The sequence below is a fragment of the Sarcophilus harrisii genome, chromosome 1 (assembly GCF_902635505.1).
Source record: "Sarcophilus harrisii chromosome 1, mSarHar1.11, whole genome shotgun sequence".
Taxonomy (NCBI): domain Eukaryota; kingdom Metazoa; phylum Chordata; class Mammalia; order Dasyuromorphia; family Dasyuridae; genus Sarcophilus; species Sarcophilus harrisii.
In genome coordinates, this window is record NC_045426.1 from 598,440,990 (window position 1) to 598,729,347 (window position 288,358).

Below are 288,358 nucleotides of genomic sequence, written 5' to 3' on the forward strand. Positions count from 1 at the left end.
AGTTTTTTGATAGTTTTTTTCCTTTTATATTTAATCAGCATAAAAATAGCTGTTTCTCTTGGCATTTCCTAAAGCTTACAGTGGACAAAATAATGATACTAGAGAATCAAAAATGTTTTTTAAAACATTTCTGCTTTTATTAAAGACTGACCTCCAGAGGATATTTGGATAGTTCAGATCTTCACCATTAGTATACAATTTCTGAACCAGATTTATGATTACTGCTGTTTTTGCTATTTTTCTTTCTTTTGGGACTATTTATTATGATTTTTATATCACGTAGATTTCCCCATCCATCTTCAAAATATACTTTTAATTGAATTAGATTTACCAGTATGTATGTGTATTTATAGTAGAACTCTTTGGCCTTTGGGTGAAATTTAAGAATAATTTCTTATAAAGTGTCTAGAACTTTATATAGGAGAATATATTATTGACACAGAAGGTTTTCTCATCACCTATTTTATATTTAACCATTTTTCTTTTGAATAAATCTATAATTCCATTGCTATATCCTAATCAGCAGTCATAGCCAACTAATTTTTATTGATAACAATGAGATTATATTTTCCTCTGTGATAGGCTCTGGCCAGGTATTGCTGCTTGAAATACATACTGCTATTGTACTATAAAGTCTGAGGGCAGTAGAGTAACAATTTAACTAAGTGGGATCAGGTAAATACAATTATAAATATATATACTTCGATTCATGTGTACTCAGTCTTGTCTTTTGTGCAAACAAATCATGGATTGACAGATTGTCCAGCAACTGGGAATAAAAGCAAACCTAAAAAAGGGGTCATGGCTCCTCAGACCCTTTGCTTTATTTGTTGTGAGACTGGGAGAGGGGATGAGCCTTTCTGTAGGAAAAGTGCTGAGACAGGTGGAATGTATTTGTTGTTATTATGTCTGATCTTGTGACTTGTATTCTTGTTCCAAGTTTAACAATTATATTCTTATTAGCTAAGTGGAAATGTGTAAGTATGTGTGTGTGTGTCTGTGTGTGTGGAGGGTATCTGGGTGAGCATGTGCTTATACATGTATATATTATATATACCTAAATCTACCTAAAACTTGTATTGAGTCAATTGTTTTCATAATTCTAATTCTTCATTTTGATTCCAAAATAACCTCCATTAACTTTCTTCCTCTTGACCCCAGAATACATTTTTTTTTTCTTTTTGCATTAGGACCTCTGATTTCCTTTGCTCAGAAAATGGAAATCTTTCTCTATTTCTCACTGTCTTTCATCCTACATATTCAATCTGTTGCCTGTCAGTTTCTCTATGCAGCATCTTTCAAATATACTCCCTTCTCACCTCTGACACCGATAACATTCCCCTGAAGGCTTTTGTGATATTCTTGGACTATTGCAATAGCTTGTTGGGTCATCTGCCTCCCATAACCACTGTCTCTCCTCACTTCAATCCATCTTCCATTCAGCCCCTAGAGATTTTCCTAAAGCACTAATCTGCTGATTTCACCACCTTCTTTCATTTTCAATAAACTATAATGAACTCAAGGAACAAATATAAAATCCTCTCTTTGACATTGAAAGATCTTCATAAGTTATTTCTTCTTACATTTCCTAATCATATCTTACTCCCTGACATGAACTCTTTGATCAAATGACATTGGACTCCTGTTTCTTCCACCACAAGATATTCCATTTCTTGACTTCAGCCATTTTCTCTGGATATTCCCTATGACAGGAATGTTTCACCTCTTCAATTGACTTCTCTGGCTTTCTTTTAGTCCTGACTAAATTTCATCTTTTACAATGAACGTTTCTCAAATTCTCCTAGTTTTAGCATCTTCCCTCTATTAATTATTTCCTATTTGTTTTGTGAGGATATATGGGTATTTAAGAAGGATTAGCATCTTTGTTCTGAGAGTTTTCCAAGGCCTTTTCAGGACTGCTATATCTACCTTTGATGTATACTTGACACTCATTTCTCACCTATGGCTTCAAGAAGTTGTAACATAAATAGAGGTCTCTCCAGTAAAACATCTCAGTAGACAGTGTAAACCAGAATATCACTTCTGTGATGTCATTGGTTCTCTTTATTACTTTGAGATACTTGAGATCATGAGAATTAATGATCTATCTCTTCATGGATGTGTTTTATTATGAATTACTGAGTACTTCTACCAATTGTCCTCCCTATCTCATAGTTTCTATTCTGAGTCATCTCTAGTGATACATAAGTAATCTCTATTTAGTTTCCATTTTAGTTTTAAAACTTTGATCAGATTTCCAAGGTTTGATGCAAATAATTGTTTTCATCTTGGCCAGGAAATCATCAATCTTTTATCTTCAGTATTTGTTTAGAAAACCAAACCCTACTTTCTGATCCTATCTTTGTGACTGATTGCTCAGCTCTCATACTCTTCTTTTTCTTTTAAATTTCTTCTTTTCTTGACAGCATAGATGAAAACACCACATGTGCCTGTTACTTGTTAAATTTTCTTTTTAAGATTTTAAAACATCTAAAAATGTTTTCTATCTCATTTTTATCAGTATCTTTTATTCCCATATGAATCACTAGAGGAAAAAAAAAGATCATCATATATGACAAGTTTAGGGATACTATTGGTTGTAGTCCATACAATTGTTGTATGATTATAGCATCATTCTAAGTTTTTCATTTTAGATCAACATTTGCTGTAGAGGGCTGAAACTATTGGGTTGATGCACTGAGGTTGGGACTGCAGGGCACTTGAGGCTAACTCCTGATTGGACAATACTCTACGGGCATATGCTTGGAAAATGGTCCTTCCCACTATCCATGCTGGCTCAATGATTGGTGTATAGAAGATTGTAGGGGACTAGGGGGGTGGAGTAAAACTAGCCAGGGTTACACACTGGGTGGTAGACAAGGGAGAAGATGGTCGCTGAGATTCTGCTTCCATCCTGTTCAATCCTGAGACTGGGGACCAAGAATAAAGATTAAGGATTTTTTGCTTATCCTGACTCCAGCTGATTCTGGGGTGTCCTGGGTGCCAGCGTGGTCATTACAATTTGCTGTGTTGTTGATAATCCTCTTGTCTTTATTCTTTAAAAAATAAGCTTCTTTAATACAGAAATTAACTTACTTCTTAAGTATTTATTTTCAGCGCTGAACATGATACCTAGAATATTATAAATACTTAATAATAATAATAAAGTTTTATTATTCATTTATTCATTCATCTCAAAGGATTCAGTTTTTCCTTCTACAGGAATAATATGGAACCTGTTAAAAACTCTAATGATTAAGAGATTCATTTTTTTTTCTGCAGTTACTTTTTTATTACATTTTTTCAATGTCAATCCTCTTGATGTGGTTTCAAGGATTCACTTCTGTTTCCTGCGACACTTTTGTTAGTTTTTGTTTTGCTATTGAAGCACTTTGAACTTTTTCCTATTCTGTCAGAGTTGTCAGAATCTAAGTGAATGAATGGAGGAATGAACTGAGATTCTTTCCACATGCTATTTCTCCCAAAAGTAGAAATAGGAACAGACTTTTAAAAAATACCATCAGCTGTTGGGTAATCTCCTAATAGGAGATTTAATTGGGAGAGAAATGCATTATTATACCATTATAGAAATAACAGTATTATAATAATTATAATTATTATTATAGTAAGTAAAGTAAAAGTAAGGAATGAAAAAAAAAAAAAAAAAAAAAAAAAACATGGTTTTGCCCCTTTGGTACTATTAGTAAGATAGGAGTCTGATGACCTGTACTTATTTTCTAGCTTTGTAACTAATGAATGTTCATTGACTTACTGATGCACTATCTAGGCAAATTATTTAACAACTAATGTGGCTTGTGGCTCCATATTAAGTAGTTATCAACACCCAGCTTAAGAATTTTCTCTACTACTAGATTTCACAAAAGTCTATGAACTTTACATTATTTTCTAAGATTAAGAGAGTTTAGGCAAATTACCTATTGATGACACAATTAATTATATTTTAGAAGTAGGGTATGAATTGATATTTTCATGACAACATGACTAGCACTCCCTCCATTATATCTCACTGCTTTTCTGTGTTACTGGGTCAGTTTAGTCAATAATATTGCAACACCATGTATGTATAGTGGTCACATGAATCATAAAAGATTTGAGATAATTATCAGCTCAGTTTTACAGTTAACAAAAGAAGGTTACATATCTTATCTTTAGTAACAAGAAACCTTTTTTTCTAGTGGAAAAGAGCCCAATGTGTTATGTCAAAAAGTTGAAATATACCCAGAGATTGAACTAGATCATAGATGTTTTCTTTAGTGGAAGTGAAACAAGAAAGTATCTATAGAGGTCTGTGAAAATATGTACAACTGGATCAATGAGCAGGAATTTGTATGCTACTGGGCAAGAGTCATTTTATTCTAAAATGTGAGGTCATGTAATAGAAAGACTGGGTACCACTTTTTTTCCTCTTAAATACCTAATAGAATATGTTGTACACATTATGGCTTTACCACAGATGATAAAAGAAAGACAAGAAGGAAGGGAGGAAAGAAGGAAGGGAGGAAAGAAGGAAGGAAGGAAAGAAGAAAGGAAGGAAAGAAGGAAGGAAGGAAGGAAGGAAGGAAGGAAGGAAGGAAGGAAGGAAGGAAGGAGGGGAGGAAGGAAGGGAGGGAGGGAGATAGAGAGGGAGGAAGGACAGTAGGGAGAAAGGAAAGGAGTAAAGAAGGTAGAAAATTAATGGATTGGAGTGAAGGGAGAAGTGAGAAAAAAAAGAGATGACAGCAGTAGAGACAAGATACTCAGAGAACAAATTAGCATTCAGTAATCTGTTGCTTAATTTAGATAAAGTCAGGATGAGACATCAAAAATTTAGATGGTAACGAAGAATATATTTCAGTAAGGACAGTACAAAGAATATATTGAGAATCATAGATTTGTCTTATAATAGGCAAATAGGCAAGATAGTTAAAAAAAAAAAAATGAAGTTTTTCCAGGGGGATCAAGTGGATAATCTATGCAATTTGTACACATTATAGGATTACATGAATACATGATTCCATTAGGGAGCTGAATATTTGCCATATATACCAGGCAAATATATGTGCATGCATTGTGTATATATAAATAAATGCATTGTGAATAAAATATACATGTATGCATGAGAGACAATATGGTTTAATAAAGAGATATTCTTAGACTCAGACCTAGATTTAAGTAACAACTCTGATACATATTAGCATCATGACACAAACAGTTGACAAGTCATTTAACTCATTAGAGTAACACACAACTCTCTAAGAACTGAGGTTGCTTAAAACTTGTTGATAAAGATTGTAGAGGGAACTTCCATGACAGAAATTTCTCACATTTTTAGATTTCAAACCCAGAAATTCATTGCACTGATAAAATCAAGGTTTTAGACCTATATATGTACAGCCATATGTATGTGTGCAAGTATATGTTTTATTTGCTTGGTAGGCAAGACTGGAGTATGACTTATGTATGGTGACAACTGGTGGATGTTTTTAATACAGTAATCACAGTGATTACAGTAATCACAGTGATTTTAATCAATAGAAATTTGCCTTCTCCCTCTCGTCAGCATTCCATACCCAGCAGATCTAAAAAAAAAAAAAAAATCAGTTACAAGCAAATATAGTCATTCAAAACAAAATTCTACATTGACCATGTTTCCCTCTCCCACAAATACAGTTATACATATAAGCACATATTAAGACATAATAAGAGAATACATAATAAGAGAAATAGAGACAAAAAGAGAGAGGAAGACAGAGAGAATGAGGAACACAGAGAGAAACAGAGAGAGACAGAGAGACATAGGGACAGAGACAAAGAGGGAGGGAGAGAGAGAGAGAGAGAGAGAGAGAGAGAGAGAGAGAACACACAAAAAAAGAATTCCAAATTAAATTATGAAAATCTATTATTGTGGAAGGGATGCTTATGACAAACACACACACACACACACACACTCACACACACAATAGAATGACTTTAAAATATCTACAAGTAGGGTCCCAAAGAAAAGACACTATGGAAAAGATCTTTGCTACCCCAAACTAGATTCTAAACTGTTAATATAAGAAATGTGACTCTTGTCTTTTACATTTTGTGCACTGTAGTAAATGTTACCAGTAAAGCATTGTTAAAACTCAAAAGAAGTAACTGATTAACTAATCAAATAAATGATACTAGTGCTTTTGTAAATATATGTCCATTACTTAATACATTAACTCATCATTTCCTTGATACTCCAGAGGAATCTGGTTGCTTCTTATCAAAATATCTTATCTTTGTCTTTTAGAATGCAAACTCCTTGAGGGCAGTTATTGTGGGGTATGTTTGTGTGTATGTGTGTGTGTGTGTGTGCACCCTAAATACTTAGTATAATTGCTGGAACATACTAAGTTTTTTTTTTGTTATAACTTTTTATTTACAAGTTATATGCATGGGTAATTTTATAACATTGACAATTGCCAAACCTTTTGTTCCAATTTTTTCCCTCCTTCCCCCCTTCCCCTCCCCCAGATGGCAGGTTAACCAATACATGTTAAATATGTTAAAGTATAAATTAAATACAATATAAGTATACATGTCCTAACAGTTATTTTGCTGTACATAAAGAATCAGACTAGTGTATATTAGCCTGTGAAGGAAATCAAAAATGCAGGAGGAAAAAAAAATAGAGGGATTAGGAATTGTATATAATGGTTCATAGTCATGTCCCAGAGTTCTTTTCCACCAACAATTTATCAGTGTCCCTGTTTTCCCACATCCCCCTCAACATTCTACATTATCTTTCCCTGTCATTCTAGCCAATCTGGCAGGTGTCATACTAAGTCTTAATTGATTGACTTAAAGAGTGTCATTCCTCATATATATGTATATATATATATATATATATATATATATATATATGTATGTGATAAACTAAGATAAGATAATGATTTTTGCAAAAAATATTTTCATATTGAAAAAATGTTCCAAGTAATTATTAATCAGAGAAATGTAAGTTAAGACAACTCTGAGATACCACTACACACCTGTTAGATTGGTGGAATTATGAATACATCCAGCCATTCTGGAGAGCACTTAGAAACTATGCTCAAAAAGTTATCAAACTTTGCATACTCTTTGATCTAGCAGTGTTACCACTGGGCTTATATCCCAAAGAGATTTTAAAGAAGGGTAAGGGACCTGTATGTGCATATAAATAATATCAAACAAGCTCATAGGGCTCCAGTTTCCCTATTTGTTAAAATAAGTGTGTGTGTATGTGTGTGTGTATGTGTGTGTGTGTGTGTGTGTGTGTGTGTGTGTAAAATAAATTAGCTTTAAAATCCTGTTTAGCTTTAAAACCTATGGTTTTAGGCCTTAGCCCCTGAGTGCAGTTTAACAGTGAACCCAAATACACATCTCCTTGAATAGCTTTACTCAGCAGAATGAGGCAAGAAGCTTATATGCAATAGCTGCACATAGCCATTGCTTAGAAATCCCTGGAAACATTTCTGTGAGTTCTAATGAGGCTAAGAAGACAACAAAATTTAATTGAATCAACTGGTAGAAATTGTCTTGAGTTATACCAAAACATAAGTTTCCTGGTTCTATTTTTTAAAAATCTTTTTTAAAATGACTTTTTTATATGCCAAAATAAAATTGGTGAATAATTCAACATTGATAAGGTAAATTTAATTTAATTTTTTTCTTCAATCTATTACCTAAAACATTGGTAGAGTACCAAGGTAAGTATTCCCTGGTGTGAAAAAGAAAAAAAGAAAAACAAACAGTATCTGCTTTCAAAGGAGCTTAAAATCTACTGAAGAAATTAAGATTTTTAGACAAATCAGTGAACTACAAATTAGAACATGGCAAGTACATGGAAGATGGCTAAAATGACATAAGCGCTCAGAGAAGGGTAAGGACACTTTCTGTTGGACAAGTCAGATAAAACTTCCTAGAGAATATGTAAACCAATTTGGCCTTAAAGGATATTGTTCAAATGTTTTAGTCAAAAGTTTTAGCTATGTCTGATTCTTTCTGATCCTATATCGGATTTTCAGGGCAAAAATACAAAAATACTGAAATGAAGGCTTTCATTTCCTTCTCCACTGCATTCTATAGAAGCAGAACTAAGGCACACTGGGTTAAATGACTTCCTAGGGTCATACATCTATTAAGTGTCAGAGGCTAAATCTGAACTCAGAAAATTGAGACTTTCTGACTCCAGGCCCTATTTTCTAAAGCTAAAGAATGATAAATATTTATATTTGTATATAACAGCACATTCTAGGAATCAGCATCATTTAAAAAAGGCATTAAGGAAGAAAAGGCCAGTTATAGCAAATTATAACAGCAGCAGTGACATCAATATGGATGATAATGATTATAATATATGTATGCTTCTTGTGTAGTATATTTATATTCACTAAAATCATTTTATGTTAGTAGAGAAACAGGAATCAATGTCTCTGAATTTACTCCTACTCACCCCTCTTCAAGGAAAACATTTATACCTGACAGAAATGGAGCAAAAGTTTGGGTCAAACAACTGGCTTCTTTGTCCTACTCAATAGTTATTAGTCTAGCTAATACAATTTTAAACTTCAAACTGTGCTCTTGACCATGACATCTTAATGGAAAAGAAGGTTCCAAAATTTCAATGGAAAATTTGACTCCCTTTGTACCAAATACTAGCTACACAAAGGCCACAAATAATTAGCAGCGAATAAACTCATTTTCCACCTGATTCTAAATAGAAATCATAGAAGTAACACTGATGATAATATACCATATCACACACAAATTATACAAGTTCTCTCACTGGGAGCAAGATATCTTAGCTTAACCAAGAGATAAAAACCCAGATCTCACACAAGGGAAATTTTCCTGAAGTCTTTGGTATAATAAATTAATGATAGGAATATGATCAAGTGTTAGCTTCTTCCTGTAATCTTTCACACTCTTCAGGGATTTTTTCCTCATGAGAATCCAACCTTCATATTTTATCTCACAAAACTTTAAAACTCAAAATAAACATTTCTTCTCTCTCAAGTTTTCATCAACTCTGCCTCTCACATAGTATAATGTAATCAGTTTCTACAAAAGAGGGGAATCTTACACAAATTAACTAGAGCCCCTTTTCACATTATTATACCAAGAATTTGTACAGTGCTTTAAGGTTTGAAAGGCAATTTAAATATGTTGATTCCTTGATCCTCACCACCCTATGAAATACATGCTCTTATTGTATATTAGCCTGCTTTTTTGGAAGGAGAACAATAAAATATCTAAAAGATAAATTGGAGCTAGACCGAATAAGGTGTTCAGTGTTTAACTAAAAACTGTGGACTGCATTATATAGATTATAGGGTGCCTTCCAAATTATTTTATCATGTGACCTAGACCATTGACAAGCTGTGTATCTTACAGAAACTTATAGGGTAGAAATATATCACTTGTGTTAAAGGAACCAAAAGACAAAGAAACAATTAAAAAGGCTACTGAAAAGGTCCAGATCAGAGTTGATATAGGTTATTGGAAAACAATATACAATGCATAGGTTTTTATAAAACAGATATGTAGAACTAATAGAACTCATAAACTAATTTGAGTGAGCAAATTTGAACATTTTGAGTTTGAAATGCTGGAGGGAGATCTTATTGAATATTTAGTTATATTTATCCATGGTCAAAAATCATCTTGAATTTAAGTTCTTGGTAGCACACTTTAGGAATATTGATAAATTGGAATGATTTCAGAGGAGATGTCTCTTTGAAAATTGTGCTGAATTAGAGAAATACCACAGAATTAGAAGTAAGCAAATTTTCTAATTTTCAGGAGAGGAAAGAAGAGGGAACCTTCCAAGCACAAATCATTCTCCTTGGCTTCAATTCCTGGCAAAATTCTAGACTGTATTGCCAAAGTTATAGTTGTAATGATTATTTCTAAAAGAAAGTAATAATTGTTAACAGTCAGCTTGTCTAGAAGCTGGAACATTTAATGGCTGAATTATCTTTTGCAATGTTTCTACTATGGAAAGAAATAGTATAGATATATTGAAGCTTAGAAGGACAGCATTTTGGAACTTGAAAGAAAATGCCAAAGTCAACTAGTCTACTCATTTACATCAAGATAATCTTATCTACTTCATAGTATGCTGCATTTTTTTTAAACTGTGAGAGCTCTATCCGCTTTTGGTTCACATTGTCAGGAAAATTTTTTCTTAACATCAGGTTTAAATTTGCCTCTTCAACTTCTATCCATCATTTCTACTTCAGTCTTCAACAGTAAGAAATCCCTTCTGAGATAACTCTTTCATACCGTTCTTTATATCATACCTTCCACATATCTTTTATTCTCCAAACTTAATTTTCATTCTTTGAATGGACTGCCATAGAATATGAAATCCAAGGTTTTTTTGTTTGTTTGTTTGTTTGTTTGTTTTGCTTTTGTCTGTTTTTGTTATTTGTTTGTTTTTATTTTTCATTCTGGTATCCTCATTTGAATTATCTCCAGTTAAGCAATGTCCCTCTAAAATGTAATAACCAGTACACAATACTCCTAATGGGGTCTTATTAAGGGACAATGTAATGTGACTATCACATCTCTAACTTTGGAAACCTTAACTTTTTCAATACAATGCAAAATGTGTGAAATTAAAAAAAAAAAACTGAATATTTAGATAAAAGTACAATGAGAAACCTCATTCATTCTCCAATGGAGAAGAAATATCTAAGCTAAGGACTACTGTCCAAACTAGAAGCTAGAAGAAAAAGGCAACTTCCTTAAGTTGTGTTCTATGGGCACAGCAGCTGTGAGTGGCTGATAGTGACCATGGAAACAAAAAAGCAAGAAGAAGTAGCAGAGATACAAGAACAGCCAAGAGAAATGCCCAAAAGGGAATACACTTCTGGTAGAGCCAATTAATCATACAATTAGTATTAATTGCCTGCTATATTTCATTTGCTAAGTACACAATGAAAGGTAAAAGTTCCTTCTCTCAAGGGGTTGAAACTATCTAATGGGGGAAGGAAGACAACATAAAACATATATAAGTATGCTACATGTGGGATAAATTGAGACAATCAATACAGGGAAAGAATTAGAAATAAGGGTGATGAGGAACAGTTTCTCAAAAAATGTTGTATTTTATCTGGGACTTGATGCATGTAAAAAAACTCAAGAGACAGACAGAAAAGATTATCTTCCAGGTCTGGAGAACTGCCAGTAAAACTGAATAAAGTCTGCCTTGTCTGAAGAATAGCAAGGAATAGCTAGTGCCACTGGACTTCAAAGTACATAGGAAAAAGTAAAGTATAAGAAGTCCAAAATGGTAGAAGGTGACCAAGTGGAAAAGAGTTTTGAATGAGTGACAAAGAATTTGATGGAGGTGATAGAAGAGTTATTAGAATTTATTGGTTGGGGGGCGGAGCCAAGATGGCGGAGAAGACACACGCGACTTTCTAAGCTCTTCTCTTACCCTCTTTATCAATATTATATCGAGCCTCAAAAATAGTCTTGACTGCTACAATTCATAAAGATAAGAAGTAGAACAACTCACCGGCCGAAGAAAATCTGCAGTCTCGGCAAAAAAGGTTGGTGCCGGGGCCAGGGGGGAGATCGGCGCAGACTGGGAGAGAAATTAGGTTCCGAGGAGAGTCTCAAACCGAGGGTGAAGGCACAGATCTCAGCACAAGCCCTCAACCCCAACCCGCAGTACCGGGCTTTTCCTTGGGGCAGTTGTGATCCTGCACAGCAGGAGGACCCAGCCCGGGTTAGCCTCCAATCTGCACAGTGAGGAGCTCGGCTTGGGGCCATAGAGCTTTTCCAGGGCCGATTTGCATCAGGCAGAGACACTGGGCAGAGTTTGTGGCGGTCTGCAGTCTGCGGTCTGCGGTCTGTGGTCAGCTGCTAATACTCACAGTCCCACAAGAGGCTCTGGCCTGGGGCAGTGACACTTTCACCCCTTTGTCTCTAGCCTAGGGCAATCGATAATCCACTCAGCCCTACTAAGCAGTTTGATAGCTGGACCAGTGCTGAATACACTTCCTGTTGGGGGAAGGGAAAACTCTCACTCAGAGCACTCCCATACCTCGGAGCCGGAAATCGGTTTACATCTTTCCCTGCTCTGCAGAGGAAGCTGGTAACCCCCTAGCCTAGGAGACCTACCCTAAAGGCTTTAAAACATGAATAAAAAGATGAAAAGAACCATCGACAGCTTCTATGCAGAAAAAGAGCAGGTCAGCAAACCTGAAGAGACCTCAAACAGCAAAAATGCATCAGACTGTCCAACTTTACATAATGCTCTCATAGAAGAGACCATTAAAAGTCTCAAAAGAGAGTTAGAGGATAAATGGGGAAAGGAAAGAGAAGCCTTACAAGAGAGCAACAACTTCCTGAAATACGAATTGGAAAAAATAAAGAATTCACTAGAAAGTAGGATTTGTGAATGGGAAAAGACAAAGAACTCACAAGAAAGTAGGATCCGTGAATTGGAAAAGACAAAGAACACGCAAGAAAGTAGGATCCGTGGATTAGAAAAGAAAAAGAACACGCAAGAAAGTAGGATCTGTGAATTGGAAAAAGAAAATAATTCACTAAAAAAAAAAAATTAGTGAAATGGAAAAAAATTCTACAGACCAAAACAATACATTCAAAAACTCAATTGGACATATACAGAAAGAAGTAAAAAAAGCTAATGAAGAAAATAATTCTTTAAAAATTAGAACTGAACAAATTGAAACTAATGATTCATTGAGACAGCAAGAATCAGTCAAGCAAAAACAAAAAAATGACAAACTGGAAAAAACCATGAATTATCTACTTGCAAAAATGAGAGACTTGGAAAATAGATCTAGGAGAGATAATCTGAGGATTATTGGACTTTCCGAAAACTATGATGAAAAAAAGATCCTAGATACTATTTTACAAGAAATCATCTAAGAGAACTGCCCAGATATAATAGAATCAGAAGGTAAAATAGGCATTGAAAGAATTCATCGAACACCTTCTGAAAGAAACCCTAAAATAAAAACCCCAAGGAATATTGTGGCAAAATTTCAGAACTATCAGATTAAGGAAAAAATTTTACAAGCAGCCAAAAAAAAACCATTTAAATACCGAGGTGCCACAATAAGGATCACCCAAGATCTGGCTGCCTCTACATTAAAGGAAAGAAGGGCCTGGAATATGATATTCCGAAAGGCACAAGAACTTGGGATGCAGCCAAGAATAAACTACCCAGCTAAGCTGAGCATTTTCTTCCAGGGAAGAAGATGGACATTTAATGAAACAAATGAATTCCATTTGTTTCTGAAGAAAAAACCAGAACTAAACAAAAAATTTGATCTCCAAGAATAGAACTCAAGAGATGCAGAAAAGGTAAAAATAACTCTTGAGAATTGTATTTCTGTTGTGGATATACAAAAAGAATACATGTATAATTTGATTGTACTGATATAACATAAAAAAGGGAAGTAGATATGGAAAAGGGATGATGGCAGAATAAGGTGGGAAGGAGGGATAAAAAGAGGGAAACCACATCCCACAAAGAGGCTAAGGAAACTTATCATATCTGAGGGAATTTAGAGAGGGGGAGGAACATTGTGTGAATCTTACTCTCATCAGAGTTGGCTCAAAGAAAAAATAATTGACATTTGTTTTAGAGAAAATTCTCTCTCGCCTCATTAAAAACGGGGGAGAGGAAAAGGGAAAAGAAAAAGAGTAATAAGGGAAGGAAGGGGGAAAGACTCAAAGGGGGGGAGGGAGGGATTATAAAGAGGATAAGTATCGTGATACAAGAGGGGTACATAAGTTTAAAAGGGGGAAAGAGGGTTGGGGGAGGCAAGAATAAGTAAAGCACAATCTGGGGTTATTAGGATGGCAGGAAATACAGATTTAGTAATTCTAACCGTAAATGTGAATGGGATGAACTCCCCCATAAAGAGGAGGCAGATAGCAGACTGGATCAAAAGTCAGAACCCTACAATATGTTGTTTACAAGAAACACATTTAAAGCAGGGGGATACATATAGAGTAAAGGTAAAAGGCTGGAGCAAAATCTATTATGCTTCAGGTGAAGTCAAAAAAGCAGGGGTAGCCATCCTTATCTCAGATCAAGCAAAAGTAAAAATTGATCTAATTAAAAGAGATAAGGAAGGAAACTACATCCTGCTAAAGGGTAGCATAAACAACGAAGCAATATCAATATTAAACATATATGCACCAAGTGGTATGGCACTCAACTTCCTAAAGGAGAAGTTAAGAGAGTTGCAAGAAGAAATAGACAACAAAACTGTAATAGTAGGAGATCTCAACCTTGCACTCTCAGAATTAGACAAATCAAACCACAAAACAAATAAGAAAGAAATTAAAGAAGTAAATAGAATATTAGAAAAATTAGGTATGTTGGATCTTTGGAGAAAATTGAATGGAGATAGAAGGGAATATACTTTCTTCTCAGCAGTTCATGGAACCTATTCAAAAATTGACCATATATTAGGACATAAAGACCTCAAAATTAAATGCAAGAAAGCAGAAATAGTAAATGCTTTCTTTTCAGATCATGATGCAATAAAAACTACATTCAACAAAAAGTTAGGGGGAAATAGACCAAAAAGTAATTGGAAACTAAACAATCTCATCTTAAAGAATGATTGGGTGAAGCAGCAAATTATAGATACAATTAATAATTTCACTCAAGATAATGACAATGATGAGACATCATACCAAAATTTGTGGGATGCAGCCAAAGCGGTAATAAGAGGGAATTTTATATCCTTAGAGGCTTACTTGAATAAAACAGAGAAAGAAAAGATTAATGAATTGGGCTTGCAACTAAAAAAACTAAAAAAAGACCAAATTAAAAACCCCCAATCAAATACTAAATTGGAAATTCTAAAATTAAAAGGAGAAATTAAAAATATTGAAAGTAAAAAAACTATTGAACTAATTAATAAAACTAAGAGTTGGTTCTATGAAAAAGCCAATAAAATAGATAAGCCTTTGGTAAATCTGATTAGAAAAAGGAGGGAGGAAAATGAAATTAGTAGTCTTAAAAATGAAAAGGGAGAACTTTCCACCAATGAAGAGGAAATTAGAGAAATAATAAGGAGTTATTTTGCTCAACTTTATGCCAATAAATTTGATAACCTAAGTGAAATGGATGACTACCTCCAAAAATATAGACTTCCCAGACTAACAGAGGAGGAAGTAAATTGCTTGAATAGTCCCATTTCAGAAAAAGAAATAGAACAGGCAATTAAACAACTCCCTAAGAAAAAATCCCCAGGACCAGATGGATTTACATGTGAATTTTACCAAACATTTAAAGAACAATTGGCCCCAATGCTATATAAATTATTTGATAAAATAGGGAATGAAGGAGTCCTACCAAATTCCTTCTATGACACAGACATGGTACTGATACCTAAACCAGGTAGGCTGAAAACAGAGAAAGAAAATTATAGACCAATCTCCCTAATGAATATTGATGCTAAAATCTTAAATAAGATATTAGCAAAAAGACTACAGAAAATCATCTCCAAGATAATACACTATGATCAAGTAGGATTTATACCAGGAATGCAGGGCTGGTTCAATATTAGGAAAACTATCAATATAATTGGCCATGTTAATAACCAAATTAACAAAAACCATATGATCATCTCAATAGATGCAGAAAAAGCATTTGATAAAATCCAACATCCATTCCTATTAAAAACACTTGAGAGTATAGGAATAAATGGACTTTTCCTTAAAATAATCAGCAGCATCTATTTAAAACCATCAGTAAGCATCATATGTAATGGAGACAAACTGCAACCATTCCCAATAAGATCTGGAGTGAAACAAGGTTGCCCACTATCACCGTTACTATTTAATATTGTATTAGAAACGCTAGCTATAGCAATAAGAGCTGAGAAAGAGATTAAAGGAATAAGAATAGGCAATGAGGAAGCCAAATTATCACTCTTTGCCGATGACATGATGGTATACTTAGAGAACCCCAGAGATTCTGCTAAAAAGTTATTAGAAATAATCCACAACTTTAGCAAAGTTGCTGGTTATAAAATAAACCCACATAAGTCATCAGCATTCTTATATATCACTAACAAAATCCAACAGTCAGAGTTACAAAGAGAAATTCCATTTAAAGTAACTACTGATAATATAAAATATTTAGGAATCTATCTGCCAAGGGAAAATCAGAAACTTTATGAGCAAAATTACAGACCACTTTTCACACAAATTAAGTCTGATCTAACCAATTGGAAAAATATTAAATGCTCTTGGATAGGGCGAGCAAATATAATAAAGATGACAATATTACCTAAACTAATCTATTTATTTAGCGCTATACCAATCAGACTCCCAAAAAACTATTTTAATGACCTAGAAAAAATAACAACAAAGTTCATATGGAAAAACAAAAGGTCAAGAATTTCAAGGGAATTAATGAAAAAAAAATCAAATGAAGGTGGCTTAGCTGTACCAGATCTAAAATTATAGAGCAGCAGTTACCAAAACTATTTGGTATTGGCTAAGGAATAGATTAGTTGATCAGTGGAATAGATTAGGTTCAAGGGATAAAACAGTCAACAAATATAGCAACCTAGTCTTTGACAAACCCAAAGATCCCAGCTTTTGGGATAAGAACTTACTGTTTGATAAAAATTGCTGGGAAAATTGGAAACTAATATGGCAGAAACTAGGCATTGATCCATACTTAACGCCGTACACCAAGATAAGGTCAAAATGGGTTCATGACCTAGGCATAAAGAATGAAATTATTAATAAATTAGAGGAACATAGGATAGTTTACCTCTCAGACCTGTGGAAGGGGAAGGTCTTTATGACCAAAGCAGAGCTAGAGATCATTACTGATCACAAAATAGAAAATTTCGATTATACCAAACTGAAAAGTTTTTGTACAAACAAAACTAATGCAGACAAGATTAGAAGGGAAGCAATAAACTGGGAAAATATTTTTACAGTCAAAGGTTCTGATAAAGGCCTCATTTCCAAAATATATAGAGAATTAACTCTAATTTATAAAAAATCAAGCCATTCTCCAATTGAAAAATGGTCAAAGGATATGAACAGACAATTCTCAGATGAAGAAATTGAAACTATTTCTAGTCATATGAAAAGATGCTCCAAGTCATTATTAATCAGAGAAATGCAAATTAAGACAACTCTAAGATACCACTACACACCTGTCAGATTGGCTAAGATGACAGGAAAAAATAATGATGATTGTTGGAGGGGATGCGGGAAAACTGGGACATTGATGCATTGTTGGTGGAGTTGTGAACGAATCCAACCATTTTGGAGAGTAGTTTGGAACTATGCTCAAAAAGTTATCAAACTGTGCATACCCTTTGATCCAGCAGTGTTACTACTGGGATTATATCCCAAAGAGATTATAAAGAAGGGAAAGGGACCTGTATGTGCACGAATGTTTGTGGCAGCCCTTTTTGTAGTGGCTAGAAACTGGAAACTGAATGGATGTCCATCAGTTGGAGAATGGCTGAATAAATTGTGGTATATGAAAATTATGGAATATTACTGTTCTGTAAGAAATGACCAACAGGATGATTTCAGAAAGGCCTGGAGAGACTTACACGAACTGATGCTGAGTGAAATGAGCAGGACCAGGAGATCATTATATACTTCAACAACAATACTAGATGATGACCAGTTCTGATGGATCAGGCCATCCTCAGCAACGAGATCAACCAAATCATTTCTAATGGAGCAGTAATGAACTGAACTAGCTATGCCCAGAAAAAGAACTCTGGGAGATGACTAAAAACCATTACATTGAATTCCCAATCCCTATATTTATGCACACCTGCATTTTTGATTTCCTTCACAAGCTAATTGTACAATATTTCAGAGTCTGATTCTTTTTGTACAGCAAAATAACGTTTTGGTCATGTATACTTATTGTGTATCTAATTTATATTTTAATATATTTAACATCTACTGGTCATCCTGCCATCTAGGGGAGGGGGTGGGGGGGGGGTAAGAGGTGAAAAATTGGAACAAGAGGTTTGGCAATTGTTAATCCTGTAAAGTTACCCATGTATATATCCTGTAAATAAAAGGCTATTAAATTAAAAAAAAAAAAAAAAAAAAGAATTTATTGGTTGGAGATGGGAGGGTGACACTGTAATATCTGCACTTTTGGAAGATTAATTTGGCAACTGACTAATGAACAGAGTGGAGTGGAGAGTTTGATGACAGTAAACTACTGGAATAGTCCATGAGTGAAACAATGAGGATCTGTATCATAGCAGTACCATTTTCAGCAGTACCATAACAATGTGTCAGCTAGGTAAAGCAGTAGAGTGCTGGGTTTAGAATCAAGAAAACCCAAATTCAAGTTTAACCTCAGATATTTACTTGCTTGTGACTCTAAATTCTTAAATTCTCCTTGCCTCAGTTTCCTGAACTGTAATACTTAGATTATAAACTATCTTCATCCAGAGAAAGAACTGATAAATGGATGTAGATAATAATTGTATATAATACATAATTCATATATTAATAATATATTTATATTATATTCATTATATTGTTTACTTACATATTAACATATAATTATATTATTATGTTATTATATATATTGGGTTGTATTGACTAGATTAATTTCTCAAGAACCATATCTTAAATCAAAATCACTCTGACACATCACAGTAATGAATTGAACCTATAGTTGTGTGTCCTAGTCATCTATGGTCTCTGCATACATGTTTCCTTTGTATATCCATTTTCAGTACTTATGTAATGAAGAAGTCCTCCCTAAGTTTCTGTGAGAATATATATTGTTTCATTTCTTTTTCCCACCAGTATTTTATGTTTGCGCTAACTTAATTTTTCAATGACTCACAAAATTAGACATATGAGTCAAATCTTATTTTTAATAATGGATCAGATTGTGTTTTCAACCTTCTTTAGATTTATAAAGGAGATCATTTTCAATATGGGGTGCTACATTTAGTAGCCATATTCTAATTTCTTTTTTTTTTTATTAAAAATTTTTATTCATGGTATACTTACAGAACCCCAGAGATTCTACTAAAAAGTTATTAGAAATAATCCATATCTTTAGAAAAGTTTCAGGATAAAAAATAAACACACATAAGTCATCAGCATTCTTATATATCACTAACAAAATCCAACAGTTTCAGTTATAAAGAGAAATTCCATTTAAAGTACCTACTGATAGTATAAAATATTTGGAATCTATCTGCCAAGGGAAAATCAGAAACTTTATCAGCAAAACTACAAAACACTTTCCACATAAATTAAGTCTGATTTAACCAATTGGAAAAATATTAAATGATCTTGGATAAGGGGAGCAAATATAATAAAGATGACAATACTACCTAAACTAATCTATTTGTTTAGCACTATACCAATCAGATTCCCAAAAACCTATTTTAATGACCTAGAAAAAATAACAACAAAGTTCATATGGAAAAACAAAAGGTCAAGAATTTCAAGGGAATTAATAAAAAAAAAATCACATGAAGGTGGCTTAGCTGTACCAGATCTAAAATTATATTATAGAGCAGCAGTTACCAAAACCATTTGGTATTGGCTAAGGAATGAATTAGTTGATCAGTGGAATAGGTTAGGTTCAAAGGACAAAACAGTCAATAACTATAGCAACCTAGTATTTGACAAACCCAAAGACCCCAGCTTTTGGGATAAGAATTTACTGTTTGACAAAAATTGCTGGGAAAATTGGAAACTAGTATGGCAGAAACTAGGCATCAACCCACACTTAGCACCATACACCAAGATAAGGTCAAAATGAGTTCATGACCTAGGCATAAAGAATGAGATTATAAATAAATTGGAAGAGCATAGCATAATTTGCCTCTCAGACTTGTGGAAGAGGAAGGAATTTATGACCAAAGAAGAACTAGAGATCATTATGATCACAAAATAGAAAATTTTGAATATATCAGATTGAAAAGTTTTGTACAAACAAAACTAATGCAGGCAAGATTAGAAGGGAAGCAGTAAAGTGGAAAGACATTTTTACAGTCAAAGGTTCTGATAAAGGCCTCTTTTCCAAATTTTGACTCCAGAATTGACTCTATAAGAAATCAAGCCATTCTCCAATTGATATATGGTCAAAGAATATGGACAGACAATTCTTGGACGAAGAAAGTGAAACTATTTCTAGCCACATGAAAAGATGCTGCAAGTCATTATTAATCAGAGAAATGCAAATTAAGACAACTCTGAGATACAACTACACACCTGTCAGTTGGCTAGAATGAAGGAAAAGATAATGTGGAATGTTAGAGGGAATGTGGGAAAACAGACACTAATAGATTGTTGGTAGAATTGAGCAATTTGGAACTATGCTCAAAACGTTATCAAAGTGCATACCCTTTGATCCAGCAGGGTTACTACTGGGCTTATATCCCAAAGAGCTTTTAAAGGGAAAGGGACCTGTATATTCATGAATGTTTGTGGCAGGTCTCTTTGTAGTGGCAAGAAATTGGAAACTGAGTGGATGTCCATCAATTGGAGAATGGCTGAATAAATTGTGGTTTATGAATATTATGAAATATTATTGTTCAGTAAGAAATGACTAGCAGGATGATTTCAGAAAGGCCTGGAGAGACTTACATGAACTGAGGCTGAGTGAAATGAGGAGGACCAGGAGATCATTATATACTTCAACAACAATAATATATGATGATCAATTCTTATGGACGTGGCCATCTCCAGCAATGAGATGAACTAAATCAGTTCCAATAGAGCAGTAATGAATTGAACCAGCTATACCCAGCAAAAGAACTCTGGGAGAAGGCTATGAACCATTACATAGAATTCCCAATCTCTATATTTTTGTCCGCCTCTATTTTTTATTTCCTTCACAGGCTAATTGTATACTATTTCAAAATCTGATTCTTTTTGTACAGCAAAATAACTATTTGGACAGGTATACTTATATTGTATTTAATTTATACTTTAACATATTTAACATGTATTGGTCAACCTGCCATCTTGGGGAGGGTATGGGGGGAAGGAGGGGAAAAATTGGAACAAAAAGTTTGGCAGTTGTCAATGTTATAAAATTACCCATGCATATAACTTGTAAATAAAAAGCTATAATTAAAAAAAAACAAAAACAAAAAAATTTTATTTACAAAGCATATACATGGGTAATTTTTCCAACATTGATACCTGCATAACCCCCTGCTGCAAATTTCCCCCTGCTTCCTCCTCATCCTCTCCCCTACTAGGCAGGCAATAAATGCCAAATATGCAGAAATACAGCCAGATACAATATGCTTATACATATTCACACAGCCTTCCGGTTGTGCAAGAAAAATTGAATCAAGAAGAAAGAAAAAGAAAAAACAGAAAAAAGAAAAAAAAATGTAAACCAATAATAACAGAGAGACTGAGAATAATATGCTCTGTTCCATCCTCTGTTCTCATGGTTCTAACTCTGGGTATAGATGATTCTCTTTGTCACTGCACAAATGGAACTGGTCTGAATCATCTCAATGTTGAAGAGAGCCACATGTGTTGGAATTGATCATTATTTAGTCTTGTTTTTGCTGTATATAATGATCTCCTGGTTCTGCTTATTTCACTTTGCATCAGTTCATGTAGGTTTCTCCAAGCATCTGAAATTATCCTGCTGGTCATTTCTTACAGAACAATAGTATTCCATAGCATTCATATTGCATAATTTATTCAGCCATCCTTCAATCATGACATCCACTCAGTGTCCAGTTTTTTGCCACTACAAAAAGGGCTCCAAAAATATTTTTGCATATATGGGTCCCTTTGCTTCTTTTAAGATCTCTTTGGGATATAATCCCAATAGAAACATTGGTGGATCAAAGGGTATGCATAGTTTGGTAACTTTTTGAGCATAATTCCAAACTGCTCTCCAGAATGGTTGGATCTATTCACAGTTCCACCAACAATGTATCAATGTCCCAGTTTTCCAACGCTCCAACATTTATCTTTGTCTTTTCCTGTCATCTTAGCCAATCTGACAAATATGTAGAGATATCTCAGAGTTGTCTTGACTTGCATTTCTCTGATCAATAGTAATTTGAAGCACATTTTCATGTGGCTACTAATTGCTTCAATTTCTTCACCTGAAAATTGTTCATATCCTTTGACCATTGATCAATTGGAGAGTGTCTTGAACTTTTATAGATTTAAATCAATTTTCTATATGTTTTAGAAATAAGGCTTTTATCAGATCCTTTGGATGTAAAAATGTTTTTCCAGTTTATTGCTTGCCTTCTAATCTTGTCTGCATTAGTTTTGTTTGTACAAAACTTTTTAAAACTTAATATAAAAATTATCTATTTTATGATAAATAATTATATCTAATTCTTTTTTGGTCAAAAATTCCTTCCTCCTCAACAAATCTGAGAAGTATACTATCCCATGTTCTTCTAATTTGTTTATCTTATCATTCTTTATGTCTAGATCATGAATCCATTTCAACTTTATCTTGGTATACAGTGTTAGGTGTGGGTCTATGTCTACTTGCTGCCATACTAGTTTCCAATTCTCCCAGCAGTTTTTATCAAATAGTGAATTTTTATCCCAAAAGGTAGGGCTTTTTGGTTTATTAAACAGATTATTATAGAGATTGACTATTTTGTTCTGTGAGCCTAATATATCCCTCGTTTATTTCTTAGTAAGTACCAAATGGTTTGACCACCACTGCTTTATAATATAATTTTAGATCTAGTATAGCTAGACTACCTTTCAATCTTTGGAATTCCTTTGAAATTCATGACCATTTGTTCTTCCAGGTGAATTTTGTTGTTATTTTTTCTAGTTCAGTATAATAGTTTCTTGGGTGTTTGTTTGGTATAGCATTAAATAGATTAGTCTAGGGAATGTTGTCATCTTTATTATATTTGCTTGACCTATCAAAGAGTACTTGATATTTTTCCAATTGCTTATATCTCACTTTGTGTGCAAAGTGTTTTGTAGTTTTGCTTATATAGTTCCTGACTTTCCCTTGGCAGATAAATTCCCAAATATTTTATGTTATCAACAGTTATCTTAAATGAAATTTCTCTTTGTATCTCTTTCTGTTGGATTTTGTTAGTGATGTATAAGAATGCTGATGATTTATGTGGATTTATTTTGTGTCTTGCAACTTTGCTGAAGTTGTAGATTATTTCTAATAGCTTTTTAGGTGATTCTCTGAGCTTCTCTAAGTATACCATCATATCATCTGCAAAGGTGATAATTCGGTTTCCTCATTACCTATTTGGATTCCTTTAATCTCTTTTTCTTCTCTTATTGCCAAGGCTAGCATTTCTAATAAAATATTGAATAGCAATGGTGATAGTGGGCAACCTTGTTTCACGCCTGATCTTATTGGGATGATGTTTTAAATTAGATGCTACTGACTATTTTAAGGAAAAGTCCATTTATTCCTATATTCTCTAGTGTTTTTAATAGGAATGGATGTTGGATTTTATCAATACTTTTTCTGCATCTATTGAGACAATCACATGTTTTTTTGTTAATTTGGTTATTGATATAGTCAATTATGTTAATAGTTTTCCCCTTCCCCAGTTAATAGAACTTCCCCAGGGAGTTCAGGGAGTCCAATAATTCTTAGTCTCTCCTAGATCTATTTTCCAGTTTGGTTGTTTTCCCCATTAGTATTTTACTTTTTTTTTCTATTTTTTTTTTCATTTTTTTGGTTTTGCTTGAGCCCTTGATAGTGGGATTTTCATTTTTATATTATTAGCTCAGATCCAGGAATCCAAATTCCATTCTCAAATATCTTTCACTTATGAAACTTAAATCTTCTTTGTGTTCTTTTTATTTATTCAGGGAAAATGAAGAATATTATACTTTCTTATAATTAGTCTTTGAACCAAGACTTGTAACTCTTTAGTAATATGTAGTTTTCTTTTCTAACTATATCACATGTTAATTCAATTACCAGTAAGAAGTAGTTGTTATTAATGTTAACAAACTTTGGAAATGTTTCTAACATCTTAAGTACCTACCTCTGGAGAACAACATATTTCTCTATTCTGTGATAAATTTCTCAATATTTACACAACATAGAATTACCAATCATCAGTACTTTTATTCAAAGAAATTTTACTGAATTGTGTAGCATTTGATAGCAAATATAAAGCTATTTGCTCATTTATCCTTTGTATTAGAGAGATCTGTCATCTTAAAGTGGAATTTATTTTTTTATCTTTGCTAAGTATTCAGTTATCTTTCTTCTTGCAAGTAAAAAAAAAAAACTTCAAACATATAAGCATTTATTAAGTTTTGTAGTATGTGCTAAGCACTATGCTTCACCCTTTCTAAATCATTCTTAAATCTCTCCAAACTTCTGATGAAAGTAAATTTTACTATTAGCTTAGAGATTCTTTTATTTCATATTGGAAAACTATATTTTGATCAAAGATACCATAGACAATTAAGTAAAACCCATGATGAAAATATATGTCCCAAATGCCTTAAGATATAAATTCTTAAAGGGAACATGAGTTACAGGAGAAAATAATAATAAAACTATACTAGTGGGAGACCTCAATCTATTTTTCTCAGAACTAAATAGATCTGGCCATAAAACAAACAAACAAAAATTTAAAGAGATTGATAGAATTTGGAAAATTATCTATGATAGACATCTGGAAAATAATGAACAGGAATAGAAAGGAATAAACTTCTCTGTTATTCATGGTGCTCTCAAAAAATTTGCTTGTTTATTATGGCATAAAAATAACTACATGTAGGAAAGCAGAATTATTAAGTGTGCTTCTTTTGAACCATAATACAATAAAAAATTATATTCAATAAATTATCTTTGAAACATAAATTAAAATTAATTGTAAGTTAAATAATCTAAACATAAAGCATGAATGAATCAAAGAAGAATAAAAAATCAACAATAATAATAATAATAATTAACAACACACTGAAAGGTGTTAGTGAAAGAAGCAGAAGGAAGGTGGGAAAAGTGCCACTTTCAGGTGTAAAAAGCTGCTAAGGAACAAATTTGATCCTTGCAAACATTTCTGTTCCAACATTTACCCTCCTTCCCTGCACCTCTTCTCCTAGATAGCAGGCAGTCCCATACATGTTAAACATATTAAAGTATATGTTAAATACAATACAATAAATACAATACATATTTATACAGTTATTTTGATGCACAAGAAAAATCAGATTTAGAAAGAAGATAAAAATAACCTGAGAAGAAAAACAAAAATGCAAGCAAACAATAACAGAAAGAGTACAAAAGCTATGTTGTGGTCCACACTCATTTTCCAATGTTCTTATGCTGGGTATAGCTGGTTCTGTTCATCAGTGATCAGTTGGAACTGATTTGGATCCTCTCATTGTTGAAGATAAACACTTCCATCAGAATTGATCCTCATAGAGTATTGTTGAAACGTATAATCACTTCCTGGTTCTGCTCATTTCACTCAGCAACAGTTCATGTAAGTCTCTCCAGCCTCTCTGTATTCACCCTGCTGATCATTTGCTACAGAACAGTAATATTCCATAACATTCATACCATAATTTACTCAGCCATTCTCCAATTGATGGGCATCCATTCGATCCCCAGTTTCTAGCCACTAAAAAAGAGCTGTCACAAACATTTTTGCACATATGGGTCCCTTTCCCTTCTTTAATATCTCTTTAGGATATAAGTCCAGTAGTAACACTTCTACATCAAAGAGTATACACAGTTCGATAACTTTTTAAGTAAAGTTCTAAATTGCTCTCCAGAATGGTTGTATCCATTCACAACTCCACCAACAATGCATCGGTTGTCCCAGTTTTCCCACATCCCCTCCAACATTCTTATTATCTTTTCCTGTCATCTTAGTCAATCTGACAGGTGTGTAGTGGTATCTCAGAGTTGTCTTAATTTGCATTTCTCTGATCAACAATGATTTGGAACACCTTTTCATATGAGTAAAAATAGTTTCAATTCCATCATCAGAAAATTGTCTGTTTATATCCTTTGACCATTTATCAACTGGAGAATGGCTTGATTGCTTATAAATTAGAGTCAATTCTCTATATATTTTGGAAATGAGGCCTTTCTCAGAACCTTTAACTGTAAAAATGTTTTCCCAGTTTATTGTTTCCCTTCTAATCTTGTCAGCATTAGTTTTGTTTGGACAAAAGCTTTTTAACTTTATATAATCAAAATTTTCTATTTTTTGAACAATAATGATCTTTAGTTCTTCTTTGATCACAAATTCCTTCCTCCTCCACAAGTCTGAGAGGTAAACTATCCTATGTTCTTCTAATTTATTTATAATCTCATTTTTATGACTAAATCATAAATCCATTTTGATCTTATTTTGGGGTGGGTCAATTCCTAGTTTCTGACATACTAATTTCCAATGTTCTCAGCATGTTGTTAATCTTCCCCCTCATTTATACTTATTTATCTTTACTTGCAGAATAACATTTATTACTCCTTAAGGCCTCTTCTTCAGTTCTTCTATTTTATGTTGAATTATCCTTTATATTGAGTTCTTTTTCTTTTTAAGAGACAAAAATAATATCTGGCTTAGTGGATAACACTTTCTCAGACTACTCTCAAGAACTCAAACATGAAAGTTTGTTCCCCAGCATTGTGAGGTAGAATACAATATTACTCACACGTGAAGGGACTCCATGATTTCACACTTCTAAAACTTCATCTTATGTGATAAACACTGCAGTTATTGTGGTGTACTTAACACTAATAATCAGTTTATAGTCACAATTAACTTGAAGAAAAGAAATATATTGTTATTGCATTATATGAACAAATGTTAGAAAATACAAAATGAGGAAGAAAAGGGAGTGAAGGAAAATAACGAAATCTATCATCATGAAGACTAGTAAGTTCTTTCCCAATAAATATGATAAATGTTCTTTATTAAATACATGGGGAAGAATGGGTAAATACTTTGAGTAAACTTATACAGAAAGACAAATACACATAAGGAATGCAAGTTCTCTAGCTCTGTAGAAAGATGTTGTTCTTTCCTTTTTCATTGTGCTCTCAAACTCTTCACCTTTGGAAACAAAAATTTGACTAGGTAAATCATTTAGCTGGATTTCAGGGTCTGATTTTTTTTGTACTGGTCAATTCCAGATTGTCAAAGCTAATTCTCTTTTGAATCCAAACATAGTTGTCTTTCTTCTTACTTGCAGGGCTTATGCCTTAAGTCTGCATCTTGCCTTGATTTTCTTTTTTCATATTCCCGCCTGGGTAATTTTTTTTTTTTTTTTTGCCATACATCCTTTCCCATGATGAATAAACAGTTTAAATCTTAATTTCTAGTTTAACAAATTGCTATCATGTTTTCTCTTCATTGTAAGTCCTTCCAAATTAATAGGAAACCAGCAAATGGCCAAGAGGCATGGATCTGAAGGTTACCATCTTGGGTCCAAAAGTTACTGATATTATATAAATGAATAGTTAGGAGTTTCTAATCTAAACCATGTTATTGTGGAAGAACCTCTTTGTAATCTAGAAACTTCAGTCAGAGTAAATCTCTTGCTTATAATGAATCATTGAAATTAAATTATTAAAGAATGACTTGCTTTTTAAAAAGCCCATGAATGTTTCCATGTCTTTAGCTCTTTTACATGTTTGAAGTTTCCATAGAAATTATATTTATGAAAACCTGGGAGATAGGCCAATGATCTTAATCCTTATAAGAGTGTCAAATGTATTTTACCAGTGTAGTATTCAAGTGAACTTCACAGCTTTGGCAGGCATTATTTATTTTCTACTTACCAAATTATTTAGGAAAATTTTTGTTGATACTGAGTCAGAACTGAGATTACAAGCAAGCAGGTCTCACAGGCTACAAAGGAGGCCAGATGTGTTTTAAGCCCTGGGTGGGGTTATTAAGTGAATGGGAAAAGTAGCTTAACCTTTTCATCCAATTTTACAAAATGCTGGGAACATGGGCATCTATTCCTTGCCTCTACATTTGCTCTTTCCTGAATTCACTTGCCCTAGTAATTAACAGAGTGTGGAGGAGAATTTGCCCTGAGATTTCATGGGAAAAATTTGTATTTGGCAGAGTAGGTCAGAAAACTTTTGGCTCTCCAAATTTCTTCCACAGAAAGACAGAACATTGCCTCAGAGAAAATATAGAATAGTGGAAATAAATATAAATCAAGGTAAAACAGTTGTTCTCCTGAATCAGTCTATGATGACCTCAGGAAAGAACTGACTCCCTAGGACAGCAGTTCAGCCAGAGTACAATACAAACAAATTCAGGCCATATCTACAGAATCAACAAACAAGACGACCTCGGTGCAATTGGGGTTGGTAGGCAGACTCAGCATTAGAAGTTTCATCTCACAGACAGTTTGAGAGTGTGAAGAAGATTAAAGGGTCTTCCATTGTCAAGGGATACCAAACACAGTTTAGGAGACACATCCTTGACTGAATTGCCACTGTTGGGGAGAAGGAATTAGCATATAATTGATGAGTGCAGTAACAAAGCACTAAGGATCCTGGCTATGGGTAATAAGGTCCTCAGTAATTGGGTGCAATTTGTTTCCTAGGGCAGTCAGGGAAAGGACTCTGATAGAGATCACTTTAGCCTCTTGATCCCACCCTCTATATAGGTCATCTAGTCAGAAATCCAAGTTATATAAAACCCTTAAAGCCCTTTCTCTGTTGAAATCCTGGTTAGCCTTACCTTGTTCTATCCTGTCAAAAGTTTGAGTCATGTCATTGAAATTAAATTTCCCGTACAACTCTGTCTATGGCCAACACCATTGTGGCTAACTGCTTGAGATCAGTTTGCAATGACACCTGTCCCCCATGCCATGTAATATCTCTCCTCTCTGCCCTATGGTATCTTTCTTCTTATATTTAAATAACTTTTAGGGTGCTTCCTCACAGGATGTTTTTTTTTTCTCCTGATTAATTGTGAGTTCTACTAGTTGTCAATTCCATAATTAATCATTAAAATCCCTTTCCTTGCTATATGTTTTCCCAACTCTAGTTCATATTTAACATTCCTGGTATCTATTGTATCTCTTCATTTTCATTTTGTCTATAATCCTTTGCTTAAAAATACCTCATTTTTTTTGCTCTTTTTTTTAAAGGTTTAGGTCTTAGGGAAAAGGGTAGATTGTCCCAAGTTTCCTATACAGATAACAGCAACTTTATGCTGCTCTGGGTTGGTGCTGATTGACTTCTTTCTGATGCTGGTTGGGCATGGCCAGGTCCCATATTATTCTGGAGTTCAAAGGCTCACTATTTGCCTTTTGTCTTTACACTGGATATCTCACAGCTAATCTGCTGATCCACTGCCTTGTAACCAGAACAGAGTAGCCAATGCTGCTGTATTTTGACTGAATCTCCCTAAAGATTCCTCAGCCTGGATCCCTGTGCTGTACCTGCTCTTGCCCCCACCCCATGCCCTCTACCCCTCCACTACTCCCCTTGCCCAATTGAAATGGACTTTTTATGAAATTCTTTTAAAATATCTTCTGCTGGAAATTTGTTATACTTCAAATATGTGTGGGTTCTGTCACTCCAAAACCAATTCAGATTGATCTGCTCTTGATCTGAGGGACTCCAGGAAAAGCTGAGGTAAAGACCTGTCTACTCTCTACCATCTTGACTCCGCAGCCCAACCTCCTTTTCTGTAAAAAAAGAAAGATTATTGTGAATTCTTCACATATCTGAATCCCAATATTTGTTCCTTTCTTAAATCACAGCTGGTGCCTCCAAACCATATCATTTTCTATCTCAGTGATATCAAAGAGCACATGCAGGTGAGCAGAGCCTCTAGTTTCAGTTGTAGGGTAGAGAGCATAATTGTAGTTTGGAGTCATCATAGGGATTATAGGCCTTAAGATCATTTGAGTATAACTGAGTCTGGACGGGGTAGAGTGGGACAGAGGATGGGAGTTGGAGTTGTGTTGTATCCATGGGTAAGAGTGAAGTGAAGATATTAAGGTTGAACCTTGAGACAGACTATAAAAATAACAGTAAGAAGGACTTGAAGCTTGGGGAATAATTCCCTATCACTTGGAACTAAAACTTGATCACATCAATAGCCATGAAAAATAAAATAAAGAAATAATGAATGAATAAGCAAAGGAGAAAACCTACTGGTAGATACTCATTATGAAGATAAAGAATATCACTATTCATATTCAAATGAAGATAAAGGAGCTTTTAAAAAAAACACTTATTTTTCAATGATAAATGTCTAATTATTCCAAGCCCAAAAATTTTTTTAGAAAAACTTGAAAGGATTTTAAAAATCAAATAAATGAGTTGGAAGAAAAATTTGAAGGACCAAAAAACTAAGAGCTATCAAGAAAATAATGAACAGAATATCCACTAATTTGAAATAGAGAACCAGGAACTTAAGGAAGGAAGGAAATATTGCACCAGTAAAATGAGTTGAATCAAGAGAAAAATTATATATAGTAATGGCAATATTAATTTGAGAACAACTTTAAGCAACCGAATTATCTTGAGCATTATAACCACTCAAATCAACTATTAAGGATTTCAGAAGGGAGACACTATTTGCATCCAGAGAAAGACCTGTTGAATAGATTTATAGTATGGTTTAATAAGTGTATACTATGCATGTATATAATAGTATACATGTGTATACTATTTGTAAATATACATATATGTATGTTTATAGATACACATATGTATGTGTATATCTATGTAAATATTGGTATACACTTACACCAGAAGGTGGTAGGAGTCAACCATTTGCTTAACTTTATGAGATTTTCATTCATTCTGAAAGCAAATCTCTAGAAGACAAGATATCTCCATTGTTTATCTCCTTCCCCATTGTCTTACTTTAATAGCCTCTCAGGAGGTACTAATAACTACTAATCTCTTCTTCTACTTCTAATCCTTACTTTATGATCTCCCATTTAACAATTGTGGATATAGTTGCTCATTTTTTGGGAAGAGATGAGCAGTTGTCTCTTCTTTGGATTATCTAACTCCATCTTCTTCATGAAATGTCATTTAAAAGATAACCTAAATTATTCACCACTCCTTTGTCTTCCTTATATTCTCTATGCAAAGAATTTCAACTTTTCATCCTTCAGACACATATGTAAGATTCTATTTTGTGCTTACTTTTTCTCTATCCTTTCCCTCAGATTAAAGATTCACTTTATGTTTTATAGTGGCCTTTTTGACCCTGAAAACCAGACGTGCAAACATATATTCCTTGAGTCCTTTCCTTAAGAACATAGCTAGCAGTCCTTTGGTATTATGAGAAATGAAATATTGTATTTTTGACAGGTTACTCAAATTTTATTACCTTTCTCTTCTGATATTGATTCTCAATTCTTTCCTTTCAAAGGATACTGCATGTTAAAAGATGAGACTGTTAGTATTTCATCATCGCTTGTTAACATATCTACATCTTTTATCTTCTCTTTTTGAAGGCTCAGATAGGAAAGATAACAATGGTAAAGGGAAAAAAATCTCTTTTGTTATTAATTTTCCCCTTATTAAAAAAAAAAAAAGATGACCAACTGATAACTGCTTTTATAGGCCTAAATTTTCACCTATGCAAAGTATTTACAAAAGGCATATGGATTTATTCAGTTATGCTCTAATGAAGGACATTGTCTACAGGGTTATTCATAGTTAACAGGCTGGTTTTTGAACAAACAAGATTTTACAAAAATCATTCAATTATGGATCACATCTATACTACTTAGCAATTCACAGAAAGATTTAAACTTTATTTATTTATTTTTTTTACTGCAATCTTATTTATTTATTTTATTATTATAGTAACTTTTTATTGACAGAATCCATGCTAAGGTAATTTTTTTTTACAACATTATCCCTTGCACTCACTTCTGTTCCGATTTTTCCCTCCCACCCTCCACCCCTCCCCTAGATGGCAAGCAGTCCTATACATGTTAAATAAATTACAGTATATCCTAGATACAATGTATGTGTGCAGATCCAAACAGTTTTCTTGTTGCACAGGGAGAATTGGATTCAGAAGGTAAAAATAACCCGGGAAGAAAAACAAAAATGCAAACAATTTACATTCATTTCCCAGTGTTTTTTCTTTGGGTGTAGCTGCTTCTGTCCATCATTGATCAATTGAAACTGAATTAGGTCTCTTTGTCAAAGAAATCCACTTCCATCAGATTACATCTTCATACAGTTTCGTTGTTGACATATATAATGATCTCTTGGTTCTGCTCATTTCACTTAGCATCAGTTCATGTAATTCTCTCCAAGCCTGTCTGTATTCATCCTGCTTGTCATTTCTTACAGAACAAGTTATATTGTTACGGAACATGTTATATTCCATAACATTCAAATACCACAATTTACCCAACCATTCTCCAATTGATGGGCATCCACTCAGTTTCCAGCTTCTAACCACTACAAACAGGGCTGCCACAAACATTTTGGCATATACTGGTCCCTTTCCCTTCTTTAGTATCTCCTTGGGGTATAAGCCCAGTAGAAACACTGCTGGATCAAAGGGTATGCACAATTTGATAACTTTCTGGGCATAATTCCAGATTTCTCTCCAGAATGGTTGGACTCATTCACAGCTCCACCAACAATATATCAGTGTCCCAGTTTTCCCGCATCCCCTCCAACAATCATTATTTTTTCCTATTATCTTAGACAATCTGACAGGTGTGTAGTGGTATCTCAGAGTTTTCTTAATTTGCATTTCTCTGATTAATAATGATTTGGAACACTTTCATATGAGTGGTAATAATTTCAATTTCATCATCTGAAAATTGTCTGTTCATATCCTTTGACCATTTATCAATTGGAGAATGGCTTGGTTTCTTATAAATTAGAGTCAGTTCTCTATATATTTTGGAAATGAGGCCTTTATCAGAACCTTTAACTGTGAAGATGTTTTCCCAGTTTGTTGCTTCCCTTCTAATCTTGTTTACATTAGTTTTGTTTGTACAGAAGGTTTTTAATTTGATGTAATCAAAATTTTCTATTTTGTGATCAATAATGGTCTCTAGTTCGTCTTTAGTCACAAATTTCTTCCTCCTCCACAAGTCTGAGAGATAAACGATCCTATGTTCCTCCAATTTGTTTATAATCTTGTTCTTTATGTCTAAATCATGGACCCATTTTGATCTTATCTTGGTATACGGTGTTAAGTGTGGGTCCATGCCTAATTTCTGCCATACTAATTTCCAAAGATTTAAACTTTAGAAGATCCCAGTTTGCTTCTTTGAACATACATTTAATTTCCTGTTATTTATTTTATTTTTAATTTATATTACACAATATCATAAAAATTGCACATAAAACTCCAACCCTATCATGTAAAATTTATTTTTCTTTTAAATATACAACAATGTTATCTATGATGTGCATTTCTTTCTTTTTTTTCCTTTACACTCCACCTTCACTATAAATTGCCTCCACTGAAAACAAATACTTATATATATTCTGATTGAAAATAGTGTTTTTTTCAGATGTTCTTTATGATCAATTTCAGTATTTATAATAATCAAAATGACTTATTTGCTCAGTCATTTGAAAAACAATATTGCTATTATAATATACAGTATTCTCTCGGTTCTACTAATTTCACTTTTTATTGTTTAATTCTAGTCTTTCTATGTTTTTCTAAGATCCCTGAGCTCATTATTTCTTATAGGTGATTGAGGCTCAAGTTGATAAGTGAATTGATTAACATCACAGAGGTATCTGAGGCAAGAAATGAAAGATCTTTAGATTCTGGTTTCAATGTTCATTCCACTATACCCCATATGGTTGAATTGATTGGAATTATACATTTTTTTACTTATTTTTTTAGAGACAAAAACATCTATTTTGTTCACATAGTCTTCAGAACTCAAAACCCTTGCCTGAATTAAGTGTTTTCTTCCTTCTTCCTTTGCCCATTGTACACCAGTAGCCAAAACCTTTGTAATGCTTGAGAATAGTGAGAAAAGGTTATCCTACCAGTGAAAGATCTGTCAAAAAAAAAAAAAAAAAAGCAATCTTTAGACATTTCAACAAATATATGGAATACAGCAGCAGCTATCTTCCCATACTTCTAAAAATGCTTCCTTTTAGAATCAAGTCTAAAATGAAAAAAAAAAAAAAATCCTTGAAACTATATTGTTCACATGACTTGTCTTTATGCTCTGTGCCTCCCCCATACCCAAAGGCCTCAATTACCTCTCTCCATGATAAAAGACTCTTTATTAATGACTTAATTGTAAGTAAGGGAGTCCTTAATAGATTAGAATAAAATAAATTGGTGTCCCAAAACATATCCCTAGAAGCAGGAGGAGAAAAGGAATTGAAATATATATATATATATTAGACCTTAAGTAAGAGATCAACAGTAATATAATAGAATTGCTTATTATCTTTTCTCTCTGCAGTGAAGCTTTAAAACATTTCTCAAAACTTATTACTAATATGTAATGCAAAATGTACAGCACATTATGGAAATGTCACAGTCTCCCTTATAATCGGAAAAGGAGCTGACAGTAAGCTTATTTTAATCTATATTAAATAAAATTTTCAGGTATATGGGATTAACAAAATTTGATCTGAATGAGATATATCAGAGAATCAGTGTCAAAAGAGGAATCAAAGACAGCTGATTCAAAGAAAAAAATATACTCTGCATACCTTATATTAATGTGCTCTGGCATACCCCTTACTGACAAACACATGCTTCAAAAAGAAAATACACATCAGAGACTTGATGGAGTAGATAGATAGATTAAGCTAGAAGGAAAGGAAGAGTATTTATTGAAGCCATACAGCAGATGTCAGCTGTCATTGTATTACTTCTAAAATAATTTATGAGGCAGAACAATTAATTTTTTGTCATTCACTTATTTTTTTTTTAATTTAATAGCCTTTTATTTACAGGTTATATGTAAAGTTATAGGTAACTTTACAGCATTGACAATTGCCAAACCTCTTGTTCCAATTTTCCCCCTCTTTCCCCCGCCCCCTCCCCCAGATGGCAGGATGACCAGTAGATGTTAAATATATTAAAATATAAATTAGATACACAATAAGTATACACTGTCATTCATTTATGAAAATGAATCATCTTGCGGTTTAGAAAAACAGAAGGAATGTTATGTCTTGAAGGACTTAAGAATGCTATCAGTGATAAGTTGGGAAGTATGTAATAATACCTCAATAATCAGAAAATTATTTTTGTATATGAGTAACTTAATGTTCAACTAAATCTTGAATTTCTTCGGGTTAAGAATTGTGTATGTGTGTGTGCGCATACTAATGTATGCATCTCCCAGGGATAATGGAGACACTCTTAAGAAATATTACATTGGCACAATTTCTTGTTTCTCTGTCAAATTTCCTATACTTTTTGGATTGCACATATAGAGAAGACAGGAATGAATGATTCAGTTAAGTATAAGAGTGCTTAAAGTGTACCAGGAATTATTGTAGCTAGTGGTAACAAATGTGAAAAATGAAATAGACTTTGCCCTCAAGTAACTTACATTCTACTAGATAATAAATATGGTGAAAGACAGGGAAATATGAAATTATATATATATGTATAAATAAAATAAACAATAATTTAGCATAGATGTAGTAATATTAGATAAAGTGAAAATCAAAAAGGAATTTCTTAAGGAAAGTAATAAGTTCTAAAATATGGATCATAGAAGGAATGCATTCTGTATGTGGGCAAAAGTCAGGGCAAAGGAATGGATATGAAATGTTAAATGTGAAGAATAGCCATTAGGTATTTTTGACTGGATTATAGAATAAAAGAGAGCAATATGAGATTTGGAAAATTAGGTTGAAGGCACATTATTAAAAAGTTTAAATGTCCAATAGACGGTTTTGTTTTTTATCATAAATATAGTGAGAAGCTACTGAACTTTCTTCTAGATCAAAGGGGTTACTCAGAAGTCTTCTGAGCTAGTGAGGTGTTACAATAGATGGAGTGCTGGGCCTGAAGTCAGGAAGACATCTTGAGTTCAATTCTGGTGTCAGACATTTATTACTTATGTGACTTTGGAAAAGCCCTTCACCATGTTTGCCTCAGTTTCTTCATCTTTAAAATGATCTGGATAAGGAAATGGCACACCACTTCAGAATCTTTGCCAAGAAAACTCCATCTCTCCTTTCATACATTTCCAAGAAAACTACAAATGGAACCAGGAAATCAGATAAAACTGAACAATGATTCAAGAGGTCTTCTATTCTCCCTGGTTGCAATCTCATTTCAATTCAATTAAAAAAAAAATCCCAATTTGAATTCTTTATTAACAAAAAATAACTCAAACCTCCTCTTTGTAAATTTCTATTATATGTAAAGCATCATTTGAGATTGTGGAATGCAAAAGTAAGAATAAACTGAAATGAAATAAAAACTATCTCTGTCCTTAACAAGTTTCCTTACTATTAGAAAGAGAGTGAAGTTGCAAAAATATATACAGAAAAATAAATACACTTAGCTTTGCTATAATTTGACATGAAAGTTTCTTAAACTTCCTGCCCTCATAATGACAAAGTGATCAGAAGTTAGATGAAAATCCACTGAAGAAGTATACAGAAGAGGGTCCAGGACATGATGATATGGGATACCTATGGTTAAAGTGCATGATTTAGATGAAGATCCATCAAAGGATACTGAGAAGGAATGGCCAGATAAATAGCAGGAGTGCTAGGAGAGAGTGGTATGCTGAACATATATGGGGAAAAAATGATATTAAGGAGGAAAAGCTAATTTAAGAGAGAATCCAGAGGTCAAAGGATTAGAAGTCATAATGTTAACAAAGTATATGGTAAGGGAGGGGAAAGGTGGAAAGCCAGTAGAAAGTGGTTAAAAGAAGGGTTTTAGAATTCTTGAATATTAAATATATTTGTGTGTGGTGTTTAGTTTAAGGGATATGACGATCCTTTAGTGCAGCTTAGATGAAATAGAGGAATAGATGATGGGAAGTAGATAGGTTGAGGAACTGAGTAATTATGGTATTTGAGAGAAAGTTGACATGTATGTTGAAATTCCTTATTATGGTGGCAGGATTTGGGGAGGAAAGAAAAAAGTGTAAGACGTAACAAATTTATCAAGGAAAAAAGTGAGCACCCTAGAGTACTATAGACAAAAATTGCTAAAATAATTTGATTTTTACCAAAATTTTTCTCTAATATATCAATCTGATTGGAACAACTTTCTGTAAACTACTGTTAGTGATCCCATCTGTTTCTTTTAAGTGGACACTGCCCTTAAGGATTGGCTGAAAGAAATCACTATATGCATGGTTCCATAGTTGAGAGAGTCTCCTTGGAGAAATAAAAGAATGACTAGTTCCATGTGTTATGAGCCAGAACTTAAAACAAGGTGATAACTCAAGGGAGATGTTAGAATCCTAGTGTTAACTCAATGGAATTGATACAATGCTTATTGGTTCACACATTTGAGCAAATCCTTACAAGGTGTTGTCACTAATATTGATAGAAACAATGCTTACGTTTGTACCTTTAAGAATTCACATATTAGCTCACATATTGGAGTTCACAAGTATGGGAGATTCACAAAGTAACTTTGTGAATTCACACCTCCCATAATCCCACTCTTAGAGGAGGAGTCAACCTTTGAGAGAGCATAAAAACAGCTGAGCTCAGTCAGCAGAGTTCAGTTGAAAAGATTGAGAGGGGAATGTCAGTTGGAGATTGAAAAGCCACGAGTTGGAGTTGAGAGGGAGAGAGGCCTCTAAGAAAGCTAACCAGGCCCAAGGAAAGCGATAAGACTTGGAAGGAGAAAATAAACATTTAGATTTTATCAGCTGGCTGCATTTGAGGTGATTATTATATGGAACTGAAACTAAGGGTGCCTCCAGAAAACCTCCCCAAGAAACCTGCTCCCAGAGAGAACCATCATATATTTTAGAGAAAAGAAGAACACCACACCATGTAATAAGTTAGTATTTTTGTTTATTGAATATTTATTATTCTGGATTATTATTATCATGTGCAATGCTCATGTTCCTCAAGGGTATGAACCATAATTTATCTGTTTGTCATCTCAGTGACTAGAACTATGTTCTTTAGAGAGTAAATAAATTCATTATTCTATTGTTGAATAAGCCTCTAGGCCTGTGAACACATGATAATTATCTTGGATATTTAAGTCTATTAGGGATTAATTATTGCTCCAAATTAATCACATGCTTCTGAAGTATTAATTAGGCCAAAATTGCTGTTTGATATCCAGACTGTCATTAGATTCATTCAAGTTTTCCTACCTGAAGGACATAAAAATCTGCCAAAATGTTCAGTTCTAAAACTTTAATAACAAGAAAAGAAGGAAAGAATAAGAAGGGGAAAAAAGTCTTTGGGATTTCAGGGCCAAAGTTATCTTCTTTTTATGTCTCAAAATTAGGGAATGATAAATCATGAAGGGATCTCCAGAGATTATCTGATATGGTCCAAGCCTATGCCTTTAAATAGGCAACTGATTAAACTACCCAAGACGAATAGTTGTTTAGCATGTTCTTGAAAATCTTTCCTTAGTATCACATTTCTAATAGTCAAAAAATGCCTTAGTTATGTTCAGATAAAATCTCTTGCTTAAAATAATTTCCGTTTCCTCATCTTAAGGCTTTGACAAAACCATTCACCATTCTAGTCACCTAAAAAAAATTCCATTGAATCCGAATGAATTTTAGAATCAATCCAGTGGTTTTCACTTAGAACTAAACAACATTATTCCTTTAAACTTTTTTTCATCCTGACTACACTTTTCTATAAGCCTTAAAACTGGATTTAAAATATACCTATGAAAACTTTGGCTGTGAAGATAATACTCAAAAAAAAAATAGAGAGATGAAATTAGAATGACAGATCAAGGATGACTTTATCAATGAAATATCTTATATGTTTTTGACTCCATAAGGTTTACAAAGCATTTCACTCATAACTACTCATTGAGATGAAGCATAAAAGTGCTACTACCCTCATTTTGCACATGGGGAAAGTGAAGCCTAGAAAGGAAAAGTAACTTGGCTATAGTCAGTAAAGTAATAAGGTAAGATTGAAATCAAGTCTCTCATTTGAATATTATGCAATTTCTATTACATTACACTGCTTGGTAGGACAGGTAGATTATACAATGAATTAAAGCACTTGGCCAGGAGTTAGAATAGAGTTTGAATCCATACTTAGATATTTATTTGCTGTGGCATCATAGGCAAGTCACTTAAGCTCTGTCAGTTTCAATTTCCTTATCTCTAAAATGAGGATAATAAGAGAACCTAATTCTCAAGGTTATTATGAAAATACAAAGATAATAATTATAAAGAGCTTTGCAAAACTTAAAGCACTATGAAAAATATAAGCTATTTTATTGTTATTATTATGGTTATTTTCAATAGTAGTGTCTACCTATAAGTATATATAGTATCTACCTATAATCATGATCTCGTTGTATCTTTATAAATAGATATAGTATAGTAAACTTAGGTCCAGGTTAGTACAAATAACAATTCTCAGTGGTCAAAAGTACTCCACTTTATGCTTTTTATATTTTAATTTTGTAAAGTTAATCACTTGGTTCCAGCCTAATGCAAATATAGAGTGTGAATTCACATTATGCAAACAATTTATAGGATCCTTTATTGGCAAGCATAACCTAGTTGTATAGTGGAAAGACTATTGCATCTGGAATGAAGAGCTACGTTTGTGCCCTAAATGACAGTTTTCTCATTCACAAAATGGAGCTACTAATATCTGAAATATTTGTCTCATATGTTTCTGAGGATCAAATAAGTGCTTGACAAAACTTAAAATGATACATAAATATTATATATGAAATCTTCAGTCGCTTCTGTTACAATCAAATTCTGTATCTGACATTGTATAATCTGGATCTAATATGATATTCCAGGTATATTTCATATTAAACCACATCATTTATTCAAGAGTTTAATAAATAGACTCAACAAATATGCTTAATTTATGGCTTTCTATTCTCTTTTTCTCTTTCATGCAAGCTATGTACTAATCCTGAAATATACTTTATCTTTACCTCTTAGAATTCCTAGCTTCCCTCAAAGTTTAGCCCAAGAGGCTTCTCCTACCTGATATCTTTCTGCATTTCTTCAACTGCTTAATTCTACCATATTTAAATTCCTTGTAATTACTTTCTATATACTTTGTCTTTCCATATACATAAGTGCACAGGTTTGTTTGTATAAATGTGTGTGTCTCTGTGTAAAATCACTGGATCTAATATGCCTAGGGACATACCTAATAAATAGTAGGAATTTAACATAAATATTAATTGATTGATTGACTGATTGATTATAGTAGAGACCAGCTCACTGGGAGGATAAGGTATAAAGAAGTGTATGATAAGTTATAAAGAAATCCTATAATGCATGGAATGATTAAAGAGAAGATAGATATTTCTAGTTCAATAACTGCATATTTTATTTTAATTAAAAACTGTAATTCATGTTCTCAGCCAGATGTCTATCATAGTAATTTTCTAAAACAAAATTCAGTTGTTGCATTGTAAATATTCTTGAACTTTAAATTTGATTAGATTTAGGTCTGCCTGGAAAACAATGCATTCAAAATTGTTATTTATGTCTTCTTAGAAAGAGTTCTTTACATCTCACAAAAAAAGGAAAAAAGGATTTTCTTTTAAAGGAAAAAAAATCCACATGTATGTATCAGCCTTTTGACATTTTCTCATTTGGCTTTTCTTTCCTCCACATATTAAAAAAAAATGGAAATAAAAATTTAAAATAACACTAAGAATTTTATTTCAATTCTGATGGCTATTTTCTATAAAAACATTTTTCAACTCACATCTCTCTAGAACATATTTAAAATTGAACGTTAATTTATACATTCAATTACATAGTGGGTCTAACCAAAATAACTTTGAATATCTTTCTCCAGGAAAACTTCTTGGGAAGTCCATCCACTGCATGATAATTGAGACAAATATCTCAGCCTGAAATGAATTTTGTTGAGTCCTTTGAAAGGATGAATAATTATGATAGCCCAATAACCTTCAACCAAATTGAGGAAAGAGTACAGTAACTTAAAATTTAATTGCTTTAGTTGTTTGCTTGTAGATTTCAGCAAAACATTTTTTTGATAAATGCTACATTTTTTTCATTTTACTTTATCCATTATTTGTAGAATAAAACAAACTGTTTAAAGCATAGAGAGCTACATTTCAAAATAGAAAGCCTAGTGAATGTAGAAAAACAAGATTAATTCTTTCATTTAGATTATGGTCCATACCTGTGTACTAAAATCCAAAACAAAACGAACAACAAAAACAAAAACAAACAAGCAAACAACAAAACAAGCAAAAAACAAAACAACAACAAGAAAAACCCTTTACCACTCTAGTTCCTCCTTTTGAGTCTCTAGTCTTCTGAATATCACTACATTCTTTTGATTAATTATTCAGGCTTGAAATCTAAGCAACTGGGAGATATTATTTTTTATTCTACTTTGTTCCAGAACACTTTTCAATGCCTTCTTTATCTTGTAATTTTCTTTTAAAGTTTGTGAATTGGAAAAGATAATTGAAATAAATAATTCTTGAATTGAACAGCTCTGTGTTGTATGGAATAATTGTTTATGTATTCTGGCAATTGGTAGCCACTTAATGAGTGCTTGCTGAGTGATCATTTAATAAGCTATGTGGCTAGATAGATATAAATTCATTTCAATTCAAAAATATTTTAAAAATCTGTTGCTATGTTCCAGTTTCTACATGAGGTTCTAGTGATACACAGACAAAAATAAATGAAAGCTTTGCCTAAAGAAGTTTGTATTCGCTCCAAGTCAATCCCAATTAATTTTGTATAAAAAATGCCCTCTATATTCAGAGAAAGATCTATGAAGATAGGATGTAAATCAACACATGCTATGTTCACTTCTTTTTTCTGTTAATTTTTTTCTCTCCCATGATTTTTCTCTTTTATCATGATTTTTCTCTCCCAACATGTTTCATAAAGAAATGTATATTTTAAAAGTTAATGTACATGTATAATCAACTAAAAATAAAAAAATTAAAAATAATAAAAAAGAAGCTTGTATTCTATTGGGTGGGAGTGAGAGAGGGTATAGAAGTAATAGACATATAGTGAATATAAGTATAAAGGCATAAATGTAAATGTATAAAGGCATAAACTAATAAATATAAAAAATGATATCTTCAAAATGATACACTATATATATGCATTAAAATACAATATATATAATGTGTATATAAAAATACATATTAGGTGAGTGTGTCTGAAGAGACTTAAAAGGTCATTTAAAACTTTAAAATTAAGTTTTATTTTATTGTTTTGTTGATGATTGACATGAAAATAATGAGGAAAATGATAGCACGATTAAAACTAAAATGTGTGCTATAAATTATTTTTTAAAAAACTCATTGTTAAACATTTAACAGCAAACATCTAAACCAACCAAATCAACAAAAACAAATAGCAACAATAACAGCAAACCAAAATCAGGGATGTGCTGCAGTCAAAACAAAGGTTATTTAATTAAGATTTTATATATGAGGTAGCACTTGAGCTCAAAATGATGATGACGATGATGATAATGTTGATGATGATGATGATGATGATAGTGATAATTCTTTCAAATGAATATGGTAGGGCACAGAGGAAGGTCATGACCTGAATAAGGCAAAGTTAGACTAACTAGAGCTGGAAGATGCTTTCAGACATATTTACAGTTTAGAGGAACATAGGATAATGTGATTTATGATTGGAATATAACTTAAAAATCAGATGTGAGTGACCAGTGACCAGATACTATAGAGAAATAGCAGTAGAAAAAAAGCTTGAAAAACAGGAGAATGTCTATCCCCATAATTCTTTTATAATTCTTTTGATTAGTTTAACTGAAATTTATTTTACTTAACCTTTTTCTAGGCTTTCTACTTTTGAGAGATTTTCAGTCATTTCAAGAAAATTGAACTTCTTATAGGAATCTTGAATATATCTTCTCTTTTTTTTCTCTCTGTTCTTTATTTATATCTTTACACTCAGTGCAAATATTTCCATCTCATCTGATTTAGGCACAATTGTATGGATGGTTAAACTAAAGACTCTTGACCAAAAGCTATCCAACATAGACAACCTAAATGGGTAACACTGTTGCTTGGTACATCTACTCAGAAGGAAAGTGATTCTACTTATTAAGTCTTTTAATTCCTTTCCCGTTACCCCCCAGCTTGTAGAAGAAAATGGAGCAAGTATATTTTAATTGAGTGTGACAATAGCATGGAATTCGTTAGACTTCTGCTGAAATCACAGCATTTTATGCTTTACAAGACAAGACTATGCATGAATACATCAAAGTTAACTTTGTTTTATGGAAAATTTAAAAAATTCCTGTTATTTCTGAAAATTGAATGATTAGGTATCATGGTACTTATGACGGCACTTTTTGCCATTCTCAGGAAAATAATCTTTAACAAGAACTTATGTTTAATTTTTTTTTTCCTATTAAAGGATGATAACCTGGATGAAGTATCAAGATCAAAGTGAAAAAAAATACAAGAATATACTGAGCAGTTGAGCAAAGGGGTAGACTTCTTAAAGCTTATTTGGAAAGTTCTCAAAAGTGTAAAGCCTATGGAGAGTCTAATTCAAATAAATATATGTATATTCACTTAATTATATTCACTTTCTTTTTGATAATAATTAAAAATAAATGTTCTCTGTGTAATACAATTTAACAGGAAAAAAATCTCACAAATATTTTCCTAAAACTTACACATATACAACATATAAAGGGATGAAAAAGTTTAACAGAATGACATGAATATGTTTTGAAATAGAGTGGATACCTTTAGTGTTGAATTCTAAACCTAAGGAATAAGTTGGATATTGACATAATTCATCTTTTTTTGTTGAGAGGAAGAGTTGGTGTTTTTCTGCATTGTTTCCTAGGATACCAAGCAATTGCTACTTTTAGCCACCAGTCTAATTGCTCTGTGTACATTATCAGAACACCTGTAAGATAATTGGGTGGGAAATCTGATAGCTGTTTAAAGTGTAAGATGTTTAAAGTGTAAACCTCATAATTATAAGGTGAAAGGACAATTAAAATAATATTTAGATGTTTCAAGTTTTCTTTAAAAGTCTGTAATACTATGTATTCTTAAGCTGGAAAGTTCACTTTCCATATATGATGTCTGAAATCATTATATCTTTTAATTTGTTCTGTGTTGACTAGTTTCTGTCTTAATCTTGTCATGAAAGGGATAGTCAGAATTTAGAAGATAGCTAAGTTGTTGATAGTTATGATGATATCCTCTACCAAAAAAAATCTCTCCTACTTCTCTTCAACACTCTTCTCCTAGCAGTAGATATCTTTCTAATGGCCCTTTCATGTTTCATTTAGATATTTGTCCATATATTCTCTTCCCTATTAGATTTTAAAATCTGTCCTTTGTACTCTAACTTCCTAACTGGTCACCATTTCAGTTGATCCCCATTCCATCTATCACTGGTACAATAACTCTAGTCTTTATGTTAATCTTCCTAATATACACATCACTCCCCTTGCTCAAAAAAGTTTCCTTGGCTTCCTAATCTTTTGAAGATAAAATAGAAGTTCTTAACTTGGCTTTACCGGCATTGGAGGGCCACTATGAATCTTTTCAGTCTCATTCCATATGCACTATATTAACTAGTTTAAGAGTTAGAGAAGGGGGTGGAATTCAATCTCTATACACTTGGCTTTTATTAAGTCTTTCCAAACTCCTTGATGAAATGAAATGCATTTCAGAACTTACCCTGTTTATCACAATGAAAAATAATTACATTAACATATTTGTATATGACAATTTTTTTTTTATATTATAAACTTGTTAAATGTTTACCAGAACACAAGCCAGGTAGGGAGACCACAATTGCTATTTCTTATTGGTCAAAAGATTTATTCTCAAAATACTCTTTATATAATCTTTAATCTTTAAATATAATCTTTAATATAATATAACCTAAAAAGTATATCAATCATATCATATTATATCTTATGCTTTTTCCTTGCTTTAGATTTAATTGAAATAAGACTTATTAGTTATCTTAACATAAATACCCACCCTCCTTTCAGTGTTCTACAAATAGACATTAGAGTTTTTGCTAATCTTAATTCAAAAATCTTCCCAAAAGATGATTTTGATTAGCATGTAAAACAGTGATGGTTATTTCAGCTCAAGATAGCAAATATAAATGAAATTATCTTTATTTAGCAATCTTAATGATATTATTTAAAATGCCCCTACACTTTCCAATTTCAATATTGTTTCTTCATGATTGTATTCAATCATGAAGATAGTAAAATTTAAAAATTAACTTTGAGATTATTTTCATTATGCTGAAATAACAGTCATATTCCTAAGTATGTCCTATAGGACAGTGGTAAGATTCATATTCCCCAGGTTGGGGACCTCCGAATTAGGCATACCTGGAAAGATATCCTGTGGAAATTAATACACAAACTGAGATTCAACTAAAGTTATGAATTCCATGAGGTAGAGGTGAAGATAAGGTGAATGGAACAATGTATCCATAGAAAGGGAAGTAGGTTATTTTGGATACAAGTTATGGTCTCCAATCTGCTGCAAGTGAAACTTCATTTGAAGAAGTGATATGCCATTTATCAATTTGTCTATGTGTTAAATAGTGGAAAAGTCCTATATCAGGATTCCTGCTCTAACTGCAACACACCATTTTTACAGAAAACTTTCAGAAGAGTTAGATTACAAAATCCCACAAGTCTAAAAATAAACATTTAAGGAATTACCTAGGGATTTCTATATTTTTCATTTTTATTTAATTCATTTTAAGAATAAAAAGTTTAAAATAGTTTGCCTGAAATAGATACATGGTTTTTTTTCAGTTAAACATCAATAATCCTTTCTAATGTTTCATATCTTATATGGGTGAAGGAAAAGATTCATTATCTAGGGTAAGGGAGCATGTTTCTATTTCTAAAAATATCTATCTGTTCTTTAGTACAAGTCTAAGTTTCTAACTCTCTGCAGAGTTACTTCTGTCATATCTGATATCTGGCCAAATAATGACACATTCGGTTTATCAGAGATTTTGTGAAACAGTCAATAGCTGAGAAAATAAACATTTACATGGAATAGACCAATTGTCCTTTGTACTTATGCCTGAGGATATTGAAAGATCATTTTTTTTATCCTCTCTATCAAGATGACAGGCAAATAATGATGTCAAGTTGCTAGATTGAGGAGAATGAGGAGAGAGACACACCAATTAAAAAGACTGTTACTGTTCCTGTATTCTTTCTTCTATTCTTTTGCTGTGGGTGGCCCATAAACACAAGGACTGTTTTTGACATTTGTTGCCAGACAGCAGCAAGATTTTTAAGCATAATTCCATTGCCACTGAAGCATGCTTGTAGCAGTGTACACTGTTTTGACACTAGACAATATTATTATTTAATTCCTTTCTCTTGCGTCATTTTTCTTATGTAAAGTATCAGTTATAGGACAGCAAGAAATTCCACAAGTATTCAAGATTTCCAGAATTTTTTTTTAATTAAAAAAACTTTATATTCAATCTCAATGAAATTTAGAGCTCTTAAGGGAAAAACTAATAGGATACCCAAATAGCAGTTGACCATCAGAGAGGGAAAAAAAGATTTGAATATTCAGCTTCATTATTATTTAACACTGAGCAACATCTTTAACAAAACATAAAGACTTAAAAAAAAAAAGACAAATAGATTTTAAAAAAGAATGATGCAAGAATTTATGATCTCATTATCTAAGGCCTACTTCCTATTATACCATGCTGTTATACCTGAAGCAAATTGCTGCCTCATGTTAAATCTTAGTTTAATGCAACCCTAGTCAATTGACCTCCATCTCCCTCAATTTCCTCATTTGTAAAGTGGAAAATGTAGCAATTATCTTGTAGAGTTGTTGTGAGCATAAAATGACATAATACAATTTCCAATACACATAATTTATAATGTACAAAAATACAAAAACAGTCTACAAATTTTAAAGTGATATATTAATTTTAAATTAGTAGCAGTAATACTAATATTAGCAGCAGCAGTAATAGCAGCAGCTACAAGTAAGATTAAGATAATACAAAAATCTCTGAATTGAAAAGGAGTTAGAAGCAATCTAGCTTAACTATATTTGCCAAAAAAAAAAAAAAAAAAAAGTCCTGTTGGAAACATCCTTAAGAAATTATCACTTGGTCTTTATCTGAATACTTCTAGAAAAAGGGTATAAACTACTTTCCAAATCATCTTAGATGTAGATTTCCTTGAATTTAACTTAAATCTGATAGTTAGGTGTTCTAATGAATGTATTTTTGGACTTGGAGTGGAGTGAGGAATGACTTCAAATTCAATCTTTCACATTTACTATTTGTGTTATCCAAGGCAAATTACTTAACATCTCATCTTCAGTTTGCTCATATCTAAAATGAATATAATAATAATAGCTATCTCATCAAGTTTTTGTGAAAATTAAATGAGATAATATAGGTAATTTTTGTCCCTCTTAAAGGGATATGCTATTATTACTCTTGTTACTTGTTTGTTATTCAATGTTGTGCTCTTAAATTTGTTTCTTTCTCTTTTTTTGGAAGGGGGAGAGGTAATGTCTGACAATTTTATTTTATTCTGAAATTAAGAAGTAAAACAAGCATTTCCATAAAATGGATTAGAAAAAATATACTTAACATGAAACTATAGATCTATTATGTCCAAATTGTGATTCCTATTAAATACATAATAATGCTATCATATTAATTTCTTTTTACATTTTTTGTCCTCTCCCCTGCATCCTCTTAGAGATAACTACCATTAAACACAAACATGTTTATGAAAATATAAATGTATATATAATTACATACATGTATTTATATATGTATGTGAGCATGTATATATATGTATATATAAAATATACTTATTCTATATAACAATTCTTTTAGTTATAAGTTCTTTTTCTGGATGCAGATAGAATCTTTTTTCATAGGTCTGTTTCCAATTTTCTGCTCTTCTGTTCTTGGCTACATTGAATCTATTTGTAGCAAAACTTTTTAATTGAATGTAACCAAAATTTTTCAATTTATAATTCACAATGCTATCTCGTTCATTCATAAATTATTCACCTATTCATGTATGATAGGTTATATGTTCCATGTTCTTCATATTTTTTATAATATCTCTCCTTATATCTTGTTCATGTATCCATTTTTACTTATCTTGATAAATGATACAAGATGCTAGTCTATTCTCAATTTCTGACAAATTGCATTTTAGCTTTCCCAACAATTTTTACCAAATATTTTCCTTCAAAAGTTGACTTTATACTTGTCAAACAACAATTTACTAGTCATTTGCTGTTGCAAATTGCATATCTGCAATTCCACTTCTATTCCACTGATTTAAATTCTAATTCTTTATCAACACTAGTTTTGATAATTACTGCTTTATAATTTAACATCAGATATTACTAAAATTCCTTTCTTTTTTATTAGTTCCTTTAACATTCTTGATTTTTATTCTTCCACATGATTTATTATCATTATTATTTTCTAACTCAGGAAGAACATTTTAAATAATTTAATTGGGATGGCATTGAATATAACATTTAGGGAAGGTAAATTTGTTATTTTTATTATATTGGTCCTGCCAACCCATGAAAAGGTAATATTTTGCAAATTATTTAAATCTTATTTTATTTGTATAAAAAGGTTTTTAAAAATAATTTCGTTCATTTTGTCTTTGTTTTGACAAGTCTACTGTCTAGAATTATTTTAATTAAATGTCTCGCACCACATTTTATTGGTGATAAAGAGAAATTCTGATGAATTACATGGATTTACTTTATAGCTTTCTATTTTGCTAAAATAATTAATTTTTTCAACTAACTTTATAGTTAGGTCTTTAGTATTTTCCATCATATAACATAATATTAATGGCAAAGTAATACTTTTATTATCTCATTTCCAATTATGATTATTAATTTTTTTCTTCTCGTTGCTATTGCTAAAATTTCCAATATATAACTGAACAATATTTGCAATAATAGTAATGCTTGTTTTTCTCCTGTTCTTACTGGGAAAGCTTCTAGCTTATTTCATTACAAATTATGTTTTCTGCTGGTTTTAGGTAAATGTCTTTTTTATCAATTTAAGGAAAAATTCCTTTCTACCTATAGTTTCAATTATTCCTAATAAGAATGAATTTTATACTTTATAAAAAACTTTTTTTGCACTTGTTAATAATAATCATGTGATTTTTCTTAATTTTCTTATTGATTTGATCAAGTCTGTCAATAGTTTTCATTATGTTAAATCAGAGGTCCTCAAACTTTTTAAATAGGGGGCCAGTTCACTGTCCCTCAGATTGTTGGAGGGCTGGACTCTAGTAAAAACAAAAACTATGAACAAATTCCTATGCACACTGCATATATTTTATTTTGAAGTGAAGAAACAAAAAGGGAACAAATACAATATTTAAAATGAAGTAAAGTTAAATCAACAAACTTACCAGTATTTCAATGGGAACTATGGGCCTGCTTTTGACTAATGAGATGATCAATGTCTGGTTCCATATTTGTCACTACTAGTTGTAACAAGTGATGCAAGTGTGCACCCGTTAGTCTTGATCTGGTTGGAGATGTCAAATGTTTCATTCTAGAAAAAGTCTGTTCACAGACATAAGTGCTGCCAAAGATGGTTGCCACTTTGAGTGCATGTTTCCTGAGATGAGGATATTTCTCAGAGGGGAGAGATGCATAGAAATTATGAAGGCTGCTTGACTTGAATGTGTCTTTCAGAGAGTCACAATTCTGCAGTTCAGCCAGTTCCATTTGGTAAATTGTATCCACATTTTCAATGTCAATAGAAAATGGGTTATGGAAAAGTTGTATGTCCTGTTCATGGAGATGAAACTCTTTAAATCTAAATTGGAACTCCTTTTGCAATTTTTCCAATGAATCCACACATTTGGGAATGTTTGGGAATGCAATCAGCAGTTTATGCTGTTAATACTTATTTCATATTCAGACCATCAGTTCCCCAGATCATTCTGAATTTTTAAAATTTTTATTTGGGTTGGTATTCTTTAAAAAAGAAAATAGTGTTATAAGTTTTCAGTCTTGAACTTGTAATTTTTTTTTACATCTAAGTGTATAATTTTTAGAAAACTTCAATTAAGATTAATTATATTTGCTATGGGACATCCTAACATCCTATCTTTAAAAGATCATTTTACATTTCTACTCAGTTATCTAGTATGTTGGCCACCTCTTCTAGCTTTGATATCTTTACAACTATGGAAATATGCAATCCATACCTTTATTGAAGTTACTGATAAAAATGTTAAAAAGTGTAAAGTCTATAGCTAATCCCTTAAGGGAATTTTCATAGAAACCACATTTCAACATATTATTATCTATTGGTTCTATTTATTTAAACAGTTTTTAAGTTCACCTAATTATATAACATTTTAGCCTATATCACTTTATGTAATGAAATAATCTGTTTAACATTCTAATGAAATCTAGATGATCTATGTCTAAATAATATCCCTGACCTAGGATTATGTCAGAAATTAAATAATTTTGGCATGACTTGATCTAATTAGAGCCATGCTTGATTCTGCAAATTAATAATTTATTCTAGACTTTTTGGAAAACTGTCTTGAGTTTTCTTATTTATAGTCTAAAGATGTAAATTCATTCTTCTTATTCTTCCTCCTTTTTTTTACCTTTCCCTCCTTCTTTCCTTCTTTACCTTTTTTTCTCCTCCCTCTGCTCCTCTCCCTTGCATCTAGGGTTGTTTTATCTGGGGAGAGGTGTGAGCATTGTTCCCTGGTAATTTGCTTTGATCTTTATCCAGGAAGGGCCCCTGATCACTTGCTGCCACAAACACAAGTACTTCTTTGCCCCTGGAACTATTACCACATCTTATACTGCTCTGTAGCCATAAGAACTTGTGCTTCTCTCTGTCTTGGAACTATAATTAAGGCCTCTGTTCCCTTGTGACCAATCACAAACACTTCTCTATGAAACTAAGATTCAGAACTGCTTACAGGCAATAGCATTGTGAAGTAGCTCCAGCTGCACTTCATGCCAGCAAAGGATTGCCTGTAAACTTTTTTTGATTACTTTTTTCAACTTTCTTTCCATCTCTAGGCTGACAGTCCTCGCAGCTATTACTATTTGTGCTGATGCCATCTCCAAAGCCTGCTAATGCTTCTGCCCCCACTGGTGGGATCTCTGATCAAGCCTCTACGTGTCACAGATCTCACATGCTGACTTCCTAAATTTTCCTAAGCCAGATTATTGTCACATGCTGACCTTTTTTTGACTTTGTCACTCCAAAATTTGATTTGAGGAGTTATTTTAAGATAGTTTGGAGGGGAATGTTGAGAAAGTTCACCAAGATTGTTTTTATTTGCCATCTTGGTTGCCTTCAGTCTATCTCATTTTAATTTGATTAATTTGTCTCTATTTCACTCTTAAGGTAACTGCCTTTCTTCCTCCTTACAAAAAAAAAAAAAAAAATCTCTTTCTGTCTTCAGAATCATATACGTAAGAATCATATACTTCTTGTATTAATTTATCTTGTAGAGTTTAACTCCATTGGGTTAATTAATCATTTAGTGTTTATTAGGCACTTATTACATCCCAAATTCTGAATTAGACCTCAAGGTTAAGTGCAAAATGGATTAATCTTTGCTTTTACAACTTCTTTGGACTGACAATATGTACATATAAAAACATTTACAAAACATATATGACAGATTGGGGAAAAGAAAGAAAAAGTACCAAGATTATTTAGAAAGTCTCATTTGAATTGAACTTTGAAGGAAAATACTAATTTTAACTATCAGTGATAAGGTTAAAAATTCCAGACATTGGAACAGACTGTAAAAGGCATGGAAATGGAGGTTAGAATATCATGAAAGAAAGCAAGAAGATTGATTTGTATGGATTGTAGAGTATGATACTAAGAGAGTTTAGCATTTTTTTCTGAATGCTTAAATATTCCCTCCCAAATTCTAATGAAGCATAAATTATAAGATGGGTTCATTATTTTCTCATTCCCCATCAATTCTCATTTAGTAAGTAGATCCTCCTTAATGGTGAAAATCAGATCCAAAAGAATAGTTTGCAGTTCCTTTCATTAGTTCTTCCACTTCTTGAAGAATTCATATTCAGTAAAATCATAGTTAGTAAATAATTTGTTTGAAAATGCAGAATCATGAGCCTAACTTCTGCCTGTAAATCTAATATTCTCTTTCCATCCAACCATGCTACCTTCTTTGATTGAGTGCTGAAAGTGACTGGAAAAAAGCATTTTAGACTATCATAAAGCAATGGGGGAAAATTTTTTCACTTGACCTGAATAATAAGCAATGCTTATGATAATGAAATATGGAGGGGAAAAAACTAATACTTACATAGAAACTTAGGGCAGATAGATGATTCAGTAGATGGAATGTTAGGCCTGGAATCAGGAAAACTCATCTTCCTGAGTTCAAATTTGGCCTCAGAAACTTATTGACAATGTAACCCTGGACTAATCACATAATCCTGTTTGACTCAGTTTCTTTACCTGTAAAATGTGCTGGAGAAGAAAATGTTAAATTATTTCAGTATCTTTACCAAGAAAACTTAAAATGAAGTCATGAAAAGTTATAAATGACCAAAATTTACTTGTTCTTACTTAAGTAAAGTTCTTACTTAAGAACAAGTAGAAATTAAGTTTTACCAATGGGGGAATCTACTTCTTCATTTATTATATTGCCAACTTCACCAATGATTGGTAAATTCCATGATTATATTATAAATATTCTGTGCAAAAAAAAACAATGTAGATGAAGTTATAGGATAAAAAGGAATTATCAACTAGTCAACCTGAAAACAGCAACCTGTCATACATAATTAAATAAAATAAAATAGTTGTAGACCTACAGACTTGTTTAATGATGTTTCCCAATTTTAATAGGACAGGGTAACTTATAGGTGCTATAAATTGTCCATATGGCATTTACTCTCATTGGTTCCCTCCCCCCAACAGATTTCAGATGTTTTTGGTTATTTTTTTAGAGATTTTACCAATTGGAATTCTATTTCCTTCATCCCTTGTAATATTCTCAACTTCTTACCTACTCAAATTCATCAACTCCAATGAACCTTTTCTGCCATTCCACTTCAGTTGCCTACAATCATAGCAACACTGGTTTAGGGCAGCACAAATAAGTATTTTAGTTTACTAAGATCCTTAGAGATACAAAATTCCCTCTTCACTAAAACCTTTTATTCTTCTGTATTTCTTAGGCCCCCATTTCTACTGACCTATCTCTTAGATGATTGTCAATCAAGTAATTCTAAATGCTCAATATCCCTTGTAGATAATTAATTCAGCATCCATATTTTGTAAATTGAAACAAGCAAACAAACAAAAACTAACCCTAAGGTCAGAAGTAGTTTTATGTTCCTTGTTTCTCAGAGCAAATTACTGGCTGACCTGAATCTAGAACCAAGATCTTTTTATACCCAGTTGCAATATGCATTTTCCCATACTTTGTTGCAGTTCCTTATTCTCTCCATTTCTAGCTTCCTGATGTATAAATTATATTTTACCACTTGGCTATTTCTTGTAACCATTGTTTTTTTCTGGCATCCTTTCATATCTTTGATATAACTTCTGTCTCAGAAGCTGCTCATTTTTCTTGATTTGAAGAGAGTGGAGAGTGAACAAAGGTACAGTCTCTCTTCATCTTCACCTTTATTCTACTCATTCTTAGAGGATACCTATCTATCTAACAGCATATATATCTATATATAAATATATAGAGAGATATACACACATGTACATACACACAGACATGTATATACATACATACACACACTCACAGACAGACAGACACGTGTGTGTGTGTATGTGTGTGTGAGTGTGTTTGGTTTTCCAATTCTTTCATCCCAGATTATGTCCTCAGCTATGCTGATTTTCTCTTCTGTCTTTATCTTCATCATTATCTATTTCACCATTTATTCTTCTCCCTGAAAACATGCTTGAGTCCTCCCTATCAAAAGAAAATATCATCTTTCTCATATCCCTATTGTACCTTCTATTCCATGAAATTTCTATTATTCCACTAGCAAATATCTTAAAAGACTACCTTAACTTGGTTTACTCTGTCTTCATTTGTTCACTCCTCCTTTTTCCCCACTCATGTTTGTCTTCTCTTGAAACTTCTTTGTTAATACATTGCCAAATTCTCCTCATTTCTTTTGTGATCTCTCCTTTTTTGAATCTTTTCCCCACTTCAATTCCCAAAATGCATTATAATAAAATTTTCTATCAGTGACATTTTCTTGGTCGATATTCTCAATTTAAAATGACTGGAATTTCAATTTTCTCCTTTTTATTTGTGTCTCATAAATTTATCTAGTTTAATAGTTTTACCTGAAAGATAAACCATTAGGATAATTTTTTTTTGTATCTGGGCATACTGATATATATATATATATATATATATATATATATATATATATATATATATAAATAATTTGCTGAAAAAAAAGAATTGTTAGCTTGGTCTTTTTTTATAGCTTTTTATTGACAGAACACATGCAGGGTAATTTTTCAACAGTTACTCAAGCAAAAACTTCTGTTCCAACTTTTCCCCTTTCCTCCACCCCCACCCCTAGATGGCAGGTAGTCCCATACATGATAAATATGTTAAAGTACATGTTAAATACAATATATGTATACATATTTATCAGTTATTATGCTGCACAAGAAAAATTGGATTTAGAAAGAAGGTAAAAATAACCTGAGAAGAAAAACAAAAGGGCAAGTCAACAATAACAGAAAGAATGAGAATGCTATGCTGTATTCTACATTCATTTCTTAGTGTTCTTTCTTTGGGTGTAGCTGGTTCTGTTCATTACTGATCAATTGAAACTTATTTGGATCCCCTCATTGATGAAGAGAGCCACGTCCATCAGAATTAATCCTCATATAGTATAGTGTATAAGGATCTGGTTTTAATTAGCATCAGTTCATGTAAATCTCTCCAGGCCTTTCTGAAATGATCCTGCTGGTCTTTTCTTACCAAAAAATAATATTCCATAATATTCATATACCACTATTTATTCAGCCATTCTCCAATTGATGGGCATCCACTTAGTTTCCAGTTTCTGGGTACTACAAAGAGGGCTGCCACAAACATTTTGGCATATACAGGTCCCTTTCTTCTATATGACCTCTTTGGGATATAAGCCCAGTAGTAACACTGCTGAATCAAAGAGTATGCACAGTTTGATAACTTTTTGAGCAGAGCTCCAAATTGTTCTCCAGAATGGTTGAATCTATTCATAACTCCAACAACAATGCATCAGTGTCCCAGTTTTCCCACATCCCCCACCCCCAACATTCGTCATTGTCTTTTCCTGTCATTTTAGCCAATCTAAGAGACATGTAGTGGTATCTCAGAGTTGTCTTAATTTGCATTTCTCTGATCAATCGTGATTTGGAGCACCTTTTCAGCTGGCAACAAATAGTTTCAATTTCTTCATTTGAAAATTGTCTGTTCATATCCTTTGACCATTTATCAAGTGGAGAATGGTTTAATTTCTTAAAAATTAGAGTCAGTTCTCTATATATTTTGGAAATGAGGCCTTTCTCAGACCTTTAACTGTAAAAATGTTTTCCCAGTTTATTGCTTCCCTTCTAATCTTGTCTGCATTAGTTTTATATGTACAAAGGCTTTTTTTTAATTTGATATAATCAAATTTTTCTATTTTGTGATGAATAGTGATCTCTAGGTCTTCTTTTGTCACAAATTCCTTCCTCCTCCTCAGGTCTGAGAGGTAAACTATCCTATGTTCTTCTAATCTATTTATAATTTCATTCTTTATGCCTAGATCTTGAACCCATACTAATTTCCAATTTTCCCAGCAATTTTGTCAAATAGTGATTTCTTATCCTGAAAGTTAGGGTCTTTGGATTAGGCAAACACTAGATTGCTATAGTTATTAACTATTTTGTCCTGTGAGCCTAATCTATTCCACTGATCAACTTGTATATTTCTTAGCCAATAATAAATGGTTTTAGTGACCGCTGCTTTATAATATAATTATAGATCTGGTACAACTAGGCCCCCTTATTTGATGTTTTTTTTTTTCATTAGTTCCCTTGAAATTCTTGACCTTTTGTTCTTCCAAATGAATTTTGTTGTTATTTTTTCTAGGTCATTAAAATAGTTTCTTGGGAGTCTGATTGGTATAGCACTAAATAAATATATTAGTTTAGGTAGTATTGTCATCTTTATTAGATTCACTCAACCTATGCAAGAGCACATTATACTTTTCCAATTGGTTAGATCTGACTTTATTTGTGTGGAAAGTGTTTTATAGTTTTTTTTTTATATAGTTCCTGAATTTCCCTTGGCAGATAGATTCTCAAATATTTTATATTATCAACAGTTATTTTAAATGGAATTTCTCTTTGAATCTCTTGTTGGATTTGGTTAGTGATGTATAGAAATGCTGATGATTCATGTGGAATTATTTTGTATCCTGTAACTTTTGACAGTCACACACTAATCAATAGCTTGTACAAAGAAAGAGAGCAAGTTTGCAACCCTGAGGAGACTAATAGTAGTCTCCAAACAATACCCCAAAGAGGAATGCTACCTGGCTCCCATCACATAACACTCTGCTAGAAGAGACCATTAAATGTCTTAAAAGAGAGTTAGAAGAAAAATGGGGAAAGGAAAGAGAAGCTATGCAAGAAAGTGAAAACTTTCTTAAATATGAATTGGAAAAGGTAAAGAATTCCCAGGAAGTATAGGAAAACAGAATTTGTGAACTGAAAAAGATAAAAAAAAATTCCCAGGAAAGTAGGATTTATGAATTATGTGAATTAGAAAAAGAAAATAACTCAGTAAAAAAAAAAAAAAATTAGTGAAATGGAAAAAAAAATTCCATAGAGCAAAACAAATTATTTAAAAACTCAATTGGAGATATACAAAAAGAAGTAAACAAAAGTTAATGAAGAAAATAATTCACTAAAATTCAGAACAGAACAAATAAAAAATGACTGATTCATTGAGACATTAAGAATCAGTCAAGCAAAAACAAAAAAATAAAAGATTAGAAAAACAATGTTAAATATTTACTTGGGAAAATGACAGACCTGGAAAATAGTTTTAGGAGAGATTATCTGAGAATTATTGGACTTCCTGAAAATTATGATGAAAAAAAACAGCCTAGATACTATTTAACATGAAATCATCAAAGAGAACTGTCCAGATATAAGAGAATCACAAAGTAAAATAGGCATTGAAAGAATTCATTGAACACCTTTTGAAAAAGACCCTAAAATAAAAACTCCAAGATTTATTGTGGCCAAATTTCAGAACTATCAGATTAAGGAAAAAAATTACAAGCAGCCAGAAAAAAAACACTTCAAATATCGAGGTGCCACAATAAGGATCACCCAAGATCTGGCTGCCTCTACATTAAAAGATCGAAGGGCCTGGAATCTGATATTTCAAAAGGCAATAGAACTAGGAATGCAGCCAAGAACAAACTACCCAGCCAAGCTGAGCATTTTCGTCCATGGAAGAAGATGGACATTTAATGAAACAAAGGAATTCCATTTATTTCTAAGGAAAAAACCAGAACTAAACAAAAAATTTGATCTCTTGGACTCAAGAGAAGCAGAAAAGGTAAAAGGAACTCTTGAGAACTATATTTCTGTTGTGGATATACATAAAAACTACCTGTATAATTTGATTTTACTGATATAACATAAAAAAGGGAATTAGAAATGGAAAGGGGATAGTGTCAGAAAAGGGGAAAGGGGGGATAAAAAGAAGGAACCTACATCCCACGAAGAGGCAAAGGAAACCTATCATATCTGAGCAAATTTCAAGAGGTGGAGGAATATTGCATGAATCTTACTCTCATCAGAGTTGGCTCACAGAGAAAATAATTGACATATTGGTTTTACAGAGAATCTTTTTTCACCTCATTAAAAAAGGGAGGGAGGAAAAAGGAAAAGGAAAAGAGTAATAAGGGAAGGGTACAAAAAAGGAGAAGAGATTCAAAGGGGGGAAGAAGGGATCCTAAAGAGGGTGAGTAGGGTGATACAAATGAGGCCAATAAGTTTAAAACTGGGAGAGTGTTAGGGGGGGCAAGAAAAAGAAAAGCATAATCCGGGGATAAGATGGCAGGACACACAGAATTAGTCATTTTAACTGTAAATGTGAATGGGTGAACACTCCCATTAAGCAGAGGCAGATAGCAGACTAGATTAAAAGTTAGAACCTTACAATATGTTGTTTACAGGAAAGAGAGTAAAGGTAAAAGGCTGGAGCAGAATCTATTATGCTTCAAGTGAAGTCAAAAAAGCAGGGGTAACCATCCTTATCTCAAATCAAACAAAAGCTAAAATTGATCTAATTAAAAGAGATAAGAAAAGAAACTATAGCTTGCTAAAGAGTAGCATAGACAATGAACCAATATCAATACTAAAAATATATGCACTAAGTAGTATAGCATCTAACTTCCTAAAGGAGAAGTTAAGAGAGTTGCAAGAAGAAATAGCAAAACTATAACAGTGGGAGATCTCAACCTTGCATTCTCAGAATTAGATAATTTAAACCACAAAACAAATAAGAAAGAAATTAAAGAGGTAAATAGAATATTAGAAAAATTAGGTATGATAGATCTTTGGAGAAAACTGAATGGAGACAGAAAGGAATATCCTTTCTTCTCAGCAGTTCTGGAACCTATACAAAAATTGACCATATATTAGGACATAAAGACCTCAAAATTAAATGCACGAAGGCAGAAAAAGTAAATGCTTTCTTTTCAGATCACGATGCAATAAAAACTACATTCAACAAAAAGTTAGGGGTAAATAGACCAAAAAGTAATTGGAAACTAAATAATCTCATCTTAAAGAATGATTGGGTGAAACAGCAAATTATAGGCACAATTAATAATTTCACTTAAGATAATGACAACGATGAGACATCATACCAAAATTTGTGGGATGTAGCCAAAGGGATAATAAGGGGAAATTGTATATCCTTAGAGGCTTACTTGAATAAAATAGAGAAAGAGAAGATTAATGAACTGGGCTTGCAACTTAAAAAGCTAGAAAAATACCAAATTAAAAACTCCCAAATACTAAACTTGAAATTCTAAAATTAAAAGGAGAAATTAATAATTTTGAAAGTAAAAAAAAAAAAAACTATTGAATTAATAAATAAAACTGAGTTGGTTTTATGAAAAAAAAACAATAAAATTGATAAACCTTTGTTAAATTTGATTAGAAATTTTATTTGGTGGGTGGGGGGAGGCTGCTGTGTGTATTAGCAGCTGACCAGTGAGTAGTCCCACAGACTGAAGTGTCCCTGCCTAGGGAAGCACAGTCATGCTGCGGAAGTTCTATTGCCCCAAGCCGAGCCCCTCACTGTGCAGATTAGAGGCTACTTGGGCTGTGCCCACCTGCAGTGTTGATTTGTAACTGTCCTGAGCAAGCCCTGTACTGTGGAATGTGGCTGCAGAGTAGTGTTAATGGTCTGTGCTGAGTCCCTCACTTCCAGTTTTGGGTGGGTATAGCCAGATCCTGTTAGGTTCTGGCTTTTTTTTAGGGTACTTTCTCCCTTTGGCTTTAATTTCTCTGCTGATCTGCTGTTTTGAAACCAAGGCAGAGCAATCAGCCTATGCCAGAGTTGCCTATGCAATTTTCTAACCACAGAGGCCACTCCCTTTCCTGTCAGCTTTGTTTGCTAGCCTCTCCTACTTCCCTGCCTGTGCTGGGCTGTTCCTGCCTCTCAGGACAATCCTTTCCTGGCAATTTTCCAGATTATTTTCTGCTGGTGAGTTGTACTTCTAATCCTAGTGGGTTTTACCAGTCAATGCTATTTTTGAGGCTGAATTTAATAATTGGTCGTGAGGTTATGAGAGCAACTTAGAAAGTCGCATGTGCCTTCTCTGCCATCTTGGATCCACCCTAATTATTTAATTTTAATGATTAACACTTACTATGCATCAGGCATAAAGTCTAGAGTATAAAATAGGAGAAGCTAAAAGTCAAAATTGTAACCATATAGTAGAGGACTTGGCATTGAAAGGTTGCCCTATTTCCTAATATCCTAATTTTTCCTACCATAATGCTTTTGCTTATGGGTTTCTTTTTTTTCCACAGATTTCTGCTTATTTTCCATATCTCATTTCCACCTACTGAAATCTTATCTATACTTCAAGGACTATTTTAGATGCTTCATATTCCATAAATTTTTTTTTCTGATTTCTTTTGCCCAGATGTCTCTTTGGGGAAAGTGGTACCTCTTCTCTAATACCCTATTACATAGTCAATAATCATTTCATGGAATTCATCTCTTTTGGCATGGTTGTAATCAAATATGTGTCATATCTTCCACTGTGCTGTAATTTCCTTAAGGTCTCAGATATGTCTAATTTATATATGTGCTTCCCCATGGTACTTAGAAAAAGGATGTCCATAAGATGTAGATTCAACAAACATTTTTAAAATTGAATTGGGACTTTGTTGAAGGGAAAGAAAATTTTAAGGTGAAGTTTAAGTCTAGCATGGTATTATTTTCTTCTTTCAATTTTGGACAGGGCAATTTTTCTAACAGAAATTTTTTTCTATGAGAATTCATTATTTTCATTAATTCTCCAATTTTAAAGAAAAATAATGCATTTTATTTTCTTATACTTTCTTTAGAAGTCTTTCTGATAAATCCAAACAAGCAATCATAGACCCATAAGCATCATGGCACAACAACTGGGGGAAAATCAACACAGTTTTCTTTTTTTTAAATATTTTTCTTCCTTTTAAGTCAATCAATTAAAAGATATTTATTAAATAACTACTAAGTATCTGGTATTAAGCTTGGGTCTACAGATATAAAAATAAAATTGAAGCATTATTCTAAGTCAAGGAGGCATCATAAATATTACTGATACTTTTCTATTGACAATAATGTTTTATTTCAAGTTGAAAGAATGTTTAATAATAATAAAGCACATTAATCCAATTATATTTGTATATTTGTTTGTATGTGTGCATAAACATACTAAAGCATAAATCAAATTCCTCAGTTCAGCCCAGCCTCATGGGACTACAGAGAATTTTTGCTTCTTGTTCAGTTGTGTCTGGCTCGTTGTGGCCTCGTTTGCTTTGTTGTGTGTTTTTTGGCAAAGATGCTAGAGTGATTTGCCATTTCCTTCTCCAACTTATTTTATAGATAAGGAAATTGATACAAACAAGGTTCAGCAACTTGCTCATGGTAAGCTGGTAAGCCAGCTAATAAGTATCTGAGGCCAGATTTGAATTCTCAAAAAGGAGTCTTCCTCACTCCAGGACCTACATGATACAGTCTGTCATCTATCTTTGCTTCTTACCTTGTTTAAAATGTATTTTGATGTAAACTTTGTCTTTATATGAATGATGATGATATATTACTCATGCTGCCTTTGGTATCTGCTATTTGCCCCAAGGCTTATCCTCTTCTCACTCCAAAAATCACATAGCTATATGTTTGAAAATAAGTATTGTTAAATTGCATTATATAGATCCTATATGTACAATGGGATGAAAAAAATGGGTTTCATGGACGAAAAAAAACATTAGTAAAAATATTCCATTAATATGCCTAAAATAAAACTATGCATTTTGGAAATGTGTAACATTTTGGAGTATGCTGAAAGTAATTTGGGATTATAAAAAATAGCTTTGATTTCTTATATTTTATTCTCAAATTTCTCCAAGGAATTTCATATCCCTAGAACTACTAGAGCAGGATTTAGGGATTATCTACGCAATAAATGTACTGTGACCAAATTAGTTTATTCTTAAATTATGATTGGTAAGATTTCCTCTTTTCCTTACAGCTTATATTTTTCTTTAGATTGCCATTTTTTCCTAATAATGGTTCTTTAAAAAGTTTAACTTTTTGGGAGGACTTTCCACCAGTGAAGAGGAAATTAGAGCAATATTAAAGAGTTACTTTGCCCAATTTCATGCTAATAAATTTGATAACCTAAGTGAAATGGATAACTACCTCCAAAAATATAGGCTTCCCAGATTAACAGAGGAGGAAGTAAATTGCTTAAATAGTCCCATTTCAGAAAAAGAAATAGAACAAGTTATTAATCAACTCCCCAAGAAAAAAATCCCCAGGACCAGATGGATTTACATATGAATTCTACCAAACATTTAAAGAACAATTAGCCCCAATGGTATATAAACTATTTGGAAAAAAAAGGGAATAAAGGAGTCCTACCAAATTCCTTTCATGACACAGATATGGTACTGATACCTAAACCAGGTAGGCTGAAAAAAGGAACTTCAGGATCTTTGAAATATTTTTTGTAACAAGTAATATTTCAAAGATCCTGAAGTTCTTTTTTTATTATGTAGTGTTTTTTGTTGTTGTTGTTGTTGTTTATTTTTTAATTAGCACACATCTATAATAACACCTTCTGAACAGCTTTAATATACCTTTAATACACCTTTAATACACGCTAAAGAGTTTTCTGTCTTGCTAGAAAGCCATAAATCATATAATCATGAATACATGGATATCCTAGTACATTTATGCTCTTTATTCACAGGTTTTTATGCACGGCTCATTATCTATCCTAAGAATAGTAGCTTTTCTAAAGACTTGAAATAAATACCACAGATTCACTGTGTGTACAGTAGTTTCTGGTTATTAAGTCAGAACCACTTGGGAACTATAATGATTTGGGCCATTACAAAACTACTGCCACAGAACGTTGAGTAAGGAAGCTGGCAGAACTTTCTGAAAAATAACTTCTAGGAAAAATATATGATTATTTTGGGGAGAAAGCACTGATTAATAAGGAAGTAAACCACCATATTCCCACCATGTCAATCGTATTTGGTCATTCTATTCTGACTTCTGGAATCACTATTCTTTATCAAATATTCTTTATCATCATCCTCCTGCCTAACAGTCACATAGTTTCACCTTTTGCTTTCTACCTCCTTCTTTGAGCACATTATCATTGAATTTGTAAAAAACATTGTTTGCCCTTTATATCAAGTGACCAAATATGCAATTCATTGGCCCCAAATCCTCTCCCTCCTCCCTACAGTGTATATATGTATGTATGTATTTATGTATCTATCCACATATATTTATTGTATATATATATATATATATATATATGTGTGTGTGTGTGTGTGTGTGTGTGTGTGTGTATAATATTCTCTAACAGAATACAAGTTTCTTGAATGCATGATCTATCTCTTTTTTATATTTATATGCTCAGTAATTCATGGAGTGCCTGAATTATGGTGATCCAATTTTTTTATTCTTTCATTTACTATTTTTAATGCATAAATATCTTCCCAAGATTATGGGCCAAGATGGTTTAGGAATATAGTAGCTGACAGTAGTTCCAGGAAATTTGACCAAAAAAGGACTTTTGCAATACAATTTGATAATTTCTTTCTTTACAGAGTTGAAGTTGGGTCTCTGATGCTAGAATAGTAATTTGTTCAGTTGGAGGAATATTGTTCCCCACATCCAATTATTGACAAGAGCATGTAGAAGAAAAAAAATCTTAAAAAGCAGACATAGGTAGAGCAGTGAGTAGAAGGGCAGCAGTTAGTGTCAAGAAGACTTGAATTCACATCCTACTTCAAACATTTTCTGACTACATGAAGTTGGCTAAGTCATTTAATTACTTTCAGCTTCAGAGTTCTTATTTGTAAAATGGATAATAATGTCACTTCACCATGTTATTGTAAGGATTAAATAAAGAAACTTGTCAATTATTATTTAGATTTTAGGTATTATTATTATTGTTATTACTATTGGAAGAATCAAAGAACTAAAAAGAGTCTTCTAATTAATGCCATAAATAAAATTATGAATGGACAATGAATAAGTAACATAATCTGAATAAATTAAATTTGGGAAGCTAGCAGTAGATAGACATGACTGGCCTGAAGTCAGAAAAACTCATCTTCTTGAGTTTAAGTAAGACTTTATCATTAGCTAGCTCTTTCACCATAAGCAAGTAACTTAATCCTATTTGCCTCAGTTTCTTCATGACTAAAGTGAAAAAGAAAAAATGGCACCCCCCTCTAGGAAGTTTGCCAAGAAAAAACAAATATCACCTAACCTGTAAATAAGTCCATTTTTATTTACAATTATAATTATCTTATTTTTACCTAGTTTATTGTTTCTGAATTTGCATTTTATTTTTCTTTTGTAAATACTTTTGTGATCTTACTGATGCAGATTCTTCTTCCAAAAAGCCAATGCTACCTGCCTATGTATTCTTTTCCTGGGTAATTTGTACCTGTCTAACCAAAATTTTCTACAGAAATCCACTCAATGTCATGGGGTTCTTATTTAATCTCTTGGTATTATACAACTACCAATATAGTATGGATTCTCTGGGAACTGGTAGAAGTTTTTTTTTTTTTTTTTTTTTCTCTTAAGGGGAAAAGGAGAATGTATAAAATGAAATAGAGGAAACAGATACTACTATCTGGTCAGTTTTGCTGGCAACATTGAAAAGAAGAGTTAGAACAAATAATTAGAGATTAAAATAGAATGAGGAAGGAAAAAGAGCTTAAAAACCCTATATTCATTGATCTAAAACTGGAAGACACCTAAGAAACCAAATTCTCTCTCCTTATTTTTTAGATAAAAAAATCAAGACCCAGGTGGTTAAATGACTTCCCCAGTGTCACAGAGATAATAAGCATCAGAAATAGGTTTTAAATTCATATCCTTTCATTTTTAGATCCAGTATTTAGATCTACTAAACTGCATTATCCCATTTCCATAAGTTTTTTAGTTTTCCTTCAAGAATGATCTGCTACTCTGGAAAGTTGATTTATCTAAAGCCAGGTTTATTGGGTTTTTTGTTTGTTTGTTGTTTTGGTTTTTGGTTTTGGTTTTTGGTAGTCTTGCCATTCTTCTTGCAAAATTTCACTCAGAAAGAAAATGAAGGGTTAGGATAATTTTCACTTCATAAAAAGTTATCACATAAGAAGCAGGTGTGAGGAAATAATAGACTTATAGAGAATTTGTGTGAGCCAGAGATAAGCCAGAGTTCCCAAGTACATTTTCAGATGATAACCAACATAGATTGGAACAGACATGCCAGCATTTGAAAAATGACTTGTTCTGAGCATTTGAGCTATAATAGATACTCAATAAATCCCAACTGTTAATTGACTGACTAATTAGTGTTAATAATGGAACCACTACTTTTGACTGCATTATGTCCTGTCAATTATATATACCTATTATGTATTACAAATATGAAGAAATGAAGTGTTTTTTAAGGAAATGAAATTAGGGAAATCAAGTGAGCTTAATATATAAAAAAGAAATATTTGATAAAATTAACATAATTTATAAGAGATTCAAGTATCTTTTTTCTTGATGTCAATCAATAAACTGTTACTATCAGTTTTTACTGACATGACAATAATAATGACAATAATTGCCAATATCCACATGGTGCTTTAATATTTGCCAAGTACACTATACATATTGTCTGATTTGATTGCTTATGATACTAGTAAACTTGATTTTATAGAAAAGGAAAAGATGTTTAGAAATATAAATGACTTGACTGTAGTTCTCTATCTCCTAAGTGCCTACATTAGTATTTATATCAAGTTCTTCCCAACTCCAAGTTTAACGAAAAATATAGAACATAGTCAAAAGGGGAGATTAAAATATAGAGAAAGTATTAAAGTGTAATTTTACATCTTTCCATGAAGAATGGAAGAAAGGAAAGAAGGAAAGAAGAAAGGAAGGAAGGGAGGAAGGGAGGAAGGAAGGAAGGAAGGGAGGAAGGAAAGAAGGAAGGAAGGAAGGAAGGAAGGAAGGAAGGAAGGAAGGAAGGAAGGAAGGAAAGAAGGAAGGAAAAAAGGAAGGGAGGAAGGAGAGAGAAGGAAGATAGGCGGGACCAAGGAAGGAAGGTGAAAGAAAGGAAGAAGATAGATTGCAAAGAAGGTATTTACAACTAATGACCTAACTGACTGACTCATTTCCCATCTTTCCATTATATACAAAATTTCATACTGGGAAACTCATGTTTAAAGTTTTTGCTCAACAAATACAAAAATGACAATAATTACAATATTCTGTCAAAAAGAAAAATTAAAACATCATTTTAATATGATAATCATTCTTTAGCAACACAATTTAAATTGTCATAATATTTAACATAAGCATAGTTGTTATTATGTTTATCTTCCAGTATCCATCATTGTTTGTATTGTTTTTTATAAAGACTTAAAAGATCATGTCAACACACCAATACATGCATGACTCTATAGAAAATTATATTTTAAACCTTTATGTCAAACTATACACACAAAATACATACATATATGTTCCCATGTTTTTATGTAGAAGTATATATTATACATATATTGATATGAATATCATATCATGATACATATCATGAAATTACACATTTCAATGGCATATTGTTAAGCTATTTGAAAGTGTAGAAGGTAAGTTGTAATTGAGAAGGCACATATTTTTGACAACTCATGATTGCCAATATTTTTCCTTCATTAACCACCTCTTATCTCACCAAGACCCACATTCAACTATAGAAGTAAAGGAATGTGATTCATATGAGGGTAGTTAAATTCCATGTGTTCTAATTGTTTATATCAAAGCTTTTTAAATATTAAAATAAATTTTTGAGTATAATTATTGCCATCAGAAATGAAAATCTCTACTTCAACTGACCACAAAGAAGAAATTAGACTTTTTTTTTTTATTCTAATATTCTTTTTTTCAATAATCATTCCACCAGATGCCTCTGAAGGGCATGACTATGTATAGGTATCTGTTTTTGAAGGATGTTATGTTTTTTCTTTTATTTTTAATTAAAAAAAATGAAAAACCTACATTCACCTAAAACTTATCCTATGAGTGGGGAAGCATTTTAAATTACCTTAAATTACTAATGTATATTTGAAACCTGACTTCTATAATGGATAGAGCACCAAGCTGTTACATTTTTTTTCTCTCTTCCTGAAGTAAAACAGGCAAAGTGAAAGCAAATATAATGTTATTCATTATACATATATTCAGTTTTTCATCCAAAGATTATAAGATGTTTGTGGTAGAGTATATATAGTTCATGTAAAACATTGCTGATGCATTCATTTCTAGACTAATAAAAAATGAAAGAAGTAGAACTTAGAAGGATTTTAATCATTTATTCATTTAGCAAATATTCATTGAGTTCCTACTGGGTACTTAAGATTGAGCTAAAAAATGTTCACTAATAGGTGCTTTTTACTGTTTGCAATATGATGTAATGTATTTCTCCCAGTGATTCTGAACAGCTTTATTAACGCTATTCTATATTTTATCTATTTGCTGATCAGTAAGATGTGCCTGTACTCATCTTAACCCTATAAGAAAATTGTTTTAAATTGCTTGCAAAATTCTCAATTAAACCTAATTTCTTATTTCCATTCAATCGTGATAATGATATGTGTGTGTGTGTGCACAAGTGCACGCGCATGTATATGTTTATGTGTGAGTTACTGAATAATGACTAATATTTCTCATCATGTTCCTTTGATATACTAAAAAAGGATATCTAATGATCATTTTGCAATGCTATTAAATAAATTTGTTTAATGGCATTAGAGTATAAAAATTAGTGTTTATAGTCAGAAAAAACAAAAACAAAAAACAATTCAATATTATACCTTAAACACAGTGTGTTTGTCACTGGAAGGTCATATTTAGATCAGCAAAACCATTTGATTCTCCTTTGCCAGAGAGATGATTTGTGCCTCCCTGCTTTAAGGCAGGATTACTTATCCATATTTTTTCCATATTATCCTTTTTTATCTGAGAAATTTTATGGTATATAAAATAACTATCCAAATTAAACATTTGATGATAATAAATCATAATTTTGGGATATACACATTCAGTTATGAAACACCATATGGGGACCAATTCATTTAGGGGAACTATAAGTCAATCTCAAATTATCTAATAGTAATTTATTTTTATTTTATTTTCATTTTTTGAACACAAGCACCATGGTCTTTTTATTTATTTTCTCCCTGTATCTTACAGGTTTATTTTGTTTGCTTGTTTATTCATTTGTTTTTACATGTAATAGATCTGTACATATTTTTAGTCATACAAATAAATCATTGAAGTAACAAGCTACAAGTATTTTTGCCCACCTATATTTGTCATCACCTCCCCATCCTTTTTTTTTTTTGTTAAGAAATATGCTCTGTGATAATATCTATGAGTCCAAAAGTAAAATGAAGATTTAGAATTTCCCCAACTATTATTTTAAAGTATTTATCATTGTGTGTTAAGCTTTAGCATTCTTTTTTTTTAATTTGAATCCCAAATTCTTTCCCTCTCTTCATCCTCTTCCCTACCCATTGAGAATGCAAGAAATATTGTGCCCATTATACATATGAAGCCATTTAAAAACATTTCTATATGAACTATTTTGCAAAAACAAAAGCAAGAAAAAGAAAGTACAAAGAAAAATATTTATTAATCTGCAATAAGGGTGCATTAGTTTGCTAAAAGTGGGTAGGATTTTTATGAGTCTTTTGGAATTGTTATAGATCATTTTATTGATTGGAATAACTGGCTTTCATAGTTCATTTCATTTTACATGAGTTCATGTGATTCTCCCTACTTGTTTTTTTCTCCCTGAAATGATCCCTTTCCTTATTGTTTCAGCACAATAGAATTATATCATAACCATATGCCAAATCTTGTTCAGCCATTCTTCAATTGATAGGCATCCCTCATTTTTTGATTCTTTGCCACCACAAAGAATTACAATAAACATTTTGTATATGTGAGTCCTTTTACTTTTTCTTTTATTTCTTTGGATTATAGACCTAGTGGTAGTATTGTTTGGTCAAAGGGCCAATTTTATAGACACATTTTATAGACCTTTGTTGCCCAGCTCTTTTAATGGCTATAAAGAAATGCCATTCCCTAATTGAAAATAATTTAAATTTGTTACAGAAAAAAATGTCCTTGGAGACCAGAAGTTATCCTTGCTATTCTATATTTTATTCATATGCTGGTCAGCAAGATGTGCCAGTACTCATCTTAACCCTATAAGGAAATTGTTTAAAATTGCTTGCAAAATTCTCAAGCAAGCCTAATTTCTTATTTTCATTCAATCATGATAATAATATCCTGGTTGATTCACTGGATAAATCTCTGGGTCTGCCTTGAATTAGGAAAACCTGAGTTCAAATAATAATATATTATGCCAGGCAGGTGATGTAATATTCTCTTGTTGGGGTTTTCTTGGGGTCTCTGGAGGCAGCCTTAATTTCAGTTCAGTAATTACCAAAGGAGTATCCAGGGGTTAAAGTCCAAATCCTTTATTGTCTCTTTCCAAGTCTTGTCTCCTTTCCTGTAGCCCAGTTAGCTTTCTTATAGTGGAGATCCTTTATTATCTCCTTCCTGGGCCTGGGCAGCTTTCTGGAGAGCCTTTCAGTCTGGCCTTGGTTCTGAGAGCTTGAGTTCCTACCTGCCTTCTCTGGCTTCTGAATCTCTCTGACTTCCAAGGGTTTGTGCTTCAGCCTCCAGCCACAATAAAAGTGAAGATAGAATGAATCTGTCACAGCCTCCTAGAGCTTCTAGTGCGCTTGTCTTTCTGGCCCTGAGAGCTTCTTGCTTCTATGCCCCACACTAAGTATACACCAATCATTATATCACTAGGAAACCATTATTTGTTGTAAGATTAAATCAATGTTAAACTAGATTTAACCATTGTCTCCTCAGTTCTACTTAGTACCTTGTTTCAAGTTCTGGCCCATAACATCTCCTTTTAGGATTAAATCAATCATATTGAACCATACTAAATTAGATAACTTATCTCTATCAATTCCACTGACTTAGTACCTTGTAAGATTCCTTTGTTCCAAGTTCAGAGTTGTGGGCCATAACAAGGTGGTGCAGTGAATAGAGCACAGGGCCTAGAGTCAGAAATACCTGAGTACAAATCTGTCTTCAGATATTAGCTGGATGACGCTCAAAAATTCACTTAACTCTATTTGTCTCGGTTTCATCCTCTTTAAAATGAATTGGAGAGGGGGGGGCAGAGCCAAGATGGCGGACAAGACACACGCGACTTTCTAAGCTCTTCTCTTACCCTCTTTATCAATATTATATCAAGCCTCTAAAATAGTCTTGACTGCTACAATTCGTAAAGATAAGAAGTAGAACAACTCACCAGCCAAAGAAAATCTGCAGTCTCGCCAAAAAGGTTGGTGCCGGGGCCAGGGGGGAGACAGCGCAGACTGGGAGAGAAATTAGGTTCCGAGGAGAGTCTCAAAACCGAGGGTGAAGGCACAGATCTCAGCACAAGCATGCAGCCCCAACCCGCAGTACGGGCTTTTCCTTTGGGAGTTGTGATCCTGCACGGCAGGAGGACGCAGCCCGGGTTAGCTTCCAATCTGCACAGTGGGGAGCTCGGTTGGGGCCATAGAGCTTTTCCAGGGCCGATTTGCATTGGGCGAGACACTGGGCAGAGTTCCAGGCTGTCTGCGGGTCTGCAGTCTGCGGTCTGGGTCAGCGTTAATATCACAGTCCCACAAGAGTCTCTGGCCTGGGGCAGTGACACTTCAACCCTTAGCTCTAGCCGAGGGCAATCCAACCCACTCAGCCCTACTAAGCAGTTTGATAGCTCGGCCAGTGCTGAATCCACTTCCTGTTGGGGAAGGGAAACTCACCAGAGCACTTCCATACCTCGGAGCCAGAAATCGGTTTACATCTCTCCCTACCTGCAGGAAGCTGGTAACCCTTGTTAGGAGACCCACCCTAAAGGCTTTAAAACATGAATAAAAAAGATGAAAAGAATCATCGACAGCTTCTATGCAGAAAAGAGCAGGTCAGCAAACCTTGAAGAGACCTCAAACAGCAAACATGCATCAGACTGTCCTCCCTTACATGATGTTCTCAGAAGAGACCATTAAAAGTCTCAAAAGAGAGTTAGAAGATAAATGGGGAAAGGAAAGAGAAGCCTTACAAGAGAGCAACAACTTCCCTGAAATACGAATTGGAAAAAGTAAAAATCTCAGGAAAGTAAGAATTGTGAATTGAAAAATAAAGAATTACTAGAAAGTAGGATTTGTGAATGGGAAAAGACAAAGAACTACAAGAAAGTAGGATCCGTGGAATTGAAAAAGACAAAGAACACACAAGAAAGTAGGATCTGTGAATTGAAAAAGAAAATAATTCACTAAAAAAAAATTAGTGAAATGGAAAAAATTCACAGACCAAAACAATACATTTAAAACTCAATTGATATATACAGAAAGAAGTAAAAAAGCTAATGAAGAAAAAATTTAAAAGTTAGAATGAACAAATAGAAACTAATCATTCATTGAGACAGCAAGAATCAGTCAACAAAAAGAAAAAATGACAAACGGAAAACCATGAATTATCTACTTGCAAAACGACAGACTTGAAAATAGATCTAGGAGAATAATCTGAGGATTATTGGACTTTCTGAAAACTAATGATGAAAAAAAAAGAGCCTAGATACTAGTTTACAAGAAATCATCAAAGAGAACTGCCGATGTAATAGAATCAGAAGGTAAAATAGGCATTGAAAGAATTCATCGAACACCTTCTGAAAGAAACCCCAAAATAAAAACCCCAAGGAATATTGTGGCAAAATTTCAGAACTATCAGATTAAGGAAAAAATTTTACAAGCAGCCAAAACCATTAAATACCGAGGTGCCACAATAAGGATCACCCAAGATCTGGCTGCCTTACATTAAAGGAAAGAAGGGCCTGAATATGATATTCCGAAAGGCACAAGAACTTGAGATGCAGCCAAGAATAAACTACCCAACTAAGCTGAGTATTTTCTTCCAGGGAAGAAGATGGACATTTAATGAAACAAATGAATTCCATTTGTTTTTGAAGAAAAAAACAGAACTAAACAAAAAATTTGATCTCCAAGCATAGAATTCAAGAGATGCAGAAAAGGTAAAAATAACTCTTGAGAATTGTATTTCTGTTGTGGATATACAAAAAAGAATACATGTATAATTTGATTGTACTGATATAACATAAAAAAGGGAAGAGATATGGAAAAGGGATGATGGCAGAATAAGGTGGGAAGGAGGGAAAAAGAGGGAAACCACATCCCACAAAGAGGCTAAGGAAACTTATCATATCTGAGGGAATTTAGAGAGGGGAGGAACATTGTGTGAATCTTACCTCATCAGAGTTGGCTCAAAGGAAAAATAATTGACATTTGTTTTAGAGAAAATTCTCTCGCCTCATTAAAACGGGGAGAGGAAAAGGAAAGAAAAAAGAGTAATAAGGGAAGGAAGGGGAAAGACCAAAGGAGGGGAGGGAGGATTATAAAGAGGATAAGATCATGATACAAGAGGGGTACATAAGTTTAAGGGGAAAGAGGGTTGGGGAGGCAAGAATAAGGTAAAGCACAATCTGGAGTTATTAGGATGGCAGGAAACAGAGTTAGTAATTCTAACCGTAAATGTGGAATGGGATGAACTCCCCATAAAGAGGAGGCAGATAGCAGACTGATCAAAAGTCAGAACCCTACAAATGTTGTTTACAAGAAACACATTTAAAGCAGGGAGATACATATAGAGTAAAGGTAAAAGGCTGGAGCAAAATCTATTATGCTTCAGGTGAAGTCAAAAAAGAGGGTAGCATCCTAACTCAGATCAAGCAAAGTAAAAATTGATCTAATTAAAAGAGATAGGAAGAAACTACATCCCTAAAGGGAGCATAAACAACGAAGCAATATCAATATTAAACATATATATACCAATGGTATGGCACTCAACTTCCTAAAGGAAGTTAAGAGAGTTGCAAGAAGAAATAGACAACAAAAACTGTAATAGTAGGAGATCTCAACCCTGCACTCCTCAGAATTAGACAAATCAAACCACAAAACAAATAAGAAAGAAATTAAAGAAGTAAATAGAATATTAGAAAATTAGGTATGTTGGATCTTGGAGAAAAGTGAATGGAGATAGAAGGGAATATACTTTCTTCTCAGCAGTTCATGGAACATATTCAAAATTGACCTTATATTAGGACATAAAGACCTAAATTAAATGCGAAAGCAGAAATAGTAAATGCTTTCTTTCAGATCATGATGCAATAAAACTACATTCAACAAAAGTTAGGGAAATAGACCAAAAAGTAATTGAAACTAAATAACTTCATCTTAAAGAATGATTGGTGAAGCAGCAAATTATAGATACAATTAATAATTTCACTAAGATAATGAGAATGATGAGACATCATACCAAATTTGTGGATGCAGCCAAAGCGGTAATAAGAGGGAATTTTATATCCTCAGAGGCTTACTTGAATAAACAGAGAAAGAAAAGATTAATGAATTGGGCTTGCAACTAAAAAAATTCAAAAAAGACCAAATTAAAAACCCCCTATCAAATACTAAATTTGAAATTCTAAAATTAAAAAGAAAAATTAAAAATATTGAAAGTAAAAAAACTATTGAACTAATTAATAAAACTAAGAGTTGGTTCTATGAAAAGCCAATAAAATAGATAGCCTTTGGTAAATCTGATTAGAAAAAGGAGGGAGGAAATGAAATTAGTAGTCTTAAAATGAAAAGGAAAACTTCCACCAATGAAGAGGAAATTAGAGAAATAATAAGAGTTATTTTGCTCAACTTTATGCCAATAAATTTGATAACCTAAGTGAAATGGATGACTTCCTCCAAAAATACAGACTTCCCAGACTAACAGAGTAGGAAGTAAATTGCTTGAATAGTCCCATTTCAGAAAAAGAAATAGAACAGGCAATTAAACAACTCCCTAGGAAAAAATGCCCAGGACCAGATGTATTTACATGTGAATTTTACTAAACATTTAAAGAACAATTGGCCCCAATGCTATATAAATTATTTGATAAATAGGGAATGAAGGAGTCCACCAAATTCTCTTCTATGACAAGAATTAATTGATACCCAACAGGTAGGCTGAAAACGGAGAAAGAAAATTATAGACCAATCTCCTCATATTGATGCTAAAATCTTAAATAAGATATAGCAAAAGACTAAGAAAATCATCTCCAAGATAATACACTATGATCAAGTAGGATTTATACCAGGAATGCAGGGCTGGTTCAATATTAGAAAACTATCAATATAATTGGCCATGTCAATAACCAAATTAATAAAAACCATATGATCATCTCAATAGATGCAGAAAAAGCATTTGATAAAATCCAACATCCATTCCTATTAAAAAAATTTGAGAGTATAGGAATAAATGGATTTTCCTAAAAATAATCAGCACTCTATTTAAAACCATCAGTAAGCATCATATGTAATGGAGACAAACTGCAACCATCCTAATAAGATCTGGAGGAAACAAGGTTGCCTTACTATCACCTTACTATTTAATATTGTATTAGAAAACGCTAGCTATAGAATAAGAGCTGAGAAAGAGATTAAAGGAATAAGAAAGGCAAATGAGGAAGCCAAATTTCCCTTTGCCGATGGCATGATGGTATAATGAAAACCCAGAGATTCTGCTAAAAAGTTATTAGAAATAATCCACAACTTTAGCAAAGTTGTTTTATAAAATAAACCCACATAAGCCATCAGCATTTTATATATCACTAACAAATCCAACAGTCAGAGTTACAAAAGAGAAATTCCATTTAAAGTAACTACTGATAATATAAAATATTTAGAATCTATCTCAAGGAAAATCAGAAACTTTATGGAGCAAAAATTACAGACCACTTTTCACACAAATTAATTTGATCAACCAATTGAAAAATATTAAATGTCTTGGATAAAGGAGCAAATATAATAAAGATGACAATATTACCTAAACTAATCTATTTATTTAGCGCTATACCAATCAGACTCCAAAACTATTTTAATGACCAGAAAAAATAACAAAGTTCATATGGAAAACAAAAGATGAAGAATTTCAAGGAATTAATGAAAAAAAATGAAATGATGGTGGCTTAGCTTACCAGATCTAAAATTATATTATAGAGCAGCAGTTACAAAACTATTTGGATTGGCTAGAATAGATTAGTTGATCGGGAATAGATTAGGTCTGGGATAAAACAGTCAACAAATATAAGCAACCTAGTCTTTTGACAACGCAAAGATCCCAGCTTTGGGATAAGAACTTACTTTGATAAAATCATGGAAAATTGGAAACTTAATATGGCAGAAACTATGCATTGATCCAACTTAACGCCTAACACCAAGATAAGGTCAAAATGGGTTCAAGGACCTAGGCATAAAGAATGAAATTATTAATAAATTAGAGGAACATAGGATAGTTTACCTCCGACCTGTGGAAGGGAAGGTCTTTATGACCAAAGAGAACTAAAGATCATTACTGATCACAAAATAGCAAATTTGATTATACAACTGAAAAGTTTTGTACAAACAAAACTAATGCAGACAAGATTAAGGGAAGCAATAAATTGGAAAATATTTTCCAGTCAGTGTTCTGATAAAGGCCTCATTTCAAAATATATAGAGAATTAACTCTAATTTATAAAAAATCTCCATTCTCCAATTGAAAAATGGTCCAAGGATATGAACAGACAATTCCTCAGATGAAGAAATTGAAACCATTTCTAGTCATATGAAAGATGCTCCAAGTCATTATTAATCAGAGAAATGCAAATAAGACAACTCTAAGATACACTACACACCTGTCAGATTGGCTAAGATGACAGGAAAAAATAATGATGATTGTTGGAGGGGATGGGAAAAACTGGGACATTGATATTGTTGGTGGAGTTGTGAACGAATCCAACCATTTTGAGAGTAGTTTGAACTATGCTCAAAAAGTCAAACTGTGCATACCCTTTGATTCAGAGTATTACTTACCGATTACATCCCAAAGAGATTATAAAGAAGGGAAAGGACCTGTATGTGCACAAAATGTTTGTGGCAGCCCTTTGTAGTGGTAAAAACTGGAAACTGGAATGGATGTCCATCAGTTGGAGAATGGTTGAATAAAAATGGCTATATGAAAATTATGGAATATTACTGTTCTGTAAGAAATGACCAACAGGATAATTTCAGAACGGCCTGAGAGATTTTACATGAACTGATGCTGAGGAAATGAGCAGGACCAGGAGATCATTATATACTTCAACAAAATACTATATGATGGAAGTTCTGATGGATCAGGCCATCCCTCAGCAACGAGATCAACCAAATCATTTCTAATGGAGCAGTAATGAACTGAACTAGCCATGCCCAGAAAAAGAACTCTGGGAGATGACTAAAAACCATTACATTTAATTCCCAATCCCTATATTTATGCCCACCTGCATTTTTGATTTCCTTCACAAGCTAATTGTACAATATTTCAGAGTCTGATTCTTTTTCTACAGCAAAATAACGTTTTGGTCATGTATACTTATTGTGTATCTAATTTATATTTTAATATATTTAACATCTACTGGTCATCCTGCCATCTGGGGGAGGGGGTGGGGGGTAAGAGGTGAAAAATTGGAACAAGAGGTTTGGCAATTGTTAATGCTGTAAAGTTACCCATGTATATATCCTGTAAATAAAAGGCTATTAAATTTAAAAAAAATAAAATAAAATAAAATAAAATGAATTGGAGAAGGAAATGATAAAGCACCTTAGTATCTTGGTCAAGAAATCCCCAAATGAGTCCCAAAGAGTCAGACATGATTCAAGCAAATGAGCAATGTATTTTCCAGGGTTGTTGTGAGATTAAAATGAGAAAATAATTTTAAAAGTCTTTATAAAATTTGAAGCACTATACAATTGTTTATACTAATGATAATAATGAACTTAACAAAGTAATAATTGTTGATGAATACAATAATTAATTTGAATGAAATTGAATCATATTTGCAGTATCACCTCCCTGTCTTTTTGCCAAGTCTGTAATTATGGAATGAGTTAACTTTGTCTTACTGGATACAGTGGGAATTTTGGTATTATTAATACCTGGGTTTAAATTCTACCTCTGAAATTTTCTAGATTTGTGATCATTGCTAAATCATTTCTTGTCTCTAACATTTAGTTTCCTTATCTACAAAATAAGCTAACGATAAATAACATAGGTTTGTTGTGATGCAAAGCCAAAATACTGTTTTTTTGTGTCCTTTCAGTTTTTAGTTTGTGGCCTTCATGTATATACCTAAGTTCCAAGATGTTCATTGAATCATATGATCACAGATCTAAATCTGAAAGGATGTTAACCCATCTAATCTAACTATATCATTTTACAGGGAAAGTGAGGCAAAGAAAGGTTATATGATTTTGCCAATATCATGCTGTATGCAAACATAAGAATTTACATCTAAGTCCCTTGTCTCCAAAACCGTTATATAAAACTGCCTACTTGCTGGCATAACACTTTACTGAAATTGTTTGGATCATACTTTCTATGTCAGAGAACCATTAAAATCAAAGCTACCTATTATCAGCTTCTAACCTCTCTAGAGTATTCCTGGGCTACTCACCACAGTTCAATCAGTCAAGATGCAGCAGAATCAGCAGTAAATAAAATGGGAACTCCAGGGAATGAGAGAGAAAAAGATAAAGAAAAAAAAAAGGCAGAAAAAGGCACAAAGACATACAAAGACAGAAAAACAAACAAACAAACAAACAAAAAACACAGAGACAAAGAGACTCATTATAATCCAATAATTATTTCTCTCACATCTCTCATTATTGGAAAATTTTTAAAATCCAATGAACTAAAATAAATTCTTTGTGAGTGATATACAAAATGTATGCTTCATTTTACATCTTGACTCCTTTTCTCCTGAGTCATTAGTTAAATTGATAGGATCATCACTAGCCAATCTAGATCTAAGAAAAAGGCATTAAATTGAGCAATTTAACAGAGTTGAAGAGTTTCAATACCTAAGGAATGTTGATTGAATTGAAATAACTTCATCCTCTTTAATTCATATAATATTGTTTTCAATTGTTGTGAAGAATATTTACATGTAATTCATAGTTGATAGGGAGCAAATCTGCAAGTTTGAATGAATGTATTTATCTGAAATAAAAAAAAAAACTTACAATAATAAATATGACATTGACCAGATATATAAATTTTCTCCTCCTAAGAAAGAAAAGCACAGAGATTAAAATACAAATATTTATTATTCAACACTTTTTTCTATTCTATGAAATATTGTTTCAAAGAGGAGTTACTGAAACTAAGAACAAAATTTTGCAGCTATATTGTTACACAAAGTTCCAAATACATATAAGTGAATTCATTAATGAAGATGTATTATTGTGTAAAGACATTATTCTCACTATAGCATTAGTTGATTGAAATTAGCATCATTAACACCTCTAATTATCAAGATTTGAATTCAGTTAACATACAGCCAAATTTAAGATTGTCAAATTCCTGAGTTTTTATGATGTTATTAATAAAAGAATTTATGCTCAACAAGAATGATTCCATATAATTTTAAAGAATTCTGGACATATCATTTAAATATTCTGACTTAGTAAAGACTATTTTTATAACTACAAGTATTAGTCAATAATTTTTTATGTAAAAAGAAAGGTAAAAGTGTTTGAAGATAAAGATTACTGAAGTATAATTTATCTGAAAATCTATCTTTTCAGTTATCATTTCCAGGATTGCTTTGAAATGCATGCGTGCACACACATTAATGATATACACACACACATGTTGGAATAGTTCTTTGTTTAAATGATCATTCTTTTCTTGGACCCACAGTATATGATACTTCTGTTTCTGAAAATAACATTAAGCTTAATTCTAAGTAGCAATCCCACCCACACTCCTAGCCAACATTAGCCATTCTCTTAGTACTGAAACACAATATTGAGCAATTAATGTCTTAGGAATGACATCTGGCAAATCCACAGAGACTCTCCAGAAATTCTAATCAGGGAACTGGCTCCTTCCTGACAATCAATCTATTTGAGGTATTAAATTGTTTCAGTCTTTTATAGCACCTTCTACTTTAAAAGTACTTTACAATTATATTTAATTAGTTATTCTTTAAAATATCACTGTTATGTAGATCAATGGCATTAACCCCATTTTCTTGATTGATAAACTAAGATAGAATGAAGATAGGTGATTTATTCAAGAGCATCCTTGAAGTCAGTCAAACTATGTCAATTTTTTTGCTCCCTATTTCAGTTTCTCTCACATATTTTGTTTTTATTAAATCAACATTGGAAGAGTTTGAAGGAGCTGAAAATTAACTAACCATATGTCTTTGTAATGTATGAGAACTTTTCCATTATATTAATATTACTATTAACAAGGACAGTTTGAATTTTCCTTATTAGCCAAGACATACATTTCCAAGGAATGGAGAAAAAAAAGATTGATCTTTTCTAAATATCTTTTCCAATTTAAGATATCAATACCATTTTACCTTTAAAAACATGAAACATCCAGTCTGCATTTTTTTTCTTCTTTTTTTCTGTTTGTATGTGGTCAAATCCTGCTCTTCCTTATTTAATTTTCTTAATTGTCATATTCTCATATAGTAGGTGCTGACATTTTAGAGTTCAAATGATTAGTCTCTAAATGACTGATATCAAGATTGGATTGCTAAAGAAGCACTGGAAGAGCAGTTTAATTGTACATTTTTTGGTGTTTATTCCAGTTTTTATATAAATGTAGTAGAAATGATTTTGCTTAATTAGGTTTCATTTCAATCTTATTTCAAATACATTGTCCCCTCTGCTTACTTTCCCAAATTTTTGATAAAAGGTATATAACATTTTTTTCTGTTGTCATGTATGGTGCTTTGCAAATGATCTTGTGATGTCTCTTGGCCTTGCCTGGGGTTTTCATGTATCTCTAATGCTAACTAACATAGGATTTAGTCTCTTTGTTTTTTAATGTTTAAACTTCTTAAGAAATTGCCATCTGAATCAAGATCTTTAATTTCATTCTTAATTTTTATACTTTCCAGTGTCTGAAGCATATTAGCAGAAGGTCAGATTGGATTTTTATTATTCCATCAAATAACCTATTTTAATGATTTTATTTAGCATAAGAATGCAATATAATTTAAAAAGCTATTACAAAAGAATAATGATTGTGGTAGTAAATAATATTTTCATGTTAAAATTCCAGCAACCTAATTATTGGATCAAGGAGCATAGTTATTTTTCTACCTTATATTATATATTGCCAAACAATTTTATAGTATGATAAAATAAAGATTAATAATCAATATGACTAATTAAATTTGTTTTGCAACTATGTGCAAATGCCCATTCATAAAATGACATTAATTTTTGACCATTTTCTCTAAGTCCTCATGAAAACTTTATCTTTTTCCATTCAATTCCAACTACTTTGTTTCATAAATTGTGATAAAATGGATTCTCTTCTTCTGGTAATGTTTATCATTTATTTTTTTTTTCTCCATAAAGTCGTTTCCTTATTTCTTTCAATTTGTTCATATGGAATTATTAAAATAAAAAATTTGTTGTATCACAATATTTTAACATTTTAATACTTTAAGCATTTTGCAACAACAACAACAACAAAAAAACTGGCTATGAAAACCTGTCAAATAGTTCTTTTTTTACGTTAATTTTATTATTTATTATTTATAAATTATAATTTATTATTAAAATTACTTTAATATTACTATTTTGGAGCCATCCCTCAACCCCCCAGAGTATATTACAAACAATGACATAATTTGGACAGGAACAACAACATGATTTGAAAAATAATAATAATTATTATTATTATAAATTAATATTTTTCTACACATTAACAGATTGCTCTTCAAATAATGTATACTATTTTAAATCCTTCACATATTTAATGTTTATTTTTAATAATAATTTTATTTTATTCATATTTTAAGTAAATAAGAATATATTTTATTTTTGCAGGTCATTACATTCCCCTTCAACTTGTCAAACTCATTTTTGAGACATTGTTTCTTGATCTATTAACATGCTATCTGCCAATAATATTTTGATTTTTTCATTTAAATTATAATGGTTTTAATATCTTTACCTATTCTTACTTTTTACAGTTGAAAATTCAGTAACATCCCAAATCAGAGAGAAATATGATTATTTTTTTTTTATTTTATGCCTGTTTTTATGAAGATAATTCTAGTATTTCCCCATTGCATGCTACTTTGGCTTTTTATTTTAAAATATGAAAGATCATGTTAAGGAAAATTCTTCTTAAACTTATTTTATGTTTTTGTTTAGAAATAAATATACCTTTTTATCTTTTCTTGGTTTATGTTGTGCTATTCTAATTATGTTTTCTGACATATAGCTAAACTTTAAAAATTGTATAAGCCTGGGTTGGTTATATGGAATTGTATACATACATTTCTATGTATGCACATGCACATATACATATATGTACATATGTATTCCTACATGTCTAACATTTTAAAATAATTTTGCTTTCATATAGATTAGAAAAATTTATGTTAAATTTTTAATGTCATTGTTACTTTTATTTTAAATTAAATTTATAGAGAGAATACAGAATAGATAGAAAAATAAATTCCACTTGGAGTGACAATAGAATGTATAAAATACCTACTTTGGTATGTATAAGTCTACCTACCACAACAAAACAAACCGAACACTGAAAAAAATCTACAAAATCTTATTTATGGAAATAAAGACACAAATAATTGGAGAAAAATTAATTGTTCATGTTTAGATGGAGCCATTATTTGAAAACAAGACAGTATTATATTTGAAAAATAATTTACTTATTCAATTCAATATACATCAAATATCCAGGGATTACTTTATAGATGTAGAATAATAATAACGAAATTCACATTTAAATTTAAAAAATAAAAAATCTTAATGGAAATTATGGGAGAAAAGTGGGAAGGAAGAGGTCTCACAGTTTAAGATCTCAAACTGTACATGAAAACAGTAATCATTACTATGATATTGTACTAATTAAAATTTTTATGTCAACAGATTAGATCTATAACATACAGAAGCAAATGAATCTACTATTTGTTATTTATGCTGGATACAAGGCATAAGGAAAACAGTCTGCCTTCAGGGAACTTATGTTTTATGTAGGCCAAATCTTATTTATTACTTTATCCTTTACAAAGAAGGAATATTATAAATGTTTGGTGTAATTGAATATGATGCCTTTTTTTTTAATTTAGCATTTTAGCATTCTTTAAAATGATACACTGTAAAGTATTTTCAAATCTTGAAGTGATATGTAAATAGCACTTATATATGAAGGACCACTTAATCAGGAATAATGTATAAGGAATTCTCTTGTAGGTAGAATTTCAATTCAATAAAATTCAGCAAACATCCATATTTAGTGATGCTTGACTCTGATGATAATAAAAGTAAATGTGTAATAGCCCCTACCATTAAAGATTCTATATTCTATTAGATATAAAATACATTTACACTGATAACTAAATGAAAAATATATACAAGATTATAAAAAAGATATTACTAGATAAAGAAAGTACAAACTTAGGGGAAGAGGATGAATCTGGAAACAGCTTTGTACAAGAAGTAAACCAGATGTGTATTAAGGGGGAAAAAATAAGTTTCAAGAAGTGGTAATGAAGAGATTGTGCAGTTTTAGAATTTGTCTAAATTTGATATGGAATGGATAACAACTCTTTATGTCAAAAACTGTGCCCTGAGAAACTGTTTTGCAACTATTTTTTTAAAGCTATGCTTTTGTTCACCTGAAATAGTAAAAGTAGTAGTAGTAGTACCTATCCTTTTATAATTCAGATTGGGATACGTTCACTAGACAAGAGGAATAGAAACAATTCACTAAAGGATATCCTAGGGCTTCTGGGGGTGGAGGGAAGATGGCAGATTAAATTTAGGAAACTGCCTGAGCTCTCTCAGTTTCCCTCAAAAAACACATGAGAAAAGACCTCTGAACATAGTGTAAAGGAGTGAAACCTCTCTCAGCTCAAGATAATTTGGAAAAACTTCAAGAAAAGTCAGTCTCACTGAGGTGAAAAGAATTTTCAGGCCATCTCAGATTCTGGGAAAGCCAGAGAGATGGTCTTAATCACAGCAAATCAGCAACCAAGAACTCAGTAGAGGAGAAGATCAGTGGGTCAGCTTTTAGTCCCAACTCAGAAGACAAACTCTGGGAAGCCAGGTTGTTTCCTGAAAAGAGGAGGCAAAACTACCCCTTGCAAACACAAGGGACTCCTGTGCTCAAACTCAAGGCTCAGAGCTACACAGGAAGCTTGGACCAGCACCCTCTTAACCTCAAGAGCAGATCGGGATCAGTCTGGAACCATGGCTAAAGAGCTATAAAACTGTGACTTTAACCTAGAATGCCATTAATGGGTCTGTATCCAAAGAAAATAATAAAGAATGGAAAAGGACACACATGTACAGAAATGTTTGTTGCAGCTCATTTTGTGGCAGCAAAGAATTGGAAAATAAGTAGGTGCTCATCAATTAGGGAATGGCTAAATATCTTGTGGTATATAATGAAAATGGAATATTGTTGTTTTATAAAAAATAATGAACAAATTAGTTTCAAAAATGCCTAGAAAGATTTATACAAACTTATGCTGAGGGAAACAAGCAGAATTAGAACTACATTGTATATAATAACAATAAGAACTTGCAATGATCAACTATGAAAAACTTGGTTCTTCTCAATAGTTTAATGATCCAAAGCAATCTCAATAGACTTTTGAAAGAAAATGTCTTCTGCATCCAAAAAAAAAAAAAAAAAAAAAAGAATTATGGAGAATGAATGTAAATCAACACATGCTATGTTCACTTCTTTTTTCCTTTTTTTTTTTCCTGCTATGTTTTTTCCCTTTTGCTGATTTCTCTCCCAACATGATTCATAGAGTGATGTGTATTAAAAATAAATAAATTATTAAAAGTGAATAAATTTTGTAAAAAAATAAACAATGTCCTAGAATGACATATGTCCCAGAAAGCATATTTCCTGATCAGAGAGGGAAAGAGACAAAAGGATAGATGTTGGAGAAACTGAAGCTCAGATTATGATATAAAAGGTTTTCCAAATAATCTTATGCAGATATATTGTATTCATGATAAGACATTTATGGACTCTGCTCTTTTCCATTTCATAAGAAAAAAATCTTGAATCACCTATTATACAAATCCACTAAAAAACCTAATTGATATTAAAACCAGATAATGCTTCAGATTTCAATAGACAATCTGTTGTATTCATATGTAGGCCAAAACATGAGGATCTTTTCGTGAATGATACAATAGAGTTTTAATTAAATTTTAGTACTCAACTTAAATGTCTTGCAATGGAAATTTTCTTACATTAAGATGGTCCCTGAACTTTCATTTCTAATATGCCATGTAGCAAAGTTGTTAGCATGTATTTATAGTAAATGCACAGTTTCTTCTAGCATTTTAATCTCTTAACTGGTCTTTCTTTTTATACAGCTGCTCACCAGATGAATATTAATAAATTTCTTGGTTATGCAGAAGAACATAGTGAATTTTCTTGACTGTTAATGTCTGTTTAACAGAAGCTTAATATTTGGGCATAGACTTCAGATTCTATTCCTACAATAACATTAAGACTTTGAATAACTAATTAGACAGAGCACAATGGTATTCAGTATCTTTATAAAATTCATTTGAGTAGAATGCTATAAATCTCTGTTATGAGATTTTAATATTATATTTAATTGGTTTTGTAACTAAAAACAGAAAAGGAGCTGGTAAACTAGATTTTTATATAATTCTACCCAGATCTAATTTCCAAGAAAAAAGTTTGAAATGGAAGGAAATATAGGCAATATTAGAAAATATAGACTGACAAGATTGATAAGAATTACTGATTCTAATATTATCAAATTCTAAAATAGTATGAAAAAGATGGTGATTACTAGGAATTTACATGGTTACATGAAAAATAAGTTTGCTCATATTAATATATTTTATTTTTCATTTTTATTTTTTTATTGTTTTTTTTTCATTTACCAGATATATGCATAGATAAATTTTCAGCATTGACAGTTGCAAATCCTTTTGTTACAACTTTTCCCTTCTTCCCCCCACCCCTTCCCCCAGACAGCAGGTTGACCAATACATGTTAAATATGTTAAAGTATAAGTTAAATACAATATATGCATACATGTCCAAACAATTAATTTGCTGTATAAAAAGAGTCAGACTTTGAAATAATGTACAATTAACCTGTGAAGGAAATCAAAAATGCAGGCAGACAAAAATAGAGGGATTGGGAATTCTATGTAATGTTTCACACTCATTTCCCAGAGTTCTTTACCTGGGTGTAGCTGGTTCACCTAATTACTGCTCTATTGGAACTGATTTGGTTCATCTTCATTGTTGAAGAGTGTTGCATCCATCAGAATTGATCATCATATAGTATTGTTGTTGAAGTATATAATGATCTTCTGGTCCTGCTCATTTCACTCAGCATCAGTTCATGTAAGTCTCTCCAGGCCTTTCTGAAATCATCCTGCTGGTCATTTCTTACCGAACAATATCAAATAATATTCATATAACACAATTTATTCAGCTATTCTTCAATTGATGGGCATCCACTCAGTTTCCAGTTTCTGACCACTACAAAGAGGGCTGCAACAAACATTCTTGCACATACAGGTCCCTTTCCCTTCTTTATGATCTCTTTGGGATATAAGCCCAGTAAGTAACACTGCTGGATCAAAGGTATACACAGTTTGATAACTTTTTGAGCATAGTTCCAAATTACTCTCCAGAATGGTTGGATCTATTCACAATTCCACCAACAATGTATCAGTGTCCCTGTTTTCCCACATCTCCTCCAGTATTCTGCATTATCTTTCCCTGTCATTCTAGTCAATCTGATAGATGTATAGTGGTATCTCAGAGTTGTCTTAATTTGCATTTCTCTGATTAATAATGACTTGGAGCATCTTTTCATATGGCTAGAAATAGTTTCAATTTCTTCGTCTGAGAATTGTCTGTTTATATCCTTTGACCATTTATCAATTGGACAATGGCTTGATTTCTTATAAATTAGAGTCAATTCTCTATATATTTTGGAGATGAGGCCTTTATCAAAATCTTTGTAAAAATATTTTCCTAGTTTATTGCTTCCCTTGTAATCCTGTCTACATTAGTTTTGTTTGTACAAAAACTTTTCAATTTGATATAATTAAAATTTGCTGTTTTGTTATCAATAATGATCTCTAGTTCTTCTTTGCTCATAAATTCCTTCCTCTTCCATAGTTCTGAGAGGTAAACTATCCTATGCTCTTCCAATATATTTATAATCTCATTTTTTAGGCCTAGGTCATGAACCCATTTTGACCTTATCTTGGTGTAGAGTGTTAAGGGTAGATTAATGCCTAGTTTCTGCCATACTAATTTACAATTTTCCCAGCAATTTTTGTCAAACAGTGAGTTCTTATCCCCAAAACTGGGGTCGTTGGGTTGGTCAAACACTAGATTATTAAAGTTATTGGCTGTTTTGTCCTTTGAACCTAACCTATTCCACTGTTCAACTAGTCTATTTCTTAGCCAAAACCAAATGGTTTTGGTAACCACTGCTTTATAATATAATTGTAAATCTGGTACAACTAGGTCACCTTCATTTGATTTTTTTTTTCATTAATTCCCTTGAAATTCTTGACCTTTTGTTTTTCTATATGAACTTTGTTGTTATTTTTTTCTAGGTCATTAAAATAGTTTTTTGGGAGTCTAATTGGTATAGCACTAAATAAATAGATTAGTTTAGGTGATATTGTCATGTTTATTATATTTGCTCCCTCAATCCAAGAGCATTTAATATTTTTCCAATTGGTTAGATCTGACTTTATTTGTGGGGAAAGAGTTTTGTAGTTTTGCTCATATACTTTCTGATTTTCCCTTGGCAAATAGATTCCTAAATATTTTTTACTGTCAGAAGTTACTGTAAATGGAATTTCTCTTTGTAACTTTAACTGTTGGATTTTATTAGTGATATATAAGAATGCTGATAACTTATGTGGGTTTATTTTGTACCCTGCAACTTTGCTAAATGTGTGGATTATTTCTAATAACTTTTTATTAGAATATCAGGAGTTCTCCAAGTATACCATCATATTATCAACAAAGAGTGATAATTTGGTTTTCTCATTACCTACTCCAATTCCTTTAATTTCTTTCTCAGCTCTTATTGCCAAAGCTAGCATTTCTAATAAATTATTGAATAGTAATGGTGATAGAGGGCAACCTTGCTTCAGTCCAGATCTTACTGAGAAAGATGCCAGTTTTTCCCCATTGCTTACTGATGGTTTTAAATATATGCTCCTGACTATTTTAAGAAAAAGCCCATTTATTCCTATACTCTCAAGTGTTTTTATTAGGAATGGATGTTGGATTTTATCAAATGCTTTTTCTGCATCTATTGAGATGATCATATGGTTTTTGTTAGTTTGCTTATTGATATAGTCAGTTATGCTAATAGTTTTCTTAATATTGAATCAGCCCTGCATTCCTGGTATAAATCCCACTTGGTCATAGTGTATTATCTTGGGAATGATTTTCTGTAATCTTTTTGCTTATATTTTATTTAAGATTTTAGCATCAATATTCATTAGGGAGATTGGTCTATAATTTTCTTTCTCTCTTTTCAACCTACCTGGTTTAGGTATCAGTACCATGTGTGTGTCATAAAAGGAATTGGGTAGGACTCCTTTATTCCCCATTTTTTTCAAATAGTTTATATGGCACTGGGGCTAATTGTTCTTTAAATGTTTGGTAGAATTCATATGCAAATCCATCTGGTCCTGGGGTTTTTTCTTATGGAGTTGATTAATAGCTTGTTCTATTAAGCAATTTACTTCCTTCTCTGTTAATCTGGGAAGCCTATACTTTTGGAGGTAGTCTTCCATTTTACTTAAGTCATCAAATTTATTGGGCAAAGTAACTCATTATTTCTCTAATTTCCTCTTCATTGGTGGAAAGTTCCCCCTTTTCATTTTTTGTAATGGGCTGAGGTTTGATTTGATGCACTGAGGTCCCAAGTAGTGAGGCTAAATAGTAATTGGGCTATACTCTATTAATATACATGATTGGATAAAAAATGGCTCCTGCCCATTCTCCGTGCAAGTCCTAATGTATTGTATAGGAAATGATGATTTGGTTGGGTGGAGGCAGGGAGAGACAGGAAGAGAAGCTGGGAAAGATTGAGCCTGGGTTCCATACTCCTAGCTGCTTGTCGTGTGGCTGCTGGTCTAGCTAGCTTCTTGACTCAGCTACACACATTGCTATTTCCCATTCTCTTCCACCTCCAATCCTTCTTCACTGAGAATAAAGACTGACAATTTTCCCCTAACCTGAATTCCTGACTAGGGCTGATTTTAAAATACGCGATCTTCACAATTTTTAAGACTAACAAGTTGATTTTCCTCTTTCCTTATTCTATTCAGATTTACCAAAGGTTTATCTATTTTATTAATTTTTTTTCATAAAACCAATACTTAGTTTTATTTATTTATTTATCTTATTCAATTGTTATTTATTTTTATTTATTTATTAATTCAAGATTTTTACTTTTGATATTATTTTCTCCTTTTAATTTTAGAATATCAATTTTAGTATTTGATTGGGGGTTTTTAATTTGGTCTTTTTCTAGCTTTTTTAGTTGCAAGCCCAATTCGTTGCTCTTCTCTTTCCCTATTTTATTCACGTGAGCCTCTAAAGATATAAAATTTCCCCTTATTATTGCATTGGCTGCATCCCACAAATTTTGGTATGATGTCTCAGTGTTGTCATTGTCTTGAGTAAAATTATTAATTGTGTCTATAATTTGCTGTTTCATCCCATCATTCTTAAAGGTGAGATTATTTAGTTTCCAATTACTTTTTGGTCTATTTACCCCTTATGTTTTGTTGAATGTAGTTTTTATTGCATCGTGATCTGAAAAGAAAGCATTTACTTTTTCTGCCTTCCTGCATTTAATTTTGAGGTCTTTATGTCCTAATATATGGTCAATTTTGCGTAGATTCCATGAACTGCTGAGAAGAAATTTTCTCCAAAGAGCTATCATATCTAATTTTTCTCATATTGTATTTATCTCTTTAATTTTTTTCTTATTTGTTTTGTGGTTTTATTTATCTAATTCTGAGTGTGCATGGTTGAGATCTCCTATTATTGTAATTTTGCTATCTATTTCTTCTTACAACTCTCTTAACTTTTCCTTTAGGAAGTTAGGAAGTTAGATGCTATACTACTAGCATATACTAGATGCATATATGTTTAATATTGCTATTGCTTCATTGTCTATAGTACCCTTTAGCAAGATATAGTCTCCTTCCTTATCTCTCTTAATTAGGTCAACTTTTGTTTTACTTAATCTGAGATAAGGATGGTTACCCCTGCTTTTTTGACTTCACCTGAAGCATAATAGATTCTGCTCCAGCCTTTTACCTTTACTCTGTATGTATCTCCTTGCTTTCAATGCCTTTACTGTAAACAACATATTGTAGGGTTCTGACTTTTGATCCAGTCTGCTTTCTACCTCTGCTTTATGGGAGAGTTCATTCCATTCCCATTTATGTATTTCCTGCCATCATAATAACCCCAGATTGTGCTTTTCTTTATCTTGCCCCCCTCTTACTCTGTTCCCTGGTATTAAACTTATGAGCCACACTTGTGCCACACAGCTTTCCTTCTTTAGGATCCCTCCCTCTCCCTTTGAATCCCTTCCCCTTTCCTGTACTGTTTCCTTATTACTCTTTTTTCCTTTTCCCTTTTCCACTTTTAATGAGGTGAGAGAAGATTCTCTGTAAAACAAATATATCAATTATTTTCTCTTTGAGCCAATTCTGATGACAGTAAGATTCACACAATATTCCTCCCCCTCTTTAAGTTCCTTCAGATATGATAGGTTTCTTTTGCCTCATCGTGGGATGTAGTTTCCCTCTTTTTATCTCCTCTCTTCCCTTTTTCTGACACTATCCCCTTTCCATTTCTACTTCCCTTTTATATGTTATATCAGTAAAATCCAATTATACATGTGGTTTTTATGTATATCCACAACAGAAATACAGTTCTCAAGAATTCCTTTTACCTTTTTCTGATTCTCTTGAGTCCTAGGGTTAGAGATCAAATTTTTTCTTTAGATCTGTTTTTTTCCTTAGAAACAAATGGAATTCCTCTGTTTGATTAAATATCCATCTTCTTAGTTGGGTAGTTTATTCTTGGTTGCTTTCCAAATTCTTTTGCTTTTCGGAATATCAGATTCCAGGCCCTTTGATCCTTTACTATTGAGGCAGCCACATCTTGAGTGATCCTCATTGTGTCACCTTAGTATTTGAATTGTTTTTTTCCTGGCTGCTTGTAATATTTTTTCTTTAGTCTGATAGTTCTGAAATTTGCCCACAATATTCCTTGAAGTTTTTACTTTAGGTTTTTTTCAGAAGGTGTTCGATGAATTCTTTCAAGGCCTATTTTACCTTCTGGTTCTGTTACTTCTGCTCAGTTCTTTTTGATGATTTCCTGTAAAATAGTATCTAGGCTCTTTTTTTCATCATACTTTTTGGGAAGTCCAATGATCCTCAGGTTATCTCTCCTAGATCTATTTTCTAGGTCTGTTGTTTTTTTCAAGTAAGTATTTGGTGTTTTTTTCTAATCTTTCATTTTTTTGGTTTTGCTGGACTGATTCTTGAAGTCTCAATGAATCAGTCATTTGAATTTGTTCTGTTCTGATTTTTAGTGAGTTATTTTCATTAGCTTTTTTTTTTCTTACTTTTTTTTGTATATGTCCAATTGATTTTTTAAATGAGTTGTTTTACTCTATGGAATTTTTTTCCATTTCACTATTTTTTTTTTTTTTAGTGAGTTATTTTCTTTTTCCAAATCACAAATTCTGTTTCCCTGCACTTCTTGGAAGTTTTTTACTTTTTCTAATTCACATTTCAGAAGTTGTTGCTCTCTTGCATAATTTCTCTTTTCTTTCCTCATTTTTCTTCTAGTTCTCTTTTAAGATTTTTAGTAGTCTTTTCTAGGGGAGTCTTTTGTGTTGGGCACTAACAATTGTCTGGAGACTGCTATTAGTCTCCCTGGGGTTGAAAACCTGCTCTCTTTCTGTATAGAAACTATCAATCATCCTTTTGATTTTTTTACTCATTTTTTTAAAGGCTGTAGGGTCTGCCTTCTGGGCCAGGAGGTTACCAGCTTCATGCAGAACAAGGATACATGTATGGACATGCAGCTGTTCTGCCAACCAGCTACAAAGAGCAGTGAGGTACAGGTATACTCTGGGAAAGAGTCTCCACTCCTCCCCCCCCCCCCCCCCCCCCCAGGAAGTAACTCAGGCCTGAGGATCTGATGAAGTGCCCTGGAAAGAATTGTGCTTGGGGAGTTAAAGACTGCCCTGGGGCTAGAAGCTGGGCAGTGAATGTGTCACTACCCCAGGCCAAAGCCTGCAGTGGGGCTGTAGGTATTGGGGGCTGACCAGTGAATAGCTCCACAGGGACCAGAAGTATCCTTGTCCAGGGAAGCATGGTCACGCTGCAAAAGTTCTATTGCCCAGGCTGAGCCCCCACTGTGCAGATTACAGGCAAATATAAAGAGAGTTACTATCAATTTGGAGGAAAATCTTTAATGTTATACTGTTGTCTTGGTTAGTCTTATTTATTATTTTATTTATTAACAATTAAATGAAAGTATAGAAAACATAGCTATTACTTTGGCAGGTTCCACAAAGCTGTGATAATAATAAATAAAATGGGACAGGATGAAAGTACAAGAAGTTCTGAATTATCAAGAATAATAGTTTAAAAATTAATGAAATAAAATTGGTTATTTGTGGGTATACATGTGTGAGTGGGTGCGAGCATGTGTGTGTGTGTGTATGTGTGGTGTATGTGTATGAGTACAGTGTAAGGAAAACTTGTCAGTAGCAATTCCTATAAAATTTTGGGATTTTCATTGAGGATATGTTAAACATAAGTTAAAAATGTAACAAAGCATTCAATTATTCAATTCAATTCAGTAAAAATGTATTAGTAGAGGAACAAACCTTTATTAATGTCTGTACTGTGTACAGCGTGTTGATCAAGAGATTATAAATATGAAACCTAAATAGACCCTAAAGTGTGCCATGTACCTAATTTAAAATATGCAGTCTTAGTATCAATATGCCATGTAAAATAAAAGATAAAATAATTCTTGTAATGTTCTCTTTTTTAAATTATAATGTTCTCTGCAAGCAGGTTTTTTGGGGAGATTCTCGGAGCAGCCTTAGTTTCAGTTCAGTGTAATAATCACCTCAAATGAAGCTAGTTTTTAAAGTTAAGATCCTTTATTGTCTCCTTCAAAATAGCCCTGTTAGCTTTCTTAGAGGACTATCTCTCTCCTTGGTTCCAAGAGCTCTTGCCACTAGTCTTTTGCCTCTGCCAACTTCAGTCTCTTGTCCCTCTGAACCCAAAGCTTCCAGCCAGCACAAAGGTGAAATATGGAATGAATTTTGACTCCTCCTCCAAGAGTAGGATTGTGGGCTTCTGACTTGTGAATCTCCTGATGGAAATCCTGACTTGTGAATCTCCCAGAGTGTCTAGTAGGCTTGTGGGAGCTCCTTATATATGCTTTCTAAAGGTATGAACTCTGTGTGAACTCTCTTAAGGTGTGAACTAAGTACATAAGCATTGTCTCAATTCCAGTAACTTACCACTTTGTTACAAGTTCTGGCCCATAACAAATTCTACCATTATATATAATAGTTTTGGGTGGGATGGCACAACCCTCACTCAGACTGACTACTCAGAAGCATTTATCTTTATCTTTATTTAGGCAATTCAATCCTGAGTCTAAAGGTGATGCGGGAAAGATTCAATCTTTGATTCCCAACCCCCCTAGCTAATGTAAATTACCCTTTGACACACAAAGGGTCCGTGAAGGGTCTTTGAATTCCAATAGAAGATCCAGACCTGTCCCAGCCCCACCCGGATCTGAGCCAACTTTGGGGCTACACCCCAAAGCCCCTCGAGCTAAGTCTCTGACTTAAAAGGACCACACTGGGAACCCCTCTTTGCAGAGATTTCAAACATGGCAGCCATGTGAGGACCCTCTGTCCAGTGCCCTCCTTATCTCTAACTTCACCTATCTCCTACTTCTAAACTCAGTAATAAACCTCTTTTATCAATCTAGCTCTCCAGGCCAATAAATGCTTTTATTGGGAATTCCACGCCGCTACTAGGCCTCGTATACCGCCGTATCCATGCGCCGAATCCAAGAGGGTTGCAGGGGAACTCTGTTTGACTCCCTATACCGCAAACCTGCCACTAGACCTTAACTAAACCCTAATTTCATTTAAGTACCCCAAATCTAGACCTCAACATATGGTCTACACCTCAACATTTGGTTCCTGACCTCAACAAAGGGACATCTCAGTGTTGAAAAGCCAAAAAACAGATACTAATAGCTTGCCTTTATAGACCAAAAACCCCACAAAAACCACAGTAGTTCCTTAATCCACTGTCCTTCCTTGTCTGTAAAGAATAAGGAAGTTCTGGCCTTTCTGCAACATACTTTACAAGAATAGGATTGTCAAAACAGCATTTTGCAAAATCTGACATAAATTGTGAAGAATTTAGTAATCTTTCTTCTGAGAAATAGATACTAAAGCTTTCAGACTTTAATTAATAAACTTTTTTTGGGAGACTCCAATATATTATTTCACACAGTGCAATTACAGCCAAAAGACTGAATACTTTTCTAAGTACTACATCTCTAAGACAAACACTAGGAGCTTTAAGTAGATCTAAAAGAGGATGACTGAAATCAATTTTTGGTACAGAAAGAAAATTTTTGAAGAAAAAAAGTTTGATGGGTTTTTGTGGACAATTATAAGACACCCATAGTAGCCCTTTCCTCACAAGGAAACAGGAAATGCAACTGTTATCCATACCTAAAACAAGGATAGTGAAGAACTGAGGGGGTAAGTAATTTGATATGAGGAAGATTTAGCATTCAACTCCAATTGTCTCATTCCAGTATATTATTTTCAATATATTAACATCTGAAGCAATAGAAGGGTTTGGCTGGGTGATATGATACAAAGCAAAGCAGAATACATTTGGAATTGGTTTAAGAAAGAATTTTGCAACAATTTAGAAATGTTTAAAAATAGGAAAAAAAAATCCCTTTTCAATAAGTGAATCAATTCCTACCACTTGAAGTATTCAAATAGAGTTTGGATCCCATTGGATCTTATGGACTATGAAAATATATTTTTAATTGGATTAGAATGTTGACTAGCAGATGTGTTATGTACCTTCAATACTTTGATTATGTTAATCTAAAAGAAATAAAACAATTTTGTTTATTGATTTATTCATTTTCATTTTTTCATTTAAACATTAAAAAAAAGGTGAATGCCAGATTAAGAAATGAATAAACAATACTATCACGAATTTTAATTTGAAAGCAACATAGAGGTCATCTAGTCAAACACCCTTATTTTATATATGAGGAAATTAATGTTTAGAAAATATTATTAATATTTAAATGCTCATTCAAGGTTATACAGAACTTAAGTGACAGAACCAGGAATGTCATCATCTTTTATGTCAAAACCCACAATTCTTTCCACATCGCTTAAATTGTTGAAACTTAATTCTGTCTTCTCAAAATCTGTGTAGAGTTTAGAAATTATGGCACTCTCCAAAGAATAACTCTGGGGATTTTACTAGTTTTGTAAATTTATAGGCCTGAATGGCCTAATAAATTCAAGAGGAAGAAAATTTAACTTCTTTCCCAACTCTTGATTTTATGTTTTGGTTGTCTCCTAATCTATAAGTATTTAAGGAATTAGCTATGTAAAGCCCAATAGTTATTGTAACTGTAACTGTAACTGTGCTGTAACTCTCTTTTGGCTAAATTGTAATGCTAATGTTTTCTAAAGGATTGAAAGAGGGTAAGATTTAGATAACACATTAACAACTTTTCATCTGTAGCCACTTTCTAGTACTTCCTCTATGAAACTAGTTAGAACAGTAAACACAATCATCTCCCAATCTCTTTAGTCAATGAGATACTTAATCATGATTATATATAACTATGTAAATCTTTAAATTAAAATTTAAAAAAAAAAAACACTATGCTAAATGCTGGGGATATAAAAAGAAACAAAAGACAATCACTATCCTTACAATCTTAAGAATGAGATAAATTGCAAACAAATATAAGCAAAGCAAACTATATATAGACTATATAGGAACTAACTAAGAGAAAGAAGGCACTAGAATTAAGAGGGAATGAAGAATAAGTTAAAGAAAGCATGAGAGATAGTAGGTGGAGTAGAGGAGGGAGACTGTTCTAATTACAGGTGACAGCCAGAGGAAAATACCCAGAGCTGAGAGGAGTTTCTCGCTTCTGAAATATCAAGAAACCAAGTTATCACTGAATTAAAGAATACATGGAAGGGAGTAAAGTATAAGAAAAGTGGAAAGTTAGGAGCAAGCTAGGCTAAGAAGGGCTTTTCATAGCAAACAGAGGATTGCCTGGAGGCAATAGTGTATCAGTAAAATTTATTGAGTAAAGGAGTAACAAGTAAGAATTGTGCTTTAGGAAAATCATTTTAGAATCTGAATGGAGGATGGATTAGAATGGATTAGATTTAAGAATGGCTGACCCAGTGGAAACTACTAAATCAAATGTGAGGTAATGAGGGCTTGTATGAGAGTGGTGTAAGTGTCAGAGTAATGAAGGGGGCATATAAGAGAAACTTTGAATAGATTAAATCAATAAACTTTGGTAAGAAATTGAATATGAGGAATAACAGATTGTGAAAAGTCCAGAATAATTACATAAAAAGCAGGAATTGTCATTGTCTTTTGTTGTAATAGGGATGGAAGGATCAACTGAAAGATTTTATTTTTCAAGTTTAAAGAGAAAGGGTCGTACTTGTAAGCAGAAGACAAGGTTTGGAGATGAGAGTCCTCTCATACAGGAGGCTATTTTGATTACCCTAATTTTATAATGTGTTGTCTCCTAATACAGCTTGTATTTATTTTGTATAGCTAGTTACAGGGGTTAAAACATTGGACTTGGAGTCCAGAATATCTGAATTTAACTCCTATCTTAAATACTTTTTACTGTATATCCCTGGGCAAGTCCCTCAATCTCAGTTTCTCATGTGAAAAATGAGAATAATAATGACATGTACTTCCCAGGTGTGGTGTGAGGAAAAAAATGAAAATGCTTTGCAAATCATATATATATAATCTTAGCAATTATTAGTTAATGTAATTTTTACCACTTCTAGTCTATATTTCTATTTAATCTACTTTTACTATCTTTCTGGTTTTAGTTTCAGATGCTACAGTAGATATATATATATTGATATGGACCCTTTATTGTCCATTACTCTCTAATCTCAAAAATTTCCTTGACAATCAACCCAATTTGCTAGTCAGATAAAAACTTCTGCCTTTTTTTGATTCATAACTTTAGCTCCAAGACTAATATTTAATTTAAACCCTATCTCTTCTTTATTTATACCCTACTCTCTGACCATCTTTTTTCAGCAATGTCTGTGTCCCCAGATTTATGCCTCCAGTCCCCTTTTTGCTTTCCCACAAATACCTGTTCTCAAACCAAGAACCATGATCAGATACAATCTTCTGTGATTAGTGTGTTAAGTTAGTGGCTAGTGGTTAGTATGTTAAGCTACTCTACTATGGCCCCTGTGCACCATCCAGAAATTTTCTAGTAACAAATGCTCCTTTTGGTCTTCTCTCCCCATTGTTTCATAAATTTAGGAAATGATCACCAATCAGAACTAAAATTTGTTAGTTCTTTTTTTTTTTTTTTTTTTTTTTTTTTTTTTTTACCAATATAAGAACCTATTGGCGCCTTCATTAGCCATCATTCTGCTCCCGAGTCCTGACTAGGACACACTCTTGAATTTCTTGCACTTGGCAATTTGAACATTCCATATCTGATAAAGGACAATGCCAATTGCCAGAGATTTGCCAGAATAGCACTTGTCAGCCATACAGTATTTGATTGGGCAGAGAAGAAATTTCTCTTTAGCACATTTGGCATGAAACACATTTGTTGGAATTTCTAGAAATTCCATTATTATTTATTACTAGTTTTGTTCCTAGATGGTTGATTTTTTTTTCAATTTGATTAATAAAGTATGCTTTTATTTCTTGAGAAGGATAAGTGTAATCCATGTAATAATTCACATATGTAACACAAAATAAGTTTTAAGTATATAACATGTTAGAGGATAATAACATATAGGCTTAGCTACCATGCAGTTATCTTGTCTGATGTTTAAAGTAGTTATTCCAATGATACAACTGCTAGTTTCTACAGCATGCCATTCTGCCCTTCGAATAACACTATCACATGGTTGGGGCCAAAGCATTCTTCACCATGAAGAGCTGTATGAATTATGTTGATAAATTTATGGAGGTGAGAATTAATAATGAAATTGAACACTCTTCTCACCTTCAAACATTTAGCACAATTTGTAATAAAGAATGGATAGTACTGGGCTTGATGTTGGTGTTCAAAACCCTTATAGATTGCTTTTTTATTCAGTCCTTCAGTTGTATCAGATTCTTAATGTAACCCAAGGGAAAAAATGGCCAAGGGATTTTCTTGGCAAAAGATACCAGAGTTTTTTGTCATTTCCTTCTCCAGCGAATCAGGGAAAACTGAAGTTAAATCACTTTCCTAGAGTCACAAAGCTACTATCAGAGGCTGAATTTGAAATTAGGTCTCCTTGACTTCAGACTCAGCTTTCTATTCACTAAATAACCTAGTTGCCTCTGATAGACTACTTTATCACTATCATTTTCCTATGAGTTTGGTGAGATGGGATTTTTTCTGCCTATGCAATTAAACTTTTTATACAAGAACACAACTGTTTGAGAGTCCTGGGATTATAATGAATTTATTGCTTTGTTTCAAAATTTTCATTTCAAATTTAGCAAGTCTACTAATAATTTGATATTCTCTCTCCATTGAAGGTGGGGATTACCATTAGGTATTTCAAAAGGAAGCTGACCCAAAGTTTGCTTACACTGACACTATTTTTGCTATGATATTTACAGCAAGGAAACTCTTGTCATCATTTTACCTTGTATGCTCTTAATGGCACAGTAGGAGACTTCTACCTAATTCAAATTACTCAGCACAGCATGAAGATAGCATAAATAATTCATTAAATAATTTCTAGGATGGTTTTGTTCATTATAATAACACATTCAATTTATTACATGGCACTTTCCATATGTGAACCTAAACCACTTTATGAAATTGCCCCATTAATCCATCTAATAAATTAATAATCACCTATAACATAGGTAAGAACAGAGAAATATTATTCCTATAATTATTTCATCTAAGAATAAAGAAAATTAACCCATTGCTATTGTTTTATTAAGAATTTATCAACTCATGAAGTTAGATTTTTTTTTAAGAAAGTGAAGCTATAAGGAAGAGACCACATTATGTATTTCACATTTAGATATTATTTTGGTGAAATAACAATAAGAGCATGGGATGACAGTTCTATTCATATTTTTGCAGTGTATTTAAGTACTGAAAAAACTTAAACTTTCATAACTGAATTCAGCTAGTCTGACAAAAGGATGTCAGTAGCCTTTTTTTTTTTGATGTACAAAAATAAATATCAAAATTAATAAAATTCAATTTAATTAATTTCAGTTCAACAACATCAACAAGTCATTTACTATGAAAAAAACAGCAGCAGCAGTATGCTGGGACTATGAAGATTTCACAATTAATAACAATATAGTTCTTACCTTCTAGAAACTTATATTATACTTGGGGGAAGGAGGCCTTACCTACAGCAAAGAATGGAGTTAAAAGTGAACTGCATAGGGAAAAGAGAAAGGAAAACCAACAAAAGAGTCATTTATTAGAAATACATAGCAGGTGGCTTGCTGAGCTCTCTATAGGTATATTATAAAAGGGATCAGAAAAAAATAGTCTCTGATAATCCCTTTCAACTATTAGAACCAGCTCTATAAATTAACAAATTAGAGAAATAGAATACTATTCAATTTCTATTGTCAAGTCCAAGCACATCTTCATTTTGACACAGAATGTTTTATCTTAATTTGATAATTAAATATTTTTGTGGAATTTGTTTATTTTTTTATATGATTCAACATACATTTAAGACTTTGTAGCTGAAAGACTTAAGAAATCAAAGGATTTTTATGTGTATTAGTCCTCATATGCACACAAATAAAAAGCAATGTACCTATATCCTTGAGAAACTTGTGATACAATAACATGGTTAAAACTTGTACCAATTTAAATCAATGTAATTAGATTAAAGAGCTATTCCTGAAAAACAACAATATTGTTACACAAAGATGGAAGTCACTGAATGAGAACAGAAGCAAGAAGGGAATAGCAAAAGTGGCACCTCCTCTAAATTGTTCCCTGTTTTTCTTCACATGTTAGTGGATCTGACATGCAAAAAGTTATACATGCTGATTCAAAGTTCCAGTCATTCAGGAATCAAACTTTTAATATAGAATTTTAGATATACTTCACTAATTGGAGACTGACTTGTAAACAGTGAGAGAGGGCAATGGACTACTGAAGTGAGGGCATTTTCTGAATTGCTAATTGTGTTCCAGCAAACATATGGCTAGTTGTAGTGGCTAGAGTACAAATGGGAATTGCTTAATGTCCAATTCAGTTAAGTCTTAGTATGTCAACATCCTGAGGGCTCTAGTCATACTAATCACTCTAATTTTTAATAGTTTGCAATAAAATGAAGGCAAAAAATGTTGTCTATGCTGAAGTCTACAAGGTATTTAAGGAGGGAGAAATGATAGTCATCTAGGGAATAAGTGATTCACAGCACCAAAAGTTTCAGAATTAGAATGCATTTAAGCATCCATAATCTAATATAATTTTTTTTCATCCCCATTCCAAAATGTACCCAATATTTGGTCATTTTCCTGAAGAATTCCAAAGAAAGGAAACTCACTATTTGTTTTTGTTGTTCTTCTTCTTCTATTTCTGCTTCTTCTTCTTCTTCCCTTTTTCCTCCTCCTCCTCCTCCTCCTCCTCATTCATCTTCTTCTTCCTCCTCATTCTTCTTCTTCTTCTTCCTCCTCCTCCCTCTTCTTCTTCTTCTTCTTTTCCTTCTTCTCTTCTTCTTCTTCTTTTTCTTCTTCTTCTTCTTCTTCTTCTTCTTCTTCTTCTTCTTCTTCTTCCCAGATCTGGGAATATTTATTTGACTTTCTTCTTTTTTTTATATAAAGCTTTTTATTTTCAAGACATATGCAGAGAAAGTTTTCAGCATTAACTCTTGAAAACCTTGTGTTTCAATTTTTTTCTCCATTCCTTCCTGCCACCCTCTTGTATAAAAGGCAAGTAATCCAATATATGTTAATCATGTGCAATTCTTCTATATACATCTCTACAATCATGCTACACAAGAAAAATCAAATCAAAAAGAAAAAAATGAGAAAGAAAACAAAATGCAAGTAAACAATAACAAGAAAAGTGAAAATATTATGATATAGCCCACACTCAATCCCCACAATTCTCTCTGTTGCAGATGACCCTCTCATTACACACCATTGGAATTGGCCTCCATCATTTTAGTGTTGAAAAAAAACATGTCCATAAGAATTGATAATCATATAATCTTGTTGCTGTGTACAATGTCTCTTTGTTTTACTCACTTCACTCTGCATTAGTTCGTGTAAGTCTCTCCAGGCCTTTCTGAAATCAACCTGTTGATCATTTCTTATAGAACAATAATATTCTTTAACATTTATATACAATCATGTATCCAGCCATTATCTAATTGATGAGCATCCACTCAATTTCTAATTCCTTACCATTATAATAAAGGACTATTACAAATATTTTTGCACATGTGGGGAAGATAGGGCAAGTGGAAATACTGCTGGATACAGTTTGATAAGCCTTTTGGCATAGTTTCAAATTGCCTTCCAGAATGATTGGATCAATTCTTAACTCCACCAACAATGTATTAGTGTCCACATTCCCTCCAACATGAGGTGTGTAGTGTTATCTCAGAGTTGTCTTAATTTGCATTTCTCTGATCAATAGTGATTTAGAACTTTTATTCATATGACTAGAAATGGTTTTAATTTCTCCATCTGGAAATTGTTCATATCTTTTGACCACTTATCAGTTGAAGAATGGCTTATATTCTTATAAATTTGAGTCAATTCTCTATATATTTAAGAAATAAGGTTTTTATCAGAACCTTTGTATTCCAGTTTACTTCTTCCCTTCTCATCTTGTCTGTATTGGTTTTGTTTGTACAAAGAAATATATATTTTTTATGTTGAATATTTGGATTAATATTGTTTAAATTATGCATTTTGCATTTCATAATGAATTCTTTTCCTTCTTTCTCCACAGATCTGAGAAGTAGCCTATCCTTTGTTCTTTTAATTTGCATATCGCATTATGTGTAAATAAAACTCATTTTGATCTTATCTTGATATGGGTTGTTAGGTGTGGGTCAATACTTAGTTTCTGCCATACTAATATCCAAGTTTCCCAGCAATTTTTGTTAAGTAGCAAGTTCTCATCCCAGAAGCTGGGGCCTTGTGTTTATCAAATGTTAGATTAATAGTAATTGACTAGTGTATCTTGTAAATCTGACATATTTCACTGATCAACTACTGTATTTCTTAGCTAGTACCAAATGTTTTGATGATTGCTGCTTTATAATAGTATTAGTTCTGGTACAACGAGGTCACTTTCATTTGTATTTTTTCATCAATTTCCTTGAAATTCTTGACCTTTTGTTCTTCCAGAAAAACTATTATTTTTTCCAGCTCTGAAAAGTAATTGTTTGGCAGTTTGATTGTTATGGCACTGAAATAAATAGATTAGTTTAGGTAGAAGTATCAATTTTATTATATTTGTTTGATCTACCCATAAGCACTTGATATGCTTCCAACAGATTAGATCTTACTTTATTTGTGTAGAAAGTGTTTTGTAATTGTTTTCATATAGTTCCTGACTTGTCTTGGCAGGTAGACTTCCAAATAGTTTACATTATTTACAGTTATTTCAAATGGAATTTTTTTTTTTTTTGTACCTGTTGATGCTGGACTTTGTTGGTAACATAAAGATACTGATGATTCATGTAGACTTATTTTTTTTATCCTGCCACTGTGCTAAAGTTCTGAATTGTTTCTTATAGTTTTTGGTTGATTCCCTAGGATTCTCTACATATACCCTCATATCATAAGCAAAGAGTGATAATTTGTTTTCTTTATTCCCTACTTATTCCCTTTAATTTCTTTTCCTTCTCTTATTGTTAAAACTAATATTTCTAATAAAAATATTGAATAGTCTCCTCGATATTTCAGTTGTTTCTTTCTGGCTGCTTGCAATATTTTATCCTTGATCTGATAATTCTAAAATATAAGTACAATATTCCTTAGAGTTTTCATTTTTTGAAAATGAAAAATTTCATTTTTTTTTTCTCTTTTAGGTGATCAGTGAATTCTTTTAGTGGATACATTACCTTCTGGTTCTAGAACATCAGGGGAATTTTCCTTGATGATTTCTTGAAAGATGTTCTGCAGCCTTCTTTTTCATTATGGTTTTCAAGTAGTTCAATAATTCTTATGTTGTCTCTCCTGGATCTATTTTCCAGGTCATTTGTTTTTCCAATGAGTTAATTTATATTTTCCTCTTCCTTTTTTTTTTTATTTTTATTTTGGTTTTGTTTGTTTCTTGATGTCTCATTGAGTTATTCACTTCCTCTTGTCCAATTCTAATTTGTAGTGTACTATTTTCTTCACTTAGCTTTTTATTTCTTTTTGCATTTGGCCAATTGAACTTTTAAATGAGTTCTTTTGTTCATTAGATTCTTTTTTCCTATTTCACAAATTCTGTTTTTCAAGAAATTGTTTTCTTGTTGCTGTGTACAATGTCTCTTTGTTTTACTCACTTCACTCTGCATTAGTTCGTGTAAGTCTAGAATTAAATCTGTTTTTTAAGGAGTTTTATATATATATATATATATATATATATATATATATATATATATATATAATTTTCCATTTTGTTAAATCTATTTTCTTATCCGAGGCAATCAAGATTAAGTGTCTTGCCCAGGGTCACACAGTTAGGAAATGTTAAGTGTCTGAGATCAGATTTGAACTCAAATTTTCCTGACTTCAGGGCTGGTGTTCTTTCCATTGTGCCACCTAGCTGTCCCTAGTTTGAATCTATTTTTAATGAGTTTTCTTCAGGCAATTTTTATGTTTCATATTCCAAATTCTCCTGCAAAGATCTAATTTCCTTTCCCCATTTTCCTTCTAACTCTCTTTTGAGATTCTTTTTGAATTCCTTTGAGAGACTTGTGAGATGAAGACCAACACATACCACCCTTTGTAGCTTTATCTGGATACATTTTGCCTTTACTGTCCCTAGGGTTTGAGCACTGTTCTTCCCTGTCTCTGTAAAATCTATTAGATTTTAGATTAGAGCTCTTTTTTCCCCCTGCTTTTTAAAAGATGAGATCTGTTCCTAGTGTAATGGGAATATTTTCCCAAGCTTCCTCTAAAGGACACAGTGGCTTCACATTGCCTAGAGACCAGTGCTGCCTACTTCCTTCCCTGGCTGGATTGAAGTGTGGTTTGACAATGTCTCATGACTGGTCTACTGATTAACTGGCTTCTAAACCAGGATAGAGTAGTCAGTGCCGCTGTATTTTGCCTAAGAACCTCCCAGTAGATGTCTTGCTGTATGGAGGTCTTTCTGTCCTGGATCCCTGCTCTGAGCCTATGGTCACTGCCTCCCTACTTCATTGAAACAGACCTTTTCTGAAGTTCTTCAAAAATATCTTCTGCTGGATATTTGTCAAGCTCCAAATACTTGTGGGTTCTGTCACTCCAAAAGAAGTTCAGAGGTTTGATTTGATGTTGGTCTGAGGGAAGCCAGAAAGAGCTCAGACAATCCCTCCATCAGCTATACTGTCTTATCAACAACTCAATTTCTCTTTAATAGGTCAAATAACCCTATTCAGTTTCTTTCAATCATTTCTCAGATGAAATGAATCAAAACCTTCATCAGAATCCCTTTCTTTTTCTATGTTTTCTAGTTTTTCCATGTCCCTTCTAAATTTTGGCACCCTGAAATGAGCAGAGTATTACAGATATAGAACAATTGTGGCAGAGTATAAAGAAATTATCAATAAATCATTTTTTTTCACTTTGGGTTGTGAATCTTTTTAATCCAGCAAAGATCACATTAAATTTGTTCATTATCATCTTCATCATCATCATCATCGTCGTCATCATCATCATTATCATCTCTTTTATATAGCCATTTTACATTGGCAAAACTCCTTTCCACAACATTGTAAAGTAGGTAATAATGCTTCCTTATTAGGGCCTTAAAGGAAATGAAAGTCTTCAATATCTGGTAAAGAATGAAGAATTTGTGAGTGGGATCTTGAACAAATGCACAGATATGCAATAATTCAGGATCAGATTAAAGAACAGGTAATTTTCCAATCCAGCTAGAATATGGAGTGTGTGAAAGGGAGCAAAGATAATTGAGTCTGCAAAAGAAAAGACTCTAAGTGCTGAGCTAAAAGAAATATTGTTTTTCCTCTATATAATATGTAGTTACTGAAAGCTTTGGAGCAAAGGAGCAATATATCTCAGAAACACCAAAATGGACATCTTTGAGGCTATCTAATTTATGACAAACAGAATGAAGTAACAACTCTGGGGCATTCACAATAACAGGTGATTCAGGTTTAGTTTTCTTTTCCTTAATCTAAGTATCCTACTATAAGACATCTTCTTCAAACCACTTTCCTACTAAATTCAGATTAGCATAAAACAAGCACCTATTTTCTGTACTGCATATTAAATTCCTTTTATAGAAGAATAACCATAAAACAAGACAGCATTAGTCTCAAGATAGAAAAAGAAAACTGATAACAAACAAAATAAAATTGTGCTAGGATGCATTTTTCTACATCTTTATACTTTAATGTCTAATTGAAGACCCATTTCTTCCATTAAGTGTTTCTGATAGTTTCAAGCAAGAACATTCTGAAATTCTGTCCCACTTACTATCAGCACCATTAATTTTGATACAATCTGATATTGTCTAGCATTATTATTTAATTACACAAATAATCAACAAACATTTTCCAGAAGATTACTGAGATCAGTGCATGAATGTGAACTGAAAGACAAAACAATGTTCTTATTTTCAAGGAATTTTATGAAATTACTTCACGTATGAAAGCTATGCTCTCCAAGAAAAAAGTATACTTATTTCCAATAGGGGCAATTTCTTATGATTCATTTCTGTCCAGGTGACACAATAGATAGAGTTCTGGGTCAGAGTTAAGAAAATTCATATTCTTGACTTCAAATCTGATCTCAGATATTTATTAGCTGTGTGATACTGGGCAAGTCATTTAATTTTGCTTGCCTCAGGTTTCTCATCTGTAAATGAGCTGGAAAAGGAAATGGCAAACTATTTTAATATCTTTGACAAGGAAATCCCAGAAAGAATCACATAGAAATGGACATGAATGAAAAATGACTCAATAACAATTAACAGTCAGTCAATAAACATTTATAGTGTTTCCTATGTACTAGTCACTTTACTCAGCATTTATGAAACAAGGAAACTAAAATAAATTTCATCCTTCATGAAGCTACAACTGAGGAAGTCAACGTGAGAATAACTAGTTAAATATATTTACCAAAATTGATAAAAGATAATATGGGGGGGGGGAGAATCAATAACTAAGAGGCCTAGGAAAGGGCTTATTCAATTTAATTGGATGGATAAAGTACTATTCATTTTTGCTAGTCAAAATTTTTAAATGTGAACGTTCCATTATTTAGAAAGTAGTAATAGTGATCCTTCCTTTTTCATAAAACGAAAGTATTTTTGATAAAAGACAATGGCTTTGATAAGAGGTTTGATTTAGTTATTGGAAGTGTTTTATATGTTAGATACAATAGGTCAGTTTTAAAGAAAGCTCCTTGGATAGAACCCTTTTCCTGATGGGTGAATTTCATATGAGCAATTCAGAGTCTAATGTGATTAACTATACCATTGGTCTACACTCTATATGGGAAATCCCATTGTGTTTATCCAGGTCATTAAATATAAACTTCATTTTAAAAATGAACAACTACAAGGAAATTAAACTCAGACAAGAATCCCAGAGGATCTTCAAATACAATCAGAATAAACTCTCAGCTCAAGGGAAATCAAAGGTATGGTGAGGTGGCCTATATATGAGAAGTATTCCCAATTTAATTTTATTCCAGGATTCCAAAATTCATAAAGAAATTGAAGGCCTACAACACTTTGCAAAAGAAAAAAAAATATCAAGAAGGCAGTAATATATCATTCCTTGGTTCTTGAACATCTTAAGATATTTAATGAATGATATTTTTTCATAAAATATGTTTGATGTGATATTGTAATTACAAAAAACATATACATATAAAAATATGCTATGAAATGGAAGTGTTTTATGCATTACTTTTGGAAACAAAGACTGAATCATTCATGTAAAATGGACACAGTTTAATTTTTTATATTTAAAAGTTGTTTCTTTTTTTATTTTCAAAACATATGCATAGATAGTTTTCGTCATTCACCCTTGCAAAACCTAATTTATTTTCTTGCTCTCTTCCCACTACCCCTATACCTAACTGGCAAGTAATCCAATATATGTTAAACATGTGTGATTCTTCTATACATATTATGGACATTGCTTATACTGATAGAATAGAAGTTTGCTAACTTATCCATGGTAATATTGAATTTGGGACTGTGGTCTAATTAGTCTTATGTTAGTCAGCCAACATAAAATTTAACAGCTTAATCCAAGTAACAACAACAATAATCATTTTTTCAGGGATTTCAGGTTTTATATGCATATGTACTACTCCAAAGAAGATAACTATTCTACAATTCATTAGAGAGTCCTTAAGAACTGCCTGAAATTGAGAGAGTTTAAAGGAACTGTTCACATTCATGCAGATGATAAGAGTCATAGGAAAATGTTGAATAAAGGTCTTCATAACTATAACTCAAGTACTCAATCTACTCTGTATACAGCTTAGCAAAAGCAGCAGAAGCAGTGGCAATGAGTAATCTGTCAGATTTATGACTTTAATAGCTTTTCTCTGTATCTAAATTATAATATTCCCAGGTTATAAATTAGGCACCTTTGCAATACACATTACTAACAAAAACAAAAATTTCAGTTAGTTATGTTTGCAGTGACTAAAGCTATGTTGAGAAGTTACACATTGGGGAATCCAATTACATGCTTGGAACTGACAACCCATACAGATGAGATCACATCATTCCTCTATTCAGAAATCTCTAGTGGTTCTCTCTTGCCTCTAGGACAAAATATAAAATCCTTAATAGTAATAATAGGAGTTGTAGCAGCAATAATACTGATATTCAAAGAAATTGTAGAAACTGTGCTACACAACATTACAGATAATTTTAAAAATCGCATCTAACAAATATCTATCAATATAATTCCTGGTGGCTAGAATTAAACATCAGAAAGTTGTTATCTTTTAAAAACTGATAGATGACAATTTCCCTCACTAAAAATACAATCTTTATAGTGTCTCTGATAATTCAGATAAATAAATAAGTAAATGAATAAATGATTGGATATTGGGGACCATTTTCAAGGACACCTATAGACTAAAGTTCCCTGGCTAATAGAGGAATAGTAAGATAGAAATCTATCCTAGTATTTTAAATTCAACACCATAAAAATTTACTTCCTGTAACAATATTAATAATGATAAGAATACAAATTAGATTAATAACAACAATATGAATAAGTTTCTAATAATTAAGCAAGGAAGAACTATCAAATTCAAATATTTACCCTAAAGAGTAGCAGAGCTGAAGGTTTCATTTTATCATGTCTTTATGATGTTTAATATTAATTTTCATTCATAAGCAAGAATTTATTTTATTAATTAAATTATTTGTTTTAATTTTAATCTCTGCCTTTATATTTTAAAAAAATTAAAAATGTTTCCTTTATAAATTGTTTTTTGATAAAGATCCATTTCTTTTGACTAGATTATATATTTTTTCTTAGTTATAGCTACTTATTAATGTAAAATATGTCTATAAGATTCAATGGATAGCAAATATAAGTAATTTGACTTAAATATAGGAGTTATATTTTTAAAGTTACAGAAAATTAAAATTATGGGTAACATTTTGTTAAATTAAATTCTTAGTATTAACACATAGATGTAGACATCTATTAATGTCTATAACAAAACACTAAGGATTTAGTTTAACAAAATATATTATTCCTAATTTTAAGATGCCATTATTAATGAAGGTGAAACAAAACTGATTTTCTGTATTATTTGATGACATCCTTACTAACTAATAAGAATGTGGTTAGGAAGAGATCTCTATTATGAGGCAGCTGGGTAGAGAACAAAGTGTTTACAAAAACTGCATTTTATCATTTTTGTTTTATGTCTATTTTATTTATGTTTTGTTCTGGTTCATGCTGAGATGTATGAAAAATGAGAGGGATCCCTCTTCAAAGACAAACTGACTATGGTGATAAAAAGCTGCTGGCCAGAAGTTACTCTTGAAGAGATAGGCAAGAAGGGAAAGTGGCTGCCTCCTCCCTGTTTTTGTATTTGTTTTTGTTTTTCTCTAAAGGGATTCCTAGTAGTGGTAGTCTAAAGAAAACAGGAAACCTAAGACAGAAACCAGAACAGGAGCTATAGCAGAGAAATATTTCCCAGGAAAGCAGGGGCATTAGAACACTTATCTAGTATAGAATGGAATTCACAGAGGTTAGGAAAGGATTTTTTTTTTTTTTTAAATTAATAGCTTTTTATTTACAAGTTATACGTATGGGTAATTTTACAGCATTGACAATTGCCAAACCTTTTGTTCCAATTTTTCTCCTACTTCCCCCCACCCTCAGAGAAGGATTTTCAAAAAAGTTGCACAATACAGGTGACCTTTGGATAATATACACTTTTCTGATTGGGTTTTCTGTGCTTTTCCACCAGCTGGCTCTCTTTAAGAAATCTGTGACTGTAAAACAGTTTGTATTGATATAAATGGTCCATATCTTCTTTCCAGTTCTACAGAATTGAGTTTCCAAATGTGGAAAATGTTAAGTTAGTATTTACAACAGCAAATAAATCCCTTATCTAGGAATAATCATTATGTAGGGGAAAAAATGATGGATCAAATCAATCTCCCTTTGGAAAACAAACAAACAAAGAAACAAAAACATCCAGGAGGTGGCCACTTTCTTTTTTGCCTATCTCTTCAATGTGTAATCAATTGTATTAAAAAAGGAAGGGCAAAAAGAGAGAAAAGAAGCTAAGGAGGGGAGAAAAAAAAAAAAAAAAAAAAAAAAAGAATGAAACAGAAATAGAGGAATGTTAGACTTGAAGTAAAAATTAAAGTATTCATTTTGCCTATTCTTTGTCATTTGATTTTACTTCCCAAATTCCAAGAGTTTCATGAAGATTTATACCTTGCCTGTTTCCTTCAATTATTTTATCATTAAAAGAAAGGGTATTTGAGGTATTAAAGGAGAGAAGCTGACAATTTCATGCAATGCTTAAATACATTCGTGAATGAGTCAAAATATCAGCCCCAATGTCACTGGTCAGTTTGAAAAAGAAGGATAAATTCTAATAACAATTTATAGATTCTATATTATATTAAAGGATTTAAATGTATAATATAACATATTAAATATATATCATATTAGAATAGAATATAATTATATTTATATAAAATTCATCTATATGTATATTAAAATGTTACATAATGAGGTATTCATATCTGTATACACTGCTGCAAATATTTTGGTGAAGATAAAGGCACACTCCCCAAGGCATAGCAACATTGCTTTGTAAATATCCATTCTTACTTCCCATTTAAAGGTTCATGTGTGTCTTTCCCCATGCCCTGCTTTCCTTAGATTACCATTTTGAGGAATCCCCTGTTATTGACATTTAGAATTCAAATCATTTAATAATAATAACCAAAAGACAAATGTGTACAAATATTCTCTAAAAAGGAACTGACTTCATTCAGGAATTCTAATTATATAGCTAACAACACATATATTGTGATACTTGCCTCTATTTTCTCAAACATTTGAATAAGGATTCTATTCAATTTGCTAGACACCTTCTTCAATCTCTCCTTATATCACAAACACTGTTAAAAGATTATAGTTATAGATCTCACATCTACCTACCTACCTACCTACCTACCTACTTATCTATGTATCTATCTATGCTGCAATTCCTTCTTCTTGCCAACAGCCCACTCACCCTTGTGATTTTTCCTTACCATTGCCTTTTCATTTTCACTTCTTTGGAGTTAGATTGTGGGGGTAGTCATGGGAAGCTAAACTTTAATGACAAGATTAAAAACAGTAAAATAGTTTCCTCCTTCTGCCTCCTACCCCCACCAACTAGGTGTTGTAATAGATAGTGTATTGGCCTGGGAGTCTGGAAGATCTGAGTTCAAATCTATTTACTAGTTGTATGATTCCAGACAACCTCACTCTGTTTCACTTTCTTCCAAAACTCCCTCCCTTTACAATTTTCCTATTATCATCAAAGGAAGCACTATCTTCCCATTCTCCCTGATAAGCAATCTAGGTGTTATAGACTTTTTCTCTGTCTCAACCCATCCTCATCTAACCTGTTGCCAAGGAATGTAAATTTTACTTTTGCAACAACTTTCATATATTCTCTCTTCTCTTCTTAAACACTTTCATCACCCTTTCAGAGTGCCAGGACTTTTGCAATGGCCTGCTGGTTAGTCTTCCTGCTACAAGCCTCTTCTCACCCCAGTAGGAAAATCAAAGTGATCTTCCTCAAGTTCAGATAATCCCTATTTAATAAACTCTAATACTTTCCAGTTAACTTCACGATGAAAGATTAAAATTTCCTCTTATTGATATTAATAGTCCTTCATAACCTAACCTCCCCCATCTTACCTTTCCAATCTTCTTTTCCTTTACATTCCTCCATTCCATGTACTTTTCTATCTGATGTCACTGTCCTTCTTACTATTCCTCAAATAGTACACTCCATCTTCTGATTCCAAGCACTTTAGTGTTTTTACCCTATTCCTGGAGTGCTCTTTCTCTTCATCTCCAATTTCCTAATTTCTCTGTTTTTTATTTTTTTCTCTACTAGAAAATACCTACTTTATGGAAACTTTCCCAATCCCTCATAATTGCAGTACATAGTGGTTTGTATGTTATCTCCCACCTTAGACTAAATCCTTAATAACATGGACTATCATTAATCTTTCTTTACATGTGCAGTGTTCTACATGCAAAGACATGCAGATGCACAGAAATGCCCACAGTGTTTGGCACATAGTAAACATTTAATAAATATGTATTGATTGACTCGGCATGATAATAATATCTACTTCCCAGGGTCATAGTGAAGATATCATGGAATAATACCTACAAACACTTTGCAAATCTTAAAGCAATGTATAATTATTAACTCTTTTTATTGCTCTTAATTTTCCCTTCCACTCATTTTTTTCTTGGCCTCTTCTCTTTTTGAATACTGGGTCCATTTCACTGTAAAAGTTTGTGGTCTGTCCCAGCTGTGCATATTATTGAACAAATTCTCTGTGATGTCTAATAAATTGTAAAGACAAGGAGAATGGAGAAGTAGTATCGCATTTGAGAAATTGAAGGTGAACATGACTGACTGCAAAATACATGTAAGGGAATGGGAATAAGAAGGTAATAAAGGTGGGAAAGCACTAGGTTGTAAAGAATTTTAGATTTTCTTCACTTTAGACTGCTAAGGAATGCTATATGCATGATTTACAGAGATTTGGGGAAAGCATTTGACAAAATTCTACTCTTATAAATAAGAATGATGTAGATTAGACAACAGAACAGTTTGATGAATTCAGGATCAATTGAGTTCAGAGCACCCAAGCATAATAATTTATAAGTCAATTTAAATGTGTAGTCTTAAACTTGTTTAGTTCATCATTTTAATAAAAAAAAAAAAAAGATTTAGATGAAACACCATGTTTGTCATAGTTATGGATGCCACTAACTTGAGAAGGACACCTCATGTGTTGGAAAAAGAGACAGGATCCAGAATGTCATTCACAGAATTTTTATCTTCTCTTAAGGCTCAAGCTTTGGCATCACAGGCTCTGTAAAGACTTTTTAGTACCTACTATTGAAAGTTTTCTATTCTTTAATTTTTTTTCTAACGCTATTTCTCTAGATCTTTCAATTTACTACTCTGTTTAAATGTCATATTCCTCTAGTAAAGAATATAAGGTATTTATGGTAAAGAATATATCATTTACAATAAAAAGAGAGAGAAGAAGAGGGGGAAGAAAAGAATTAATATTCATTTAGTGCTTATTTTAAAAGAGCTTAGCAAATTTGGGATTTATTTTCAAATTTCTTTACAAAATGGTTGGATCAACTCACTGTTCCACCAAGAGTGTATTATTTGTTTGCCTATTTTTCTATAGTTCTTCCAACATTTGAAATTTTTTGGCAAATTTACTCAGAATATAGGTATAAAGTACATCTTCAGCCTTGCTTTAATTTACTTCATCCTGATTATTCATGATTTATAGAACTTTTCATGTGATTATCAATAGACACAGATAATATGCTAATTGCTAGACAAAGATAAAAACATTTCCTGCTCTTGTGGATCTCATATTCAAATAGGGAAGACAACATCTAAATAGGTATATAAAGTAGATAGAAAGTAATCTCAGAAGAAAAGGTACTAATCAATAAGGTCTCAATTCAGACTTCACTAGATTCATGAACTTAAAGGAGAAAAACAATAAATCTTTATTATCACTAGCTTTTAACTTTATCTTCATCAATTATGAACACAGTCAATGTACATTATTTTAAGAAATGATCCATAAGATAATTTCTATGATGTAAAGAATATTGAGGATCCTTGAACTAGGAATCAAGGAATGAGAAGGCAGGACTGTTATTTTAGTATATGAACTAAGTTTTGAAAGAAATCATGCGAGCTCAAAGATAGAAGGGAATAGAGAAGAAGACCAAAGGGAGAATCAATACAAAGACATATAGATGAGAAATATTAGTGGAATGTAAGAAGAACATCAGTAAGGCTGTTTTACTATTGTTTTGCATAGTATATATAGCTTCAAGTCATATTCATGATATATACTAATTTTATGATTCTGGACATATCACTTAGTGATTCAATGCTCTAGATAACAATCTAATATTGGATACCTTAAAGGCAGCTAGATATTTCAATGAATAGAAAGTTGTAACTAGATTCAGAAGGACTTCTGGTTCTATGACCCTAAATAAGTCATTAAATACCTGTCTCAGTTTCCTCATCTGTAAAATGGAGATTATAATAGTACCTATCCCACAGAGTGGCTGTGAAGAACAGATAAAGCTAACATATACAGAGTACTTTTCAAGTCTTAAATGATGGCTGTTATTAGAGTATCATAGAAAGTGTTGACCTGCACAGGTAAAGCTCATTTCTTCATCTGGAACTTTTTTTTTTTTTAATATTAAATAACTTCTAATTCTAAGTATGATCTATATTTAATTCACTAACCATTTAGATTAAGCTTAGTGGGTATATTGTATATCATATTATGAATATATATACACAATGATATATATATAGTACATATATGTATGTATGTATATATATATATATATATATGTAGAGAGAGAGAGAGAGAATATATCATCAAATACATATGTGTATACATATAGATAGATATGTGTATATATATATATATTGTATAATAGTATGGTGTAGTGGCTGGATGGATAGCTAGTTTTGAAATTAGGTAAATTTTATCTCTTGAACATACTGTCTAAGTAACTATGGCCCAGGTATATGATCTTTCAGTGCACCCAGACTGACGCTATTATTTAGAAATGAATTGCTCATCTGTATCATTATTAAATAAAATCAAAGTTCTAGAAATTTGCTTCTCTAGTTCTTTTTCTCTATCTTTTCCCCCTTTTTATTTCTTTTTCTTTTTTTCTATTTTGTCAATTTCTATTTTATTTAGGCAAATAACACTATACATTTGTGTTTATATAGACAGCATGCATATTTGTACAGGAATACATTTAATGTAGTGACTATGTATATTTGTAATCATGACATTTTATTAATACTTCATATTTTAATTAATAACTTAGATTAAATTTTTCCCATATATCTTAATGGACATGTAAGTGGTACTCCTGGCTTTTTTCCACTAATCTCCCACAAAATTTATGTACAAAGTCTAATAAATTTTTATAATAATACTAACAAATATTTTTACTGATTCAGATCTTTAATATTTATAATGTTTTATAAAGAACTTCTCCTTACCATAATGCAGTTTTTACAAAAAAATAATTTGTGATTGGTGTAGAAAGAAGTGAATAAAGTGAGTTACAACATAACTTCTAGATGGAAGAAGTTATAAAGATAAGAAAACTTAATCTTCCATAATGTCCAATCTAGCAAAATGGTTTTAAGTAGAGTATATTTTAGGGCTTTGCATTAAACGTTATAGCAAATTGACAGACAGACTGATAGATAGATAGATATAGATATATAGATATAGACAGAGATAGGTTAATATATTGATGTATATATCTACATAGATATAGATGTACATAAATAGATGATGAATAAATATAATGAATGAATGAATACATGCATTCAGTAAAAAAACTGTTATTAATATAAGGAACTTAGTTATTACTCATGGAAAAGTTGAATATGATTCACGTCTTACAGAATTTTACTGTGGGAAAATAAAATGCCCTTTGTTATAAATGTTATAAGCAGCAGATTACATTAGGGTATTTAATGTATCACAGTTAATCATTGTTGCTAATGTTAATTAAATATACATTCTACTAATGTAGAATGTTTAGAAGTACAGTTAGTCTCAGACAAATCTATATAGCATAAAGCTCTTTGGAGATGGCTTTTCTTTAATACATTACATGCAGATTTCATCTGGCTGTTCTTAGAAATACAAAGTTTAAGGAACAGTTAAGAAAGATTTTAGATACCTTAAAGCCACAAACTCTCTTCAGAGTTCTTCTCTGTAATAATGAAAACATAAAAAAACATTTATCATGGGCAGAATCATTGGTCTTCTCTCGTTTAAAAATGTCAACATTTTCTAAAAATTCAAGAACCAAAGATGAAAACAGACTCTGGGGTATATACTTGACAGAAAAATATGAAAACCATGAGCCACTGGACAGGAACTAATCAAAAATAAATTTGAACATAATGACATTATTACTAAGAAGGCAGAATTTGCTCTATTTCAAAAGAAAAATAAACAGCACTTCACACTCTGTGACAGAAGGAAAACTGCAAAGTACTTTGTTTTCAGCTGGAGAGAAAATAAGACATCCCCCCCACCCCACATGATAAGGATTTGAAGTACACTATATCATTAGAATATTGTTGTATCATCCTTATCAGTGTTAGAAACACCAGCCTAAGGGAAACATAGTTTTGTGGTTCACTTGTCTACTTTCTCAACCCCCTCAAAGCCAGTTTATAGATCTACAGATTTAGAGCCAGAAGTGGTCATAGTCTAATTGTTTCATTTTAGTTGAGGAAACAGAAACCCAAAAAGTATCATGTTCCATTTAACATGTGGAGAAAAAAATCACATGTAGAATCAAACATGGGTTATTTATTTCATTCATGTGGATATACAATATTTTAGGGTATTTATTTATTTATTTATTTTACCAATATGGTTACTATTTAATGATATACTGTGAAGAATTTCACTTAAAGGTAGAAAATTTTACATGTTTCTTTGTGGAAGAAAATTGTTCCTCCCTAATTTTGGAAGATAATGGCTCCTAAAGTGATTTTGATATCAGTGATCTTCCCAAATTTCCTAGGAAAATGTTGTAAAAGTCTTGAATCATTATATTGCTGAGAAAAGCTAAGTCTATCATAGCTGATCATCACATAATCTTGCTGTTGCAGTGTACATTGTTTTCCCAGTTCTGCTCACTTTAATCAGCATTAGTTGATATGAATCTAGGTTTTTCTGAAATCAGTCAGCTCATCATTTCTTATAGAACAATAATATTCAATAGCATTCATATATCATAGTTCATTCAACCATTCCCCCACTAATGGGCAGCCACTCAGTTTCCAATTCCTTGCCACCACAAAATGGGCTGCTAAAAACATTTTTGCACTTGTGGGTCCTTTTCCCAATTTTATGATCTTTTTGAGATACAGACCCAGTAGTGACTCTGCTGAATCAAAGGGTATACACAAATTTCATAGCCTTTGGACATGGTTCCAAAGCACTCCTCAGTTCATAACTTTAGCAACAATTCATTGGTGTCCCCTTTTCCCCAACATTCCTTCCAACATATATGGTTAAAATAGGTAGATCTGAGCATAGAAATTGCAATAAAATAGTAAGTGAAAAGGGCTCAGGACTCTTCCATGAGGGACAACTGTATTTAGAGGGCATTATTGAAAAGAAGATTCAGTCAAGGAAATCATTGTTGTTGAGTCATTTCAGTCAGGTCTGACTCTTTATAAACCTATTTGGGATTTCCTTGGCAATAATACTGGAGTGGTTTGCCATTTCCTTCCCCAGCTCTTTTTAGAGATGAAGAAAATGAGGCAAAAAAGATTAAATGACTTTCCTTTTTGCCGTATTCCTTGTTGCCATTATGCCTTATTGTGTAAGTTTGCAATAGGCCCAGAGAAAATGGTGAAGGTGGCTAATAATGGGAGTGACTTAGTGACTCATCAATGTTCTAATGTGGCTAAGGATTCAAGAGAGGAGCAATATGTAAAGTTGAATTAATTCACTGAGGGATCAAACTGTGAAAAAGAAGAGTGAGGTGTTTGTGAAATGGAAATAGATTGAGTAGGAGAGAATTGAGGAAATAAGCTATTGGAAGTCATAATGAAGTTCCAGAGTAGGGTTTTGTAGAAGAAAGTAGAGGCTAAAAGCAAGAGTTTATGGATGGTTAAAGGGATTTGAAAATTCTTGAAAAGAGATGGTACATTTTCGATGATCACAAAATTAAATTATGGCCATATTCGTGCAGGGCTTAGTAAGGAATTAAAGAGAATCAACATGTATGCTAAATTACTATAGTTATGAGCACAGGAGTTGAGGAAGAGAAAAAAAAATGAACTAAGTATTGATATAATTGAGGAAGGAAAGGGGTTGACCTTGGGGTTTATGGACCATAGTTATCATGATTTTGATTGAGTGACAAATATGAGTAGCAGGAGCCTCAAAGGAAGAGAGTTTACTAAATGATGGATGGAGTTAGAGGGAAAATCTGGAAATATCAATGGGGAACAAGAAATAGTCCAACTTTTCTATCTTGAGTAGTGAATCTAGAAAAATAAATGAAGGTACATCTAGGACTGGAAAAGGGAGTTAAGGAGGCAATGTCATCTGGGGAAATCAGCTTTCAAAAATAGCTAATTAGGGCAGCTAGGTGGTGCAATGAATAGAGCACCAGCCCTGAAGTCAGGAGGACCTGAGTTCAAATTTGACCTCTGACACTTAACCTATCCTAGTTGTGTGACCTTGGGCAAGTCATTTAACCCCAATTGCCTCAGGGGGAAAGAAAAAGAAAAAAGTAGCTACTTAATAGAAAGAGAAGGTAAAGAAAAAAATTAAGACAAATAGAAGTTTCTTGCTTGTGGACAGGTATTGCAGAGGGCATAGTGGAAGGAGAGGGTGTTATCTAGTTGGAATTTTGAGATGCAAAGGTTGAGGGGGATGGAAATGTGACATTAGGTGAGGTAATATGGAATAGGTTTTGGATGATGATCTACAGGGTTTCAGAATCATTGGGATATAATAAGGTATGAGAATGTTCATCATTGAATAGAGGGTGCCACTCTTTTTTCCCAATAAAGATTGAAGATCTGAGTGGAGGGTAGTATAAAAGGAGAGGAAAGGCACATGGTCAAAAGGTCACAGAAAAGGCCTTCACTTCAAAACTCCTCTTTCTTCTTATAGTTGTGGATTAGGCAGGAGAATGGCATAGTTGAAGAGATTTTTATTTTTTCCCCTACACAAAAGAAAAAGAAATCCTATACCATATAAACTTTGCTCTTCTCCTTCTCTCAAAATATAGGTGTATAAGGATATGGAAGGCCTGATGCTCAATGGAAAGTCACTCCTCTTTAAATTAGAAATTCTTCACATCAGATTTAAGAGATTGGGCTGGCACAAGGAGTAGAAGTTGGCTTGTTTTGGCACATATGTAATGATTGCTTTGGGGTAGATGGACAATACCTGGCCGAGGCCCTTGCATCTTTCCTTCAGGAGAAATGCCGCAACAAAAGAAGATGAACGGTACAAAGTCTTGTTGACCTTAAAGAAATATATTAACAAAAATACAAACCAGGAACCCATTCTTTAACTTTTTCTGCATTTTTCTATTAATATTCTATCCAATTTCCATTTGCTATTTCAGCAATAATAGACTCGTGAATATAAAAAGAAAGACCATCAAAATATCTGTGATTACATGTCTCCATATCTGTCTGTGCATCTAAATAGTTATCTATAAAGATAAATAGCTAACTATAGAAAGATACACGTGTGTGCATATATATATATATATCAAAATGGAGTTGGAAAAACCAAGGTTCAATATTCTTTTTTAGAGTAGGTTAAAAATAAAAATTAAGCTTCTGTTATTTCTAGTCTCCTTTTCTGGAAGCTCTATCAAATTCATAAATAAGTTTATCTGCAAATACTTAATATTATATGTTGTAATGTCATTGACGTCATTAAGGCCAAGTCCAATCTCCTCCCTCTAAGCAGTCCATCTCCCTCTCATTCCTAATTCTGCTGCTTCTTTTGGTTTGAAAACTCCTCCCATTTAATCTTGGCTGTTTGGCAGTGTTTGCCTCTCTCTTTGTGTGGGCTGAATATTTATTTCAGTTCTGGAGACTGGAAACTTCCCAAGAAATAATATCTTTTCTTGCTTGAAGATTAGATTTGTTTCTTGTCCAGCATTGGCCAGTAAAACTATAGTACTCTGGAGAATTAAAAATGAAGTTTTTCAAAGTACAAATAGTTTATTTAGTTACCTACTAGGTTTAAGTTTACATATGGTATTAAAAAGATGAAGGGATAACAGAATAGTGAATGAGATAATTTCTAAATGAATGAAAACTGTTAGCATCATATTTTTAAAGCAGTTTTGAAATTGGCTAGAGAAAATATGTATTGTTCTGAAGAGTCATAAAGAAGTTCATGGTTCTTTCTTAGTAAGTTTTATTTCACACAGAAAGATGAAGGAAACAAAAACTTTTCAAGTGACATGAAAAACCTCAGCCCTTATGATTTTAATTTTTCCTTGTGTTGATAGACCCTACTGTTTCTTATAACCTTGTTTCTACATTGTGGAACTCATAGGAAGTACCAGGATATTCTGAGGGAAATGAAAACAAATTAGGGTTTCCAAACAACCCTGTTTTGGCTTTCAGAAAACTAAATAGACATTCTCACAAGTTTCCTCTTTTAGTTCCCCAGTCATTTCATTGAACATGAAATAATATTTCAATCAAAAGGAAGATAAGACACCTTGTTTGCTTGTTCCAGTCAATTATATTTTAGTCTTTGATTTCATTTCTCACAGAGTTCTTTTCATAGAAGTCTTTGTTCAAAGACTGTCTTCCATTTCAAAAAGTATTGCAAGGGCTATTTTCCAGACCTTCCAGAATGATTTTTGAGTCTATAACAGGTTATAATGTCAGACATTATTTTATAAAAATTCACTACTTCATTGATAGGTTAGAGAAAAAGATACCTTTATCTTTATGTTCTTCTCTTTGTAATTAGTAATTAAAAATAGATTTTAATTCTCCAAAATATTTATGGTCTCATTTATGTAGGATTTTCCTCCATTGATGTACATCTGAACCCAACTATTTTTTCCTAAAGGGAATGATGATAAGATCATAAATTGAACTGGAAGGTACTCTAATTCCTTCATTGTGTGAATGAGGAAGAGTGATTTGTTAAAGGTTTCATAATATTGTAAATAGGACCATCATTTCACTGCTCAAAGAAGAGTACTAAGATTTTTTTTCTCTAAGTTTTTTTTTAATAACTTAGTATTTTATCTATCTATCTATCTATCTATTTATTTGTTGCTGAAGCATTTGGGGTTAAGTAACTTGCCCAGGGTCACACAGCCAGGAAGTATTAAATGTCTGAGTACAGATTTGAACTCAGGTCTTCCTTTCTTCAGGACTGGTGCTCTATCTGCTATGTCACTTAGCTGTTCCTTACTATTTTTTTTTTAAATAAATAGAGATCCATAGGTAGGAAAAATTATAAAAAAGACAAACTACAATAATAGAGTCTGTCAAGATCTCAGCAATATTTATATAAACAAATACGTTGTACAGGATAAAAATTAAAATAATATTCTGTTTACTTTCAATACTTCAAAACAAAAGACACATCTGGAGGACAAAAATATATCTTAAGTTTGAGATGCTTATAGTCCACCACAATTACTCGTAACCTTTGAACTCGTAGTCATTAAATATTTTCTTTAAAATAAAAAGATTATACTAATTAAAAAAAAAAAAAAGACTATACTGACACTGATATAAATTGAAAAAAAAAAATTAACACAACTTAGTGACGCACCACCAAATGGACAATACTGAAGAAAAGTCTCAGTAAGCTTACTAGATAAGAAATGTTCTTAAAGAGAAAATACTTTATGAATCTTGAACCTTGATATTATATATATATTTTCCCCTGGTTTTAAAAGCTTTCCACTGCTATCTTTACTTTTCACTTACAATTTATCAATTCATTTGGTTAACCAGAAGAGGAAGAAAGATTTTATTTGGAGAATGTGCTTTTTCATATCTCAGAAATCAAACTAAATTAAGACAGGATGTGCAGACATTAAATACTTCCTGATATCACAGTACAGGAAGAACCTACTCTTAAAGATTTGTTTCTGATTCAAATATTATTCCAGCTCTACATCTAATGGTCCATGTATGATCCTCTTCAGCTCCCAAATTATTGTTGATGAGAGTTTCATTTTAAAGTGGAGAAACAGAAGCTAATCTTACTTAAATGACATATCTAAGGTTATGTAAGTAGTGTCCTAAGCGAAATTTGAAATATCTTACTATGGCTTCAGTTTAGCATTCTTTCCAACATTCTGATGTTCATACTGTGTGATATTACAAGGAGAAGCAAAGTATATAACTGGGTACTCATATTACACGGTGATATGGATTGAACATATAAATGGGAACATAGATGATGTGATTCAATTACTGCCAACAAATCAATCAAAAAGCATTTATTAAGCAGCTGCAATATGCCAAGTACTATGATAGACGCTTGAAATACAGGAGGGGAAAAAAGTGAAATTTCCAGAATATAAGGAGCTTGCATCCTATTAGTGAGTTAGTAAATTCAATCAAGTTATAGAATAAAAGTAAGATATTTTATAAATCTTAAAGAAGTATAAAATTGTCAATTATTGTAATGGGGTATGATCGTCATCATCATCATCACATCATCACAAAATGCAACATGTTCCAGGCAAATCAATCCAACACCACAACTTTAATGATACCCGATGGCCCCAAGAGCCCTGGAAAATCAAAATATCTATGCTGCTTCTAGTTCCAGTAATTATCATTAAGGAAAACAGTCCCTGATGGAGTTGTTACCTGGCTACTATATCTGCAGTTGCTGTAGGCTTCATTTCCTCAGCAACCAAAGCTACTGAAGACAAAGAAAAGAAAACTATTATCTTGGTGATAAATTGATTTTTTTAGTTTTCACAGTTATGAAAATTACACTGGAAAAATGAAAATTAAATTAGAAAATTGAAACCCGAAAGGACAACAAAGAATAATCAAGGGTGGAGGTAATCTTCCCCCAATAGTTTATGAGAATGCAAACTCCTTGGGGGCAGGGACTGACTTTTGGAATTAGGGGTGGTGGCCTGAGATTTGAAAAGTATCTTTTATTCTTTGCACTTAGCTTTCCACTGTTGGAACTGTTCCACTGAGGAAGCCTCCTCAGTATTTTTATACATTCTTGTACCACACCTCCCCTTGTGACTTAAGATAAGAGAAAGATAATGCATCACATTCTGTATTAACAGACCTTGCTCCCTCTCTGGGCCCTAACCTTCTTTGTGTGTGGGGGGGGGAGGGAGGGGGCTGAGCAAACATCTTTGTTTCATGTTCTTTTCTCTTGTTGCTCTCTTGTAAGCCCTGAAGCCCAACCAATGTGAGGGAAAGAGCCAGGGGATGAATGGGAACTCTGCTCTAGGGTCTATATAAAGTTACTAAGAACTGCTCACCTTTGCACTCCCTTGGGGACATTGTTTTATAGTCAACAGTGGGTTTGTCCTTTCTCATGAGAAAACAATAAATTTTTTTTTTCTCCTCTCCTAAGACAAGTCTCTGATTGATTAATTGAAAGGAAGAGCAGTGACCGTTATCACACAGCATGAAAGGCCTTATTGTTGTCCGGTTTTTCACCATTAGAAATGGGTATCATTTTATCGGTGAAAATAACTGATTTTTTATCTAGGGTGCTGCTGCACCCTAAAGGTTATTGCATACTTCATTTTTCTTGCAGCAGAAACCTCTATTGTTGTGCCCTCTATTAGATTGTGAGCTATTCAAAAAGAAGAATCATTTTGCTTTCTTTTATCTGTATACCTAGAGCACAATGCTCTAGACAATGCCGTCATTTAATAATTCATTGTTATATTATTATTATCATTATTATTTTAATTATTTTATCAATACTAGTAAAAATAAGGAAATATTGAAGTTTTTTGTTGGGGAGGGAAGTTGACATGATCAGACCTGCTTCTTTGGGAAATTTTTTTTTTCTTATCTGTTGAGTATAAATTGGAATGGATAGATGCTTGACCCAGAGGTATCAATTAAAAGACTATTATATTGTATAGGAGAGAAGTGATAAGAAACTGAACTAGAGTTATGTCTGTGTGAGCCTAATGAAAAGGGCTTACATGTAGAATATTGTGCTGAAAAGTAACAATTTGATAGTTGATTGAATATATGGAATAAATGAGAATGATGAGCTGATGATGTAACTGATATTGCCAACCTGAGACATTACACAAATTGTGGTACTATAAACTTAAAAAAAAAAAGTTTAGAAGAATGGGTTTAATGACAATAAGCTCTCCTTTGACTGTGTTAATTTTGAGATGTTGTTGCAGAAAAAGTGAATTTCTTTGGAATTTATAAAACTACAAAGTAAATGAAAGTTTTCTCTATTTAGTACATAAAGTGACCTTTATGATCATTTGTACTCTGTCATATAAATCTATTGTATGACATCTCTTAGTGTATGATCTATTTGCTGAGCTGGACTCCAGATAAAGAATTTAATTTCATATAAAACATATTACTCTGGGCTATCTCAGGGATACTTAAACTCAGATCAAATGCATCATGCTAGGAGCATCCCTATGGATGACTTGATCTTTTGGGATGACATTGGTGTATTTCTCTATGACTAAAAATAGAAGCTCATCTTCAATTACCTTTAAAAAAATAAACACAGATTATTTTTGTCATTTTGTTGTTGTTCTCAGTGCTATAATTTATTATTATCATTCAGTAGTTGTCATGAAATTCTATGTGACTCTATATTGGTTTTTTCTAGGCAAAGATAATGCAGTGATTTGGCATTTTTTTCCAGTTCATTTTACAGATGAGGAAACTGAATGAAGCAGTGATTTATAAACCATCCCAAATATCAAATGAATATAATTTTAAAAAATATTTATTAACCAAAATTCATATCCTGAAAATAAGTGTGGAATCAAAGAAAGACATCTAGATTCTTTTGCTAGGGCCTTTTTGTTCTATGATTTATAATTCACAGACAAGTTGTAGATATCCACAGTAGGACTAGCAGAGCACCAAACGCTATTGATAATTTTGATATGATGTAAACATGTTAACTTAAGAGTTTTATCAACATTTTGAAATGCTTTGTATATGTTAAATGAGCTGAATTCCTGGAGACAGAGACAAGATATTCTTTTCCCAAAAAAACCCTAATAAAATCAGATTTCAAAATCTTGTTCTCCATAACCCCAGTTTTCTTTCATCTCCCTAGAATCCATGTATCCTAGTGCTCCCAGCTTTTAATTCATTGTTATGTGAACACTATTTTCCACCTCTTCCCCTCCCAATTCTATTCCCTAACTTTCTTCACTATCCCTTGCCCTGTTCCCATTCATCTGCTTCAGTACTCCTTTTTGCAGCTTGTCCTTATACTTGCTGTGGTTTTTATTCTCTCCAGATTCTCTGTGTCTAATTGAAGTGTTTTTGCTACACCCTTTTCCATTATTAGATGTAATCTTTCCATGAAATTACACAAAGAAATAGGCATGCCCACTTCAATTTCATAATTTCATAAATTAATTATCAATTCAAAAGTATCACCCAAATTGAATGAGCTTAAAGTTAATAAGGATGAATGTAAAGTAATACCCTTGTTTTCAAATAAAATTCAGTTTGGATGCTGTCAGCACGTCATTGAGTATTTATTAAGCCCTTTGTAAGTGGCAGGCACTGCCTTAAGTGCTATGGATATAAAAATAGGCAAAACCACTGTCCCTGTACTTAAAGAACTCCTATTATAATGTGGAAGCCAGCAAATAAATAATTAGTTACGTACAAGACATATACAGACTAGATAGAAAGTAATCTTAGAGAAAAGACAAAACATTTGGGAATAGGAGACAGAAAAGATTTCTGAATAAGGTGGAATTTATGCTGAATTTTGAGAGACCTGGGAAGATGAAGGTAGGGAAGTATAATAGTGCATACCTTGAAAACATCTAATACTAATTCTTGGAGTCTTGAAGTGGAGAATCTTCTTCCAGAAATAGCAGATAGGTCAAGTTAGGTGCATTCTAGAGTGTATAGAGGAGAAAAAAGACAAAGAAAACACAAGAGGAAAAAAAGAGAGGAGGGACACATAAGCTTCATTTAAGTAAAACAAAAAAGAATATGAAAAACCAACAAAAAACACTATAATCCTATGGAAAAAATGCCAAATCTGGGTAAAACACATAAACATCAATAACAACAAAATAAAACATGATAATAACCTCAAGTACTCTTTCTAATAGATACAAAGAACCAACAATCACATACGAATAAGATCTCTACAAATGATGGTAATCAAGAAGGTTAAGATGCTCTAACATTAAGGGAGATAGGGAAAAAGCATTTTGTATTAGGTAGAATGTTAAATGGATATTGAAAAAAAAAAAGAAAGTCAAGAGAGAAACATTTCCTACTGTATCAAATATTGAATTGGCCTATTGAACCATCCCAAGGATTATGAATCCAAAGTGCCCCTGGAAATTTCCAGGGAATCAAGGCACATGTGTGATCCTGTATTTGATCACATCAATGATAACAAAATCTCTTTATGCTTCCAGCCATGCTAAGACAACATTTGTCGAAATCGCAATGGTGCCTTGGTACTCTCACCTTTTAACAATGTTGGAGAGGCAGAATACTGTGTCTTCTTCTCTTTTTTTATTCTTTCATAGCTTTTTATTTACAAGTTATATGTATGGATAATTTTACAACATTGACAATTGCACTGTGTCTTCTTAAAAGAACAACAGCATCACACTGGATTTTTCTCTCTTAAAAAAACAAAAACAACACAAAACAAAAACAAAAAAAAAAACACGACTTTACTACTTAACTTTATGTATCGGTGGCACTTTCAATGAAGAATGGATAAGGGCTAGCTTTCATTCAAAACAACATGGGAACATCTACAAAAAAATAGTAAATGCCAAATAAGCTTATACATGGGACCCTAGGTGTCTTTTTATATTTTATGACCCTATGAGAATGAAAATGTACATATCCAATTTTAGAAGATATGAATATGAGAAGTCTGGATATTTGGTGCTAAAGAGAAGAAAGTTTCTGGAAGTTGTACCTTTGACAAAAAGGCCCAAGTCTGGCCAATTTTAAATTAATATGTAACAAAATATTGAAAATTTAGTTTAAATGCCTAGTCAAAAGACACATGAATTGTTGTACCTTTTAATGAGCTTTAAGTATTAACCTCCCAAGATCATGGTAAATAAAATGATTAATTTGGATTTCATTAAATTCAAAATGTTTTGTACAAACAAAATCAATGTAGCCAAGATTAGAAGGAAAGTAGAAAATTGTAGAGCAAGAAAACAACTGTTTTTTTCTGATAAAGGCCTCATTTATCAAATATATAGAGAACTGAATCTAATTTATATTTTAAAAAAATTCATTCTCCAATTTTAAAAAATGGTCAAAGAATATAAGCAGGTAGTTTTTAGAAGAAGAAATCAAAACTATATATAAACATATGAAAAATGCTCTAAATCACTGTTAATTAAAGAAATGAAAATTAAAACAGCTGTCAAGTACTACTTTACACTTATTAGATTATTTCATATGACAGAAAAGGAAAGTGGCAAATATTAGAAATGATGTGGAAATATTGGCATATTAATACATTATGGATGGAGTTGTGAACTGAGGCAATCATTCTAAAAAAAAAATGATTATATGCTCAAAGGACTAGAAAACTATTCATAACCTTTGACTTAGAAATAGCCCTATTAGATTTAGATCCCCAAAAAACAAACAAAAGAACCTATCTACAAAAAAAAAAAAAAATTATACCAGCTCTTTTTGAGGTCGCAAAGAATTGCAAATTGAGGGAATATCAATAAACTTGGCAATGGTTTAACAAGTTGTAGAAAGTTTAAAGAATATAAAAGAAAAGCTCTTTGAAGATTTTTGGGAGAAAAGTTTTAATTCCCTTTTCTTTAGAGAAGGCCACTTCTCCTGAGAGTTAATCTTGCCTATACCAAGTGAATATATCCTGAATAAAAGGGCCTTTTACAGTGGAGAACAGGATAGGTAGAGTAGCTGTCAGACCAGGGAAATTTCCTCATAGTCACACTTGCATATTTCACCTGGTTAAGTCAGACAGTCTGTAAAACAGAAATAAGTCTGGAAATTCCAGATAACTTAAAAGAAAAATATCACGAAGCCTTATGGTACAGTGTGGCAAGGTAGAAAGAACTTGGCTCTACTATTATCTAGTTGGATGAAGTCAGAAAAATCACAATTTTTCTGGTACAATTCATTGTAATACCTTATCTCTAAAATAACTTTCTGGTCTAAAATTCAATGAGTAGTCACAATTTCAGAAGATTCAAATGTATATTGTAACATACGTTTGTAAATATAGAAATTTGTTTTCCTATACATATGTGTTAGATGGATTTCTTTTTATTTCTTCCTCCCCTCTTTTTTTTCCTCAATGGAGGGAGTGACGGGAGGAAGAGAAAATACATTTTTGTATAAATTTTCAAAAATAATTTTAAAAAATATATGAAAAGCAGCCAGATCCTTCTTTTCAAACTTTAGGTACAACTCAATAAATATTTGCATATTTCTATATGCAAGACATAATTTTAGATGCTTAAATTAGAAAGAGAAAGTAAACTATAGATATAGACTTCAAGAAACTTACAAACTTATATGGAAGTTGAAAGAAAAGTAGGATAAGACATTTTTGTAAACAAAAGAACTAAAACTATTTTAAATATTGAGGGAACAACCACTTTCAGGTGGTATTAAGTAAAGTTTCTTTTCTTTTCCTTTTTAACTTTATAAAAAGAAGTTTTATTGTTGCCTTTCATTTTTATATCAGCTATTTCCCCATTGAACCCTTTCTTGTAGCAAAACAAAACTTTTTTTTTTTTGCAAGTAACTGCCTAAAACAGTATAAATTCTTTCTACATCACTATAACCCAGCCCTCTACTAAACATAGAGAGGATTAGTGTTTTCTCTTTATCAGTTCCTCAGAACTGAAATTACTCAGAAAGAAATATTTCTCAGGTTTCTGAGTGCAATTTCATTGAAAAATTCAAGCCAGAGTTTTGCCATAAAGAAAAATATTGACTTTTATAGAGAAATATAGTTGAAGTCAATTGAAGGCATTTGGATAATGTTCAAAAATGAAGATGTAGCTGGGAGAGAGCAGAATAAGAGCTTACAAATCCCTTAAAAGAAAGGTTAAGCATTAGATTTCCTGAAGGTAAAGTTTATAAAGTCATGAAATAAGGCTGAAAGGTCAGTCAGAAGCAAATGTCAGGTGAAGTGTGGAAAAACAAATTTGGTATTTTATTTCATATATAATGAGGTGTTACTGAAGTTTTGTTTTTTTATTTTCAAAATAGAGGAATGACTTGACCAGGATTCTCAATTTGGAATATTCTTTGGTATGTAAAGTCCTTCATAATCTAGCTTCAACTGGCCTTCTTTAGAAAGTCCAGGCTAACTCTCTGAAGGGCCTTAGTCAGAGTCAGGATCAATTAAAGTCCTTGGTCTTTAGGGGGCGAAGTAAAGGAGGCAGACAAGCTGCCATGCGGCTTGCCAAAGATGTGTCCTGGATTCTGGAGTCCGGAGTCTCTAGCCTCTTTCTTCCTTGTCCTGCAGCCAAGTAACTCTGACCTCTCTGCCCCAGCCCTCCAATCCTTGCCTAAGATTACCTCACCATCACACATTCAGCAAGCACCAATCGTGAGGAGAGCTATCACATCACCATCTCATCTAAATATATGTATATAGAACCATTATCTCATATCAAATAGTTAATTAGCCTTAAATGTTCTGTTCTGTGATTCAAAAACACCTTTTCAGCGTTTCAGCCCTCTACAATTCTTGATTGATTTCACTTTACTCTCATTTATGGGCTACGCATTCCAACTAAACTTGCTTTCTAGTTAAATCTTGTACACAACATTACACCTCTTAATTCCAGACTTCTATTCAAGCTGGTTGCCAATGCCTGGAATGTTCTTTTTTTTTCCTTTTACAATACCAAGACTCTTTTAAGACTCAGCTCAAATTTGATCTTCTTAATAGACCTTTCTTGTTTTCTCTAGTTGTTTTGCTCTGACCAAATGTTTAAATTTAATTTGTATTTCCTTACTTTTTCCCTCTAGTAAAATATAAATTCCAGGAGGAAAACAAAAAAGTTTTTATTTTTATCATATTTTCCACAACCATTTATAGTGTTTAGAAAATGAAAGAGACTTAAAAAGCTCTTGTTGAATTGTGTGAAATAGATAGGATGGGAATAAAAAGGCAAATGTGAGGTTATTACATGAGAAGAGATTTCATCCTGAATTAGGGTGATGTCAGTGATATCAGAATAGAATGAATGCGAGAGATAATGTAAAGATTAAGTTGACAAGACTTGACAATTAAGTAGAAGTAAGGGGAAAAATGAGAAAGAAGGAAAAGTCAAATATTATTTTGAGTTTTTTATCCTAGATAATTAGGAAGATATAGGGCCTTAAATAGAAAGAAAGAAATTGGGGATGAGGTATATATTTTAGAGGGATATGATTGTAATGCCAGAGAAACTGAGCAAGACAGAGACCAATTTAATAGTTTATTAAATGGAGAGATATACTGGGACCAAATGGATCTTGGTCCCAGGGCTGGAGGAGAGTATCATCTCAAAGAGTCCAACCTTGAGCATTAGACAGCAAGACTCCTTTATGGGATAACAAGAACAATGACATAATGGGGGAGGTACCTGGGATGATACAATGGAGGGAGGTACTGGAGAGGCTACTGATATTCTAATGACATTTAAAATGGATAAAATTTTATCTTGTCAAACATTAAGAAGGAATGTCTATAACCTAAAGATATAAAATCTTTATCACATCAACCATTTAAGAGGGAATGATTATAGCCTGGGATTTGGGGACAGAGCAACTGAAGTAGACCTTTATCTCATCAAATATTAAGAGGGAAAGGTTATAACCTGAGGCAGAGTAACTAAATAGGACAATTAGGGAAACTAGGTGAGGACATCAAAAGGGAACTTTGGCACAACATGATGAATTTGGTGTGGTAGAGATTTGACAGATGTCTGATAATACTGGAGGAGTTCTCAAGATAAATCTATATCTATATATCTATCTACATCTCTTTATATCTATATATCTTCTGTTCTTGATCAGTTGTGTTTATGTATTTATGAATCTATGGACCTAGCATACCAATACAGAATGTGGGGCTTTCTTGCCAGATATATTGGGGTGGTTGGCCATTTTCTTCTCCAAGACTTAAGTCATTTGGATTTGTCCTAAGTGATTTGTCCTAAATCACATAGCTAGTAGGAATCTACTACTTGAACTTAGATCTCTCTGATCTTTCAGGCTGAACACTTTATCCACTGAGTCATCTAGTTATAGATGAATGAAGCTCTTGGAGGTCCTTTGTGACTTTCAGGAGTCTCAATAATCAGTACTATTTGAAAATTAGTTTTGTTGGAGTGTTTTTAATTTATTTTTAATTCTATTCTAGGTCACACTAATTTTATTTTTGTGTTCCCTTCTAATTAGGGAAAATTAGCAATTTAAAAGTTTGTTCTGTGAAACTGAATGAAATAAAATACAAGGGAAAGTAGAAAACAAAAGAAAAGCTTGGCAACCTAAACAAGTTCAGAGTTTGATTCATCATTTCACCATTCCCTCTCTTCAGATGTATAAATATATTAATCACTTGTTTCTTTTCTCCAAAATCCAAAGCACTTTCAGAAATCTGTAGACTCTAAAGTGTGACCTTTATTTGCTAAAAGCAGATGCTGAATATTCAATATAACACTTCCCCTTTGCCCTACATCCCATCCTCTCTCCTCATTAAGCATCTTTCACTTCATTAATCATTACTATTGTATGCTAAGTTCTCTAATATTTCATCATCCAATTGTTTATTTTCTTGCCATCCAAGGAAGATAACAGGAAACTCTTTGCTATTGTTTTTTTTTTCTGACTTAGATTACAAAATACTTTATATTTTGCTCCCAATATCCTTTACAATAGAGAAAAATGTAACCATTTTCTTCCTATTCAGACTATATATATATGAGGAAACTTTCTTTTGTTAATGCCTGTGTTATAGCACTCTTTCAAGACTCTGTGAATCAGAAGTTCTCTCTTTTTGGATGGGAAACATGGTGAAGAAAAAAGACCCAAAGAATCATGGACACTTTTGGAGGCGGGGTATAATATAACTTCTTTTTGGTTCTCATGCCACACACTCCATCTTCAAAATCTTTACTTTTGTATAAACATCCCTTATGTCTAGAATGCATTTTTGTACTGTCTCTGCCTTATAGAACTCCTAATTTCCTTCAAGGTTCAGCTTAGTTACCACTTTCTACATATAACCTTTCCTATTACCCCTCCCCCATTATTTCTTTCTGCTCAGAGATCACCTCATATTTATTCTGTATACAGGCATAACACAAATAAACACACATAGATATTACAAACACACACATATATGTTATCTCCCCAAATTAGATTTAAAATCCTTGAGAGAACATTCCTAGGGCCTTGTCTAGTGCCTGACACAATAGATTTTTAATAAATTCTGTTGAATAACTGATTGACTGAAGTATAGAAAAATTTAATGAGTTGTCAAGGTCACATTTAGGTAGGAAATGAGCAGAGACTTTTATCTAGCCCTTCTGACTCTAAAACAAAAGATCTTGGTAATTTTACTGGGACTACCATTTACTTGGCCCTATGTTCTTGGGGAAGTACTGACTCATCTGTAATATGAGAATAATAATCATTTTGAAAATTCTTAAAGTATATACAAACATCTTGTTTTGTCCATTTATAAATGCTCTGTCTTTGTTAACCTTTTTCTGCTCTGTGTTGAATTTCAGTGTTTTAGTCTCCCAAAGGAGCTGACTTATTGACTCATTTACTTCTTTCCAAAGGTCCCTCAACTTGTATTTCAACTGGACACTGAAACTAGCAGATATTGCCATAATATTCTTTACTTACTGCACACACACACACACACACACACACACCTTAGAAGTACAATATGTATTCAAAAATGTTCCCAGCTTTGGATCCCTTAGCAATTTTCAAATTCAACTCCTTTATTGAGCCAGATACATTTTTTTCCTTCTCTCCCCACTCTTTTCTTCCTCTGGGTAATCTATCTCCTCAAACCTGGGACAGATTCTATTGTTTGAAGAGCAGATTTTTAAGCTACTAATCCAAAACTTGCAGCTATTCAGAGAATTCCCATTTCAATCATCTTGATTAGTAACACAGGTATTTCATCTTCAATTGTTTCTTTATTTTCTTGCTCATTAATAAACCAGGGAAAAATTCAGAATGGGAGTACAGAGGAAATATATTGGGTAACTATTTTAGAATAAAGAGTTCCAGGCAATGGTACAATTGGAGCTGAAGAACACTATACACTTCTCTTGGGGAATTTTTGCTATTTGCGATATAATTACTTGGGTACAGTACCAAAGGCCCATTGGGCCTACTAACATTTTCTCAAAGTTAGATTTTACTTCAACAAATGCACTTCACCCAATCTCTGGAATATGAAATTAAGGCCAGATTGAAGAATTAAGTACCTTAAATTGGAAGAAAGAGAAAGGAATGAAGGAAGGAAAAAAGGAAGGAAGGTAAGGGAGGAAGGAAGGAAGGAAAATGAGGGAGGGAGGAAAAGAAAGGAGAAAAGGAGATAGAGAGGGAGGAAGGCAGGAGGAAAGGGAAGAAAAAAGAGTAAAGCTTACCATGAGATAGTGTGTTATTGTAGAATGAACACTAAACTGGAGTTCAAGAATTCTGAATTCTAATGTTGGCTTTAAAATTAAAATTAATGCTTTTAAGATACCAGGAAAGTCCCTTAACATTTCTAGTATAATCAGTTCTCACCTGTAAAATGAAGAGTTTATACTATTATAATTCTAAGTAAATTTTATCCTCTAAATTTCAGAGAATAGAATCCAGGAAACATGAATTGCTAAATGATTTATTAAATTGTTAATTGATTTATTGTGAACCAATAATGAAGAAGTCTCTCCCCACAAAAAAGTAAAATGAACTGAGACAAGGTTAATTGACTTACCTAGGATCACACAGCTCATAAGTCTGAGGCCAGATTTAAACTCAAGTTCTCCTGAATCCAAGCCCTCTATCTACTGTGTCACATAAGTGCCCATTCTTCAGATACTCAATGGGAAAGATTATGATGAATCAAGGAGGAAATAATGCTTCAATCATAGTTTAATAAACATAGGGAGTACAAAAGTAAATATCACAGTGTACAGAGGCAATCTGAATGGGGAGTATAGAGACAGATGATGCAGAAATAGGGTTTAGGGTGTTGAAGGGAGGCATGTATCGTGGATTAAAAAATAGACTGTGAGGTCATTAAGTAATCACAGAACAGAACTGGGAGGACTTGGGGAATATGGAATCAACAAAATGAGATGATGTGCTATGTTAGTGAACCAAGATAAAGTGGCATGCATAAAAATTAATTCTTCCTCCATTATTGTCTTTTTTTTAAATGATCCCACAAACTCCTTTTCCAGTGAATGCATTTTTTTTAATATCTTATCCTCTGTGAAATGACTCCAATCAGAATATTTTAACATGTCACATAGCACTAGAACAGTGTATGTGGCCCCTTTGCCTCTGTGCCTCTGAATTGTAGAGATGTGTGAAGTTTGCTTTGTATGTGGGTGGAAGGTAGCTTAAGGGGTAGAAAAAAAATCCCTTTCCCAGTAATTTACCCCTGTTGTGCTGAATGCTGAAATGTAATACTGATAATGTTTATAATGTTCAACACTCTTCATTTAGTAGCTTCTGAATCTCATACTATCCCAGAGAAAAATGAGCCACAGAAACCAAATATAGAAAACAACCTACAAAGCCCACAATTCAAGGAAAGCGCAAGGGGAATTTGAAGGCATAAGACTCTTTCTTATGAAAAAGACATCTGCTCTTTCACCTACAATTAAATGTTTGTAGATATTTTAATTGCAAAGCCTAGTTTTAAAATTTTGACTTAGCTGTCAAAATTAGTTCTGAACTGGAATATTAAGTTCTTGGTTGAATAACCTGACTTGTTAAAAATAGCTTTTCCTTTTACTTAACAAATCCTCTCCCCCAAATAAAATTTTAGATTATTTTTATTTCTACATCACAAGTCATTTCTGGAAATATGTTTTTTCCCACTTTCCAATTGAACTCTAACTTACTTCACAATCATACCAGTAAGAAAACTATTCAATATCATGACATGTCTGACAATGTGTATACCATTCTGTTCTCAAGGCTCCATACTTCTCTGCTTTAAGAAAGAGAATTTTAACATTATCTGCTCTGCAACACAATAACTGCATGTTTTCCATGAGTCTAGCTTCTTTTTACTGGGACTTTTTTGTTTCTTTTTTCATTTGGCATCAGGAAATAAAATACATAATTGTTACATTTTTCAGAAATAACAATCATTTAGGTGCTAACAAACTGTGACTTCAAGAAAAAGAATCTAATTGGGTATGGTAGCTATAGTAAGATTGTCAAGTTACTCAGAACAATCCTAGTTTCACATTTTGGCTGTTGAGGAAAATGAATGAATGAATGCAAAAGCATTCATTAACTACTTATAAGCACCAAGCAATTAAATGGTATAATGGATAGAATGCCTGACCTGAAGTTAAAAAAATCTCATCTTCCTGAGTTCAAATCTGATTTCAGACACTTAAATATATGTGTGTCCCCAGGAAACAAAAAAATGACTGACTAAATGTACCAAGCACTGTACAATAGTCTTAATTTTTTTAGACTTCAGACACTCACAATCAATGTGGCTTTGGACAAGTCACTTAATTGCTATTTACCTCAGTTTCCTCATCTGTAAAAATGTTATAATTATAACACTTTCCTCCAAGATTTGTTGAGGAAAAAAAAAATCAAAATAATTATAGAGCACTCAGCACCATGATATAAACATACTTTCTACATAAATATATAGTAGTATATAAATGTAATCTAAATGCATAAATGATTTTACTATATGTCATATATCATGATTATTGTTCTTTCTCTTGTACTTTTTCAGAAAAGGGACCCTATTAATAAGTAACATTTCATTTCCCAGTCTCTTTTCCTCTTCAAAGACTCACCCTCACATTTGGAATGCATTTGCTCCTCATTCCATTTCTTGGAATTCTCAATTTCCTTCAGATCTCCATCCTAACATTACCTCCTACATAGAGCCTTTTCTGATGACTCCAGTTATTAATAATGCTTTCTTCATCCAATTTTATTGTATTTATTTGTAATTTTTGCATATACTTTATATATATGTATACACACATATACATACATCTATACATGTTACATTCCTTGACAGAATTTAAGTTACTTGATGGCAAATATTTTTTGCCTTTATAGCCCAAAAGTTACCACAGTGCCTAGAACTCAGTCAGGGTTAATAAATCCTTAATTGATTTGCATTAGAGCTAGGTAGAAGGTTTACTGGTATGTAGATTTCATTAATTCTAGTAGAAGTGGTGGTTGAGCCAGGTATAAAAAATATGACAATAATTATAATTAGTACTTATATAACACTTTCAGATTTACAAAATACTTGAGGTAGACTATTATTATCATTATTTTACTTCAGAGGAAATTAAAGGAGAAAGAGACTAAGTGACTTGGCCCCAAATCATACAGCCCAGAAAGTTTCTGAAACTTTTTTGAGTTCACTTAAAAGACATAAAAGATTCAAAAAAAAAATTTTGACCAAAATGAATATTGCAAAGTCACAGGACACTGGAGACTTTTAAACTCAAGCAGCTTACCATTCATACCTATTGTATGTACTGTATTTGTTCAATTGGTAGCAAAGACTTGAATTCATAAATCAGCTCCTGCATAGCCTCCAAATCCCAAAAATCTTTCTAACTAAGAAGTTGAAATAAAGCAAAAGGTATAGGTCGCTTATGAAGAAACATGGCATATCTTGTCTCTGTCTCTCTGTCTCTGTCTCTGTCTCTGTCTCTGTCTCTCTCTCTCTCTCTTTGATCTTGGTTTTAGTTCTCAGTTGGGGTGAGGAAGGAAAACACAAATCATTTATTTTAAAGATTATTTTAATTGTTTCATTAGGATTTTGCGACTAGCCTAAATGAGGTTAATATTACAAATAAGGAACATATTCTATAATAAAGATAGAAGCAAAAACATTTCAAAAACTTAAGAGTAATCCATATGCAAAATATCAGTGTATATATCTGTCTAACATCTCCTGTCTAAACTGGTTAGTAGCTTGTTCTGCCAACCAGCACTTCCAAAAACTCTCTATTTATGTCAAAGAGAATTAAAAACTAAGAGTTGTATTCCCCTCTTATAGTACTGGATATATGCCCACAAGTCTTCACATACTAAAATGAGGAAACATACTTCACTGTCCAAATCCAGGGAACATTTTATACTGTAGATGACAGAAGGTTGGGGACTGATTAAATTGATGTGCAAATTAACTTGAAAGAAGTAGTTGGATGGATTTAGTTCTCTGCCTTGTCTCCTCCTTCCCTATCCCCTACCAATATAGTTCCATAGTTTGAGAGCTATATTAATTTTATGGCGATAGGTGAAAGGGAAAATGAAATTGAATAAAGGCACAGCAAAAAAAAAAAAAAATTAAAAATCTATGCATGCAAAAGGAAGTGGTGGAAAATTGGATTTGTTCCTGAAAGCAAAGGATTGAAAAAATAAATATATCTGCTGATTTTTTAAATAAATAATCCCATGTTAAAATATGGGAATAACATATAGGGACAATTTAGATATTATTGAAATTATGTTTCAAAGACATTTCAGGGGACTGAAGTAGAAAGAATCAATAATAAATTCTAATAGATGCGATGTAAGTTTTGCATCAGCAACATTTGTAGTATTAGACAAACTACTCTCAGCCCCCTTTTGGTTTGTAAACCAGAATAAATTATTATGCAATATCAATACTTGAAAATACATGAATGTTCTTTATAGCAAGGAATTTTCAGAATTAAATATAAGCCTACATTGGGTCTAAAAGGTCAATACCCCAAAGTAATAAAGGGGGGAGCAGAGAATTAGGAAAAGGTTTTCCAGGCAATATTTATTAGAGAGATCATGGTGTGTTAATATATTTCTGCTAAAGTAATTGTGTCTTGTAGGTTTCTAATATCTCTACATCCTATTCCCTGCTCCACCCTCATCAGCAGAATAAACAAACTACCTAATAAGTAAAATAGAGAAAAGATGCAAAAATATTACAAAGCCCATCATCCAAATAAATTTAAGACCCCCAATCTCCCATTTCATGCAATTTTTTTTTTTTGGAGAAATCAATGTCCTTTTCTAAATGATAAGACTCTACTCAAAATTAATGAACTATAGAATGTGATGAATATAGGGAAAATCAAATTGGTGAAATCCAGAATGGAATTGAAATGCTGACTAATGGAAACCTCCAATAAGGTAGAGAGTCATTAAATGGATTAGTTGTTAAGATAGAAAGTTAAAAAAAAAAATCTCCCTGGAGATTGATTGTAGAGTATGCACTAGATAAAAGCAGGGCCTATGGTATAAGAAGGAATGTTATTTTTACATATACTGAGCTTATTGTCCAAGGATATTTATCTCCATAGAAACATTCATTATGCATAGATATTTTTTGAAGTCTATTAAATTCAGGAATTTGTTGTCTCAAGCATTAGCTTAGGGAGATCTTCAGTAAGTATAGATTCATCTTGCATAGACCTCTAGGTATGCTAAAAACCTTGCCTAATTTTGTGATGGTTTAGACTTAAATTAAAACATACAAACAATAAAAATGAGCCATTTTGATCATGGCTTCCAGGGAAAGCAATAAATTTTTAAATGATCCCTCCTGGATCTGTTTTCTAACTTAGTTGTTTTTCAAATGAAATGTTTCACGTTGTTTTTTTTTTTTTTTTTTTCTTCATTCTTTTGGTTTTGTTTTACTGTTTCTTGATTTCTCATAAAGTCATTAGCTTCCACTTGCTCAATTCTAATTTTTAAGGAATTGTGAACTTTTGTATCTGCTTTATTCCATCATCTTGGCTCCACTCCTTTAAATGAACCATTTAAAAAACCTTTAGAGGATTTTAAATTTTAACCTGAAAGTTTAATGATCCATTGGGAGAATGTGAAGCTTCTAGTAAAGAATAAGAAAAGTAAACCTTAAGTAAATATTTAGTGTAACCCAAGGGTTATATATGTTTTAGGAAGATTAGTACTTCTTGTCTGAGTGCTACCAAGTCCTTTTTCACCTTTAGTGTCCACCTGCCACACAATTTTTATCTTTGACTCCAAAAAGTTAAGACATGTACAAAAACCACACCCTATTAAAACATTTTTACAGATAGATGTTTTAAAATGGAGTATAATACATGGGCCTGAAACCAATAGGCAAATTATTCGGGTGTTTTACCCCAAACATGTGAAGACTTCTCATGGAGGAAAGGACAGATGTGAACAATTTATTATTATTATTATTATTATTATTATTGTTATTTTGCAATTGCCATGGTGGAAGCAGGTGCTATGGATTGCTTACTACTCAATTACATATCAAAACCACCAAAGACATCCACTGCATTCCGAACCATCAACAGTTTGACTTTTGTCTTGCCATTCCATTTTGATAACTAAAAGAGAGAATGAGACTGTTAACTTCTTGCAACTCTCACTCACTTAAAACTAATTTATGCATGGATTGAAAGACACTATCTACATTATTATATAAGATGCAGAAGTTTGGAAACATCTCCATTCCAAATGTTCAAACTTCATGGAATGGAAATCCAGACATGTAGTAAAAATTTCTGAGATTTATTGCTATAATTGTACATACTAGCTTGAATATACTACATTGATGTCATTTTAGTCATCCTCAAACAACAAGATCAAGATTCATCTAGATACCCAAATAATAATACTTTAAATGATAAAGAAAGGATAACAATTCCACTATTTAAAATTTATTAAAAACAATGAATTTGGGCAACTAGATTGCACAGTGGATAGAGCATCAACTCTGAAATCAGGAGAACCTGAGTTCAACTCCAGCCTCAGACATTTTATAATTATTAGCTGTATGACACTTAATCCCAAATGCCTTGTCAAAAGACAAAAGCAAAAAGAAGTAAAAACAATGCATTTGTTATGTCAAAAATATCAAAATCACATAATCACAGGAATTGAATGATGGAAAGGATCTCAGCTACCTTTTAGGCTAATTGATATATATAAAAAGAATCTCCACTGAAAGGGCAAACAATAAGCATTTGTTAAACATATACTGTAGTCCAGGCCCTATGCTAAGTAATTTGATCTTCACAACAACTTTCAGAGTTTGGTGTTATTATGATCCCCATTTTGAATTGAGGAAACTGAGCAGTATTTCTTTTATCTTCTAGCTTAATAATCCTACCAAAAATGAAAATTAAATAGATTTGGCATTAAGGGAGATATTTTGATGAAGTGGGCAGATGCTGGCTCTCTATAAATGAAATCATACTTATAATCCTTGATTTTGTCAGTTTAGGCAAACTCTGGTGTGAAAATTCCTTTTATTAATACATACATATGTGTATATATTAGTGGAAGTACATATATATCTATATATCTATATCTATATAGTAGAAGTACAATTATAGACACACACACACACACAACATACTGATTATATGTCTGTGTGTATCAAACATACCCATGACATAAAATAATATTTTATAGATTATCATTTTATGGAGATAAAAAACAGGATGTGAAGTTCAAGAAATATAATGTATCAAAGATGAAGTCTGACATCAGGTCTTCGGCACTAAGTCCAGAATTCTTTTTGTTATACCACACTACTCCATACTTAGATAGCAATTTAATACATTACATATATTACCTCACTTGATCAATAAAATTGTCCCATGGATTATGTAATAGAATCAAATACTGTGAAAAAATAAAAAACAGTTACTAATTCCTTATTTCATCAAGATAAATAAATATGCCCTCCACTTATGACTCCTTTTCAACTTAACACATGGTCTTAGAGAACTTCAGTGACAAACTACTTATCACAATTGCCCTAACTGGTAATGAATCTCTTCACTTTTAATTATGTTCTTTTGTTTTCCCAAATTTATTGAACCTGAAAAAATTTGTATTCCACTGGAAGAACCTTTAAGAGATCAGGATCATTTGCATTTCACAATGAAGCATTGTGGGGGAAATCTTAGTGGAGAATGTGAGAATTATGATCCCTATTTCATATGCAAGAAAACAGACTTGGAATGGTTAATTTCATTGACCTCTTCCATCCTATGCTTTACAAACAATAGGAATAGCTCAAATACTCCAACTCCAAGTGACACTGGAGTGTCACTTAATGTATTATAATTTCTTTTAAGTTCAAGGGTCTAATATCCTACTATTTAAAATTAGTTTAGTTTCATACATATGTTTATTAAGTAAACTATCAAAATAAAGAGCCTTATCATATTCACTTTAAAATTCAAATGAAGAAAATCCTGAGGTTGGGAAGATTTTTTATATCTATGTGTCCATCTGAAAGATTATTTCCTATAAGGATTTTGGTGAAAAAAAAAAAAACCCCAATAAAAGTTGAAGTAAAAATATTGTAGGACTTGGTGATTTTATATAAATTTCTTATAAGCAAAAGGCAGGAGGAATGAGAGATTACAAGAATTTCTTCAGTCTGCACAGAATTTTCACAATCTGATTAAATACATGTGATGGTCTCTTAATATTATGAGAAGTATGCAAATGTAATGTAGGTATATTTGATAAATGCAGGTAATTTCAACATCTATGGAATTAGAATCTTGTAGTTAATATTTGAATATTGAGTCAAGGACTTTGATTTTTAAGAAGATGGCAAAAACATATTAGTTGAATATTTCATAGCGTCAGCACTTTCACTTTTGACATATTGCTTGTCATTTTTGAATTTGGTTTTGTGCTGGTTTGCAAGCTTATGCACTGTCCGTTTCTTCATAAAAATTCTTATGAAACAGGAAATGAGAGCATTTGCATTAAAATTACATTTGTCCAAATTTTCCATATATATATATACTCATGAGTTTTATTAAATGAAAGGTTTTATTTTTGCTGCTTTATAAAAGGAAAGGCTCACACATTTCTGGGTTCTATACTTGTAATCATTTCTCCAGTACTACTATGATCATAGATTTATAGAATATTTTAACTGCAAGGAAGAAGGAATGTCAGATATCAAGTAGAACCATCAGTATCCTTAAAGCTTTAAATTAGGCCTTTTCCAACCATGATAACTATCCATACTGCTTTTCTATGCTTTAAATAGTATGGTCATAAAGATTATGGAATTTAGTGGCAATAAAGTACAGTGAGTTTGTATCCATAGTAAAAAAATACAATATGCACTGAGATGGGGAAAGGCTTGAATGACACTTTTGGTTAAAGAAGAGGTTAGTACCAACCCATGTGCCGTATAAGGACAAAAAGATCCATGTATATCTGTTCAAGATTATTTCTGGGGAGAGCAAGGGCAAAAGAATATAAGAAGTACCTCACCTAATTATGCTAAATGATTTAATTCTTTCAGTATTATTTATATTGGTATTCTCTATTTTTTTTTAAAACAGAGGGGAGAACATTTTTACTTTCACCTTAATCATGACTTTAATACTCTGAGAATTATTAATAACAATCTAAATTTAACTTAAGTTCACTAGGAATTTTTTTAAAGTCATCTGAGAAATACAAGTTTTTGTTTCTGTTTTTCTAAATTGTGTAGAAGAAAAGTACAACATTATAAACAGAATAACTTCAGAGTGTGATTTTAGTAGAGAAATAGTTCATTAATATTGAAAAGTAATATACCCACTCCTCTAGCCATTCAGTTTTATCAGAGTAAAGAGAGTTTTGGTTCTACATTGGAATTTTTCTGATTTTCTTATCTGATTCTTATTTAATTAAGGTTTGGGCACTCATACTAACCCACACTAATCCATACTAACATTTTATGAATTGGTCTTTATTTTCACTTTAACCTTTGAGGGCAAGAGAGGTCCTAGGTTATAATGGAGACATCAAAGTCATTCCTTCTTTGTGCTTCCCTTCTCTTACTGACCTATTAGTGTGTTGCCCTCTTTATAGTGTTAATAGGATGCTATTTAAAAATAATAAGGAAAAGGGCAATCATAATTAACTATTGTCATAGAACTTAAAGATTTCCAAATTGCTTTAGACATATAATCTTCCAAATATCCCGTGAAATGTCTTTAAATCCCCATTTTATAAATAAGTTAACTTAAACTAAGTACATTAAGCAACTTTGTCAGTATATTATAGTCACAAAATGATTTGATGCTATCAATCCTGTTCTTAGACTTTTTATTTTAATAGAACAATATGTTTTAGATGAAGGGATCAATAATAGACCACTCAACAAGATTTGGAATAGGGAGAATTTTATTTTTCACATGGTAAAACAATTTTATTTTAAAAGTGGCCTTTTCCATTGAGGGGATGAGTCCATAAAATGGAAAACAAAATAAAACAAGCAAACAAACAAACAAAACAAAACAAAACAAAACAAAAAAAAAAAAAAACCCTGGTACTTAAAAATAAGAATAAATTATATTTGTCTTAAGAATCTAGACATTAGCAAACATTGAATAACTTCATAGGGCAGTCTAAGACAAAAGAGAAGAATCATGTTTCTAGGTACATTTGATATAAATTCATGTTTTTTTGTATGTTTTTATTTAAGACAAAATATAAGATACATTTGTTTTATAAATTAGAAATAGGTGAGAGAAGCAGGAAATGACAGATGAACCTAACCCATCACCAAGTCTTCCTGTCAATTTTGTTTCCTAAAGCCTCTCTTGTAAGGCTTATTTTTTTTTAACCTTTTTACATCCCTAGAACTATATTTGTATTCATAGCTATTCATTTAGATATCTTAGGCAAAAATAAAAAAAAAAAAGATACATTTTCTCTTTTGATAAATTACTATATCCCTTTCAAAACATTTCCAAGTTTAGATAGTCCATTTACATAGTCCTGAGAATCTCAAACTGTCTCACTTTCTAAGATATGTCACCTCTCCCTCATATACATACACTGTAGCACTCCACACAAATTGTCAGTGTTATAATATGTGTCATATGTCTTAATTATCTGTTTGCTTTTCATTCAAAGCATCAATTTTATGAAGAAACTTATTTAAATGAACCAATCAATAATAAGACATACATGGCTGATAAATTTGTATTTTAAGATAAAATAGTGATTATTACCGCTAATAAATTTTAATTTGTGAAATCTCTAATAAAGTCAATTGAAAACAATTCATAAAGGGAAAGATAAATAGGAAAAGACCAAAACTTGCTTAGTATTAGTCATGAAAGTATAGCAAGTCTTCAAATTGATTTCCTTCAAATCTGACCTTCTGTAAAAGACTTTTAAGATTCTATCTATCTATCTAGACTATAGATTATATTATATCTTTCTTATACAATATTCCTTCTATTTCTGCAACAATTTTATTTAATGTACTTGTTGTTCAAATGTTGTCTTCATCATGCCCTCTTTATAGAATGTAAATATGGATTGTTAAAGTCTTTCATTGACTCTCCAATGATCAGTACAATTTCTGGTACAGATTAAGGATTTAATAAATGCTTATTGATTGACTGGTCTACTAAAACCATTCTCATTGTGATTAGTGATGTAGAGATATTCTGGTCCTCAAATTCAGTTCTCTAATATTACTAGATTTAAGAGAATAGAGAAGAAATATTTTTTCTGTCCTTTGACTCCTTTGGGGAGTTTCCTTAATGCTTCCCATATGGCTATCACTGAGGAAAATAAGTCAATTCTGTTCATCTGTGGCTGCTATTACTACAGAATGTAAGTATCCATGCCTTTGCAAGTTTTGGGGATCAAGGATAAAAAGGAGGCCCATATGCACTTCCAGAAATTGAGGTTGGATAAGTAAGAACAAAAGGAAATCTGAACTTCCAGTAAAGTGGGAGAAATCCAATATTCATGAGAGTTAGCATATAAGTAAAATTTACAAGAAAACCTCTAATACAAGACTCTTTTCTTCAGTTTAGAACTAATGCTTTTGGTTATCCCAGTGCTCAAGAGTAAGCTCTAAAGGATTTTCTAACTGTCATTGCTTAGTAGTAGAGTAAATAGGTGCATTTTCTGGTGCTTTGGAGGAGAAATAAATATGTATCATGCAGACCAGGAAATGAAGATGACATTGGAAATCCCAGTGCCATGAACTCCTTGCAATTTTATAAATTAAACATTAGGGGAAATAGAAAGGAAATGAAGCAAGTCAGATTTGTATTGACTTTAAAAAACTGTACTTGGAGGTGCAAGAAGATATCAGTTGAAATCTCTTTTATCCATCTTTTCTTTGTAATCTGGAATAAGGGTTCTAGGTGCCTTTCCAAGACAATATTTATAAGGCAATTTATCAGCCAATCAACAAAGAGTTTAGAACAATAAAATATGTAATATTTATATTATGCTTTGAAGATTTTAAGTCATAAAGCCAAGATGAGGAAGAGGAAGCCATTGCCTGAACTCTCCACAGTCTCCATGAGAATCAAAATTAGATCAAGCCTCTGAATAGATTTTTGAAGGGATTGACCACATAAACATTCAAAATGTAATACTTTTTCAACTTAAGATATTTTGGAAGGGACTTTCTAGAATGAACCAAGATGGCAGAGTAAAGCCAAGAATCTGCTCAAGCTCTCCCAGTTTTCCTTAAAAACCAAATGAAACCAAACCACTCAACAGAGTCAGATGGAATCAAACCACACTCCAACTCAAGATACACTGGAAAAAATTAATAAAGGTCAGTCTCACTGGGGTGAAAAGGCGTTCATCCTAGCTCAGATAGATTCTAGGAAAATTGTGAGAGGGGCTTAATCACAGCAAATCGGCAGTTAAGACCCACTGTCCTGGCTCAGTAGAAGAGCAAATCAATGGGGCAACTTCCAGGTCTAGTTCCAAAGGTAAACTCTGGGAAACTGGGCTGCTTCTTGAAAAAGAAGGAAAAGTTACCCCCTACAAAAACAAGGGGCTTGTGCTCAAAGCCAAGGATCAGAACTTCATGGGAAATTTGGGTTAATGCCCCATTTATCCCAATAGCAGAGCTCAATGATAAAAGTAAAAAACACAAGGAAATGCCAAAAGAAAAGGGAAAAAATGAGCAAGAAAAAGAAAAAAACCTTCACCATAAAAACCTATTATGGTGACAAGGCAATCCAAAACACTAATTCAGACAAGCACAAAATGTGCACAGAAGAAATCTCAAAGAATAATATAAGTTGGTCTGAAGCCCAAAGAAGATTTTTTGGAAGTGTTCATAAACGACTTTAAAAGGCACATGATAGAGGTAGAAGAAAAAATGGGAAAGGAAATGAAAGGTATGCATGAAAGAATTCAACAGCTTGGAAAAGGAAGGAAAAAATTTGTCTGAATAAAATAACTCCATAAAAAGTAGAATTAACCACAAGGAAAAAGAGATACAAAAGCTAATTGAAGAAAATCAAAATTAAAAACTAGAACAGGGTAAGTAAAAGTTAATTACTCTGTAAGACAGCAAAATTCAGTCAAACAAATAAAAAACAATGGAAAATGGAAGAAAATGTTAACTAGCTCCTTAGAAAAACAGCAAACCTGGAAAAGAGACAATTTAAAAATTATTGGGTTGCCTGATGGTCATGACAAAAAAAAAAAAAAAAAAAAAAAAAAAAAGAACCTGGATAATTTTCCTTAAGAGATCATTAAGGAAAAAAAAAACTGTCCTAGTATTTTAGAAACAGAGGAGGAAATACTCATTGAAAAAATCCATCAATCATCTTTAGGAAAAGCTCCTGCAAGGAAAACCCTGAGGAACATTGTTGTGATACTACTGAAGTACAATCTCAAAAGAAAATTACTGCAAGCTGTCAGACAAAAACAATTCAAATATCAAATAACAATAATCAAAATTCCTAGGATTTAGAGCTTCTCCAAAAATAATAATAATAATAACTGGAGGGACTGGCATGACATACTCTGAAAGGCAAAAAACCTAAGGTTACAATCAAGAATAAATTATCCAGTGAGACTGAGCAACATTTTTCGGAAAAGGCAATGGAACTTCAATGAAGTAAAAGACTCAATCATTTCTAATGAAAAAAAAAAAAACAACAGAAATTTTCAAATATAGTACAGTACTACAAATATAGTACTCAAGAGAAACATAGAAAGGTAAACAGGAGAAACATATATATATTACTTAAAGATTAAACTGTTTACATCCCTAGATGGGAAAATGATATGCTGTAAGTTTTGAGAACTGTATCTGACACTGGGACAGACAGAGAGGGGTATCACATAAATTGCAGGTTTGGTTATAAATGGACTCTGTTGTGATGACATCAAAGAAAAAACTTTAAGGGGTGCAAAAAAGGTCTGTAGTACAAAAAGAGGAAAGGGGAGTTATAATGCATGATTAGTTCCAACGAAGAGGCCCAAAATACTTATTACAATGGAAGAAAAGAAGGGAGAGGGATGAGTGTTGTCTGAAGTTGATATTATCAGTTTTAGCTTTAATAAGGAATACTTTAATCATTCAATTGTGTATAGAAATTTATCTAAACCTAAAGAGAAATGAGAGGAGAAAGATAAAAGAAAAAGGAAGGACAGGATAGAAGGGAGGGCAAAATATCAGGGAAAACATTAAGGAAAAATGTAAGGGAAGGGGAAAGGAGTGGTAAAAGATAAGATGGTGGGTGGAGTGGGTTTTAAAAAAAAAACACTACTAAGAGAAGAGGAGTAGGGTAATTGAAGATAAGGAATAAGGTGGAGTGAGTTAAAAAAAACACTACTAAGAGAAGGAAAAGGGGTGATAGGAGATAAGGTATGAGATGGGATGGGTAAAAAAACATGACTTAGAGCAAGGTAGAAAGAAAGAAGAAAAACATATACAGGGGAGAAAAGAGGATGGAGGGATATACAAAGCTGGTAATCATAACTGTGAATGTCAGTGGGGTGAACTCTCTCATAAAATGGAAGTGAATAGCAGAGTGGATTAAAATATAGAATCTTACAATATGTTGTTTACAAAAAACACATTTGGCACAGAGAGACACATACAGAGTAAAGGGAAAAGACAGGAATAGAATTTATTATGCTTCAGCTAATGTTAAAAAAAAAGTAACTCTATTTTCAGATAAAGCAAACATAAAAATATATCTTATTAAAAAAGATAAAGAAGGAAAGTACAACATGATAGGGGGTATCATAAATAATGAAGTAGAAATGATACTAATTGTGTATGCACCAAGTGGTAGAACAGGGAAATTCCTAGAGAAGATTTTAAACCAGTTACAGAAAGAAGCAAACAGCAAAAGTATTCTTAGCTGGTTTTCTCAGACTTAGACTAATCTAACCATAAGATGAACAAGAAAAAATCTAGGGAGTATAATAGAATACTAGAAAACCTAGATATGATAGACCTTTGGAGAAAACTGAATAGGGAGAGAAAAAAATAAACCTTTTTTCTTGGCAGTATATGGTAGCTATACAATAATTTATAATGTATTAGGGCACAAAATCCTCACAATCAAATTCAGAAAGGAAAAATAGTAAATGCTTCCTTGTCAGACTACAATGCAATGAAAAAATGTTAAATAGAGAGACAGCAAAAGATAGACTAAAAACCAATTGAAAATTAAATATTCTAATTCTAAAAAATGAGTGTGCAAAACAATGAATCACAGAAACAATCCATACTTATTCAAGAGAATGACAATAATGAAACAACATATAAAAATCTATAGGATGCAGGCAAAGCAGGTCTTAGGGGACAATCAAATTAATTAAATCAAAAATTTATGAATGAATCAAAAAATTAAAGCCATCAATATTTATATAAAAAAACTCAAACTCCGATTGATTAGAAAAATGCAAATTAAAACAACTGTGATGTACCACCTCACACCTCTCAGATTGGGAAAGATCACAGAAAAAGCAATCTGGGATTATTCCCAAAGGGATATAAAACTCTGCATACACTTTGACCCAGCAATATCATTATTAGATCTGTATCCCAAAGAAATCCTAAAAGAGGGAAAATCCATGCAAAAATGTTTGCAGCAACTCTTTTTATGGTAGCAAAGAATTGGAAAATGAGTAGACATCCATCACTTGGGGAATGACTGAACAAGTTGTGCTGTATGAAGATAAGGAGATATTATTTTTCTATAAAAATGATGAACAAGCTGATTTTAGAAAGTCCTGGAAAGATTTATATGAACTCATCCTGAATGAAACAAGTAGAAACAGAAAGACAAGAGCTAATTTAGTTCCAATTGATCAGTGATGAACAAAAGCAGCTATACCCAGAGAAGGAACACTGGGAAATGAGTGTACACTGTTTGCATTTTTGTTTTTCTTACTGGGTTATTTTTACCTTCTGAATCCAATTCTTCCTATGCAACAAGAGAACTGTTTGGTTCTGGACACATATATTATATCTAGGATATACTGTGACATATTTAACATGTAGAGGACTGCTTGCCATCTGAGGGAGAGGGGGAGGGAGGGAGGGGAAAAATCGGAGCAGAAGTGAGTGCAAAGGATAATGTTGTAAAAAAAATTACCCAGGCATGGGCTCTATCAATAAAAAGTTATAATTATTAATATAAATAAATAAATTTTTAAAAGTTGGTTCTTCTCAGCAGTTCAGTGATCCAAAGCAATCCCAATAGACTATGGACAGAAAATGCTATTTGCATCCAGAAAAAGAACTAAGGAGATTGAATGTAAAGCAACACATGCTGTATTCACTTCTTTTTTCTGTTTTTTTTTTTTGTTTGTTTGTTTGTTTTTTTTTTTGTAATTTCTCCCATGGATTTCTCTTTTGCTCTGATTTTTCTCTCCCAACATGATTCATAAAGCAATGTATATTAAAAATTAACAAACTGACTAGAAAAAAGATATTTTCAAGGACTTCAAGAAAGAGCTATCCTAATTAGGCAGAAAGGAATACAGCTTTATGCAGGTACAGGAAAGGGAGGTACTGTATGATGAATCTAACAGGTATCTCTTTACCAAAGGATGGCAGCATTGGCTAATCAATCTGTCCTGGTTCAGAAAATCAAGGGATCAGCCAAAGGCTTGGAAAAGGAAGCACAGAAATTGATTGAAGAAAACACTTCCTTAAAAAATTGGAAAAATATATATACACAAACACACACAGACAGACAGAAGAAAACAACTGTGAAAAAAAATTGGCAAAAGGGAAATAATTCCATAAAAATAGAATTGGTGAAATGAAAATAATCCACTAAACAAAACAACTACTTTGAAAATACAATTGATCAGATGCAAAAAGTAGTAAAGTTACTGAAGAAAATAATTTATTAAAAATTAGAATTGGACAAATGGAAGTGAATGATTCAATAAGACATCGCAAATCATTCAAACAAAATAGGAGAAAGTGAAAGAAGAAAATGTAAAATACCTCATTGGGAAAACAACCAACCTGGAAAATACATCCAGGAGACAAAATATAGGAACTATTGGACTACCTAAAAACCATCATCAAAAAAAAAAAAAAAAGGGTTCTAGAAACATCTTTCAAGAAATCAAGGAAAACTGCCCTGATGTTCTAGAAACAGAGGGTCAAATAGTTATTGAAAGATTCTACCAATCACCTCCTGAAAAAGACCTTACAAGAAAAAAAACTCCCTGGAACATTGTAGCTAAATTTAAGAATTAATAGATCAAGTAGAAATTACTGCAAGCAGACAGAAAGAAAAACATAAAAAATCAAGGAGCCACAATTACAATTACACAAGACCTAGCAGCTTCCACAATAAAGGATCAGAGATTCTAGGATATGATATTTTGGAAGGCAAAGAAGCATAAACAAAAGGCAAAAATCAACTACCAAACAAAATAAAACATTATCTTTCAAGGAACAAGACAAACATTTAAGGAAATGTGGGATATTCAGTCATTTCAGATAAAAAGACCATAGCTGAATAGAAATTTTAATTTTCAAATACAAGACTAGAGGGAATCATAAAAAAAAAAGAAAGAAAAAAATACTTTTTTAAAAAAAGTTAAAATGTTTACATCCCTCATGGGGAGATGATACTTCTATCTTTTGAGAATGGTATCTTTTTCAGTTCCATTAGAAGCGGTATACATAGACAGAGGGTGTGAGTATAAGTTGACTAATTTGATGATATAAAAATAAAATATTTTGAAGACTGGAAAAAGGATCGTTCTTGTAGAAGAGTAAAGAGGAGGAAAAATAAGGTAAATTACATCACACAAATAGACACAAAACCCTATTACAATACAGGAAAAGAAGAAAGGGTGATGAGTATTATTTGAATCTTAATTTCATCAGTTTGGCTCAAAAAGGGAATAAAATGCATACTTAGTTTGCTCTACAATTTTTTCTCATTCTATAGGGAAGCATGAGGAAAAAAGAAAAAAAATGGGAAGATAACAGAAGGGAGAGAAGATTTCTAAGAAAGGGAAAAGAATGAAAGGATGGCAGATAAAACAGAGGGGAGATTGAGGGAGGTGGGGGTCAGAAGCAAAGATTGACAAGGAAGGAAAGAGTGAAAGTAGAAGGAAATGTATAAACAGGGAAAAATAGAATGGTGGGAAATAAAAGAATTACTGTGAATTTGAGTGGGATGAATTCTCTTATAAGACAGAAGTATATAGCAGAGCTGATTAAAAGTCAGACTACTACAATATGTTGTAGAGAAAGAAACACATTTGAAGCAGAGATATACATATAGTGCAAATGTAAAAGACCAGAGCAGAGGATATTCTGCTTCATTTGAAATTAAGAAAGCTGGGATAGTGATCCTGATTTCAGATCAAGCAAAATGAAAAAATATATCTAATTAAAAGAAATAAGGAAAGAAATAATATCTTGCTAAAAGATAATAGATAATGAAGTAATATCATTACTAAATGTACATGCACCAAGTGATATAGCATACAAATTCCTAGAGGAGAAGAGAAGTGATTTGCAAGAAGAAATAAATATTAATGCTACAGTAATGAGGGATCTCAAGCTCCATATATCAGAATTAGATAAATCACTCTCAATTACATACCAAAGCAGAAATTCTGAAATCAAGGGAGAGATTAATAAAGTTGAAAATTAAAAAAAAAAAAAAAAAAAAAACCTGTTGAACTAATTTGTCAAACTAAGAGTTAGTTTTATGAAAAACCCAACTAAATTGATAAACCTTTGGCTAATTTGATAAGAAAAAGGAAAAAAAAATACAGTAAATCACCAGCATCAAAAATGAAAAAGTTGAACTTACCATCAATGAAGTGGAAATTAATGAAACAATTAGGAGCTATTTTGCCCAATTGTATGCTAACACATCTGACAATCTGATTCAAATAGATCAATATTTACTAAAATATAAATTGTCCAGTTTAAAAGAAAAAGGGATAAATTACTTAACCCCATTTAAGGAAAAAATATATTGAACAAGCTATTAAAAAAACTCTCTAAGGTGGGGGCGGGGGGAGACAATCTACAGGGACAGGTGGATTTACAAATGAATTCAATCAAACATTTAAAGAACACCTGATTAAAAATACTATATAAACTATTCAGAAAATTGGGTGAAGAATGAGTCCTACCAATTTTCTTTTATGACACAGATATAGTGTTGTTATCTAAATCAAGAGAGGCCAAAACAGGGAAAGAAAATTATACATCAACTTCCCTAATGAATATTGATGCAAAAATCTTTTTTTTTTTTGATTTAATATCCTTTTATTTACAGGATATATTTACATGGGTAACTTTACAGCATTAACAATTGCCAAACCTCTTGTTCCAATTTTTCACCTCTTCACCACCCACCCCCCCCTAGAGGTAGGATGACCAGTAGATGTTAAATATATTAAAATATAAATTAGATACACAATAAGTATACATGACCAAAACGTTATTTTGCTGTACAAAACGAATCAGACTCTGAAATATTGTACAATTAGCTTGTGAAGAAAATCATAAATGCAGGTGTGCATAAATATAGGGATTGGGAATTCAATGTAATGGTTTTTAGTCATCTCCCAGAGTTCTTTTTCTGGGCATAGCTGGTTTCCAGTTATTACGTCCATTGGAAAATGATTTAAACTGTTGCTGAGGATGGCCGGTCCATGAAATGGTCATATATATATTGTTGTTGAATATAAATGATTCCGTTCCATTTACTCAGATCAGTTCATGAAGTCTCCGGCCTTTCTGAAATCATCCTATTGGTCATTTTTAAGAAGAGTAATATTCCATAATTCATATACCACAATTTATTCATCCATTCTCCAATTGATGGACAAATTAGTTTAGTTTTAAAACCAAAAGGGGCCAAAACATTCGTATACATACAGGTCCCTTCCTCTTTATAATCTCTTTGGGATATAACCCAGTAGTAACACTGTTGGATCAAGGGTATGCACAGTTTGATAATTTTGGCTATTTCCCAAACATTCCAAAATGGTTGGATTCGTTCACAACCCAAAACAATGACAATGTCCCAGTTTTCCCATCCCCTCCAACAATCATATTATTTTTTCCGTCATCAGCCAATCTGACAGGTGGGAGTGGTATCTTAGATTTGTCTTAATTTCATTTTCGATTAATAAATGACTTGGAGCATCTTTCATATGACTAGAAATAGTTTCAACTTCTTCATCTGAGAAGTCGTTTCATATCCTTTGACCATTTTTCAATTGGAGAATGGTTGATTTTTTTATTAATTAGAGTTAATTCTCTATATATTTTGAAATGAGGCCTTTATCAGAACCTTTGACGAAAAATTTTTCCCAGTTTATTGCTTCCCTTCTAATTTTGTCTGCATTAGTTTTGTTTTGCAAAAAACTTTTCAATTTGGTATAATCGAAATTTTTCTATTTTGTGATCAGTAATGATCTCTAGTTTGCTTTGGTCATAAAGACCTTCCCCTTCCACAGGTCTGAGAGGTAAACATCCGTTCCTCTAATTTATTAATACCCATTCTTTTGCCTAGGTCAGAACCCATTTTGACCTTTTATCTTGGTACGGTGTCAAGTATGGATCAATGCCTAGTTTCGCCATAGTTCCAATTTTCCCAGCATTTATCAAACAGTAAAGTTCTTATCCCAAAAGCTGGGATCTTTGGTTTGTCAAAGACTAGGTTCATTTGTTGACTGTTTTATCCTTGCCAATCTATTCCACTGATCAACAATTATTCTTAGCCAAACCAAATGGTTTTGGTAACTGCTGCTCTATAATATAATTTTAGATCCAGCTGCCACCTTCATTTGATTTTTTTTTCATTAATTCCCTTGAAATTTTTGACCTTTTGTTTTTTCCATATGAACTTTGTTGTTATTTTTTCGGTCATTAAAATAGTTTTTTGGGACCTGGATGCGCAAATAAATAGATTAGTTTAGGTAAATTGTCATCTTTATTATATTTGTCCCTATCCAAGGCATTTAATATTTTTTCCAATTTTTGACGACTTAATTTGGTGAAAAGTGTCTTAATTTTGCTCATAAAGTTTTGATTTTCCTTGGCAGATAGATTCCAAATATTTTATATTATCATAGTTACTTTAAATGAATTTCTTGTAACTCTGACTGTTGGATTTTGTTAGTGATATAAAGAATGCTGATGGCTTATGGGGTTTTTTTATAACCAGCAAACTTTAAAAGTTGTGGATTATTTCTAATAACTTTTAGCAGAATCTCTGGGGTTCTCTAAGATACCATCTGTCATGGCAAAGAGGAAATTTTTTCTCATTGCCTATTCTTATACCTTTTTCTTTCTCAGCCTTATTCAAAGCTGCATTTAAACAATATTAAAAAAGGGATAGTAAACCTTGTTTCACTCCAGAACTTATTGGGAATGGTTGCAGTTTGCTCCATTACATATGATGCTTACTGATGGTTTTAAATAGATGTGCTGATTATTTTAAGGAAAGTCCATTTATTCCTATACTCCAATGTTTTAATAGGAATGGATGTTGGATTTTATGAAATGCTTTTTCTGCATCTATTGAGATGATCATATGGTTTTGTAATTTGGTTATTAAATATTTATATTGATAGTTTTCCATTATTAACCAGCCCTGCATTCCTGGTATAAATCCTACTTGATCAAAGTGTATTATCTTGGAGATGATTTTCAGTTTTTCAATATCTTATTTAAGATTTTACAATATTCATTAGGGAGATTGGCTTAAATTTTCTTTCTGTTTTCACCTACCTGGTTTGGGGTATCATACCATGTCTGTGTCATAGAAGGAATTTGGAGGACTCCCACCCTATTTTATCAAATAATTTATAGCATTGGGCCAATTGTTCTTTAAATGTTTGGTAAAATTCATTAAATCCATCGTCCTGGGGGATTTTTTTCTTAGGGAGTTGTTTAATTGCCTGTTTGTTTCTTTTTCTGAAATGGGGACTATTCGCAATTTACTTCCCCTCTGTTAGTCTGGGAAGTCTATATTTTGGAGGTAGTCATCCATTTCACTTAGGTTATCAAATTTATTATAAAAGTTGAGCAAAATAACCCTTATTATTTTCTAATTTCTTCATTGGGGAAAGTTCTCCCTTTCATTTTTAAGACTACAAATTCATTTTCCTCTCCTTTTCTAATCAGATTTACCAAAGGCTTATCTATTTTATTGGCTTTTTCTAGAACCAACTCTTAGTTTTATTAATTAGTTTAATAGTTTTTTTACTTTCAATATTTTTAATTTCCTTTTAATTTTAAATTTCCAATTTAGTATTTGATTGGGGTTTTAATTTTCTTTTTTAGTCTTTTTTTAGTTTGCCCCAATTCATTTATCTTTTCTTTCTTTGTTTTATTCAAGTGTCTAAGGATATAATATTCCCTTTATTACCCTTTGGCTGATCCCCAAAATTTTTAATGATGTCTCATCATTGTCATTATCTTAGTGAAATTATTAATTGTATCTATAATTTGCTGCTTCACCCAATCTTCTTTAAGGAGATTTTTGTTTCCAATTACTTTTTGGTCTATTTCCCCCAACTTTTGTTGAATGTAGTTTTTATTGCATCATGATCAAAAAAAGCATTTACTATTTCGCTTTCTTGCATTTAATTTTGAGGTCTTTAGGCCTAATAAGGTCAATTTTTGAATAGGTTCCGAACTTGAGGAAAAGTATTCCTTTCATCTCCATTCAATTTTCTCCAAAGATCCAACATCCTAATTTTTCTAATATTCTATTTCTTTTTAATTTTTTCTTATTTGTTTTGTGGTTTGATTTGTCTAATTCTGAGAGTGCAAGGTTGAGATTCCCACATTAAGTTTTGTTGTCTATTTCTTCTTGCAACCTCTTTAACTTTCCTTTTAGGAAGTTACCCCACTTGGTGCATATATGTTTAATATTGATATTGCTTTTTGTTTATACCCTTGCGGATCTAGTTTCCTTCCTTCTCTTTTAATTGATCAATTTTTAGTTTTGTTTGATCTGAGAAAGGAACCCCTCTTTTTTGCTTCACCAAAGAAAAGATTTTGCTCCAGTTTTTAACTTTACTCTATATGTATCTCCCTGTTTTAAATTGTTTTTGTAAACAAATATTGTGGGTTCTGACTTTGATCCAGTCGCACGCCTCCTCTTTATGTAGGAGTTATCCCATTCACATTTATTAGAATTACAAATCTATTTCCACCATCCTAATAACCCCAGATTGTGCTTTATTTATTCTTCCCCCCAACCGTCTTTCCCCTTTAAACTTATTTTTTGTTCAGATGTTACCCTCTTTAGAATCCTCCCCCCTTTAGTCTTTTTCCCCCTTCCTTCCTTATTACTTTTTTTCTTTTCCTTTTCCTCCCCGTTTTTAATGAGGCAAGAGAATTTTTCAAAACAAATGCAATTATTTTTCTTTGACCAACTCTGATGAGGTAAGATTCACAATGTTCCTCCCCCTCTAAATTCACCAGATATGATAAGTTTTTTGCCCTTTTGGGATGTTGCCCTTTTTATCCCTCCTTCCCATCTTTTTCCATCATCCCTTTTCCATATACTTCCCTTTTTTTGTTATATCATAAATCAAATTATAATGTATTCTTTTTAATCCGAAAAAATTTCAAGATTATTTTTTACCTTTTCTGCATCTCAGTTCATGGGGAAGATCAAATTTTTTTGTTTAGTTCTGGTTTTTTTCAGAAACAAATGGAAATTTGTTTCAAAATGTCAATCTTCTTCCCATGCTCATCTTAGCTGGGTAGTTTTTTTGGCTACCCCAAGTTCTTGTGCCTTTCAATACTATTCCGGCCCTTCTTTCCTTTATGTAGAGGCAGCCAGATTTGGTAACCTTTTTGTACCGGTATTTAAATGGCTTTTTTTTTTCAAATTTTTCCTTCATCTGATAGTTCTGAAATTTTACAATATTCCGGGGTTTTATTTTGGGTTTTCTTTCAGAATGTTGATGAATTCTTTCAAGTTTTTACCTTCTGATTCTTTACAAGGCTTTCTTTGATGATTTCTTTAAACTAGTATCAGGCTCTTTTTTTCATTAAGTTTTGGAAAGTCCAATAATCCTCAGTTATTTTCCCTGATCTATTTTCCAAGTCTCTCATTTTTGCAAGTAGATAATTCATGGTTTTTCCAGTTTGTTTTTTTGTTTTTGCTTGACTGATTCTTGTGTCTCAATGAATGATTAGTTTTATTTGATCAGTTCTAATTTTTAAAGAATTATTTTCTTATTAGCTTTTTTTCTTTTTATATGTCCAATTGAGTTTTGAAATGTATTGTTTTGGTCTGTGGAATTTTTTTCCTTTTCACTAATTTTTTTTTTAGTAATTATTTTCTTTTTCCAATTCACGATCCACTTTCTTCTGTGTTCTTTGTCTTTTCCATTTCACAGATCCTACTTTCTTGAGTTCTTTGTCTTTTCCAATTCAAAACCACTTTTAGTGAATTTTTATTTTTTCCAATTCCAAATTTTACTTTCCTGAATTTTTTACTTTTTCCAATTGTATTTCAGGAAGTTGTTGCCTTTAAAGGCTTCTCTTTCCTTTCCCATTTATCTTCTAACTTTTTGGACTTTTTGGTCTCTTTATGAGAGCATCATGTAAAGGAGCACAGTCTGATGTGTTTCGTTTGGGTCTCAGGTTTGCTGACCTGCCTTTTTCTGCAAAATTAATGGTTCTTTTCATCTTTTTTTATTCAGTTTTAAAGCCTTTGGGGAGCCCCTACAAGGGGGTTACCAGCTTCCACTGCAGAGTAGGGAGAGATGTAAACTGATTTCTGGCTCCGAGGTATGGGAGTGCTCTAGTGGGTTTTCCCCCCCAACAGGAAGTGGATTCAGCACTGGCCGTGCTATCAAAGTGCCAGTTGGGCTGTTGGTTACATTTCCCTCTCCCAGAGATAAGGGGTGAAAGTGTCACTGCCCCAGGCCGGGCCTCTTGTGGGACTTGGTATTGGGTAGACCACAGACCACAGACCAAAACTGCAGACCAGAATGCCCAAAACTCTGCCCGTCTCCCGTGCAAATCGGCCCTGGAAAAGCTCTATGGCCCCAAGGAGCTCCCCACTGTGCAGTTGGAGGCTCCCGGGCTCGTCCTCCTGCCCGTGCAGGATGCTCCCAAGGGAAAAGCCCCCACTTTTGGGGTTGGGGCTTTGGCCTTGTCTGAATCTGTGCTTTCACTTTCGGTTTGAGGGTCTCCTCAGAACCTAATTTCTCTCCCTGTCTGCCTGATCTCCCCCTGGGGAACCAAACCTTTTTGGGAGACTGCAGATTTTTCTTCCAGGTGAGTTTTTTCCTTCTTATCTTTACAATTTGATAAGACTTTTTTGAGGCTCGATATAATATTGATAAAGAGGGTAAGAGAAGAGCTTAGAAAGTCGCGTGTGTCTTCTCTGCCATCTTGGCTCTGCCCCTGATGCAAAAATCTTAATAAAATATTAAAACAGAGATTATAGAAGTTAGTCCACAGTTTCATACATATTGATCAATTGAAATTTATGCCAGGAATATAGGGCTGGTTTAATATCAAGAAAACTATCACTATCAACAACTACATCAATTACAAAATTAATAGGAATCATCTAATTATCTCAATAGATGTAGAAAAAAATGCTAATATATAAGGCTCTTTCCTGAAAAATAAAAACACTAAAGAATATAGGAATATTTGGAGTTTTCCTTAAAATTATAAGAACATCTATCTACAATCTTCAGCAAGCATTATATATAACAGGGATAAAGGCATTCCCAGTAAGACAAGGGTAAAATAAGATTGCTCACTATTATTCATTATAGTAGTAGAAACATTAGTTTTGACAATAAGAGCAGAAAAATAAATTGAAGAAATTTCATTAGATATTGAAGAAACAAAATTATCCCTCTTTGCAAATAAAATGATCTGCTAATAGAATTTGTTATAGGATCTACTAAAACAAATTAACAACTAGCAAAGTTGCAGGATATAAGATCAAGTCATGTAAATAACTGACATTTCTATAATATCGACAAAGCCCAGCATCAAGAAATAGAAAGGGAAAACCCATTTAAAATAACTATGGACAATATAAACTATTTGGGAGTCTACCTATTAAGACAAAAAAGGAACTATATAAATGCAATTATACAACATTTTTCACTCAAATGAAATTAGACCTAAACAACTAGAAAAATATAAATTATTCAAGCTAATATGACAAAAATGACAATTCTACCTAAATTAGACTCCTTTTTAGAGCTAGAAAAAATATAACAAAATTCATCTTGAGGAACAAAAGGTCAAAAATATTAAGGAAATTAATGGGGAAAAAATGAAAAGGATGGCGGCCTAAGCGTACCAGACCTAAAATTCTATTATAAAGTAACAATCCCAAATCATTTAGTATAGCTAAATCAGTGGAGTAAGTTAGGTACACACTACAATAGGGAATAACTATAGAATAGTGGATCAGTGGGATAAAACACAATAGTCAGTGACTATAGTAATCTAGTGTGTGGTAAACACAAAGATTCCAATTTATAGTATAAAAACCCATTATGACAAAAATGTTAGGGAAAATTTAAAAAATGGAACAGCAGAAATTAAGGACTGGCCAACATCTAACACCTTATACCAAGATAAGAGATCAAAATGGGTTCATACTTTAGGCATAAAGCAACATATTATAAGCAAATTAAGAGAGCAAGGAAGAGTTTGCTTGTCATATCTTGAAGAAGAGAGGAATTTATAGCTAAAGAGGAACATAATGAAAAGTGAAATGAATCATTTTGATTACATTAAATGAAACATTTTATTTTTGCATAAACAAAACCAAAGCCAAGCTAAGAAGGGAAATGCATTTTTTTTTAAATCAGTGTTTCTGATAAAGGCCTAATTTCTAAAATATATATAGAACTGAGTCAAATTTTTAAGAATATAAGTCATTCTGCAATTAATATATGGTCAAAGGATATGAATAAATAATTTAAGATGAAGTAATTAAAGCCTTTTCTAGTCATATGAAAAAACTTTAAATAATTATTGATTAGAGAAATGAAAATTAAGACAACTCTGATGTACTATTTCATACTTCTCAGATCAACTATGATGACAGGAAAAGACAATGTTAAATATTGGAGCAGATGTAGGAAATCTAAGATACTTAAATGTATTGTTGGTGAAGTTGTGAAATGAAACAACTTTTCTGAATTGCAGTTTGGAACTATGCCCAAAAGGCTTTAAAACTGTACATATCCTTTGATCCAGATGTCTCACCACTGGTTCTGTTCCAAAAAAAATCATAAAAGAAGGAAAAGGACCTATGTGCAAAAATAATTTCTCTCTCTCTCTCTCTCTCTCTCTCTCTCTCTCTCTTTTTTATAGTGGAAAGGAACTGGAAATTGAATGGATATCCATCGTTTGGGGAATGGCTTAATATATTATGGTATTGAATACAACATGATATTATTATTCCATAAGAAATGATGAGCAAGCTATTTCAGAAAAACCTAGGAAGGCCCCTAGGAATTGATGGTGAATGAAATGAGCAGACCTAAGAGGACACTGTAAACAGTAACAAGATTATGTGGGGGATCAACCATGATGGATTTGACTATTCTCAACAATGTAGTGATTTGAGGTAAGTTCAACAGACTTGACATGGAAAATGCCATCTACATTCAAAAAGAGAACTACGGAGACTAAATGTGGGTCCAAATATAATATTTTCACCTTTGTTGTTGTTGTTGTTTTCTTTCTCTCATTTTTTTCCCTTTTAGTCTGATTTTTCTTGAGGGTATGACAAATATGGAAATATGTTTTGAAGGATTGCCCTTATTTAACGTATATCAAATTTCTTGCTGTACTGGAGAGGTAGAAGGGAAGGAAGAGAGGGAAACATTTTGGAATGAAAAATCTTACAAAAAATGTATATTTACATGTATTTGTAATAATAAAATACAATGGGGAGGACTTCAAAGTGCTTTATAGATATAATCTCATTTTATCTATTGCACACATTTATATTTTACCTATGGGGTGTGTGTGTGTGTGTGTGTGTGTGTCTATGTTGTGGTACTTCCATTGAATAAGGGCATTTTAATGGAGGAGACATGCATAGATAGATATTAATAGGTAGATATAAGAGCATACAGTATAGATTAGATGGATAGTAGTCTTAAAGAAGAAAGCAACTGTGAGAAAGTGAGGAGTGATAAAAGGCCTAAAAAAAAATCAGTAGAATGTGGCATTTGAGCTTAGCCTTGAAAGAAGATATGGATTGCAAAAGGAACAGGGAAAGAAAGAAAATTTATAAGAGGGATAACAAGTACAAAGACAAAGAAGATGAGAATTAGAGTGACCAATGTGATAAATAGTAAGGAGGCCCGTATTAGCTGAAACTTTTAATGCGTGAATAGGAATAAAATGTAAAGATTCAGGAAAGATAGGAAGTGCTCAAGTTGTAAAGAGCTTTAAATGGCTATCAAAGGAACTTTTAATTGATATTAAATATAACTAAAAAACTATTGGGATTGAGGAACACAGTCTCATAATCAGACCTATAATTTAGAAAAATAATTTTGTTTATCCAAGCAAGTGATGGTAAGAACTTAAATTATGGTGATGGCTGAATGAATGGACAGAAGGGTATAGATCCAATAAAGAATAAAAAGAATAAGATTTGTCAAATGATGAGATATTTGGTTTGAACAGGAGTAAAGATATGAAAGCATGGTGGTATTTTCAATAATATACATACATATGTACATACATACATACATGTATGTATGTGTGTATGGAGGACTGAAAATACTCGGATTGGGTTTTAGAGGGGAAAAGATTAGAGCTATAGAGAGAGATATGAGAATCCATTTCATAAAGAATGATAAATACCATGGGAACTGTTGAGATTGACATATAAGACTGTATTGATAGAAAAGAATCCCTAGAAGATATTTGGGGGACATCCAAAGTTAGTGCATGAGACAGGGATGAAAATTCACCAAAGTAAACTGAAAATTATAGGTAAGATAAGAGGAGAGACAAGAGGGAACAAAATCAGGAAAAGTCCAGGAAGCAGAATATAGATGATGAATAGAGAATCTACAGGAAAGGATGGAGACTAAGAAGATGACATTATATTAGGCAAATAAAAGTTCAGAGATAATTTTGAAGAATATATCTTTTTCTTAGAATAATAAAATTGGCATTCAGAACAGAACAGTTTTAGGAGAGAGTAAGAGACATGAAGACACTGAGTATAAATATATTTAAACAGAATTTAGCAGAAGATATATATTGCAATAGTTATTCAATATAATATAATCCAATGAGGCTTTATTCAATTCATGTTTTTAGGATGAAGTAGATATTTAAATAACCAAAATGATAGGAAAATGAAATAAAATAATTTGAGATGATGATAGAAGAGTTCAACTAGTTCTTCAAAAGACTGACAGAGAAGAGAAGAGAGTATAGTCAAAAAATAGTGATGGTTTGCGAAAAAGAAGTAAGAGACCTAGAGACCAAAATGAAGATAAAGAGTGGAGATAAGGGAAGAAAAGCATACTGAGAGTGGTAATAAAAAAAGATTATGGTCAGATAAGTACATTTCAATTTCTTGAACATTTTACTCAAGTGAGACAGATTTTTCCTGAAGTCCTTCTCATTATTTTAACCTGGAAAATTGTTTCACTCGGTCTTTTTGTGGCTTCTGTCACTCTAGAATCTATTTAGAGTTTTGATTTATTGTTGTTTCTGAAGGAAAATGTGGAGAGCTCAGGCAATTTCCTGGCTTTTCTCTGCAATCTTGACTCTGTCTCTCATTTTGAGCCTATATTTAACTGATTCACCTATGTACAATGACCTTCTGTCACCAAGTCCCACCTCATAGGTGCAAAGGAAGCATATTAATAAATAATTATAAGATTCAATAAACAGTTTATAGTAAAGGTACTAGAATTCACTAGCCAGGTGACAATGATGTGTAATACCTAGAAAAATAAATATTAATCAATAATAAATAGCCAATAAATAATTATTAAGTGCCCACTATATGTCAGGCACTTTGTTAAGTGCTGAGAATACAAATAATTTTTAAAAGACAGTGTTTGCCCTTGAGGAGTTTATAATATTTTGGTGAAAGAAAACTGTGAGAGGGAAAGGAGAGTTACCTCTGGTAGTGGTGGTGGGGGGGGAATGTGGAAAGTCACAGAAATCTGAAATAAGTGCTACCAAAGAAGTTTAATTAGTCCAACATGAGTGCAGTGTAGTGGCAACTAAGAAAATATCTGAATTTTCTTTCCTCTCCTCTAGCCTTAAATTCACTTTTAGGAGTTATATGCCCCTTTATTCAGAGGGGCAGAAGGCATTTAAAATGTGATTATGGAGACTGATTGCATCTTGTAAGCTGGGGATATTTCCAAGTGATGAACTTACTGAAGAAATGGTGAAGTGAAGGAAGTCCGGAATGAGTATAGCAAGGTGACAAATGAGCAGATATTACATCTTACTGGGATGTTCTGCTAGAAGTGATTAAAGGAAACCTGTATATATAGATGTATATGTAGATGCTAATAAATGGTGCTACTTTGAGGGGGAGGAGATTGAGTTTCTTTCATATGTCATATACTTCATCTTTATGATATTTCCAGAATACCAGATCCTTAATAAGGAATGTTTAAGCATCATTCAAGTTAAACTATCCAAAAGAAAACCCATCTTTTAAATACACTTTGCAGTTTTTATTTGTTTGTATACAATATTGTCCTACCTATTGGATGAACCCTCAGTACAAGAACAAAGGCTTGAGGCAATCAAAAGTGCCACACTCTAGAAAACAGGTTAGTGATTCATTATTTTAGCAACTAATTCATAAATGGGTCAACCTTCTGTCCAAACAGACGAAAGACCTTTTGTAGTAATTGTATTTACTTGAAACAAAGCATCATTTGTTTCTGCTAATCATATGGTGCCATTTTCTATATTGTTGGTATCTTCTACTTTCCTCAGTGCAAGTGAAGTGATATATTAAGAGAATATCAAGTTATTTTGTGAGAGAGCATGATTCATGACATGAGACAATCATGACAGAAGTATTTATCACAGAACAAAGATTTGCTATTTATTATTTGAAATCAAATGTGACTAAGCAAGGAAGAATCATAAATGATTAAGCAACTTTCTTCCAGGTTTAAGAACTTTTAGAGTCTCAGGGGAGAGGAGACTCAAAGTGGGACCTGTGGAGTAATAAAAGGAATATGGCAAGAGTGTGGAGAGGGTAGGAATGTATCTAGGAGATGCCAGGTGTAGTCTCCTGGCTGACCAGGTCCCAGACTTGTCTAAAGATAAGTCAGTCAAAACAGTCTCAGAGGCTGAAAATAGAATAGATGGATTAGAGTTACTAACAATGGAGGCCAGCTGTAGATCACTAGGAATTCCTAAGGTATTTCTTTCCTTACTGGAATTCCAGCCTAATGTCACTGAAGACTGTATGTTGACTTTCTCTTTGAATTCTTCTTAATATCCCCAGCATAAAAGACAGATAAACTGTTTTTCCATAGTACCATTGATAGTGATTCTTGACCTTTGAATAATTTGTGTGTATGTATGAGTAAAACATTATTAAAATTTTTTCCAGGTCTTATTGATTCTATTTAATAGACATCACAAAACCTTTTTTCTATCTGCACAGTTACCACTATAATATAGATCATCATCACTTCTTTACTGGTAGACTGGTGGACTGATATCAATCAGCTCCCTAAGGTGTTTTCCCAAGTTAGAGGGTTAAGCTTAACCTCAGCTGCTCAAAAATCTCCAATCCGTTTCATCAGAGAGGTGATGCTTGACAGGTAAATGAGTTTGATGGTCAGAAATAGGGCTTTGATTAATTCAGGGTGAATGCAAACAGGAACTGTTTTCTTAATTGGCCAGAAACCCTCCCAGTTTGGATTTTTTTTTTTTTTTTGACTAGGTAAAAGAAGCCATTCTTTGTCTCAATTCTCACCTAGTTATAATCACTGAATGAGCATTGCCTCAGGCAAAATGAAACCCATTAAAACCCTAAAAAGTCCAAGATCTCCCACTGCATCCAGGGCCACTTCTAGCTATTCTGATCTATATATTGCCACTAGATCTAGAACACACTGGAAGAAAAAATAAGGCTGGTAATTTTGCACAACCCATCTCATTGACATTCAAGTCATTTGCAGATCATGTCACCACCTCCCTGATGTCAAGATCCTCTTCAGGAACAAAGGGCAAACACTCTGAGCATGTGGCAATGTTCATTACACATAGTAGATGTGGAAAAAAATTGATTAAATGTATTTAACTCAATGAAGTGATCATTCTATAAATGATTTTTCCACTTGAGTTTTAGTTCTGAGAATAAAGGTTACTCAATTTAAATCACAGAACATAGCAGTAGTGTCATGAAAAGTCACTTAAAATTAATTCCATGAAAATTAAACTTTTGATACAAAATTAAAGATTCCACCATTCTAAATAACTATTATGCATTTCTGCTTTAGAAATAGTACTTTATGAAATCTGTGATGGATATTCATTTAAAAATCCAATCATATTTACAGATAAATTATGTATGGTAACCTGGATAGATTCTTAAATATAAACATGATAAACATAGATAAATACAGATATAAATATGAATGAAAAAATTTTGGTAGATGTATATAGATAATATATTAATAGATATATATAGTTACAGTGGATATAAATGTCTGAGAATTGAGAAAGCAAATGACTAAATCTGCTTAAAATAATCTTGCAGGAGATTAATTTAATTTAATTTTATTTGGCAAAACATAATCCTTTGTAGTTATATTTAGATATGAATCCTGTAAACATGTTAGTTGTTAAGAGATTACTTTTGAATTAACAGTATGCAGTAACAATCTCAATGATCTTAAATGTCATAAGTCAAAGATAAACATGAACAAGGCCTTTTTTCCCTCTTGATATAAAAGAACTAAAACAAATTAGAAATAAGCAAAATTAGAGACCTACAGGAATTTCACGATCTATAATGAGCATTTTTGGCCCTCTGAGAGTCAGAGAATGAAGGAATATCACCTTATCAGACAGAATCATAAGTAAAATGCATTTATTAACCGATTTGTGCATTTGGTTTAAATAAACTTGTCCATTCACTAAGAAATAAATAACCAAAATAGATAAAACTAACATTTATTGAGTACCAATTATGCTTAATACATTAAGGAAGAGATAAAAATAAATAAATTTATTATTCACGGTGAGGAAGAGAGAACAGCTGTTAGAAAAGCCCACAGTTTCTCTGAATACATCTGGCTTGAAATGCTCTAACCTGCCACTTGCCTCAAGTACAAAGAGGTTCTCCTAAGGGGCGTGCATATTGTCATCAGCATCCATCTGTTAGGTATTTTCAGGATCATACTAAATGAAACTAGCTGGCTGGTTACCATGATAATAAACAGCACTGTGTTTCCAGATGTATTTTATATCAACCAAAAAAGATATGCCTTCCAAATCAGTGCCCTTGAGCTGAACTAACGTAGGAAACTGAACTCATCTTCTTGCCCCACTTCCAAATATGTTATTTTTCAACTCCCACAATTGTGTTCATGTAATCCTATCCTTTCCTTAGTCATCAAGATGTAAAACCTTAATATTTTATTTTCAAGAATTCTGTTTCTTAACCTTCTCCCCTCTTATGAACTCATGTAATCAGTGTCAAAATCCTTTCCATCTGATTTCTTTCTGTTTCAATCTCTCCAACTATCTCTCTATGTATGTGTGTCTTTCTCTCATTCTTTTGTTTGTCCATCATTCTCTGTCTTTACTCTCTTTCTTTTTGTCTCTAAATGTCTCTTACACAAAATCCCACACCTATTCCTCTTCACCCCCACACCAGATCATCAGCTACCCATCTTCAATTCTGAAGTACCTCATTTGCTTTCTATCATTTCACAAAAAAAGAATGACAGTGTCTCACCACTGTTACTCTGTGAAGTATTCATCTAGGTCCCATTATTTGAAATCATTAAAGAGAGCTAAAGAATCTCTTTCTCTCTCTAATTATATTTAGTATAAATAAATTTATTTTTAACAATGTTTGATAAAATCCCTTCTAGTTCAAAGATCATTCTTTTTGGAAGAGAAAAAAAATTAATTGATCAGTAAGTATTTACTAAACTGTCCAGAGTCTTATCTCATTTTTAATAAGGTCTTCATTGAGGCAATGAAATATGGGTCATTAATTTGTCATTGCAATGGATTTCATTAGTATCATTAAGAAATCATACAAATCATTACTAGCTTGGAAAATGATAAATCATTTAAAGGTAGCATCAAATATGAGCCCAGGGAAATTAGGGTCATTGAAAACCTGAAACACAATAGTTATTGCACTTTATGATTTATTATACACAATGTCTTACACATAGCATTTGATAAACTAATACTTATGGAATGAATGATTCAGTGTAACTAGTAGTTTCTGGTGGATAATGAACTCCAGTTAACACATTTTCCTTTAAAAATTTATTGCAATTTGCTTTCCTGAATACAGTAATTCCTAAATTCTGAGTAATTTTGTTAGAGAAAAGTGAAAACTTCTAAAGTGGGCGCCTTAACTATATTTATATCTGTATCTATATCTCTGTATATCTATATTTATCTATCTCTCTGCTATCTTTGTCTATATATTTATCTGAAATTGTATGGAATTTATCAAAAGTTAATGAATATATACACACATACTGTATATACATGTACACACACAAAATTCAATGAATACACATATACACATAAATATATATATATTGATATAAATACACTCACATATATTCATATAGATATGTTGCTAGTCTAGTGAAGCCTATGGACTCCTTAGAATAAAGTTTTATATCCTTCAGATAAAATACATAAATTTACAAAGGAAACCAATTATATTGAAATACTGTTAGCCTATACACACATATAAAATTTATGCAAAAATACATATATTTAATAAAACCAAACTGATTGACAATTGATTGATTTGGAGTTGTTGATACTATCCTGCCTATTTGAAATTCTTACTTGTATTTACTCTTTTAATATCTATTTGTTATTTTTTGATCCAGTAAAAATGCTTGAAAATTAATATTTGTTTAATTTTACCTTTGAGTAAATATACTAGATTAGGAGAAAGGATTTAATTAATAAGTAATCACAATATTTTAATAATTTAATTGGTACAAATTGCTAATAGTTTCAAAATTGAGGAAAATATTAGGTGATGAAAATATCTACCTATCAGTTTCTTTTTGCTACTTCCTCTTTTCTCTTTTTGTAGCTTAATAGCAGCCTTGTCATCAACCTGCTCACATTATCTCTCACATCCCCCATTCTGATGGTATTAGCTGCCTATAAATAATGTTTGCAATAGAATTTAAAAAATGGAAATACTCTCTCAAGTTATTGAAAAGGAACATCTACTGCCAGTGAATAACAAATGTTCACCCTATGAGCAGCTGAAAATAATAAACTCCAACAGTAGAGGGTTATAAAGCCTGGTACCAGAATACAAATTACTCTCTGCTTCCTAATTTAAGAAATATCATAATTATTAAGAATGGTCATAAATATACTGTGCCTATATGGGTGAAATTTGGGATTCAGCAAAATTCAGTGAACATTTATTAAGTGCCTACTGTGTTCAGAATAGAATCTAGGATTTGGAAAACTTACAAAATTTAGCTAAAGTATAATATTTGTCCTAAAGAAATGTACATGGGCATAAGACATTTATATAATTATAGTATGTAAGAAACGATGTTAATCAAAGGAATAAAAATAAAATGTGTTATATCAAGATTAAAAAGAAAATAGTTATTCTCAGCTGCCATGCAGAGGGAATTAGAAAAGATTTTACACAGGAAGCAGCTTTTGATTTGTGAGTTAAAGAATCACTTTGAATTCTAGAAGCACAGTAGAAGAGGTCAAGGATATTTTAGACATGGAGAACAGTGTGAGCAAAGTCACAGAGGCTGGAAAGTATATGGTTTGCATAAGAGAACACATTATGATTTGGAATAAGTAAAGTGAATGAGACAAAGTAGTCTTGAAACAAGTTTTGAAAAGTTGGATGATATCAGACTGCAAATGTTCAGATAAGTTCACAAAAAGGAATAAATCGAATTTCATTTGCATATTTATCTGTTGTTATTTTTAGCACAAAATTGCTGAATATTATCTGAATATTAGAAAGACTGGCTGGAATTGGAATAATGAATCTAAGGTAAAATACTGGCAGAAGGGAAACTCATTAGTAGGCTAGATATTAGGGTGATAAAAAGGAATAGGTGAAAATAAGATTTTGCAACAGAAATTGCTAAGTGATTAAATATGAGATGTAATGTAGCCCAAAGAACCAAACAGTAATTCAAATATTTCAAATGTGGAAGATAGCATAAATATCAATGACACTCACAGAAACAGTAAAGTCAGAAGGAGGAGAAGATTAATGAGAAAACATAATAAGCTTGCTTATGAACATGTTTAATTTTAAATGCAGAGTTTGGACATGTTGAATTTTAAGTGCAAGTGGAAAATAGGAAAATAGGAAAAGAAATAGTAATACAATTGAAATCTTTCTTTGAAGCTGAGAAAAAAAAGGTCAGGATTGAAAGGATATAGATATTTGATAACCTGCATGTAAGCTTACTTAAAGCCAAAGTCACAGAACTAAGAGAAAGAATGTAGATCCAGAAAGTAATTAAGATAGACCTTCTCAAGGAGTGCTAAAGAGTAACTAAAACTAGATAACTGAAAAAGAAAAAAAATAAAAGGAGGAATATCCAGAGGTGTGTTATCTTTGAATCTAAAATAAGAGTGAATTTTAGAAAGATAGGGTATGGTCAACATTGTCAAAACACTACAAAATGGACAAGGGCTTTGGAGAAACTTTTGTAGTTGCAATTTGGGATAAACAGATATATATCTTCAGTAAAAGAAGAGATTTTCCTAGTCAGTGTGATTTAAACAAAAGAGTACTAGAAGTAATCCATCACAAAGTTTGAAATTGGTAGCAAAATACTGGGATTTTAGAGTTTATCTCCAAAAAAAATGTTAGCTCTAGGAGTACTTCTAGTCCCACTGATGGAAACTAAGTGCTTATAGACTACAAGGCAGAAAAGGAAAAACAATTATATTTTATATCTTGGATGCTTAGTGCTAGTAAATGTTGCAAGTGGGATTTGAATTCATTTTTTAGGGCATTATGATTAATCCTTTTCTCTATTGTGCAACTGTCCTTCAGCATCTTAGCCTAACTAATATAGCCTTTCAGTCAATTATTGTTTTTGTCAAATATCCCTCAGATAATTCAAAATGGAAATTGTTTAATTTCTTTTTACTTTCTCCTCCTTTCATGCATTTAAAGGGACTATACATAATATATACACATAATGCATTCACTCCACAGCTCTGCCTGATAAAATTCATATTGTCTATAAAGGCCTGGTTTTTGAGTAAGTTTACAAAGTTTTATGAAAATATTATCTTATTTTAGTCTTACAATCCCGAGAAGTAAATATTATTATCCTCATTTTTGTCCATGAGAAAACTGAGGCTGATATAAGTGAACTGCCTAACAGTTACACATCTAGTAAGACTCTAAGTACACATTTCAACTTAAATCTTCTTGACTTCAAATGCAGTATTTTAACCACGGTACAATTATAGATCTCCAATTTTGTCTAAAATTTAGATGCCAACCAAGAAAGACCTAAGTGAATATTCTAGAATAGTGTGTTCCCAATAGGGATTAAATACGACAAATTTATAATATTCACAGCTGTCGTAACTGAACAAAACTTGAATAGGGAGAAAATAGAAGGAGGCAATTAAATTGTAATATTGGAGACAGAGGATGAAGGTAATTGAAGAGATATTGAGAGAATTCAAGGGGAAAAAGAATTAAAGGTTAAAAGACAGAATATGTATGAAACAAATAACCATAATCTCAAGACTTTGAAGAGAGGAAAATGAGACCAAAGTAGGTATGATGGAATAATGGAAAATAATAATATAAAAGAATGAGTACTGAGAAGCTTGAGATTGAAATAATAGATACAGTATTAAGGCAGAAGAAGAAATAAAAGGATAGGAATTTAATTTTTCTCAATAGTATTTTACTTTTCTAAATACATATAAATATCATTTTAATGTTCATTTCTATAAGATTTGGTGTTTCAAATTTTTTCACCCATCCCCCAAAGGGGGTTGAACTTACTCCCTCTAATCTCTTACTCTCCAAGACAGCAAGCAATCTGATATAAGTTATACATGCACAATGTATTTTTAAAATGTATTTCCATTTTTTTGTTTTATTGAGCAAGAAAAATCAGACCAAAAAGGGAAGGACTACAAGAAAGAAAAATAAAACAAACAACAAAATAGTAAAAATACTATGGTTAGATCCACATTCAGCCTTCATAGTTCTCTCTCTGGATGTGGATGGCATTTTCATTGAGAAGAGTTAAGACTTAAAGTTACTGGGCACAGTGTTTTCCTGGTTATGCTCACTTCACTTAGCATCAGTTCATGTGAGTTTTTCCAAGCTTTTGTAAAATAATTCTACTCAACATTTTTTATACAATAATAATACTTCATTACATTCATATACCATAATTCATTTAGCTATTTCCTAACTGATGGGCATCCACTCAATTTCCAATTTCTTGCCACTACAAATAAATGTTATTAGCTTGACTGGTATTGGATTGATACAAATGATTGATAACTTAGAAAATTAGAAAATACTTCAAATTCTGTTGCTCTCATATGGAGTCTTGTCTCAAATATAGATTGGGCAGGACAACAAAAATGCCTTCTGAAGGAATAGTTATTCTGAAATCAAAGCTGAATAAATAAGAACAAACAGTTATTAAGTGGCTATTATGTTTTAGGCATAATACTAATCATTGGCAGTAAAAAGAGGGGAGATCCCATGTTCTTGAAGGGTTCTTAATGTAACAGGGAGACAACATGTAAACAATTATAAACAAGCAAGCTATATATAAGATAAATTAGAGATTATCAACAAAGGGAAGGAAATAGCATTAAGGATATTGGAAAGGTTTTTTTGTTTGTTTGTTTTGTATTGTTTTTTGCAAGTGGTAAGATTTTATATGGAACCTTAAGTAAATCTGAGAAGTAAAAGAAACAGATGAGAAGAGGGAAACAAATCAGACATGGACAATAGTCAGGAATGGTCATGAAGTTTAGAGAATTGGGAAAGAAACAAAAAAGAGACTTTAGTATTATTTGTAACAGGACATATGGGGGAGAGGAAGCTGTAAATCAAAATAGTTTATGATAGATTTAAAAGCCAAACAGAAGTTTTTCTGTTTGATCCTGGAAATAACCAACTACTGTGTTTTATTGAATGGTGGAAATTGGGGGGCGCCAAGAAGAGAAACACGGACTTTCTAAGCCCTTTCTCACCCCAACAAAATATGAGCCCTAAAATGTCTTTTGCAAATTGAAAGATAAGAAGTAGAACAACTATAGCCGAAGAAAATCAGTCCTCAAAAAATTTCCCGGGGCCGGGGGACGCAGAAGGGAGAGAAATTAGGTTCCCAAGGAGAGCCCAAACCGAAAGGAAAGACAGATCTCACAAAGCATGGCCCCAACCCCTCAGTACGGGTTTTCCTTAGGGGGTCCCTGCAGGGGAGGACACAGCCGATCCCCAATCCCAAGTGGGGAGCCGGCTTTTAGAGTTTCCAGGGGATTTTGACAGGGAGACGTGGGCAGAGTTTCGGGATTCATGGGTCCGGTCCACAGTCAAACCAAGTCCCACAGAGGCTCTGCCCCGGGGCAGTGACACTTCACCCCTTAGTCTCAGCCGAGGGCAAAGTAACCCACAGAACTCACTTCTCCCAGTGGAATCTACTTCCAAAAGGGAGAACTCCCATTGAGAGCACCCCATACCTCGGAGCCAGAACTGGTTTTCTTTCCTGCCCAGAGGGCTGGTAACCCCCTTGCCTGGGAGACCCCCAATTTTAAAACAGAATAAAAAGATGAAAAAGAACGACAACAGCTTTATGCAGAAAAAGAGCAGGTCACAAACCTGAAGAGACCCAAACACAAAAATGACAGACTGTCTTCCTTACATGATGCTCCCTAGAAGAGACCATTAAAAGTCTCAAAAGAGGTTAGAAGATAAATGGGGAAAGGAAAGAAAAGCCTTACAAAACAACAACTTCCTGAAATACAATTAAAAAGTTAAAAAATTCTAAGGGAGGGAAACAAAATTTGTTGAAAAAATAAAGAACCGAAGAAAGAGGATTTGAATTGGAAAAGACAAAGAATCAAGAAAGTAGGATCTGTTGGAAAAAATTACTAAAAAAAAAAATTAGTGAAATGGAAAAAAAATTCCACAGACCAAAACAAACTTTTAAAACCAAATGGACTTATAAAAAAAGTAAAAAAGCTAATGAAGAAAATAATTTTTAAAAATTAGAACTGAACAAAAGAAACAAGATTCATTGAGACAGCAAGAACAGTCAAAAAAACAAAAAAAAAATGGAAAAAACCATGAATTATCTACTTAAAAAATAGAGACTTAAAAAAGGGATCAGGAGAATAACTGAGGATTTTGGACTTTCCAAAACTATGATGAAAAAAAGAGCCTGAACTTTTTACAAGAAACATCAAAGAAATCAGAAAAGAACGAAAAAATAGGCTTGAAAGAATTATGGAACACCTTCTAAAAGAAAAAATAAAAAATATTGTGGCCAAATTAGTAAATAAGGTTTTCGCACAAAAAAAAAATTTAAATACGAGGTGCCACAAAGGGACACCCAAGATCTTGCCTTCCTTAAAAGGAAAAAGGCCTGGAATAGGATATTCGGGCAAGAACTTGAGATGCAGCCAAGAATAAATCAGCTAGCAGCATTTTCTCCAAAGAAGGGACATTTAATAAACAAATGAATTATTTGTTTCTGAAGAAAAAACAGAACTAAACAAAAAATTTTGATCTCCAACCATAGTACCCAAGAGATGCAGAAAAGGTAAAAATAACTTTGAGAATTGTTTCTGTTGGATAACAAAAAGAATATGTATAATTTGATTTTTTGATATAACATAAAAAAAAGGAAAGTAGATATGGAAAAAGGGAAATCAGAATAAGGGAAGGAGGGAAAAAAGGGAAACCACATCCCATAAAGAGAAAAAAATTTATCATATCTGAGGAATTTAGAGGGGGGGTTTTGGTGAATTTACTTCACAGATTGGCCAAAAAAAACATTTGTTTTAGAAAGAAAATCTTCCTCGCCTCCCTTAAAAATGGGGGGAGAAAAAGGGAAAAGAAAAAGAGTAATGGGAAGGAAGGGGGAAAAAGACCAAAGGGGTGGAGGGAGGGATTAAAAGAGGGTGATCGTGATACAAGAGGGCAAAGTTTAAAAGGGGAAAAGAGGGTTGGGGGAGGCAAGAATAAGAAAGAAATCGGGGTTTTGGATGGTAGGAAAACAGATTTAAATTCAACCGAAAATTGAATGGGATGAACCCCCCATAAAGGAGGCAGATAGCAATGGATCAAAAGTCAGAACCCCACAATATGTTTTTAAAAACACATTTAAAGCAGGAGAACATAAGAGTAAAGTTAAAAATGAAAAATCTTATGCTTCAGGTGAATAAAAAGGGGTAGCCATCCTTACTCAGATCAAGCAAAACAAAAATGACAATTAAAAAGAGAAAGGAAGGAAACAGATCCCAAAGGGGCAAAAAACAACAAATAATAAAATATAACCAATGGTTGGCACCAACTTCCAAAGGAGAAGTTAAGAGAGTTTAAAGAAGAAATAGACAAAGAAAGGGAATAGTGGGAGATTTAACCCACCCCTCGAATTAACAAACAAAACAAAACAAATAAAAAGAAATTAAAAAGTAAAAGAATATTAAAAAATTAGGTATTTGGATCTTTGGAAAATTGAAGGGATAAAGGAATTTTTCTTTCAGCATTATGGAACCTATTAAAAAATTGACCACATATTAGACATAAAGACCTAAAAATTAAATGCAAAAAAAGAAATAATAAATCTTTCTTTTTCAGATATGATAATAAAAACACATTAAAAAAAGTTAGGGGAAATAGACCCAAAAATAATTAAACAAACAATCCATCTTAAAGAATGATTTAACAAATTTAGATAATTAATTTATAAGATAATGACAATGATGGACATCAACAAAAATTTGTGGGGATCCCAAAGGAAAAAATTTAATCCTTGAGGTTTATAATAAAACAGAGAAAAAAAGATTAAGAATTGGGTTGAACTAAAAAAAAAAAACCAAATTAAAACCCCCAAAAATATAAATTGGAAATTTAAAATTAAAAGGAGAAATTAAAAATATTGGTAAAAAAAAACATTAACAATTAATAAAACAAATTGGCATGAAAAGCCAATAAAATAGATAAGTTTGGAAATCTGATTAGAAAAAGGAGGGAGGAAAATGAAATAGTGTCTTAAAAGGAAAAGGAGAACTTTCCACAGAAGGTTAAGAAATAATAAGGAGTTTTTTGCTCCTTTATGCCAATAAATTTGATAACCTAATAAATGGGACCCTCCAAAAAGATTCCCGACTAAAGAGGAAAAATTGTTTGAATGTCCATTTCAGAAAAAGAAAAGAACAGGTTAAAAACCCCAAAAAACCCCGGGACCAGATGGATTTACATGTGAATTTTACCAAAATATAAAAGAAAATTTAATCATATAAATTATTTGATAAAATAGGGAAATGAAGGAGTCCTACCAAATTCCTTCTAACACAGAAGGTACTGATACCCAAACCAGGTAGGCTGAAAAAGAGAAAGAAAATTATAGAAATTCCCTAATGAAATTGATGCAAAAATCTTAAAAAGATATTAGCAAAAAGACCCGAAAATCATCTCCAAGATAATACACTTTGACAAGTAGGTTTATACCAGGAATCAGGGCTGGTTAGATTAGGAAAACTATCAAATAATTGGCCATGTTAATAACCAAATTAACAAAAACCATATGATATCCAATAGATGGAAAAGATTTGAAAACCAACATCCATTCCTATTAAAAAGGAGAAGGAAAAATGGACTTTCCTTAAAATAATCAGCAGCATCATTTAAAACCATGTAAGCATCATATGTAATGGAGACAAATCAACCATTCCCCAATTAAGATCTGGGTCCAAGGTTGCCCACTATCACCGTTACTATTTAATATTGATTAGAAACCAGCTTTAGCAAAAGAGCTGAGAAAAGTTAAAGGAATAAGAATAGGCAATGAAAACCAAAATCACTTTTTCCGATGACATGATGTTATTTAGAGAACCCCCAGAGATTTTAAAAAGTTATTAAATAATCCACAACTTTACGGGTTGCTGGTTATAAATAAACTAAAACATCAGCATTTTTATATACTAAAAAACAAAGTCAGATTAAAAGAAATTCCATTTAAAGAACCATGATAATATAAAATACTTAGGAATCTATCTGTCAAGGGAAAAAAAACTTTATGAGCAAAATTACAGACCACTTTTCACACAAATTAAGTCTGATCTAACCAATTGGAAAAAAAAATGCCTTGGAAGGGGCGACAAATATAAAAAGATGACAATATTACCAAACTAATCTTTTATTTAGGCTATAAATAGAGTCCCAAAAAACTATTTTAAGAAAAAAAATAACCAAAGTTCATATGGAAAAAAAAGGTCAAAATTTCGAATTAATAAAAAATCAAATGAAGGTGGTTATTAAAAGATCAAAATTATATTATAAGCAGTTACCAAAATTATTTGGTATTGGCTGGGAAAATTATTGATCAGTGGAATAGATTAGGTTAAGGGATAAAAAGTCAACAAATATGCAACCAGTCTTTGAAAACCCAAAGATCCCAGCTTTGGGATGAACTTACTGTTTGATAAAATTGCTGGGAAAATTAAACAATATGGAGAAACTAGGATTGATCCATATTAACGCGACAAAGATAACAAAAGGGTTTGACCTAGGGATAAAGAATGAAATTATTAATAAATTAGAGGAACAAGGATATTTACCTCTAACCTGTGGAAGGGGAAGTCTTTTTGACCAAAAGAACTAGAATCATTACGATACAAAATAGAAAAAATTTCATTATACCCAAAGTGAAAGTTTTGCAAAAAAAACTAATGGGACAAGATTAAAGGAAGCAAAAATTGGGAAAAAATTTTTACAGTCAAAGGTTCGATAAAGGACCATTTAAAATATATAGAGTTTAACTCTAATTTATAAAAAATCGCCATTCTCCAATTGAAAAAATTAAAGGTTTAGAAAGACAGTTCCAAATGAAAAATTAAACTATTTATCAAGAAAAATTAATCAAAAATAGAAATGAAAAAGCCTCAAAAATTATCAAACTGTGGCAAAAATTTGATTTTAGGGAGGGAAAACTACTTTGTTTTTATTTAAAATCCAAAAGAGAAAAAAAAAAAAACTGCATTTCCCTTTGCCGATGTTTTACTTTTGCTTTACCAAAAATTTGAAAGAAAAGGGCCTAGTGAGAATGTTTGGGGCCCTTTTGTGGTAAAATAAATGAATATTATGGGAATTAATTTTGGTAATGAAAAAGGATAATTTTTTCCAAAGGCCGAGGGAGACTTAAGAACGATGCTGAGGAAATGGAGGACCAGGAGATCATTATATCTTCAACAACAATAATATGATGACCGTTCTGATGGACCAGACCATCCTCAGCAACGAGATCAACCAAATTTTCTAATGGGCAATAATGAATAACCAGCTACCCAAAAAGAACTCTGGGAATCTAAAAACTATTACATTGAATTTAACCTTATTTATAAAAGCATTTTGATTTCCTTCACAAGTAATTGTACAATATTTGAGTCTGATTCGTTTTTGCAGCAAAAACGTTTTGGTCATTATAATTATTGTGTATCAATTTATATTTTAAATTTTACCTACTGGTCATCCTGCCATCTAGGGAGGGGTGGAGGGGTAAATGGTGAAAAATTGGAACAAGAGGTTTAATTGTTAATGTAAAGTTACCCATCATATATCCTGTAAATAAAAAGGTATTAAATTAAAAAAAAAGGTTTAAAAAAAAAAGAATGGTGGAAATTTGCAGGGGACAGAAATAATATGGTAATATTTGTGCATTAGAAATGTCAATTTGAAAAGTTGGTGGTGAATGGATGTTAGTAGGAAGTAATATGAGACAAGAAATCCGAACAGAAAGCTACTGCATTTGTTCATGTGTCAGTTGATGAGGCTCTATCCCAAAGGTACAATTTTTTTCAGCTTCATGATTTTTTTTTTTTTTTTTGAGCTTAGCTCACTTATCATCTGGGTCTACAATTCTTTGCTTAAATTTTTCATTCACTCTTTTTAAATTGTTGTTTGAAAATAATTCTTGCTGTAAAGAAACAAACTAAATTGAGTAGTTTTGCCTTCTCTTTGCAATGTGATAATATATGACTTTTTGAAGTTGAAGATCTTCTGTATTTTTATTCTTTACAAATTCTTACTTGGGAGAGACAGATCAATATAGTCAGTAGATAGTAACAGGCTTTTCTGCCTCAAACAAATATTAATTATGTGTGTTCTTGGGCAAGTTATTTAATTTCACAACACTAAAGCAATTTTTTAAGTTTAAGCTGTGTTTTAATAGAAGTTTTCTCATTCAGAAATTTCCTATAATAATAAATATCAAGTCCAAATATTATTGTTAGTTTAATAAAATAAAAATAAGTTATTATTGTTATTGTTCTTCTTAATTTTTTTCGCAAGCCCTAAATCATTTGTGGTTTTAGGTAATGTGTTGGTGTTGTTCTTGTTGTTGTTGTTGTTATTTATATATCAACTATTGTAGGTCTGGATTGACATAGAACCGATGTTACTTTAGCTTAATTTTCCTTCAGGTGTGAGCTTTTAGTGATAACTATTTCTAGACCTCTGAGTTTAAGATTTCTTATATCCGAGCATATTTCCCTGGGAGTTACTTTAATCTGGGGGTCACTAAGTAGGTCTTTCTGAAAGGGAAGTTGTGTTCCTTGTACTTCTGGTAGTATTGTAATTGTTTACCTAGACTCTCAAGCACTGAATCATTTTGCTTTAGGAACTCCTCCTAAAACAGGATTTTTCCACTTTTTGGACAAAGAAGCTTTCAAAAGGAGGAAAGGCCTCCAAATCTTTGTGTAGGTCTTCCAAAAGTATTTACAGAAAGACAAAACCAAACCCCAAACAAACAAAAATCAGAATAAAACATTTTGGAGGATTGGGGACCTGCCCCACAGGGATACAAACACATTCAAATAAGTTTGTACTTTTAATTTTTAAACCCTTTTTTTTTAAAATTTTTAAACTCTAAGACAAAACCATTCTGTCACTAAAAGATTGTTTGTGTTTTGATTTCTGTAGTTGACATTTTCCTTCTAATTGAGATATTTTAATCAACAAATGAGCAAGTATTTATTTGGTACTTACTATATAAATTGTATTAAGCACTGATGATACCTTTGTTTTCTTCCCACTTTACGAGATTTTTAAAAATAAAATGATATAAGCTCAGAATTTAGAAATGAAAAGGCCTTTAGAGATAATCTAGTCTCTCTCTGTATATTTTTTTCAGATATAATCAGATGATAATCAGAAATTTTTTTCTCTTTTTTCTCTTTCTTTTTTTATTATTATAGCTTTTTATTTACAAGATATATACATAGGTAATTTTTCAGCATTGACAGTTGAAAATCCTTTTGTTCCAACTTTTTCCCTCCTTCTCCTCACCCCTTCCCCCAGATAGCAGGGTGACCAATACATGTTAAATATGTTAAAGTATAAGTTAAATACAATATATGTATACATGTCCAAACAGTTACTTTGCTGTACAAAAAGAGTAGGACTTTGAAATAATGTACAATTAGCCTGTGAAGGAAATAAAAAATGCAGGCCAACAAAACAGAGGGATTGGGAATTCTATGTAGTGGTTCATAGTCATCTCCCAGAGTTCTTTCCCTGGGTGTAGCTGGTTCAATTCATTACTGCTCTATTGCAACTGATTTGGTTCATTCTCATTGTTGAAGAGGGCCCATCCATCAGACTTGATCATCATATAGTATTATTGTTGCAGTATATAATGATCTGGTTCTGCTCATTTCACTCAGCATCAGTTCATGTAAGTCTCTCCAGGCCTTTCTGAAATCATTCTGCTGGTCATTTCTTACAGAACAATAATATTCCATAATATTCATATACCACAATTCATTCAGCCATTCTCCAATTGATGGGCATCCACTCAGTTTCCAGTTTCTGACGACTACAAAGAGGACTGCCACAAACATTCGTGCACATACAGGTCCCTTTCCCTTCTTTAAAATCTCTTTGGGATATAAGCCCAGTAGTAACACTGCTGGGTCAAAGGGTATGCACAGTTTGATAGCTTTTTGAGCATAGTTCCAAATTGCTCTCCAGAATGGCTGGATGTATTCACAATTCCATCAACAATGTATCAGTGTCCCTGTTTTCCCACATCCCCTCCAACATTCCGCAGATAATCAGAATTAAGTGATGTCTATAATTTACACAATTTTACTTTTTATAAGATTTATTCCTTTGTATGTAGTGTCTTGAAATGAACCCATTACTGTTTTTCCCTTAACTTTTAGATGTCCTATCTCATAAAGGTAAAATGCAGACCTTATTTATTGAGTTTTTAAATAAACCTTGAAATGCTTTGTTTCCTATAATTCTTGTGATTTAAATAATCTTGTGAATTTTCTCAGTGTCTCCAAAAGGTACCCTAGTGAATCTGCATTGCTTCTGATTGCTATATTATGTTTAGACACATTAATCTTCAATCTCTCATATTATGGCATTATCAGATACCATTAAGAATTATTTCTCAGGGATAGATTCTTATCATGTACTAGTGTCTGCATATTGCCCTTAGTTTTTCAAAAATATCAGTCAGTGACACATAAAACTATCTGGAATAATGAATGGTTCATGTAAAAATTAAGGTTCTACAACTCCAGTGATATAGAGGTTCCTCCCCTCAACTTCCCCCAGTTTTCCTCATTTTCTTGTACTTATGCACTTTTCAAGATTTTTTCTCCTCTACCTCACTGCTAATATTCAACATTTTCCCCCTTATGTCTTTCCTATATTATTTTCTGTGTTTTGAGATTCTATCATTCTTAATTAACTAGAGCATGACAATTTAATTTTGAAACCTTTTCATCTCCTCCAGTTCAGAGAACAGCTTGTAATTTCAAAAGACAAAACTACACATGTATGTGTTTATGTTTATTTTATATCTTGCATTTTCATTGCAACACTTCCCTTGGTGTACATATTTCATCAATGTCTAGATGAATTCAGGGTTCATTTTTAGTTTCTCTTTGAAATTTCCTATTACCTACTGGAGATAAATTGGAGGCAATTTTGCCTAGTTGGAGCAGCAAGGTACCTAGATAGGAGGCAGCATATATTGGGCAATTCAATTCACCACTGCCTCCTTGATCATCTCCCCTTAGACTTAAAGGCATCAAACCCATTATAGATCAGGAAGCATGAAAAGTACCTCATTTGAAGGTCACAGAATAGGACCTTACAGCAGAAACAAAACTTTTGTCACTGGCTGAAGGTTATTACTAGTTAGATCAATCCAAGGCACTAGGGAGATCACCACTGTGTGCCAAGGACCTGAACTATTATACTGTTAATTTGATGAGAAGTTAGGTGAATTGGGATGATAAAATAATAAATATGCAACAGAAATAGAACTTTAAGGTTATCTGTCCCAACCCCTTCATTTTGCAGATGTGGAAAAAGAGGCACAGAAATGTTACCTAACTTCCTCAGGATCACATTAAAATAAGTTGAAATACTGAGATTTGAACTTAGGCATTAGTGTTTCCAAGTACCAAACGCATTGAATCAACTGTTTCCACAGGAAGCCCAGGATAACATATCCAGCTTCTGCTTATATCATATCATCTCTCTGTACCCTAATTTTCATAATCTTTTCGGTGAAACTATCTTGCTTTTTATATAAAATATTGGGCTTTCCTGTATCAGGCCTAAATTATATTTACTGTACTAGATCTATATAATAAAGCATCAGTCATGAAAAACATTTGCTTATGAGAAATAGAGTAGTAGATCTGTGGAGTAGGTTAGGTTCACAACACACAATGGTCAGTGACTATAGTAATCTAGTGTTTGATAAACCAAAGACCCCAGCTTCTAGGATAAGAACTTACTATTTGACAAAAATTGTTGGGAATATTAGAAAATAGTATGGCAGAAATTAGCAATGGCCCACACCTAACATCCTATACCAAGATAAGGTTGAAACAGGCTCATGGGGAATTTAGAGAGGGGGAGGAACATTGTGTGAATCTTACTCTCATCAGAGTTGGCTCAAAGAAAAAATAACTGACATTTGTTTTAGAGAAAATTCTCTCTCGCCTCATTAAAAACGGGGGAGAGGAAAAGGGAAAAGAAAAAGAGTAATAAGGGAAGGAGGGGGAAAGACTCAAGGGGGGAGGGAGGGATTATAAAGAGCATAAGTATCGTGACACAAGAGGGGTACATAAGTTTAAAAGGGGAAAGAGGGTTGGGGAGGCAAGAATAAGTAAAGCACAATCTGGGGTTATTAGGATGGCAGGAAATACAGATTTAGTAATTCTAACTGAAATGTAAATGGATGAACTCCCCATAAAGAGGAGGCAGATAGCAGACTGGATCAAAAGTCAGAACCCTACAATATGTTGTTTACAAGAAACACATTTAAAGCAGAGGGATACATATAGAGTAAAAGTAAAAGGCTGGAGCAAATCTATTATGCTTCAGGTGAAGTCAAAAAGCAGGGGTAGCCATCCTTATCTCAGAACAAGCAAAAGTAAAAATTGATCTAATTAAAAGAGATAAGGAAGGTAACGACATCCTGCTAAAGGGTAGCATAAACAATGAAGCAATATCAATATTAAACATATATGCACAAGTGGTATGGCACTCAACTTCCTAAAGGAGAAGTTAAGAGAGTTGCAAGAAGAAATAGACAACAAAACTGTAATAGTAGGAGATCTCAACCTTGCACCTCAGAATTAGACAAATCAAACCACAAAACAAATAAGAAAGAAATTAAAGAAGTAAATAGAATATTAGAAAATTAGGTATGTTGGATCTTTGGAGAAAATTGAATGGAGATAGAAGGAATATACTTTCTTCCTCAGCAGTTCATGGAACCTATTCAAAAATTGACCATATATTAGGACATAAAGACCTCAAAATTAAATGGAAGAAAGCAGAAATAGTAAATGCTTTCTTTTCAGATCATGATGCAATAAAAACTACATTCAACAAAATGTTAGGGGAAATAGACCAAAAAGTAATTGGAAACTAAACAATCTCATCTTAAAGAATGATTGGGTGAAGCAGCAAATTATAGATACAATTAATAATTTCACTCAAGATAATGACAATGATGAGATATCATACCAAAATTTGTGGGATGCAGCCAAAGCGGTAATAAGAGGGAATTTTATATCCTTCGAGGCTTACCTGAATAAAACAGAGAAAGAAAAGATTAATGAATTGGGCTTGCAACTAAAAAAACTAAAGAGACCAAATTAAAAACCCCAATCAAATACTAAATTGGAAATTTAAATTAAAGGAGAAATTAAAATATTGAAAGTAAAAAACTATTGAACTAGTAATAAAACTAAGTGTTGGTTCTATGAAAAGCCAATAAAATAGATAAGCCTTTGGTAAATCTGATTAGAAAAAGGAGGGAGGAAAATGAAATTAGTAGTCTTAAAATGAAAGGGAGAACTTTCTACCAATGAAGAGGAAATTAGAGAAATAATAAGGAGTTATTTTGCTCAAGTTTATGCCAATAAATTTGATAACCTAAGTGAAATGGATGACTACCTCCAAAATACAGACTTCCCAGACTAACAGAGGAAGAAGTAATTGCTTGAATAGTCCCATTTCAGAAAAAGAAATAGAACAGGCAATTAAACAACTCCCTAAGAAAAATCCCAGGACCAGATGATTTAATGTGAATTTTACCAAACATTTAAAGAACAATTGGCCCAATGCTATATAAATTATTTGATAAAATAGGGAATGAAGGAGTCCACCAAATTCCTTCTATGACACAGACATGGTACTGATACTAAACCAGGTAGGCTGAAAACAGAGAAAGAAAATTATAGACAATCTCCCTAATGAATATTGATGCTAAAATCTTAAATAAGATATTAGCAAAAAGACTACAGAAAATCATCTCCAAGATAATACACTATGATCAAGTAGGATTTATACCAGGAATGCAGGGCTGGTTCAATATTAGGAAAACTATCAATATAATTGGCCATGTTAATAACCAAATTAACAAAACCATATGATCATCTCAATAGATGCAGAAAAAGCATTTGATAAAATCCAACATCCATTCCTATTAAAAACACTTGAGAGTATAGGAATAAATGGACTTTTCCTTAAAATAATCAGCAGCATCTATTTAAAACCATCAGTAAGCATCATATGTAATGGAGACAAACTGCAACCATTCCAATAAGATCTGGAGGAAACAAGGTTGCCCACATCACCATTACTATTTAATATTGTATTAGAAACGCTAGCTATAGCAATAAGAGCTGAGAAAGAGATTAAAGGAATAAGAATAGGCAATGAGGAAGCCAAATTATCACCTTTGCCGATGACATGACGGTATACTTAGAGAACCCCAGAGATTCTGCATAAAGTTATTAGAAATAATCCACAACTTTAGCAAAGTGTGGTTATAAAATAAACCCACATAAGTCATCAGCATTCTTATACATCACTAACAAAATCCAACAGTCAGAGTTACAAAGAGAACCCATTTAAAGTAACTACTGATAATATAAAATATTTAGGAATCTATCTGCCAAGGGAAAATCAGAAACTTTATGAGCAAAATTACAGACCACTTTTCACACAAATTAAGTCTGATCTAACCAATTAGAAAATATTAAATGCTCTTGGATAGGGCGAGCAAATATAATAAAGATGACAATATTACCTAAACTAATCTATTTATTTAGCGCTATACCAATCAGAGTCCCAAAAAACTATTTTAATGACCTAGAAAAGAACAACAAAGTTCATATGGAAAACAAAAGGTCAAGAATTTCAAGGGAATTAATGAAAAAATCAAATGATGGTGGTTAGCTGTACCAGATCTAAAACTATTATAGAGCAGCAGTTACAAAACTATTTGTATTGGCTAAGGAATAGATTAGTTGATCAGTGGAATAGATTAGGTTCAAGGATAAAAAGTCAACAAATATAGCAACCTAGTCTTTGACAAACCCAAAGATCCCAGCTTTTGGGATAAGAACTTACTGTTTGATAAAATTGCTGGAAAATTGAAACTAATATGGCAGAAACTAGGCATTGATCCATACTTAACGCCGTACACCAAGATAAGGTCAAAATGGGTTCATGACCTAGGCATAAAGAATGAAATTATTAATAAATTAGAGGAACATAGGATAGTTTACCTCTTCAGACCGGAAGGGAAGGTCTTTATGACCAAAGCAGAACTAGAGATCATTACCGATCACAAAATAGAAAATTTCGATTATACCAAAATGAAACGTTTTTGTACAAACAAAACTAATGCAGACAAGATTAGAAGGGAAGCAAAACTGGAAAATATTTTTACAGTCAAAGGTTCTGATAAAGGCCTCATTTCAAAATATATAGAGAATTAACTCTAATTTATAAAAAATCGCTCATTCTCCAATTGAAAATGGTCAAAGGATATGAACAGACAATTCTCAGATGAAGAAATTGAAACTATTTCTAGTCATATGAAAAGATGCTCCAAGTCATTATTAATCAGAGAAATGCAAATTAAGACAACTCTAAGATACTACACACACCTGTCAGATTGGCTAAGATGACAGGAAAAATAATGATGATTGTTGGAGGGGCAGTGGAAAACTGGGACATTGATTCATTGTTGGTGGAGTTGTGAACGAATCCAACCATTTTGGAGAGTAGTTTGGAACTATGCTCAAAAGTTATCAAACTGTGCATACTCTTTGATCCAGCAGTGTTACTACTGGGATTATATCCCAAAGAGGTTATAAAGAAGGAAAGGACCTGTATGTGCACGAATGTTTGTAGCAGCCCTTTTGTAGTGTAGAAACTGGAAACTGAATGGATGTCCATCAGTTGGAGAATGGCTGAATAAATTGTGGTATATGAAAATTATGGAATATTACTGTTCTGTAAGAAATGACCAACAGGATGATTTCAGAAAGGCCTGAGAGACTTACATGAGCTGATGTTGAGTGAAATAGTAGCAGGACCAGGAGATCATTATATACTAACAACAATACTAGATGATGACCAGTTCTGATGGATCAGGCCATCCTCAGCAACAAAATCAACCAAATCATTTCTAATGGAGCAGTAATGAATTGAACTAAGCTATACCCAGAAAAGAACTCTGGGAGATGACTAAAACCATTACATTGAATTCTAATCCCTATATTTATGCACACCTGCATTTTGATTTCCTTCATAAGCTAATTGTACAATAATTCAGAGTCTGATTCTTTTTGTACAGCAAAATAATGTTTGTCATGTATACTTATTGTGTATCTAAGTTATATTTTAATATATTTAACATCTACTGGTCATCCTGCCATTTAGGGAGGGTGGGGGGTAAGAGGTGAAAAATTGGAACAAGAGGTTTGGCAATTGTTAATGCTGTAAAGTTACCCATGTATATATCCTGTAAATAAAAGGCTATTAAAAAAAAAAAAAAAAGATACAGGCTCATGATTTAGACATTGAGAATGATACTATAAGCAAATTAGAAGAAAAAAGAATAGTCTACTTTTTAGATCTTCAGAGGAGGAAGAAATTTATGGCCAAAGAAGAACTAAGGTAAATTATAAAATTCAATCTTAATAATTGTTATTATATTAAGTTAAAAAGTTTTTGTATAAACAAAACCAATGCAGACAAGATTAGAAAAGAAGCAGAAAACTGGGGGAAATTTTTACCTCCAAAGGTTCTGATAAGGTCTTATTTTTAAAATATATAGAAAATTGACTCAAATTTATAAGAATACAAGACATTCTACAATTAATAAATGGTTAAAGGATATCAACAGAAATTTTTCAGTGAATAAATTGAAATTATTTCTAGTCATTTGAAAACGTGCTTTAAATCATTATTGATTAGAAAATGCAAATTAAGACAACTCTGAAATGCCACTATACACCTCACAGATTGGCTAAAATGACAGGGAAAAATAATGTTGGTGGGGATACAGGAAAACTGGGACACTAATATATTGTTTATGGAACTGTGAAAGAATCCAGCCATTTTGGAGAGCAGTTTGTAAATATGCCCAAAGAGCTATCAAACTGTGCCTCCCCTTTACCCCCCCCCCACCTCCTCCAGCAGTGTTTCTACTGGGTCTATATTCCAAAGAGATCATAAAAAGGGAAAAAGACCCATATACAAAAATATTTATAGCAGACCTGTTGGTAGTGGCAAAGAACTGAAAACTGAGTGGATGCCCATCAGTTGGAGAATGTCTGAATAAGTTATGGTATATGAATGTTATAAAATACTATAATTTCATAAAATATGATCAGCAGGATGATTTCAGAGAGGCCTGGAGAGATTTAAATGAACCAATTGTTGGAATCCTAGTGTTAACAGAACCTGAAACAAGGTACTAAGTACAACTGATAGAAACAATGCTTGTGTTCACATCTTTAAAGAGCTCATATAAGCAAGAAGTATTTAAGTACTCATTGGAGTTCACACGTTTGGGAGATTTCAGGGTTTAGTATGAGATATCTGAATTCACACCTCCCTTGAAGCTCTCAGGACCAGAGAGCACTCTGGGAGAAACCCATAATCCCATTCTCCTAAAGTTACCAATGGTCAGTGAAGTGAGTAAAACCAAGAGCACTGTACATAACAAACTATTATTTGATGTTCATTTCTGATGGACTTGGCTCTTTTCAATAATGAGGTGATTCAGACCAATTCCAACAAACGTGTTGGAAAGAGCTATGTATACCAAGAGAGAAGACTGTGGAGATTGAAAGTGGATCACAGCATAGTATTTCTATCTTTTTAGTGTTATTTGCTTGATTTGGGTTTTTTTTTCTCATTTTTCCTATTTTAATTTGATTTTTCTTGTGCAGAATGATGATTGTGGGAATATGTATAGAAGAATTGTACATGTTTAACATACATTGGATTACTTGCTGTCTAAGGAAGAGAGTTGGATGAAAGAAGGAAGAAAAAAATTGGAACACAAGGTTTTTCAAGCATGAATACTGAAAATTATGAATATATGTTGAAAATAAAAAGCAAAAAAGAAGAAGAAGAAGAAGAAGAAGAAATAAATCCAAGTGTTTTAACTCTAAAAAAAAATATTGGGTTTTGCTTTCTTTATTTCCTATATTTGAAATGAGGATTTATTCTAGGATATGTCTACCATTGCAATGCAGAGATAGTGGCTATTATATAGCCTTTATAATAAATAAACTTTCCTCCTGACTTCCTAGAATGATTCCCTCACCACAACTTAGGAAGATTCATTGAGTACCTTTTATGTGACAGACATAATCCTTTAAACATTTCAGAAATAGTATTTTATTTCATCCTTACTATAACTCTGGGATATGAGTAAAATTATTTTTCCACTTTAAATTATAGGAAACTAAGGCAAACTGAGCTAATATCATTTGACAGAGCTCACATAGCTATTTAATGCCTGGGGTCACATTTGAATTCAGGTTTTTCTGGCTCCTAGTCTAGCAAGGTGCTAACTAAATACAGTTTTCATAAATTGTGATTGATAAGCACATATGGTAACCTTAAAATATCACATAGCTAATCAATAACACAATAATAAGAAATAGTTGGAGACTATGTGAAATCTAGCTAATAGCCTGTTTTTTTGTATAATAACTTTCTTGGCCAGTAGGGTAGTGGTGGTGCCATAGATAGAAAATTACACTTAAAATCAGGAAGATGACTCTTCCTGAATTTAAATGTGACCTCAGACACTTACTAGCTATGAACCCTGGAAAAGTCACTTAATCCTGTTTCCCTCAATTTTGTCAGTAATAAAATGAGTTAGAGGAAAAAACGACACATCACTCCATTTATCTTTGCCAAGAAAATCCCAAAATGAAATCCTGAAGGGTAAGATGACTGAAATGACTAAATAACAAAATTGTTGAAAGAATTCACATTAATAAAACAATAGCTGCACTGCCATAAAAACGTGTAATTGGTTGTTTTTATATCTCAGTGCTTTATTAATTTTTGCCATTATGTTATGTCTCCATTATGCTATAAAATACCATAAAGAGAACTATTGCAATGAAAATCATAGAGGAGCATGGTAGCTTGCTGTAATGTCTTCTGTGTGATTCAGCAATTAGTTTTGTTAATCTTTTCTAAGCATTTATTAAAATAACATTTTGTACAGTTAAAAATCTAAAGATTAGTAATCTTAGAGGAGAAAGAACATATTAATTTAAGGCATTATAAACAAAATACAACCCATTAAAATGTTAGGATAATCTTTGAAAGGTAAGTTTGGCTGGAATATTTCCATCTGATCATCTATTTTTTTCTCCCCCCACCCCCCACCCTCGAAGCAATTGGGGTTAAGTGACTTGCCCAGGGTCACACAACTAGAAAGTTTTAAGTGTCTGAGACTGGACTTGAATTCAGGTCCTCCTGAATTCAGAGCTGGTACTCTATCCACTGTGCCACCTATCTGCCCCCAGATTATCTATTTTCAAAACAAACAAACAAACGAAACAAAACCCACTACTGTACAAGTCTAAATCATCACAGCTATGCAAATCTTAAACTCCATAATATGCTATTTTACTTTTTACATAATTTATTTTCTAACAGCTAAATTGCCATTATTTACTAGATAATTTTACATTATTATTAATTATATTATCAATACTATGTTTTTAAAGAAATACTACAGCCAAGCAAAAACCTGGCTAATAGCACATTCAGATAAATCCATTTGAACAAAACATTACAATAAGTCCCCTGCAGAGATGAGCACTATAGGAGTGGTGAGTAATGTAAAGGTAGTGACTATCGTCATTAGACTGCCCACTGAGTGGACAATGCAGGTGATTTAAACTCTGTGGGTTAGCAACAGGAAGTAATTTAAGAATGATTGAAGAGCCTTTCCAGTCATTTAAAATTAAATTATTTGCCTTTTGACGAAATTTAAAATAGAATAATCCAGTATAAACACAAAGCCATGGATGAAAGTCTCATCATTGGATGCACCTAAGAGTTATATGACTTATTGTTTATGTCCATAAGTGAACTACAGGGAAAGCTGTTGAGTATTGTATTGGGAGAGAGGGAGAACTAATCTCTTAAGTGAGCAATTGTACTATGTTGGTAGTTTCTACAAGGGTTATTGAAAACTGCATCCCAAATAGTTTTAAAAAGCTATGTAATTAGCAAATGAAATCTCACATGAATCAATTAGAAAACTTTAGTTCAATTTAAAATGTTAGTTCAATAAAATTCCCCTATAGTGAAACTAAAAGTGTGTGAAGAGTTAGAAGAGAAGAATTTAGTAAGGGTTACTCATTTTTGGAGTGTGATAGAGAAGGGAAAATTAAGTTAATCCTTGAAGCATAAATATTGATAATTCAAGAGATAGAAAACAAAAATTTTAATAGGAAGGAAATATTTTACCATGCACCTTGTAAGATTCAGGTCAAAAGCAACTTTTTAAATGAGGTTTTTATTGATTTCTTGGATAAAAATAATTTCTCCCTGATTTTAGTTGTACTTTTTTTTTTAAATAGCTATTTTCTCCTTTGAATTAGATGGAGTAGAATAATAAGAATGGTGAATGACCTTGAGATAAGTCATATAGGGGTGTAGAGAAGAATGACCATTTGTATTGTGACTTTGAGGAAGGCATCTTCTCAGATTAAAAAAACCTTTGAGGCTAAAGTGATGCTGCTGATTGACAATATATTCTAAGTGATCCAATAAAGCTATAAAAACTCAATATCTACCTAAAAAGTTGAAGTTGCTACCAAGCAAAGCAAACTTTCTTAATACACTAATAGATGTATGTATTTGCCTTTTAATTAGCCTAATTACTTTATTTAATCCTCCCTAACCCTAATTTTATGTGTTAGACAGTGAAAAAAAAAATGTCCATAGATTTTCAAAGAGTCCAACCTAAGAAACTCTTGTATCAAAGATTACTTTGAGGACCTGAATCTGGGGACAAAAAAAAAAAGGTCTTGAGGTGGATACTGGATATGATGGGCACCTTTAGACATTTGGAATGGTTGGAGTGTAGAAGGATATGATTAGTTTCACTTAGTCTTAGAAGACAGAACTAGGAACAATGGGCACAAGCTGCAGATTGAAATTTAGGATTGATATAAGAAAATATACCCCAATTGGTGAGATCCAAAAGGGAAAAGGGCCACCTTTAGAATTAGTGGATTTCTCCTTATGGAAGATATTCAAGTAAAAGTATGCTGATTGGGTGTGAATCCTTTTCTCAGATTTTTTTATTTTTTTTGGGGGGTACCACATTGGCTCTAACATCCTCTCTACCTGACAGTCTGTGATTCAAATTTATTTTATTTCATTTTATTTTACAAAACGTTAAATATATCAGGGCAAAGATGCCATTTTTGCTATTTTAGCAAAGATGGTTCTAAAGGAACCTGGCAGAATCTATTTCTGTGTCAAATCCCAATCTTTAGAAGAAATGCCCTGTTATTATATATTGTTTGTTGAAGGAGTCTGATATCCTGTTTGTAAGGTAGACTCTTGAGATGTTAGAGCACATGAACCATTTGAACAATTCTGTGAGTAATGAAGATATTGGAACTTCTATGAGAACCATCTAGTGTCCTATATATACATTCCCAAGAGGGAAATCTGTTAAGCTAATCAATCAATATTGAGATCTAAGTGGTATATATTCTGTATAATAGGGTTCCTAATTCTTTCATCTGTCTATGTACAAACTCTTCTCTTTTAATATATTGTTTGCACAGCTCTCAAATTGACATTACTGGCATTCAAGTTTAACTACATCTCTTCATTGTCAAAAAACATCCAGTGTTTTTTCATTGCCATTTGGATAAAATACAAATCCCTCTGCTTTTACAATATGGAATCAGTTTACTTATATAAGTAAATTACAGGACTTTCATTCATTTTTACTGTGTTGAGAACCTTAATGTGATATTCACTTTTCCATGTCTATAATAATCTATCCTCTAAATCCATACCTTTATCCAGCATATTCCCTGTGCCTCCTCATTTACATTTCTTGAAACTCCTAAAATTTTTAAATTTTAAATCAACTGAGACAATCTCAAGAGATCTTTTCTGATTTCCTCATCTGTTAGTATTTCATATCCCTGAGTATTTATTTGGTTTTTAATCAATTTTAATTATCTGTGAATCTGCTATATTTCACTAGTAGAATGTAAGCTGAATTCAAATCTGATCTCAGATACTTTAGTAGCTGTGTGATCCTGGGCAAGTCACTTAACGTTGTTCACTTCAGTTTCCTCATCTATAAAATGAGCTGGAAAAGGAAATGGAGAAGACACTCCAGTGTCTTTACCAAGAAAATCCAATATGTCATCACAAAGAATTGGACAGGACTGAACAACAACCAGTGCATGTATATACTTTCTTTGGCATTTTAAAGGGGCTCTCATTTTTAACATGTTCCAGTAATTCATTGCATGTAGTAATTTGTTTTAATACTCCAAGGGGTCCATAATAACTCCAAGACCAAACAAATATTCTCTGTTTTATTTTTAAACTCCATCATAGCTTGGGACCTTCTTACATTAGGAACATCTTATATATTACTCTTATTTACCTTGTCTCTAATCCAGTGACTGGCCTCCTCACTCTTCCTTATGGAAGACATCATTTCTCCAAGATACTGCATTTTCATTGGCTGTCCTTCATGCCTGACATTCTCTCTCTTCTCATCACTGTCTCATGGTTTCTTTGACTTTTACCAAGTGTCAATTAAACTTCCAGATACTGCAAGAATCCTTTTATTAATTACTTTTAACACTAGTTTTTCACTGAGATTACCTCCAATTCCTCCCATCTATAGCTTAGTTAGAAACAATAATTTCGTGTTGTCTCTTCCTTCTTTTTCTAGATTGTGAAGTCCTTGAGAGCAGGACAGGTTTTACCTTTCTGTGAAAGGACTAGCCAATTCAGACTCATAAATTCTTTTGATTTTATCTCCCAGAGTCCCTGAAAGGAAAATGTTACTAAAATGCAATTAATCCTCCCCCTCTCTCTTTCTTTCTCTCTCGATATAGATATATTTATATAGATTTATATATATATGTATATATAGATATATCTTTAGATGTACCTATATATGTATATATATATATATATATATATATATATATATATATATATATATATATGTGTGTGTGTGTGTGTGTGTGTGTGTGTGTATCTGTCCATTCATCAATCCATCTATCTATTTATCTATCTATCTACCTACCTATCTATCTCTCTCTGTATGTGTGTGTGTGCATACTCATTCATTATATAGGTGTTATTGTCTGTAGACTAACCAAGGCAATCAGCAGAGATTTCAGATTTTTGAGTAAGTATAGAACTGTGCAGTGAAATTCTTGAACTCACAGTGACTTGGGAACAAGCAAATTTGCAGTCTCTTCAGTGGAAGTTTTGTTATACTTTTATCTATCCCTTTTGTCCCTTTTTAGTTTCACTCCTTATCCCCGCCCTATTTCCTCCTCTTTTTATTCTTTTCTTTTAACTTCAAGGCATTAAACATTTTACTTCTAAGGTTTTCCCACAGAACTGAGACTTTTCAGAGGGAAATCACTGAATGAAATCTAAGAACAAATACAAAAGATTGAGATTTCAATGTAGTTCTAGCCCCATTTAGCATATCTAATACTTGATGTAATGAAAATTAAAATGGACTATTCTGGAAATCCTGGTAATAGTGACAGTTGAGTTAGCCTAGGGCAGAGAATGATTCTCCACTTATTTTAAATATCATTGAGATAGAGGGACTGTTAGAACATATATTGCTTTATTCAACAAAATATTTTTATACTTGGCATTTTATACTTGGCATACTAATTGTATAAAACGATGGATCATGAATGAAAAAAGCAAGGAGTCTGCTCATGTGGCAAGGGCAAGGGGTAATTAAAAGATGATATATGCCTACATATAGCAAAACTAAACCATCTTAAGGAAAGTCACTAGCACATGGACTATAAGCATAATAATAGTAGCACATGTATTTTAGAATTAGATAGGTCCTCAAAAGAAATTACCTCTTGAACATATTCAACTTGATACTCCATAGATATCTCAAAGTCAATATAATTGAAATAGAAATCAATAACTTTCCCTTACAACATTCCCCTCTTCCAAAATATTCTTATTACCAAGGGCATCACCATATTCCTAGTTACCCTAAACTCTACAACCACTGCTAGATACAGATCATTACAATCTCATATTCAAAATATTTCAGGAGCCTTGTAGTTCAACTTTCTGTCTCACTTCTCTTGGCTACAATCCATTTTATATTCTTCTGCCAAAATATTTTCCCTACATTACTAATATTTCTATTTCACTCCCCTACTGTATAAATTCTGGTGGTTGTTTATTGTCTCCAGAATCAAATATAATTTTCTCTGACATTTAAGATACCCTTTGTTTTCTGGTTCCTCCATGTTTCCAGTCCTCCTACACTTTATTCCACTCCACAAATACATTGTGGTGCATTGTCACGGGCCTTATTGCTATTCTTCTTTGCACATGACAATGTCTTTTGACTACATTTCACTGGCTTTTATCTATTCCTGGAATGTTCTTTTTTTTTTTTCCTTTTTTTTAATTTTATTTAATAGCCTTTTATTTACAGGATATATACATGGATAACTTTACAGCATTAACAATTGCCAAACCTCTTGTTCCAATTTTTCACTTCTTACCCCCCACCCCCTCCCCTAGATGGCAGGATGACCAGTAGATGTTAAATATATTAAAATATAAATTAGATACACAATAAGTATGAATGACCAAAACGTTATTTTGCTGTACAAAAAGAATCAGACTCTGAAATATTGTACAATTAGCTTGTGAAGGAAATCAAAAATGCAGGTGGGCATAAATATAGGGATTTGGAATTCAATGTAATGGTTTTTAGTCATCTCCCAGAGTTCATTTCTGGGCATAGCTGGTTCAGTTCATTACTGCTCCATTGGAAATGATTTGGTTGATCTCGTTGCTGAGGATGGCCTGGTCCATCAGAACTGGTCATCAGATAGTATTGTTGTTGAAGTATATAATGATCTCCTGGTCCTGCTCATTTCACTCAGCATCAGTTTGTGAAAGTCTCTCCAGGCCTTTCTGAAATCATCCTGTTGGTCATTTCTTAAAGAACAGTAATATTCCATAATATTCATATACCACAATTTATTCAGCCATTCTCCAACTGATGGACATCCATTCAGTTTCCAGTTTTTAGCCACTACAAAAAGGGCTGCCACAAACATTCGTGCACATACAGGTCCCTTTCCCTTCTTTATAATCTCTTTGGGATATAATCCCAGTAAGTAACACTGCTGGATCAAAGGGTATGCACAGTTTGATAACTTTTTGAGCATAGTTCCAAACTACTCCAAAATGGTTGGATTCGTTCACAACTCCACCAACAATGCATCAATGTCCCAGTTTTCCCCATCCCCTCCAACAATCATCATTATTTTTCCTGTCATCTTAGCCAATCTGACAGGTGTGTGATGGTATCTTAGAGTTGTCTTAATTTGCATTTCTCTGATTAATAATGACTTGGAGCATCTTTTCATATGACTAGAAATAGTTTCAATTTCTTCATCTGAGAATTGTCTGTTCATATCTTTTGACCATTTTCAATTGGAGAATGGCTTGATTTTTATAAATTAGAGTTAATTCTCTATATATTTTGGAAATGAGGCCTTTATCAGAACCTTTGACTGTAAAAATATTTTCCCAGTTTATTGCTTCCCTTCTAATCTTGTCTGCATTAGTTTTGTTTGTACAAAAACTTTTCACTTTGGTATAATCGAAATTTTCTATTTTGTGATCAGTAACGATCTCTAGTTCTGCTTTGGTCATAAAGACCTTCCCCTTCCACAGGTCTGAGAGGTAAACTATCCTGTGTTCCTCTAATTTATTAATAATTTCATTCTTTATGCCTAGGTCATGAACCCATTTTGACCTTATCTTGGTGTACGACGTTAAGTATGGATCAATGCCTAGTTTCTGCCATATTAGTTTCCAATTTTCCCAGCAATTTTTATCAAACAATAAGTTCTTATCCCAAAAGCTGGGATCTTTGGGTTTGTCAAAGACTAGGTTGCTATATTTGTTGACTGTTTTATCCCTTGAACCTAATCTATTCCACTGATCAACTAATCTTCCTTAGCCAATACCAAATAGTTTTGGTAACTGCTGCTCTATAATATAATTTTAGATCTGGTACAGCTAAGCCACCTTCATTTGATTTTTTTTCATTAATTCCCTTGAAATTCTTGACCTTTTGTTTTCCATATGAACTTTGTTGTTATTTTTTCTAGGTCATTAAAATAGTTTGTTGGGAGTCTGATTGGTATAGCGCTAAATATATAGATTAGTTTAGGTAATATTGTCATCTTTATTATATTTGCTCGCCCTATCCAAGAGCATTTAATATTTTTCCAATTGGTTAGATCAGACTTAATTTGTGTGAAAAGTGGTCTGTAATTTTGCTCATAAAGTTTCTGATTTTCCCTTGGCAGATAGATTCCTAAATATTTTATATTATCAGTAGTTACTTTAAATGAAATTTCTCTTTGTAACTCTGACTGTTGGATTGTGTTAGTAATATATAAGAATGCTGATGACTTATGTGGGTTTATTTTATAACCAGCAACTTTGCTAAAGTTGTGGATTATTTCTAATAACTTTTTAGCAGAATCTCTGGGGTTCTCTAAGTATAGCATCATGTCATCGGCAAAGAGTGATAATTTGGTTTCCTCATTGCCTATTCTTATTCCTTTAATCTCTTTCTCAGCTCTTATTGCTATAGCTAGGATTTCTAATACAATATTAAATAGTAACGGTGATAGTGGGCAACCTTGTTTCACTCCAGATCTTATTGGGAATGGTTGCAGTTTGTCTCCATTACATATGATGCTTACTGATGGTTTTAAATAGATGCTGCTGATTATTTTAAGGAAAAGTCCATTTATTCCTATACTGTCAAGTGTTTTTAATAGGAATGGATGTTGGATTTTATCAAATGCTTTTTCTGCATCTATTGAGATGATCATATGGTTTTTGTTAATTTGGTTATTAACATGACCAATTATATTGATAGTTTTCCTAATATTGAACCAGCCCTGCGGAATGTTCTTTCTTAAGGTACTGTGCTTAGAACCTCTATTTCTTTGCTTTTATGTTTCCTTTCAAGGCTCATTTCAAAGTCTACTTTCTATATCATGCCTTTCTTATACACCTTATTGCTAAGAATTGGTCTCATTATCATCCCTTCACTTTAATTTTGCTTATTTTGTATATACAGCTGTTCGTATGTTGTGTGCCCAATTAGAATGTGAACTCTAACTATTTTTGTCTCTTTTTTATCCCAGAAAGTTACAGGTCAGTTTCCTGACACATAAAATAAATATAATAAATGGTTATTATTGACTGACATTTAGTTCCAAAATCTCAATTTGTAGATAGGGTAGTCAGTACTCTCTAAAATGAGCTGGAGAAGAAAATGGCAAACCACTCAAGTAATTTTATCAAGAAAACCCAAAATGGGGTGATAAAAATGGAACATGACTGAAACAACACAACAACAACAATAACAAAATTGAGATCCAAAGATTTGTGCAAAGTTATAGAGGTATTCATTTGCAGGACAAGGATTCCAGCTAAAGTTGAAATTAAGTAGTACCAACTCAACACTATTACTATTATACCAGGTTGGTTTCCTAAATGCAGGAGGTTAGGGACCTGCATACCATAAGATATGAGGTTATCTACCCAATTATAAATTTCAGTTGACATGTTAGTGAGTTCATACATCCATAAAAGTAAATCTGAAAAATTTTTGCTTCTCAGAGGGAGTATCATAGTACTTAAATCTTTTTTTTAGACCTTTTTTATTTTCAAAAAATGTACATAGATAATTTTCAACATTTATCATGGTAAAACCTTGTGTTCCAAAACTTTTCCTCCCTTATCCTACCCCCTACCCTGAGATGGCAAGTAATCCAATATATGTTAAATATGTACAGTTCTTCAATAGATAGTTCCATAATCATCATGCTGCACAAGAACAATCATATCAAAAAGGAAAAAAAAATGAGAAAGAAAACAAAATGCAAACAAACAGCAACATAAAAGTGAAAATACTATGTTGTGATTCACTCTCAGAGGAGATTCACACAGACAGAAGACTGGGTACAGATGGCTCTCTCCATCACATGTCCATTTGAACTGGTCTGAATCACCTTGCTATTGAAAAGGGCCACATCCATCAGAATTGATCATCATAATCTTGTTGTTGTTGTGTACAATGTTCTCCTGATTCTACTCACTTCACTTTTAGTAAGTTCATGTAAGTCTCTCCAGGCCTTTCTGAAATCATCCTGGTGATGGTTTCTTATACCAAAATAACATTCCACAACATTCATATGCCATAACTTATTCAGTCATTCTCCAAATGATTTGTATGCGCTCACATTTAAGTTTCTTGGAAATTACAAAAAGGGCTGCTACAAACATTTTTGCACTTGTAGGTCATTTTCTCTTTTTTATTATCTCTTTGGGATATAGGTCCAGTACAGACAGTGCTGGATTGAGGAATATGCATAGTTTGAAAGCCCTTTGGGCATAGTATCAAATTTCTCTACAGATTGGATAAATTCACACCCCCACCAACAATGTATTACTGTTCTAGTTTTCCTAATCCTCTCCAACATGCATCGTTATCTTGTTCTGTCATATTAGTCAGTCTGAAAAATGTGTAATGGTATTTCAGAGTTGTCTTAATTTGCATTTCTGTGATCTATAGTGATTTAGAGCATTTTTTCATTTGGCTATAAATGGTTTTAATTTATTCATCTGAAAATTGTCTATTTATATTCTTTAACCATTTATCAATTGGAGAATGGCTTTAATTCTTATAAATTTGAGTCAATTCTCTATATATTTTAGAAATGAGGCCTTTATCAGAATGTCTGGATGTATTTTTTTTTTTCCAATTCATTGTTTTCCCATCTAATCTTGTCTGCATTGGTTTTATTTGTACAAAAAAAATTAATATAATCAAATTTATGCATTTTGCATTCCATAATGTACTCTAGTTCTTCTTTGGTCACAAATTCCTTCCTTCTGCACAGATCTGAGAGGGAGATGTTAGGATTCTTACAAGGTGCTAAGTCACTGGAATTGATAGAGACAATAATTATCTAATTTAGCATGGTTCAGTATGATTGATCTGATCCTACAAGGAGATATTATGGGCCAGATCTTGAAACAAGGTGCTAAGTCACTGGAATTGATAGAGACAATGATTATGTACTTAGTACTTATTAGAGTTCTACAAGATTCACACCTTTAAGAGACATATATAAGCTAGGAGCCTCAACCAGGATGCATTCTGGGAGATTCCAAAGCCAGGATTCAGTTGAGGAGATTCACAAGCCAGAGAAGGCAGTCAGGCAGAACTAAGTAAGACAGAGAAGTGGTGGCAGACTGTCCCGTGGAGAACACTGAAATCAAGATCAGGAAGGCCTCCAGAAAACTAGCTGAGCCACAAGTGAAGGAGATAAGATTTTGAAGGAGACAATAAAGAATTTGGAGTTTAATCCCTGGCTGTATTTGGGGTGATTACACTGAACTGAAAGGAAGGCTGCTTCCAGAAGCTCCCAAGAAACCTGCTCCCAGAGAATATTATATTTTAGAGAAGAATATTACAAGTTAGAGCATTTTTGTTCTTCTAATTTGCTTATGGTATCACTATTTAGTTTATATCGTGAACTCATTTCAGTCTTATCTTTGTATAGGATGTTAAGTGTGGATCAATAACTAGCTTCTGCTATACTAATTTCCAATTTTCTCAACAATTTTTGTCAAATAGTGAGTTTTTATTCCAGAATTTGGGGTCTCTGGGTTTGTAAAACAAAAACAAAAAAAAACAAAAAAAAAAAAACTAGATTAATGATTATTGTGTCTTGTGAAACTAACCTATTCTGCTGATCAACTATTCTATTTCTTAGCCAGTGCCAATTGGTTTTGATGACTGCTGCTTTAAATTATAGTTTTAGGTATGGTACAGCTAGGTCATCTTCATTTGTATTTTTTTTTTCATTTATTCCCTGGAAATTCCTGACCTTTTGTTCTTCCAGATGAAGTTTGTTATTATTTTTTCTAGCTTTGTAAAATAGTAACTTGGGAGTTTAATTGGAATGACACTGAATAATAGATTAATTTAGGCTTCATTGTCATATTTATTATATTAATTCAGACTATCCATGAGCATTTGATATTTTTCCAATTGTTTATATCTGACTTTATTTTTTTTTTGGAAAGTGTTTTGTATTTGTATTCATATACTTCCTGACTTTGTCTTGACAAGTAGACTCCAAATATTTTGTATTATCTACAGTTATTTTAAGGGAATTTCTCTTTGTACCTCTTGCTGATGGACTTTCTTGGCAACATATAAAAATGTTGATGATTTATTTGGACTTATTTTGTAGCCTGAAACTTTGCTTAAGTTCTTTCTAGTTGTTTCTAGTAGTTTTTTAGTTGATCCTCTAGGATTTTCTATGTTTCTCATCATATTATCTGCAAAGTGATAATTTGGTTTCCTCATTACCTACTCTAATTTCTTTAATTTCTCTTTCTTCTCTTATTGGCAAAGATAACATTTCTAATACAATATTGTATAGCAAGGGTGATAGTAGACAATCTTGTTTCACCCCTAATGAGAATAGTTTTAGTTTATCCTCATTACAGATGAAGCTTGCTGATGGTTTTATATAGATGCTACTGGTCATTTTAAGCAAAACTCTATTTATTCCTATATTCTCTAGTGGTTTTAATAGGAATGGATGTTGGACTTTGTCAAATGATTTTTCTGCATCTATTGAGATAATAATATGATTTTTGTTAGTCTGGGTATTGATATAGTCAATTATGTTAATAGTTTTCCTAATACTAAAACATCTATGCATTCCTGATATAAATCCTACTTTGTGGTAGTATATTATATAGGGGATAACTTGCTGTGATCTCTTTGTTAATATTTTATTTAAAATTTTTGCATCAATATTCCTTAGGGAAATTGGTCTATAATTTTTCTTCTGTTTTGACCTTATTTGGTTTAAGGTCAGCATCATATTTGGGTCATAAAAAGAATTTGGTGGGACTCCTTCTTTTGCTATTTCTCCAAATAGTTTCCATGGTATTGAAATTAATTGTTCTTTAAAGGTTTGGTGGAATTCACATGTAAATTCCTCTGGCCCTGGAAATTTTTTTTTTTTGGGAGTTGATTTAATAATTTGTTCACTTTCATTTTCTATAATGGAACTATGTAAGTAATTATTTCCTCTTCTGTTCTGGGCAATCTATATTTTTTAAAGAATTCATCCATTTCACTTAGATTATCAGATTAATTGGCTATTATTGGGGCAAAATAATTATTTATATCATTAAATTTTAAGGAATTTTAGAAAATGGCAAATCCCCCTACCTCATTTTAAAGACATGTAAACTACTGAGATTGTGACTTAGCAAATCTAATATATTGGATTTTCTCAATCTATATTTGCTCTGCATTCTACAAATTTAATATTACACATTCTTTTGTGTTGCTGAAAGTATGTTATCTTCACATATAAAATCACTAGAATGGACTCAGTCTCTAAAGCTTCTAAAGCTAAAGTCTCTAAAATGCTAGAGCTGAGTTTATTTTCAAATGAATCTCAAAACCAGCATCAAATCAGAGAGGTTTGTGCATTCAGCAACTCTAAGCACATGCTAGGATAATCTAAACATTGACAAAAAAAAAAACCTGGAAACATTAGCCAGATTGTTTTAGTGTTTGTGGATAAAATTTGTGTGGAACTTTAGTTCTCATTCATATAAATATAAAATTCAACTTGGATGTCATTTGTTTTTGCCATAAGCAGAGAGAGATAGGGAAATCTATCATTGCTTAATGAATCATAGAAACAACAAAGGAACATCTATTCCATTTTCACATAGACAATAATCCACTCTATAATTTATTTGTCTTTAAATTGCTCCAGTGAAGAGAAACAAAGTTTAGGAATATTATCTAGTTTCTCTGAACTTTAGTTTCCTCTTTACTAAAATTAGGAAGGTATATTCTGTAGCATCTCATTTTTCTTTGAACACTATGTCAATCATCCTATAACCTGTAAAGACAGATCATTCAATTTCCACCTTTATGAAAAATCTAATTGTTAGCAAATATTTCTTTGTATTAATTTAACTTTATCTTTTTACATTTCCAACCTATTGTTCCTAAATCTTCCTTCTGAAGTCAAAGAGAACAAGTGAAAGCACATTTTCACATGGCAATCTTTCAGATATTTGCAAAAAGCTATCATGTTCCATTTCCTCCAATCCTCATCCCCAAAACTTATTTTCTTCAAGCTAAACATTTCTAGTTCCTTCAGTTGATCCTTAAATGACATTTTGTATTTGTTTGTTTGTTTGTTTTTTAAATCTCTACAACTCTTTATTCTTGAATAGATATCTCAAAAGTAGTCACCATAGTAATATCAAAGTTAAAGAAAAAATCTTGGTTTTCTGGGAGCTAAAGAACTTACTTTTAATCGTAGAAATATTATAGTAGCAGCAAGAGGATAATGGGAAAAACAACTCCTCCCAAAAATCTTTGATGAAATCTTGCTACACATAGGGTAGGGAAAAATGACTGGAATAATAAGAAATAGTTAAGCTACCAGTTAACACTCTTAGTTTAAACAGTCATCATTTATCTAAAAAATGTATGTAAAATCTGCCTCTGGGTAGAAATGATGAGCAGCTTCCAACAACTTGAATGTTCCTGTATAGTAAAACCAATATTCTTCTTGCTGCCTTTGGAACTGGGAAAGTCAGTCTTTTCACTAGCCACATTGTGTTCCCACAGAGCAAAAGAACCTTTTCAATACTTAGTGCTTTCGAAAAAAAAAATTTTGCCAAATGCTTTATCCCATCAGTTTTTGTATTCCATTTGAACAAACCTGCTATTTTAAATCAGGGGAAGGTGACATATATTGTCACTAACAGAAATGACTCAAAATCCTCCAATAAGTCCTCTAGATCATGATTCTCATCAATGAAAATTGTGATGTGGTTCTGATAGAGAAAGTGACTAACGATGTGGTATCTTTCTTTTTCACAGGTTAAGGACTGATACAAGTAGATCTTGAAACTCAGGTGACACTTGCTCTCTGAACATATCGTCTCTTGGAGGCTAAATGTGTCAGAGGCTTCTTTCTTTATCTAATTCTGAATCTATTTCTTGATCCATGCTATCACCCCACACATAGTCCAGGAGCATAATTTGAGTATTTCATATTTAAATTGAGACTTGTGGGTCTTTTTTTTTTAATTTAATAGCCTTTTATTTACAGGTTATATGCATGGGTAACTTTACAGCATTAACAATTGCCAAACCTCTTGTTCAAATTTTCACCCCGCCTCCCTCCCCAGATGACAGGATGACCAATAGATTTAAATATATTAAAATATAAATTAGATACACAATAAATACATGAGCAAACCGTTTTTTTTCAAAAAACAATCAGACTCTGAAATATTTACAATTGTTTGTGAAAAATCAAAAATGCAGGTGGGCATAAATACAGGGGTTGGGGAATTCAATTAATGGTTTCTAGTCATCCCAGGTTCTTTCTCTGGGCGTGGCTATTATTCATTCTGCTCCCTGGAAATGATTTAGTTGATCTCTTTGCTGAGGATGGCCAGGCCATCAAAGGTATCATATAGTTTTTGTTGAAGTATAAATGATCTCCTGGTCCTCTCATTTCCTCCAGCATCAATTCGTTAAGTTCTCCAGGCCTTTCTGAAATCATCCTGTTGGTCATTTCTTACAAAACAGTAATATTCCTTAAATTCTATACCAAATTTTTCAGCCATTCTCCAACTGATGGACATCCATTCGTTTCAGTTTTTACCACTACAAAAGGGTTGCCACAAACTTTCTTGCCATACAGGTCCTTTCCTTCTTTATAATCTCTTTGGGATATAATCAGTAGTAACACTGCTGGATCAAAAGGGGTATACACAGTTTGATAACTTTTTTTTATTTAATAGCCTTTTATTTACAGGATATTGCATGGGTAACAACAGCATTAACAATTGCCAAACCTCTTTTCAATTTTTTTACCTCTTACCCCCACCCTCCCTAGATGGCGGATATCAGTAGATATTAAATATTTAAAATATGAATTAATACACAATAAGTATGAATGACCAAAACGTTATTTTTGTACAAAAGAATCAGACTCAGAAATATTGTACAATTAGCTTTGAAAAATCAAAAATGCAGGTGTAAAATATGGGATTAAATTCAAGTAATGGTTTTAGTTCTCCCAGGTTCTTTTTCTGGCATAGCTGGTTCAGTTCATTCTGCTCCATTGGAAATGTTTGGTTATCCGTTCTTTGGGGATGGCTGGTCTATCAAATTCATCATATAGTATTTTTTGTTGAAGTATATAATGATCTCCTGGTCTCTCATTTCACTCAGCATCAGTTCGTGTAAATCTCTCCAGGCCTTTCTGGAAATCATCCTGGGTCATTTCTTAAAGAACAGTAATATTCCATAAAATACATATACCAAATTTATTCAGCCATTCTCCAACTATGGACATCCATTCAGTTTCCAGTTTTTACCACTACAAAAGGGCTGCCACAAACATTAGTGCCTACAGGTCCCTTTCCTTCTTTATAATCTCTTTGGGATATAATCCCAGTGTAACACTCTGGATCAAAGGGTAGCCGTTTGATAACTTTTTTGAGCCTAGTTCCAAACTACTCTCAAAATGGTTGGATTCGTTCACAACTCCACCAACAATGCATCAATGTCCCAGTTTTCCCTCCCCTCAACAATCATCATTATTTTTTCCGTATTTAGCCAATCCAGGTGTTGGTGGTTCTGAAGGTTGTCTTAATTTGCATTTCTCCCATTAAAATGACTTGGAGCATCTTTTCATTGATAAAAATAGTTACAATTTCTTCATCAGAATTGTCTTTTCATATCCTTTGAATTTTTCAATTGGAGAATGGCTTGATTTTTTAAATTAAGTTAAATCCTATATATTTTGGAAATGGGGGCCTATCAAACCTTTGACTGTAAAAATTTTTCCCAGTTTTTGCTTCCCTCCCTAATCTTGTCTGCATTAGTTTTGTTTGACAAAAACTTTTTCAGTTTGTACAATCAAATTTTTCTATTTGTGATCAGTAATGATCTCTAGTTCTGCTTTGGTCATAAGACCTTCCCCTTCCACAGGTCTGAGGTAAACTATCCTGTGTTCCTCTAATTTATTTTTTCATTCTTTACCCTGGTCATGAACCCATTTTGACCTTATCTTGGGTACGACTTGTATGGATCGTCCCAGTTTCTGCCTTTGTTTCAATTTTTCCCAGCAATTTTTATCAAACAATAAGTTCTAATCCCAAAAGCTGGGTTTTGGGGGTTTTGTCAAGACTAGGTTCTATAGTTGGGACTGTTTGCCTGAACCTAACCTATTCCACTGTTCAACTAATCTATTCCTTAGAATACCAAATGGTTTTGGTAACTGCTCTATAATATAGTTTTAAATCTGGTACAGCTAAGCCCCTTCATTTTTTCATTAATTCCTTGGAATTCTTGACCTTTGTTTTTTCCATATGAATTTTTTTTTATTTTCTAAGTCATTAAAATAGTTTTTTGGAAGTCGTTGGTATAGTTAAATAAATAATTAGTTTAGCTAATATTGTCATCTTTATTATATTTTTCCCTATCCGAGCATTTAATATTTTTTCCAATTGGTTGATCAGACTTAATTTGTGTGAAAAGTGGTCTGTAATTTTGCTCATAAAGTTTCTGATTTTTGCCTTGGCAGATAGATTCTAAATATTTTATTTATGTAGTTACTTTAAATAAATTTCTCTTTGTTCTGACTATTGGTTTTGTTATATATATAAAATGCGATGACTTATGTGGGTTTATTTTATAACCACATCTTTTAAAGTTTGGATTATTTCTAAACTTTTTTTGAATCTCTGGGGTTCTCTAAGTATTCCATCATATCGTCAGCAAGGTGTAATTTGGTTTCCTCATTGCCTTTCTTATTCCTTTAAACTTTTCTCAGCTCTTCTAAAGTGCGTTTCTAATACTATTAAATGTAACGGTGATATTGGGCACCTTTTCCTCAGATCTTATTGGGATGGTTGCAATTTGTCTCCATTAATATGATGTTACTGATGGTTTTAAATGATCGCTGATTATTTTAAGGAAAAGTCCATTTTTTCCCTATACTCTCAAGTTTTTAATAGGAATGGATGTTGGTTTTTCAAATGCTTTTCTCTCTATTGAGATGATCATATGGTTTTTTAATTTGGTTATTAACATGGCCAATTATATTGATAGTTTTCCTAAAAGACCAGCCCTGCATTCCTGGTATAAATCCTCTTGATCATTATTTATTGGAATGATTTTCTATGTCTTTTTGCTAATATCTTAAGATTTTGCATCAATTCTTGGAGATTGGTCTATAATTTTTTTTCTTTTTCAACCTACCTGGTTTGGTATCTTATATTTGTGTCATAGAAGGAATTTGGTAGGACTCCTTCATTCCCTATTTTATCAAATAATTTATATACATTGGGGCCAATTGTTTTTTAAATTTTGGTAAAATTCACATATAAACCATCTGGTCCTGGGGTTTTTCTTGGGAGTTGTTTAATTGCCTGTTCTATTTCTTTTTCTAAATGGGACTTTCAAACATTCCCTCCTTTTAGTCTGGAATCTATTTTTTGGAGGTAGTCGTCCATTTCCTTAGGTTATCAAATTTATTGGCATAAAGTTGGAAAATAACTCCTTATTATTTCTCTAATTTCCTCTTCATGTGGAAAGTTCTCCTTTCATTTTAAGACTATAATTTCATTTTTCCTCCCTCCTTTTTCAATCAGATTTCCAAGGCTTATCTATTTTATTGGCTTTTCATAGGAACCAACTCTTGTTTTTTAATTGTTCAATAGTTTTTTTTTACTTTCAATATTTTTTAATTTCTCCTTTAATTTTAAATTTAAATTTAGTATTTGATTGGGGGTTTAATTTGTTTTTTTTAGTTTTTATTTTAAGAATTCATTAATCTTTTCTTTCCTTTTTTTATTCAAGTAAGCCTCTAAGGATATAAAATTCCCTCTTTTACCCTTTCTGACTCTGATTTTAGATCTCATCATTTTTCATTATTTGGGTGAAATTATTAATTGTATCTATAATTTTCTTCACCCAATCATTCTTTAAGATAAGTTCAGTTTCAATTACTTTTTGGTCTATTTCCCCCTTTTTTTGAATGTAGTTTTATTGCATCATGATCTGAAAAGAAAGCATTTCTATTTCTGCTTTCTTGTTTAATTTTAGGGTCTTTTGTCCCAATATTGGTCAATTTTTTGAATGGTTCCATGAACTGCTGGGGAAGAAAGTATTTCCTTTCTATCTCCATTCAGTTTTCCAAAGATCTAACATACCTAATTTTTTCTAATATTCTATTTACTTCTTTAATTTCTTTCTTATTTGTTCTTTGGTTTGGTTTTCTAATTCTAAAGGTGCAAGGTTGAGGATCTCCCCACTAACCAGTTTTGTTGTCTATTTCTTCTTGCAATTCTCATTACCTCCTTTAGGAAGTTGGTGCCTCCCCTTGGTGCATATATGTTTAATATTGATATTGTTTCGTTGTTTATGCCCCCTTTGGGATGTATTTTTTTTTCTTTTAATTAGATCAATTTTACTTTTGTGATCTGAGATGGATGGCTACCTTTTTTTTCACCTGAAGCATAATAGATTTTGCTCAGCCTTTTACCTTTATTCTTATTTCTCCCTGTTTTTGTGTTTCTTTAAACAACATATTGTATTCTGACTTTTGATCAGTCTGCTATCTGCCTCCCTTTAATGGGGAGTTCATCCCATTCCCATTTACGTTAAATTACTAAATCATTTCCCCCATCCCTAATAACCCCAGATTTGTAACTTTTCTTCCTCCCCAACCCTCTTTCCCTTTTGAACTTATACCCTTGTTCCGATGTTACCCTCTTTAAATCCCTCCCTTCCCCCCTTTGAATCTTTTCCCTTCCTTCCCTTATTACTCTTTTTCTTTTCCCTTTTCCTCTCCCCTTTTTAATGAGGCAGGGGTTTTCTCTAAAACAAATGTCAATTATTTTTTTCTTTGGGCCAACTCTGGTGAGGTATGATTCACCAAATTTCCTCCCCTTCAAAATTCCCTCAGATATGATAAGTTTCCTTTGCTTCTTCGTGGGATGTGGTTTCCCTCTTTTTATCCCTCCTTCCCACCTTATTCTGCCATCATCCCTTTTGCATATCTACTTTTTTATGTTATATCAGTAAAATCAAATTATAAATGTATTCTTTTAGTATATCCATAACAGAAATACAATTCTCAAGAGTTATTTTTACCTTTTCTGCTTCTCTTGAGTTCTATGATTGGAGATCATTTTTTTTTTATTCGGTTTTCTTAGAAACAAATAATTCATTTGTTTCATTAAATTCCATCTTCTTCCCTGGAAGAAAATGCTCATTAGCTGGGTAGTTTATTCTTGGCTGCATCCCAAGTTCTTTTGCCTTTCGGAATATCAGGTTCCAGGCACTTTGATCCTTTAATGTGGAGGCAGCCAGATCTTGGGTTATCCTTATTGTGGCACCTCGGTATTTAAATTATTTTATTTTATTTTATTTTTTTTTGGCTACTTGTAAAATTTTTTCCTTTCGTAGTTCAAATTTGGCCACAATATTCCTTGGGATTTTTATTTTAGGGTTTCTTTCAGAAGGGTGTTCATAATTCTTTCAATTATTTTATTCATTCTTTATTTTCTGGACAGTTCTCTTTGATGATTTCTTGTAAAATAGTATCCAGGAACTTTTTCATCATAGTTTTCAAAGAAGTCCAATAATCCTCAATTTTTCAGATCTATTTTCCGTCTGTCTTTTAATGATTTCATGGTTTTTTCCAGTTTATCATTTTTTTGTTTTGTTTTGTTCTTTTCTCAATGAATCATTATTTCTTTGTTCAGTTCTAATTTTTTAAAAATTATTTTCTTCATTAGCTTTTTACTTCTTTTGTATATTCCATTTGAGTTTTTAAATGTTTTTTTGGTCTTGATTTTTTCCATTTCACTCATTTTTTTTGTAATTTTTTCTTTTTCAATTCACAGATCCTACTTTCTTTTGGTTCTTTGTCTTTTCAATTCAAAATCCTACTTTCTAGTAATTCTTTATTTTTTCAATTCACAATTCTTATTTTCCTCAGATTTTTTTTTTTTTTTCAATTCGTATTTCAGGAAGTTGTTGCTCTCTTGAAGGTTTCTCTTTCCTTTCCCCATTTATCTTCTAACTCTCTTTTTGAGACTTTTAATGGTCTCTTTCTTGGAGCATCGTGAAAGAGGACAGTCAGTGATTTTTCTGTTAGTCTCTTCAGGTTTGCTGCCTGTTCTTTTTCTGCATGAACTGTTGATAATTCTTTTCATCTTTTTATTCATGTTTTAAAGCCTTTAGGGGTTGTCTCCTGGCGGGGGTTACCAGCTTCCTCTGCAGAACAGCAGGATGTAAAAAGGGTTTCGGCTCTGAGGTTGGGGTGCTCTGGTGAGGTTTTTCCCTTCCCCAACAGGTGGATTCAGCACTGGCCGAGCTTCAGGGTGAATTGGGCTGTTGGGTTGGGGCCCCTAGGCTGAGACAAAGGGGGTGAAAGTGTCACTGCCCCAGGCCAGAGCCTCTTGTGGGGTGTGGGTATTAGCAGCTGACTGCAAACCTCCGATTCTTTGGGGATTCTTCCTGGCCGTCTCTGCTCCAAAATTTTTGCCCTAATGTCTCTGCCCGACTCGGCCTGGGGAAAGCTCTTGGCCCCCCAAAGGCCAGGCCCCCCCCTGCGCAGTTGGGGGCAACCTGGGCTGTGCCCTCCTGCTTGCAGGTTCCCAACTGCCCCAAAGGAAAAGCCATGTACTGGGGGTTGGGGCTACGTCTGGATCTTGCTTTCTCTTTCGTTTGGGGTTTCCTCAGAACCTTTTCTCTCCCAGTCTTTGGGTCTCCCCCTGGCCCTGGAACAAACCTTTTTGGCGGGGTTTTGAATTTTCGTAGGCTGGTGGTTGTTCTCTGATCTTTCGATTGTAGCAGTCAAGACTATTTTTGAGGCTCGATATAATATTGATAAAGAGGGTAAGAGAAGAGCTTAGAAAGTCGCATGTGCCTTCTCCACCATCTTGGCTCCGCCCCCTTCCCCTCCCCCCACAGACTTGTGGGTCTTAAGGGCTCTTATACAGGGGAAATGCTTTCCCTGATGACTTATTCTCTTGTGTACCTTTCTTATTCTTCCTCTCTAATTCTTCTCGTTGATTTCAATCTTGCTAATACTTTCTCTTCTCTTGCTTTAACATCCTCCTTACCGAAAGGGACCTGTATGTGCACTAATGTTTGTGGCAGCCCTCTTTGTAGTGGCTAGAAACTGGAAACTGAGTGGATGCCCATCAGTTGGAGAATGGCTGAATAAATTTGGTTAATGAATTTTGGAATATTTTTTTCTGTGAAATGACCAACAGGATGATTTTAGAAGGCCTGGAGAAACTTCACAGAACTGATGCTGAGTGAAATGGGCGGAAGGAGATCATTATATCTTCCCAACAATCTATTGTGCCAGTTCTGATGGACCTGGCCTCCTCCAAATGGATCAACCAAATCATTTCCAATGGAGCAGTAGTAACTGAACCAGCTATCCCAGAAGAAGAACTCTAGGATTGATAAAACCATTGCATTGAATTCCCAATCCCATTTTTTGCCACCTGCATTTTGATTTCCTTCACAAGCTAATTTTCAATTTTCAGAGTCTGATTCTTTTGCAAAAACGGTTTGCTCATGTATCTTATTTTATCAATTTATTTTTAATTATTTAACATCTAGGTCATCCTGCCATCTGGGGGGGGTGTTAAGAAATTGAAAAATTGGAACAAGAGGTTTGGCAATTGTTAATGCTATAAAGTTACCCATACATATAACTTGTAAATAAAAGGCTATTAAATTAAAAAAAAAATTATCTACCAAAAAGAAAAAAACCCCAAAAACATCCTCCTTACCTAACTCAATATTCTTTGACTCAAGCCCTATATAATGCATGATCCTGACCTCATGAACACCAAGAGCATGGTTTCTACACTAAAATAAATTCTGGTTAGAAATACAAGCTCTTTTTTATGCCAGAGAGTCTTTTATGACATTAAGTGGTTTCTACCATCCTAGATAATATAATATGGATTTTCTCCATTTCATCAGTAGTAGGAGCCTTCTATATTTCAGGCTTTTTCTTAAACACTGGTTATAAAAAGGAAAACAAAAAAGAAAAATAAAATGTGGCTCTTTTCCTTAAGATGCTCATATACTAATATACAATATAACACCCAAGCAACTATGTATTTACAGGTTTTACACGTTATATATATGAAGTAATCTCACAGGTAAGACATTATTTAACTGTAAACCTAATAAACATTAGGTCATTTCTCTGATGCATTGAAGCTTTCAATTGAAAGTAAATTCCACCAAAACCTCCATGATTCTTTTTTTTTTGTTTAATCTCCTAGAGTTGTTATCTAACCATGACCTATCCCTGCTCTATCTTGTATTTACAAAATTAATATTTTTTTTACTGAAGTATATACATTACATTTATTCTGAAAATTTGTTATTGAACATCTTAAGCAATGTTTTATTCTGTCAAGAGTTTTAAAAATTAGATCTTATTTTCTAATGTGTTAATTTTCTCTCCTGTAGTCATGTAGATTTAATAAGCATTCCATATATGCATTCATTTTATTTGTATAGAAAAAAAGTTAAACAGTAAGGACAAATATATAGACTCCTAGCATGTTCCACAAGAACTCTTCAGCATGGTGACATTGAACATCTAATAGCTGTTTGTTTGTTTGTTTGTTTTGGTTTTGCTTTGTCTTTTTTAATCTGGTCATCTCTTAATTTTATTTGATGAAGAGAACAATCAGTCCCTTAACCTTTATTTATTAAATGTGGACCATGAGTTAGGTATTGTGTTGTATACTGAGTATAAATAATATTTAAAAATGTAGTTCCTGTCCTCAATAAACTAGGATTTACTGAAAGAAACAATAAAAAACATGAATAAGTACTTTGTTGAATGTATTAGAAGTTTGAAGCTCAGGAAAGACTTTTTATATGAGATGGCATTTGAACTATGCTTTAAAGGATGCTAGGAATTCTAAGAGGTGGATGTGAGGTAAAGTGTATTTGTTTAGCGTTTTCATCTCTCCGTGGAGTTCCTGTTGCTACTAAAGGAAAACATTTAATATTTTGACTTTCAGAACATTTTGCTGGACCAATTTTTTTCAGACTTATATTCACACACAAGTGGAGTACTGATTATTTTTTCCCCTTCTTATAAAATTTTAGCTTCTAGATTGACATTTTCACAGCTCTTCAGAGAGCCTACGGCAGTGGTCACATTTTAAGCACATCACAGAAAAAGACTCAGCAACAGGGAGTGCTGACTGACAAACTTTAAGCAATAGCCTCCAGAGAATTGGAACTATGACACCATATTTCTAGTCAGAACATAATGTACAATATGAATAGTTTGTAAAAAATTGGTGCATCATCATTTTAATTGGCTAAAAATGAGAGAAAAGATCATGCTGGAAAATAAAGATATGGATTAGGATGGTTACAGATTTAAAATTAGCTTTACAGCATTATAGAATGTGAGAGCTGTAAGACCAGAGAGGTGATATAACATATCTCCAGTTACTAAACCCCATCTACTGCATATTAAATCTTACTTAATATAGCAAGCATCTATCTTTAAAATTTTAAACTTCCATCATTTCAGCTGATGTTACATTTACTATGGATAGGATAGGATATGAAGGATGGTATAAAGTTTTACTCCAAATTTCCTTTAGCAAGCTTAGATTCTTGAGTGCACTTACAATTTGTTAGGTCCTGTTTTATTGCTACTGATACAAAGAAAAAAATTTCCTCATCTAAAAGTATTTAAATTAGGACAGAGAACATGTGTTTATGTACATTACACATATTTGTGTGTATATGTGTATATATACACACACACATATGTCTATATACATAAATACACATATGTATATATAACAATAGCTGGAAATTACAGTGTTTTAAAGTTTACAAAGAACTTTAGAAATATCTAATTTTATTCTCACATCAACACTGGTTAATAGGCACTTTATTATTCTCTTTTTATAGAAATATATTTCTGTACCCAACTATGTTTTCATAAGTTTCCATCTTTTAATTAGTTTAGATGACATTAAGGTTAAATTGTCACACTTACTGCCCACTCCTTTCAGTTTGTTTGTATTATACTTCTACTTTCATATCCTAACTGTGAAATGATTTTCTCTTCCCCACCAACCAAGATTATTTCTCTTTAACTCTTTTCTATTCTTTTTATTATTTCATCAGCACATAACAGGACCATTCACAGACTTTCTGTCTGATTAGACTTTTTCAATGACCCTGATGAAGATAGAATTCTAAAGGAAAATATGTATCATCTTCTTATAACAGAAAGTTAACAGTTTATGGTCATTTAGTTCCTTACTCATCTTTACCTTTTCATATTTTTATTGTTTCTTCGCTTTTGCACTTCCAAGTTTTTTGTTAATTTGGCATTTAGCAGTAGTTTTTTTAGCAGTAGTCTTTCCTTCAGGAGATATTAGAAGTCTTATGTTTCATTAATGATTTGTTTCTTCTTTCCTCCTGTCACATAGGAATACATTCATATTCAGTGGTACATTGCTTGCTTTGGCATTATAGCCCATGTACTTTGCTTTCTCATATATTTTATCCCAAGTTCCTGTTCTTTTGTAGTGGTTACAAATTAGATTGTATACAAGATTGAATGTGACTTCTCAGAACTTGAATTCTTTTCTTTTGCCTCATTTTTGCATTTTTTATTTTACTTAGAAACTCTGAATTTTGGCTATGATCTTCCTGAGACTTTTTATTTTGGGATGATTGTAATATAATATTTTATTTCTTATTGCTTTAATATACATAATGAAAGCAAATCTACCACCTTTTAAACTTACCATTCTAAGGAAAATTATCTTTCCATTTATTTATGAAGTATTTGGCTATTAGCTTCATTTATAGTGAAAATGCTTGTCCTTTCCCCACCTCCCCTCTTAACAGTCAATAAGCTTATCTGTCACTGAAAAAGTCATTGGATACTGAAGGCTCTGTGATGCAATAGAAACTGTTCTTGATTTTAAATCAGAGGAACTGAATCCCAAATGTGGTACTTATTAACTTAATTCTTCTGTGACTTGAGACAAATAGTTTTATCTCTCTGAACCTCAGATCTCTCATCTGTTAAAAAAAGAGGGAAAAGGACTAAATGCCTCTAAGATTTTCAGCAGGTCTGAATCTTTGGTCCTAGTCAGGGTCAACTCACTGATTATCCCACTCCACTTAATTACAATTATCTCTATTAAGTAAAGAATACATAGGTGAATTAAGTATTCTGATTAATGTGTTAACTCTGCTTAGGTACTTCTGAATCAGGCATTGATGTTTCAATTAGATTTAACAGAAAGTCTTTTCTTGGTACTAAAGGATTCAGCCACACCCTTAAAACCTTGTGATAAAAGCTGAAGCTATTTCAGAAATGAGGAGAGATTTTCAAGTTTTACAGCTTAGTGGAAAAGGTGTGTGTACTAAGAGGTAAGCCAGAGAGAATCAGTGGTTCTAGGAAAAAATAAAGAAAAAGTAGGACTAAGGTACAACAGAAAAGGTGGAAATTAAAGAGTCATCATTTCTATAGGTGCTTTGAAGAAGGCTCAAATTGATGTCAAGATTTTTACATATTGCCTGTAGGACTAAGAGAAGTTCTAAGAAAAGGACTAATTCAAAACAACAACAACTAAATTTTATATAACATTTAAGGTTTGCATAGATTTTTGTATATATGCATACACATGCATATATACACATATATGTATGCCTACATATTTATGTATAATGTTAGAGGGATGCATTCCATACTCTTCATTCCTGATCTAGCTCATCTTCCAGAAACTTTCTCCTAGAAAGCTGTATTATGCAGTATCAGATTGTTTCATAAAACTTTCCCAAAAATTCTTAGTCGTTAATAATTGATGGATTTGGAGGTTATATTTATCCAGAAATATAGATTACACTTTATTTATTAATTCAGTTTCTTTTCAGAACTTTCTTTGGTTTATTGAAAAGTTGGGTTTAAAAGGTAATGACTTCAAACCCCTTTACTGCTCTAAGATGCACTTACCCTGTCTCTAACCCCTGATTCAGCTCTTGTGCTTTTTTCTCTTTTTACTATTCTTTCTGCTACTTATTCTTTCAAATTCAGGTCTTTAGTTCTCAACTTCTTTGTCTCAGTATGCCTCTTACTCTACACAGTTCTCTCTCTCTTTCACTTCCTCACTCTCCATGCCATTCTCCAGGGAGATTTCAAATTCACTTTGTAACAGGAAAAACAAAAGGAAAGAAAACAAACAAACAAACAAAAAACAACAGTAACAACAACAAAGTCTCCACCCTTTAGTTTTAATTTTGTAATTAACTTCTTCATTTCCAGAGCTGTGAAGAAATACAGTTCCCAGAAATATGACTTAAATCTCTTTCAAGCCAGCCTTGTAAAACCTTGCCAGAATGATTGTTATTATGCCAGTGGCAACCCCTAAACAAAGAAAAGTGCTAAAGTAGCAAGAATTAAGGTTTTTAATTGAGGCAAGAGAATTGCAATTTATGAACCTTGCAATACCAAATTTGTTTAGTTGTTTTCCTTCTCAAAGAAGACCAAAATGACATCATATGTTAGAATCAAGGTAGAGGGGATTTTATTGTGCTTGATTAGATCAATATAAACCAAAAAGCTCTATTACTGGTTGTGCAAAAAATATTCCACATGAACATTTGGAGTGGAGATAGATGTCTTTGTATCTATGCATCTCATGTTTCTTTTCAGCTACTAGATTTCTGCTTTGCTCACAGAGCACAATGACTTCTTTGATGTATGTGTGCCATGATGGATTATTGTAATATTCTCCTCTAAAATGTAATCTTCTCTGGTTGGGGTTTCCTTGGGGTCTCTGGAAGCAGCCTTAGTTTCAGTTCAATAATCACCCTAAATGCAGCCAGGCATAAAAGTCCAAATCCTTTATTGTCTCTTTCCAAGTCTTGTCTCCTTTCCTGGGGCCTGGTTAGCTTTCTTAGAGGCCTATTCCTCTCCTTGATTTCCAGAGCTTAAGTTCCTGCAGCCAGTCTTTTGTCTTCTCTGCTTCTGTCAGCTTCTTGAGATCCTCCTGAATGTGTCTTGGGTTTGTTGGGGAGACAGGAGGACTGCCATCACTTCTCTGGTCTTCCTTAGTTCTCCCCGACTGAATCCTGGTTGAAGCTCCTAGTTTATATATGCTTTCTTAAAGATGTGATCTTATGGAACTATAATAAATACTAAGTACATGTACTAAACTAGAGAACTCTTAAATTCTGTGCTAAATAATCATTGTCTCTATCAATTACACTGACTTAGCACCTTGTTTCAAGTTCTGGCCCATAACAGATTATTCTTTGATAGTGTCTCCCATGTAATGCAATCAACTCCAAAGTTTTTTCAGAGAGACTTTGAAGTGTCCTTGTATTGCTTCTTCTGAGTTCCATTCAGTTCCAGTCAGTGAATTGCCTGCTTGCTTGAGTTCTCTGTAAACCTTTGGTATTCAAACAATGTTACCAGCCTAGGAGTTGTGGTCTTTGCAGTAGAGTTTAAATAATTAGCAGTTTAGTTTGAGAAAAGGACCTCAGTATCTAGGGATCTTTTTCTGCTGAGTTATCTTCAGAATCCTCTTAAAACAATTAAAAGGAAAGTGATTCAGTTTCCTGGCATTGCACTGGTCAACTGTCAAAATTTCATAGACATATGACACTGAGGTCAGCACAATGGCTATGAAATCTTTTTGGTATATGACTGAATATCTCTTCTCTCCCATACTTTGCTTCAGTCTCCCAAATATTTAGCTAGCTCTGGCACTGAATGTGTCAACATTTTCATCATCTTTTTGTTCATCCCTGAAAGTATACTGCCAGAGTGAATGCACTTATCCACAGTAATCACATTTTCTCAATTTTCAATAACTGATGGCTCCACATATAGATAATATGGTGCTGACTAATGAAAAACCTGTGTTTTCTTTGTGTTGTTAGGCCAAAATTAGCATAAGCAATTGAGAATTTATCCATTCTTTGTTGCATTACAGTCTCAGACAATCCATTGAGTGCACAATCATCTAAGAATAAAAAAAAAAAAATTGTGCAACTCTTCCTTCATTTTAGTCTTGGCTAATAGCCTTTTCAAATTAAATGATTTACTATCATTTTATGCCATTTTTATTCAACTGATGCTATTTTTATCTTCACTGAAGACTTCTAATATCATACTAAAAAGAATGGAGGCAAGCACACAACCTTGCTTCATTCACTCCATTGGTAACTGAGGAAGTTTGAAAGCATCCTTCATTATCATAAACCCATGAAAGTATACCATCATAAAATTGAAGTAATATACTAATAGAATTATCTACACATCTTTTTTATTGCATTTTTTGTGTGTCCAGCATTTTTCCACCAATGATTTCTTAGTCAAAAGATATGACTTTTTCTCGATTCTTATTCTTCAGGTCCCCTCTGTAGTCTTTACTATAGTCCATTTCAGGAATGAAGGATGAGCAACAACAACAATAATTCACCTGCTACACCTAGATACTCTCATGTTTCTACATTTTCTTAATATTGCTATCTCCTGAATCTTCTATTCCTTTTTTGGATCTTCAACCAGATTATTCTCACTAAATCTAAGTGTCTCAAAGGCTTTATCTTGGACCTTCTCTTCTGTATATATACTATTTTGCTTGGTGTTAATAGGTCCCTTGAAATCAATTCTCAACTCTATATAGAGATTCTTAGATCTATTTATAATTTATCATTTAATATTTAAATATTATTAAATATTTTAACCAATATCTTATTATTTAATTATTTATTATTTAATCAATCCTCACGACTAATTTAAAATTTAAAATTTCATACTCAGCCTTTTGAACAAGATGACTTGAAGATCTCCCTTTAGTGTTAAGGATATTATTATTTTTCCAGTCATCTGGGCTCAAAATTTAGGTGTTGTCCTTGATTCTGTATATTCTCACTTATTCTAAAAAATCCACATATACTATTTCTACATGACTAACATATTTTAAGTATTTCTCCTTCTTTCTTCTAACACTGCTATCATGCTAATTAAAGACCTTACTATCTCAAACCCAAACTATTGCAATAAGTTAGTCTAGTTGCCTTAAATCTCTCCCCAAGTCAGTCAATTTTCCTTTGAGCAGTCAAACTTATTTTTCTAAAGTATAAAACTGACTATTTCATCTCCCTATTGAATCAACTCCAGGGATTCCCTATTGACTTAAGGAACAAATATAAAATTCTCTGTTTGATTTTTAAAGACATGGTCAAATAAAAAAATCTCTCTTTGCCTTTTAAAGACATGGTACTTTATTTTTTTAATTTGCTCATACTCACATATGAAGATATCTCTTTGCTCTTTGCACAGGATACCCCATTTCTTAACTCTGTGTGTTGTCACTCTGTGTCTCTCATATTTAGAATTATTTTCCTCTTTATCTCTTCATTCTTGTTTTACTGGCTTCCTTCAATACTCTGCTAAAGTATCACTATTAGAAGACTTTCCTATTCCTTTGAAATTATCACTGACTTATCCTATATACATCCTGTCTCTAAATAGATATTTCATATTGTCCCTTTTTATAGCAAGTATTATCTTTTTACTATTCTCTGTATTATTAGCATGAACACAGTGACTGATAGAAAGTAGAAATTTAAAAATTGATTGTTGACTAATTGTGAATTCTTTTCTATAGCTCCATTTTTAGAAAGTTTCTGAATCAGGCATTCTTCATTCTCTAGATTTTACCAACATACTATTCTGCTGGTGATATCCCTGACCTACATTTTGTTCCTTTTTGGTGTTTGTCTTTCCCATTACAGCATGTATTCCTTTAGGGCAAATTCTTTATTTTTATTTATGCGTATATTCTTGTGTTTACCCCAGGTCTTGTAATTAATAAATACTTACTTAATAAATATTTGTTGCTTGATTTTGAATACTACATAGCATTTACCCCCCACTCCCCACTGCAAATATATTTTGTAAGCATTCTTTTGACGGGCAAAGTTCTAGGTGCTTTGTGCCACAACTGACATTGGTAATAAGTAGCTTTTTTTTTCATTTCATTTTCACACTGAAACTTGTCTTCAATATGTGAGCTCACTCACAGGATACTTACAAAATCCTCCTTAATTGTATCTCTGTCAAGTTTTGGGTTCAGTTACTAGAAAAAACATTAGTGTCACCTGAAAACCTAAGGGTTTCTTTAAGTACTTCTTTTTTCTATATCTGGTATAAAATATTAAATCTCAGTACTGCTCTTTGAAAGACCCAATTGTTCATATTTTTCCAATTATTTTCTTTTTCTCTTTGTTTCTGAGATTAAAGTATCTTTCTGATTCATAACAACTAATATTCCAATCTAAGCATTGTTTTCTTTTTGAGTGATTTTAGTTTTTAAATATGTCAATATCTTTTTTGAGAAATTAACTGCATTATGTTTGTAAGTTTGACATTTGACCACATCTTTATGTTTCCCCCACAAAACTTTAAGTGGATTAATTAAGTTTGTTTTTTTCTTCAGAAAACTATGTTGTTTTTGCCTGATGAATTATACTTGTTTACTTAATCGAAGATCCTATTCTTTTTTTTTTAAACATGATGATAAACTTTTTGCACCTTTATAAATAACAAGTCATTTAACCTTAACAGCAACCCTGTAAGATAATTGTTATTATTAACAACATTTTATAGTTAAGTAAACAGTCTAACAAAAGATTAAGTGACTTACAATTGCAAATCTGGTCACAAACCAAATTTGAACTATGGTCTTCTGACTTTAGTCTAGTGTTCAATTCATATGTACATTTAGTTAGTCATTAGTAAACTGATAGTCTAGAATAACTTATATCTACTTAGTCAATAACTGAAACTTCCTATGCTTCAATTTCGTTATCTCCTCAAGTTAGAGATAGCTTGGGATGACACCTAATATCTCTTCCAGTGTGAAAAATATGATCCTATGTTCATTTGCTAGAAGAATATAACAAATGTTTGTTTATATCCATGAAACATATGTTTCATGTTAATTATAACAATACAGCTTCTAGCTCTACTTCCATATATTTTTTGCTGCACTTTCATATATATTTGCTACACTTTCCCCTAAGGGGAAGTTTAGCTAATCTTTTAAGATTGTAAATATCAGATATGCCCAGTAATCATTATCTGTTTACTAGTTATTTCTCTATTTTTGAATTTGTATTAGAAACAAAATTAATCAGGTAGAGAAATTGAAAATCTTGGTGGTGCACATCTTAAATATATAACTAGATCAGATACCTTAACCATTAAGGTCAGCTTGTTCTCCTGACATTCTCTCAGTATATCTGAGATGGTAGTAGTTCTGGTAATTACATTAAAGAGATAAACAATTATGGTTCTCCCAGTGGTATAATTCTATCAAAAGAGGTACTTACTGGAATAAAAAGCACAATGTGACAATGAGATCAGCATTATTTTAAGTACTACAAACAACTTACTGTAGCTAAATAACCTAAGTAACAGTCTTCTAAGAGCATTATTGAAGCTGGTAAAAGGGATTACTTTTTAGGTTAGAAAAAAGTTATCACCTATCTCTGTAGGTACACTAAATGGTCTTCATTACAAGAAAGAGTCACTCAAAGAAATACTACTAAAGAGACCCATTCCACAGTCTATTTATTTCATTAAATCTTTTATTATGCTATTTTCATAGGATAATTTTATTGAAAAAGACTTTCTCCTTTATCTTTTCTTATTCAATCAAAGGACCAACTAATATAAAACCAAGGTTTTTTTCAAAGTCTACATTTTATCCTATTAAAATTTCTACAGTTTTAGTTAGGATAGTTGTCTACTTGCTCATCAGAATTGACTTAAAGGAGATATATAAAATGGTAATTTGGTGTTGAGATAGTTCAGGGAAGTTTTATTATGTTGTTTATTTGATTTTCATTTTGTTTTAAAATATAGGACACATCCTTTTAAAAACAGGCAAAGAAACAGTAGCTGTTAATGGAGAACATTAAACATGAAATTTTCAAAAGCAGTGAGAAAGTTATAGAGGTTATATTTTGTGAAGAAATGATCTCAGTATCAATAATATAGGAGTCAAAGTCATTTGCCAAAAGAGAGGTAGTTTAAGTCTCTCTTGAAAACCTGAAACAATGAATACAAAAGCATTTTTAAACATTTTCTACAAACAAAATGCCATCCTGTACACTAGGTTTCCAAACAGATAAAATGTATCATTGAAGGAGCTTCCATTTTCATAGTATGACAAAAAATGCAGGGTATTATCAAACTTTTAGTGCACTTTTAAGTTTTAGTAGTTTACTAATATATTTAATGACTTAAAACTGTCCCAAGAATTTTGAAACATTTTATAGGATGTTTTAGAGGCAAGTAGATCATTAGAGATCGTTAGCAAAGCAGATACTAATACATCTACTTTAGTATCATTTATATTGAAAAAATCCATTTTTTAATTTTGAACTATTTGACTGTTCCAAAAACTTTTCTTTTAAAAGCTTTCATTTCCAGGTCTTCAATAACTCTGGTGATTGAATGGCTACTGTGTGTGTGTGTGTGTGTGTTATATTTATGTAAAATGGGAGAAGTGGGAAGGGAAAGGCAGATGTTTATGCAGCAATTTTCATTTGACAGGTTTTACCTTCCCAAAAGTTATTTGCTTGTAAAGCAGCTATAAGAACACGCTAGAAGTAGAATGAATGGTCTGAAGTTACTGATATTCCTGGAGCTCTTGTGCTTAGACTCTTGGGCTGTCCCCAGAGCATAGTTTAAAGGAGATTGGGGTCAATGGTTTCACCTGACTCTCTTTCCTCCTTTTTCCTTTGCTGTTTCACTGATACTGACATGCTTCTTCTATCAATAGCAGTGGTTCAATATTTGGACATGTGACATATTTCCTCCATTAGAATTATATCCCTGATGGTATGACTGCATAGAATAGCCTGAAAGCAGGTAAAGTAGTCTTGAAGTTTATCACTGTACTGTTTTATTTTGTTTTTGCTCCAGAGCTTTTGGGCCTACCAAGCCCAATGTCATCCTCAATTTTCAATATCACTCATCCTTAATATTTGATCAGCTGCCAGATCTTGTCATTTATCATTTCACAATAGCTTTTGCATATTACTTATATCTTATCAGATATCTACCACCCAAAAGCCAGGTTTTCATTATATTTCACCTTGACTATTGAAATTGTCTCTTATTTGATGTCTTGGTCTCATCTCTTCCCACTTTAACACATCTTCACTATAGCCATCAAAGTGAATTTGCTAAAGAGTAATTCTGAAGATATCACCTAAATATTCTGTAGTCTCTTTACTACTTATTGGCATTTAATATTGGCAAAATCAAGGATATTTTTATCTTTCTATTTTCCCCTTATACTTAGTCTATTCCATGTACTTAAAAGTTTGGTCATACCACTTTATTTATGAAACAAGTCACATGTGATTCTTTCTCCTATTTCCATTTTTTTCCAATAATTATTTTCATACCCAGGATTCTTTCCCTCCTATAATTTTGGTCTTCCAATAGATTTTGTCTTAAAATCTATGATTTTCTTCAATTACAATATGAGCTCCTTAACAGCAGGAATGATTTCATTTTTGTCTTTATATAGTTCTTAAAACAGTATTACAATAATATAGGGGTAGGAACTATATCTATAATTTCATTGGTGTAGTGTTTCACAATATGAAAAAAGAAATCTCCTAAAAATGAAATTTATCATGCTACAGAGTTGCCTAGGATAATGAGAGATCAGGTGACTTTACAATAATCATACAGTCGGCATGTGTTGGAACAAAAAATAAGACACAACCAGATTTTTTGTTGTTGTTGTTTCAAAGCCGGTTATCTATGCACTAGGCCACAATTTCTGTTGTCAAATAGTTACTTAATAATTGTGCATTGATTGTCTTATCTTTTTAATTCAGTCTATTACCTTAACCTGCTCAAATATTTTTGTATCCCTTCCGTCACTCAGTCTGTTGTTTATGCAGCACAGTTATACCAAAAAACTTTATACTAACAGACATACTTCCTTTGGCTTACCCTTAATCTTGGATAAAAATTATGACTAGTACAGAAACAAAGAAAGAACATTGTATATCTCAAAAGGGTTTCATTTTGCCTTAAGTAAATTACTATCTCTTGGGTCTGGTCATTTAGTAGGTACAAAATCTACTAATCTCTCTTTTCCTTTACCCAGTTACTTTCCAAGTTGTTGAAAAGAACATGTGAAGACTCTGCCAAATATATGACTCAAATTAAATTTCAAAATGCTTACTAGATTGCCCTCATCTATGAATATAATCATCCAGTCCAAAAAACAAAAAATAAAAACCAAAAACTAGAAATGAATTTACTTTTGTATGACCCATCCTCTTTTAAACTGGGCCGGATATTGCCTTTATTAATTTCTTTCCCAAGTATTCACAAACCCAATGATCTTAAAAGCACCTCAAAGATAAAAATCAAGTTAATTAATAGATTATAGACTCTGCTATTTCCCATTCACAAAATGTGATATCTTTGCTCCAGCCTTTTGCTACTTCTTCAGTACTCTACAGTCTTTCAAAGATTACCAAGAGCAATTTAACAATCACATTCTCATTCTCAGCATCAAAGAGTATATATTTCATCTAAACCCTTGGCAGGGACTATACATTAATAATGTATGAAGAAAACTAGAATATGTGTGGTAAGTTATGAGAAAATCTAAAATTAATCATTTAAATTGATATGTTGATATGTTTTCAAAGCACCACCCACACACATACATACAATCTCATTTGATCCTTGTTCCCTGTTGTATTTATCATTACTTCCATTTTAAAGATGAGGAAACAGGATGTAAAAAAACAGATATGGGGTGGAGCCAAGATGGCAGAGAATAGACAGATCTTTGAGCTCTTCCTGGCTTCCCTCAGCATCAACATCAGATCAAGTCTCTGAATGGGTTTTGGTTTTTCCCTATTCCCATGGTAAGTTTCTACTGTTGGGTACTTTCTTCTTTGCCTGTTCATATTTGTTTTGGAGGAGAACTATTAGTATAAATACTTTTAATCCTAGAATAGTGTTTCTAGCTTCGCTTCAGCTCTCCCTTCTGACCTGGAACTCCAAACCAATAGCTACACCCTCCTGAAAGTGCTCACAAATGGCAGGGTCCTGGCCACGTGTGCTGGTTTCTTCTCATTTGGGGCCCTGTGTCTGTAGCACTACTGAGTCTGGTGTTCCCAATCAGCTGAGGTTTCCTCAATCTTCTCAGACTTAGACTACTACTCCCCATGCTGTCCTGAATGGGAAATTTCCTGTGCTTTGGGCAGAGGCTTTTTCTGAGCTTAGTTAGCTCTGAGCCCAGGACTCCTAGCTTCCTGTTTTTGTGAAGCTAGCCAGCAAGTTTTTATACTTCACACCAATTAATACTGAATCATGGGATCTTTCTTTGGACCTTTTTGGTTTGTTCCATTAGGATCTCTGTTCTCCCTGTCTTATTTGTTTTTTACTGGTCTATGTTCCTGAGATACAATTTTATATGGAAAGTTTGGAAGTTTTTGAACCACTCCAGTATCACCACCACCACAACTTTCCTTTTCACATGCTCTTATAAAAAAAATATACTGAAGGGAATAAGTTGATTTTTATCAAATAAACATAATTAATCAAAATAAATCAATACATTAGCCATATCCCCAAATATATGCCCTTTTTTGGAAATTAAGGTCTTCATTTTTCTATTGAAATGTGGGTATCATGCTTCTTAGGATTTTTAAGATGGCTCCATCTGAAAGACCTGAGTTTAATAACCCTCAGACACATAGTAGTTGTGCAATTCTGCACAAGTCACTCAACCTCTGTTTGTCTTAATTCTTTGGAGAAAGAAATGACTAATCCCAATTAATCAAATCATCTTCTAGTTCTAATTTTGACAATGTTTTTATTTGAAGTTAGTATTCAGAGTTATTCCTTTCATCAGAAATAGTTCAAATTTTTCTATTCCATAAAAGATGCACAAGTGTTGAACATGTATCCCTTTTTTCCTTTTCTTCCCTCTCTTAATATATCATAATAGAATCACTATCACTACTACTACTTCAAGATTATCTTTAAAAAAAAAAAAAAAAACTTCTTACATTATTGTTTGAAATCATTAAAGTTCCTAAGAGAAACTTGTTATTTGTTTTTTCCATATAACATTGTTTCTACATTATTTCACATTTTTTCTTGACTTGAAAAAAAAATTTGAAATTTGTATCCCACCTATTCTATTCATTAGAAATTTTTTAACATATTTTATTCCATTAAAAGTTCTTTTCAAAAATTTTATCATCGTTCAGCCTATACTTAATTTAGCAGGGTAAAGTAATCTTCTTTTTGCACAAGATAGAAGTTTATTGATTTTTTAAAAACAGATTTCAATTAATCAACAAGTAAGAATTTATTAAAGAGCTACTAAGTATCAGACATCATTCTAGGTGCTGGTATTTTTTTTATCATTTGTATGATAAATGAATAAATGATAAATAAAAAATGATAAAAAATTATCATTTGTAGAATCATATGTATTTGATATATAATTTGTGTGTGTGGTTTTGATAATGTAATATATTTACTATTTTTTTCCACAATTACAACTTTTAACATTTGTTTTTAAAACATTGCGTTCCAGATTTTATGCCTTCCAGCCACTCAACCCCATTTCATTGAGAATGCAAGCAACTCCATATAAGTCATGCACGTGTAGTTATGCAAAACATTTCTATAACACTCATGTTGTGAAGGAAAATATAGACCAAAAACACTCAAGAAAAGTAATGTTTTAAAAAAAAGCTTCAGTCTATATTCAAACACTATTAGTTTTTTTTTTTTTTTTTTTTTTCTCTGAGGACAGATAGCATTTTTATTTAAATTGTTTATTTGTGCAAATGCATGCAAAATAATTTTCAGCATTCTCCTTTGCAAAACATTATGTTACATATTTTTCTCCATTTCACCTCTCTTCCTCTTCCCCTAGATAGTATGCAATCTGAAACAGGTTAAACATGTTCAATTCTTATAAACATATTTTCATAGTCATCGTGCTCCACAAGAGAAATAAGATTAAAAAGGGAAAAAATGACACAGAAATAAAACAAGCAATTAATAACAATAATGAGAGCAAAGGTGAAAGTACTATGGTTTGATGCACATTCAGTATCCATAGTTCTCTCTATGGATGCAGATGACTCTTTCCATCACAAGTTTGTTGGAATTGCCTTGAATCACCTCATTTTAGAAAAGAAACAAATCCATCACAGTTGCTTGTCACATAATCTTTTGTTACAGTGAACAATATTCTCTCTCTTGGTTCTCCTCACTTCACTCAGCATCAGTTCATGTTTAGCTTTTCCAGGCTTTTCTGAACCCAGCCTGCTCATCGTTTTTTTATATAATAGTATTTCATTACATTCATATACCATAACTTATACAGCCATTCCCTAAGTGATAGACATGCACTCAATTTTCAGTTTCTTGCCACTACAAAAAAGTCTGCTACAAGCATTTTTGCAAATGTGAGTCCTTTTCCCTTTTTTATGGTTGCTTTGGGATACATATCAAAGAGTTACAAGGCTGGAACAATGAGTATGCACAGTTTTATAACCCTTTTAACATAATTCCAAATTGCTCTACAGAATGAATGAATCAGTTCACAATTCTACCAACAGTGAATTAGTGTCTCATTTCCCCACATCTCTTCTACCATTTGTTATTTTTCTTTTCTGTCACATTAGCCAATTTAATGGGAATGAGGTAGTACCTTTGGGTTGTTTTAATTTGTATTTCTTGAATTAATGGTGTTAGGATGTTTTTAAAATATAGTTATAGAAAGCTTTCATTACTTCAGCTAAAGACTATATCTTTTGATTATTTATCATTTGTTGAATGACTTATTTTTATAAATTTGATTCAGCTCTCTCTGTTTGAAAAATTAGAACTTTATCAAGAAAGCTTGTTTCCTTTATTTCCAGTCGCTTTTACTAGCTGCATTTCTCTTCATTCTATTCCCCCTCACCTTGTTTATTCTATTATCTCTCTTCTTTCAAACTGTCCCTCCTTGAAAGTGTTTTTTAAAAATTTCTATTAATTAATTAATTAATTATTTTGAGAAAATGTTATTATTTTTTTAATTATAACTTTTTATTGGCAGAACCTATGCCTGGGTAATATATACATATATATTTTTTTATAACATTATCCCTTGCACTCATTTATGTTCCGACTTTTCCTCTCCCTCCCTTCACCCCTTCCCCCAGATGGCAAGCAGTCCATACATGTTGAATATGTCACCATATATCCTAGATAAAATATATGTGCACAGAACCAAACAGTTTCTTGTTACACAGGAAGAATTGGATTCAGAAGATAAAAAATAACTGGGGAAGAAAAACAATAGTTTACATTCATTTCCCCAGTGTTCTTTCTTTGGGTGTAGCTGCTTCTGTCCATCCTTGATCAATTGAAACTGAGTTATATCTCTTTGTCAAAGAAATCCACTTCCATCAGAATACATCCTCATACAATATCATTGTTGAAGTATATAATGATCTCCTGATTCTGCTCATTTCACTTAGCATCAGTTCACGTAAGTCTCTCCAAGCCTCTCTATATTCACCCTGCTGGTCATTTTTTACAGAACAATAATATTTCATAACATTCATATACCACAATTTACCCAACCGTTCTCCAATTGATGGGTATCCATTCATTTTCCAGTTTCTAGCCACTACAAACAGGGCTCCCACGAACATTTTGGCACATATAAGTTGCTTTCCCTTTTTTAGTATCTCTTTGGGATATAAGCCTGATAGTAACACTGCTGGATCAAAGAGTATACACAGTTGATAATTTTTTGATCATAGTTCCAAATTGCTCTCCAGAATGGCTGTATGTATTCACACCACCAACAAGTATTAGTGTCCCTGTTATCCCACATCCCCTCCAACATTTTACATTACCTTTCCTTGTCATTCTAGCCAATCTAAGAGGTGTGAATTGGTATCTAAGAGTTGTCTTAATTTGCATTTCTCTGATTAATAATGACTTGGATCATATTTTCATATGGCTAGAAATAGTTTCAATTTCTTTGAATGAGAATTGTCTGTTCATATCCTTTAACCATTTATTAATTGGAGAATGGCTTGATTTCTTATAAATTAGAGTCAATTCTCTATATATTTTGGAAATGAGGCCTTTATCAGAACCTTTGACTGTAAAAATGTTTTCCCACTTTTTTGTTTCCCTTCTAATCTTGTCTGCATTAGTTTTGTTTGTACAAAAACTTTTCAATTTGATATAATCAAAATTTTCTATTTTGTAATCAATAATGATCTCTAGTTCTTCTTTGGTCATAAATTCCTTCCTCTTCCACAGGTCTGAGAGGTAAACCCTTGAAAGTGTTTTACTCTTGATTAATTCATTTCCCAATCTTTCCTCCATTATTATCACCCTTGCCCAACTTTTCTGCTCCTCTTCCCCTCCTACTTTCCGGTAAAGTTAAAAAGATTTCTATTCACAATTAAGGAAACATATTATTCTGTCTTTCAAGAATTTTTGATGAGCATAAGATTTACTAATACCCTTTCCTCATTTCCTCCATCTTCTTATCTACTAGTAAAATGTTTGTCTTGTCATTTTTATGTAAATACATCTTCCCCATTCTATCTCTCCCTTCCCATTGTCCAAGCACCTTCCCATTTCACTTACTAGTCTCTCTTCATATTCAACTTATAATTGTTTCCTCTGTCTACATATATTCCTTCTAACTGCCATAATAATGAAAAAGTTATTATGAGTTACAAGTATCATCTTCTCACATACAAATGTTACACTTGGTGGTTACAGTTATAACTGGTGCAGTGGATAGAGCACCAGCCCTAAAGTCAGGAAGACCTGAGTTCAAATATGACCTCAAGACACTTAACACTTCCTAGCTGGCTGTAAGACCCTAGGCAAGTAGTCACTTAACCCCAATTGCCTCTGAAAAAAAAAAAAAAAAAAAAAAAAGTTACAGTTTATCCTTTCCTGATTACCTTTTCATGCTTCTCTTGAGTCTTATAGTTGAAAGGCACATTTTCTATTCAGCTCTGGTCTTTTCATCAAGAATTCTTGAAAAACTTCTATTTCATTGAACATACATTTCGCGCCATTAGGATTACGTTCAGTTTTGTTGGGTGGGTGATTATTAGTTGTAATTCTAGTTACTTTGGCCCCTGGAACATCATATTTCAATATCTCTGATCCTTTAATGTTGAAGCTGCCAAATCTTGTGTTATTTTCACTGCAACTCAAGGATACTTTACTTGATTCTTTCTGCCTGCTTATGACATTTTCTGTTTAACTTGGGAGCTCTAGAATTTGGCTATTCCTGTGTGTTTTCATTTTGGGAACTCTTTCAGAATGTGATAAAGTGATATTTTCAATTTCTATATTACCCCTGATTCTAGAATTTCAGGGGGGTTTTCCATGCTAATTTCTTGAAAGATGTTTGATCCTGACAGTCAGGTAGGTCACTCATTACTCTGTATATTCATGTAATACTTGTGGAAAATCCTATTTTTCCTTTGCATCTCTACTTATATTGTTACACAGTAAATTTATCTTTATTGCCTAGATTTTTGGAATTGACTAAGTCCACACTTGTTTCAATATTATTCAGTGTCTTTAGTTTACCCATTTCTTCCTCATACCCTTTGTCTATTTTTGGATGGTATGGTCAGCACTATTTTATCTAACCTGTATTTTCTTTCTTTAGATCCATACTTTACCTTTGAATTTCAGATTATGGGATTTTTGAAGACTTCAAAGTAATTTCAAGATAGAATAGTAGGAGCATGGAATTAATTTTTGGGCTCCTGGGCTGTCCTGGTCTGAAAGCTGCTGTACTTTACTAATTGTTGCCATGCATAGTATATTCTAGGATCTTTACTAATGGTTTCTGAGTATGTGAGGGCTTTTTCAGAGGAGAACTCAACTCTAGTTGCCTCTATACAAAAAGCCATATAAATTTTTACATGTTTATCAGAACTACCTCTAATTTTACTACAAACTATGAATTTTTCTATGGCATCTAAAAATGTTTTTTTGTGGGCAGGTCTTTTCTACTTATGACTGAATTTTGACACTATCTAAAGTGGAAGTCACTTAATATAGCTTCTCACTTTCATTCTTGATCATTATTCAGTCTGATATGAATTTCAGGTTTTTGTTGCAATATGTATGTAGGATCTGAAGAGTCTACTTACATTTGATCAGGTACTCTTCTTGTTCAAAAGTTCTTTTATATATTATTTCTGTGCCACAGCACCTCTTTTAAGTCCTTAAAATGCACATCTCACCAATAGAGATCACTGGACTAGTTCTTACATGTTAACTACAATTAATGTGTTTATTTTGCCTTTTCTAATATAGCAATGCTGTTTTCAAGTGTTATTGTGTTCATTTAAAATCCTGAAGTTGCATACCTATCAATATCTATGTCTGTCTACTTATTTATATATCTGTTTTCTTACTATTTCTAACCATATGAAAGATGCTCCAAGTCATTATTAATTAGAGAAATGCAAATTAAGACAAGTCTGAGATACCTCTACACACCTGTCAGATTGTCTAGAATGACAGGGAAAGATAATGCAGAATGTTGGAGGGGATGTGGGAAAAAAGGGACACTACTACATTGTTGGTGGGACTGTGAATACATCCAACCATTCTGGAGAGCAATTTGGAACTATGCTCAAAAAGTTATCAAACTGTGCATACCCTTTGATCCAGTAGTGTTACTACTGGGCTTATATCCCAAAAGATCATAAAGAAGGGAAAGGGACCTGTATGTGCACAAATGTTTGTGGCAGCTCTATTTGTAGTGGCTAGAAACTGGAAACTGAGTGGATGGCCATCAGTTGGAGAATGGCTGAATAAATCGTGGTTTATGAATATTATGGAATATTATTGTTCTGTTAGAAATAACCAACAGAACTATGCTCAAAAAGTTATCAAACTGTGCATACCCTTTGATCCAGCAGTATTACTACTGGGCTTATATCCCAAAGAGATCATAAAGAAGGGAAAAGGACCTATATGTGCATGAATGTTTATGGCAGCCCTCTTTTTAGTGGCTAGAAACTGGAAACTGAGTGGATGCCCATCAGTTGCAGAATGGCTGAATAAATTGTGGTATATGAATATTATGGAATATTATTGTTCTGTAAGAAATGACCAACAGGATGATTTCAGAAAGGCCTGGAGAGACTTACATGAACTGATGCTGAGTGAAATGAGCAGGACCAGGAGATCATTATATACTTCAACAACAATACTATATGATGACCAGTTCTGATGGACCTGGCCATCCTCAGCAATGAGATCAACCAAATCATTTCCAATGGAGCAGTAATGAACTGAACCAGCTACGCCCAGAGAAAGAACTCTGGGTGATGACTAAAAACCATTACATTGAATTCCCAATCCCTATATTTATGCCCACCTGCATTTTTTATTTCCTTCACAAGCTAATTGTACAATATTTCAGAGTCTGATTCTTTTTGTACAGCAAAATAACGGTTTGGTCATGTATACTTATTGTGTATCTAATTTATATTTTAATATATTTAACATCTACTGGTCATCCTGCCATCTCGGGGAGGGGGTGGGGGGATAAGAGGGGAAAAATTGGAACAAGAGGTTTGGCAATTGTCAATGCTGTAAAGTTACCCATACATATAACCTGTAAATAAAAGGCTATTAAATAAAAAAAAAAAAGAGAGAGAAAAAAAAATCTGTTTTCTTCATTCTACTTCAGGCTAGCCTTATCCTCCTTGTTTTTCATACTCTCTATTGCTCTTATCCTAATCCAATTCTGTTACATTCACATGTCATAATTTGTTCAGCCATTCCTAGTCTTAGGGTGAGCATTTTTCCCCTTGATTCTTGACATTACCACTCCATGTACTATCAATATTTTTATAAATGTGGGCAATTGGACTAGTGTCCCTTAAGCACTGAGAATATGTGAACATAGTAGTTGAAGCCCTTAGAGAGAATTAATGATTTACTAGTTCTTATGTAATTGTTAATTCTTTTTTAAAATCTGTGAGTCCATTCAGAGCACTACAAAATATACATTGACATGACGAAAAAATTAGGATCATTTTTTGATTGTTTTGTCATCTAGGGATAATCAACAATTTTGAGTGTTAGTTCTTCCTTACAGTACCTAGAAATTTTCCTATAAGATTTAATATATAATATTTTTTAGAATTAGAGTTTTCCTTGATTTAATATATAGGATAATCTTTTTAATTGGAAGTATTAACTAAGCATAACATGGAACTGATTTTCCTCTATTCTGGGGACATTATAGGAAGAATTCTTTTTATATGAACTATACTATGTGGAGTTTAAATTACTTTCAATTTTCAAGTTTCCTTAGACTTTGAAAAATGGTATAATCATAGAAAACTCAATCTCATATCTGGAAAATTTGGTAAAACTGAAGAAATTGGTTCTATTGATTTGTCTCTAATATAAGGAAGGAAGGAAGGAAGAAAAGAAATATTTATTAAACACTAAAAATGTGCTAGATACTGTGTTTAGTACTTTATAAATGTTATGTCATTTGGGAAATAGGGATTTATGATTATTTCTATTTTACATTTGAGGAAAATAAGGCAAACAGAATTGAAGTGATTTGTTAAAAGTCAAACAACTAGTAAATATCTCAGGCTAGATTGTGTCTCAGGTCTTCCTTATTCAAGATTTACTGTTTTATTCACTTCATCCCCTATCTACTTATTTGTTAACCTCTGTATGAGGCAAATTCAAGAAAATTAACTCTTTGCTGTAAATTGCTTCTTACTTCTTACTCTTTTGAGTGGAGAAAATTTACTTAATGAATGAGCAAATATTTGAACCATATCTAAACATTGAATAGGCACACATATTATGATTGTTCCTTTCCAGAATCGTGAGTCAAGCACAGTCCAAATGAATGGATTAACAAATATCTAATCCAATTCAATGGACAATGTTTAATTATATCAGACATCTTAATGATTTTGCAAATTAACCTTTTGCCAAGCCAGTAATTAGATAGTACAATGACCTGCAAATGATCAAGTGGTAGCATGGTGAGAATTTTAAACCAACTGATGATTCAGGCATTTAAAATAATTTCAAGAAAATGTTTGAATGTATAATTCTCCTTTTTATAATAAGACAAGAAATTCAGATGAATGTTTCAGGAAAACAATTCATCAAACAGATTATGAAGTTTGTTACTTCCATACAAGTCTATTTACCTCATGTGTATATGAAATTTCTGTATTAGTTCCAAATGTGATCTTTCTAAAACACTACTATAATGACCATGTCAACTCCCCTATTCAATAAACTTTAATGACTTCCTACAACTATCATGATGAAATAGAGCTTTATGTTTGGCATTCAATATCATTCATAACATGTCTCTTCTTTATCTCTCTATTCTTTTATCTTATACTTAACCCCTCTCCTTCCTCCCATTATCCTCCTGTCTCTCTTCCTCTATCTCTATCTATGTCTCAGTTTGCCTCCCTATCTCTCTCTGTCTCTATTTCTTGCTCTATCTATTGTGTCTGTCTGTCTGTCTCTCTCTATCTCTTTCTCTTTCTCTGAAAGACATAATATAAGATATAGATGTTTGTACATAAATGTACATGCATGCATGTGAATGCACACATAAATTCACATACAGTTTCTTATTTGTACATAGTTGTTTATATTCTAATCTTCCTTTGACTATCAGTTCATTGAAAGAATGGACTGTTTTTTGAAGTTTGAATTTGTAAAATATAAATGTAAATAAATATCCATTATTAGAATATACACAATATATAATGCTTGCTGAGCATAAAGATATTTAAATTCTGTTTCACTTTTTTGGAAACTATGTTTTATGAGTGAAAAGTTGTTTCAAACTTTCATTTAATAGGAAAGTTAATACTAAGAATTTAAATTCAACTTTCACTTCATTACATGATGTAGCCAAGAGCAATTATAATAGATAGATGAGTTAGTTTTTCACATTAATATTCCTGTTGTCTAGAAACAGAAGCCCTGATTAGAAAGAACTCCCTATAATTTTATTATTCATAAATGTGATATCTAAATAAGATTATATGACAGGTAGATAATTAATTGAAAGAATATCTAATGAGTATAGGTCAATAGTTATTTTATGTAAAGGGCAATACATTGATCTTTTTTTAAAAAGCATAATACATTGAAATAAGACTGCCATAAAATCCCTGTTCATTGTTAGGCATTTTGTTCTTCCCTCCCTTCTTTTTTTGTCCCCCTCTCTCTCCTTTTCTCTTTTGTTCACTTCCTTCCTTCCTTCCTTCCTTCCTTCCTTCCTTCCTTCCTTCCTTTTCCTTCCTTCCTTCCTTCCTTCCTTCTTTCCTTCCTTCCTTCCTTCCTTCCTTCCTTCCTTCCTTCCTTCCTTCCTTCTTTCCTTCCTTTGTTCCTTTGTTTTATGTAAGAAAGGATGGCTTTGTGTAGCTTTCCAATGCATCAAGGGATAATTAGTAAATCTTATTTATTTTTATTTTCCATTGAAATACACAAAACATTGAGGTCTACAAGAAAGTCCCTGGAAGTTGGGTTCATTTCCCCTCTCTCTGTCCCCCCAATTGTTTCTATTCCCATTAATTTATATGTAGGTATAAAGAAGAGTCATAGTGGATCAAGAGGACTGGATATGTTGCAATCTACATTAATGAATAGATTACACAGAACAGTGAAACCTTTGATATGTTGAAAAGTGTGTTAATGTTATCATTGAATATATATATATATATGTATATATATATATATATCATATATATATATATATATATATATATATATATATATATATATGTTATACATTTCCATATACTATAGATTTCAAAGTACTGGAAAGTATTAGTAAGTCAAATAGGATTATTAGTTTTAAGAAATAAGTATACATAACATGAAAAGGTTGATGCTGTAATAAAATTTGTTGTTTAAAATACTTTATGTATTATTAACCCATTAAAGTAATTAAATTGTTTGCATTTCTTCTAAAGATAAGGCTAAAATAGGTTGCTCAATTAAATTGTTTGCATTTCTTCTAAAGATAAGGCTAAAATAGGTTGCTCATTTATCAACACCAAAGGGTTGTATTTCCTAAGTTATGGAATACAATTTGAATGTATTTTAATAAATTGTTCTTACAATAGCAAAGATAGTTGGCTTTAATAAGCTAGTAAATATTGTTAATGATTCTCAATTTTTCTCAAGATGGCTTTTCACATGAAATACAAATAACTTCAGATAAGGTGGTTTAAGAACAACATATGACCATCACAAGAGGAAACTTGTTGCATATTGAGGCCTTTTAGAACACCATAAGTAAAATGAATATTTTCTATATTATACAAGAAAATATCAAAATTCAACTTATCATTTACAGATTTGGAGGTAAAAAAGAAAACTCATGCTTTTTTATGTTCTTGTAAGAAGCTTAGCATTATCCTAACTTCATTAAAAGGACTTACCCATATTGTTCATGACTTTTTTTTTTTAAAGAAATGAGAAACGTAGAATTCAATTCAACAAGCAATTTTGTCTGTCTGTTTTATATGGAATATATGTGGAACATTCTTCTGAGCCAATAGATTATAAAGTTAAAAAGGAAACAATCTTTATCTTCATGAAAAGTTTCAATTATATAATAAAGGAGTATAAATGAAGCTAAAATATAAGTTTAATTAAGTGAATTGAATCAGTCACTCAAAATCACTTAACCTAATAACCCCACCTAACATAATTCACAAGATGCCTCTAGCAGATAAGAAAAATCAATCATCGGTATAAACTATATAAGCAAGAAATTTGCATTAATTAAACATATTCTTAGTGTAAAATTCTAACAGAAACATTTCCTATATGTGATTTATTGATTTAGAAAACTATAAATTTATTATTACATATGTTATATTATAGTATAGTCATTTTATTGAACTTTTTTCTATTAAATTTATACCTTCCTAGAAATTTTAGAAAATTGTTCTGAATTGGAGATGAGGACTATTCAAAATACTCCACTGTTTATTTGCCAGGAATAATACATTTTTAATGGAGGAAGAAGAGTTTTATGGATCTATGATGCATGTCTAGACCACATAACATGTATGCACCTTTATAGAAAATAGTAAATGAGATGACTCAGTAGATAAAGTGTTGGATCTGGAATCCTAGAGGAAAACCTGAGTTCAAATTCAGCCACAGATACTTATTAGCTGTGTGACCCTGAACAAATCATTTAATGTCTGTTAATCTACTGGAGAAGAAAAGGGAAACCATAGTATCCTTGCTAAAAACATCTAATGGACAGTCTGGTCCAAGAGGTCACAAAGAGTCAGATATCACTTAAAAAGAATTTGTTTTTTTCTGGGTAGCTCAGTATCCAATGGATAGAGTGCTAGGTGTCAAGACAGGATGATTCATCTTCCTGAGTTCAAATATGGTCTTAGACTACCTGTATGACCCTGGCAAGTCACTTACCCTTTCTTGCTTCAGTGTCTGCTTCTCTAAAAGTGATCTAGGAAAAGAAATGACAAACCACTTCAGTATTTTTGCTAAGAAAACTCAAAATAAAGAGTCAGAGAGGACTAAAACAGCTGAACAAAAGCAGCATGGGAAAAAAGATAGACTTTTGGTGTATTTGGTGAAATTCTGTACTGGTCTACCAGAAAAAAAAAAAAAAAAAGCAAAAAAGAAACAAACAAAAAAACACTTTTCATTCTCTTTATTGCACTGGCTTCATCTTTAAATCTACCTGACAGAGGCACAATCAGCTTGTTATTTTTCAGTTATTTCTCTGGAGAAGAGAAAGATCTCAAGAAAACTTGTAGACTGTTGCAATAATCTGGGAACCAGTTAATAAGGGCTTGAACTGAAATAGCAATTATGTTAACTCAAGATAAATGATCATCAAATGCCAGAAATATTGTAAAGAAAGAATAAGTTTGGCATTTGAATATGTACAGTCAAAGAGAATGAGAACTAGTGATAATGTTGAGTTTATGAATGTAAGTTTTGAAAGTTTATTGCTATCTTTGAAAAAATAAGAAAGTTAAAGAAAGAGGAAGTTTAGAGGAAATATAATTATTTCAGTTTTGGACATTTGGAGTTTAAAATGTCTTTGGGACATCCAGTTTAAAATGTTCAATAAGCAGCTGATGATATAGGAATGATATTCTGGGAGAAACATGGGCTAGATTTGTACATATAGGATTTGTTTTCACTGAGATAATAACAAACCCCATTAGAGATGATGTGATATGAGTGAATGAATGGATGTAGATAAGGAAGAACATAATGGAACCCAGGACTGAATCTTTGTGAACACCTAGAATTAGAGATATGATAAATCTTTGTTGCAAAAGGAAACTGAGAAGTCAGAAAGGTAACAAGCAAAATAAGGGATAGTAGTGTCAGGAAAACCCAGATGGGGAAAAAAAAACAAGAGAAATATGCTATCCATAAAGTTAAATGCAGTATAAAAGTTTGGAAGCATTAATACTGAGAAAATAATATTTGATTTTCCAATTTAGAGATCATTGGTAATTTTGAAAAGAGTGTTTTCAGTAGGATTATTAAACTGAATGATAGATTACCAAGGACTGAGACATTATCACGTGGAAAGAAAATGAAAGCATTGATATCAAGTCCAGAAATGCAAATTAAGACAACTCAGAGGTACTAGTACACACCTCTCAGATTGGCTAAAATGACAGGAAAAAATAAGGAGAATGTTGGAGGGATGTGAGAAAACTGGGACACTAATACATTGTTGGTGCAGTTGTGAATTGATTCAATCATTCTGGAGAGTAATTTGAAACTATGACCAAAGGGTTATCAAACTGTGCATGCCTTTTGATCCAGCAGTGTCTCTACTGGGCTTGTACCATAAAGAGATCATAAAGGAGGGAGAGGGACCCATATGCACAAAAACGTTTGCAGCAACCCTCTTTATAGTGGCAAGAAACTGGAAACTGACTGGATGCCCTTCAGTTGGAGAATGGCTGAATAAGTTATGGTATATGAAGTTTATGAAATATTATTGTTTTGTAAGAAACCATGAGAAGGGTGATTTCAATCACCTGGAGAGACTTACAAGAACTGATGCTAAGTGAAGTGAATAGAACCAATAGAATATTGTACACAGCAACAAGATTATATGAAGACAAATTCTGATGGATGTGGCTTTTCAATAATGAAATGATCCAGGCTAGTTCTAATGGTCTTTTAACAAACAGAGTCATCTGCACCTAGAGAAAGCACTGAGTTGTGGGAACTGAACTGTGGATCACAGCATAGTATTTTCACTTTTTTTGTTGCTTTTAATTGCATTTTGTTTTCTTTCTCATTTTTTTTCTTTTTGATCTGATTTTTCTTGTACAGCATGATAATTTTGAAAGTACATATAGAAGAATTGTACATATTTAACATATATTGGATTACTTGTCATCTATGGTGGAGGTGGGGGAAAGGAGGGAAAAGTTTTGGAACACAAGATTTTGCAAGAGTGAATATTGAAAAATTATCTATGCATATGAAAACAAAAAAACTTTAATAATAAAAAAAATTATGTTCACACATAGTAACATTTGCCTTGTCAAGAAAAATGGTCTCTTCTTTGTCAAAGATAGGGAAATATGGAAAAAAATTAGAGTTGGTAGCACATTGGTTACAATATTTGCATTAATATACTAATATTTATTATCAGTAAGAATTTTTTTCTTTTTTTATTACAACTTTTTATTGCCAGAACATATGCCTCAGTAATTTTTTACATTATCCCTTTTTTTACAATTAATAAACAATAAATAATAATAATTATTTTTAAAATAACTTTTTATTGACAGAACCCATGCCAGGGTAATTTTTTACAACATTATCCCTTGCACTCACTTCTATTCCAACTTTTCCCTTCCCTCCCTCTAACCCCTCCCCTAGATGGCAAGCAGTCCTATACATATTAAATATGTTACCTATACATATTAAATATGTTATCCTATATACAATATATGTGTGCAGAACCAAACAGTTCTCTTGTTGCATAGGGAGAATTGGATTCAGAAGGAAAAAAAATAACCTGGAAGAAAAACAAAAATGCAAACAGTTTACACTCATTTCCCAGTATTCTTTCTCTGGGTGTAGCTGCTTCTGTCCATCACTGATCAATTGGAACTGAGTTAGATCTTCTCTTTGTTGAAGATATCCACTTCCATCAAAATACATCCTCATACAGTATCGTTGTTGAGGTATATAATGATCTCCTGGTTATACTCATTTCACTTAGCATCAGTTCATATAAGTCTCTCCAAGCCTCTCTGTATTCATCCTGCTGGTCATTTCTTACAAAACAAAAATATTTCATAACATTCCTATACCACCATTTACCCAACCATTCTCCAATTGATGGACATTCATTCATTTTTCCAGTTTCTAGCCACTACAAAAAAGGCTACCAGAAACATCTTGGCACATACAAGTCCCTTTCCTTTCTTTAGTATTTCTTTGGGATATCAGTAAGAAATTTTAATAGAATATAAAATATTCTAATATTACTTTCAAAAAATAAAGTAGTTAAGTCTTGAGAGGGATAAGGATTCAATTGTGGAGTCAAAAAATGCCTGCCTTCCTGCATTGGGGATCAGTTGAGATTGTATAACATGAATTTGCTATATATCCAGCTGCCTTGGTTGTGGAATTTCCTGCACTTTTTGTTTTCTGTAGTTTATAAGTATCCTAAGTAGAAAAGAAAAGTAGATTGATTGAGGTCCAAGATTTGGCAAAAGAAGAGTGACAGTAGGACAAAGAGAACAAAGGATTAAAAAATCAGAAAATGGTATATAATTGATAATTCCAAAAACAAGGAATAATAGCATATTAGTAAACAAAGAATAAGAGGTAGAGCTTGTAACACTGTGCCCCTTATTAGGAAAAGGAATGAATGTGAAGTCAGAATGAATTTTAATAGAAAGCTAGTTAGAGGTGTGCAAAAAGGGGAAGGAAAACAAACAAACAAAAAGATAATATAGGAAAGTTAGAATTCTAAAGAACGGTGACTACTTCCTGATTATAGAAAAGGAAAGAAGATAATTTTGAAGGGAGTTAAAAGCAAGGACAATTTGAGAAAAATCACTGAACAGTCTTAATTCCACATATGTAATTAACTGCTATCTAATGCCAGCTAAATGGATTTGTATTTTATTTTATAAGTATGTTTATGCAGATTTTCTTCCCCTACAGAATAAAACTTCCTCAAAGGAAGGGACAGTTTAATTTATATTTTTCTATTCTTCATGTTCACTGAAATGCCAAGTACACAATGCAGACTCTTTATGAAAACTTGATGAATGATTAGCTGGTCATGTAAACTTCCTGGTCCTTTTACTTATAAAAGGAAAGGATTGTCTGAATTTTTACATATTTTTAAAGCATTGTTTGTTTTCTATTATTTTCACAAAAATGAAGAAAAATGGTGTAAAAGGTAATTTGAAGGAAATTGTAACAGACTGCTAGAATAAACTGCAAGTAGTTTTCCCCAGAATTTCATATGACATAGATCTAGTCAAGGGGAAATAGATGTCACTACAAAGACCCCTTCTTACTATAGAATTTTAATCAAATACAATAACGGTCATGGAGAGGAGATATCATCAAAATAAGAAAAGGTGATTGTATAGGATAATACAATTACAATTTTATTTTGGAAATTAACTTTACAAGTGACATATTAAAATAAACTTGATCTGTAAAAAGCAAAGAACAAAACTTTAACAATTGAAAAAGTTTATAAAGAGCAATGAATGGTGGGGGGATTTTATGCGTCCTATAAGGCAATGTATAGCTTTTTCTGACCTTCAAACCTGTATTTAAATCATCTTCCTCCTGCTTCTAATTTCTAGAGCCTTTTCAAAATAAAAATTGTTCACTTTATAAGCATTTTCCCTTCAATTTATAATCATGAGCTGTGAATCATACTTGTCAGGGGCTAAAGTGACATTATTAGTTACAATACCAACTGAATATTGCGTTAGAAATATCATTTTTTCCCCTCTTTGTCTATTTCCCTTCATAACTTATTGTGTACTTTATACTTCAGTTGTTTATGTTCATTTTATCATCCCAGTTTCTTAAGTCATTATATAACTCCACAGTTTATTGTCCATGCACTCATTCTAGAGTCTAGTAATAAAAAAAAAAGAAAAGAAAAGAAAAGGAAAAGCAAAGGGCAAAGTACACTTGTGTGCACCTGTGCCCATCTTTCTGTGGCTCAGAGGGGGTTGTTGGATGTTTTCTGCGGATCTGAAAAAGTCAGTGCCCATTCTTAAACCTTTGTTCCATAGCTATGCACCAGTGACTGCCTCTTTATATCCTGGAAAAAAAAGCTGGTACTCCCTTCTGTTATTAGATTGTGGTGAGGGGAGGCATGATAGCTATAGTTATCACCTTTAATATAGAATTTCTGATCTAACTTTCAAATTTACTATGCTTTTGGCAGGAATTCCCTCCTTTGGGCACAAATCTCATACCTATTAACTTTAAAGGGAGTCAAATACTGAGATAGGGATAATGGCTGGAAGATAGTACATATTGAGGCAGCTATGTCTACATAATCAAACCATATGAGAAGACCAGATAAACAATTTAGCTGCCTGAGTAAGATTCATAAAATTGTTAAATTAGGAAGGCTTTTGAATTAAACTGAGACTATATACAAATTTTTATTTTATTTTCTTTTCTAAGCATAACTACATATGTGGGGTCTAAGTATCTAAGTAGAAGGGATGAGAGGAATACCCAGGTCTGTTGTTTATACCTTTCTGATATTTGTCAAACCTTTTCTCTATAGCCCTTTCAGATAATTCTAGATGAGGAATTCATTACTCCTTCTCTATACTATTGCCAATCTCCCCCATATTTTATCCATCTACCACATAGTTTTAAAATTGATATTCCTGATATACATAGTCTTATTATCTTAATCAAAAGACTTTAGTAGTTACCTATATATTCCAAGGTAAAATGCAAGCTTTCTCTGGTATTTGGAACATTCATAATCCAGCTCTGATCTTCCTTTCCAGGTATAGCTCTTATTTCTCCTCTTCATTATCTTTACTTTCCAGATAAATTAGTTCACTTGCTACTAACCATATGTGAAATTTTGTCTCCTGCTTCCCTGACTTTGTACTAGCTACCACTCAAGCTGAGAATTCTTTCCTCTCACCTTAGCCTTGTAGGATTCATTGTTTCCTTCAAATTACTTCTCAGGGGTTATCTTCTAGATCTCCCAGTTATATAATCCTAACTCTTCTAAAATTATTATGTGCTATTTGGTAATTTTTTTGTATATGCTATCTCGGTACATGTTAATATAATTAAATGTTTCAAAAAGCAAGATTTTGAAAACTCTTTTTTTCTGTAATGTGTATTCTTTTTGTACTCTTTTTGTCTTTGTGTCATTTTTACTCAGTGCATTTTTTGATAGAGGACAGTAACTTGCTAAAACACTGCTGAATTAAGTAAGCTTGAAGTGAAATTCTATTCTATCATTAATCAAATGGAAATGTAATGAAAAATGTTAAAAGAAAACAACAACAACAAATATGCAATGTAGAACCCAGAGAATTCTCTTTTATTTGGCTTTCAGATTTTGGCCATCCTCACTGGTCCTTAATTGTAAAAGGAAGCTGACAAACTAAAAACCATTCAGCCCCAAATAGTTCTATGACCTCTAGTCTATTTATCATGACAATCACATGGGACATTTTTATTATTTTGCTCAATTTTATTTTATTTGAAGAAACAGAATAAGCAAAAAGGAAAATAGAAAGACAATATAAAATAAAATGAAACAAAATGAAAGGAAACATTATCATGTACCCAGCAGAACATCAGAGAGGATAAAAAATATATAACCAAGTTAAGAAAAAATACATATGTGTATGTAAAATAAATTATATTCATCAGTGTCTATCCTTTCTTTACTTCCTTGTAAATTTTTTTTTGTTGTCTGCTGCACCTTATTTACTTTATTTTCCTTCCTTTTATTCTCCCTTCAATTTCCAAGTAGGCTATAGTTAAGAAAGAATATATTTATATATGCACAGGTAAATATATACATACACATGTATACATGCACACATAGACACACACTTTTCTCCCTTTCATACCCCCCACTACTACTATATGTATACATATGTAAATATACCCATTCATGCACAGACTCACACACATATACATACTCCATGTATACACATATTTTTCCTATCCCTGCTGACTCATTAAATTCTGCTCTATACTTGGATTAATATGATTTAACTTTCCCCCAACCAGGAATCCTTCCCTTGTCTTCTTCCTTCACCTTTTGCTTCCCTATCCACTTATACCTTCTCCCCTTACTTCTTTATAGATTTTGGACGGTGCTATACACTTCATGATATATATTCAGTGTTGCCCATTGACTCATTCTCAACATGAAAGGTTTTCAGAACTACGAGCCCTCTTCAAACCTGTAATGCTTTTGTGTCTATTCCTCTGTACCTTATAACATGAATATTATTTTTACCTTCATTCTGTCAATCTTTATTTTGAATTTACCACAATGTTGATGTAAAATTTAAACATGAAGTATATATTTCCCATGTAAAAATAAACATAAACAACTTTTAAACAGTTTGTCCATGTTGTGTTCCTTAAAATTTCTCTTTAATATTGGATCTTATACATTAAATTTTCTTTCAGTGTGGGTTTGATTGATAGAAAGTCCTGAAAAATTGCAAGTTCTTTGTATATCTATTTTTTTTTCATTCAAAATTATAGATAATTTTTGGGGATATGATACTTTTGGCCACAGGTCTAGTTCTTTTGCTCATCTATACATATGATTTCAAGACCTGTGGTCTTTTATTGTAGTTACTGATATGTATTGCAGGGACATTTTTATAAAGCTAAATAAATGCATTATTATGCAGTAGAGATAGTCTCAATAATGAGAAAGCTCATGTTTACGTGACACTTTAAAGCTTACAATTTTTATTATTTGCATTAAAGAAAAAATGTTCTACTGGATAGGAAGACAGAGGATGTGAGTTCATGTTCTCTTTCTTACATACACTGGCTATGTGACCCTTGGCAAATCATTTAAGAATATGTTCACTAAGACTTCCAGAGAAAGGGCCAACTTACTTGACTTAACAGAATGCTTCTTTGTCTGGGAATTACATATAAAGTTAGATATCCAGTCCCTATCCAGGTGTCCCTTGCAGTTTATTTCCTTTGATTTTTTTGTAATTCTCTACCAGGGGCATTATTCTCAACCTGTTATTTATTATTTTTATTGAACTCTATCAATTCAGATGAACAATTCCTAACTTACATTCTCAGACATTTCTGGAGAATATTGAGAGGATAAGTGATTTTTGGAAGGTGAGAAATGGCAGAAGCAGGCTTTGCCTTTATGTCCTCTTTTTTTATTATTATTATACAGCTTTTAATTTACAAGATATATGCATGGGTAATTTTTCAGCATTGACAGTTGCAAAACCTTTTGTTCCAACTTTTTTCCTCCTTTCCCCCATGCTCTCCCCTAGATGGCAGGTTGACAAATACATATTAAATATGTTAAAGTATAAGTCAAATATAATATATGTATACATGTCCATACAGTTATTTTGCTGTACAAAAAGAATCGGACTTTGAAATAGTGTACAATTAGCCTGTGAAGGAAATCAAAAATGCAGGCAGACAAATTTAGAGGTATTGGGAATTCTATGTAGTGATTCATAGTCATCTCCCAGAGTTCTTTCACTGGGTGTAGCTGGTTCAATTCATTACTGCTCTATTGGAACTGATTTGGTTCATCTCATTATTGAAGAGGGCTGCATCCATCAGAATTGATCATCATATGGTAATGTTGTTGAAGTATATAATGATATTCTGGTCCTGCTCATTTTACTCAGCATCAGTTCATGTAAGTCTCTCCAGGCCTTTCTGAAATCATCCTGCTGGTCATTTCTTACAGAACAATACTATTCCATAATATTCATATACCACAATTTATTCAGCCATTCTCCAATTGATGGGCATCCACTCAGTTTCCAGTTTATGGCCACTACAAAAAGGGTTGTCATAAACATTTTTTCACATACAGGCCTCTTTCCATTCTTTAAAATCTCTTTGGGATATAAGCCCTGTAGAAACACTGCTGGATCAAGGTGTATGCACAGTTTAATAACTTTTTGAGCAAAGTTCCACATTGCTCTCCAAAATGGCTAGATGTAGGAATTGGTCACGATTCCACCAACAATGTATCAGTGTCCCTGTTTTCCCACATCCCTCCAGTGTTCCACATTATCTTTCCTTGTCATTCTAGCCAAACTGATAGGTGTGTAGTGGTATCTCAGAATTGTCTTAATTTGCATTTCTCTGATTAATACTGACTTGGAGCATCTTTTCATATGACTAGAAATAGTTTCAATTTCTTCATCTGAGAATTGTCTGTTCATATCCTTTGACCATTTATCAATTGGAGAATGGCTTAATTTCTTATAAATTAGAGTCAATTCTCTATTAATGTGTATCTTGTGTACCAAGGAGTTTTCTTTCTCTCTTTTCCCATAGAATTCTCTTTTATAGTCTATCCAAGCCATGACTAAGGGGATGCTATTCCATGATCACAGAATTTAAAACTAGGAATTGCCTTAGAGCATTCATAACCTAGGCCCTCATTTTACAGATGAGAAAAAGGAGATTAAATAAAATTAAATGAAAGGTAGCATGATATCTAGAACAATAGTAACATGATATTGAGAACAAGTAACCTTTTTAATCCCACTCTGGATCAGTTCCTTGTCATAAGAGAGAAGCCAATATAACTCAATGAAACTATGAGTTATGTCATTCAGTTACACAAGACAGACAAGTCACAGTATTGAGTTCTGGCAATAAGTGTTATACTGAAGAAGGAAATGGCAAACCACTTCAGTATCTTTGCCAAGGAAAATTTCTTAACTATACAAAAATGAAAAAAAAAAAAAAAAGAGAGATGGCAATGGAAAAAGACCTCCTCTTATCTAAAAGTGTCCAATGCTATAGGGGAAGAGTGGAAGAAAACTACAATTAACTCAAAAATTTATGAAGTGGTTGGGCTAAACTCAAAAGGAATTTAGGTGTGCATGTGCTTTGATAATATAAAGATTAATATTGCATAATAACTTGTAACGAAAAGTCTGTGGACTAGGTAAACTGGAAACAGTCAAACAGAAGTTAGAAAAATTAAAATTTGACATCTTGGGTGTCAGTGAACTTAAATTAATGGCTATAAATGAGTGTAATTTAGATGATCACTATATTTAATACTGTGATACTGTGATACTGAATCTCTTAGAAGAAATGGAGTAGTCCTCATTGCCAATAAAAATGAGAAAACCGTTATTGTGGTAATCTCAAAAATGATACTATCTCTTTGAATTAAAAGCAAATTGTTTGAAATTACAGTAATACAAGTTTATCATCATAAATAAGGATACTGCTAATGAAGATGAGAGATAAAAACTATTATAAGGAATTATTTTGTCCAATTATATGACAATAAATTTAACTTTTTAAGTGAAATGGAAGAATATTTATAATATATAGACTAACCTAAATTAATATAAATGGAAATAGAATGTTTAAATAAACATATTTTAGAAATAAATTATAGTTTTGGTGGGAGGACCCAAGATGACAGAGAGAAGCCAGGAAGTTGTTCGAGCTCTCCCAGTTTTCCTTGGAAATCACATGAAACCAAGTTTCTGAACATTCTGATTAAATGAAACCACTCTTCAGCTCCAGATAGACTGGAAATAATAAGGCCAATAAAGGTAAATTTCACTCTGGTGAAAGGAGTGTTCAGTCCAACTCAGATAGTATCTGGGAAAATTATTGGGAGGGTATTAATTCCAGCAAATCAGCAACTAAGACCCTTGGTTCTGTCTCAGTAGTAGAGCACACCAGTGAGGCAACCGCCAGTCTCAGCTAAGAAAGCAATTTCTGGGAAATCAGGCTATTTCTTGGAAAGAGTAGATAGGGCTATCCTTAGCTTTGAGCAAGACACCAAACACAAGAGGCCCTTGTACTAAAAGCCAAATCTCACAGCTATATAGGAAACTCGGGAAAAAACGCTATTTATCCCAGCACCAGAATTTGACCATAAAAAAGCATAAAAGAGAAAATAAAAATAAAAAGAAGTAAAGAAAATGAGCAATAAACAGAAAAAAAACTTTAATCATAAAAATTTACTATCGTGAGAGGAAAGACCAAAACACCACATGAAACAAGGATAACATTTCCACAGAGGAAATCTCAAAGAGTGAAAAGAATTGGTCTCAATCCCAAAAAGGCTTCTTGGAAGAGCTCATAAAATAATTTAATAGAGAAATAAGAAACGTAGAAGTAAAAGTGAGGGAAAAAATTGGAGGTATGCAAGAGGAAGTCAACAGCTTCAAAAAGAATCCAGCAATCACCTCCAGAAAAATAAAATTAAAAAGAAACCAGAAAGAAAACCCCAAGGAAACTCTAGAATTATAAGTTTTAGGAAAAATACTGCAAGCTACCAGACAAAACAATTCAAGTGTCAAAGAGCAACATCTATTAGGAAATAGTAGCTTTTACAATAAAGGATATGAGGGCCTGGAATACCATATTCCAGAATGCAAAAAAACCCTTGGATTACAACCAAGAATTAATTACTCAGTGAAACTGAGCATCATCTTTCAGGGGAAGAGATGGATCTTCAATGAAATAAGAAGCTTTCCATTATTTTTATTGAAAAAAAAAACAGAACTAAAAAAGATTTAATGTTCAAACACAAGACTCAAGAGAACCATAAAAAGGTAAAAAGGGGAAAATACATATGTTTTAATGATTAAACTGTTTACTTCTTTACATGGAAAAAAAATCTGTAACTCTTGAGAACTATAATTGTTATTGAGGCAGTTAGAGGGGGCATACACGGAGGGAGGGTGTGATGTTAAATAGACTCTGATATGATGATCTCAAAAAAAAAGCATAAATGGATGCAAAAAAAGAGATTGTGCTGGGGAGACAAGAGAGGGGGGTATAATGGGACAAAATAAATCCCATGAAGAGGCACAAAATATCTATTACAACAGAAAGAAAGAAAGAAGGGGGATGAGCATTGGAAGAAGCTTAAATTCATCAGTTTTGGCTTAAAGAGAGAGTGACAAAATCACTTGGGTACAGAAAATCAGGTTACCATATAAAGATGTAGAAGGAAAGAAAAAGTAGGGCATAAATACCAGAAGAAAGGAATAAGAGAAGGGAGGAGAGGTAACAGAAGGCAGGTAGAGAGCAGGGTGGGTTACTAAACAAAACATTAGAAAGAACAGACAGTGTAGAAATAGAGAACAAAAAATAGAATGAAGAGAAATACAGAACTGATAATTATAACAGTGAATATGAATGAGATGAAGTCTCCCATAAAATGGAAGCCAGTGGATTCAAAAACAGAATTCTACAATATATACTTCACAAGAAACACATTGAAACAGAAAAAATATATACAGAGTAAGGGTAAAAGGTTGAAGCATAATATATTTGGTTCAGATGAACCAAAAAAAATATCAGGAATTACAATTTTTATCTCAGATGAAGCAAAATAAAAAAAAAAAAACCTGAAATAATTAAAAGAGATAAGTAGACTACATCTTGCTAAAGGGTACCATAGACTATGACATGGTATCAGTACTAAATGCACAAGCATGAAGTAGTACAGCACCCAAATTCTTTATTAGTTAAGACAGTTACAGGAAGAAATAGACAGCAAAACTCTATTAGTGGGGGACTTCAAACTCCCCCACTCAGAATTAGACAAATATAATCATAGAGTAAACAAGAAAGAAACTGAGGGAGGTAAATAGAATCATGTAAAAATTTGATACTGTACATACCTGGAGAAAATTGATTAAAGGGAGGAAGGAAAATACTTTTCTGCAACAGTACATGACACCTCCACAAAAACTGAGCATGTATTGGGGAACAAAAACCTCGAAAGCAAATGCAGAAAGCCAGAAATAGTAAATGCTTCCTTTGAAGACCACAATGCAATAAAAATACATTCAATAAAGGGCATAAAACTAGATAGACTAAAAACCAACCAAAAATTATATAATCCAATTCTAACAAATTAGTGGGTCAAACAACAAATTTACAAAAAATCAATAATTTCATCCAGGAGAATTATAATAATGAAAGTGCATATCAAAACCTATGAGATTCAGCCATTTCAATTCTTAGGGAAACTTTTATATCTCTAAATAGTTACGTGAATAAAACAGAGAAAAAGCATATTAATTAATTGGGCATTCAACTAAAAAAATTGGGTAAGAACATATTAAAAACTCCCAATTAAATACTAAATTAGAAATTCTGAAACTTAAAGGATTAATAACATTGAAACTAAGAAAACTATTGAAATAATAAATAAAACTAAGAGTTGGTTTTATTAAAAAAAACAAAATCGCTAAATTTTGGTTAACTTGATCAGAAGGAAAGGAAAAAAAAAAACAATTGCCATCATCAAAAATGAAGAGTGAACTTACCATTTAAAAAAATGATTATTAGCTATTTTACCTGACTATGTGCCAATGACTATGACAGTCTAATCAAAATGGATGACTATTTACCAAAATATAAATGGCCACGATTAACAGAAGAGAAAATATATTACACAAATAGCCTTATTTTAGAAAAAGCATTTGAACAAGTCATCAGTTAACTCCCTAAGAAAAAAATCCTGTGAATTCTACCAAACTTTTGAAGAACAATTAATTCTAATACTCTGTAAACTATTTGAAAAATTGATAAAGAAGAAATCTTGAGAAAGTCCTTCAATGAAACAAATATAGCACTACTACTTAAACCAGGAAAAGCCAAAACCAAGAAAGAAAATTACAGATCAAATTCCTAATGAATATTGATGCAAGAATTTTAAATAAAATATTAGCCAAGAGATACAACTACTTATTAGAAGGATAATACACTATGACCAAATGGGTTAAACCAGGAATGCAGGCCTGGTTCAATATCAGGATAATTATTGTCATAATTGCCCATATCAAAATAAAACAAAACAAAAACAACAGAAACAATATAATTCTAATCAATGCAGAAAGAACTTTGGAAAAAATATATAGCACCCATTTATATTAAAAATACTAGAGAGCAGAGGATAAAAGGGAGTTTTCCCTAAAATAATATATAGCCTTTAACTAAAACCAGCAGGAAGCATTATTTGTAAAGAAGAGAAATTGGACACCTTCTCATTAGGATCAGGGATGAAACAAAGATACCTATTATCACCATTATTATTAAATATTATATTAGAAATGTTGATTTTAGCAATAGAAAAAGAAAAAGGAATTGAAGGAATTAGAATACATAATGAGGAGATAAAACTAACATTCTTTGTAGATGATATGATGATATACTTAGAAAATCTTAGAAATTCATCCAAAAACATACTTGAAACATTAACAGCTTTATCAAAGTTGCAGGATATCAAATAAACCCACACAAATCTTCAAGGTTTCCATATATTACTGACAAAGCCCTGCAGCAAGAGATGGAAAGAGAAGTTCCATTTAAAATAGTTGTAGACAAAATAAAATATTTGGGTATCTTCCTGCTAAGACAAACCCTGCTAAGACAACAGAAAGAAAGAAAGAAGGGGGATGAGCATTGTAAATTCATCAGTTTTTCATCCATTTAAATTTATATAGTTTTATATATATATATATATATAATACTATATAAATACGGTTACAAAATTATTCTCAATAATAAATATCAGACACATAAAGTCTGATCTAAACAATTTGGAAAATCTAAATTGTTCATGGATAGGTTGAGCTAATATAATAAAAATGACAATTGTGCTTAAATTAATCTACTTGTTCAGTGCTGTACTAATAAAATTGCCAAAAAAACTTTTATAAAGCTAGAAAAAATAATAACAAAATTAATCTTAAGAACATAATGGTAAGAATATCAAGAGATTTAATGAAAAAAAAATACGAAGGATGGTGGCCTAGTAGTAGCAGACCTAAAACACTAGTAGTCAAGAATACCATTTGGTCCTGGCTAAGAAATAGATTGGTGGGTTAGTGGAACTTGTAGATATATATGACAAAATAATCAACTATATAGTAATTTAGTAGTTGATAAACCCCAAAACTACAGCATCTGGAATAAGAACTCACTTTTTAACAGAAATTGCTGGAAAAACTGGAAAATAATGTCAAAAAAGCATAGACCTACATCTCACACCCCACACCAAAACAAAGCCAAAATGGATGCATAATTTGGGTATAAAAATAATATCATAACCAAATTAGGAGAGCAAGGGATAGTTCAGGATCAGATCTTTGGAGAAAAGAGAAAGGAGGAATTTATGACCAAAGCAGAACTATAGACAAATATGAAATGCAAGTGGACAACTTTGATTTCATTAAATTAAAGAGACTTTGTACAAACTAAACCAATACAGACAAGATTAAAAGGGTAATACAAAGCTGGCAAAAATTTTTACAGCCAATTTTTCTGATAAAGGCTTTATTGTTAAAAGATATAAAAAACTGCGTGAAATTCATAAGAATACAAGTTATTCCCTAATTGATAAGTAGCCAAAGACTATGAAAAGTTTTAGATAACAAGGTTAAACCATCTATAGTCATATGGAAAAAATGCTCTAAATCACTATTGATTAGAGAAATGCAAATTAAAATAACTTTGAGCTACCACTTCATACCTCTCAGATTGGCTAAGATGATAGGAAAAGATAATACCAAATGTTGGAGGAGATGTGGGAAAAGTGGGACATTAATGCTTTATTGGTTGAATTGTGAAATGATCCAACTATTCTGGAGAGCAATTCAGAACTATGTCTAAAGGACTATATAATTATGTATATTCTTTGATCCAGCAATGCCACTACTGGGTCTGTATCTCAAGGAAATCATAAAAGGAAGAGGACCCACTACTGCAAAAATGTTTGCAACAGCTCTTTTTGTGGGGACAAAGAACTGGAAAATGAATAGATGGCCATCACTTGGGGAATGCTGAATAATTGATGGTATATGAAAGTAATGGAATAGTATGTTATATAAAAATTATGAACAATCTGATTTTAGAAAGACCTGAAAGGATTTACTTGAATGGATATTGAGGAAAGCAAGCAGAACCAAGAATACATTGTGCCCAGTAACAGTAAGAATGTGTGATAATCAACTGTGAAAGACTTGAATCTTCTCAGGAATTCAGTGATCCAAGGCAATCCCAAAAATCTTTAAATAGAAAATGTCATCTGTACCCAGAAAGAGAACTCTGGAGATTGAATATAAATCAACAAATACTATATTCACTTTTTTGTTGTTTTTTCCTCTTGTGGTTTCCCTTTTGTTCTGATTTTTCTCTTTCTACATGATTTATATAGAAATGTGTAGTAAATAATGTACGTGTTTAAAAAGAAAAATTAAACAGGTCATAATCTTTAAATAGAAAAATCTTTAAATAGAAAATGTCATCTGTACCCAGAAAGAGAACTCTGGAGATTGAATATAAATCAACAAATAATATTCACTTTTTTTTTTTTTCCTCTTGTGGTTTCCCTTTTGTTCTGATTTTTCTCTTTCTACATGATTTATATAGAAATGTGTAGTAAATAATGTACGTGTTTAAAAAGAAAAATTAAACAGGTCATAAATGAGTTTCCTAAGGAGAAAAATAATCACCAGAACTATATGAATTTGCAAGTGACTATTTCTCAAATTACATTTCAAGATGGTCTTTCTTAAGTGGTAGCAGTAGTCAAAATTACAAAACCTGTATAAATGCATAAAATGAAGCAGAAAACTTTTTTTTTTTTTTTTAAATTTATTTATTTTTTTTTAATTTATTTAATAGCCTTTAATTTACAGGATATATACATGGGTAACTTTACAGCATTAACAATTGCCAAACCTCTTTTCAATTTTTCACCTTTACCCCCCCCCTCCCTAAATGGGGATGACCAGTAGATGTTAAAAATATTAAAATATCTTAGATACACAATAAGTATAATAAAAAATTATTTTGCTGACAAAAGAATCAGACTCAATTATTGTACAATTACCGGAAGGAAATCAAAAGGGTGTGCATAAATATAGGGACAATTCAATGTAATGTTTTAGTCATCTCCCAGAGTTCTTTTCTGGGTTAGCTAGTTCAGTTCATTACTGCTCCATTAGAAATGATTTGGTTGATCTTTGCTGAGGATGGCCTGATCCATCAGGACTGGTCATCATCTATATTTTTTTAAGTATAAATGATCTCCTGGTCCCTCATTTCATAGCATCAGTTCGTGTAAGTCTCCAGGCCTTTCTGAAATCATCCTGTTGGTCATTTCAAGCATTAAACCATAATTTTCATATACCACAATTTATTCAGCCATTCTCCAACATGGACATCCATTCAGTTTCCAGTTTTAACCACTACAAAAGGGCCCACAAACATTCTGCCATACGGTTCCCTTTCCCCTTCAAACCTTTGGGAAATCCCAAAGTAGTCCTTGGACAAGGGTATCAAGTTTGATAACTTTTTGAGCATAGCCCAAACTCTTGCAAAATGGTTGGATTCGTTCACAACTCCACCAACAATGCATTGTCCCAGTTTTCCCATCCTCAAAATCATTTTTATTTTTTCCCCTGTCATCTTAAACACGGTGTGTAGTGGTATCTTAGAGTTGTCTTAATTTGCATTTCTCTGATTAATTGACTTGGAGCATCTTTTCATATGATAAAATAGTTTCAATTTCTTCAGAAATTTCTTTCTATCCTTTGACCATTTTTCAATTAGAATGGCATTTTTTATAAATTAGAGTTAATTCTCTATATATTTTGGAAATGAGGCCTTTATCAGAACCTTTGACTGTAAAAATATTTTCCCAGTTTTTGCTTCCTTCAATCTTGTCTGCATTAGTTTTGTTTGTACAAAAACTTTTCAGTTTGTATAACGAAATTTTCATTTTTGATAGTAATGATTCTATTCTGCTTTGGTCATAAAAACCTTCCCCTTTACAGGTCTAGGGTAAACATCCTATGTTCCTCTAATTTATTAATAATTTCATTCTTTTGCCTGGTCATGACCCATTTTACCTTTCTTGGTTAGGCGTTAAGATGGATCAATCTAGTTTCTCCATATTGTTTCCAATTTTCCCAGCAATTTTATCAAACAGTAATTCTTATCCCAAAAGCTGGGATCTTTTGGGTTTTCAAAGACTAGGTTGCTATATTTGTTGACTGTTTATCCCTTAAACCTAATCTATTCCACTGATCAACTAATCATTCCTTAGCCAATACCAAATGGTTTTGGTAACTGCTCTCTATAGTATAGTTTTAGATCTGGACACTGCCACCATCATTTATTTTTTATTAATTCCTTAAATTCTTTGACCTTTTGTTTTCCATATGAACTTTGTTGTTATTTTTTCTAGGTCATTAAAATATTTTTGGGGTCTGATTGGTATAGGCAAAAAATAATTAGTTTAGGTAATATTGTCATCTTTATTATTTTGCTCGCCCTATCCAAGAGCATTTAATATTTTTCAATTGGTTAGATCAGACTTAATTTGTGTGAAAAAGTGGTCTGTAATTTTGCTCATAAAGTTTCTGATTTTCCCTTGGCAGATAGATTCTAAATATTTTTATATTTCAGTAGTTCTTTAAATGGAATTTCTCTTTGTAACTCTGACTGTTGGATTTTTTGGTGATATATAAGAATGCTGATGACTTATGTGGTTTATTTTATTCCACAACTTTGTGTTGTGGATTATTTCTAATAACTTTTTTGAGAATCTCTGGGGTTCCAAGAAATCATTCATCGGCAAAGAGTGATAATTTGGTTCCTCATTGCCTATTCTTATTCCTTTAATCTCTTTCTTGCTCTTATTGCTATAGCTAGCGTTTCTAATAAAATAAAAGTAACAGTGATGTGGGAACCTTGTTTCCTCCAGATCTTTTGGGAATGGTTGTAGTTTTTCTCCATTACATATGATGTAGATGGTTTTAAATAGATGCTGCTATTATTTTAAGGGAAAAGTCCATTTTTCCTATACCTCGGTTTTTTAATAGGAATGGATGTTGGATTTTTATCAAATGCTTTTTCTGCATCTATTGAGATGATCATATGGTTTTTTAATTTGGTTATTACATGGCCAATTATATTGATAGTTTTCCTAATATTGAACCAGCCCGCATTCCTGGTATAAATCCTACTTGATCATAGTGTATTATCTTGGAGATGATTTTTGTAGTCTTTTTGCTAATATCTTAAAGATTTTAGCATCAATTTCATTAGGGAGATTGGTCTATAATTTTCTTTCTTTTTCAGCCTACCTGGTTTAGGTATCAGTACCATGTCTGTGTCTAGAAGGAATTTGGTAGGTCCTTCATTCCCTATTTTATCAAATAATTTATATAGCATTGGGGCCAATTTTCTTTAAATGTTTTTAAAATTCACATTAACCATCTGGTCCTGGGTTTTCTTAGGGAGTTGTTTAATTGCCTGTTCTATTTCTGTTTCCAAATGGGACTATTCAACAATTACTTTTCCTCTGTTAGTCTGGGAAGTCTGTATTTTTGGAGGTAGTCATCCATTTCATTAGGTTATCAAATTTATTGGCATAAAGTTGAGCAAAATAACCCTTATTATTTCCTCTAATTTCCTCTTCATTGGTGGAAAGTTCTCCCTTTCATTTTTAAGACTACTAATTTCATTTTCCTCCCTCCTTTCAATCAATTTACCGGCTTATCTATTTTATTGGCTTTTTTAGGAACAACTTAGTTTTATTAATTAGTTCAATGTTTTTACTTTCAATATTTTTAATTTCTCCTTTTAATTTTAAATTTCCAATTTAGTTTTGATTGGGGTTTTAATTTGGTCTTTTTATTTTTTTAGTTTTAAAGCCCAATTCATTAATCTTTTTCTTTCTCTGTTTTATTAATAAGCCTCAAGGATATAAAATTCCCTCTTATTACCGCTTTTGGCCATCCCAAAATTTTGGTTGATGTCTCATCATTTCATTATCTTATGAAATTATTAATTTATCTATAATTTGTGCTTCACCCAATCATTCTTTAAGATAATTTTTAGTTTCAATTACTTTTTTTTCTATTTCCCCTAACTTTTTGTTGAATGTAGTTTTTTATTGCATCATGTCAAAAAAAGCTTTACTATTTCTGCTTTTCTTGCATTTAATTTTGAGGTCTTTATGTCCAATATATGGTCAATTTTAAAGGTTCCATGAACTGCTGAGAAGAAAGTATATTCTCTTCTTCTCCATTCAATTTTCCAAAGATCCAACACACCTAATTTTTCTAATATTATATTTACTTCTTTAATTTCTTTCTTATTTGTTTTGTGGTTTGATTTGTCTAATTCTGAGGTGCAAGGTTGAGATCTCCTACTATTACAGTTTTTTTGTCTATTTCTTCTTGCAACCTCTTACTTCTTTTGGAAGTTGGTGCCTCCCTTGGTGCAATATGTTTTATTGATTTGCTTCTTGTTTTGTAACCCTTTAGCGGATTAGTTACCTTTCCTTATCTCTTTTAATTAGCTTTTTTATTTGCTTACTGGGGTTTAGGATTTCCCCTTTTTTGGAACTTAACATTTAATTTTTCCCCTTTTTTTTTATCATACCCACCCCCTTTAAATGTTTTTTTGTAAACAACAAAATTTAGGTTTATTTTACCCTTCTTTCCTCCCTCTTTGGGGAGTTCCCCATTTACATTTTTGTTTGTTCTTTTTTTCCTCCTCCAAAACAGTTTGGAAATTTTCTTTTCCCCCACCCTTCTTTCCCCTTTTAAAAAACCCCTCTTGTTAGATCTTTTATCTCTTTTTCCCTTCCCCCTTTATTTCCCCCTTCCTTCCCTTAACCCTTTTCTTTTCCTTTTTCCCTCTTTTAATGGGGGTTTTTTTGTAATTTTTTTCTTTAAACTTATAGGTTTAAATTTTCCCCCCCAAATTTCTTGGTTTTTATTTTTTAGGGTTTTTTTTCCCTTTCCCCGAAAAATTTTTTTTTTTTTGTTTTTCCCAAAAAATGATTCTTTTTTTTCAATTCCTTATTTTACCTTTTCTTTTGGTTCTATTTTAACAAATTCTGGGCAAGGTTCTTTTTTCAAAATGTTTTTTTAAAAAAATTTAAATTTAGTTTACTTTGGGTTCTTTTTTTTTTTTCATTTTTCCAAATAGGGGGCCTTTGGGTGAAATCCACACCTCAGAAAATTTTTCTCTTTTTTCTTTCCTAAAAAATTTTCTTTTTATTTTTTCCAAGGTGTTCGGTTTTTTTTGCCCCCGTAATTATTTCGTGGTTTTTTTAAAAGTTTGGGTCTTTTTTTTTTGTTTTGGTTAACCTGTTTCTTTGCTTTTGTCTTCAATGAAATTCTTTTTAGTTTTCAAAATTTTTTGTTCAAAGTTTAATTTTTTTTTAAAGAATTATTTTCTTCAATGCTTTTTTACTTCTTTCTGTATATTCAATTGAGTTTTGAATGTTTGTTTTTTTGGTCTGTGGAATTTTTTTTCCATTTCACTAATTTTTTTGTGAAATTTTTTTTTCAATTCACAGATCCTACTTTCTTTAATTCTTTTTGTCTTTCCAATTACGGATCCTACTTTTTGGGTTCTTTTTTTTAATTCCCGGATCCTACTTTTCAGGAATTCTTTATTTTTCAATTCCTTCTTACTTTCCAGTTTTTTTTTTTCCAATTACCAATTTTTTTCCCGACTTCCGAATTTTAACTTTTCAATTGTTTTGGGGTTGTTATTTTTGTAAGGTTCTTTTCCTTTCCCCATTTTATCTTCTAACTCTTTTTGGGTTTTAATGGTCTCTTCTAAACATTATTGGGAGGACAGTCTGATGTTTTTTTTTGGGTCTCTTCAGGTTTGCTGAAATTTTTTTCTGCATAGAAGCTGTGGATCTTTTTCATCTTTTTATTCATTTTAAACCTTTAGGTAGGTCTCCTAGGCAAGGGGTTACCGCTTCCTCTGCAGAGCAGGGAAAGATGTAAAGATTTCCGCTAGGTATGGGGTGCTCTGGTGAGGGGTTTTTCCTTCCCCCAACAGGAAGGTGGTTCACACGGCCGACTTCCTTTAGTGGGCTGGGGATTACGCCCTCGGCTGGGGATGTGGTGAAAGTGCATTGCCCAGGCCGGAGCCTCTTGGGGACTGTGGTATGGCAGCTGGGGTGCGACCGGAACGAGATGGTCCCTCTGCCCAGTGTCTCTGCCTGGGCAAACGGGCCCTGAAATGTCTTGGAACCGGTTTCCCCCGGCAGATTGGAGGCAACCCGGCCCCTCCTGCCTGCAGGTCACAACCCCGGAAAAGCCCCTTTTCTTGGGGTGGCCGCAGACGCCCACCCGTTTATCTCCTAACCTTTTCCTCCCAGTTTCCCGTCCCCCCCTGGGAACCAACCTTTTTTGGCAACTGGTTTTTTCCGGGGAGTTGTTCCTTCTTATCTTTTTGGAGTCCAAGACTTTTTGAGGGTCATATAATATTGATAAAGGGGGAGAAGAGCTTGAAAACGTGGTTTTTCTCCCCATCTTGCTCCCCCAAAGGAAAACAATAAAAAAATCCATCCCTAATACTATTTGCATGGGCTAGACATATGTTTTAATCTACCCATACCCTAATTTTCTCATATTTATAGTAAGGGGGTAGCCTACATGATTTTTGATGAGTCTTCTACCATTAGATTCATGAATCAAAAATATAGTTGAAATGTATAACTATACTAGATATATAAAACATAGCCATCTCCAAAAATTTTAATTTATTATTTCTTCCTACAATAAAATACAAAAGATAACAATCTGCAACTTTTTAATGTAACAGATCACCGAATTCAAAAAATACTAAAACTATTAGATTTATCCTGATATCCATTTTTTGTTTTCTTTGGGTTCTTTTTCTTCACTATCCCCGGTAAAATTCTTTACAAATCCCTCATTTTGGAATACCAATTGTTCAATTCATACATTTTTAATATTCCCTGATTGATAAGTGAAGTCATAAATTCCTTGTTTGGGGAAGGGAAGGGGACAGACATTTTAAACACCGTTTTTGCTTCTGCATTTATTTTGTCTTCTTATACCCCTGGCCCTTTTCTTTTGTTTTTTAACCTTTTTTTTTTTCATTTCCATGTTTTTCTTCTCCCCTTCCCAATTTTCTTTTGTGTATTTTCTTCTTCCATGTCATTGTAAGGACCATCAGAAAAGGAACTATCTTTCCTTTAATAGGTCTTAATAAATTTTTATGAATTATTATTTTTGATGGATTATCTGTCTGAATATATCAAACTGGTTGTTTCTTTTTTTTTTTTTGTCGTTTTTCATTTTGAAAAGATGCCCATAGAAAGAAGTATTGCATCCTGGGTTTTATGTTGGTTTCTGGTTTTCCATAAAAATGAATTGATTTGTTCTAATCAGTTTTCAAATATGAATCATATTGCAACCATTTTCACTGAAACAGATAGTGATCTGAATTGACCATTAACATGACTCACGTCCTTATATAACTTAGTTCTGGTGTGAAGAGAAAGCAAGGTGGTAGCTATATATATTTTTTAGTCATCTATTCAACTCTACTCAAGACTCAAATTAAAAAGACAACATTCTATGTTTTTTCTACAGATAGAAGCACTCATGTCTGTCTTCTTGGGAGAAAAAAGTATAAAGATTAGAAACCCTTGAAATTTTGCTTTTTAGGGACCTTAGAAACAAAGGAGATCTTAAGTTTATTATTTCTTTTTCATGATGTAAATGTTTAATATTATTGTTTTAGGTCATTGGAAACAATAGCCTTAAAACTCTTTTTTAAACACATGCTACTTAACCTGTGACATATATGTAATCATACATGTACACATATACACACCTATATTTATATACATATATACACATTATACATATATATGTGAAGTCATGCATACATACATATATGTGCATATATATAATCAAATTGTTACTGACCATATATCAATGGACCATATATCATCCATACCATCTATTCTGGCTCTCATTCTGTATCTTTACCAACTTCCTCAGCCATGCCCCTTAAAAACATGACTTATTCATTGTCTTCATTTCTTTCTTCTGTTCTCCGAAGCATAAAATCTGAATTATTCTGTTTAATACTAAATGCAACTCACTATTTTTTCCCCAGTGTTACTCAGATTCTCTTAATTAGACTGTGGATTGATCTACTGATCTTCCACTCCACTCTCATGGTGCTGAATGGAACTGGACAGAATCATTCAGCAAAATTCATTAAATATGTTACATTATTTAATACAGACTATGCCTTCACTGCCGCTCATCAAAACTTTTGCTCTTCCACACTTACATAACCTGCTCCCCACAGAAGATTTTCTGATGCTTTTTCTTTCTTCTCCCTCCAGGTTCCCAATAGTTCCTCTTTCTAACACCCTCTTAACTGAGAACCTTACTGTGAAAATTTAATTTATTCCCCATGAGCTCCAACTCTTATTCCCTCTATCTCAACACCCTACTTGCTTGTTTTTTCCTTTAAATTTTGGTAAAGAAATGACCCTTCTCATTGTCAAGGGCAACATATTTATATTCTCTTTCAAATAATACATTTATTTTTAATATTTTTTCTTTAAAATTTTGAATTCCTTCCAACATTGAGAAGACAACTGAGAAGGTAAGCAAAACCATATCAATGATTCATGTGAAATCATATAAAATATCTCCACATTAGGCATATAACAAAAAAGGAAGAAATAAAAAAAATCATACTTTAGTTTTCCTTCTAATTCCAGTAGTTCTTTCTCTGATAATTTACTATTTTTTAAAATAGCCTTTTATTTTTCAAAATACATGCAAAGAGAGTTTGCAGCATCCACCCTTGCAAAAACTTGTGTTCTAAATTTTTTACACTCTCTCACCCTCGCAGACAGCAAGTAATCCAAAATAGGTTACACATATGCAATACTAAACATATTTTGTTCTTATAGATGAATATTGTTACAGATTTTTTCTAATCTAAAAAATAATTTCTTGTAATTTGATTGGTGTGGCACTGAATAGGTAGATTAATTTAGGTAGAATTGTCATTTTTCTTATATTAGCTCAGCTTGTCAATTAGCATTTGATATTTTTCTAGTTGTTTAGATCTAACTTTATTTGTGCAAAATAGTTTTGTAATTTTGTTCATACTGTTCTTGGTCTTGTCTTAGCAAGTAGACTACCAAATACTTTATATTAAATGTTGTTATTTTAAATAGGATTTCTCTTTCTGTTTGTTGCTACTGGACTTTGTTAGTAACAAATAGAAATACTGAAAATTTATATGGATTTATTTTATAACCTGCAGATTTGCTAAAGTTGTTAATTATTTCTAGTCATTTTAAGTAGATTCTTTAGGATTCTTTAAACAAACTATAGTATAATAATGATCATTGCAGTAATGTTAAATGGGATTTCACTTTCTATCACTTGCTACTAGATTTTTTGGTAACATAAAATTGCCAATAACTTTTATTGATTGATTTTATATTCTGCAACTTTTCTAAATTTGTTCATTGTTTCTGGTAGTTTCTTTAATATATTCTCTAAATATATCATGATATCATTTGCAAAGAGCAATTATTTTTCCTCCTCATTACCTGCTATATTTTTTTCCTTTTTATTATTATAGATTTTTATTGACAAAACATATGCATGGGTAATTTGTCATCATTGACCCCTGAAAAAACTTATGTTTGAACTTTTCTTTTCCTTCTCTCCATCCCCTCTCCTAAATGCAGGTAGTCTGATGCATGTTAAATATGTTAAAGTATATGTATTTTTGATACAATATATGTATACTCAGTTTATTTTTACCTTCTTTCTAAATCCAATTTTTCTTGTGCAGCAAGATAACTGTATAAAAATGTATACATATATTGAATTTAACATATACTTTAATATATTTAACATGTATTGGTTTATCTGCTATCTGGGGAAGGGGGGAGGGTGAAGGAGGGGAAAAATTGGAACAAAAGGTTGTGCAAATATCAATGCTGAAAAATTACCCATGCATATATCTTGTAAATAAAAAAGCTATAATAAAAAACAGAAAAAAATAAACTGAAAAGAAAATAAAAAATGCAAGCAAACAGTAAACAGTGGAAATGCTATGTTGTGGTCCACAATCATTTCCCAGTATTCTTTCATTGGATATAGCTGGTTCTGTTCAATGCTGATCCATTGGAGCTGATTTGGATTCTCTCATTGTTGAAGATAGCCACTTCCATCAGAATTGATCATCATATAGTATTGTTGTTTAAGTGTTTAACGATCTCCTGGTTTTTTGCTCATTTCATTTAGCATCAATTCATGTAAGTCTCTCCAAACCTCTCTGTGTTCATCCTGCTTGTCATTTCTTACAGAACAATAATATTCCATAACATTCATATACTACAATTTACTTAGCCATTCTCCAATTGAAGGGCATCAATTCAATTTCCAGTTTCTTGCCACTATGAAAAGGGCTGCCACAAACATTTTTGCACATGTGGGTCCCTTTTCCTTCTTTAATATTTCTTTGGGATTTAAGCCCAGTAGTAACACTGCTGGATCAAAAGGTATGCACAGTTTGATAACTTTTTGAGAATAGTTCCAAATTGTTCTCCAGAATTGTTAGATCCATTCATAATTCCACCAACAATGCATCAGTATTCCATTTTACTCACATCCCTTCCAACATTTGTCTTTATCTTTTCCTGTCATTTTAGCCTATCTAAGAGTTGTGTAGTGGTATCTCAGAGTTGTCTTAATTTGCATTTCTCTGATCAATAGTGATTTGGAACACCTTTTCATATGAGTATAAATAATTTCAATTTCTTCATCAGAAAATTGTCTGTTTATATCCTTTGACTATTTATAAATTGGAGAATGGCTTGATTTATTATAAATTAAAGTCAGTTCTCTATAGCTTTTGGAAATGAGGCTTGTATCAGAACCTTTAACTGTAAAAATATTTTTCCAGTTTATTGCTTCCCTTCTAATCTGATCTTGTCTGCATTAAGGAGTGGAAAAAAAAATCTGTACTGGAAAAAGAAGAAAAGGAGGAATAATGGGACATAACTCATATGAAGAGGTATAAAAGACTTACTAAAATTAAAGGAAAGAAAGGAGAGGGATAGCATTGTCTGAAGGTCATCCGTTGTTTTTAAGAGGTAATAACTTAATCATTCAGCTGGATATAGAAATTTATCTAAACCTATAAAGAAGTGGTAGGAGAAAGAGGAAAGAAAAGGAATGGGGCAGGATAGAAGGGTGGCAGAAACTCTAGGGAAAAAGTTAAGAGAAAGGGCAAGTTGTGACAGAAAATAAGGTATTGAGTGGGCTGGGTTAAAGAACCACTACTAAGAGAAGAGAAGAGTGATAGGAAATAAGGTAGTGTGTGGGATGGGTAAAAAGAGTATTAAAGACAGGGTGGAAAGAGAGAACAAAATTATATAAAAGCTAGAAAATATAGCTTTTTTTTGGCAGTACATGGTACTTACACCAAATTGTCCACTTAGGATTTAAAAACCTCACAGTCAAATACAGAAAAGTAGAAAAAATAAATGATTCCTTTTTAGACCACAGTGCAACAAAAATAATATTCAATAAAAGAGCAGGGAAAGTTAGATTAAAAACCAATGGAAATTAAATAATATAATTCTAAAGTGGATCAAACAACAAATCACAGAAACAATCCACAATTTCAGCCAAGTTCAATAGTTATATTATTTCAATTTTATTAAATTCTATTTTATTTATTCATTTAAATTTAAATTATTTATTTAATTTATTAATTTCTAATTTTATGTTCAGAATTTCAAATTTGGTATTTAATTGTATTCTTTAATTTGTTCTCTTTTTAACTTCTTAAAATTTGTATTCCTGTAAACATCTAGAGACATAAAATTACCCTTATGGACTTCTTTGAATGCATCCCATATGTTTTGGTATACTTTCTTATGATTGCCATTCTCTTGCATTAAATTATTGATTGTTTCTATGGTTGATGTTTCACTCACAATTCTTTAGGATTAGATTATTTGGTTTCTAGTCAACTTTGGTCTATTTTTCCACTTTTGTTTCATACATGTAATTTTTATCATAATCATGAATTCTGTTCAGCTATGATCTTTTTATCAAAACTGATTGAAAATAGTTATTTCATTGAATATCATTCTTTTCCCCTGAAAACTAATGATTAATTTTGCTGAATAGTTAATTCTTACTTGTAGTGCATGCTCCTTTGCCTTCTAGAATTATCATATTATAGGTCTTTATAACATTAAAATGAAAGTTGCTGGATCCTGGATAATTCTGATTATGACTCTTGAATATTTGAATTGTTTGTTTCTGGCTGTTTTCAGTATTTCTTTCTTGACCTTATAATTCTGGAAGTTAGCTGCAATTCTCCTTGAAGCTTTCATTTTGGTGTCTCAGTAAATGATTGGTGGCTTCTTTTAATGATTATTTTATCCTCTGCTTCTAGGATATTAGGTCAGTTTTCTTTTTTTTTTTTTTTTTTATAACTTTTTATTGACAGGACAAATGCATGGGCAATTTTTTTTTTTTTACAACATTATCCCTTGCGTGTACTTCTGTTACAATTTTTCCTTTCCCTCCCTCCACCCCCTCCCCTAGATGGCAGGAGTCATATACATGTTAAATATGTTATAGTATAACAAAGATACAATATATGTGTATAGAACCAAACAGTTCTCTTGTTGCACAGGAAGAATTGGATTCAGAAGGTAAAAATAACCTGGGAAGAAAAACAAAAATGCAAACAGTTTACACTCATTTCCCAGTGTTCCTTCTCTGGGTGTAGCTGCTTCTGTCCATCATTGATCAATTGGAACTGAATTAGATCTTCTCTTTGTCGAAGATATTCACTTCCATCAGAATACATCCTCATACAGTATTGTTGTTGAAGTATATAATCATCTCCTGGTTCTGCTCATTTCACTCAGCATCAGTTCACGTAAGTGTTTCCAAGCCTCTCTGTATTCATCTTGCTGGTCCCATAACATTCCTGTGCCACAATTTACCCAATCATTCTCCAACTGATGGGAATTCATTCATTTTTCAGTTTCTAGCCATTATAAACAGGCTGCCACAAACATTTTTGGCACATGCAGGTCCCTTTCCTTTCTTTAGCATCTCTTTGGGCTATAAGTAGGGCAGTTTTCTTTGATGATTTCTTGAAAGCTATTGTCTAGTTCTTTTTTTTCATTGGGGTTTTCTGGTAATCCAATAATTCTTAGATTGTCTCTCCTTGATCAGTTTTCCAGATCAGTTGTTTTTCTAATTAAGTATTTTATATTTCCTTTTCATTTGGCGGGGGAGTGGGGTTGTTTGACTGCTTCTTGATATCTCCTTGTGTTATTCACTTCTATTTGTCCGATTATAATTTTTGATGAATTATTTTCTTCAGTTGGCTTTTTTACCTCCTTTTCCATTTGGCTAATTGTACTTTTAAAGAAATTGTTTTGTTCATTGAATGTTTTTTCTTCATTTCACCAATTTTGGTTTTTAAGGAGTTGTTCTCTTTTTCAATTTTGTCACTTCTGTTCTTCAAGGAATTGTTTTCTTTCTCCATTTCACCAAATCTATTTTTAAGAAGTTTTATTTTCTTCAGTATATTTTTTTACATTTCATCTGATTTTTTAATTTAATTATGCATTGCATTATATCCATACCATGAATTATTGAATTTATGGTAGCTGTTGTCATAAATTTTCTCAATCAAAAGTTACAAATAATGATAATTCATGTTTATGTAGTTCTTTGAATTTCACATTTTCTCATTCAAGATTGTTATACTATAATATGGAGACTAGAACTATTATTATCCCTAGTTTCCCCAGTGAGGAAAATTGAGACTTAGAGAGACTAAAAAGCTTATTCATAGTTATGAATGGTGACTTTTCAAAGCAGGTCTTCCTCACTCCAAGGCCAGCATCATATCATTTACATCATTTTACTTTCTTTACATTATTTGTACAAATAACATAATAACAATCATGTAGGATTTTATTGAATCTTTAATGGTACTTCAAAAGGATAAATATAACTAACATGCAATATAATATTGAGTACATGTGCTTTTGCAAAATATATCAATGCACACTTTTAACAAATACTCCTTTTTATTAATCCATATAACATTTTAATATTATTTTGAATTGGAAATATATAGCAATTTCTGATTTTTTTTTCTTTTTATAACTTAGGGCAGTTCTGAAAAACACACCTAAAATCAATCAAGTTGTGTATGTATTTCTGTGGTTTGTTTCAAATGTCTTATAGAAAAAAAACATAATTAGGAACAAATACTTAAGAAATAAATTTTTTTCCCATTGAAAAAAATCCTTGTTAAAAATAAGCTGCTTGTATGCTTAAATAAGTGAGAATTATATAATTCTTACAATATTATAACATAATGTGATAATAAAATATACTATACTATGTTAAAACATCACGCAACTATAATCTTATCTTTTACAATATTTTCTACACCTTCTTAATTTTAATGCCAATCTTTCTTAATTAATTTCTATATATAGTTTGAACATATTTACTTGTTTTTCTCCAATTAAGCTGTGAGATTCTTGAAGGCAATGTTTATCTTTTACCTATTTTTGGTATCTTTGTGGTTAGCACAGTAGCTGATATATAATAGATACATGATAAATATTTAATGATTGATTGATAGAATGGAGCTATTTCCTACTTAATGTGTCTATGAACTATACTTCATTTATGTACTCTTTCATTAAGTAGTTTCTCAAAAAATTGTTTTTCAGTCTTTTGTTTGTTTTTAGGTTGTTGATTTAGGCTTTCCCCCTTTAATCATAGGAATGAAATGTAGTCCTAGAAACTCCTATAAAGTCATATTTTCTAATTTCTGGCCAGATGCTTTAGTAATGCTTTTTTTTTAAGAATCAAAAGTGTTTGCTTTCATTTCAAAAGTCTTATGTTTTAGCCCTTTGCTTCTTAGGCTTTTCTTCTCCAAACCTCATCAAAATAGCGTTTTTGCCACAGGTAGTCCACCCAATGTGTTTAGATTCTTCTTCACCTTTTCTTGATATTGTGAAAATAACAATAGTAGATTCTGTCCACTTCTTATATTTACCATTTAACGGATTCTCTTATTCCTGACATATAATTCCTTGATATTATTTTTATACCTGTTCTTCTTGGGAGTTCCTCATTAGATATAGCTTTTATTTTACTGCATCCAAGATATACTTTTCTATTGCTCTTTGAATATGCCTGAATGTTTTGTTGCCATCCCATATTCATTTTTAGTTTTGGGGAAATAATGATAGTTCATATCTCAATTTTCAAAAGCAATATTGATTAAATGTTAATATTGAAAAGATGACCCTCTGTATTTTTGGGAAAGAAGCTTGGAAATCACTAAATATTCACTGAGCTTTCCTAAAGATAATTAATTCCTTTACTCTTTATTAACTTTGTTCCCAGATTATTCAGCATGTATGAAAATTAACCCAGTTAGATCATTTAGGGGACATCCAAATGCACGTTGAAATATAGACGTATATTCAACATATTCTTCATTCACTTTTTCTTCCCTATGTAAATGGAAAAGCCAAACCCTTTTTAACATTGCAATTCTTCAGGATTCTCTTCAATGTCTAGGGATTTGATGTAATTAGCACAATATCATCACCAAAAAGAACATACATAGGACCTAATAATCCATATGTATTCTTTCTCAATTCTTTTTATGTATTAAATCTTCTCCATTACTATTTTTCCATCCTAATTACTTTTAGTGACAGGCATATTTTATATTTATAATCTTACATTTAAAATCATGCTAGCTTATAAATCCAGTTTTCTGTCCGTTCTTCGGATTTGAAAATGAATTTTCCCCTGGTAGTATTGTTAATGGTGGTTTATTTATGATGACAACTAATGAAAATATATCTAATATAGAGTCTGAAGAAAAACCAGAATAGAATACTCTTTTTGCTATTTCTATCAATGATTTATAGCATAGTTTTTGTGAAAGAAACCCTATGTTTGCTTAACAACTCATAGTTGTTCTTGTTTAAGAATGGAAAACAGACCTGAGAATAAATTATACAAAGTTATTCCCATTTCATAGTTCAAGAAATTGAAGCTCAGAACAGACAACATAATTTTGACACTGATGATTAGCTAGACAGTTAAAGAGGTGAAACTTGTAAAACCTAGGTATTTTGTAACATTCCAACTTTTCATTATGATGTCAGCAAGATTGTGCTAACCCAGAAAGTGACAGATCAACTTTAGTAATGTAGGTACCTTCCATGTTGATTCAGATTGGATGAAGAATTAAATGGAAACTACATTCCTGGTCATCAATAACTTAACTCTGATCAAAGAACAAAGGTCACCTATCTTTTCTGAATGTGCCAATTCCTAATGATTTATTTTTTGCAATCATTGCTTCTTGGTTATGCAATTAAATAGTTGTGTGACATTGGACAAATAATTTCCATTTTCTGTGTCCCAATTTTCTTAATTGAAAAAAATAATTAATTAAAATAGATTGTTTCAATATTTTCTCTCTTTTTATGTTTGTTTAACTGTTTTCTACTACCCTTCGAAGTCTATGATTCAATTAATAGCTAAATCTTTTTTATTTGCTTTAGCAAGAGAAACTTTAATCTTTTAGGATAATTAATCACTATCCTTTGAATTAAGGAACACAGAACTCAGTGACAAGAGACTGAGACAAGAAGTTCTACTTCTCATTTTGTTCTTAGGAACTTGAGTATTTGTAGTCAGAAATTATCTGTATAATACTTTAAGGATTAGTAACTTATTTACATTATTGCATAGTGTCTCAAATAACCATCACATTTGCATTTGAACAATTTGTATAACTATTCCTATATAATGATAGATAACTGAGTATCATCTATAATGGCTGAAAGTTGTCATGATTTTGTGACTCAACTTTTTAAAATCTATGCATGCAATACCTGATTAACCAAAGCAATCTAATGAATCATTCTTCAGGTCTTCAGAAAGAAATAGGGCTTCAACAAAGATTCACAGTTACAACTAGAGCAATTTCTTCAGAGAATCACCTTTATCTTTTTCCATAGTGTGGTCTACTTATTTGTAGCAAATGTTTGCTCAGAATATAATGGGAAAATCAGTTTATCATTATCTGGAGACTAAATCTGTTATAAAAGTGCAGACAGCATAAACAAGATTTAAGTATAAATGCTTGTGATTTTACAGCTAAAAAAAGCACAGGAAGGGAAGGAAACAGAGAGGAGAAAAGCTCCCTTGGTTCCACCTTGGCAACAAATTCTCTCCTGGTGGGCCACTTCTTAAGGGAGTCAATGAGGCAGCCATGACTCCAGCTGTTGATGAGTATATTCAATAAGTGCCTTGCTATCAGTGATAGTTTTTACCTGAGTACCCAGGTTCCCATGAGCCTTCTGCTCTCCAAAATTCAACAGTTCATGGGTTCCACTTATTATGACTCTGTGATATCCTCTACCTGAGAAAAATGGAATTTCTTATTAGTCACTTTGTTGATAGGCAACTAATATGCTAGATTAGGAAGCAGTGGATAGACAAAAAAGTACTGAATGTAATCCCGTACATATTTAACATGATCAAAATCATATGAGAAAAAGTAAAACACTATATTTTTTTATTCTAAAAACTGTTGAACTAGCCATTTGACAGAAAACCAAAATTTGATCTCTACTTGCAGCTGTTTGCAATTTTTATTTGAGGTTTCTGTCACAGACTATATTAGACCTTAAGTATGCATGTCATAGAGTATGATGCAATAGGTTATTATAAATTTCGAAGATTTAGGGCCTTGTCATTCTAAGTGTTTTCTTAATGTTAATTTTTGCTTTGCTTAATTATGTTTGTGCCAGTTTTCTTATTTAGTCACATTGACTGATTTTTTTGTTGTTGTTGTTTCAAATTATAAGAGTTGCATTAAAGTTTATGTATTTATTGGTATGGAAGAGAATAAACTTGAGCCCTGACAAGCACCAGTAATTATCTTTTGTTGGCATTGAATTATGGTTATTATCTATACAAAACATTTAAATTATAATTCAGCAACACCAAATGCAATGATTTCTTGCCCTATGGTTCAACCCACAAGAGATATCTGAGTTTGGATAGCTGACAAACTATAATCAAAGTACAAATTTCCATACATAGATTTTATTTCTTTAATAGTACTTGCTACTACCAGAATCCCATTAACTTTGGGTCTGTAAGACTCAGGACTAAAAAAAAAAAAAAAAAATGTCTCCCTACATTTGATTAGCCCCATTTGAATTGACTAGGTATGACATCATTTAATTGTTTCAGAAAGAAATGACATAGGACTTATATTTTATAAAAAGAAGTTTAAAAGGGGCAGTTAGGTGGATAGTACACCAACCCTGAAGTCAGGAACACCTGAGATCAAATTTAGTCTTACATACTTAACACATTCTAGCTGTGTGACCTTGGGCAAGCCACTTAACCCCAACTGCCTCAGCAAAAAAAAAAAAAAAAAAAAAAAAGAAAAAGAAAAAAGAAAAGAAACTTAAAAGGCCACTTTTCCCTGTCTTTTATTTCATTCCACACAGAGATTAGTTTGATTCTTTTCACTATTTTTAAAGAAAAGAATCATTTAACACCACAAAACATTTTTGACTAATTAAAAATATTTTAGTCAAATGAGTTTATACATAGAAATAGTTTCTCTCTTAGTTGTTTATAAAGATGTTTAAAGATAATTATAATTTCACACATAGCAGGAAGGCAATATATTCTCACAGGGAATTGGGGAGGAGGGAGAGAAGCAAAGACAAGTGGGTGATTAGGGACAATTAGCCAGGCCTAAGGCATAAACAAACAAACAACAAAAACTGCTTATATAAAGAAGCCCAAATTTTGATTTGAGAGAGGCAACCAGTACTCAGTCAAGCAAAGTGGCAAGACAAACACATTCAAACGGCAACAAAGAAGTCATGAAAAGAATGTCCAGGTGCAGTTCAAAAACAGGCAGGTCAAGAATTAAGAATTGAAGAAAAAAACATACACAGGATTAGTCTTCACAGAATGATAGTTTTTCGTGAAGAAATTTTCCTGAGATTTTATTTTCTGGTTATACCACTTATTATGTCCTAGTTTCTGCCAGCATTAACATAGGCCCAAACAAAATTGTCTTTGGACAACTTATAGCCATGACATTTTCAGAATCCATGATCACTTACCAAGAGTATTAATATAATGAAGTTTGTGATTTTTAAAATATTTTAAACTTGCTTTAAGTTAGGATGACTTATGATTTGAAAAACAATGTCAAAATATTTTCTGGCTGGTACATTGTCCAGTTCTTTCTATAATGAGGTGATAGGGTGGATAAAAGTCTTAATGGCATCAGGAAGAACTGAGTTCAAATCTGATTTCAGACACTTACTAGCTTTATGACTCTAGGAAAGTAATTAAATCTACTTTGGTCTCAAATTCTTCATTAAAAAAATGAGGATATTAATAGCCCCTCCAATACATTATTGTTATGAAGACCAAATGAAATAATCTGCCTTCATTACATTGCAAACATTAAAGTGCTACATAAATCCTAGTTATTTTTGTTGTTGTTGCTGTTTTATGTACATAGGAGCTCCTAAACTTCATTTATTTATTTTTTTGTAATATGATAGGCCCTTTTGGCTGTAATCACTTCTTATGAAAATGTTTTTAAATGAGTGCAAAAAAAATGCACAGAACCAGAAAGAAAGCTATTTAATTTATATTGGAATGTAATAATGAAATATTTTTTTTTACATCATGACAGGTTAAGAACCCTTTGATTGAGGGTATGGAGATTTATAAATAACATACTTTATTTCATTTGATCCTCACAACAACTCAATAAGGTAAGAAGTACAGATACTATTACCATCATTTTATAGATTATGACATCACAAGTAGGGCAAAAGCAAATACTTAATAAGTACCTAGAATGTATCTACTATGACTATATACTTTAAAAATAGATCATAAAATGTATTTCTTACTCATGATCATATAACTATTAAATGTCTGAAACAGGATTCAATCCCAGATGTCTCCTGATGCCACATTAAGTATTGTTTTCCCTTATACTACATTGAATTGGAAGAGGAGTTATACCACAAAAATTAATTCTGAGAAATGACAAACTTATTAAATCAGAAATTTGTTTACTCAGTGGACAGAAAGCTCATTTCTATCTCTGAAGGAGACTATAGTCCAATTCCAAAATGATTTAAGCAAAATATATGATTTCTCTGAAAAAAAAATTTATCTTTTGTAAATACAACAAACTTCGAATTTTGCAATCTATAAAAAAATGCATTTTTGTTCTTTCTTTTAAAAATCTTATCATATCTAGAACTGTTGGTGATAATTCAAGGGAGGTCTTTTACATTTCATCTTCCATTTTTCAAGGACATTAAGCTGTTAGAACTTCAATTCACAAGTTCAAAGGATTTTGTAGACTTTCCAGGAAGCTTGTGAACAGAGGGCTTATGAGGATTATCACTGGAGGTTGAATAGCTGAATCCAAAATAATGACTTTGCAATTTCTATTTACATCTTTCAGGAAAGCAAGATAAGATCTCCTACTTCCACTCAAAAGGGGAAAGGTGAACAGAACTGGGGTGTGTGCTGGCCTTTATTTAACTAATCTACTTTATCTATTCTTTAAAGGAAATCTTTTTATAGCACCCAAGTCAATTACTAAATCTAAGATGAAAGGATTGGCTTTTAGGGAAGCTCAGCTCAGGATTCAGCATGTGGTACAAGGAAACTATAAAAGTAACCCCTACTCGGCATGAAGCATGATGGTGCATAAGTAGGACAATTGAATTACTTGCTAACAGCAAAGCTTTATTATTCTCTGCGTGTGTTTGTGTGTGTGTGTCTATGTGTGTGTGTTAGAGGGAAAGGTTTTCAATTGGAAATTTTCAAAGTGGAATATTACCCCCTACAATGAATAATAGGAGTAGAGAAGACTAATATTTCCCTTTGAAGGTAATTTGGGGTTCATGATTATAATGATACTTAGCATTTTTCAAAAAGCAAAGCCTTCTTGTAAACATTCTCAATGAATCTCAGAAAGGATCATTCTACAGTGGAAAACAAATTATCAGTTATCTTTTTTTTTAAGAGTCATATGCTCTCCTAAAGTTACTCATAAATTTTTAGCTTCTGTTCCTTCACCTCCAACCCCTATGTGTCTGAGGGTACACAAAATGGTTGTATTTGAGGGAGAGTCTAATATAAAGCACACAGTACACCGAATCAGGAAAATTGGACTCTAGACAGAACTTTGCTTCCAGATAACTATGTTGGGTGAGTAATTGACCTTTTTTGTGCTTAGTTTTATTCTTTTATAAAAATAAGAAAATGAAGTTTTGCATGAGTGGCTGTTCTGCAGTGATGTCATGAGTTTTTATGAGTGAAGACTTCTCCTAAGGATGTTATTTCAACCTATGTTTTAATTGTGAATTGAGACTTTGCAATAACAAGTTGAGATATAGCTCAAAAGCTGCCTGAATGAACATTGCTCTCCTATTTTCTCCAATTCTTAAATAGCATGTAAGCACTTCTTTTAAAGGCAATTTATTCATTTGTTTCTGGGATATATTTCCATGTTTAAAATATAAGCCCTGACTCCCCCAAACAATGGGAGAAAGAAGTCTCCCCCTTTTGGATTCAGGGTCTATTTAATCTTGTGTTTTGCAGTTTGTACTTTGTTCTCCTTTACTGAGGAACACCTTGTCAGATGGGAGTTTCCCTTTCTCATGAGATCTTAATAAATCCATTTTTACTTTTTTTTTTTTTTTTTTTTTTTACCCCCAGAGTCTCTGATTTTAAATTGGATTAATTGTCCCATACAAGCTTAGAGCTCAAAATTCAAGAGTTTGATCTTTACCTAAATGTGAAAGCTTAATATCACATTTCTTCCATTTTTTTTCCTTAAAAACTCTCATATTTTCTTGAAGATCCTAAATGCTGTAGATCTTCCCGAAGTAGTCTTTTTAACTTTTTCTATATATTTTTATTCAATTTTATCCCCTATTTTGAATATTTTCATTGCTTAGCAATTTGTCAAGTCAACATGCATTTGTTAAGATCATTCCACGTACCAGAAATGAACCTAAGAGACTGTAATATAAATAGAAATGAAAGATTAGTCAATAACATAAAGGAGTTCACATTCAAATGGGGCAAGATTGCACAAAATTAAAACTCATAAAAAGAAAAACTGAAAAACAAGGAGGGTTTTTAGACAAGATGGAAAAAAAAATGTGGAGAGTCAGGAGTGTGAACCAGAGAAGAAATTCCCAGGCCAGGTATGTGAATATCTTTAAAATGGAACTTCCATGAAGAAATATCCTGTCAAAAGAAGGTGACTACACTTGGAGGTATAAAACTCTTTCTGGAACTTTCATTTGAGTGCAACTAGGTCAGCCACATCTTTATTTCCCACCAGCTGCACTTCTCTAGACTTCTCTGTTGTGACCCTGTGCCAAGGCAAGTATCAACACCATTTTTTCCCATTTCTTTTATATCCTGTCTTCCTCCATTGAACATAAAAACTATTTTTGTCTTTATTTGTATTTCCAGTGTTTATTACAATTTAATTCACATAGTAAATGCTGAATAAATGTTTCTTGACAGATTGGCAGAGGTAGAGCAAATTTTTAGTGAGAGATGGATAAAGCACAGAAGGATCTTATAGGGTGAGGAGAATGCTAGAAAATGATGATAAAGGCATCTTCCAGGATGAGAAAGATCTTGACTTCTAAATTAATTAGCATAACATACTTTTTTGAGATTGTTATGCGAATAACAATATATGCAATACTTTCAACATTTTATGTATTCACACGGTTTTTTTTTTTTTTTCATTAAATCAAGATTGAGAAAACAAAGCAAAAAGGTACTTAGAGATGTATTTATATTATTCACTCAGATAGCAGAAGAAGTGCTTTATTCTTTGCCCAAAAACTCACATTGCAGCTTATAATATTTGAGATTGGTAAATATTGCAGGAGGTATTTTTTTTTTCCAATCTGGTAGATTTACTCCTGAATATGAACAGAAAATATTGTATTTTATAGTCAAGTGAAAAGCAACAATTTACCAACACTTAAAGACAGAAAAAAATGAAATTAAGATGTGAAGAATTTTCTGTTTTTCTTTTTTTTTTCATCTATCACATTTGTTCCTTAGAGATACAGTACATTGTTCTATTTTCATTTTTCTAGTTTATGGATAGGAAGCATGACAGTGGATCGAATGCAAACTTGAAATTAGGAAGAACCAGGATGACAATCCTATCATTGATGAAATTGTTTAATCTCTCTGATACTCAAATTCCTTTTCAGTTTAAAAAAAGAAGTAACTATGACACACAGTTGGTATACATGACCTCACAAGTTGTATATTCAAATGAGACATATACAAAGTAATTTGTGAGCTTTAAAGTAATAGATAAATTATAATTTTCTTGTTAGTGGGCAGAAGAACTGAGTCAAATAATCATGGAATGTTAACAATGAGAGGATTTTTTTTTTTTTGCCTACATTAGTAAAGAATTTTCAAAGAAGTTCAATGCTTAATCCAACACTGACTAATTTTCTAGTGTCAGAACTCTCACTAGATTTCAACTCTCGACTTATAAATCAAGGTCTCCCTCCATTAAACAATGCTAAGTCCATTCCTCATTTTCTACTTCAGTATAATAGAAGAGACATCCAAAAGGAAAAATGAGGCTTTTTTATTTATCATTCTTTTTAATTTTTCCTTATTTTTTCCTTATTTTATTTTTATTATTTGATCTCTGTTTCTTTTTCTGAATCCAGGACATGAGGAAAGTCTTAAAGAAATAGTAAACAGCCAACATATTATTCTTAATTTTCTGTTTCTTAACTTGGCCTCTAGTTTTCTGGAAACCAAAAAAAAAAAAATTCATTAAATAAAATTTGTCAAATCCAAAGGATGTTCCTCAAATGATATTGAATAAAATGAAAATCATGCTTCTTTATTGCTCAGTGTTTTTTAGATGTGTCTGAATCTTTGGAACTGCCATTTGGGGTTTTCTTGGCAAAGATATTGGAGTGGTTTGTCATTTCCTTATCCAACTCATTTAATCAATGTGGAAAGAGAAACAAACAGGACTAAGTGTCTTGCCAAAGGTCACATACTTAGAGCCTTAGACTACAATTAAACTAAGGAAGATGAGTCTTCCTGATTCCAACCCCAGCATTCTATCCTCTCTCTCTACTAGTTAATAGTCTAATAGTCACACTATTTTATACTTTTTTGATATATATATATATATATATATATATATATATATATATATAATAGTTTCTTGTTTATAACAAATCGTGATAACCACAGTAATCCAAATCTCCTAACCAAAACTGATACCATCCTTTAGGGGGAAAAAAAGTCATTTCTATGGTTTTACAAGCCATTCAAATTTATTACCATAATGGAGTGGATGTGGAAAAGTTAGATATATTAGTTGAGTATTGGTTTAGCTGTGAACTGATTTAATCATTTTGCAGGACAGATTGGACCAATGTTCAAAGCATATAAAACTGTTTATTTTTTGACCCAGTAATACTAGTACTAGTTCCTGTAACATTCCAAAGGTGACAAAGGAAAATGAAAAGGGCCCATATGCACAAAAATATATCAGGTCACTTTGTAGCAAAGAATTATAAATTGAGGGATGAGTAATGAGTTGTGATATAAGATTGTGATAAATTACTATTTTAAAGTAACTAATTACAAACTAAGTGGTTTCAGAAAATCCTGGAAAGAATTATATGTGTTGATGCAAAATGAAGTGAGCAAAACTAGCAGATAATTGTACAGAGCAGCAACAATATCATAATGATAATCAGCTGTGAAGGACTTAGTAACTTTGATCAATAGTGACCTGTAACAATTTTCAAAACTCTTGATGAAAACTGCTACTCATCTCCAGAAAAAGAACTGATTAATTCTGAGCACTGATAGTAGAATATTTTTTAACTTTATTATTATTATTTTTGCATTATTATGGCTAACCTGGAAATATGTTTTGCATGATTTCATATGTATAATGGATAGTATATATCTTGCCTTCTCAATGGGTAGAGTATGGTGGTGAACAGAGGAGAAAATTTGGAACTGAAAATAAAGGATATAGCCTTTAATAACTAGTTACTGTCATGACTTATGCTAATTATGATAGGATGGTTTCAGATGATTTTTCTTAAAAGGTATAAATGTCTTAGCCAGAAACAGATGATAAATGATGTCAGCCTATCTATTCTGCTCTATGTATTTTTTATAATTTGGAATTCAAATGAAAAGAGGAAAAAAGCAAGTGCTTTTTGAATCACAATGGAATATGGTAGTATTTTGATGGACTGTCTATAACTTATTCTCTAAATGCAAAATGGTACCTAAAGATAAGTTTTATTTAGAATCAATCAAGAATCTTATAGTGAAACTGTTTAATGAATAAGTAACAGTCCTGCTCTTGCTTTTATTCAGAGCATATTTTTTGATAGATCTATTATCTATCATATATTAGATCTATGATCTAATCAAAACAATACCATAGATTTGGAGGTCAAGAAAGCTAAGAGTTGCTCAAGCCAAATTCCCTCATTTTACAAATTTGGAAACAATGGTTTCAAGGTTAAATTTAATTCCTGTGATGTCACAAGTAACAAGTGGAAGACCAAGAGTTTAAAACAAGTTCTTCAATACTAAACCATTTGATCCAAGTTAAAAAAAAATTTACAAGAATTACTGTGATGTCAAAATTCTTTTCCCCTGATCCATGCCTCTAAAGTTACTGATGATTAACCTTTCTGTGTTTGTTCAGAGCAACACCTTTCTAAATTATGAGATATATTTCAAGCATATAGAATGTGATGATGAACTTACTTCATTATTTTCAAATAACAGAAATTTATAGAGATCATTGTCCATTGTCTAGAACCCAGGCAAGCATGAAATTGACACACTATAGTAATGAACTTCTATAAGAGACCAAAGTTTTACAAAATTTTCCATAAGCTCTTGTGATTGACAATATCAGAGTTCTTGGTCAGATCTGTAATGTTGTATACAGACCTATGTTCTACTCTTTGCATTTTTTCTACACTTGTTGGACAGTAAATACCATATCAACTGTTCCCCTTCTGAAGTCACACTGGCTCTTAGGTAGATGGCTTTCTTCTTCCAAGGGTCAAATCAGTCTATCGAGGAGGACTCTGGCAAGAATCTTGCCAGTAAAGACTAGGGAGAAGAGAGACAGAGAGACGGAGAGAGACCGAAAGAGACAAACATACAAAAAGTAGAGAAAGAATCCCTGTGATTGTCACAAGGCAATCTATTCCTATTACATTTATAGAGATGAACAATGGAGGCATTCTTAAACTCCAGGAGCATAAACTCCTCTTATAATATAATCTGGAAAACTTCAGTCAACTTTTGTGAGAGCAATGGACAGCCCTCCTTATAAATAGCAGCTGAAATAGAATCAGTACCAGGTACTTTGCCACTCAAAAATAGCTTAATGGCCTTCAAAAACTCTGCTTTATTTGGAGCTCCTTTACTTTCTAGAGAGTAATTAATTTCAACCTGAGGTAAATGGTCAATGGCTTTAGCACTGATTGATAGTATGTTGAGAATACTATGGAAGCGTTTACCCCTTCTTTTTAGGATTATGTCCTTATCACTAGTCAATGTGTTTCCATGAACACTGAGTAGTGGAGATATACTATAGGTCTTTAATCCATAAATAGCCTTCAATACATCATAACATGACTTTGGATTGTTACTATCAGGATAAAACTGAACTTCATCTGCTTTCTTATGACCCAAGAATCACATTTTTCTCTATGTTTTGACTGTACTTTACAGCATTGATTGAATGCTGCTTTCTTAGAGATAGAGGAACTATCCTGCTGGTACACTCTATGTAGTTCTCATTTTTCATATAGCATATAGCATTTCCCTATCTTTTTCATCAAACCGGTCTTGATGATTGTGAGTGTTCTGACCCAAATGATTAAATGCAGTTCTGTACACCAAAAATCTGAAAAGTTCCAACATTTTTCTGCTCCACTATTGACAATTGTGCGTTGTCTCAGCTTACTCTCAAAGTTAGCAACAAATTGTTTCCTCTCAGAGAAGTGTTCTAATCTGTAGTTATTAATTCTTCTGGCACTCTTTTTGCCTTGGGTTCACCACTTTGTTTAATGTGAATATTCATCATGGAGAGGATAAGTCTATGACAGAATGTAGCACACTACACCAAACATGACTTTCATCACTCTCACATCCTGTCTGTCTCTTCTCCTCACAATCACATAGTTTAAGTTCTAGTGTTTGTTTTATGGGTGCATCCATGAAATTTTATGGCTTTTAGGTAAATGAAATACTGTGTTAGTGATGCTTTCCCAGTCACCAATGAAGTGGAACAGGGTTGTATGCTTGCTCCCATGCTTTTTAGAATGATGTTTCCAGCTATGATGTTAAATACCTTCCATGAGGACAATGGGGTATCAAAATCGGCTATCACACTGATTGAAATTCTTCAACTAAAAAGGCTACAAGCCAAAACAAAAGCAGAGGAAGTTTTGGTGTTTGCAGACAAATATGCACTCAAGGAGGCCTCCAAAATTGAGATGCAACAAATTATGGATCAAGTCCTTGCTCCTTGTGCTAATTTTGGTCTGATAATTATGAAAACATGCAAACATAGGTGTTCCATCAGTCAGTGCCACACCATCTATGTGGAATCTATTACAGCAAAAGGAGAAGCTTTGAATGCTATGGATAATTTCACTTACCTTAACAATATACTTTGCAGGGATGTACATGTTGATAATGAGGTTTAAACATGTATTGCCAGAACTAACTTACTGTTTGGGACACTCTGAAGGAATGTGTCAGAAAGGATAAGTATTAAGTTAACTACCAAACTGAAGGTCTATAAAGCCATTGTCTTGACCTGATAGTTGTATGTCTGTGAAACCTGAGCAGTATATTAGCATCAAATCAGGAAACTAAATTACTTCTATTTGAATTGTTGTAGAAGGATTCTGTAGGTTGCTTTGTCCAGAAGTTCTTTCTCAAACTGAACTGACTAGCAAAGAATACAACTCTTTTTTGTTGGGCACATTATTCAAATGACAAATGCATTATTGCCCAAAAAGACTTCTATGGAGAAGTACACAGAGCAAGTACTCCAAGGTGGTCAAAAAAGTGATACAAGGATACTGTCAAGGTTTCTCTTTTTTTCCTTTTTTAAAATTTATTTTAATTTACATTCCTTTATGAATCATGTTGAGAGAGAAAAATCAGAGCAAAAGGGAAAAACCATGGTAGAGATTAAAAAAAAAAAAAACAGAAAAAAAGAAGTGAACATCGCATGTGTTGATTTACATTCAGTCTCAGTTCTTTTTCTGGATGCAGATGGCATTTTCTGTTCAAAGTCTATTGGGATTGCTTTGAATCACTGAAACAATGAGAAGAACTTTTTCATAGTTAAGCATTGCATATTCTTGTTATGTACAATATCTTCCTGGTTTTGCTTGTTTTGCTCAGCATCAGTTCATGTAAATATTTCCAGGCCTTTCTAAAATCAGCTTTTTCATCATTTTTATACAATAATAGTTCATTACCTTCATATACCACAACTTGTTAGCCATTTCCCAATTGATGGGCATATACTCACTTTTCAGTTCTATGCTATCACCAAAAGAGCTGCTACAAACTTTTTTTGCACATGTGGGTTTTTTCCCCTCTTTTATGATTTCTTTGGGATGGAGAGTCAGTAATGGCACTGTTGAATCAAAGGGTATGCACAGTTTTATTGCCTTTGGGCTATAATGCTAGTAAAATAGTGCTATACTCTATGAGCAAAGCAGAATTGAATTATCTCAAAAGAAATGTGGGATGCACTAAGTTAGAGAATCCACCCCAGATGTTTATAAGGACTACTTATATCCAACCTGCAGCAGAACATTCTGAGCTCATATTTGTCTGATCAGGCCTTGTCAGACACATTAACTTGATTCTAACATAGTGATGTCATTTTGGTCCTCTTCAAGAATGACAACCGAATTTATTGAAATTTTTACATTTAACTTTGAATCAATCCATATATTGCATAAATTCCCAAGAATAGTATAGAAAAAGATAAGCTTAAATCAAAGAGCTTTGTTTGTAAGGTTTTATTGTGCACAACCTAATTTCAATTGGTTAGCAAAGCTTTTTGAAATTTTAATGCATTTTTTAAGTTGTTCTGTTTTTTGATATGCACTCATTTGATTGAAGGTTATTCTAAAATTATTCAAAATCTGCCACTAGTTTGACAGTTTTAGAAACAATCATTTAAGCAGTGATCCTTCACTTTGTGATTGGAGGGCACACAATAATTTGTTAAGCTACATGACATTCATAATAAATTGCTACAAATATCTCATTTTATAAATGATGAATTGAAATAGTTACATTAAATATAAAATAACTAACCTTGGCTTTGGCCATAAATGAACTACAGGAAAATATGAAAAGGGGTTTTACTTTATTTTAGCGTTAACTTTTATTTTGTAAAATCTTGTTTCAAAGGTGACTAAAATATAAATGTGTGTGTGTGTGTATGTGTGTGTGTATGTGTTTGTGTGTGTGAGAGAGAGAGACAGACAGAGAGGAGAGACAGAGACAGAGAGACAGAGAGAGACAGAGAGAAGCAGAGAGAGACAGAGAGAGAGACTGTGTGTTTTCATTATGATCATATAGCTAAAGTAATGGATACCTACTAGATTGTTTTGTTGATTTCCCTGTAAAAACAAGAAATGTATCCAGGGCTGGAATATTCTTCTTTCTTACCTATATCTCATGATTTCCTTTAAGATTTACTTCACATCTTACTTTCTTCAAAACATTTTTTCCTAGTTCTTCACTGTCACTACTTTAATTCTTATGACTTTTCTCTGAGATTACCTTACATTAACTGTGTAAATTTTGTATACATAGTTATTTGCATGTCCCCTACTCTCATTAGAATATAAGCTTCCACAGAGCAGGGATAGTTGTTTTTCTTTTTCTTTTTTGTTGTTTATTTTGTTTTGCCTTTTTAAAAAATATCTCCAGTACCTTACATAAACACAACAATCATTACATAAATATTTTTTGGTTGACCCAGCATGGTACATGATCATTCACTGTTATGTGAGGACATACATAAGAATCATATGGGATAAATATATATGAATGGAGTGAATCATTATCAGTTGAAGAAATAACCACATCCATTTAATCACATATTTATTGTATATATGCAATGTGACATAATGGAAAGAGCAATAGATTTCTGGTAAAGAAATATTTAAGTTTTGTCTTGGGCCTTGTCTGAACCCAGACAAGTAATTTAAAATCTATGTGACTCAGAGAATTCCATGGACCTAATGGGCTGAGTTAAAGATGTCTACACTGATTGCAGTAGATTACTACAATGACCAAATCGCAAATTTTTTATTTAATTATGCTATGTCATGTTATATCATATCAAATCATGTCATGTTATTTTGTTTTATGTCAAGTCATGTTGTACTGTATTCTGTCATACTGAATTGCACTCTGTCATATTGTATCATATTATATATGCCATGGTATATCATGTCATATAACTGCATTGTTTTATGTTACATTATATTAAATGATACAGTGGATAGAGGGCTACATCTGGAGTGAGAAGACCTAAGTTTAAATCCAGCTTCAAATTGGATTTGCTAGTTGTGTGGCCCTAAGCAAATCACAACTTCACTTTGCCTTATCTTCCTTAACTATAAAATGAGGTTAAGAATAAAACTTTTCTCCCAGCATTGTTGTGGAAATGAAATGATATAATAATTCTGAAGTATTAAGCACAATTCTTGTCATATATTAAGCTATGTAGTAGTTAGATATTATTATTATATTTACTTTATTTTATATTGAGCTCTCAATCTCAGGTAATGTAAGCTTCTTGAGAATTGGGATTTTATTTTTATTTTTTATATTTAAGGTTTTTTTTTTCATTTTGGGGCTCAGGGCAGATATTGAATAGGTGATTTTAAAACTGCATTAATTTGAAAAATATGAATTTAGATAGACAAAGTTGAAAAGCCAGAACAAAATCTATTTGATTGAATCTGGCAGAATTCTTCAAGTGAAAATATGATTCATATGAAACACATATTAAAGAACGAGATTAGACTTATTGTGCCCTAAATTTCATAATAGCATTTTTGGTTTTTGCATTTTTATTTTCACAGAAATGGCATTTCCACTTTATACATAAATCCCTTTCCTTCCTAATAGCTTGTACATGTTATAGGATTGTATCTTGCTTTGGCTGGTCAGTGAATATCTACAAATTAAGTAGTAATCAGAGTGAGCCAGCATAGTTTTATTAATATAGGTCATGTTAGATGATCCTCAACTCTTTTAAATTCTTAACATTATTACTCAACTAATAGATCACAGGAATGCTGATGAGAAATTTAACATATATTTTGAATAAATCATTTGACATAGATTCTAATTCTATTTTTATGTACAACATGGAAAGGCATGAGTCAGAAACTAGTATTACTACATAGTTGAACTTTCAAGGCCACAAAATAATTATTAATACTTTAATGTCAACTAAGATCTCTAGTTGATTGCTTATCCTCTGTAGTTTAATATGATAGAGTAAAAATTCACAATATTCTTAAAAGACTAAAATTTTGGACCAGGTCTAACAAGTTAATTTTCAAAAGAAATAACTAGAATTTTTGAGTTTTAAAAAGTCAAGTTGAAAAAAAACAATATGGGGGAGGTATGATTTGGCTGTAGTTGTAGGAGATTTGGGAACAAATAATGTTTATTAATGTTATTGTTTACAAGATATTGTGCGAAGCATTGGGAATATATAAAAAGCAATAGTCTCTGTCCTCTAATTCACAACCTAATGGAGGAGACAGTATGAAATTCTTATAAACTTGGTACATTCAGAATGAATAGAAAATAACATGGATTACTTAGAAGACTGTAAAAAAATGAATAAACAGTGTATTTTGACAGATTATATAATATAAAGTTATATTGAAACATGCAATTTTTATTATTAAAGAGAAAAAAAATATATCATTGTAGATCAGATCTACACTATATTGTCCATTTCTTGGAACTACAATGAACCTAGAAAATATCCAGATAAATAAACAGAATATTTAAATTCTTCTTGGTTATGTGTTATGAACATTTATTGAAAAAAAATTGCTAGTGTTAAGGTTAGAGATGAGAGTCCTTTGAAGAGAAATATCAAGATTATTTTATTTGATCACCTCTCATGTAATAAGGAGATTAAACTTGTTCTGCTTGGATCCAGAAGACAGAATTTGAAATAATTAGAAACTGCAAAGAAGAGAGAACATTTTGATTTGAGATTTAAGGGCAAAAACCTTTCTAATATTAAAGTGTTCTAATTTTACCTATACCATGTCAACACCCAGGCTTCTTTTCAGCCATTTTTTTTGTCCTTGTTCTCTGTCATGCTTCTACTGCTAGTATGTCAGTCCTTTGCCTATTTTGTGTAAATAAATTGTCTGTCCTATATTTGCACAATCTTATTCTCTTTAGGATAAGCATGACTATTGCTATTACTATTTTCTCCTCAAACATATTTGCCTTCTTCAGAGGAAGCCTGCCCACCACCCTTGCCCCTGATGAATCCTTTCCTGAGCCTGAATTTTATTTTCTTTCATAGTTACTGTGGTCCTTGATATAGGAAAGATTTTGCACTTGATCTGATCCCTCCATTGAGGGAAAGTCATGTTTGCCCCAAAATGTCTCAGAATATGACTCATAATCTATGATCCTCTATGTTCAGAAGATGATTTATTCCTAGTAGCATAAACCTTCAGGTAACGATTGGGTGAATACCTTTTGCATGAATACCAACAACATTTTTGTATAAATTGCAGCTGATAAATGTTGATAAAACCTTTTGGTTGGGATTTCTACTACTGTATACTGTATATTCTGAAGAGATTATGAAAAACAACTACATTGTGACAGGGTTTTCCTTAAGTTTGAGATAACTTTTGTTCTTTTTATTTCCCTTTGAAGCTCATTGCTAGGATAATGTGACAATCATTTTTGTCATTGTAAGTTTATAGTAATAACCCCCATCCTCACCTGTCTAATTTGGAAGTGGCCAGGGATTAAATAACCTTCAATATTGGATTTTTAGTTAATTGTCTCTGGGAAAGATGACACAGGTAGTATCAGAGGTAATATTATAAATAAGGTTAAGTTACATGTCTGTGTAGAGGAGTGCTACAAAATGTTCTGAACTATAGGGATATCAGAGAAGAGAGGCATTATTGAATCACTCCAGTACAAACTGCACATGAGGAAGAATCCTCTCCTTAAAATTTATAACAAAAGTTGTCATTAAACCTTTCCTTGAAGATATCTAGGGAGTAGAAACATACTATTTGCTGAGACTTATGATCTTACTTTTTGATACTTCTGATACAGGTGTTGTTGATCTTTTTTGTTTGTTTGATTAATGAACCTGTTGATATTCTAATAAGTCCTATGGAAAACTTAGAATAATATTTTATTGCCTTCTTCTACTTGAAGGTATGCTTGATTTCATTTAAGGATACATGAAAATAAAGATGTAGTGTTTGCAATTCATGTTAATGAAAGAGCTGTAAATTATCCATGGACTCAAGGTTAAAAATTTCTATTCAGCTCTCATAGGATTTCATCTTACAGTAAATCTAGATTTTCATTCTGTGATTTAAAATTGTGAGAGATAATGTATAGCAGAGATAGCTTTGTCTTGAAATCAAGAAAACCCAGACCTGATTTTTGTCTTAGACTTTGACCATGTAATCATTACTATTACTTAACTTCTACAGGCTTTAGTTTACCCATTTGTAAAATGATATGATTAGAGGAAGTTTCCACCATTAAATCTATAAACCTCTACCCTTAATCCTGTTTCTTTCTGACTTCTAATCAAGCAGTACCAGTACAACATCTATTTGTAGCATAGCCTTTCAAATAATTAAAATCAGCAATTTCATATAGTGCACAGAGAATTGTTCTTAATATTGGTAAGCTCATGGATCAAATCTTTCCTCAGATATTTAATAACTTGATTTTCCCTAAGAAGTCATTTAGGGATTTCAGGCCAAGATGGTGGAGAGGACACACACATCTATTAAGCTCTGCGTTTTCTCTCAGAATTTATTTCATAACAAGCCTTGGAATTAGTGCTTGACTGAAAAAACCCCATAAATAATTACCAACAGAAGACATCCTTGAAATTTGCCAGAAAAGGTTTGTTTTTGCTCGAGGGCAGGGGCAGTTTTAGATTGGGTGCAGGCTGAGGGCAGGCAGCGGTAGCAAGAGCACAGCAGGCAGCTCATACTGAGCAGACCCAAGGGGGTAGGGTGTGATCTCAACCGTCTCTGCAGAGAGAGCTTTACTACAGTATTGGCTACTTTGCCCTGGCAGCAAGTCAGTAGACAAGTAGAGAAGCTAAAAACACAGATGGTAAAGACTATAACCCCCAAAAGCTAGCATCTCTCAGAATCTGGCAACACCCACCCACAATATCTCAGCACACTTTCAGAATCTCAGAGCACAGACTCAGCACAGCCATTGCTGTCCTGCTAATGCCTCGCTACTGCCTCCTCCTCTCCCTCCTCCCCCCGCCCCGGCCATCTGTAGAGGAAGAGCTCAGTAATACCATCTAGCCCTGCCCCCCCAAAAGCAGACTGAATTTGTTTTTGTTTGTTTGTTTGTTTGTTTGTTTTGCTAGTTTGCCTTCTTTGATTCTTCTCTGACAAAATGAGCAAAAAATTTAAACAGACCTTAACCATTGATAGCTTCTGTACAGAGAGAGACCAGACTTTAAACCCTGATGAGACTAAAAACAGACTATCACCAGATGACTCCCCAAAGGGGGATATGATCTGGTCCTCAACACACAGGACTCTCATAGAAGAAATTTAAAAGGCTCTCACAAGAGAGCTAGAAGAAAAATGGGAAAAGGAAAGGGAAGCTTGGCAAGAGAGTTTGGAGAAGTCATCCCACTCATTTAAAGATTGAGTGGATAAAGAAATCAAATGCCTGAAAAACAGAATTAGTGAACTGGAATAAGAAAATAGCTCTCTAAAAAATAAAATTGGTGAAATGGAAAGAAAAAAAATTCCATAGAACAAAACAACTCACTTAAAAACTCAATTGGACAATTAGCAAAAAGATATTTAAAAAGTGAGTGAAGAAAACACCAAATTGAAAATCAGAATCGAGCAAATGGAATTGAATGACTCAAGGAGACACCAAAAATCAGTCAAGCAAAATCAAAAAAATGAAACAATGGAAAAAAATGTGAAATGCCTTCTTGGAAAAACAACAGACCTGGAAAATAGATCTAGGAGAGACAATTTGAGAATTATTGGACTCCCTGAAAAATATGATGAGAAAAAGAACCGGGACACTATTTTCCAGGA